At 41.7% G+C, this 202,513-nt stretch overlaps 2 protein-coding genes and 1 non-coding gene across 5 annotated transcripts; 2 read left to right on the top strand and 1 right to left on the bottom strand.

Moving 5' to 3' along the window:
• Positions 1-257: 257 nt before the first annotated feature.
• On the top strand, positions 258-10,934 carry ARFGAP2 (ARF GTPase activating protein 2). 3 transcript variants are annotated; one of them, XR_006777582.2, is made up of 18 exons: positions 258-468; positions 636-754; positions 1,321-1,393; positions 1,912-2,043; positions 2,131-2,211; positions 3,052-3,133; positions 3,432-3,488; positions 4,192-4,233; positions 4,610-4,662; positions 5,125-5,261; positions 5,364-5,495; positions 7,299-7,427; positions 7,508-7,642; positions 8,638-8,764; positions 8,925-9,018; positions 9,137-9,255; positions 9,707-10,047; positions 10,409-10,934. XR_006777582.2 is itself a non-coding variant. In XM_045786548.2 (17 exons), the coding sequence occupies exons 1-17, from the start codon at positions 397-399 to the stop codon at positions 9,725-9,727; spliced, it is 1,605 nt and encodes a 534-aa protein (XP_045642504.1). In that variant the 5' UTR covers positions 258-396; the 3' UTR covers positions 9,728-10,934. The 3 variants fall into 3 exon arrangements, 2 of the variants coding, with proteins under 2 accessions (XP_045642504.1, XP_045642505.1); XM_045786548.2 differs by having other exon boundaries at positions 9,707-10,934; XM_045786549.2 differs by lacking the exon at positions 4,192-4,233 and having other exon boundaries at positions 259-468; positions 9,707-10,934.
• Positions 10,935-12,362: 1,428 nt separating this feature from the next.
• On the bottom strand, positions 12,363-193,270 carry CSTPP1 (centriolar satellite-associated tubulin polyglutamylase complex regulator 1). The gene is made up of 9 exons (XM_045786554.2): positions 193,126-193,270; positions 150,392-150,494; positions 113,122-113,252; positions 33,643-33,727; positions 18,558-18,643; positions 16,765-16,960; positions 15,996-16,105; positions 13,365-13,428; positions 12,363-13,109 (listed from the first exon to the last, which is right to left on the bottom strand). The coding sequence occupies exons 1-9, from the start codon at positions 193,169-193,171 to the stop codon at positions 12,935-12,937; spliced, it is 996 nt and encodes a 331-aa protein (XP_045642510.2). The 5' UTR covers positions 193,172-193,270; the 3' UTR covers positions 12,363-12,934.
• Positions 81,545-81,648, top strand: LOC123785367 (U6 spliceosomal RNA). Its single transcript, XR_006777616.1, has one exon. It is a non-coding gene; the product is annotated as a U6 spliceosomal RNA (small nuclear RNA).
• Positions 193,271-202,513: the final 9,243 nt, after the last annotated feature.

Below are 202,513 nucleotides of genomic sequence, written 5' to 3'. Positions count from 1 at the left end.
CCCTCGGGAACTGGCCCCAGCTGAGGCCCCCGGCCACCTGCCCCGGGCCTCGCAGCCCTGGCCTTCTGGGAGGTCGCGCCACCTGCCGGGGGTGGCGGGGAGTCCGGGCGGCGCTCGCGCGAGGTTTGGGTCCGCCGGTGAGCCGTCGCTCCGCCCTGGCTGCGGATTGGCCCCGGCGAGGTGCGGCGTGGATCCTGCAACCATCGTAGAGTCCCGGGCTGCCGCCGTCTGCGCTCCGGTTCCGCCGGCGGCTCATTGGTCCAGATCGGGACAAATCGCCCCACCCCTCGGCTGCCGAGGGCGCTGGTGGCGCTGATCCGGTGTCCCGCCTTCCCGGCCGCGGATTGGCCCGCAACAGGACCCGTCGGTCGCGCTGGTGTCTGGGAAGGAGAGAAAATGGCGGCGGAACCGAGCAAGACCGAAATCCAGACTCTTTTCAAGCGGCTTCGCGGGATTCCGACCAATAAGGTGCGCGAGCGGGAGGCGCGTGGGGTCCGGCGCTGGTGGAGACGGATTCTGTCTCCCTTGGGGCCTGAGGGAGGGAGAGAGGCGGACGTGGGCTGTTTCCTTGGCGTGTCTTCGCCCGGCCTCGACTCGGGGCCCCTGACCATTGGCTCATCGCCTCCTCCACCCAGGCCTGCTTCGACTGTGGCGCCAAGAATCCGAGTTGGGCCAGCATCACGTATGGTGTTTTCTTGTGCATTGACTGTTCTGGGGTGCACCGCTCCCTGGGCGTCCATCTCAGCTTCATCAGGTGGGGTCTTCTTGCGGCTGCTGTGCTGCTTCCCGGCTGGGGCTATGGGCTCATCAAGGGAGAGTGGCTGTCTCAACTGGACCACTTGGCCCGGGAGGGGTCCGGTGGTCGCCCGTGGGAGGGAGCCGCCTGTGTGGGCCCTTTGCCACACAGCCGGTTTGTGTCTGCCTATAGGTTAACATTGCCTTCTTTCCTGTTGGTTAAACTTGACACTGTGAGTATTAGTTTCAGGGGAAAAGTTAGCTGCATTGACCTTGTTGCTGATCTTTTTGGTCGAGTATGTCTGGAATGAGACTATGATCGTCCTTAAGGGGAAAGACAAATCCAAGCTTGAGTGCTTGAGAATTCGACCTCTTTTTGGATCTCAACAATAATTAGTAGTGTTTTGACCAGATAATTGAAGAGCAAATCTTTTACAGACCAGGTAGAGTGGAGGAAATAGGGTGGTGGCTGATTAATGTTTCCTGGGTGCCTACTGCAGCCCGAGGCCAAATGACAGGTATGGGTCTGCCAGGGAAGCGTCTCCTGATATCTGCTGGTGGGTGACATGCAGCCCTTGCACGCAGGTCCACAGAGTTGGATTTCAATTGGAACTGGTTCCAGCTGAGGTGTATGCAGGTCGGCGGAAATGCCAATGCGGTAAAGCTCCTTCTTACCATCCTCCCCACCCCCATTCTTCTGCCTGGGTACACTAATTTTACAGTGTCTTCCTAGGAGGCCCTGTCTTTCCTCTTTTCAGAGGATTTTCTGGTCTTTAGCAACACTGGACACTATTATCTAAACTTGGAAATTGGTTTTTCTTAAATGGGCTTCGGATTCAAACTAAACTGGACAGAAGTTCTTGGGGAAAGGCTAAAGGAGTTGGGGCCTCCACATTCATTCAGATCTTGTGAGCCTGGATGAGGATGGGCACCATGAGGATGGCATGCTATCTTCAGGCAGGGTTGAGTGAGGGCTGAGGGCCAGTCAGTCATAGCAGAGGATGGGAGGCCGTTTTTTTTGCAGGTGTTTCTGAGGATCTTTACCTCTGTGAAGAAAACTGCTGGTGTCAGTAGGTTGTATTTATCATGTATAAATAATAACCGGCTGTTACAAGGGGATGCCTCTTTTGCCCTGGGCAATCACCTGTAGCATGCTCGCTCTTCCTGGCTCTCCAGACAGCTTTCTTCCGCCAACACGGATGTACGGCCAGTGATGCCAACACCAAATATAATAGCCGAGCCGCCCAGATGTACCGGGAAAAGATCCGGCAGCTGGGGAGTGCAGCCTTGGCTAGGCATGGTACTGACGTAAGTGCCTGTTCCCCGGGGCTAAGGTAGTGGGGTGAGTGGGAATATTCAGAGCCCTGTGTTTCAAGGGTGTCTTCTTCCTTCTAGCTTTGGATAGACAATATGAGTAGTGCTCCCAGTCACTCCCCAGAGAAGAAGGACTCTGATTTCTTCACGGAACACACTCAAGTGAGTGCCCACAAGGAAAGTTTCACATGATTGTTGCTGGCAGGTGGCCTGCTTACCAGGCCAAGGCCTGTGATCATGTGGCTTGGAGTCCATTCACCTTGGTATGAGACCTCAGCCAGGGAATGTCTATGTCCCACTACTGGGTAGGCCCAGGGGTTTCCTCCTCCTATGAGTAGGTGTGCAGTGTGGCCCTCCTTAGGAACGGACGCCTATACACTGGGATAGTAGGGAGGAGGAGAAGCAGCTTCTTGAGAGCTCAAGAGGTGTCAGGAGCTCCAGGCAACTTTTCCTGGATTCTTTTCCCATGAGAAGGGTACTGTGGTTAGGGACAATGAAAGGGTTCCCTCCCCAGCAACGCGCCTCTGGCAGGAGGTTTCCTGTCTGCTGGAACTGGGTGCTGAAGTCAGACTTCTAGTTTGAATTCCTTCTCCTCTCCGTAGCATTTCTACGATGGTGGCCAAGTCACTTAACCTGTCAAATCCTGTGTCTCTAAAAGGGCTTCCGCTACCTCACAGGGTTTGTCATGATCATTAAGGGTATTTCTATGTGAAAAGCCTTTAGACTTGTGCTTGGCAGGTGGTAATAGTTGTTCGTTGTTGTGAAATTAGGGGAATGAGCTCTGGCTCAGAGTAAGTAGCGGAGGGGTGGAGGTGGCTGCGAATTCCCTGTTTCTTTCTTCCATCGTCAGTAGCAGCTATCCTTTTACTCACTAGCCTCCGGTCTTCTTTTCTCATGGGCTTGCAGGAGTGTCTCATACCCACAAGGTACCTGTGGGTTCTTGGCGCTCCTTGCCAGTAGGAGCGGCTCATCCAAGCTTCTGTGATCTGGCTTCTTTTTCAGCCCCCTGCCTGGAAAGTACCAGTCCCCGACCCAGCAGAGAACCAGCAGCTAGCCCCTTCTACAGAGATCAGTAGCCTGGCACGTGAGTTCAGTCCAGATTTCAACCAGGTGCCCTGGTGTTGGTAGAGGACTTGGGGCTAGGAAGGGGACACCTGGCCAAGGGGATTGGAGTGTGTGTGTGTGTGGGGGGGGGGTTCCTATATTTCTCGGTGGGCTAGGATTCATTTCAATCCCTTGGAAAAAGTGGTGGGCATTCCTTTTATCTTTTGGTGGCCTCAGCAGGCTGAAGAAAGCCAGTCCTTCCTACTCATCCCATCACTTAAGGGGAAGTCGCTGCAAGCTTTGTTCCTTGTACCTAACTCCTACCATTGCATCCACAGAGCCGGAGCACGGCCCCAACATGGACCTGCTTGGTACCTCACCCAAAGCCTCTCTGGGTCAGTATGCCACCTGGCAGGTGCAGACTCACTGGGAGAGGGTGGGCCTGCAGGGCTCTTTTCAGGTCTGCTCTTGCCTGGTCACGTGGACTGAGGCCCCAGGAGACTGAGCATCTGACCTCTCTGGAGTCAGGACTGGGATTGAGTTTATGACTGCAGAATTAACTGCAAGAACTTTAGAACCAGGCCCTTGGAATTGATAAACCTGGTAGCTGGTAGCAGACCCCCAAGGCCTGGGGTCTGCCTCTGAATGTGGAGCTGGGTCTAGCCAAAGGGTGGGGAGGCCAATATGAGACAGGACACCTAACCCTGGAGTCTGTGGCAAGATTGGCCTTTCTGGTCTATTTCATGGGATGGGGGTACAGCTTTCACAGCTGGAGGCAACACTGTCCTTTCTCAGCCTATCTCTGGCCTTTTAGTTCTTTTTTTCTTTTCTTTTTTTTCACTTTCCTTAGTGTTCTTTAGTTTTGATTCAGCATTAGAACTGTGTGTTTGCTGACCTTGGTTGTTCTGTTGACCCTTGGGGGTTGGGGCAGGAAGCTAGTAGAATGACTGTAAAACTGAGCCCATGCAAAGGATGGCATGGCTTGGTCTAAAGTGAAGCTCTTTAGAGGCCTCTGGGAATAACTTTGGCCTCTGGGCTTGGGAGCTATATGGAGGCTCTGGGGTGGGCCCCTTGTTAGCCATAAGTCTTTCTCTCTAGAGTCCATGTGTCTGTCACCTAAAGGGGTCCTCCCTGCCAGAGGTAACCAACAGCTGCTTGGGCAGCCCAGCCCCTTGCATGTCAGCTCCCTGCTGTAGGAGCTGAGGCTGGTATTTAACATCTGCCCCCTGCCTAGTAGTCTTCGTGTTGGTTCAGGGACTGTGATGGTCTCTGGTGCTTTGGGTCTAGGTTCTTGTCTTAGTCTGCTGGGAGTCAGGAGCCTCGCCTAACCATGTCTGTCTTTGGCTTGGACTCTGCCAATGCCATTGGTTGGAACTGGTGGGTGGCAGCCTTGCCTTCCTCTGCCTGAAGCTGTTCTTTGTGGAAGCTCTTGCCAAGAAGCTGCATGATATGGAATGAGCCGCTGCCGCTGACCTTCCTTTGTCTCCACTCATGCCCTATCCTCTTTCTCACTCAGAACCGAGAACCTCCCTCATCGGCAAGAAGAAGCCGGCAGCAGCTAAGAAAGGGGTAGGTGGAGGGAGGCAGTATGGTAATGGTTAGGAGCTGGGTATCGGGCAGCCTGGATGCCCCCCTTGACCCTGCCACTTACTGGCTCTGTGACTTTGGCAAAGGTACTTTTCTGAACCCTGTCTATGAAAGGGCTGTCAAGATGCCTGTCTTTAAGGGGCTCCTGGGAAGAGTCAGTGCGATTATGTACACCGAGGGCCTGGCACAGCCCGGTCCTGGTCAGCATTGCCTGCTGTTTGCAGGCCCGAACCCCTGCTGGCATTGTGTGAGCCACCTCATGCCCAGCTCCAGCAGAACCACTCTTCTCCCTCTTGACCATGCTGGTTGGGCTCCCTATTTTTTACCCTAAACGTTAAGAAGGAATGCTTCCTTTGGGGGTGTGGCTAGAGGATCCGTACTTGGGAGGGAACAGAAGACACTGTGGCTGTTGGTAAGGCCCCCATCCCATCATTCTCCTCCCAGCTGGGTGCCAAGAAAGGCCTAGGGGCCCAGAAGGTGAGCAGTCAGAGCTTCAGTGAGATCGAGCGGCAGGCCCAGGTGGCAGAGAAGCTCCGTGAGCAGCAGGCAGCTGATGCCAAGAAGCAGGCCGAGGAGTCCATGTGAGTGTTTGCCCAAGGGGCCCCGGCTCACGTGGGGTTGGGTGGGCAGGTAGGACAGGTCAGGATGTGAGCTGGCCTCCTGACAGGTTTATTCCTTTCAAGGGTTGCTTCTATGCGCCTGGCCTACCAGGAGCTCCAGATTGACCGGAAGAAGGAGGAGAAGAAGCTACAGAATCTGGAAGGGAAGAAGCGAGAACAGGCGGAGAGGTTGGGCATGGGCTTGGTGTCCCGCAGGTGAGACTCAGCTCTGGGGTGTGGCAGGGAAATGCCAGTGTTCTCCTGGGAGCCGCTGCGGATTCCTCCCAGCAGCTTGGGTTTTGAGGCTTAGTCTTCCTCCAAGGCTGAACAGATAGATAGATGGCTTTGCTCATTGTCTTAAAGTGCCGAGTATAGTGCTTGTCACAGAGTAGGTATGGGCTTACCGTGTTTGTTAAATGAAAGAAACATAGTATTGGGTGCTTTCTCGAGCTACTCAAGAGGGTAGGCTGCTGTTGCTCAATGGGGGTGCTAACCACACTTTGGTGGGACAGTTCTTTATCTTTTAAGATCTCCCTGAGAATTGCAAGACTCTCAGCATCCCTAATCCTTGTCCACTAAATGTCACTGCTGCCAGGCACGCCAACACCCAGAAATGCCCCTAGAACAAATGCCCTTTGGCATTGACAGTGTCCTTCCTGTTTCAGGACTACTGCGCTTATGTTGCCATGGTTTTCTTGAAAACAAAACAAGGACTGCAGACCGGTTCTCTTACGTATTTTGTTTGCTCTACACTAAGAGCTTCCCTCTAGAGATTTCAGTAACACTCGCCTCTTGAACTCTCTTAAAAACCAGAATATTGGACAACACCAGGTCCTGGGGTTGCTGTCTGGATTCCTGGTGAGAAGAGGCAGAGTTGAGCAGGTGGTACTAACTCTTGATGCCTCGCTTTCCTTCTCGGTCACTCTCCACAGAGGCATCTTAAGGGTTCATTTCACTAAACTTATTACAGAATATCTACAGCTTTTAGCTGGCAGAACCCTAAAGAGTGAATATTTTATGGTAGGGTTTTAAATAGGGTAGGCTGGGTTTAAGTTAAAGTTTCTACTGCCCCACGAAAAAGAACCAACCAGCTGAAAAAATTGTTCAGGCGCTTTCACCCAGTAATTCCTGTGACCGAAACAGGGAAAGGGAGGAGACCTAAAGTCCTTTCTGGGATTAAAATGTGATGTTCCCCCGATTAGCTGTGGGTTACACAAGTAGCACATGGACGGAAATGGAGTTGCTTAAATCTGGCTGGCACGTGTTCTGAAAAGATTCAGCAGAAACAGCCAGCCTTATCAATTCTTTCAGAGAAATAGAGGAGAAAGGCCCAAAATATTGAATTTGGAATCAATAGTTCTCTATGTTCAAACTCTAGTTGTGCCAGTTACGAGATCTGTGGGCTTTAGGCAAGTTGCTGCATTGCTCGGAGTTCATTTTCTCACCTGTAAAAATACCTAGTCCTACCTCCTGCGCGGGACTGCCATAGTCAGTGAGGCCACGGCGGAGCTCGCTAGCCCGCTGTAGCCAGGGTTGCTGTCCAGTATTCCGGTTTTTAAGAGACATCAAAACTCTAGAATTCCTGCTTTGATACCATCAGACTCCTTTCCCTGGTTCTGGGGTATTTTGTATCTTTTCCATGTGAAAGTGTCCGTCTTGGCAAAGGTTATGGCTCCCGGTGCAGCAAGTCTGTAGAGTTGTTTTTAAGGACCAAGAGCACTACCATTTGGTGCACATCATTATTAAAATAAGAGGCAAACGAACAGTCCTTTGCCAGGGAAGCCCTGCTTTGAGAAAACAAAGCTGATGTGCTGACAGTTGCGGGGTGCTCTGGCTCCGCGGGGCTCCCGGCACTCCCTGCAGGGTCTGGCCCAGCCCTGGGCGCAGGCCCAGGGAGAAGGCTCTGGGTGGGGCCGGGTGAGAGAGAACCCCAAGCTCTGCCAGCAGCGGGGCATCGTCTCTGGTGCGGCGACACCACTGCTCACAGCCGCTCTCGGGCGGCTCTGCTTGTTTCCACAGCTCCGTGTCTCACTCGGTGCTGTCTGAGATGCAGGTGATCGAGCAGGAAACCCCTGTGAGCGCAAAGTCCTCCCGCTCGCAGCTCGACTTGTTTGATGATGTTGGTACTTTCGCCTCGGGACCCCCAAAGTAAGGCTGTTTTTGGGGGTGCAGACTTGGCCACCGTGCTCCTCATCAAGGTTTTCTAAGCTCCTGTGCTGTCTCACCAGGTACAAGGACAACCCCTTCTCCTTGGGGGAAAGTTTCGGTTCCCGCTGGGATACGGATGCCACCTGGGGTATGGACCGGTTGGAGGAGAAGGAGCCAGAAGTGACCATCTCAAGCATCCGGCCTATTTCAGAAAGGTGGAGTGGGCTAGGGCAGCACGGTCCGGCAGGATTTTCCTGGCACGGGAACATTCTGTGTACCTGCCCTGTCCAGTGTGGCGGCCACTAAGTCTGTGCCTCCTGAGCTCTCCACACGTGGCCGGTGCAGCTGAGGGACTGGAGCTTTAATTTCGTATTAGTAAGTGTAGCCACACGCGGCTGGTGGCTGTCAGACGAGGTGGTGCGGGCATCGGCTTTGGGTTGAGCTGCGCCTTATCATCACGGAAGGTGTAGCAGCCGCTTTGTTCGAGGTCTGTTTCTCTGGCAGGAGGGGCCTGATTTCATGCTCCAGTCCTGACCACCCAGGAGTTATGTGTCTCTGGTCACCGTGTTACTTGTTTTTTTTTTTTTTTAAAGCTCATTTTATGTTAATCTGGGCAATATTCAACTGATAAATGACCGAATCATTTGTGAAATGGGGACATAAGTAATGACTTCACACAGTCCCTGGAAGGATTAAATGTAACGAAACTTAGAAAGCACCTAGCCCAGGGTCTGTGCATGTCGGCGGGAGGTAGGAGTGACTGACACTTTTACATCCACACTGGGATGCTTTTGAGAGTGAAAATGCCAGGAGAGTAGATACGAATTCAGGCAGGCAGAGACCTATGGTCACCCTAGTGTTAGTCCAGTTGTCACTCGGAGGAGACCGGCCGTAGTGATGTTCTGACACCCTAGACTTTGCTGAAGCTCTAGAGGTTTGGCACGGGAGACTAGGCCCCTCGAGACCATGTGTCTGCGCTCCCTGGTGGAGGCACCGTAAGCTCTCTGGTGCCCGGACTCGGTGGGGAGGAGAGGGACCTCGTCCAGGGAAGAGGGTCTATGAGTCCCAGAGCCATAGCCAGACGGGGCCGTAGCGAGCTGCCCCAGAAGGCCGCTGGCACTTTTCTCAGGCTCTGTTAGTAACGGGGTTGGTACTACTAGGCTCTGATAGTAATGGGAAGGATCAGAGGTATCCCACACCCACCCCTCAGAGTCACAAACAGAAGGGAGGTGGAAAGCCGGAGCTCAGGCCTCGAGTCCAGTGAAGCGCGCCAGAAATTCGCAGGAGCCAAAGCCATCTCATCGGACATGTTCTTCGGGCGGGAGGTGGACGCAGAGGTAAGGAGAGTTGTCTGTCCTGAGCCTGGAGGCAGCAGGTGGCATGGGGGCTTCCTCCTTGCCACTGCTTTGGGCTTTAGCACCAGGGTGTCTCGGCTGATAAGGAGTGTTGGAGTCGTCGGCCAAGAGATCCCCAGGCATTCCCCTTTCTTCACCACAGCATGAAGCCCGGTCTCGCCTCCAGCAGCTGTCGGGTAGTAGTGCCATCAGCTCTTCTGACCTCTTCGGGGACGTGGATGGAGCTCATGGAGCAGGTAGGGCCGCGAGGGTAAGGTGCACACTGGCACGGCCTGTGAGCAGAGCTGGAAGACCCCGTGGGCTGGGAGGGGCTGCCCACAGGGCTCTGAGCCCCCCTTTCCCTTGCTGTTACAGGTAGCGTATCACTGGGCAATGTGCTCCCCACAGCTGACATTGCCCAGTTTAAGCAGGGTGTCAAGTCTGTGGCTGGGAAGATGGCTGTGCTGGCCAATGGAGTGATGAATTCTTTGCAGGTGAGGCTGGGCCTCTTTGGCCTGGGGCAGGAGGGTGAAGCAGTAGAGAGTAGTCATTGGAGGCTGGCCTTCACCACTTCAGGCACTGCTACTGGCTAGCTTCCGAGCCCGAAAGAGAGCTTTTTCTTTTCCTGGAAGGGCCGCTTCTTTCCTTCGAGCTGGGTGCCGGGGCTGGGCCGCTCCCTAAGAGGATGCCATGTCTGCACTGATTTCTCCAGTCTTGTCACCTTCCCTCTCTTTCTCCTTCCTCCCTGGCTTCACGATTGGGCAGGGCTTCCCCCTTGGGATCTGGCCACAACCCCTTCCCTGAGTCATAACAACATGTAAAACTATGTCTGCTATAGTGAGATTGAAGCCCGATTCCCCGGAGTACCCCAGTCCTGCAGGGGTGTGGTGGGGGTTGCTGCTGCAGGTGAGAGACTTGACTTTGTGTTTTCTCCCCCATGTCCAGGATCGCTATGGTTCCTACTGATCCGGGCGCCATGGCTCAAGCATATGGTGGCAACAGCAGCAAAACCCCCATGACTTCAAGGCCAGGGGCGCTTGTCTTGTGGAAGCTGGGGAGGAATTGTTACTTTATATGTGTTGTGTGTGAGTGGGGTGGCCTTTGAGGATCTCGGGTAAGGGGGATGGGCGGTTCTAGCCTTGACCTCTGCCCGTAGACTGAGCCCTGTATTCTCCTCCCCTCACGGCCCCTGGCCCGTGTGCTAGATTACTGTCCTCTGATCCTGCCCCCCAAGCTGCTGCTCCCTTGTTCTGCCGCACTGGGAGCGAAGGGAGGAGTTCCCTCAGGTGGGCTGCTTCTGGGTCCAGCCTTTCCCCAAGTAGGGAAAGTGAGACGTATCAGGCTTTTTTGCCAGCTCTAGGATCCTTCCAGGTTGGCTGGGGCTTGGCCCCCGTCCTCTGGAACCCGTGGGCAGGTCTAGAAAGAGTTGTGCTGTAGACCAGCCCCCGGAGGAGGGGAGGCTCTGGACTTGCTGCTGTTGCTGCTCCTGTGGCGGCCTCTGGGTGCTGGGAGATGGCAGGGGAGGGGAAGCACCTTCGTCTGGGCCTTACTAAGGGCTAGAAACTTTACCCGGTACCTAAAGGTTTCATTTGGGATCAGACTGGAGGCCCGAGTGATCTTCTCCTGTCTCACCACCCCTTTTTACAGTGATCACTTGAGGGATACTTCTGAGTGTCTCGGAGTCCTTCCATACCATCCATTGTGGAGCACAGGACCCTCTGTCCCTTCATCCCCTGCTTGGTGGCCATGGTGGGTCTCATCTGTCCTAGGCCCTGCTCTGGATGCTGTGAGTGTAATGCTGGCCAAGGAAGCAGAGGACATGAGGGACAGAAACAGGCTCTTGGGGCTCAACTTTCTTCTGTATCATCCTGGGCTTGGGGGGGGGCCCTGGACAGCACCCCCCAGTGAGAGCTTGACCCACCTACAGAGTTGCAGGCCTCGCCGCCAGGCCACGCACTGTGTCATCCTTGGTGCCATCTCCCCCTGCTGTGCCGCCAGTCTGGGCCCACCCTGCCCACTGTGGGGTGGGGGTAGGGCTCCCAAGCAACACAGACCATTCTTCCCTTGTCCCCCCCCCCCCAGAGGGACTTGACTTTCTTTCTGGACTGTTTGTATTGAAACAGAGTGGTGTCAAATAAAGCCTTGACAGGGCCGTGGGCCGCTGTTGGTCTGAGTGAAGTGTCCTTTCTGGATCCTGCCTCCCTGCCCAGTGTAGGCCCCTGGCCTCACTCTCTGGGCTCCCACCGATACGGGTAGGGCGATGACGCTGAAGCTGAGGCCATGCTCTCCGGGGCCTCCAGCGTGTCTCTTCTCTGAAAGCCGAAGGCCCCTGGCTCCTCGGCCCTGTGCTGCCGCGAGGTCCGGTGTAGCCTCGACCTCACCACCCTGTTGCACGCGGAGGAAAGAGCTGGTATTAGTTGGCCCTTTCGCTCCTCCAGTGAGCCATACTGCTGTGGGCAGGCGAGCAACCTAGCAGCCCTGTACCTCATCCCAGTAGGAGGCTTGACTGGGGTGTGTTTCTCAGGGGAGTTTAAGGACAAATGAAATCTGCAGCCTTAATGGAAGCCTTTTAAATACAAAAAGAAAGGATGTATGTGTGTGTAGAATTCCCTAGCTTGGTTAACCTTTTCCCCCAGTAGGGGCTCCTGGAATATATTTGGCACCTTAGGGGTCCTCAGGGTACAGGGGCAAACCACTGGTCTGGGAGATGTATGATTAGAAAGAGGCAGAGGGGCCGCGGGACTCTAAGCCATTGATTTCCAAAGTGTGGGTCTGGGCCTTCCAGCTCTGGAATCATCTGGAGTGTTCATACTGCAGATTTCTGTGCCCACCCCTCCAAGCCAGAACTTGGTCAGTTGTGTAGTAAACTAGCTCCCCAGGTGATTCGGATGCCCCCCAGGATCTCCACCCTGCTGTCAGTCAGCCAGAGGCTGGAGATGGTGGTGGGCCTGGAGAGTTCACAGGACTTGCAGCTTCCAGGCCCGGCCTGGCTCTGCAGGGCTTTGGGAGCCCGTTCCTGAAACTATTCCAGGGGACGCTGGTCTGGGCAGAGAGGAGCCCAGGAAAATGGGTGTGCCCAGTGTGGTGACCCCCACCTTAGAAGGCAGCCTGTTCTGCTTGGGTCCCTGGGGGGCTTTTACTTTCTGGACAACCGCTGGCCAACTCAAGGAAGTTGACCACCGGTCCTTACCTTCCTCCAGTCTTGGCTGGAAGCTTGTCTTCCTCAGGCCCGTCATTCACAGCTGCATCCCCACTGCCCCAACCCGGAGCTTAGCAAACATTTAATGAAACTCTGGCTAGAAAAGACTGCAGTGCTAACCCTTTGGGGCCAGGGTCTTTAGAGTTAGGGGAACCTGGCCTTGAACCCTCTGAACTTGTTTTCTGAAGGCTCATTCCAGCTGAAAGCGCCTTTGAAAGCCTGCTGTCCTGTGCAGGAGGGGAGTCCCTCTTGGCGCATTTTCTGAGGTTGGTCTCCAGGCTTGAGTGGTCCCCTGGCCCCTACCTCCCAGTCCTGCCAGAAAAGTTGGGACTCAGCACCAAAAACACAAACTCTCCCCTTCCCTTTACGCCCTCCTCCGTCTAGTGGCTTTTGATTCACCACTTACCAGATACAAGGGACTTTATTCATTTAACATATTGAACTGTTAGACACAGAGGGGACTTGGAGCAGTTTTTGAAAGTGGACTTGTCTTCTTGCCTACCCTTCATCCTATCATGCTAGTGGCTCTTCCTCCAGCAGAAGGCCACTGGGTTTGTGTCCACCCTATATTTGCACCACAGGCGTCGCCCTTGACCATGCAAGGCCCTGCACCGTTATTCATGGTCTCCTCTTCCTAGAATTACTGTGAGGAGATCACCCTTACGTGGTGGGGACTGTCAGCAAGTCACCTTCCTGATTGCCTCCGCTCAGTCTGCTGTCAGCTTGGGGCCTGACTAAAGTGCAGAGGCTGACAGGGCCAAGGAGAGTAGGCTGTTACTTTCCAGAGTCACTGCTTGACTTGGCTGATGATACCGGAACCCCTCTGGCTGGTCTTTGGGCTTGGCCTGTTATTCAGGCTTTTCACCAGCAGAGGGCAGCATGGCACAGGAGTGGGGGAGGAGGTTGGGTGGGAGTCCCAAGGGCCGGGTGGGAGCTGGATACAGGGGCGATGTGGACAGGACCCTTCAGATGCCTCAAGTCTCGGACTCGTCCGTCTCTTCAGTGGAGCCATCACTCTCTGCATCCACCTTGCGGGTGTGATGAAGGGGTCTCCAGGGAGAGCCAACCCGGGGAGGGGTCCGGGAAGGCAGGCAGCTGGCCTCTGGATTGGCAGGGGCCGAGTTGACCAGGCCTGGAACCTGGGCCAGCCTGAAGGAGGGAAGAAGCCCAGAGGGCAGCTAGATGCCTCCTGTCTAGAGACCAGGACCTCCATGTTCACTCTTGCATTTGGATGAAACCACGGGCTGTATTCCCAAAGGACTCGAAGAGAGGCTACCTCAGGCCTCTGCTGGAGCCCAAACCCTTCCCTGACTGACAATCGCGTGACCCACAACAGGGCACTGTCATGTCCAAGGGACGCATGGCCTTCCCCACAAGGGGGCAGCGTCACCCCCCAACACTTACAGCCGTTCCAGCTCCTCGTCCATGGCTGGGTCGTGCATCAGGTCCCCTTTGTCAGGCAAAGCTCCTATGAGATAATTGGGGGGCACAAACTTAATCTGAGCATCTTTCAGGCAGGCTCGTCAGACAGCCGCATCCCCAGCAGATGCCACCATGCCCCTCACCTTCACGTCTACCTGCTCTGCTGACCCTGGGAGGGCTCACCTGAAAGATCAGAGAAAGGGCTCTTTCTAAAAAAAAAAGTTTTGAGTACAGTGGACACACAATGTTCTATTAGTTTCAGGGGTACAACATAGTGGTTCACCATCTCTATATGTTACACCGTGCTCACCATCTGTCACCGTAAGACACTATTACAATGTCATGGATGATAATCTCTACGCTGTGCCTTTTATTCCCATGACTTGTTCATGGGGAAGAGCTCTTAAGAGAAGTTTTAAGAGGACTGTTATGGGGGCAGGAAGTTGTGGCTACTGCTAGATAAATTCAGTGAACTCATGCCTACCCTCTTCAGCTTGGGGTAGGATCCACAGCTATGAGACATCCCCACACCTCAAGGTCACTGCACACACAGGGTGATCTCCTTCCAAGACTGGGTGGTGGGTTGTAGGCTGGTGTGGGCTTGGGGGGTTCAGTTCCTTCCTTGAGGCCCCAGATACTGGGAGCCAGACACATAGAGTATGTCCACTTATCCCCCAAATCAGAAATTATCCAGTTTTGTGCCCCCCCCCAAATCAGAGGGAGCCAACTTTGGAGACAGTATGGTCAAAAATGCTGTCTCAGCTCCTCAGAGACTCTCTGAGGGGCGAGAAGAGCAGGCTGGGGCAGAATTAGACCCAACTCTTCTTCAGGGCAGGAGCCGCCAGGAGGGCAGCTGCCTCATCCCTGTGGCAGCAACTCTCTCTGAGCTGGTTTCCTCAGCTATAAACCAAAGGAAGTCATGCTGCGATACTGGGGAAAGGTGAGAGGAGACCCTCCTGGATTCTCCCTGGAGTTGTCAACAGTGGAGAGAAGGCGGAGCCGAAGTCTGCAGATAGGATTCTCACCAGCAGATTGTGACGGAAAAGGCTCGCTGGTGGTCAGAATGTGGATCTGGCAGCTAACAGTGCTGGTCTCTAGAAAGCCGCGATCTTAAACTTACCCATCTGGCTCTAGTTCAATTCCCTACTTTTCCAAAGTTTTTTCAGATGGTGCCTCCTGGCCCCTTTGGTCTTAGTGGTTTTCAAACTGCATTCCATGGAGCCCTCTCCTTTCGTGTGTGTGAGTGTCTGTGTGAGTGCCTTGAGGACTAAGGGAAAGGACAGCCCCTCTCCACAACTGGCTGCACCCCAAGTATCTCCAGGTCTCTATTCCATACCCTGGAGATGCGGGTGAGGGCAGAGGCTCCATCTCCCACTCCACCCAGCAGTCATGCTTGGTCAAAGCGGTGGACGCAGTGATCGCCCTTTTTAAAGGCCCTGGAAAAGTGAGGGCATGAGGTTGTCCAGGCTCTGACCCTATGCTAGTTAGCTTTTCCTTTTCCTTCCTGTGGGCTGACTGGTGGAAAGGAAGGGAGGGCGGTGAGTTACCGAGGTGTGAAAGGAAACCTAAGCCAGTCTCCACCCACTGCCCCCTTAACTCCTGACTTCTGGCTCCTATTTGCCTTTCTACTCTGGTCCAACCAGTGACCTTGGCGACACTTATTGAGGGGTCCCTAGACATGTGCATACCCCAAGCATCAGTTCAGAATAAGGAGGTTGCTAGGCAGCATCGTGCCTCAGTGGGCCTCAGTCAGTCCTGCTGGGGCTGGCGCTCTTGGGTGCATTCCCAGCGCGCTTTGTATCGTGAAAGATCTATGGCAACTTGGCCTACTATGGTTGGCATTTAAAGAATGTTAAATTTCCTTCCCTTGACCTCCTTCTCTCAACTGGGGGAAGGCTATGTGTTCTTTGGGACTCGGGAACCTGGGGCCTCAAGCACACCTGGATACCTCTGGAAGAGGGAGACGAATAACAAGCCCTCCAGCTCTGCTGGATGGTGGCCTAGTGGCTCTTCCCTTGGGAGAGCAGCAGGTGTGAGAGGGAGAAGAGCGGGGTGGGTGGAGAAGGCCAACCAGAGGAAGAAACGACAGACAGGAAAAACTGGGCCAGTGCAGGCCTCTCCCCTCATTTTTCACTCCTTTTCAGATTAATCAGTTTTCTTTTTTTTTTTCCAGCTGGGAATAAAGGCTGCCTTGGACACACCTTTGCCCTGCTTACAAATGGGATTCAGGTCTCTTTGATACATAATCTCCAAAGCCACTGAGTAAATAGCCCTGTGTCTGCCGAGCCTGCAGGCCACTCCCCGAAGCAGGGCTGGGGATTCTGTGGGGAGGCAGTGGGCACACCCCTGTCACCAAGAGGCTGCTTCATGTTGGGGCAGGGCCTTGGGTGGGGAAGGTTGTCCCTTCCCCCCAGAGTGTGAGAGGCCTAAGCCAGCACGGTCTTTGTTGTGCACGTTCTGGCTCCCTAGACCTCCGAGTCTGACCGTGAGAAGTCACAGTGGGGATGGTGATGCCCCCTCCTCCATGGGACCCTGTCTGCCAACAGCAGCTGCCTCCTACGTGGCTTTGTGCTGGAGGAGAGGGGAGGCTAGCCGTGGCCAGCTCTGGCTTACCTAGGGCTTGGTTGATTCCATGATGCTTTGAAAGAGCCACAAGGAATCCATAGAAGGTCAGTCTCTGAACGTTGCTTAGTACCTCCTTGACAAGTGCTGGGGGGGGACAGCTGGAAGGGAGAGTACAGAAGCCAGCTTCAAAGACCAGCAAGTCTGAGTGCCATCTTTTCATCCAGTCCTTCAGCCTTAGGAGGGTGCCCAAAGCCAGGACTGAGGAACCCTGTCTGCCCCAGGGGGCCCTAGACCCTGGGAGAGCATGGCAGAGCTCCAGAAGTAAGGCATTGACGGGGGACAGAAAGGTCTGGTATGTTCGCTAACCGGTGCTTTCAATTGGGTAGTGGGAGGAAGGGAATGGCGAAAAGGCAATGGGCGGCAGCCTGGCGTTGGAGGAAATGCAAACGGGCTGCTCTGTCTCTAAGGAGACCTTGTGCTGCACTGGACAGCTTCGCCCTCCCTTTCTGTCGAGTGAATTCTTTGTACAGTGAATGTTTTCCCCTTCTCTCTAAAAAGCCAAGGCCAATCTATCTCCTGGCAAGGAGAAGGGGGCCAAGCTGGTCATCTACAGCTGGTCTTACCACATGGAAGCATCCTCCCTAAGGAAGCCCCCTGGGAAGCCTTCCCATCAGCCACAGCCTGGTCTGGGCAGATGGCACCGTGCTTATTCATACCACAGCCGTCGAGGGCCCCGGGAGCCGTGGACCAATCAGAACATCTGTTCCAGAGCCAGCAGCCCAGTCCCCGGGGCTGAGGTGGGGCCTCCATTTCTCACCTGTACTTGTGCCGGTCACACAAGTTCTCCAGGCACTGGGAGAACAGCGAGGCCTCCACTCCCTCCAGCATGCTAGCCTCGCCCAAGGGAGGCCGCTGGCGGTGCTGCCCGCTGGATGACGTTGGCACAATCACGGTATTAGGGTTCTTGCCTGCCAACAGGTCCTGATAGATGGCGGCCACACTCTCCAGGAACTCTGCATAGTGTGATGGGGAAGGGGCACGGGTCAGGCAAGAAGGACACATGGGGTCCCTTGGCCGCATCCTCCCTTCTCTGTTAGCTCAGCACCCCACCAGCCTCAGTGCTCAGTGCATGGCGGCCTGGGAGCAGAAGCCCTCGACCTCATGGGACCAGTGCCCTCGGGAGCGGTGACACCACCGTGTGTGTTTCCACTCCAGCACCTCCTAGCCCAGGCAGATGCCCTATTCCCTACTTTCTGAGCACCCTGTACTCCTTTGTGTTTTGGGTATTTGCTGTGCCTTTTTGCCAGAGTGGAAGATTCTGAACAAAGGCAGGGGTCGTGCCTCGCCCCTCTTCCTGCCCCGTTATCTAGCACAGTGCTGGGCACACGTTAAGTGTTAGAAATATTTTTTAGAGCGTGAACGTGTGCACACTTGCACTGGTGAGCCCCATCTCACTTGTGAGGCCACCTGCCTCCCTGCCTCAAGAAAGCGTGGTGGAAGGCCAGCATGGAAGAGAAAGCCCCAAGTTGCTAACTTATTACATGTTTGAAAGGCAGGAGGGGAAGTTTCTCCCAGACGTAGCTGCTCCCTCTCAAGGGCCCAGGAGCTTCAGAGAAATGGGAAATAGATGCCTGCAGCCGCTAAGAGCAGGTGGCAAGACCCCAGGCTCCACCCCTGCCGGACCAGGCCCTTGTGCTGCCATCAAGAAAACAGAATGTGGTGCCTGACAAAGGCCAAGGCTGGCTGGGGTCACCAGTTGGCAGGGAGGCCACGTCCAGGCTCCAAGGACAGCCTTCTGTTTACTGGAAGAGCCCATTTTAAACAAGTCTGTTTATGGACATAGTCAGCAATTTCTGACCCTAGCATTCCGTCTGTTGCTGTGTGCACGGTGTGAGCTGCTGTGCATTTGTATTTATGCGTCTATTTCTGTTACACCTGATTCCAGAAGGAATTTCAGGACATAGCCAGTGTGTATGGGGAGCAGCACAGGCGGGTGAGATAGGGCTGGTGTCTGCTTAGGAAAAGCTGTGTGGGTGGGAAAATGTGTGCCCACACACATGAGCCGGGGCCGAGGGAGACCCCTCTGATGGCAGTAAGAGCGCTGTGTGGCCAGGAGCCCCGGCTTTGGAGCGAGCCCTCTGTTCAGGTCTGGGCTCCACCATTAATCAGCTCTGCGACTTGGGCTCCTTGTGTCTCAGCGGGTCTCTGAGAGGACCTATCGCCTAGGGCTGTCGGAAGCACTAAAGTCAGTGCTATGCCTGGCACACACAGTGAGTACTGGACACACCGTGGGCGTGTCGTGTGTGTTACAGCAGCGTGCATGGCTCTAGTGACTGTCCCTATCACTTAGATGGATTTGCCGCGCGCTGGCTGGAAGCGCCATGGCTTTCGTTGTCTCGAGAAGGCTGAGGGAGTCAGCTGTCAGACCGAATCTTGTGACCAGCAGTGGGAACGAGACATCCTGTCTGTGACCCGTGGTGAAGCACGCCACCGAAGGCAGTGGGGGTGGGGGGAATGTGCGTGCCAGGCAGCAGATGGAAAGGACGCCGGGGTAGGACAGGCAGACATGCCCCTGACAGGAGCCCACATGGGACCCTGGAAGGCTCTCACCTGAGTAGTAAAACTGGATCTGGAAGGCAAAAAGGAAGTCTGAAAAAGACATCAAGCAGTCCATGGCGTCATCCATGAGCACAATCCTGAGGGAGAAAGAGGGAGAAAACGTGAGAGAACGTGTGTGTGGGGGGAGGGTGGGGTGGGGCTAGGGAGCATGTCAGTGAGCTGTTTGTGGGGCTCCAGTCTTTTGGGGACAGCAAGACATTTGGGAGAGGGAATCCCAAAGGCCAGCTCCTCCAGTCACCTCACTTCTCCATCAGTGGGACTCTGCCACCAAGCTGCACGACCAAGGACAGGCTCCCAGTTCAGTCTCGGTGGCACCAGCTAGTGGATGGAGCGTGGGGGTGGGCAGCAAGGACAGGGTGCAACTGTAATGCGGCCAAGATTTCTTTTCATATACTCAGCAGCAAATCCTTTCATCCTGCAGCGAGGACCATTTAGTTCAGAATAAATACAGCCGAGCAGAAAAGGCAAAAAGAACAGCCAGGAAGCTTAAAGAGGTCTTGGCAAGTGGCACTGAGATTTAATAAGCTACCAAGGGCCCAGACGACTACAGGCACCTCCGTCCTGGGACACGGACGGCAGACAAGGGAAGAGGGTACCGAGCTACTGGGGACTCTGCCCTTGACAGGGTCTGAGACACACCCCATCTTGTGTCGCCATGGCGGCTGTGCCCCTCCTTGCTGTCTGCTCCCACAAGCGGACCACCCCCTGCGAGGCCCTCCCACCTCATAGGAAGAAAGCCATCTGATGACTGAATGATCAGACCAAGGCCATGTTCACACTCTGCTCAGGGCCTCGTGCAGGAGGGCACAGGAAGGGAAGGAAATTAGCACTTGCTGGGCTCTATCCAGGTGCCAGGCAGGGCGCCAAAATTAGCTACTGAAGGGGAGCGGGGCCCCCAATCTGTTTCTGACTGGCCCTCCTGGCTTTGTCTTTCCTGTTTGGCAAAATTGTTTTATTCTGCTCTCTCGTGTATTTTTTGAAATCTCTCTTTACCTCCTTGTGTCAGAGGGTCCCCGAACAGGCACCTGGATCGGCTCCAGAGAGAGCCGACCCTGCACACCTCTGGGGGGCGGCGTTCGAGAGAGGAGAGCGGCAGGCGCCCCTGCAGTTGTGCGAGGCAGCCAGCGCTGCTTTCAGAGCTCCCCGAAGAGAGAGAGCGCCCCTCCATCCAGTCTCTAGTCGTAGTAATGGCAACGACAGGAACGGCTGACGTGCACTGAGTACCTACTTCCTGGCAGGCACGGTGCGAGGCATTTAACTATAGCGGATTTGATCCCACAACATTCCTGTGAGGTAGGTCTTGCAATTATGTACATTTTGCATGTGAAGGGACTAAGTCTCAGAGAAGTCGGATTGCCAAGACCGCCTAGCTGGGGAGTTTGCTCTTCTCCACAGGCCATGGTACTTCCATTAGGCCACACGGCCTCTTTTAATTATTATCATTATTTTTAAAGATTTTATTTATTTATTTGACAGAGAGACAGCCAGCGAGAGAGGGAACACAAGCAGAGGGAGTGGAAGGGGAAGAAGCAGGCTCATGGCAGAGGAGCCCAATGTGGGGCTCGATCCCACAATGCCGGGATCATGCCCTGAGCTGAAGGCAGACGCTTAACGACTGAGCCACCCAGGCGCCCCTCTTTTAATTATTTTTTAAAAAGATTTTTATTTATTTGAGAGAGAGAATGTGCACAAGAGGGGGAAAGGCAGAGGGAGAGTGAGAAGTAGACTCCCCACTGAGCAGGGAGCATGATGTGGGGCTCGATCCTGAGCTGAAGGCAGACGCTTAAGCGACTGAGCCACCCAGGTGCCCCTCACACTGCCTCTCTTAAAATAAAGATACAGAATATAAACACTAACATTTTATTTTGTAATCTATGTGGCTAATTTATTTTCTTTCTTTTCACCTATATTTTAAGGCCTTAACATTTCTCATGTATCTCTTGGGGAAGAAAAACATCTGCCCCAGATTTGAACGTTAAAATTTCCGCTGGAAAAAATTCAAGGCCAGAAGCAATGCTACTGATGGCCACATGGGGGCATCCTGGTCTCTCCATCAGTGGCTCCCGGGACCAACGTAGACCAGGTAGTTGCCCCCATTTCTCCTAACCCAAGAGAACCCAGGCAGGCAAAAAGGAAGAGAGAGGGCACAAAGCCCAGATTGTGATATCTGGATGGGGAGGGAGAGGCGACAGAGGACAGAGAGAAGGCAGGTGGGGCAGACTGCGGTTAGCAAAGACACCCAAACTACAGAGGAAGAGAGAGCTCTCCCAGAGCACTCGGGGGTCGAGCCACCTCAAAGCTTTCCCAGGCGCAAGTAGAGAAGAAAAAGGTCTCTGCGGAGGGAAGCCAGTGACCTTTCCTTCCTGCCCTACTCCCAGGACAGCTAAGAACCCGAATGGCCTGAAGTTAATTACTAGGGAAGAGCACTGGGCTGAGAACGTCCCCAAGCAGGAAACCACGAAGGGGAGCCAGAGCCTTTGAAGATGTTACTTGGCTTCTCTTCTTTATCATCAACCTGGACCCAGTGCTCCTGTTTACAGCAATGACCTCCATGTACCGTTTCTTTCTTTATTTCTTCATTTATATTGCAATACAATTCAAATGCCATAAAATTCCCCCTTAAAAGCGTACAATTTTTTTTTAGTATATTCACGAAGTTGTGCAACCATCACCATTGTCTAATTCCAGAAGTTGTAATTCTTGCTAATCAGCATGCTCCCGAGACGGGCGCTGCCACACCAGGGCTTTGAAGCCAATTGCCATAAGCATCTTCCTCTCGCAGCTGCAGAGAGGACTAGACGCTGCAAACAGGGCCCGCCCTTCCAGTCAGACCTGGCCTGCAGCCTCTGTCGGGGCCATTCTTTACTGTGGACATTAGCAGCCTCTTTAAAGATGCGCAGCTGGGGAAGGGGGCAGCCGTTGGAGGGCAGGAGACCCACCGCACAAGTGTGGCAGGCTCCGCGGGCAGGGCGGCTCGTTGGCTGAAAGGTGGGAGAGATCAGCAGGGTGGTTGGGGGAGGCAGACCGTGACATGAGGGGCATGTGCCTGGAAGCCAGCAGCATGCGTGCAAAGGACAGAGGGTTTTTTTTGTTTTTTGTTTTTAAAGATTTCACTCATTTATTTGACAGAGAGAGACAGCCAGCGAGACAGGGAACACAAGCAGGGGGAGTGGGAGAGGAAGAAGCAGGCTCCCAGCAGAGCAGGGAGCCCAACGCAGGGCTCAATCCCATCACGCCCTGAGCCGAAGGCAGACGCTTAACACTGAGCCACCCAGGCGTCCTACGGAGGGGTTTTCTTGGCTGCCAACTGGATCTTAGCTCTCAGGAACAGCCCGAGACCTATTCTGCTCAGCCGGAGACCTGAAGTCCTGCAGGCCTCCTGGAAATGCCCTCCCTTGCCCGCCCCACAGCAATCAATCACCAGGTCCCAGCCATCCCACTCTAGCATGGTTCTCGAACCTGCCCACTGCTCTCCACACAGCCACCTCCGCTGCCCACCTCTGCGTCTTTCTTGTGCGCCCCTGGATGACCTCCTGCCCGGCTTCCCGCAACGACTCTAGCCTCCTTCTAGTGGACTCTCCACGCTGAGGTCACAAAAACTTTTTTCAATGTGATTTTGACCACTTTACAACTCTGTTTAAAGCCCTTCACGGGCTTCCCGTTGACCTCAGAACAGAATTCCCATTCTTACTCTGGCTTATGAGCCCACATGCTCCGGCTCCCTGCCTCCCTTCATCCCTCTAGACACAGTGGAGGCCACAGGCAGCCTCCCCCACTGTGTTCCAGTCACACTGACCCTTAACAATCTTTCCAATGCTCCCTCCTTCCTCGTGCTTTTCAGACCAGCTGGTCCCCCCACCTGAAACGCTCCCCACCCTTCCTGCCACCCTCCTCCCCTGACTCCTACTCCTTCTTCGCATCGTAGCCTACAGAGCACGTCCTTGGGAAGCTTTCTCCACTCCACACTAGAAGTAGGCCTCCCTGCTACCAGCTTCCGCAGTTCCCTGTGACCTCCTCATCCTGTTCACGTCTGTCTTTGCCCCAGGAGTATAAGATCCATCAGGTGCCACCTCTGTCTCTCAGCTTGTGGCTTGACTTCAGGGTCTGGCATGTGCAGGGCACATAGTAGGTGCTCACTAAGTATTTGTTGAATGAAGGAAAGCATGAATAAATGCATGAGAGGGGCCACGTACTGTGGCCCCTTTCTTCTTCCCTGGCTGGCTGACATCTGGGTACTCCGTTCAGGTCTGGACAGTGCATTTAAGAGAAAGAAACTAGAGTCATGGAATAGGGGTAGTGAGTCACAAACCACGACATCAGACGAATGACTGCATTTAGATCCTTCAGCTTAGAAGAAAACACTAAGGAGGAGGAAGTGTGGGCTGAGACCTGACTCTTCTTTTTTGCGGGGGGAGAGGGGTGGGCAGAGGGAGAGAGAATCACAAGCAGGTCTCCATGACCCTGAGATCATGACCCGAGCCGAAATCAAGAGTCAGATGCCCAGGCGCCCCATGACCTGACTCCTGAAGACCTGCCTCTGAGGACGATGTAAGAGCGATCTAGAGTCTGGCTCCAGAAGTCCTTCAGCCTGCTCAGCTCTGTGGCTAGGCTGCTCTGTGAGGGCGTGAGATGCCTCCAGCTAGAGTGATTTAAGCAGAAGCCTCGTGCTTCCCAAAAGCATGGAGGGGCTTCTTCCAGCTCCGACAGAGTGTGCTGTCCCAAGGGTGGGACAGACGGACAGCTTCTCTGTTAGTGCCGGCTCTGCCATTTGCTGTTCGAAGGGCCTGTGGCTGCAGAAATGTCTGAAAGACCTACAGAGAGAAGCTTTTAGAAACGTTACATGTCCCACTGTCCATCTCCAAACGAATGCCTGGACCCATGAAAGTTCTGGGTATCTGGCAGTGGAATCTTGGCAGAAGTGTGGGGAAAGGCACGGGTCTGTCTTTGCCTTTGGTGACAGGGACAACCCTGGGCTGTAGGCCCTGCATCCCACAGGCAGCTCCTTCATCCTGGACTCACACTTGTCACCACTCCTAGAGGGCGCAGCAAGGAATCTCTTGGAAATGAGGTCATCCACATGTGTGTTTTCTAGTCGATGGCAGTTGGCTCCGCACCCCTTGCTGCCAGAAGCCCCCTGCTAACGAGCCAGCTGCTTCTGACACCTGGAGGAGCCCGGCGGCCACTGCTGTGAGGTGCAGCCAACAGGGAGCCGTGGCCAACAAGAGTCCGTATGTATCCATTGGATCATGGAAGGATCCTTGCAGGCGATGCCGCAGGCGTGGATAGAGGGGCTGTAGGAGAGACGTCAAGGCAGTCAGTTCAGGTTGGCTCTGAGCAGAACCGTGTGGGGGTTGGAGTCCGGGGCAGGCAACCTTCTGGAATGAAGAAAGGACACTCGGCAGGGTCGGAGCTAACCTTGAGGGGGCCGGCCCTTCTCTCCCTCCTTTGCCCAATTCCAGCAGCTGGGACGGGCTGGCTGGCCGGGGGTTAAGTGGGCGCCGAGGAAGCAACAGCTTTCAGTCTGAACCTACAGGCTTGCCAACTTTCTATTCACGCCACGGGTCAGTGTCCCCGGACTCACGGCTGCCGGGCGCTCTGCGTTGCCAGCAGCCCGGGGATCGGATGCCAGTCCACTGCTCCCTGGCCATGTCGTCGTGTCTCTCTGCACTTCAGTGTCCTCGTCTGAAGAGAGGAGATGATCACAGTTCCAATTTCATAGGATTCTGGTGAAAAGTCCACATGACGATGCACTGTGTTTAGAGTATAATGAACACTCAAAACAAGCGTGAGTTGCTATCAATAAGTGTATTCTAGTTGGCTGAAGGTGCTGGAATAGCTCAAAATAGCAAGTAAAAATAGAGCTCAGAGGAAGTGAGTGCTACCAGCACCCAGCCACGCGGAGGCTCTCGGGCGGAAGCCAACTATCTAGTTTCGAGCCCACTTTGGGGGGAAGCCAGCCCTCAGCCGGGGCCGGAAAGAAGAGCCACCTTCCTTGACAGCACCTCTTTTGGGAGGTCGGACGACTGGGGTCTTTCATGGGTGAAGCGAGTCCCCAGGTGTGCTGGGACTCAGCGTGCAGCTCGGCGGGCTGTGCTTTTGTACCCCCGAGTGAGGGTAAAACCACGCGCTGGCACCTTCAGTGAGGGGGCGGGGGGAGAAGCTGCTGCGGAAGTTGCCTGGGACGCTTCCTTAGGGTTGCCCCTCTTCTGGACTGTGGGGGTGCACCCTCATGCTGCGCAAGCTGCCGCAAGTCCAGACCCGCAGAGCAGCTTGGGACGTCCGGGTCATTGCTCTCGCCTGGCTCCAGCCTGCCCCTCTAGGGTACCCCAGACCCGAGCTGCCCTGCAGAGCCTAAGCAGCTTGATCCAGAGAGTGCTGACAAGCAAACAACAATGGCTAATACTCATTAGGGGCTCACTGTGTCAGTAAGGAACATACATCCGTCATTTCCTTTCCTTCTCATATTAATCCTATGAGGTGAGCTCAAGGAATATCTTCATGGAGAACACACAGGTTCAGAAAGATTCAGAAACTTGGCCGAGGTCACAGGTAGAAATGCAAGAACGGTCATTCAGACACAGGTCTCCCTGACTCTAATCACAGCCACACCCGGAAAGAACAGAGGCTCTGTGGTCTCTAGCGGCAGTAATACCGGGGGCGCTGTCCCTTCTCCCACTCTTGGAGATTGTTCGCAGTGTTGAGTACCCGCCCCCGAAGCGCTCAGAAGCTGAGGCCTCATGCTGCTTCTCCCTGCACAGAGCCCAAGGCCCTAGCACAGCCATTTAAACCCCATTGTCCCGCCCCTCCCGAGAAGCCTGACAGCGGGGCACCAACTGTTTCTTGCTCTTAGGATAAACACCAAATCCCGTGCATGGCCTCGTGAGACCCTCATTTCCTCTTTTGGTCCCCAAAGTTCTCAAACTCCAGAACCACTGGCTTCTCGAAGCTCCTCTAGGTCATCGCTGGTGAGAGCCTGGCGTCTTTTCCGGGATGTTTATTTCCCTTCGGCTCCTCTTCCTGCCCATCGCTCTCTACCTCCATCCTAACCATCCTTTTTGTTGTAAATGAAATATTTAAAACTTCAGAAAATGAGTCAGAACAATATAAGAAACTCCTGTGGACCCCTAGCCAACTTCATCAAACCTTACCATTTTGCCATCCTTGCTTCAATTGGGAAAAGCTTTGTAAAAGATTACACACACTGTTCAGGCCACCTCTGCACCGCTCCCTCATCCCTTCTTCCTCCAGGAGCACCATGGAAACCTGGGGGTTGAGCATCCCTCTGCATGTTTTTTATACCATCATAAGTCACACAAATGCCTCTATTCTTAAAACATTGTCTGCTCTGTTTTGCTTGTTTTCAAACTCTATCATTTTGGAACTTGGTATTCTGAGACATATCAGTGTTGACGCATGTATTTCTACCTGCACCCATTTCCATGTTGTACAGCATCGAGCAGTATGAAGATACCGCGCTTTGTTCTTTCTTCTGCCGAGGGGCTGCAGAGCACTCCGACGGTAGCTCTCGCCAACAAGGCTGCGTATTTCCTTATAACCAGGGATAGCTGTGAACTAGGCAGGGAGCCTGACACCGGGCTCGATCCCAGGACCCTGGGACCATGACCTGAGCCGAAGGCAGACGCTTCACTGACTGAGCCACCCAGGCAGCCCTACTTGTGAACTTTTTTAGATTTGCCTAAATGGCCTCAAGGTGATGGTACCAATTTATACTCCTGCCAGCACTTCATGAGAGTTCTGCAACCTCACCAATGCCCTTGTTATCAGACTTTAAATTTTTTTGCCATTTGATGTGAAGAAGGATCTTGATTTAATTGGCATTTCCCTGATTTCCTAGTGAGTTTGGGCATGAAAACACGCCCATATGCTTATTAGCTATTAGGGGTTTCCATGTATTGCCTGCTCAGATCCTTGGACTATTTTTCTACTAAGGTTCTTCATCTTTTCCTTATTGATTTGTAGGAGTTCTTCATAACATTTTTTTTAGACTAACAAGTCTGCAGACCAATCTGTTGTTAGTTATATGCATAAAAATCTTCTAGTCTCTGGCTTCTCTTTCAACTTTGAGTATGCTATCTTTGGTTGAACAGAAAATTTTAATTAAAAAAAAAGATTTATTTATTTCAGAGAGAGAGAGAGAGAGAAAGAGAGCGAGCAGGGGGAGGGCAGAGGGAGAGAATATCCAACCAGACTCCCCGCTGAGCAGAGAGCCCCAACCTCAGGACCTGAGATCATGACCTGAACCAAAAGCAAGAGTCTGATGCTTACCTGACTGAGCCACCCAGCTGCCCCTTGGCTTTTTGTATCTTAAAGAATTCATTTGCTACCTGCTAGCCATAAATATATTTTCCTCTCTTCTAAGAGTATTACAGTTTTGCCTTTCACACGTAGGTCTGTCATCTATGTGAAACTGACTTCCGAATAGGATATGCAGTAGGACTCTAACTTCATTTTTTCCTGTGTGAGTAACCAATTGCCCCATCAATGCGTATTGAATCATCCTTTTCCCTACTGCTCTGCAATATTACCTTTTTAAATATCACATTTTTATAAATCTGTGGGTCTGCTCTGGCCTGTCTGCTATGATGCGTTCGTCTGTCCTTACTCTAGGACCATACTATCTTAGTTAGGATGGCCTTGTTCGTAACCAAGTCTTGACAGCTGTTAGGGTGTGTTCATCTCTAACTAATCCTTTAGGCCCCAAACTCAACATCTCTTCCTCATAGAAAAGCCTTTCATGGTTCTCCGGGTTAGGGCTGGTCTCCTGTTTGTTCCTATAGCACTTGGCACTTCCTTCATTTAACGTCTGGGCTCTATCAGTCTGTAGGTTCCTTGAGGGGCAGAACGACATCTAATTTGCTTACCATTAGCCTCTCCACAAGCATAACGACAGGCACATAAGAGGCACTTATAGGGGCGCCTGGGTGGCACAGCGGTTAAGCGTCTGCCTTTGGCTCAGGGCGTGATCCCGGCGTTATGGGATCGAGCCCCACATCAGGCTCCTCCGCTATGAGCCTGCTTCTTCCTCTCCCACTCCCCCTGCTTGTGTTCCCTCTCTCGCTGGCTGTCTCTATCTCTGTCGAATAAATAAATAAAATTAAAAAAAAAATAAGAGGCACTTATAAATATTGGGTGAATGAAATAATGGAGAAGGAAAGGATGGTCTGTTTTGGCAAAAGACCTTTTGGGGCGAGCCGGGGAAGAGATCTAGGAAGAAAGATATTGCCAGGGAGAGGCATAAAGAAAGACAGACACTAAGAAAGCATAAAGCTGACTCCTCAGTGCAAGGCGTTAAGTCTGGCAGATACTAGATGCTCAGGAAACATTTGAAAAATGAATGCGGGAATCCATTCACTCGTTATAATTTTTTGAGGGCCGTGTGACAGGCATTTTACATGCATTATTTCATTAAATCCTAAAAACAACTTTATGGGACAGGTGTTATCATTATTTCCATTTTACAGATGAAGAAACTGAGGCTTAGGGAAATTGCTCAGTGTCGCAGGCCAGTAAGTGAAGGAATTGGGATTGGAGTCCAGGGCTGTCTGGCTCCAGCGCTTGAGTCCTTCACCATTAGGTATCTGGCCTGTGTGACACAGGGGCCAGGTGAAAAGTGACCCTCTGAAATGGGGGTGAGTTGTTATGTCTAAAACCAGATTCCTTAGGAACTTGGGTGTTTTCGAAGCACTGTCTGTATTTAGCACATAACCATGATAAAAGAGGTTTTCCCCGATTAAACATGTATTATTCACTAGGGAATCGGGCCTTCAGTGAGGGGGAAGTGAGTTAAATCGTGTTTTAGATGACAAGAGAGAGAAGAAAATGTAATTCCTTTGGATACAATCAATTCTAAAATGCCAGGATGAGACTGAGTCAGTACTTCTCCCAGCGTCGTCCCAGACCGTCAGCATCACCCAGGAAGCTTTGGGAACGATGAATTGTGGATCCCCACCTCGGATCCACCAAACTCTGGGGATGGAGTGCGCCATCTGGGGTTTAGTAAGCCTTGCAGGTGACCCCGTGTCACGTGTGCCTTGAATGGGCTACAGGTGTGATAGTCCTCTGGGCCCAGGAGGGAGGAGGCCAGAGCCTGCAGGCTCATCACGGGCAGCTCCATCTTTACTGAATTTTGTTATGTGTATATTATTTTCTGAGTGTTCTGGAGTGCAAAAAGGCCAGAAATAACTGCCTTAGGGAGCTGAGGAACTTCTCATTTATTTTTTAAAAATCTGATAATAATGCCAACATTACTTTAACAGCAAGAAACTATTATATATTGAACATCTACAATGTGCTAAACTATATATATATAAAACAAAATTATATATATATCATATTATATATAATATATGCATATTATGTTATATATATTATATATACATTTATATGTATAATTTTGTTGTTGTTGAAACTTACACCACCCTATGAGTTAGTTACTATTATTCCCTATTTTACAGATAAGGAAACAAGGCTCAGAGAAGTTATGAGACAGCCTCAAGGTCACCCAGTTAGTAGCACACCGGTGGCATGGACCCCCAAGTCTCTCCAAGGCCGTGATGCTTGCGCTCTTACAGGTCAGGGTCAGTACTACCACTTCTAACCCTGAAAGTTTACTCTGTGCTAGGCATTACTTTAAGCACATTGCATACTTCTTTAATTACTACAACTATTATTATTTCCATTTGACAAATGAGGAGACTGAGGCTCAAAAACTTACATAACTTTCTTAAGGGCAAAAGCTGGTAAACTGTGAAACCGGGATTTGAACTCAAGAAGTCTGGCTCCAATTGCATGCTCCTCACCTTCAGGACAGCCTCCCAGTGCAGGGAGGACGGAGACGGAGATTGAAGGATGAAACTACTCACTGACCCCATGGCTGTGGGAATATGTGAGGAGGAGGGCATCTGTGGCTAGGCCCGTCGTGCAGCCCGTTTGCTGTCTTTCCTCCCCTGTGCTTCCCGCGCACACCTGCTGCCCCAGGGCCGGGCCACGGAGCTTGCAGACCCTCCGTCAGGCACATGTGGAGACGCCATGCCCCCGAACAGGCTCTGGTGTGCAGCTGCCTGTGGGTGACATTCTTCTCTGCACACGTCATCACAGACATGAGCCTCCTTCTGCGGCCTGTCCCCAGACCTCAGGGCCCTGAATAGTCAGCCCAGCCACGAGACGGGAGAGTGCAATGCCTCTTCTAGCAATAGTAACGGCTTTGGAGGCCTGACCACCCCCCATTGTGATTTTGATCAGAAGCCTGATCTTGTGTGTGAGGAAGCTGCGATCTTGACCTTCAGGACAAAACAGGAAAGGCTTAAACAATTAGAGAACACTTTCAGGGACATATACAATTTTTTTCTATACACACACCAGCTGGAGTGGAGTGGGTAAAGAACGGCTTTGGGGAAGCGGGTTGACACAGAAGCCAGAAACACAGGGAGCCAACAAACTTCCCCCAGTTCTGAATTCAGGTCCAATTTCCTAGCCAGTATCCCAAGGATTGCCCTAGGCCCTTCTGTTGTTTATACTTGCATTCCCAGAATCCCCTCACACAGCTACTGACAAAGATTGGCTACAGGGCTTCTTCCTACTCAAATGGAGAGGTCTGAATTTTCTATCACCCAGTAAGCATCTTGGTGAGAAGGGGATAAGCCTCATTTCTAGCCACAGCTAGGGGAATATCACTCCAGAAGTTGGTTGGTATCAATAATTGTAAGAATCCGTGAACTGGAGAAGACTATGTTACTTCTATTCTAATCTCGAGGGCTTATACATACCAGATTGTTCGGAAGGGGATGGGAGATGGGCGGGGCAAGTGCCAAACTGTGGCTGTGGGGGGTTGAATATCGTCCAAAAGGTCGCCCTCATTAACTTGCCACCCACCTTTCAGAAAAGGAGGACAGAAACCAAGGGGAGATGTCACAGAGTGGTGGCAGGCAGTGACTGGAGCCCAAGTGATCCTCTTCCAAGCCCAATGTTCAGCTCCTTGAGGGACAGGAACTGTATCTGCTCATCACTGCACCCCCAGTGTAGCATCGGAGCTCCTGGCGCGAAATCGGCACTCAGGAAACGATGTAATGAACTACTGACACCTAATATGACATGGCTGAACCCTGAAAACAGGATGCTAAGTGAGACAGACTAGTCCACAAAGGACCACATAGTGTATGACTGGATTTATTTTAAAGCTCTAGAATAGGCAAATTTATAGAGACAGAAAGCGGATGAGTGTTTGCCCAGGGCTGGGGACGAGGGAGGGGTTGGGGAATAATGGCTAAGGAGTGCAGGATCTCTTCTGGGGGTAATTAAAATGTTCTAAAATGGACTGTGGTGATGGATATGAATATCTTCAGTGAATATACTAAAAGCCATTGAATTTTATACTCTAAATGGGTGAACGATGTGGTATCTGAATTGTGTCCCAAAAAGCTGTGAAAAATTTGTGATGAATATATAAGTGAATGAACAAATGAACATAGGGCACAGTTGCTGATTTTGTTCCTAGAGTTACGGACTACTAGCACCATGTAAAGTCTCTGACAAGGGGTATCATTCGTATGTTCGTTCAATCGGAGACACTCACAGGGTGTGTAGCGTGCATCTAGGTACTGTGCTGAGCGACACGGGTCCAGCGGCGAACAAGACTGATACAGATCCTGCCTGAGCTCATGGAGCGCACACGCTCACACTCACTGTTTCTTTTCTCCTTTTCTCTAGGAGTTCTTTAGTTAGAGATCACAGTTGATTTTTATCATTCAGCTATGTAGAAATCATAGTACGATCTTTAAGAGTACCAAGTTTCCCCCCAAAATTTTGGGTCTGAATCTTCCTTGAAATGATCTGACCCCAGGGGGAGCTATCATTGGAAATCTCAAGGTAGCTCTACTTGACTGCTTTTACTTATTTATTTATTTTTTAAAGATTTTATTTATTTATTTGACAGAGAGAGAGAGAGAACGCAAGCACACAAGCAGAGGGAGCAGCAGGCAGAGGCAGAGGGAGAAGCAGGCTCCCCACTGAGTAGGCAGCCCGATGTGGGGCTCCATCCCAGGACTCTGGGATCATGACCTGAGCCGAAGGCAGATGCTTCACCGACTGAGCCACCCAGGTGCCCTTACTTGGCTGCTTTTAAATTACAAGAGATAATCTCCCAGATTTTATTTTCAACTATGGGGGGGGGGGAAATCTAAATCTCCTTTGGATAGCAGGCAAGTTAAAATGGTAAGACTTACACGCAGCTTTTACCAGTGGCCAACTGCCCCTGGAAGAGGTAAGTATCCACTGAAGAATGAAGGGAAAAAGATTTTGGGGTGCGTGATCACTAAACAAGTTGTGCACATGACCCGCAAAGTCAGTGCATGAGCGGCGAACTGCAGAACAGCCCAGCCCAGTGGGAGGCTGGTGTCCGCTGCCGGCAGCAGAGCGCTTCCCACCTCTTTAGCTGGCGGAGGAGCTGGCTGGCTCGTTTCAGAAGGACTGAGGTGGTTCTAGGGGCAGTGCCGCCGATGCAGCTGTGGTTTCAGTGAGTCGAACCACGACGCAGAAATGACTTCACAACACGAGCAGGTAGGAGTGTGAGGAGGTTAAGAGCAAAGTCTCTGGGTTCAGGCAGCCTTGGGTTCAAGTCATGCCTCTGTTCCTTACAAGCTATCAGTAAATTCAGGCCACATACTTGACCTCTTTGAGCCTCTGCTTCCTGTTTTGTTTTTTTTAATTGAGTTATATCAGTTTCCTCTTTAGTAAAATAGGAAGATAACAGTTTTTATAGGATTGAGATAATTAAAGTAAATGAATTTAAATGAAACAACGAAGGTAAATGCATATATTATGATTTAGGTAAGATGGGTATTTAAAAAAGTATTATTAAGACTACTTTTTTAGGGGCGCCTGGGTGGCACAGGGGTTAAGCGTCTGCCTTCGGCTCAGGGCGTGATCCCGGTGTTATGGGATCGAGCCCCACATCAGGCTCCTCTGCTATGAGCCTGCTTCTTCCTCTCCCACTCCCCCTGCTTGTGCTCCCTCTCTCGCTGGCTGTCTCTATCTCTGTCGAATAAATAAATAAAATCTTTAAATAAATAAAAAAAGACTTTACTTTTTTAGAGCAGTTTTAGATTCACAGCAAAATGGAGGGGGAGGTGCAAAGATTTCCCATCTGCTCCCTGCCCCCATCATGCCAGCCTCCTCCATTGTCAACATCCCGCAAGGCACCAGAGTGGACGTTTGTTACAGCCGATGGACCTACACTGTCGCATCATTGTCAGCCGCAGTCTGTACTTTACCCTTCACTCCTGCTGCTCTGTATTCTATAGCTTTGGACAAATGTATAAGGACACGTATCCGTCACAAATAGTACAATACAGAGCATTTTCCTAAAAACTCTCTTTTCTGGCAATTTCAGACAACGCAATTTTTGAAATCCTTCCATTTGCCACCTTAGCTCAAATTCCGTGTTAAGGAAAAGTTAACGAAGGCCTAGTCCAACGACCTCATTTGGTTAAAAATGTGAATGACTGTGAAACCAAACCCAGAGATTAGGGGCTTCTAAACTATTTCTGCCAAGTCTTCCTGGTTCGGAACTAATCTTGAAAACCTTCTTTTAGCAGAAATCATACGATTTATCCTTCCCTCAGATGGACCTTCTCGCCTTCTTGTCTTCCCAGGCTCCAGCCTCAATCTGCTCCTTCACTGGTCGCTGCCAACTCTTGTCCCTTCTCTTCTCAGAATGTCCTCTAGAGGCTTCTGTGTGTGTGAGTGTGTGTGTGTGTGTGTGTGTGTGTGTGTGTGTGTGTGTTTGCCTCTTCATCTCACCACCCCTCAACTCTATCTGCAGACCCGAAGGCTCCCCACAGAAACCACAAAGGATCATTTGGCTTCCCTTTGGAAATGGCAGAAAGTGAGTATTGTGATTTGGGGCGAATCCTAAATAGACCCCCCTCCAAATGCCAGTTTCTCCCTAATGGTTTTTTATTCTTCCTAATGGTTTGTTTGTTTGTATACATTTCAGGTTTCTCTAAGGAGCCCTGGCGCACTGAGGGCTGAGCTGGCTTCTAGAGCCCAGGGGACATACCTGGCTGCTTTCTGAGTGAGCTCCAGCGGGAAATCCGGGCACAGCAATTGCAGCAAACAGTGATACTCTCTCATGGTCAGCAAATCTGAAGATGAAATGGAGAGGAACACATTAGATCTCCGTGTGGGGAAAGCACTGTTCTCTCTTTGGCCAATTCCTGGGTTTCAGACCTCGTTTCGATAGAGTCGCTCTTACAAAGGTAAGTCAGTGCTATGGGTGAGCTAGCTGCTAACCTCTGGGGGTGAGATTCTAAGATCACTGTTCCTACAAAGTTTTCCTGGGTGGAAGGTACCCAGCTACAACATTTTGGCTAAAGGGGCTTCACTGGTTTGAAAAGTGGTTGGGCGAGAAGGGAACAAGAGGGGTACCCTGATCAGCCTTCTTGGTTTGGTTTTCTTTGTGTATGAAAATCCGCAAGAACGAGTCGTTTCAAAGCGGGTTAAATCTGCTGAAATTCTCTGGCATGGTACCATTCACCACAACATGCCCAAAGACCATCCGCAGAATATCTGGAAGCACTCCTAAGGCAAACTCAGTCTTGCAATATATGGAGAAGAATACATCATAGCAACCCGCAGACCTTATTACTCTGTCATCCGGGATTGCACACGAATCTAGTCATTCTGTTACAGGAAGCCAAGACAAATGTTCAAGATACACAGTCAAGGCAACCAAATGATTCCTGACATACAGAAGCAGTGCTCTGGGAGAGATGAGCCAGGATGAGGCTCTGTTCGCCCATCAGAAAACCCAGAGAGACAAATCTCGGGATCCCGAGGGAGAGGAGATACACTGATGTGTAAAGGTTGTTTTGCTACTGCATGGACAAAAGCCAAAAGGCTTTAGATCGGCCAGGCGGCAGCAATCCACAAGTATTCTGTATACCAAAGCATTTCACATATGGAAGGAAAAGCTAATGGTAAAGCAAGCGCAGGCAACCTGGAAGCCATCCTAACTGGGAGAATGAGTGAGAGAAGGGAATCCAGAGGGCATGGCCACATTTGGGGAATGAAGATGATGATCACAGGCACTTGGTTTCTTTGGACCTAAGTTAGCCCAAGCCACAGGAATCCAGATCTCCTGCCCTGCTAGTTTGGTTGATGCTTTTCCAAGATAAAAACCCCAAATCTCCAGGGAGAGGCCTGGGCTCCTACTACTTTTTCATCAAAGCTCAATTCAAGGTGGGGGTAGAGAGTTAGACTAACCACATGGCCAAAGTCAGGGACACCAAAGCAACAGACTCAGCGTCGATGTGGGTCAAAGGATCAAGATGGCTTTTGCGGCCTTCGTCTTGGCCACAATGGGGTGTGCACTTTCCTCTCCTCACTTGCCTGACCTCGGGCACAGCCTAGTCGGAGGTTTTGTTCTTCAAAGGACGGAGGAAGAGCCACTCATGGTCTCAGAGATTTGAGGTAAGGGGCAGGAAAGGTGAAGGGAGGGGAGAAAAGCTATTGAGTCTAATGGGTTCCCACATTATTCTCACTCCAGAACTCCCTGTATAAAGAGGAGGGATTTCTGGCAGGAAGTAAATTCAGACATACCTTGGAGATACTGTGGGTTTGGTTCAGATCCCCACAATAAAGCAAATATCTCAATAAAGTGAATCAAATGAATTTTTTGGTTTTCCAGTACATGTAAAAGTTATGGTTACACTAAACCATAGTCTACTAAGTGTGCAATAGCATTATGTGTTAAAAAAAAAAAAAGGACACACCTTAACTTAAACATACTTTATTGCTAAAAAATGCTAACCATCATCTGAGCTTCCAGCAAGTTGTAATCACTGATCACAGATCACCATAACGATAAGGAGAAGGTTTGAAATATTTTGAGAATTACCAAAACATGGCACAGAGACATGAAGTGAGCAAATGCTGTTGGAAAAATGGTGCTGATCAACTTGCTCAATGCCAGGTTGCCACAAACCTTCAATGTGTAAAAAATGCAATGTCGGAGAAGCACAAATGTGCTGCAAAGGAAGGTTCTATCTTTGAATTGTCAGTGCTTTCCTAGGTTAAGGTATGGCGGACGTATCTGATACCATTCTTGGGGGTCCAAATGTTTCACAGAAATCCATATTTGTCCCCCCAAATTACCTACAAGATATCCTTGGGAAGATAAACTGGTAAAGGAAAATGAGAAGCCCAGAGAACTATTTAACTCTCATATTTAACCAAGAAAGACAAGGTTGGGCATCAATCTCAGCCTCCTGGTTTCCAGACCCTCAGCTCTCTCTAGTTTCTTGATGATATTATAACTCATGTACTTCAAATACTTGCTTCCAAGGACAGAAGAATGATTTATAAAGATTATTCTGTATTTCTCTAATGAACAACAGCTCTTGGAAAAACTAAATACATCAGAATAACAGAATGCACCCTGTTCACCACTTCTAGAACTTGAATTTCCTAAATGTAAAATGAGGAAGATAGATAAATAGATGAATGAAAATCCAGGCAAATAGAGAACTTTTGCCAACTTCATCACGGAAGACAGTTCTTTTCTTTTTTTAAGATTTTATTTATTTATTTGAGAGAGAGAGCACGAGTGGGAGGCAGAGGCAGAGGGAGAGGGAGAAGCAGACTCCATGCTGAGCAGAGAGCCCTGCTTGGGCCTTGATCCCAGGATCCTGAGATCATGACTGGTGCCGAAGGCAGACACTTAACCGACTGAGTCACCCAGGTGCCCCAAAGACAGCAGTTCTACTTCTATTCATGTAATGGCTGGATAATATCAAGGCTACATCATTTTGAGGGAGAGGCATCTGCTACTTGGAGACACTCCTCAGTTGTGTAGTGGGTATTTGGGAGAATGGTGAGTGATAAAACTTGTTCCCAAATCAGAACATCGATGAGCAAATAGGAGCTGTCCCCATCCTGCCCCTCAGGCTAGGGTTCAAATCTCAGCTCTGCAATTCCATGGTTATGCAACCTTGGGCAAATTGCTCAATCTCTGTAAATCTTGGTTTCTCATCTGTAAAATGGGAATGATGATGCTTACCTTTCAGGGTTGAAGTCAAGATTAAAAGAGATGATGTCTAAAGTAGTTAGCAGAATGTCTAGAACATAGTAACACCAAACAATGGGGGATATTTTAGTTCTGTTATTAAATCCTGGGGGCAAAGATGGGAGAGAAGAAAAGGAAGGTGTTCTCTGCTGAGTTTAAATGCTTAAACACCAGGAGTGGTCTGCCTTGAGAATTCTCTGTCAGGTTGCCTAAGCCAAATCTGCTTGGTTTTTTAAATTTTTTTTTATTTTTTTTAAAGATTTTTAAAAATTTATTCATTTGGGAGAGAGAGAGTGCACCAGCAGGGGGAAGGTCAGAGGGAGAGAGAGAAGCAGACTGCCCACAGAGCAGGGCTTGGTCTCAGGACCCCGGGACCACGACCCAAGCCAAAAGCAGATGCCCAACCAACTGAACTACCCAGGCACCCTTGAACCAAATCTGTTTTTATATACTCTTTTGCAGTATTCATTTGTTTACTATTACCATGGGCCTCCTCAGCTCCGGGCACTGTGTCACAGCAACGAACAACCCAGCAGTCTCCCCAGCTCCTGAGGCTTACACTCAGACCCTAGTTAACCCTAAATGCCTACTTTGGGCCCTCTAAGAGCTCTCCAAGATCTCAAAGGCCCTTCAGGCAACCCTTTGTGCCTCAGGAACAACGGTAATAAGACTGAATAGTTGCGGAGCCTTGAATGAGCTCACTTAACCTTCACAACAACCTTATGAAGGAGACTCCATTATTCCCAGTCCCGCTTCACAGATAAGGACATGGAGGCTTAGAGAGATGAAATACAGTTGGCCCTTGAACAATGTGGGGTTAGGGACACCGACTCCCTGTGCAGGCAAAAATCCCTGTATAACTTTTGACTCCCCCCAAAACTTAACTACTGATAGCCTGCTGTCGACTAGAAGCCTTACTGCTAACAACCAACTTACATTTTTGTATGTATTCATATACTGTATTCTTACAACAAAGTGAGCTAAAGAAAATGATATTAAGACAATCATAAGGAGAAAATACATTTACAGTACTGTATTGAAAAAAAAATCCACACACAAAGGAACCTGTGCAGTTCAAACCCATGTTGTTCAGGGGTCACTGTCATCAATCTGGTGAGTGAGAAAAGAAGGGTCCAGAGTCTGGGGACAGGAAGGGAACATGGTTTCCCAGAGCAAAAGCCTAGGCTGGGAGGGAAAGATCGGGGTGTGAGAGCTGAGTGGGCTTAATACTGACAGGCAACATTTTCTGAGCACTTACTACAGGCCAGGCACTGTTCTTGCGAGGGTTTTCCTATGTCGTCTCATTTAATCTTCACTATGCTTAGCCCATTTCACAGACACAAAAACCTCAGGTCATGGATGCTTAAGAGGTAGAAGTGGAATTCAAACTCAGGGGGTCTGGCTCCAGCGTTTACCCAACCTACATTCTCAGCACCTTGATCTTATCAGCCGTAATGTGTGAAGGCTTAAGAGCTTGTTTTTCCCTCCAAACAAACTGCAGGAACTAAATAGCTCCAGGTGAACTGGATCAAGGAGACAATTCAAGTGAACTGGGATTTTTTCATGTAAGAAATTTAGTCTGAAAGGTTCTAATTACTGTCAACAGGAAAGACTGTAGCACCAGCAGCAAAGCCAGCGCTGGGCCAGAGGCCACGGGAGGGTGGGGGGCTGAGTGCACCTGTGCTGCTGGTGGGGCCGCCATTTCCCAGCCCCGCCCACCTGCCCCCTGCTCTTCCTCCTGGCAGGTTCAGGGAAGCTAAGCGGTATGTACCAACAGATGCCTTCTCCGAAGGAGTCCCACATCCCCAACTAGGAAAGCTTCAGCCAGCAGGTCCTGAAAGCTCCAAGGCAAAGGCACAAGAAGGCTTTGGTGTAAGATCAAAATGAGAACGCTCTCCACAGATTGGTGCCTTTCTTTCTGTGGGTGGTCAGAGCTGTTAAACTTTCTTATTCTCCACATTGTAATAGTCCCATTGACTATGTGCCTGGCTCTGGACCAGAGGTATTTATGTCCTTGATCCTCTCCTTTCCAGACACAGTACGGTGTAGCACCGTGGCTCGTAGCATGGACTTCAGAGTTATCCTGCCAGGATCCAAATCCAAACTTTGCCACTGACTTCAGATTACTTGGCCTTTAAGCTCTCTGTGCCTCGGTTTCCCCACCTATAAAATGAGGATAATGATAGTACTACCATGATATAGTTTTTTTTTTAAATAAAGATTTTATTTATTTGTCAGAGAGAGCACAAGCAGAGGGAGTGGCAGGCTCCTGCTCAGCAACGAGCAGTTAATTACCTTTTCAAGGAAACAGAGCCAGTCAGAGGAGGGAGAATGGTGATTCAGACCTAAGCCTGTCTAGCTCCAAAGGTCCTTCAAGTACTACTCCAGCAGGTGGGATCCAGCTGGTTTGTGGACGACTTCTGATGGTAGGACTGTTCACACCAGCTGACTGACAGACTTTCTATCGAAGAGAAACATGCAGATACCCTCCAGGTGGGCCACATTAAATTGCACAGGGCAGCTGTATTAGTGCAGAGCCCAGACTTTGTAACCGGACGACCTGGCTTCAAAGCCCAGCTCCACTAGTTAACCACCAGTATGATTTGGACAAGTTACACAATTTCTGTGAACCTCGATTTCCTGTTCTTAGAAATGTGAATAACCACAGTGTTGTAAAAATCAAATAAGGCAATTTATAATTTTAAACACGTTTTAAAAGTAACCTCTACCCCCAATGTGAGGCTCGAATGCACAACCCCAAGTTCAAGAGTCACATGCGCTACTGGCTGAGGCAGCCGGGCGCCCAAGGCAGTTGAAACAGAAGGCACTTTTCTGAAAAAATTTTCGAAGTGCTCAATAAATGGTTGGATTATTTTATAATTATTAACTGATTAAAACTTGAAGTCCTGAAATTAAGGAATCGTTAGACTTAACTTAAAGCCCTTAGCGCAAGGCCTGGCACATTGTAGTAAACACTCGTTAGAGGAATGAATGAATAAAAACATGCATGACATAGTGACCCAGAGGAACATTCAGAGGGACCAATTTCTGGTCACTGTGAGTACACAGATGGGAACTCTCCAGGACAGGAGGCATGTCTACAAATTTAGGGACGTGAGGAGATGCTAGGAGCTGTAAAGTGCTGAAAATGGGAAATGTCTGTTCGGTAGGTACCACAACTCTCGGCGAACACACTACATCCTGGCAGGCGGATGATATTCCATGGGCTTGCTGACTCCTAGCACCTTCTTATCAAGTGCTCAAACCAGTCAGCTTGCATATTTGTTTTCATAGGAATATATCACCAATTTTATCATGAAAATCAGAGGAAGCCTAGAGTTTACTTCATATTAACTCACTTTTCCACTGTTACAACTCTAGTTAATGTAGTTTTCAGGATAACCAGCCCTGGCTCAGAATATTCTTTTGTTGGTTATCTCCACCCTAACCCTAGAGGGTAATAGGTGAGGTTGTTTTGGCAAAGAAAATGAATCTAATCGAAATTAATTGGTGCCCAATAATCAGGGCTAACTTGTTCTCACCTCCTTCTTTCTTGGAAAAGAAGGATGAAGATCTTCTCTTGTCTTCTCTACATCTGGTCTGCCTTCTCGCTGTGGAAACTCCTGACTCTGAAGCTCCGTGGGGGCAGCTTAGTCATCTCTACATCCTCCTTGAAGACCACCATGTGTGCCCACACATTTGCTCAGAAGAACTGTGGTTGTAGACTCAGATGCCTCTGCCCTTCCTGAGAAATGGTGCCTTTTCCAGGGTCAGAGTGGTGTCATTCAAGGAGACCAGTGGAAGAGTGCCAGACAGAAGGAACTAGGGCCATATCTTTGTCCCTTACTCAGAGAAAGCCTTTCCCAAAGCTGAAATCAAGTGTTTTTAGTCTGAAAGGATGGGGGATGAAGAGGGGTTTAGTCTGAATTTATTTGTGTGAGTGCCTGCATGTTAATGGCTGGGGGAGCTTGTGCCAGGACAAGAGCTAGAGATAATGAAATGCTACCAAGCCATGGGGAATCCCAGTGGACTGAACAACCCCTAGTTGGTTGGCTGCATAATCGCAATGGGAGGCCACAGAGGCCAGAGGACACCACAGCCCATGAGTGGACTCTCCAATTTTCAGTTGCAATTGTTTTTATGTTCTTTTATGCAGGGCTTGTGAATGCTCATTCTAAATGGCACTCACCCTCAGCCAGCCTGCTCTGCCAAGAGATGCTCGGAAGGACATGGATAGTTTGGGGCATGACCACACCGCCCCTTCCTACCCCCAGCACCCTGAGGCTTTGGGACCAGTCCGCAGCTGAGTAAATACTTGTCAGTGCTACTCTGTGGGGGGGGGGAGGGAGTGAGGGAGAGTGGGGAGGAGCGGAGAGGAAGGAGGCAAGACTAAGACTATCTGACAGCTTCACTCTCCATGTAGCATGTGGTCCCACAAGTCACAGGAAGATAGCTAACAACCTAGAGCCATGTTCCCGTCAAGCAAAGCCCCAGAAGAAGAGCTGGCTGTGTTCTTAAATTTTGACTTTTTTTTGATGGCACTGTTGTTTTATATTATGAATGGAGGGAAATGATCATTAGTTCACCGAAAGGGAAATGTTTTTACGAAAGGAATGAGAGGCACTGGCTTCCATCGACACCTATCGGGTAAAGTAGCTGGGCTGTTATTAACACTGTCCTTTGCCACCCCATTACTCCCCAGAGCACGTTTAGTGCGTTTAAATGGGGGCAGAAAGCCAGATTCTTTCCTTCTTTCTTATGACTAAGCCCAACACCAAGGGACTCTTTCTGTTTGACCAGTAGATGCATTCTAGGCAAAGTATTAAATCAAACATAGTGACAATTACATGACAATTTTGAGAAAGAACAAAAGAGACTCCCCAGGAATTGTTTATATTATCAAAGATTTAAAGAAATGTGAGCATTTCTAATCAGGGTCTGAAAATTCTTCCACAGGGATTGTGGTTGGCACATCACGGCCGTCTGCTCTGGTGGTTAGGGTAAACCTGGGCCATCCCTAGCTCCCACCATGGGACTGAACCAGAGGTCTGCTCTGATCTGATAAGAAGTGCCCACAACACGTTAGACCCTCTCTTCTGTCTATCACGATGGAGCTGTTGGGAGTTCGAGGACCAAGGCAAGGCATGGTCCTAGAGAGGATGCCGTCTTCGACAGCTTTGAGGACATGAACCACAGTGGGCTGCGCATGGCCAGGGCGGGCAGCCATATGGCATTGTGGAAGGAGGCACCAGTGCCAGGAGAAACGAAAGCCTCTCTCCAGCAGCAACAGGGCTGGCCACTCTGGCACGAGCACAGTCTCCTGACAATTTATTGAGGAAATGGGAGGCAGCTTTGGACACCAAACTGTGCGGCAGGATCTTGGCACCATAAGCTCTCGGAGGCCCCAGCAGCTTATCAGGGAAGCTATTTCAAGCCTAGTATCTGCACCCATTCACATCTTAATTAGAGACCAGCAAGGCCAGCTCTACCAGGTGTTGCTACTTTACGTTTCTGTTGGAAACAGGAAGATGGGAAGTGCTCCCTGAAACAGAGACTTCAGAGCCAAGGTGTAATTCTCACGCAGGAGGAAGCAAGTGCTGTCTCAAACACCTGTGACCCAAACCTGTTCTGAGCTGAATGGAAATGGTTAAAGAGGCACAAGAGGTGAGGTGGGGATGGCACTTCGGTCCCTCCTCATGGTAACTGGAGGTGACAGGAAACGTCCTGCCCTCTCAATGGTGGTGTATCTGGAAAACCTCACTCAGTCTTTGAAAAAGAGGCAGTATTTTAAATTTCCTTACATGGGTTTTTATGACCAGAATGAGGGTTTTCGTGTTGTTTTGAAAGGGGAAATGTCTGTTCTCCCACGGACACATGTTATGACATAGAGAAAAGAATTCAGCCTGAGCTCTGCAAAGAACTAAGCCCATCACACTGGGTATAACTCTTCTGGGCCTCCATTTTCTCGCTTTTAAATAAGAAAGATGTAGTATGTGAGGGTTGAAAAAAATTTAAAACAGATCAACATTTTTTCAGTGGAAGTCTTATAAGGAAACTCAATGTATAATGCAGATAGAAACAAAGCCTTTAAAAAAAGATTTTATTTATGTATTTGAGAGGGAGAGAGCATGAGTGGGGTGGGGTGGGGGGCAGAGGCAGAGGGAGAAGTAGACTTCCCACTGAGCAGGGAGCTCAACGTGGGGCTCAATCTCAGGACCCTGGGATCATGACCTGAGCTGAAGGCTTAACCCATTAAGTCAACCAGGTGCCCCAAACAAACCCTTTCTTACCCAACCTTCTCCTCACCTGGCCTAGAGGTGCAAGGGATGAAGTGGCTGGGAGAGAAGGCCTGAGACACTGCTTTAAAACTCTAGGGCTCTCTGGAGGGTGGTTTGAAAAGCCCTGGCTCTAACCCCTAAGTGGGTCTTACCCACTCACCCCTAAGTGCCTGTGTAAGTAGTGCAGCCTCCCGGATCGGTCAACCAGGATCCGAATCCCAGGTCTTCAGCTAACTAGCCATGTGACACTTAGAGCAAGCCACTTAGAAATAAGAGTGACTATTAATACTACAGCCAATGACAACAGTGGGCACAATGCTGATACTAATCGTGAAGACTTTTTGAGAAGATTAAAATAGATGATTAAAAAAAGAGAGACTGGGGACGCCTGGGTGGCTCAGTCGGTGAAGCGTCTGCCTTTGGCTCAGGTCATGATCTTGGGGTCGTGGGATCGAGTCCCGCATCGGGCTCCTTGCTCTTAAAAAAAAAAAGACTGCTAGCTACGCTGGTGGTAAGCATAGCATAATGTACAGAAATGTCAAATCACTATGTTGTACGCCTGCAACTAATGTCACATTGTGTGTCAACGATATGCAAATACGAATAATTAAAAAGAGAGATAGTAAATTTAAAGTGCTAGTATATGGCCCAGGGTAAGTATTCGGTAAACAGTACCTGCTCTTGTTATCACTCTCCTGCTTTTGAGGCACACAGGTGGGATGGCACCTGCGTAACAAAAGGCACGATTCATCCAAGGCCTCCAGCTCCAGCCAGTGGGCGGCTAAAACAATCTTATTCCTTATCTCGTGTTTATTTGATCTTGCCTTTGTTCTTATTGGTGAGAGAATAACAGACTTCCTGCCTGAAGGCAGGTGCACACCACTTTCCTTGAGAGTCCGTGCACTGCCAATCCTCTATCATCTCAGACTGAAAGCACTGATGAGTCATATTTATAGAGAGACTGTATAATCATGAAAACCATTTTCATACGCATTATCACTTTTGATCCCCATAAGAACCGTGAGAGGCGGGGAGAGGAAAATGGTATTGTTCCCATTTTTATAAACAAGGGAAATGAGCCTCAGTGAGGGACAAAATCGCCAAGTAAATGGTAGAGCCAGGGTCTAAGCAAGCCTTCTCTTTCCAGGTCAAGGCCTCTTTCCACTACATGGGCCGGTTCCTTATGATGCCCTTTCTTTCTTGCTTTATGGACAATGGGAACTTGGTCTGCTTTTATGTCTTCTGTGGAGGAAGAACAGCCAGCACAGTGAATTCCATAATGAGAACGCAGTAAATGTTAGCTGCAGCTGCTGTTATTGTTAGTATTACTGTTAATATTTAAATCTGCTACCAGATAGTTCACCTCTTTCTCTCACCCTTCTCCTAGGCTGGCTCCTAGGGTCAGATGTGGTCTCCCTAGCTCCCAGATTCCTTGCTGCCCCCAAAACAAAATGACAGACTCTTTCTATTTTAGGTGACTTGCTGCTAATCTCTATAAGAAAATAGAGAAGGGAACAACGAAAATAATAAACATTTGAAGCCTTTACAGGCCTGTATCTGCAATTTTAACAGGACTGAACACAGATTAGCAAGAGAAAAGTATATTTAATGTACACACAGAAATGCTTCCAACTACCTTTTTCCTTTCCCATTTAAAATCAGGCTGACGGGATGCCTGGGTGGCTCAGTTGGTTAAGCGTCTGCCTTCGGCTCAGGTCATGATCCCAGGGTCCTGGGGTCCAGCTCTCTGCTTGGTGGGGAGTCTGCTTCTCCCTCTCCCTTCACCCCTCCCCCCCAGCTCGTGCTCTCTCTCTCCTATAAATAAATAAGTACATAAATAAATAAATGAATGAATAAATAAATAAAATCTTTTAAAAAGTCAGGCTGACAGTTGGGATGGAATTTTGTTAATATTAATTAATATTATTATTTTTAGGTAATCTCTACACCCAACGTGGATCTTGAACTCATGACCCTGAGATCAAGAGTCACACGCTCTACTGACTGAGCCAGCCAGGTGCCCCTGGGATGGAATTTTAAAAAGCTATCAGCAAAACTGATGACTTGTCTGAGAAAGCAAGCCACAGAAAACAAAAAACCAACAAAAGTATTTCTCTGGGCTTTCCACCGTCCAAAGTAGCCATAGAATAAATAGGAAGTGGAACAGATTATGCATTTGATTTGCTTAAAACGCATTTTCCTTCTCTTCTAAATAAATATAAAAAGAAGCAGTGGCTAACAGAGTTACTCACTAAGAGCAAGTTGAACCAAGACAGACTAAAAATAAACAATCTAAGTCCCCGGTTCTCGACGATCGTGTGAGTAGGGGAAGGCTGTTGCCAGCATGTAGGCGTATTTATAAAGACCACAGCCTGTTCTCTCGTCAGAATCCACTAACTTCCACCAATGATGACGGATTTATGGCTACCCATCAACTAAAAAAATAGACTTAAGAAACAAAAACAGAAGAAACCAGAAAGAGGGCTGGATATAGATAAACACATACATCTCTTCAGATGAATCCACCTTTGTCTTTCCTGCTGTTTTCTGTCTTTTGTGGGCATATATAATGTACCCTATCTATAATTATATGTATATGTGTGGCTACGAGAAAGACGCAGCTAGAGACAGAAGAGTGCCTGACTTTTTTTGGGACTGGAAATGGCACTGGGATGGGAAGGAAATTGACGTTAGCAGTTACTGTTCCTTAAAGCCATCAGCTTTGTTTTTCAAAGTATGGTTTTCCTGGTACAAGATTCTTTGCCTGTAATGTGAGTGAATCACTCATCTTATTTTAATAAAAATGTGAACCAAATGATAGTGGCTCTGCATCCTGGGAAAGGACACAATGGTCAGGCTTTCTGAACCCTGATCCTTATCTCTCAGTGGGACTGGCAGGCATACAGAAAGAAAAGAAAAAGATGAAAAATATTCCAGTGGCATCAAAGGATGGACCCACCCAATTTCTTCCATGCACGACTATTCTAAAAGACAAAGTCTGGTCTTACTCACAGGGGTCTGGACAAGGTGCCTGGTTTCCTCATGGGTGGGTGGCCTTCAACTGGACACCAGCTCCTTGGGTCTCAGTTTCCTCTTCTGCCATGCCTCATGTATAAGTGATCAGGGTCGATCGGACTAAGTTAAATAGACTTCAAAGTATTTAAGATTGTATACCCTTTTGACCTTTTGAATTTTGTCACCTTCACGGCACCTGGGTGGCTCAGTCAGTTAAGTGGCCAGCTCTTGATTTCAGCTCAGGTCATGATCTCAGGGTCCTGGGATCGAGCCCCTTGTTGGGCTCTGTGCTTAGCCAGGGTGTCTGCTTGTGGATTCTCTCTCTCCACTCCCTCCACCCCTTCCCGGCTCACGCATGTGCGCGAGCACACACACACACACACACACTCTCTCTCTCTCTCTCTCTCTCTCTAAAATAAATAAATAGGGGAGCCCGGGTGGCTCCAATGGTTAAGTGTCTGCCTTCGGCTCAGGTCATGATCTCCAGGTCCTGAGATCAGGCCCCATATCAGGCTCCTGACTCAGCAGGGAGTATGCTTTTCCCTCTACCTCTGCCTTCCCCCCACCCCCCTGCCCTGTCCTCCCCTCAGTGCTCTCTCTCTCTATCTCAAATGAATAAATAAAATCTTAAAAATAAATAAATCTTTGAATTTGGTCACCTTCATGTATAACCCACTTGAAAAATTAAGAGAACAAAAGTATAAGCCCTGGGAAGGCATCAAAGAGTCTTAAAAAAAGCATAACAATTCAGGATTATTTTTAAAATTGTGAACTGTCTCAGTAATCCTCAGGGTTCTATTTGAGTCTAAGAATCTAGGATTCTTTCATTGTAATTCTCTGTGGTTGAGGCAGGGGCACAAAGAACAGGTAGGGCATGATGTGAATACAGGTAGCATGGAACTTGCTAGAGGAGTGGGAATGTCTGCGTCCATGTTATCGCATTCTAGTGTAGCACGCGTGGTAGCTAAGAACATGAGGTTTGGAATTAAGACGGGCCTGGGTTCAAAATGCCTCTATTATTTCCTAGGTGTGTGGCATGGGCAAAATTCTCTGAGCTCCAGTGTTTCATCTATACAACTGGATAACACTTCCTCTTTCTCAGACTCTGTACGATGGGGACCCCTGCTATTGGTCCCACTGCATCTCCTTCGACTCATTTCTTGCTCAGACCATTCCAGCCACACTGGCTTTGTATTCCTTGAAAATGTCAAGCATGCTCATGTCTCAGGCTTTCATATCCTCTCCCTTCTGCCCCGAATCCCTGTAGAGCTCTTTCCTCCTTCAGGTCTCTGCTCAAATGCCATTATACAATAGTAAGGCCACCTCTGGCCATAGTATTTAAAACAGCAGAGCTCCCCCTACTCCCTGTCTCATTTTCCTGCTTGATTTTTCTCCATAGTACCTATTGCTCTATGATCTACTGAATATTTTTTAACTATATTACTTGTCTCCCTACTAGAATGTAAGCTCCAGGAAGGCAAAGAATTTGCCTCCTTTATCACTGTTGGTTCTCAATAAATAACTGTTCGAGGAGCAAGACTGCTCTGATAATTAAGGGAGCTACTGCTTATGAAGTTCTTCACACTCACTGTCTGAGACGGAAATCGGCTGGCAGATTTTGTTTGGTTCGAACTGTATTTTTTTCCCCAGATTTGTTTTGTTTTTATTATTAATTAATTAATTTATTTTAGAGACAGAGTGTTTGGGGAGGGGAGGAGGAGCAGAGGGAAAGGAGGGAGAGAGACAAGCAGACTCCGCACTGAGCATGGAGCCTGACCTGGGGCTCAAACTCACGACCTCGAGATCATGACCTGAGCTGAAATCAAGAGTCAGGCACTTTGATTGAGACATCCAGGTGCCCCTGAACTGTATTTTTTTTTTTAAATTTGGGGCTAAAACATTAGAAAAGTCAAGACATTTCCTACAATACAATCTAGATTCCAGATATCTCTCTTCTAAAAAATCAGAGGACCAGGGGCGCCTGGGTGGCTCAGTTGTTAAGTGTCTGCCTTCGGCTCAGGTCATGATCCCAGAGTTCTGGGCTCGAGCCCCGCATCGGGCTCCCTGCTCGGCGGGAAGCCTGCTTCTCCCTCTCCCACTCCCCCTGCTTGTGTTCCCTCTCTCGCTGCCTCTCTCTCTCTGTCAAATAAATAAATAATATCTTAAAAAAAAAGCAGAGGACCTGCAATAATGGGCCAGCATTCGTGCATGGTCACAACGGGCTGGGGCTGAGACAGAGGCTGCCCTTGTAAGTCGGCCATGGACCTCCTGCAGTGCACTTAATGACCCCCATGCTTCTGACATTACCTGTCTGGTTATTGCTGGCACCTGAATTTTCAACCCCAGATGTAGAATTTCTCTGGAGAAGCATTTACAATAAAGATTTAATTCATGTGACTAAATGAGTTTAAAATGAAAATATATAAACTTAGATGACCTCATAACGTTAGGGGAAAGAGCAAAATAAAAATTGTTGTGTGCAGTATGATCACATCTTTGCTTTAAAAGAAAACAAAAGGAAATAAATTTGCATAGGATAAAGAATGGAATATACCAAAGTGTTAATAACGATGGTCAACTCTACATTTGGGGATTATGGGTGCTTTGTGTTTTCTTACAATCAAAAGAATAAATAAATAAATCGTCCCCCAGATTTAGGGTATGAAAACTATATCTCAATAAACTGGTGGAAGGAAGGAAGGAAGAGAAGGAGGCAGGAAGAGAGGAAGGAAGGGAGCCACCTAGAGAAATGGTCCACGTGGCACCTTCCTTCAGAAATTGATTTCCATGTCCCCATTCTCAGTGGTTCTGTGTTTTGTCTACAACGAAAAGAGGGTGCAAAGCTGATCCTCACATTTTATAATCCTTTATATGCTTCTGGATCTTATTATAATGCCCTTGTTCCTTCTTTATATATGCTCACAGTTCAGGCTCACTGCGGGCACAGTGAAGTTATACATCCCTTCAAATGAGAACAGGGGAGAGAGGAAAAACACTTATCAAAGTCAAAGCTAAAACTGATTAGTTACAGTACCAATAACATCTTATTTTTCTGATTTTTAGTGATATTTATCGATGGTGTTCCTTCCTTTCCACAGCCCAAGATGATCCTCTGTTTCTTCCTGGGAACAATGTGGCTGAGCAGAAGGGAAGGCTGGGGAGACTCGGAGCCCTGCCTTGGCTCGCTGGACTGCCTCACTGGAGCAAGCTACTTACTCTTTAGGCCTTAGTTTCTTCATCTGTAGAATGGAGATAACCATCAAGGGTCTACTTGAGAGCAAGAAGGCCAGATCCAGGATCCTGTGATTCCCAAGGCCCTTTTAAGTTGTGAAGCAGCAGAATGGACTAACTTTCAGTGCTGAGAACAAGAATGGTTTCTCCAGGGGTCTGTAGCCTGCAGGATCGGATTTAATGTATCTAAAACTTAACTAATAGACGACCTCAACTATCTAAATACCAATAAGTCTCTAAGTCTCAAAACAGATGTTACAAAGTTCTCACACACTGAGCTCATGTGGGCAACTTACAGGCTTCCGAGATAAGCTCTGATTAGACTCACAGGTTTAATACACTTGGCCATCTATTTTCTAAGTGCAGCATGGACCAGACACAGTAAACTGGGGGAGGAAAAGGAACTATAATAAGCAGGTGCAAGGACAGCAGTGAGAAAGTAGGCATTCACAGCATGATAGGAACACAAAAGCGGGAAAAAATATTTTAAATGCAATCTGGATGCATTTAGGGTACACTCCAACAAACTCTAAAGGCAATGGTGTTTCCCAGCATAATAATACTTTATATTCATTAAGATGATACTTAGGTGCCAAGATAAATTATATTTAAGAATGCAGGGAAAGGTATTATATGTATATTTAAATATATTTTGAAAAGATTTCAATGTAAATTATATTCAAAACAAAAAAAAATTGTTACCCAAACTTTAATTATAAAGCAGTAGGCTATGAAACTGTAAAACTCTTCCGAGATTTTCTATATTTACTGTCTCTAAGCTATTTATTTATCATTTCTTATACACTGTGCACTGCCTCCTGGTGTTGGTTATGTGTTTTTAAGCCACTTTCCTGTACACTCTTCATCTCATCTAAGTCCTCATAACAGTCCTATTGGATAAACATTGTTGTTCTCTTTTTACTTGCAGACCACAGGGAGGTTAAGTCACTTCCCCAGTTACATAACTAGTGAGAGCATGTTCAGGCTTTGAACCAATGGGTCTCCCTGAATCCAAAGCATGTGCTTTTAAGCATCTCACAACTTATCAATGGTCTGATTATGACACATGGTCTGTTTGTCCCATCGCCACCAACACACCGAGTCTTGAGAATAAGGGCTTGGGATGCCTGGTAAAGCATCTGCCTTTGGCTCAGGTCATGATCCCAGGGTCCTGGGATCGAGCCCTGTGTCGGGCTCCCCACTCCGGGAGCCTGCTTCTCCCTCTCTCTCTGCCTGTCACTCCCCCTGCTCATGATCTCTCTCTCTCTCTGTCAAATGGGTAAATAAAATCTTAAAAAAAACAAACAAACTTAGAGAGAGAGAGTAAGGACTTGATTTTATTTGCTTTTCTATGCCACAGGGACTGGTACATAGTGGCACTCAAAAAATGTCCAACGGATTTTATCTTTAGGTCTCCCTATGTAGATTCCAAACCTTAAAGGCAATATAGTGTATCCCAGTGTTTTTCCAAGTATGAGTCATGGATCATCTGTATCCCAGGCCTACAGAATCCGAATCCGAATCCGAATCCTCAGGGTCAGGGTATGTGAACCTGTGTTTAAACAAACAGCTCGGGTGACTCTTAAAGTTTGAGAACTATTGACCTAGTGGTTGAAAGAACATTCTTTGGAGTTAGTCAATCCCAGCTCCACTACTTCCTAGCTGAATGATCTGGGGCAAGTTAGTTATTTCAATTCTTTGAGCTTCAATTCCATCATCTTTAAATGGGGATAACATAGAGTACCTGGGTGGCTCAGTCAGTTAAGCATCTGCCTTCGGCTCAGGTCATGATCCTGGAGTCTCAGGATTGAGTCCTGCATCAGGCTTCTTGCTCAACTGGGAGTCTGCTTCTCCCTCTGAACTTCCCCCCCCTCATGCTTTCTCTCGCCCACTCTCTCTCTAAAATAAATAAATAAAATCTTTTTTAAAAATGGGGATAACATAAACACCTACCTCACAGGGTCTTTGAGGGATAAAGTTCATTCATTCACCAGGAATTATGGAGCATCTACTGTGTGCCAGATATGGTTTTTTAGGTGTTTAGGGTACACAGGGAACAAACAGACAAACTCCTTGCCCTCATGAAGCCTACCTCAAATTAGAGAAGACAGACAATAAATGATAAACACAACAAACAAAGATAGTATATATTAAGTTAGTGATACCTATAACGGAAAAAAGTAGAGTAGAGCAGATCAAATAGGGAGTGTGACGTGGCAGTGGTGGTACGAGTTTATTCCAGTTTTTTTTTTTAATAATTTCTATGTCCATGGGGCGCCTGGGTGGCTCAGTTGTTAAGCGTCTGCCTTCGGCTCAGGGCGTGATCGCAGGGTCCTGGGATCAAGCCCCACATCAGGCTCCTCCGCTGGGAGCCTGCCTCTTCCTCTCCCACTCCCCCTGCTTGTGTTCCCTCTCTCACCAGCTGTCTCTCTCTGTCAAATAAATAAATAAAATCTTAAAAAAAATAATTTCTATGTCCAATGTGGGGCTTGAACTCATAACCTCAAGATCAAGAATCACATGCTCTATTGACGGAGCCAGCCAGCTGCCCCTTCAATTTTACAGAGAATAATCTAGGTAGGTTTCATGGAGAAGGTAAGACCTAGACAAAGATTTGAAGGAGGTTCAGAAGTAACCTAGGCAGACATCTAAGGGAAGAAGGGAAGAACATTCCAAGCAGAGGAAACAGCCACTACAGAGGCCTCTTAAGGAAGGTGCATGTCTATTGGGAAAGAGGAACAGCACAGAAGCCAGTGTAACTGCAGCCAAGAGAACGAGGGAGAGAGGAATAAGAGATGTGGTTAGACAAATACCTGGGGCCAGTTCATGTATTGGTGTTTAGGCTACAAGTAAAGATTAAACAAGACAGTCATGTTAAACGTTTAGAACAATATATAGCACACAGTAAACATTTATTTTTTAAAAAGCTTTATTTATTTATTTTAGAGAGAGAGAGAACACACACATACACACACACACACACACACACGAGTGGGGGGAGGGGTGGAGGGAGAGAATTTTCAAGCAGACTCCCTGCTGAGCAGGCAGCATGGGTCATGAGATCGTGACCTGAGCTGAAACCAAGAGTCGGACACTTAACCGACTGAGCCACCCAGGCGCCCCTAGCACATAGTAAACATTTAACAGATGGTATCCACATCTGTATTTACATCAATATCTTCTGGTCCCTAAGCAGAGCTAGTCTGGAAGGTCAGGCTACAGGGACTATAGCACGTTTTATGTACTTTGGTGGGGTTATAGAGTCCGTCAACATTTCCCAAAGTATGGGAATCAAATAGATCAAAGGTGATCCCCAGCAGCAAGTAGAGTTGGTTAATTCTCTGCAGGTGTGCAGAAAACTGAACTAACAGAGACACACAAAGTCAACACAGCATCAGTAAAAGATGGAAAGAGTGGGTGTGGATGGGGTGGGCTTGGCTAAAGGCTGAAACCAACAGAAGAGTCATTAGTAACGTAAGAGAAAAAGTAGTGGAGCGTGGAAGCATCACCTACAGCAGTTGAAACATATGCTAATATCAATGAGACCACAAAGTCATGAGAATAATGACTACAAACTGCTGGGGAGTAAGCCAGGGAGCCCAGCAACATGAATACACTTGTACGGGGGGAGAAGACAAATTAAGAGATTCAGGCAAAACTATCCCCTTTCGTGGTGGAGGTTCTTTAATCTTTAATCTCTCTCTCTTGACACTAGGCACTGATCTTGCCCCAACAAGACAAAGGATAACTTCTGAGGAGCTAATACTTCTTGTTTGGGCGAAGGACCTCTGAGGAGATGAGCGCCATGTGCCTGTCAGGCTAAAAGGACAAGTCTTCTCAGTCATCTTGTCTCATAACTGGGCAGGTCAGATCTAAGACACACCTACCCAAACTCCATGGCTCTCCTAACAAAAAGAACTGCAGGGCTCTGGAGCCGTGCAGAAGAATGTGGTCTCTTTGGGACCTGGAGGCAAGCAAGAATGTAAGGAAGGCTGGATCAAGATACCCAGACTGGGCTTTAAATTGCTTTAAATTGTTGGGCCAGGGGCACCTGGGTGGCTCAGTTGGGCAAGCATCTGCCTTCAGCTCAGGTCATGATCCCAGGGTCCTGGGATTGAGCCCCTCATCACATCGGGCTCCTTGCTCAGCAGGGAGCCTGCTTCTCCCTCTGTCTGCTGCTCCCCCTGCTTGTGCTCGCTCTCTCTGACAAATAAATAAATAAAATCCTAAAAAAAATAAATAAATTGTTGTGCCAGTTTCTTCTGCCACCTGCCCTACGAAAGCGACACCAGGCACTGTCCAGTGGAAATCTGGAAGTGGGCATCCTTTGCGGCCTCCATTATGCTAGCTTGGCAAGGAAGAGTGTAGTATTTGGTCTCCATGACCCTGACTTAACCGACTCAAGAGGGAACAGTTTCCTCTGAGTCAGAAGAAATGAAGAGTGACTCAATTTATGTGATCTTTGACTCAATACATTCAATTTATAATTAAAAACATTATCAAAACCAGTATGAGAAACCTTGTATTTTTATTCCATTCCTCAAACCATTTGTCTATCTGCGTCTACCATCTTCTGAGAACAACCACATATTTGGGGAGTTGGGGAGATTTTTTTTTTAAGATTTTATTTATTCATTTGACAGAGAGAGAGAGTACACAAGCAGGGGGAGCAGCAGGCAGAGGGAGAGGGAGAAACAGACTCCTTGCTGAGCAAGGAGCCCGATGTGGGACTCGATCCCAGGACCCCGGGATCTTGACCTGAGCCAAAGACAGACGCTTCACCGACTGAGCCACCCAAGCGCCCGAATTGGGGAGTTCTTAATGGCTCCATTCTTACCTATCTATTGGTTAATAAATATTAAGTGCCAACTGTATTCCAAGGGCCATGCTAGGTTCTGTGGGAAGAGCAACGGATGAGAGAGACAAAAATCCCAATTTTCAGGGAACTTATATTCTAGTATGTGTGTGTGGGTGGAGAGGTAGACAGTGAACAAGGAGATGAATAAAATACTTGCAGAAAGTGATCAGGGCAACGACATGCGCAACACAGGGGTGGTGTGACACGGAGTGACTGAGGGTGGGACGTTAGACAGGGTGGTCAAGGGTAACCTCTTCCGGAAGCCGCCAGTTGAGCTGAGACCTCACCGGAGGAGAAGGAGTCAGACATGCACGGCATCCAGCAAAGGCAGACAGGACGCAGCAGCTAGTGTTTTGCTTGTCACCTGCCTAGTCTGCACACAAATGCTGTTTCTCTGTCACTGGCATGTTACAATCTGCGAAAGAAATTGCTCTGTGAGGCCGGGGAAAGGAATAATAAATATTGAATGAAATGGAATTTCAAGGCACACCGATGACTGGACACACATACTGGCACTGGCGGGGCGGGGAGCAGAGGCAGGTACTCTGATCCCAGAGGGGAGGTAAGGGAGGGGCTGCAGAAACTGCTTGCCACCCCCCCACCCCCCACCTGCGTCCCTGCATCTCACTACCACCGTTAATGGGCCGAGCAGTCCGTGTGAATGACCGCAGGACGTTCAAATCGCAGTGAGGTTTCACACAACATCATTTCAAGTCAGCAACTGACAGGATTTAGCACTCTGTGTCTGGCAGCAACCAGCAGTGAAACAGAGAGAATTCCACTGGATTATCCAAAGCATCTGACCCGCAAATGAGGAGTGAGGAGCACATTTTTTTAAAAACAACTCCTGAATGGTGCAGTGAGCCAATTCGACATTGAACAGAGACACACAAATATCCAGCCGCCTCTGAGGCAAAAGGTCAGTTTCTTGAGCTTGCCCCTGTTCTTCAGAATCCAAGTTCTTGATCTATGCTCAGTGCCTCATTTCCCTAGCCAAAGGGGTGGATGTGAAGTAGAGCTGGGCCGGACGGGCTGCTCAACGGCAACGCTCTGTGTCTGACTCCAGAGGAACATTACAGCTGGAGGGGAGGACAGCAAGGTCAGTGCCGGAGGAAGAGCGTGCCGTCAGAAACGCAGGCCACGACTCCTACAGATAAGTTCTGATGGGCTGGTTTTCAGCTGAAGAAGCTGGTATTTGCAGCCAGGGCTGCAAAGCCCACCTCAGACCCCAGGTTTGCGACAAGGGGACAGAAAGCAGGAAAGACGCATATTTCCATGTAACAAGAAATGGACAGTGCTCAACTGCCCCCGCCTTGCGGGTCTCTGAACTTTCTCTTTCTAATTCTCCTGCCCAAGCCCCAAGACCCCCCACGCCTCATCCTTCTCTCTTCCAAGCCCTCTCACACAGCTGTTAGGTAAGATTTACTAGATGGAATGTGTTTGCAAAATCTGTTTTGTTCATTGGAACATGTTTATCTAGAAAGAAAGAAAAAAACCTGTCCCTCCTCACTATTTACTTTTTGGTGACTGCCTTCTGGGATTTGGAACTGGATAAACAGATGGACTTCGTGGAAGGATTCAGGCGGAACGCCAGGGTGTGTATATAGATCTTGGTCTCAGTATATATATGGCAAATAGGCCTCACCACACAGCTGTGCTGGTTGTGGAGGGAAGTGAGGGGACAGTAATTTCTGGATGAGAGGACTCCCATTGCTCCAAGGTGTACCTCCTTGGGGAAACTTTGGGCTGAGGGATGCCAGATGGTTTCTAGAGTTCTAAGCCCAGATATATGACCCCAATTTCATCTTCTGGCCTTTGGCTGTGGTGATTAAGAGGTTTGCCAGATTCAAAGCTATTGCTTATGATATGTACTGGATTGTACGATATACATATACGGGCGCCCGTAATGCGCCGGGTGTTGCGCTGTCTACAGTGATTAGCGAGCTTCGAGCACTTTGCAATATGCTGGCTGCCTCTCTGTTAAAGGCATGCCTACAAGGGGTGTGGTTGTGGGGGGGGGTGTATGTGTGTGTCTGCCCACAGAAGTTGTGGAAGGCCTGAAGTACAATATTTTCCAGGCCACAGGAAAAGTATAACTGCCAGAGGGAACAGGGGACAGAGATCACTCATGTGACAGCATGCTGCTGCTGAAAGGGGGTTGGGAGGGGTGGTAAAGAAGCAGTTTCCCTCCGAATTGTTTGACTTACTCCAATATAAATCTCTACTGCAGGGAGTAGTAGTGGAGGAAGTCTGTTTTTCATAATTCAATAAATTTCAATTCCAAGGTTTGAAGAAACTTCATTACATTTCAGGGGAGTTTTCTGGAAGGGCCAAAAACAAAACAAAACAAAACAAAAACAAAAAAAACAACTTCCTTCACTTCACAGAATAGGGTGCAGGTGGATGTTTTCTTCCTTCCTGGCAAAATTCCTTTAAACAGTCATGAAAATAAAAGATGACAGTGCTGCCCAAACAGAGAACTGGTGCCAAACAGAGCCAGCGAAAACAAAAACAAAACCCCCTAAAATCCCCCAAGCCCCAAACAAAAAAACTCCCTGGGACACAGCGGACTGTGTTCATTAGCTTCAGGTAGCTCAAAGACGAGAACATTCAATAATTAGACTCTACCAGACCAAGGTGCTGTAGGTAATGGGACCTCAACAAGACAGAACAAAAGATCCCGTTTCTAACAAAGGTTCTGCAGCCCTCTATACTGCAGTGAGCAGTAAGCGTGCGGGACGCTGCCCAGGAAATGAAAGGACTCAATCGTTCCTCTTCAGTGAGCGGAGCCCAGAAGGAGTGTTCCAGGGCGCTCTCACAAACACTCTTTAATAATTCCATCCAGAGCCTTTGATTCAAGGAACATGCTGAAGAATAAACAGCCTATTAATCTGAGTTTTCTGGTGTGCCTGAGTATACAAAGCAGCAATGAACTAACCCCTTGGCTCTCGCAAACACCCCGACTGCAGCCATCCGCTGCTCCCCTGCGCAGCCCGGCCCCTCCTCTCCACTGCTGCGTGCAGTCTGTCCCTGGAAAAGCCTCAGGGTCTGGGGGCCCTGATGGTTTCAACTAAGGATGCCCAGGCCAACCCAGGGTGCAAGGAACTGGAAACAGCGCATCCTTGTTTGGCCATAGCGGCCTACCCATGTGACTTCAGGCTCCAACGAGAACTGTGTGGTGGTGTGACTGGGTGAGGAGACAAAGTCATCAGTCTGCCTCTTTCTGAGCCAAGTTGACAGCCACAGGCCTGGGAAAGGAAGGCCCGGTTTCAATTGCTTCCCAGTCTTGGTTACCTTGGTGGCAGGAAGGGCTCTGCATGGGTGGGCTTTGGGTGCCATTCTGCGGAAACATTCCTGGGCGTTTTGCCTAAGTAAAAATTACCAAGTAAGGTCCCTGAGTTTTCAAGGAGGAAAGGAGAAGAAAGATAGTGGCTGTTTCAGGCTCAAATCCTTTCACTATGAGTTGTTCTTTAAATAAACAATCAGGTGTAACTTGTGTGATGACAACCATTTGGTGAAGCATCAGGTTCTCCTTCCGCCCCCAGTGAAATCATAGATAAAGAAGCGGATAGGATGAACTTTAAGTAGGAAGCCAGAGTTCAGTGGCTGAAACTGTGATTGAGGCTGGGATCATAGGCTCAAACCAGCCACGAGAGCCAGGCAGCTTCTCTGTGCTGCAGTCACTGACCTCACACAAGGTGTGTGCTTAATCACAGAAGGAACTGGCCTGACAAGGTGGATAATTGGTATCATTGCTACCCAACAGACACACACACACACACACACACACACACACACACACACACAAAACCTCAAAGCACATATCCCACTGACTCCAAATTTATATACAAAGGAAAACACATCTAGTGAAAGTTTTCTTGCAAAAAATAATTTCAAAGAGGTTCTTTGATTCTTGAACAATTAATTTTTAAGTCCCCTGATTCTACTTTCAGAGAACGACTTTGTGTTTGGTCTCTTGAACTGGAGAAGAAAGGGCACGCAAATTACAAAAGAGAAGGAACAGCACGAAAGCTCACACACTTGGCGGGAGTGAGTCTGAGACGGCACAGAATGCAGTGGTTAAGAGCGTGGGCCCTGCAGTCAGGTGGATCGAGGCGGGTCACTTGCCACCTCTGTGATCTTAGACAGGTTACATAAAAGCAAGGAGCTTCAACTTCCTCACCGATGAAATGATTTCACCGTCACGGGATTAGTGTGAGGATCATACAACGTATCAGAAATGTTCAGTGCAGCCTGGGACGCATGGAGTGCTCAATGGATGATAACTGTACTTACTACTCTGAATCTTCTAAAAATAGGCACAGGAATCAAACATGGCTCCGTGAAGGACCTGACTGGCAGTTGGCACATGAGCTACACGAAATGGGAGTTTTCCCTCTCCTTACGAGGCTGGGCTTAGAAGGTCTCCAGATCTTTCCTCAGTGCACTGGCAACGAGAGTTTGAGTTTCACGGGGTGACTGATGAAAGGGCAATGAGAGATGGAATGCTAGGACTCTGGGGACCTCAGTTTGACTTGGGAGCTGCAGATTGACCTGGAGTCTTCCCCCCAGAGCCTGGCTTAGCAGATACAGCCTCCTTCCTCTAGGCTTCCACCTGTTGAGACAAACAGATGTAATCTGAACACAAGAGGGGCCTTGCAAGCACAGATCTGGTGTCAGACAGCCTTTCTCTGCGGCATTCCTGGGGTTATAAAATGACACACATTCCAACAGGCTGAATCTAACCCTTCTTGCCCTGTAACTGGGGGCCTTAGGAAACCCCTTCTTGTGGTTAGAGCCATCAGTACCTCCCTCCGAGGCTGTGAGGTGGACTTCATTAATATTGATGAGCTGCAGCTCGTTAACCTCATTTGATGTTTATTTACAACCATTCTTCTCATATGCTAATGAGTGACACTGGGCTCTTCAGATAGAAAGGAGAGAACAGGACCCTCTCTGCCAGCATCTCCTTGGCAAACTCCTGTCCCTTGAAACAGAAGTTTGCACAGAGGGACTGATGCCAAATGGAGGGAATGCAGCAGAGAGGACAAACTGATGTGAAAGAATGTCTGCAATGTGATGGGGGAGAGAGAAGCCCAGCTGCTGGGGCCACGGTGTGACTGAGGTTTGGTTACACCCACCCAGAGGGTAACAAAGAGAAGTTGAAGGGCGGGGATCTGAGGAACTATGAAGGGGGCAATATGTTAGATTTTGGAATTGGGTGGGGGGTGGAGATGAGTGGGCCCATTGGGTGTCAGTGGGCTTGAAGGCCTCTCTCTAACTCATTTAATTTTCTTCTATGATCTTAAGAAATCAATGAACAGGGAATTGGGGTAGATTTCTGTAAGGCAGTTAAATGCCACGGCAACTAATGCTTAGCAATGCTTGGCTTGGACAAAGAGTACTGCCCATTGTCCAGAGCGCCACTGGGAAATGGGTAAGGAGGGAGAAATAATCACTGTTTCTTTTCCCCGTAAGTCATGGTTGTGTCTATTAAAGAACAGGATTATTAAGCAAAGAAGAGTCAGAGACTGGGGGAAAATACATATTTTTTAAGTATGGTCATTCTACTGTTTTAGGGCTGCTGAGCCTAATGGGACACAGGATCTCTTCCAAATTTCACGGTACATAGCAAGTCAATTTTGGGTTGTCCCATCCATTCAAAAGCTATGAAAGGACTATATGACATATGAGGGGATGGAGGGGAAAATATTTCAGAGATATAATTGCTTCTTAATATCAGCAGCAACATCAAACTTAAAATTTCTTAAATACTGAAATGCCAATTCCCACTGTATTCCTTATCTTCCGGCTTTGCACTTTACATTACTGTTTAGACAATTATTTCCTTCCTGCCTGTGGGGTCCACACCCTCTCCTTTCTCCCGATCTGGATTTTTCGGTGAAGTACTTTGAAGATCATTCTTACCCTTGATGTGCCTTTCTGTAAGGCTAAAGAAGCAGGAGAAAAAAGGAATCTCTTACCCTAAAGATTTAACCACATTTATTTAAGTACAAAGTATTGGTTCTAACAGGTAGATTTTATGTTGGAGTTGTTTGTCTGAGATCATTATCCCTTAGGGTATAAATTTCATCTCTTTCAAGTTTTGTATGAACTTGGTTGCTGTGGGACTGAAGGAATCAATAGCAATCTGCATTCAACCTGGCAATCTGCAGCTCACCTATGTTTAGGGACAAACATGTCTGGAAGAGTAATTGACTATAGCAGTGTTTCTCAACCCTTTTTTCCTCCATTTTGTGCCCTCCCCCTCTTCCTCCCCCCCCCTGCCTTCATAGATATTTTTCCCAACTGTCCACCCCTCATGAAATTTCCTCTCAAAATATTTGCCCCCTTGGGGGCAATACTGTTACCATTGAAAATGCATGTTCTAGAGACTTTTTAGAAGTATATCATCTGACTTAGTGTGTCTGGGTTTGAACCTAACATTCTCCCAAAGTGAACCATCAAACACAATTACACCTCTGTTCTGATTTTGAAAAAAGAAAGAAAGAAAAAAAGGACATTTTTGTGCCCATCTAGTGATAGTTCTTCCAAAGAAGAGATCAAAATCCTTTTTTTTCACACTGGACCTGATCTAGCCACAGAATAAATGGCTTACTTTTTGGCAGCAGATTAGCTTTTTACAATAGTTCTATTTGAGTGCGGGAAGAGGTAATAGATTGTCAGGTCCCCTAGGGACCCCCAAATAGTTCACTCTCCTAAAAGTCAACAATATATTCCCTTGTAAGAGTAGAATTAAGTTCATTATCTCATTAAATTTCTCCCGAACTCCAGAGGAAGATAGTGACTCGCATCGCTATTCCCCTTTTACAAGCAAAGAAATAATGACATGAGCAATTAAGTAGTTTAATTTAGGTCACAGGGGCTGAAGTTTCTTCATATAAATATCTGAGCTGTCATACGAGGTTACTCTGAGGATTTCTAGACCCTATGTCTTCTGGTTCCCACTTCCTAGGACCATGGCGTTGTGCTAGGGAAATGATTATAAAAGCTGTTCTGCCTCTGCCAGCCACTTTTCTCCATCTGACAACAGAAAAGCAGAAGAAGGCGCCAACAGATAAGAACTGGGAGAAATGAAGTGACCTCAGGCTACTGTCCTAAAGGTTTGTTTCACAAATGGCTTACGCAGCATAGAACACCGCACAGGGAGGCACACAAGGTTTTTCTTTTCTAAGATGAATACCACCATCTTTACAGGGTTCAAATGAGATGTATTAAACCATGATGCACTCAGAAGATGCAAAGACCCAAGTCAAGACCTCCCACAAGCAGTCTTCAAGTAACATGAGAAATTCACATTTTATTTAACATCATGGAAACTGACCACGTCTTAGAACTATCTATACTTAAAACTCACCATAAGCGAGTGGGAATTAGTGGCTGGCAAACCAAATAAAAAATACTATCTACAGAGCTCTCCTCTGTAAACTGGCTTCAGGATCATTTAATTCTCCCAATTAAATCAGTGTTAAAATTCCCTCAGAACAAAATAAACTTATTTGTTCTAAAGAGTAAGAGAATTCAAGAGATGACTTGTCTATCTCATGCCTTCAAGTAGATCTGTACATAATCTATTCCTCATAAACAGACTCGATTCTACTAAAAACGAAACAAAGAACTTCAGAGAAGGGTATTCTGCAATAGTACTTAGGAACTCGGCCTGACATTAAATAACATCATCTCTAATAAATTTACCCTCATGTGATATCAGTCCTTCACACTGCGATAGAAGTTAGTTTCCTTTTTGTTTGAAGAGATGGAGATGAGCTAATTAAGGGTTAAAGCCTTTAAACTTTAATTCAGAACGCTCAGAGCCAAAAGATACACCCTAGATCGACGCAAACACATTAAGGCAAAGATCAAAGTATATGCATTTAGTTCAACTAGCTTCTGACACAGAAATGTTATGCTAGCGTTTCTGTTGCTATAAGCCAGAACAAATTTCCTTGAGAAAAGGCAAAAAACAAAACAAAACAAAAAAAAAACCCCACAAGAACAAAACAAAACAAAACAAAACAGAACAAAACAAAACAAAACAAAACAAAACACCCAAACAAACAACACTTCACAGTTTGTCTCAAAGAAAATGAAGCTTGGACTAAAACTGAAACTAGAAGATACAGGTATGAAATCAAAAGATTGACACCTGTGTTACAGAAGAGGCTTTTTTTTTAGAGAGATTTTATTTATTTGACAGAGAGAGAGAGACAGCCAGGGAGAGAGGGAACACAAGCAGGGGGAGTGGGAGAGGAAGAAGCAGGCTCCCAGCGGAGGAGCCTGATGTGGGGCTCGATCCCAGAACTCTGGGATCATGACCTGAGCCGAAGGCAGACACTTAACGACTGAGCCACCCAGGCGCCCCCAGAAGAGGCATTTAAATTTAGAAAAGCCATTTCCTACTGGATGCCATAAATCAGGAACAAAGTGGGGGGTGGGGCAAGTGCTTTAGAGTCTTGGACATCATGGGGCGCCTGGGTAGCTCAGTCGTTGGGCATCTGCCTTCAGCTCAGGGCGTGATCCCGGCGGTCCGGGATCGAGTCCCACATCAGGCTCCTCTGCTGGGAGCCTGCTTCTTCCTCTCCCACTGTCCTGCTGTGTTCCCTCTCTCGCTGGCTGTCTCTCTGTCACATAAATAAATAAAATCTTTAAAAAAAAAAAAAAGAGTCTTGGACATCACAGCAAGGGAACTAAACCGAAAATCCTCCAGCCTGGACTAGGTGAGCGGAGAAAGAGAGCCCCACCCAAACCAGCCTTCACATTGGTTGCAGCAGCTGTCAATGAACTGGAAAGGGCAGTGAGCAGAAATGAGTATGACCATGCTCCAATCTTGATTTGTGAATGTCAGCAGCGTTTGTCTATCTTGTTCTACCAACATAACTAGTTAAAGAAACAATCCTAGATTCAGGAAAAGGCTAATCTTTTTCATTGGCAGGTGACCAAAGAAAACATTCTCCAACGAGCAGTATAAAGCAATAAAAACAAGACTGTACTTATCAAACATTTTTATCTGAAGTGCTCAAAACATTTGCCAATATTATACCCAGTTCCCACTTCCCCTTCACCGCGTTCCCCCCAGCTGTGGGAGGAAAAACAACCTTTTGGAGGAAGGATGTCTCCTCTGCACATTGATGCAAGTGTGAATACAACTTTAGGAAAAGAACCTCCCAAAGAGGGTGTGGGTGGGGATTCTCCAGGGAGCCAGATCCTCCAAGCACCCCGGTAAGAGCTTTGCTCCACCACTTCAAAGGCAGTGTGGTGAAGCTTCTCTTGGCAGCCATAGATGCTGCCAGGAAGAGCCATTCTTCATTTGGGCCAGGGTCCAAAAGGGAGAATTCAGAAGGAAGAGTAAGAAGGCATTTTCCCATCCAGATGTAAGTAAGGAAGCAGACCCACTGACTCATTAATCCTGTTTTCTAGAGATGGTATTATTATCCTGGTTTTATGCTTAATGAACAGTAGTGTGGAAAGCTGCTTAAGATAATTTGCTCGAAGTGACAAAGTAGGTCTCTGACAAAGAGCAGGATAGACTCCAGGGGTCAACTTCAAACAGTGATAGATGTAGGTTATCAGAAGAGCCCTTAGAGGTTTGAAGACTAAAAGTGAGAACACTTTTTTTTTCTTTTAATAGAGAACTGGAATAGGTAGGAAGATCTATTAGACCAATATACACAGTACAGTAGTCCAACTGCAGGGGAATAGATACAAAAAGCAATATTACAATGCGAGGTTTAAGTAAGCAACAGGTAGTACTATTTGTTCCATCGTTTTGCACAAAACACATAATTAGGTGCTGTCATACTATATTACTGATGGGTCAGACATACTGTCAGTGAAAGTGGTGCTTATGTTACAGATAGTTGGCCTTTAAAGCTCGAGAAATACGGTTAAAATAAACAAAACAATCATTTCCTTTGCTCCATATTGCAAGTGGTGGGTCTTTCCTGGGCACAGACATCTGAAGTCCTACTCTAGACAGGATGCAGAGACTTTTTCCCCAGAGTAATATGCTGGGCACTGAAGTTCCTTGTTTCATTGGGACATCTAGGAGAAGCCAAAAAGAGCCTCATTTAGGTATTAAATTCTTGTGGATAAGATGATTTGAAATGTCAAATTTGCAATGGCTTGAAGTAGATGCCTTTTATAAAAATTCACTAGAAAGTCCTAATTCCTCTTTAACTTCGGAACCATGTTAATTGTAATCTTATTTTTTTCTGCTGGGCCTTGATACTGCAGAAAAAGCTTAGAATAATATAACTGAGGGGCGCCTGGGTGGCACAGCGGTTAAGCGTCTGCCTTCGGCTCAGGGCGTGATCCCGGCGTTATGGGATCAAGCCCCACATCGGTCTCCTCTGCTGGGAGCCTGCTTCTTCCTCTCCCACTCCCCTGCTGTGTTCCCTCTCTCACTGGCTGTCTCTATCTCTGCCAAATAAATAAAATCTTAAAAAAAAAAAAGAATAATATAACTGAGAGCAGATTTTCAAAAAGATTCTTTTTAATTTTTATGAGAAAATCAGATTGAATATCAACTAATCAGTAACCATTTTGAATGAATAGATTTTATAATGAACACGTAGGTCATGATAAAAATAATTAGGACAAAAGGAATCTCCACAATTCCATGAAACCAGTTTATAAATTGCTTGAGATAAATCTAGTAAAACTGAATGTGACCTTGGCTTGTCATAGCAAGGCACCCAATTAATGTTTGCTTCCCTTCACCCAGACTCATGCCTCCAGGCAAGACAGCAATTAAACTTTCCTTAAAAATCCATTATCTGTCCAATTTTATGAGGCACCTAGGATAGGCAAATTCATAGAAACAGAAAGTAGAATAGAAGTTACCAGGGGCTAGCGGTGGGGTAGGGAGAAATGGGGAGTTATTGTTTAATAGGCACAGAGTTTCAGTTTGGGATGATGAAGACCTTCTGGAAACGGATAGTGGTGATGGTTGCACAATATTATGAATGTACACTGAGTTGTACATTTATCAGTGATTAAAACGATAAATTTATTATGTATATTTTACCCCAATTTAAAAAACGATCTGTTTTGTTTTAAAAAATATCCAGATAAAGGGCTCTCCAATCATTCCTTTATAATAACATGGTCTAGAATGTTCTCCAAATTAATCTGTTCATCAGACTCACTTGAGGTGCTTATTAAAGTTATAGACACCCCAGACTGGCTATTTGGGAACTACTGGGTCCTAAGGTAGGCTCATGAAATCATGGTTGGATGCTGTCTGTGCTGGGGTACAGTGTTGCCAATTCAAGAAGCTTACTAACCCTTAGACTTCTTCCCCTGTCTGTGTTTTCTTTTGTTTTTTCAATTTTTTTATTGTGGTAAAATACATAAAACAAAAAATTTACCATCTAAATCATTTTTTAAAAAGATTTTATTTACTTATTTGAGAGAGAGAGGGTATGAGTGGGAGGGGGGCGGAGGGGCATAGGGAGAGGGACAAGCAGACTCCCCCACTGAGCAGGAAGCCTGATGTGGGGCTAAATCCCAGGACCCTGAGATCATGACCTGAGCCAAAGGCAGATGTTTAACTGACCGAGCCACCGAGGCACCACCATCTTAATCATTTTCAAGTATACAATTCAGTGGTATTAAGTACATTCACCCTGTCATGCAACCTTCACCACCATCCATCTCCACAGCTTTTTTCATCTTGCCAAACTGAAACTCTAAACCCATTAAACAATAACCTCCCGTTCCCACCTTGGCCCTGGCGACCACCATTCTACTTGCTGTCTTTATGATTATGACTTTTTTTTAATAAAAGATTTTTTTTTTTGACAGAGAGAGAGACAGCCAGTGAGAGAGGGAACACAAGCAGGGGGAGTGGGAGAGGAAGAAGCAGGCTTCCAGCGTAGGAGCCTGATGTGGGGCTCGATCCTGGAATGCCGGGATCATGCCCTGAGCCGAAGGCAGACGCTTAACGGCTGAGCCACCCAGGTGCCCCTGATTATGACTTTCTATTCAAATACTTCATCTAAGTGGAATTATATAGTATTTGTCTTTTTGAGACTGGCTTATTTCACTCAGCAGGATGTCCTCAGGGTTCATCTATGTTGTAGCATATGTCAGAATTTCCTTTGTTTTTAAGGCTGAATAAAATCCCATCTTATGTATATACCACATTTTGCTTATTCACTGATCCGCTGATAGACACTTGGGTTACGTCCATGTTTTAGCTACTGTGAATAATGCTGCTATGAACATGGGTGTGCAGATATCTCTTTGAGACCCTGCTTTCAGTTCTTTTGAATATATACCCAGAGGTGGAACTGCTGACTTATTACCTGATAATTCTACTATCAATCTTCTGAGGAACCACCATACCCTCTCCATAGTATCTGTACGATTTTACAATCCCAACAGCGCCCAGGGTTCCAGTTTATCCACATCCTTGCCGACACTTGTTACGTTCTGCTGTTGTTGTTGTTAACAGTAGCCATCCTAATGGGTTTGAGGTGGTATCTCATTGGTTTGGGTTTCCATTTCCCTAATGATCAGCGATGCTAAGCATCTTTTCATTGCATCCTTTCATTTCATTCATGGCTGACTGCTGATTTGTAGATGTTCTTAGGAGAAATGTCTGTTCAAGTCCTTTGCCCATTTTTTAACTGGATTGTTTGTTTTTTTTGTGTGTTGTTGAGGTCCTTGTGTTTTAATAGTTGCCAGGTTTAATTTACCTAGAAAAGGGTCTGGTTTGAACCTCTGATATAGAAGTCATTTTTGAGAGATAGCATGTTACTGTTCAATGACAGTTCAACAATTATTAAGAGTCCTCTCAGTACCAGACATTGGGCTAGACATTAGGATTACAGAATTCAATAAGGCGTGGTCTCTGTGCTCAAAGAACTTAAAGTCTAATGCAGAAGACAAACAACTGATTTCAAAACATGTTGATAGTGTAATGACAGGGAGCTTAGAACATACAGGACAAAAGTTAAAAATTGAGCTACCCTATGATCCAGCCATTGCACTACTGGGTGTTTACCCCAAAGATACAGACGTAGTGAAGAGAAGGGCCATATGCACCCCAATGTTCATAGCAGCATTGTCCACAATAGCTAAATTGTGGAAGGAGCCGAGATGCCCTTCAACAGATGACTGGATTAAGAAGTTGTGGTCCATATATACAATGGAATATTACTCAGCTATCAGAAAGAACGAATTCTCAACATTTGCTGCAACATGGACGGCACTGGAGGAGATAATGCTAAGTGAAATAAGTCAAGCAGAGAAAGACAAATAGCATATGATTTCTCTCATCTATGGAACATAAGAACTAGGATGATCCGTAGGGGAAGAAAGGGATAAAGAAAGGGGGGGTAATCAGAAGGGGGAATGAACCATGAGAGACTATGGACTATGAGAAACAAACTGAGGGCCTCAGAGGGGAGGGGGGTGGGGGATTGGGATAGACCAGTGATGGGTAGTAAGGAGGGCATGTATTGCATGGTGCACTGGGTGTTATATGCAACTAATGAAGCATCGAACTTTACATCGGAATCCGGGGATGTACTGTATGGTGACTAACACAATATAATAAAAAATCATAAAAAAAAAAAAAGAACATACAGGACAAGGTTTAGCCCACTTGGTAGGCCGAAGTAGAGGGATGCTGGAGGAAGGGATTCCAGAGAAGGTGCTACCTGCAATGATCACTGGTGTGGGGTTTAGCCAGGTGAAAAGATGGGGCGGTAGTGCTAGAGGCAAAGCCTAGACAAAGGCATCCCAATGGGAAACAACACGTGAGATGAGGGGAACTACCAGAACTTGAGTTCAGTAAAACTGAAGGGTAGATTTCAAGGCAAGGGGTTGCTGGAAATGAGGTTGAAGAGGGAGGCAGAAATCAGGTCACAGAAAGCCTTATGTGCTTCATTCTAAGATGATTTTAAGTAAAAGAAGAATAGCGACACAGTTAGATTTTCTTCGTATATAAATCACTTGACTCCAAAGGGAGCAAAATGGATGGGAGAGACTGTAAAGGTGCAAGTAAGACCTGGGGTAATGATAATGGGAATCAAAGGGAAAGGTCAGGGATCCAAGAACTATTCTGAAGGTAGGATTACTGGGACTTTTTAGCTGACTACATGTGAAGGGGGAGAGGAAAGGAGGTGTCTAGAATAATAAGAGTATAATTCTGGGAACTGATATGGGGAACCCAAGAGAAGAAGCAGATCCAACGGTGAGGGTGAGGAGTTCTGTTTCTGACATGTTGAAATGAGGTAACTGTCAGACACACAAGTAGAGATGTATGAGACCGATAAATCCTGGATGTATGGGGCTGGTGCTCAGGAGGTGTTCAGGGCTAGAAATATAGACTTAGGAGTCATTTGCCTAACATGGTGGGAAAAGTCAAAAGAGACAAGACTGCCCAGGAACTATGTGTAGTGAGAAAAGTAATAAGCCAAGTATGGAATCTTGGGAAGTTCCAACATTTAAGCTGAGGAACAAGGGACAATGGGAAGGATTGGTCAGAGAAGGAGGAAAGAAGAGGTAGTGGCAAGGGTATAACTTAGAAGCCAAACAGAACCAGTTTTAGAATTTCTTCTCCACTACTTCTTGTATGTCCTTGAACAAGTTAGTTGTGAGCCTCAGTTTTCCTGTCTATTATATAGGGAAAATACAGTAGTCCCCCCTTATTTGCATGGGATACATTCCAGGACCCCCAGTGGATGCCTGAAACCGGGGGTACTACTGAACTCTGTATATGGTTTTTCCTATACATGCATATCTATGGTAAAGTTTAATTTATAAATTAGGACAGTAAGAGATCAGCAATAATTAATAATAAAATGGAACAATTATGACAATAAACTGTAACAAAAGTTACGTGAATGTGGTCTCTCTCTCGCAAAGTATCTTATTATACTATAGTCACCCTTCTTTTTGTCAGGATGTGAAATGAGAAAATGCCTACACGGCAAGATGATAAAATGCAGTGCAGGGAGGAGAACGACAGGGCAGTGATACAGTGTCGGGCTACTACTGACCTTCTGACCACCTGTTAGGAAGAGGATCCTCTGCTTCTGGGTCCCTGTGGGTTGTGGGCAACTGAAACTGTGGAAAGCAAAACCGCACCTACGGGGCACTACTGTACGCTCTGCACACTGCGATGAGGGTTAAGTGTGATACCGTATGAACTATAACTTTCACAAGTGCCTTTCACGATGACTACCTCACTGTAGGCACGCAGTAGATGTTATTTCCTTTTTTTGTTAGTCTGGCCCTTTTATGTTCCTTTCCCTGTAAGTAACAGGAAGTAGGGTATCCTTAGTTGTTATGTAGTTTTGAGCTTCACCAAGGGCCAAATTGGAGACAGCCTGGTCTCTGCCAATCTACAGTTACCCTAAACTGAAGCCACAAAGATGCAAAAACTTCAGGTTTGTAATAGTACTCTCCATGTCCATATAATACTGCTCTTCTTGTGTGTTATTTCTGTTTTTCCAGGACCCGAGTCCTTGGGAGCTGCTCTGCAATGAAAAAAGTGAGCAAATAATAGCATATTTGAAATGAGCCAGGAGGAACTCATAGCTGTTAGAGGGGACAGCAGGTTCACTTTTGGCTCAAGGAAGATAGGGGAGTTTTGTATACGGTAGGTGGTGAAAAGGCGCTGGAATGTCCCAAAACACTAAAATTAGAAAAGAAAAATTCTTCACGACTCAAAGATTAGTTTAGTAGAGCTTTTTTTTTTTTTTAATTTTATTGGAAGCTAAAACATGTATTACATCACCCTGGCAGGCCTGTTTTTAATGATCTGTAAGCTTCAATGAAGCAAGTATCATTTAAGGCTTTGAAGGGAGAGAAAAAAGGGTGTTTCAGGTCCCTCAAACAATTTACTGCTCCAGTATTTCTAATAATCATGTGAGTATTTCTCCTTTTGACTGGAGAGCAAAGGAAAACAGAAACCTGTGGAAACTGGAGTTGGACAAGAGAACAAAGTTCATAGATGAAATCCTGTCTAATATTGGCAGCTGAAACGAGACTCACCCCTTACGGCCTTTAAAAAACTGATCCAGCACAGTCCCTTTTGTTCCCCTTTGAGGTTTCTAAGTGTCACAAAAGGCTCTTCAGGCTGATCTAAACAATCATGGGAAAGTTCTTTCAGGAAAAAGATGCAATGGTACTGCACTTTGTCATGGTCATGCCATTGGTAGGCCATTTCCCCTCACAGATGTATTTCTCTAATTAGAGGGATGAGCTGAAGACAAGCAATTTTTAAGTCAATCAATACAATTAAAATATCTCCAAATAACACAATAGTTTTAGTTCTGTGATAATTACCTTCCTCTGTTCCAAAACGGAACTCTTTCTACTATAAGTGTATGGTTAAAAAAGATGACCCCCAGGAACCTCTGACATAGTGCCTGACATACAGCAGGCACTCAATAAATACTTGCTGAATGAAAGAATGAATACATAGAGCAAAACAAACATCTTCTCTTTACGGCCTCTGTTCTTTTTGTATTAATCTGAGGCTACTTTAGCTTCTTGAGAACCACATCGTCCTGCTGTTCAAGACTCAATTCAAGTCTCTTGTAGTTGTATCGCCAAGGTGCATGTTATCATGCCTCTTTTTCTTGACCCATTTTTTCAGTTGGGTGTTTTAAAATTTTTTTGTATTTATTATTTTGTATTTTCCCATTTTAGTTGTAAAATGAGCCTATTGCCCAAGCCTGGAACCCGTCTAACTGGAACATAGAGGTAAGAGTTACATACAAACAACAACAGATTAGCTTCTCAGTTCCCTTGGCACCCTCTAAGTCACCTTTCATGACACTCATTATACTCGTGTTACTTATTCATTCACTCATTTATTTATTCGACAAATATTTACTAAGTCTCAATGTGTGTCAGGCACCATTCTCAACACGGAGGATATAGCAATGAACAAAAGGGACCGAAATCCCCACCCCTGTGGTGTTTACATGTGAGTGCAGGGAAGGTCAGGCAAAACAAGAAAAACATGTCATGAAAAACAAAATAGTAGAGGGTTTATTCCAGATTACAAGAAACTAAAGAGATGTTACCAAGTACAATGTGTAAACCTTGATTCTACCCTGGGTCAGAAAACAAACAGCTAAATATATTTGAGAACAATTGGGGAAATTATAATTTGCACTGGATGTTAGATTATGTTATAGAATTGTTGTTCTTTTTTGGGTTTTTTAGAGGTGGGGAGGGGCAGAGGGAGACAGAGAGAGAATCTTAAGCAGGCTCCACACCGGGGTCGATCTCACCATCCCGAGATCATGACCTGAGCCAAAATCAAGTGTTGGACACTTAACTGAGCCATCCAGGGGCCCCTGTTGTTCATTTTCCTAAACGTGATAATAACATCAGGGTTATGCAGGATAATAGCAGAATTCCCTTACTTCTAGAAATATGTCAGGGTAAGGTGTCAGGGTTCCTGTAACTTAGTTTCAAATGATCTATCTATCATCTATCTATCTATCTATCTATCTATCTATCTATCTATCTATCTATCCTCTATAGTGCACAAACACAACAAAATGTTAGTGTTTGGTGAATCCAGGTAAAGGGCATACAGGTGCCTTTATAATACTCTCATAACTTTTTTGTAGGTTTGAAAATTTTTATAATAAGGAGTGGTAGGAGTGGGGGAAACCTATTGCACTTCCAGTCAGAGATGTGGGTCATGATTAATTAGTTTTGACTCTTGTTCTTCGACATTTTTCTTTAAGTGTGTTAATCCCTCATCTGGAAAGATCTCCTTTCGTTATATACCTAGCAACACTTTCCCTTTTCCACTGCAGCCATAGGAAAGGCTGGGATATGGGATAGCCACAGGATATTCTCTCAAAATATCTCTTTGCTATGACTTTGTTAAATTAACATTTAATAGGTGGAGCACAGGATGCTAGATGGTGAGTCTTGGTTCAACAGTAGACCACAAGAGAAACTGAAATAGATATGTTTATTTCCAACAGGTCCTGGAAGAAGACAAAGCACACCTTGAGGGGCCACATGGGGAGGTCAAGGCAGGGTGCAGAGAGAGAGAGTGACAACATGCCTGGAACCTGGGACAACATGCCTTTATTAGGGTCTGTGGGTGGCGTGCTTTGAGGTTTCCAGGCTAAGGCTGGATTGGTCAATTCAAACCAAAAGAGTGAGGCTTTAGTGAGCTCCACGGGGGTCTTATTTAAGGGGCGCACAAGGGAAGGCGCTGGGACGTGGGGAAGACTGTGGATCACAAGGGTTGTTAGGGAAGTCCTATCAGGAACTCAACTGCCAGTGACTCTGCCAGCTGTTATCTAGAGCATTCGCTTGCCTGGGGGGACTAGTGTCAGTTTAAGGTCCCTGCGGGCCAAACAAAATGGAGGCTGAGGCCGCGAAACCTGTAGCAGCTTAGCTCAATTCTCTATACTCTTCCTTCAACTTGATCTGAAATACTGCTTTTACATATACGTTATTCACACACTTTATAGTTGCATTCAGGAAAGTAATAAAATAATTACAAAGTGCAGGAAAAACACAAGGACAAAGTATGAAGCAAATCAGCCACCAAGCCAGTAATATGGGGTGTATATTAGATTCCTATGGCTGCTGTAACAAATGACCACAAACTCAGTGGCTTGAAACAACTGAGATTTATTCCCTTAACAATTCTGGAGGCCATAGATCCAACATGTGTCTTCCAGAGCTAACCAAGGGGTCAACAAGGCTGGTTCCTTCTGAAGGTTCTAGAGGAGACTGTTGCCCTGGCTTTTCCATCTTCTAGAGACTGTTCTCATTCCTTGGCTTGTGGCCCTGTCCTCCCCCTGCTTTTGGCTTTCACGTTGCTTTTTTCCTTTTCTATTATCAAACCTTGTCTGCCTCTTACAAGGACACTTGTGATTATATTATCCAGGATAATCTCCTCCATCTCAAGATACTTTACTTAATCCTACCTGCAAAGTTCTTCTCGCCATATAAAATGACATTCATAGGTTCCAGGGCTTAGGAACTGGATATCTTTGGGTGCTGTGCCATTATTCAGTTTACCACAGGGTGAGAGAAAAAACAAAGGGTCATACAAATAGGAAATAAAGGAGCGGATCCTCACTTATTCTTTTGAAAATAAACTGGAAGGTACAATATCATTCCTCCTTAGAAAGGGTATTCCTCATCACCGTAAACACTTAGACTAAGTAAACCTGGGTGGAGGTTTTCAGACCTCACTTTCCTTTTGGCTCTACCACTGACTATTTAAACAATGTCAGACAAATCATTTATCTGCTATGCTTCAATTTCCTTGTCTTTAAACCAGATATAATAATATTTACTCAAATGGTGGTTGAGAAGATTCAATATTGTAATGCATGAAAAGATTTAACACAGTTCCTAACACATTTAAATGATGGTTGTTATTATAATTATTTAATTATTCACAGAACAGGATGCACAACCTTCACGATGCTAAATCAGTACATAGTATTTCCAGAAGCCTCTCGTGACCCCTACTTCTATGTGCATTTCATAGAATAAGTAAAGCTTACTCAAATGTCAACATTTTTTTCCAATTTTAAGCATATTTGACAGAAGTATCTCTAAACTGTATCACAAACTACCTTGTCTTACCAAAAAGATAATAGTGAACATAGTTACCTTTTGCTTAATCATTCTGGCTTAACATTATGAATATAGCTTATTGTCCTGGAACATAATAGAAAGATATCCTCAAAGAGCAAAAAGATTAATAAAATCATTTATTTGTTCCCTATATGGTAAATGACCTTAAAATACTGCTTTTAATATGGATTTTCTCTTCACTGTCTGGATCTCTAGTGACTCTCTTTTCTGATAACATTTATCATGATTGTTGGTTTGTAGCTGTGATATTGTGATTTACAAAAAGTATATTTTTGGTCATTGGGATGAACAAAATATATTTCTCATATATATTTGGTCTTCGGGCACAGTTCCTGTCTCACAGCTCCCAAAACCCTTGGAATTTCCGAAGTGTCAAGAGTGATAAAAGCGTCTTTTGTTTGTGAATGAGGTGGCTTTTGAAAGCATGTAAGGATGTGGTTGCCAGAACCAACCTTGTGACTAGGGGGTTGGAACTTTCAGTCCCATCCCCCTACTGCTGGGGAGGGGAGAGGGCCTGGAGATAGAGTTCAATTGCCAAACGCCAATGATTTAATCAACCATGCCTATGTAATGAAGCCTTCATAGAAACCCAAAAGGATGGGGTTCTGAGAGTTTCTGGGTTGGTGAACACGTGGAGATTTGGGGAGAGTGGTGCAGTTGGAGAGAGCATGGAATCCCAGTGCCCTTTCCCCATAGCTTGTCTTATGTATCTCTTCCAACGGGCTGTTCCGGAGCTATTTCCTTTTATAATAAACCTGTAGTCTATTAAGTAAAATGCTTGTCTGAGTTCTGTGAGCTGCCCTAGCAAATTACTCAAACCTGAGGAAGAAGTCCTGGGAACCACAGATTTATAGTTAATTGGTCAGAAGTACAGATAACAACCTGGGCTTGCCATTGGCACCTTCAGAAGTAAGGTGGTGGGGGGCAGGCTTGTAGGCCAGAACCTTTATCCTCTGGAATCAGATGCTATCTCCAGGTTGATAGTATCAGGATTGAGGTGCATTAAGCTGAATTCTTGGACACCCTGCTGGTGTCTAAAAACTGCTTGGTGTGGTGTGGGAAGCCACTCCCCTATATTGGAATTGGGTCCAGGAACCTAATTTAGTGGCTATGGCTAGCAATACTTTAGACCACTTTCACTTTTTTTAAAATCTGCAATTGATGACCTGATCAGTATTGAAGGTTATGCATTTATAAGAAGCTCCCTGTGAAACTCTAAGGAGACTTACTGCCTTGCCTATGAAAACACATATAAACTTTGTAAACACTGGCTCTTCAGGGACCGTTTTTACTCACTTTCAAATTAGTGGCTATGTTTTGAACACCTTAGAAGTTTGATCACTATGTTGGTAAGATATTAAAGAAAGTTCAACCATGTCAGACACTAGCCTGAGGATCTGTCTAATGTTTAATGCAAATCAAAACACTAGGAAAAAAACCACTAGAAAATTAATCAGTTTAAGGTGTGACAGTATCTTCTATTTAATGATCTTATCTTCCCAAAGTGACCCATTAAATTACTCTGTCCACCTGGAGTTGGAGAGTTCTTATGTTTTTGTTTACCATGAACATCAGACAATCCTTGAGGCTAATGATGGACATTCTATACCCGTATGTATACAAATGTATACATAAACAGAGGAAATCTAGATTACCCAGTGATTTAGCCATATTAATTCTTGCTTTGACATTTTTACTGTCAACATTAACTCTCCTGCTTAATTGAGCCCTTTGCTGATAAAATACTTTTTTGTTTGTTGGTTTATATCTTCCCCAAATTGCTCGTTGCCCTCAGGGAAGGCATGTGAACAGCAAGTCTTATCTTTGCTGTAGACTGGGGCCTCTCTGTAAGTTTTAGCTGTGGCCCATTCTTAAATGGAAAGGAGAGCAGGACACTCAGAAAGACAAGCTCATACATTACACAATTAAAATTCAATGAATACTCAGATGAGCCATTACCTACATTTAAGTATAAAATCCTTAATAAAACCAAACAAAATCAATTTTTGGATTAACTGTCATTCAAGTTATCCATGTCACCGGTGTTTTCAGGTTGACTATGCATTTTAGGTACGCCCATTAAGTATTACTAAATTGTATTTTTATTAATTGTATTAATGCAATGTAGTCCATTCATTTTAATTTACAAAACACATGTAATGAATTAGAGTGATATATGATGCTTCTTTCTCTATATTTTCCAGGAATCTGAAGAACCATGAGATTTTCTTGTCCTGCTCATGATGGCTTTACAGTAAAGAGCACACGCATTAGATATATACTAATAACAGTATAATAATAAGTGCCATTTACGGGGTACCTACTAAGTGTTAAGCACTGTATAGAGTACTTTTTATATTGTAGTGGTTTTAAGATATGTCAAAAAAATCTCCTGATACTCCCCTCTCTTCAAAAGGTGGATCCTAATTCCCTTCCCCTTCAGTATGTGCTAAACTGAGTGATTCACTTCTAAGGAACAGAATAAAACCAAAGTGACAGTATGTGACTTCAGAGACTAGGTCATAAAAGGTACTGTGGCTTCCTGCTTACTCTCGCTCTCTCTCTCTGAGATCACTTTTTTTTGAGGAAGCCACTGCCATAATCATGAGGAATATGAACTACCAAGGCCTCCTGACAACAGTACTACAAGTGAGTTTAGGAGTCCCATTCAAGCCTTCAGATGATGGCAGCCCCAACCTAAGTCTTGATTTCAAGCTTACAAGGGACCTTGAGCCAGAACCATCCAAGTAAGTTGTTCCCACGTTCCTGATACTTAGAAACTGTGTCAAATAATGTTTACTGTGTTAAGCCTCTAAGGTTTGGGGTCATTTATGACATAGCAATAGATAACTAATACATACACATACGTATATATTTTTATTCTCACAACCACCACGGGATAAGTGGTATTCTGAGGAAACTAAGGCTTAGGTGGTTACTTAACTTACTCAAGGCCACACAGGTTTTGGTTGCAGACCCATGATACCATGCCCATATTTGCTCCACTGTATTATACTATCTCTTTTCACGTCCTGTTTCTTTCAGGCAGCTTATCAGCTATCTCTCCCCAACTTTGATTAGCTTGCCGTCAATGCTCTCATTCAAAAAAATGGCTAAGGACATAGTCCAGAATTACACTTCTGGAGATGTCCCTTTAGGATGATATAAACCCATTAATTGGCACATTTTTGGTATGATTGTTCAACCAATTATTTATTATCCATCCTATATTCCTTCTGGTATTCACAAGGATATCGCAGAGATGTTGTCAACATCCTGCTGAAATTCAAATAAACTAAATGAATATAATAAATATAGCCATACTAAGTACAGATTCCTCCCAATTTACCAGTCTAGTAATCCCTTTAGAAAGGGAATAAGTTTGCATTGACTATTTCATTTCCTCCTCCTTCAGTATTATGGACATTACCATCATGCATTACTACTCCCATCACCTCACAATTATCACTGATTTTGATAAATAAGTAACCATTTTAGATACACTATTTGGTTTAAACCTCAGGACTACCCTATGAAGTAGGTTGTTCTCTTATTACTTCTACTTTACAAATAGGGAAATTTGGCTTATAGAAATTAAATAACTTGCCCAATGTCATTTTACTAAGAGGTGAAAGAGCTGGGGTTGAAAGCAGGCCTTCCTTACCCACCAAGTGTGGGCTTTCTTTCTTTCCCTTTCCCCACTTTTCTTCTCTCCTCTCCTCCTGTCCCCTCGTCCTCTCGCCCTACTTCTTCTTCAATAAATTCTGATAGGTTTACAGTTATCACAGCTTCCTTTCCTGAATATCTACAGATACTTATTTGTTTAATAGTTGAAGAATATCACCCAAGATAGATATCAAGGTCACCAACCTTCAGTCTGCTGAAATGACCTTCTGAATATTGGTTCCCTGACTCCAATCTTTGGAGCTTCTCTGCGCCCCACCCCTCCATAATAGGCACAATTTCCACTTTCTAAAGAATGCCAGCAGTGGTTCAGCCAGCTTATCTACTAGGTCTCTGTACTCTGGAATGTAAATTAGTTCCAGAAACTTGAGTTCATTTAAAGCAGTTAGGTGATCTCCTACAATCCCAGTCATGTTTGATTTCATTCCCTGGAACTACAGTTCATTTTATCTTTTTCAGTCCAAACAGCATCCTCTTTAGGGATCCCTGGGTGGCTCAGTTAGTTAACGTCTGCCTTCAGCTCAGGTCATGATCCCAGGGTCCTGGGATGGAGTCCCTCATCGGGCTCCTTACTGAGCAGGGAGCCTTCTTCTCCCTCGGCCTGCTGCTCCCCCTGCTTGTGCTCTCTCTCTCTTTCTCTCTCTCTCTGACAAATAAATAAATAAAACCTTTAAAAAAAAAAAAAACCCAAACAAACAGCATCCTCTTTGAGAAGACTAAATCAAAATAGAAGGTGAATGCTGTTTTTTTTTCATTCATTAATAGTATACCATCCACATAGCCTTCATTGTTCTTTTTGCTACAGTGTAATTTTTAAAAGTTTTATTTATTTAAGAAACCTCTACATCCAATGTGGGGCTCCAGCTCAAGACCCTGAGATCAAGAGTTGCACACTCCTCTGACTGAGCCAGCCCAGCACCCTGCTGCAATGTAATTTTTTAATAAGGAAGACTTTTATATATGCACCTCTATGTTCATTGCAACATTAAAAAAATTTTTTTTAAAGATTTTTATTGATTTATTTGACAGAGAGAGCCAGCGAGAGAGGGAACACAAGCAGGGGGAGTGGGAGAGGAAGAAGCAGGCTCCCAGCGGAGGAGCCCGACGTGGGGCTCGATCCCATAACGCCGGATTCACGCCCTGAGCTGAAGGCAGACGCTTAACGACTGAGCCACCCAGGCGCCCCAACATTTTTAAATTTTTTATTTAAAGTCAATTAATTAACATATAATGTATTACTGGTTTCAGAGGTAGAGGTCAGTGATTCATCAATCTTAAATAATACCTAGTGCTCATTACATCACATGCCTTCCTTAATGTCTATCACCCTGTTACTCCATCCTCCCACTCACCTCCCCTATTGCAACATTATTTATAATAGCCAAGATGTGAAAGCAACTTGTCTATTGATAAATGCATGGATAAAGATGTGATATGTATATATATACGTATCATACACATATATAATGGAATATTACACAGCCATAAAAAGGATGGGATCTTGCCTTTTGCAACAACATGGATGGACCTAGATGGTATTATGCAAAGTGAAATAAGTCAGACTGAGAAAGGCAAATGCTGTATAATTTTGCTCATATATGGAATTTAAAAAACAAAACAAATTAAAAAACAAACAAAAGACAGAATCAGATCTATAAATACAGAGAACAAACTGATGGTTGCCAGAAGGGAGAGAGGCGGGGAGATGGGAAAAAAGGGTGAAGGGAAGTGGGAAATATAGGTCTCCAGTTAGGTAATGAATAAATCATGGGAATAAAATGTATATCATAGAATACAGTCAATTATATTGTATAGTTGTATGGTGACAGATAATAAACTCACTTGTAGTGGGCCTAGCAAAACATAGAGAGATGTTGAATCACTCTGTTGTATACTTGAAACTAATGTAACACGTGTGTCCACTGTACTCAAATAAAAAATTAAAATAAAAAAATTAAAAGGAAGACTTTTTATTTTTTAAAAAAGATATTATTTATTTATATAAGAGAGAGCATGAGTGCGTGGGTCTCAGTTCCAGGACCCTGAGATCATGACCTGAACCGAAGTCAGATACTTAACCTACTGAGTCACCCAGGCGCCCCAAAGGAAGACTTTATATTTTCTTCAGTATTCTAGTCTCTTATTTCCCCCTTAATTTAATACAATTCAGTAAATATTCGTTTATACATGCTTTGATCCAGGCACTTGGCTAGATGCTAGGAACAAAGAAGTAAGCAAAACAGATAAATGCTCTTATGGAGCTTATAGTCCAATAAGAAAGGCAGATTTTAAGCTAACAATTGTATGTATGAGAAGTGTCAGGAAAAGAGTGTATAAGAAGCATATTAAGCCTAATTAAAAAGTTCAAGTCTTCTTGGGAAAAAAGGCACTTAAAAAATATTACCAATCATATATAAACTCTTTCAAGAAAGACAGGAGGCAATATTTCCAAACTCATTTTATGAGGCCAGAATAATCCTGACTCTCAAACTTACAAGAAAACTGTAGCCTAAAATATCTCATGCAGATAGATAAAAAAAATCATTAACAAAATGTTAGTTAAAAGAATCCAATGAAATATGAAAATGATAATAAATCATGACTAAGGTGGATTTACCCACATGAACAAGTACAGAAGAGAAAAATCATATATCACTCAATAGATTCAGAAAAATAATAAAAAATTAAGTACCAATTCACAATAAAAATTCTCACCAACAAAGAATAAAAGTAAACTTCTTCAACCCTAATAAAGGGCATCCATGAAAAACCTATTTAATTCTAAAGACTGAAAACTTTCTGGCCAAAGCAAGGTTATCTGCTCTTACCACTTCTATTTAATATTGTAATGAGGTCCTACTCTGTGCAATAAAGAAAGGAAAAAGAAAGACCCCTACCGAGATTGGAAAGGAAGAAGTAAAACTTTCTCTATTTGCATGTGACATGATTTTGCAAGCAGAAAATTCTAAGGAATCTACAAAGAAACTATGAGAACTAATAAGTGAATTTAACAAAGTCACAGGATACAAGTGGAATATACAAAAAGCAATTATATTTCTACAGTCATGCAATGAAAAATTGGTAAAGAAAAAAACTTTAAACAATAACATTCTTTATAATATTATAACAAAACATCAAGTATTTAGGGATAAATTCAATAAAATGTGTAAGATCTATATACTAAACACTATGATGCATTGCTGAGGTAAATACAAGAAGACCTAAGGAAAAACGTACTATGTCCATGGATTGGAAGATTCAATATTATGAAGTTGACAATTCTCCCCAAATTGATCTACAGTCTTCAAATCTCAATCAAAGTCTTCTCAGGATTTCTTTTCTTTTCTTTCCTTCTGTCTGTCTGTCTTGTAGAAATTGCCAAGTTTATCCTAAAAGTTACATGGAAATGCAAGGGGCCTCTAAAGACCAAAACAATCATGGAAAAGCAAAAGCTGAAGTGTATACACTACCTTACTATAAAGCTAAAGTAATCAAGACTAAAGTTTAACAAGTAGATCAAGAGAACAGAATAGAGAATCTAGAAATGCACTCACACATATAAAGTCAATTGATATATATATATATATATATATATATCTTTTTTTAACAAAAGAGCCAAAACAATTGAGTGGGAAAAGTAAAGTCTTTTCAACAAATGGTGCTGGAACAAGCAACTAGCTATCCAGATGGTACAAAAAAGAACCTTGACCTCAACCTCAAACCACCCACAAAAATTGATTCAAGATGGATTATAGACCTAAATATAAAAGCTAGATTTCTAATGCTTTTAGAAGAAAATGTAGAGTAATAGTGTCACAAACTTAGGGTAGGCAAAGATTTTTAAAAACTGGACCCAGAAGGCACTAACCATAAAAGAAAAAATTGATCAAATGGACTTTAAAAACTTCTGCTCAGTGAAAGACACCATTAAGGGAAAAAAACAAGCCAAAGAATGGTAGAAATATTTGCAACATGCATATCTGACTTGCAACCAGAATACATAAAGAACTCCTACCATTCAGTAATTAAAACAACCCACCCAAAACTGAGCAAAAGATTTCAAAAGGCACCTCACAAAGAAAATGGCCAATAAAGAATTAAAAAGTGTTAAACATCATTAATCATCAGGGAAATGCAAATTAAAACCACAATGAGATACCACTTCATACTCATTAGAAAAGCTAAAGTTTAAAAGTCTGTGCTCACTTTAGCAACACATATATTAAAATTGGTATGATACAGAGATTAGCATGGCCCCTGTGCAAGAATGATAGGCAAATCTGTGAAGTGTTCCATATTTTTAAAAATAACCTTATAGTGATAATCACTTCACAACATATGCATATATGAAATCATCACATTGTACATCTTAAATTTAAACAATGTTACATGTCAATTATATCTCAATGAAGCTAAGGGAGAAAAGACGACTGAAAACACCAAATGTTAGCAAGGACGTGTTAACAATAGGGATTTTTCAGACATTGTTGGTAGGGATGTAAAACAATACAACCATTCTGGAAAAAGTCTGCCAGCAATTCCACCCTTAGATATTTATCCAAGAGAAATAAAAACATATGTCCACAAAGTTCAGCATCCTTTCATGAAAAAACTCAGAACAGATTAGGTATAGAAGGGAATGTACTTCAACAAAATCAAGGCCATTTATGGCCCACAGCTAACATACTCAATGGTGAAAGACTGAAGACTCTCCCTCTAAGATCAGGAACAAGACCATGCCTTTTCAACTATATAGTATTGGAAGTCCTAGCCAGAGAAATTAGGCAAGAAAAAGAAATGGAAGCCATTCAAATTGGAAAGGAAGAAGTAAAATCGTCTCTGTTTGTAGATGATATCACCTTATATAGAAAATCTTTTTTAAAAAATCCATCGAGGGGCACCTGGATAGCTCAGTTGGTTAAGTGTCTGCCTTCAGCTCAGGTCATGATCTCCTGGGATAGAGCCCGCCTCAGGCTCCCTGCTCAGTGGGGAGTCTGCTTCTCCCTCTCCCTCTCCCTCCACCCCTGCTCATGTGTACTCTCTCTCTTGCTTGCTCACCCTCTCTCTCAAATAAATTAAAATCTTTTAAAAAATTGAAAAATTAAAAAATCCATCAAAAAACTGTTAGAACTAATAAATGAATTCAGTTAAGTTGCAAGACACAAATCAATATATAAAAATCAGTTGCATTTTTATACACTAACAACAGACTATTTGAAAAAGAAATAAAACAATCCCATTTACAATAGTATCAAACACAATAAAATACTTTGGAATAAATTTAATCAAAGAAGTGAAAAATCTGTACACTGAAAACTGTAAGACTTTGATGAAAAAAATTGAAGAAGACACAAACAAATGGAAAGATACCTGTGTTCATGAATTGGAAGAATTAATACTGTTAAAATGTTCCTACTCCTCAAAGCTATCTATAGATTCAATGTAATCTCTATCAGCATTCCAATGGAATTTTTCACAGCAATACAAAAAAAAATCCTTAAATTCATATGAAACCACAAAAGACCCTGAATACCTAACTCAATCCTAAGAAAGAACAGAGCAGGAGATATCACACTTCCTGATTTCAAACTATATTACAAATCTATAACATAATCAAAACAGTATGGTACTGGCATAAAAAAATTTACACAGACGAATAAAACAGAATCGAGAGCCTAGAAATAAACCCATGTATAGTATAGTGAACTAATATTTGACAAGAGAGCCAACAACACTCTATGGAGAAAGAACAGTCTCTCCATTAAATGGTGCTGAGAAAACAGGATATTCAGGCAAAAGAATGAAATTGGACCCCTGCCTTACACCACTTACCAAAGTTAACTTGAAATGGATTAAGAACTTGTATGTAAGAACTGAAGCTATAAAACTCCTGGAAGAAAACATAGGGGAAAAGCTTCTTGACATTGGTCTTGGCAATGATTTTTTTAGATGTGATACCGAAAGCACAAGGAACAAAAGCAAAGATAAATAAGTGGGACTACATCAAACTCAAAGCTTCTGCTCAGCAAAAGAAATGGTCAACAAAATGAAAAGGTAACCTACAGAATGAGAAAAAATATTTGTAAACCATATATCTGATAAGTCATCAATATCCAAAATACATAAGGAACTCCTACAACTTAAGAGCAAAACAGCCCAAATAACCCAATTTAAAAATGGGCAGAGGACCTGAATAGATATTTTCCCAAAGAAAAGATATTAACGGCCAACAGATACATGAAAAGATGGTCAACATCACTAATTATCAGGGAAATGCAAATCAAAACCACAATGAGATATCACCTCACATCTATAAAAATTATTAAAAAAAAAGAGGTAACAAATGTCAGCAGAATGTGGAGCAAAGGAAACCCTTGTGTTAGGGAGAATGTAAACTGGTACAGTCATTCTGGAAAACAGTATGAAGTTCCTCAAAAAGTTAAAAATAGAACTCCCATACAATCCAGCAATCCCATATTTGGGTATATATCCATAGGAAATGAAATCACTGTCTCAAAGACATATATGCACTCCCGTGTTCATTACAGCATTATCCACAATAGACTAGTCAGGAACAACCTCAGTGTTGATGTATGAATGGATAAAGAAAATACAGTATATGTGTATAGTGGAATACAATTCAGCTATAAAAGAAAAGAAAATCCTGCCTTCTACAGAAATGTGGATGGACCTTGAAGGCATTATACTAAGTGAAATAGGTCAGAGAGAGAAAGACAAACACTGTATGAGCTCAAATTATATATGGAATCTAAAAATCCAAACTCATTGAAATAGCGAGTAGAATGGAGGTTGCCAAGAATGGGGTTGGTAGAAATGGGGAGATGTTGGTCAAAGGCTACAAACTTCTAGTTATAAGATGAATAAGTTCTGGGGACATAATGACTCTACTTAACAATACTGTATTATATACTTGAGAGTCGCTAAGAGAGTATATCTTAAATGTTTTCACCACCAAAAACAACAACAACAAATCCCCCACAAAAAAACCCAGGTAATTATGTGAGGTAATAGAGGTGCTAACTAACCTTACTGTGATAATCATTTTGCAATATACATATGTATCAAATCATCACTTTGTATACCTTAAGCTTCTATAATGTGCCATGTATATCACAACAAAGCTGGGGGAAAATGTGCACAAAAAGACTTGTAGACAAATGTCATTAGAAACTTTATTCATAGTACCCAAAAACCACATAATGCACATGTCACCTAACAGGTGAACAAAAACAAATTGTGCTATATTCATATAATGGAATACTACTCAGTAATTAAAAGGAACAAATGTGCTGGTACATAACACAATGTAGATGAACATTTCTCCAAAGAAGATACACAAATGACCAATACGCACATGAAAAGATGCTTAACATCGTTAGTCATCAGATAAATATAAATCAAAAGCATAATGAGATACCACTTCATACTCACTAGGATGCCTATAATAAAAAGGACAGATAATATCAAGTGTTGGCAAGAATGTGGAGAAACTATAACCCATGCATTGCTGGTGGGAATGTAAAATGATGCAGCTACTTTGGAAAACAGGCAGTTCCTCACAAAGTTACACACAGAATTACCATATGACCCAACATCCCACTCCTAGGTATATACCCAAGAGAAGTGAAAACATATGTTCACACGAAAACTTGAATGCAGATGTTCACTGCGGCATTATTCATAACAGCCAAAAAGTAGAAACAACCCAGCTATCTGTCTATGGATGAGTGGATAAACAGATGTGGGACACCCATATGATGGAATATTATTTGGCCATAGAAAAGGAATGAGGTCTGCACTCGATACATACTACACATGGATGAACCTTGAAACCATTATTTTAAGTGAAAGAAACCAGACACAGAAGCCCACATATTGTATGATTCCATCTATACGAAATGTCCAGAATAGGCAAATCCAAAGAGACAGAAAGTAAAGTAGGGGCTACAAGTAGGTGGGTGGGGGGAAAGTAGCAGGTAATTAGTAATTAGTTACTGCTAATAAGTATGGGATTTTTTGGGTGGTGGGGGGAGTTGGTGATGAAAATGTTCTATCTAAAATTGATTGTGGTGATGGTTGCACAACTGTGTATGAATACACTAAATACCACTGAACCGTACATTTCAAGTAGGTGAATTTTGGGGCATCTGGTTGGCTCAGTCCATAGAGCATGATACTCTCAATCTCAAAATTGTGAGTTCAAGCCCCACATTGGGCATGGAGTCTACTTTAAAAAAAATAAAAAATAGGGGCACCTGGGGTGCCTGGGTGGCACAGTGGGTTAAGTGTCTGACTCTTGGTTTTGGCTCACATTGTGATCTCAGGGTCATGAAATCAAGCCTGGCATCAGGCTCCGCACTCAGCATGGAGTCTGCTTCAGATTCTCTCTCCCTCTCCCTCTTCCCCTCCCACTTGTGCTCTCTCACGTACTCTAAAAGAAAGGAAGGAAGGAAGGAAGGAAGGAAGGAAGGAAGGAAGGAAGGAAGGAAGGAAGGGAGGAGGAAGGAAGAAAGAAAGAAGTGAATTTTATGGCATTCAGTTATATCTCAAGCTATTTTTTTTTAAAGATTTTATTTATTTATTTGACAGAGGTAGAGACAGCCAGCGAGAGAGGGAACCCAAGCAGGGGGAGTGGGAGAGGAAGAAGCATGCTCATAGCGGAGGAGCCTGATGCGGGGCTCGATCCCAGAACGCTGGGATCACGCCCTGAGCCAAAGGCAGACGCTTAACGACTGTGCCACCCAGGTGCCCCCTCAAGCTATTTAAAAAATTTTTTTTTAAAGAACCATTTATACAATCCTTTTCTGTGAGTTTTCTGTTCATTTCCTTCATGAAATTTTCTACAGAATTTTTAGTATTTCTTTTTCTTTTATTCATTTATTTGAAAGAGAGAGAGAGCATGAGCAGAGGGGAGGGTCAGAGGGAGAGGGAGATTCCACACTGAGCAGCGAGCCGGACTCGTGACTCGATCCCAGGACCCTGGAATCATGACCTGAGCCAAAGGCAGATTCTTAACGGGCTGAGCCACCCAGGCACATGAATTTTTAGTATTTCTATAACTGATTTTTAGGGACTCTGTATGTAAGGATATTAGCCTTTCATCTGTAATATAAGTTGCAAATATCTCTTCCTGTTTGTTATTAATCTTTTGTTCTTATTTATAGGGCTTTTTTGTCCTTTTTTTATCTAACGAAATACATCAATAGTTTCTTTTATGACTTCCAGGTTTTTTGTCATTCATATTTAGAAAGGCTTTTCTCTCTGTGAGATTATAAAAACATTTTCCTGTGGTTTCTTTGAGTGTATTTATGGTTTCAATTTTCACATAGAAATTTTTGATCCATCTGGAATTTATTTTCATGTAAGGTGTGAGGAAGGAGTCCAACTTTTTAGAAGATGGCTACTAGTTGTGCTCATTCATTTAAAATGCCCTACCTCCTCCAACACAGGGTAGTACCATTTTCATATTTGGGTCAATTTAGGGGCTTCTCCATTCTGGTCCATTGATTTTTACTTTTCTATTCATGTGCCAATAATGAATGTTTGTATAGAATAGTGATGAAGAGCATATATTGGAGCCAACTTTCTGAGTTTAAATTTAACCTCTGCAACTTACTGGCTCTGTGAGTTTCAGCAAGTTCATCGTAATGGGCTGTTGTGAGGATTAAATGAATTATTTTATATATATAGCGCTTCGAACAGTACCTGGGACATAGTGTTTTATGTTAGCTATTTTATTAATAAAATTTTATAGCCTTATAATAGATTCTAAATCTGGTAGAGCTAGTGCCCCATTATTTCTTTTCTTTCTCAGGATATTCCTGGTTATTCTGGTCTATTTAGTTGTTCTGTATAATCTTTACAATCAGCTTGTCTCAACAAAATAAGGAAACAAGCAAAATAAAATCCTGTTTTTACTGAGATCGTGCTAATTATAGATTAAATTAGGAGCACTGACAGCTTTATGATTTTTAAGTCTTCCTTTCCAAGAACACAGTATGCCTTTCCATATGCCCAAGTCTTCTTTTAGGTTCTTCAGTAGTGTTTTAAAGTCTTCTACATATAGTCTTGTATATTCTTGTTGGGTTTATTGCTAGGTATTTTATCTTCTCTTGCTATTATTAAAAGGGACTTTTCTTCTCATCTGAATATATAAAGGCTATTGTTTTTATTTTTACTTTTTTTATAAAGATTTCTATTTATTTGTTTGTCAGAGAGAGAGAGAGAGAGAGAGAGAGAGAAAGAATGAGCATACAAGCAGGGGGAGATGCAGGCAGAGGGAGAAGCAGGCTCCCTGCTGAGGAAGGAGCCGTCTCAGGACTCAATTCTGAGACCCTGGGATCATGACCCAAGCCAAAGTCAGAGGGTTAACTGACTGAGCCACCCAGGTGTCCCAAGGCTATTATTTTTAAATAAATCATTGGTTTTAGTATGTTCTGTCTAATTGCCTTGCTGAAGTTTCATACCTTTTGTAATAGATTTCAACTTATCTGGGGCTTTCCAGTTTAAGTATTTGTGTCACTTACAAATGATGTAATTTTCCTTTTCCTTTAAAATTTTTATCTCTCTTATGTCTTTTTCCTGCCTAATAGTATTGACTGAAATAGTCAGAAAACTGAAAATAATGGTAGGAAACAGTAAAGAGTGAAACTGTTTTTATAATTACATCTAGAACTCCTATTTCATATTTCCTCCTTTTGAGATGAAGATACATGAAGGCAAATAAAAGATGTAAATTTTCAAAGAAGAAAAAAATAAATAAAATGAGATTTAAAAAGAATTTTTGATGTAAGAATTTAGAAAAAGCTCCTACATTTAAAAAAAAAGGCCATACAAATGTAACTCAGCATTATCTATACTGTGTAAAAACACTCATGAATAAAAAAATATTAGACCAAGGAGAGAGAGACCTCAGGAGAAACCAAACTTGCTGACACCTTGATTTAGACTTCTAGCCTGAAGACTGTGAGAAAATAAATTTCTGTTGTTTAAGCTAAAAAAAAAAAAAAACCACCAAAAACAAAACCAAAAAAACCCAAGACAAACAAACAAAAAACCCCACTAGGAATAACAGCAAGTACATAAATGGTGAGTGCTGTCAGTAGTGGGTTTGGAGGTGATTATTATTCTGCTTCATTACACCTTTCTGTACTACTACATTTCTACAATAAGCAAGTATTTCTTTAATGATCAGAAAAACATAAACAGAAGAAAAAGAATTAATCAAGTATACTGCTTTTTGGCTGAATGTGACTTTGGGCTTAGGGCTTGACATTTGAAATCCCTATCACCATGCTCTCCTAACTCAGTCCAGTCTTGTGATCTACATCGAAAATGCTTTATCTTTATCTTCCATCTGGCTAGGTAGTCTACGGTCTAATCCCATGATGATGTCACTTCTCTTCTGCTCTTCTTTTATCTGAATCCAGATGTTCTCGAACATGCTCCCACCCTCAGATTTGTGACTAGATACACATGCAGCTATAGATCTTTTTGATACCAAACTGCTTTGCTTCTCTTAAGTCTCTTAAATATATTTCTTTTTCCTTGCCCATGATTCTTCCCACAAGACCTCTGAATGACCCACAGATGGAAGTATCCCACAGGCAAATCTGCTCTTGACTACTCCTGAGCATTAACTCTCCTTGAGCAAGCATAGTTCTCAAGTTTTTGAACCCTGGGATGTCTCCTAAGACACTCCAAGGAAACCCTCTCCAGCCAAGATGATGACTAATACAACTTTTGGAGATACAGCGTTCTTGGAGGAAGTCCAGAAACCATATTGATTGGCTTTATTACAAATTCATACTATCTAACCTCAACTGGATGCTCATGGCTACTGGGTAATCCTTTTAGTCATCTCCTTCTGACTTTGTGTTGCATTCCTTACAACAGCTGCTCCAGACATTTTCCATTCTCAAATTTCCAAACTAACCCTTTGCCCCAACTCCCAACTCTAAGTAGATATTTTACTGAGAAGATCGAAGTCATCTGATTTCTTAGACCTTCAATTTCCTTCCCCCATGCCTTAATATTTCTTTTTGTCTTCAGTTAATCCTCACCTCTTCCTTCCCTTTCTCAGAGAAAGAATCTTTCCTATTTCTTACTGAGATTAATCTCTCCACCTGTGCTCCTGAGTCCATGTTCTTTCCCTTTCTCTGGGACCTTGCTCTTTCAATTATCCCCTTACATTTGCATCTTTAATCTTGCCTTTACCATTAACTCCTTGTTATCTACCTGCACATGTTTAAGTGATCCCTTAATCTAAAAAATCTTTCAAAGACTACTTGCTAAAGCTTTCTTCTTTTTTTTTCAAAGCCGAATTTCTCAGAAGGCTGTGCTGTATTCATTATTCCCCTCTTTCTCACCACCCATTCATTCACTCAGTAATCCTCTCAGCGTTGCTTCCATCATTCAACTAAACTATTCTCTTGAAAGTTATGGATGATCACTCAATCACCATAGATTTGAAGGATCTTTTCTTAGTTCTCCACCTGTGACAACTGATACCCTTGCCCAACTTTTCCTTGGAACTCTCCTCCTTGGTTTCTACAAGGTCGTATTATGCTTTTTCTTTTCATACATTCTGATTGTTTCTTCCCTGATTCTTCTCCTCCTCTCACTTTTTTTTTTTTTAAGATTTCATTTATTTGTTTGACAGAGAGAGAAAGAGAGAGAACAATCAGGGAGAGCGGCAGGCAGAGGGAGAGGGAGAAGCAGGCTCCCCGCTGAGCAGAGACCCTGATGTGGGGCTCAATCCCAGGACCCTGGGATCATGACCTGAGCCGAAGGCAGACACTTAATGGACTGAGCCACCCAGGCACACCAAAATAAATTTTGGAGGTCACTTTAGATAGCTTTTCAATTTATTGAGCAATGCCAATTTAGTTAGAAATTCTCAATTCTCAGCATTTCGCATTTCTTTCCTTTTTTTTTTTAAGATTTTAAAAACCTATTTATTTGAAAGAGAGAGAGAGAGCAAGCACATGAGCGGTGGTGGGAAAGTGGGGAGAGGCAGAAGCAGACTCCCCGCTGAGCAGGGAGCCCGATGTAGGGCTTGATCCAGGAACCCTGAGATCATGACCTGAACCAAAGGCAGATACTTAACGGACTAAGCCGCCCAGGCGGCCCTCTCACCCTTTAAATATAAGAATCTCCCAAAGTTCTTCTCTTATCCCCCTCTATCACTACACTTTCATTCCTCAGTGATCTCATCCATTCACATGATTTAACTACTGACCATATTTCCTCTTCCAATCTCTGTATCAGTATTGAATCCCCCATGACAAGTTCATTTGAAAGGTGTGCTGGCTTTTCAAACTCAGTTGACTCTGAAATCAAACTACAGCAGTAACCCTTTTAACTAACTCCACTTATTCTGTTTTTCATTTTTCATTTTTTAATAATATGCTTATGCTGCTCTTTCTCGATTTTTAAGTTTTAGACATTATCTTTGGACCCTTAGCTGAAGAGGGCAGTTACCTTTTTTACCACCTACACACACTTCCCATCTTCCAGTCTAATATTTAGTACCAACATTAGCTTAAAATATTCAGTACTTATATTCTTATGCTATATAAATATTATTCATAACCAAGCTGCAAAGTCTCATACAACTTTTCGTTTTTCTTGGAATAATTGCCACTTTCTTTGTTTGCTTGGAGTTTCTAAGTATTAAACACTACTTTAAAAAAAAAAAGATTTTATTTATTTATTTGACAGAGAGAGAGGCAGCAAGAGAGGGAACACAAGCGGGGGGAGTGGGAGAGGGAGAAGCAGACTTCCCACCAAGCAGGGAGCCCGATGCCGGGCTCGATCCCAGAACGCTGGGATCATGACCTGAGCCGAAGGCAGACACTTAATGGACTGAGCCACCCAGGCGCCCCTACTTATTATTATTTTTCTTAATTAAAGATTTTAAAGATTTTATTTTCAAGTAATCTTTATACCCAACGCAGGGTTCACATTCACAACCCAAATAAAGATTTATTTCTTTAACTGAAGTATTCATCTCTAACTCTCTAACCGAATGTAATCTAACACAACAGGCTTTTTAAATAGATCTATTTATTTATTTGAGAGAGAGAGCGCAGCTGCGAGGGGTAGAGGGAGAAAAGAATCTTAAGCAGACTCTGTGCTTAGTGCAGAGCCCTACGTGGGGCTCAATCTCATGACCCTGAGATCACGACCTGAGCTAAAACCAAGAGCCAGACGCTTAATCGCCTGGGGCACCCAGGTGTCCCTAACACAAGTTTTAACAGTTCTATTTTTTATATTCTTGTACACATTCCTCTAGGAGTTTTCTGCTGCTCCAGTTTGAATTGGCTGTTTTCTAGCTCTTCCGCACAAATGGTTGTCTGGGACTAGCCTTCATTATCATCCTAAGACTTCTCTTAAACTCTCTCCTGTGTTGTTGGATCCCTTGTTTCTAGATCCCATAATTTCATCTTTTTAGATTTATTCCCATTTTTTGAGAAAACACATTCTCCAGTAGTTTCATGAGAAAAGCTGTATGGGAGTTAAAATTTATAAGCTCTTGCCTATCTAAAAATCTACATTCTATCTCATAATTGATTGATAATTTGGCTTGGTGCAGGATTCTAGGTCAGAAATAATCTTCCCCTACAATTCTGAAAATATTGCTTTATTGATTTTTTAGCTTCCAGTGTTGCTATTGAGAAGCCTGATGGCATTCTAATTCTTCTGTTTTCTTTTTTTTCAATGTTATACTCCTGGACTGGGTCTCTAAGTTTCTTGTATCATTTCTCTTACTTTCCATTTTTTTGGGCCTCTTCTGGGCAATTTCCTCAACTTTGCCTTTCAGCCCTTCTATTGAATTTTTTTCTTTTTCTTTTCTTTTTAGAGGGAGGAGGGGCAGACAGAGAAGGAGAGAATCCCAAGCAAGCTCCATGCCCAGCGCAGAGCCCCACTCGAGGCTCAATCTCACAACCCCCAGATCACGACCTGCGACAAAATCAAGAGTTGGACGCTTAACCGACTGAGCCACCCAGGAGCTCCTGAATTTTTTATTTCTGGTATTCTAAGAACTCTTTTTTGTTCTTCTTCTTCTTTTTTTTAATAGCAGGCTAGTCTTATTGAATGGATCCAGTATCATCTCTTTTTTCCCCCTTGAGGATATTAACAATAGCTTTCTTAAAGTTTTCTTTTCCTTGTATTGTCACCACTTCTTCTGAGTTTCCTCCTCCTCTGCCCTGTCAGTTTTGTCTTGGCTTCTGACTATCATGTTCGAGACTTCCTCCACATGACTGTTGATCTTTGAGTATGTCCATCCATATTTAGAGTGAGATATTAAAAAGCTGGTTATCTCATTGGATGGAGCTTGTTAACATTGATCTTTACTGTACAATGAACAGGTTGAGACCTGGTCATTTCACAGTGGAACTCCTAAACATCAGATTCATGGGGACTTTTTCTGGGTTTACTTTAGTTTCTCCAGAAAATATTCGAGACTTATGTTTGGAGGGGATCCATTTGGCAGCCAGCATTCTGAGAGCTAAGCAAAGGCAGGGAACAGGGCATCAATATTTGGCATAGAGACACTGTCTTAATCTCCTTGTTTTCATTAAACTATCTCATCTCTGCTCTGAGTCTCTCATTTCTGAGTTGAGAGTTCCTCCAGTTTAGTTTCTCCAAACTCCTAATGGATTCAAAAGGGCATGACCTTGATGCTTGATGAAGGGGAGAGGATCTGGGGATCTAACTGCTCCATATAAAGGCTTTCAAAAAATTTTCTTGTTTTTAGCTTTCCCCATACCCCCAATTTCAGAGTACCTGTCACTTCCAATTCCTGACCCCTAGACCTCTGTGGCACAAACTGACACTTTTCCCTTTTGTAAGTAGTTAGTCACCAGCTTTCTGTGCTAAATTAGTTCCTACTTAGCCATCTGCTGTCCAGCTTCTAAAATTTAGTTGACACCTGTCTCTTACTGTAATCTCTTCTCTTGTTCTTTTTGTCCTTTTGGCTTTCTATCTTTCTTCCCCTTTATTATAATTTTAGTGTGTTCTACAGAGAGAGAAAATAAACATGCATATTTGGCCTGACACTTTCTACTAGTCATCTATAACAGTTTACTTACATGTCTATTTTCTCTCCAACTAGACTATGAACTCCTTAAAAAGAGAACTATATGCTCCTTATCCTTTCAGTCCCAGGACCTAGAGTAATAACCTGGCACAGAGGGCACGTTCAACAAATACTGCTGAGTGAATGAAGAGATGAATGAATGAGTTCTCTGCATACCTTTCATCACCTCACACAGTGCTTTGAACACTGAAAGCATTTAATAAATACATGAATTCAAAAAGGAAAGCCTTATGATTGACATTTTGTATTTAAAATTTCAAATATATGGTTCTCAGAAAAACTTGTTTGCATGATAATAAATACAGTTTACATAGCTACAGTATTTAGGGTGTATGCTACAAATTTAATGTAATCGTGCTAACCAAGTAACTACTGAAGTGAATCCTGACTTCATTGTTTGGAAAAGTCTCAATCTTAACGTCCTTTTCAAAAATAAACTTTTGTTTTTGTTTTGGCCCCATCCTTCATGTCCTACTTTTTAATTTTTTTTTAATAGAAGAAGAAAGGGATAGAAATATATTAATCACAAATTAAAAGACTATACAAAAGCCACTGGCTGAATTGAGAACAAGCTTCTGGACAGAGATGAGAGAATTACAGAGTGCTCATACTGAGGTCTTCCATCTTCAATACACTAACATAATGAAATGCAGCCATAGCTTTTATATCACTTTAGGTCAATATTCAGAATAATTATATTTACTTTTCTAGGATCTGCTTTTTAAAATGCTCAAGTATAGGGCACCTGGGTGGCTCAGTCAGTTGAGCATCTGACTTTGATTTCAGCTCAGGTCATGATCTCAGGGTCGTGAGCTGGAGCCCTGTGAAGGGCTCTGAGCTTGGTAGGGAGTCTGCTAGGGATTCTCCCTCTCCTTCAGCCCCTCCCCCTGCTTGTGCGTGCGCATGCTCTCTCTCTCTCAAATACATAACTAACTAACTAAATAAATCTTTAAAAATAAAATAAAATGCTCAAGTATACTATAGATTCAAATAAAGGCAGCTTATTGAATAAGCTTGGTAAGAGAGCAAATTTCTCTACCACAAATAATATTTGCTTGTTACTCTAGATAAGCTGGTTTCCTCACCGTCTTTTCAAATACCATTATCACTTCAGTGCTCACATGGCCTAAAATGCCCTCTTCCCTTCTCCTAGTCAAATTCGGCCATCTCTCAGGTCCAACCTGAGCCTCCTCACTTCAATAAAAGCTCCCATGTGACCTCCTCTTCCTGGGGACCTGTGGTACTTCTTTGAACCACATATCCTGACACCTGGTTACACTCTGTAACTCTTGAGTCATCTTCCCAACTAGATTGTATGCATCTTGGCAGCAAGGCCACAGCTTTCTTTTCTATATCTCATAACTCCTAGTACTAATTTGGGCAAATAGCAGCTGCTCAAACAAAACTTTCTTTCGTTCTTTCTTTCTTTTTTTCTTTCTTTCTTTCTTTCTCTCAAGATTTTATTTATTTATTTGAGAGAGAAAGTGGGTGAGAGAGAGAGAGAGAGAGAGAGAGAGCATGAGTGGGGGGAGGGGCAGAGGGAGAGGGATAAGCAGACTTCCCACTAAGTGAGGAGCCTAACATGGGGCTGGATCCCAGGACCCTGGGATCATGACCTCAACCAAAGTCAGACACTTAACGATTGAGCCACACAGGCGCCCCCAAATTTTCTTTTTTTCAAAATAAAAATAGTTTCATTTTTATTGTGATTGTGAAAATGTTGCATAATCATTATTAAAAAGCCTCAAACAATATAGAAAGTGTGAAGAGAAAAGTAACATGCCAGCACTGAGAGAAAACCACTAATAACATTTTGGTAAACCTCTTTCCAAACATTTTGGTATGCATATAAACATGCACAGACATAAGATATATATAATTTTATATAAATGGTATTACACCATTCTGCTGTTCTGCAACCTGAGACAATAAATGTCGATATTTCAGTATTACTTCCTTGTCCATCATTGCCTCCTGAGTTTTATTTTAAAAGTAGAAATGTGCTTCTAAGGAATTATCGGCCAATTAGCATGACAAATAAGGTTGTGAACACTGGAATTAGGTATTTTTCAGACTACTAATTCTTTTGTCAGCAGACCCACTGTGATTATGTGACTAAATTCATCTACTTGTTCGTATTTTAAGATATCGGTCACCTGGTAAATGTCTTCATGGATTACCCATTAATCTTTGTATGTTTTGTTACACATCTTTCCTGAGATTTCAATTAGCTAGTACATTCTTACATTCTTCCTGCAAGTGATTAGAGGTGATGATAAATACTTTCCGGTATCAGTTTCGTCCCACTTGCACGGCCTCTTAGCACTAAAAGACTTTTAAATGATAGTGGTGATGGCAGAACCTACTTTATAATTTGTTCATGCAAAATCCATTAATACTGGGTTTTGAGAGAGAATAATTTAAAGCTCTGAAGGTCCTCTTTGGTTCCTATGTATCTAGAAAAACAGCACGCAACCCATGAAGCTCCTTCTCATCAATCTCCGTGCCAGATGAGAATTTCCAGAACTGTTTTTTAAATCAGGGCAAGGAGAAAAGAACAGGGCAGGGAATCCTTGGCTGCAAGAGCTGGCTTCAAAGAATTCAGTGTGCTGGGAGCAGCGGCCAAGTGGGCGCGACTAACTGCACCCTTGCACCAAAGCCAGAGAACAAAGATGAAGGGTGAGGAAATGAAGGAGATTCTTGAAGTGACTTCCCAGGAGGAATCTCAGATCGGCCACACCCAGTCCCTTCATCTTGGTAAATAACTCAGCAAAACTGCAAATGGGCTGAGCAGCGTCCCTGCGGGAGCCTCTCCCACAGAGGGGGGTTTCTTCCCTACTGCTGCTACATGCAACTTCCCAGACCCGCGCTTGCCTGCAGGGGAAGTGTGTGCTCTCCCCAAGTCGTGGCATGTTTATCAGATGAACAAACAAACAGCAAATAGCTCTTGGAGGGTTTTCCCTGTTTCCTGGCAGCAGAAGGACGGCAGCTGTTGTATGGTTAAATGGGGGATTTAGCCTTTTTAATACAGTTTTAGAAGTTTGTAGTAGAAACTTCCTTTCTGTCCCTATCTGATGGTTAAATTGAAATCTGAACTGTTTCTTCCAAGACATTTCCAAGCTGATCTTATTGGAAATGGACTGCAAATAAGCATGGCCCAGCTAATGATCCAGCAGGCATTCATGAATTTATTCACCCAGCATTTAAAGCATCCAAAACAAGCAAAGGCACTGAGGATTCAGAGATAAAATATGCTGTCTCTGCCATCAAGGGAGTTAACGATGATACTTATCACAATGACACAAGCAGCTGGCATTGAGGGAGCGGTTATTATGTGCCAAGATCACTAACTGTTTTTATCTGTGATCTCACTGAGTTTTCACAACTTTGAAGTAGTATACTCTCCATTTTACAGATGAGAAAATGAAGGCCTGGAAAAAGTAACATGACCATGGTCGCACAGCTGTATCTAATAAAAGTCCACCCGAACCTAGGGCCACCTTACTCTAAAAAGGCTTTCTCTTTAGTGCTTCATGTGAAGCTTGACACTACAAATTTATAATCTAGATCGGGATGTAAGAAAGACAAAAAAATCCCTTTCTTCTTGACTCCACATGATATCTTAGCAAAGAGATTCTACGTTTGCAATAACTACACGTAAGATATGCTAGAGTAAGTGCCAGAAGAGAGATCATTTTTGAGTGGAGGTCACGGAGGGCCAGGAGGAGAGGATGTGATAATCACAAGGACTTTTAGATGTGCTACTTGAGCCGGGGCTACGTGAGAATGGGCAGGAATGGGACAGACATGCAAGAAAGTTCTACACCGAAAAGCAAAACAACGATGTGCAAGGGGAAAAGCACAGGAGTGTTTGGGGGAAAGTGAGTGTCTGTGTGGTTAGAGTCTAGGCTATTCGTAGGAGTGTAGTGGTTGGAAAGGCTGAGGTTAGATCAGGAGTGGCCTACAATGTAAGGTAATGGAATTCCTTATTTCCTTAGTAGGCAATACAGAACCATGGACATTCTAAGCAGGGATGGACAAGCCCAGAGCTGTGCTGTAGAGAATTATATTTATAAAAGATTTTGCAGTAAGTAGTTCTCAAGCTTCAATGGTTATCAGGATCACCTGCAGAGCTTTTAAAATGAGTGCGCCCCACAAAAAGTTCCAGAGCCACAGGAACTCTCATAAACTGCACTTAAATGTGGAGAATGATACAATTACTTTGGAAACCTGGGAACATGTGCTAAAGCTGAACACACACATTCCCAGCAATTTCACTCCTAAGTACATACCTAACAGAAATCTATATACCAAGAGACATAAAAAAGTATGCTTACAGCAACATTGTTTGTACCAGCCCCACACTGAAAACAATCCAAATGCCACCTATGGTAGGGCGGATAAACTGTGGTTTATACACAAAATGGAAGTCCGTATAACAACGATAAAGAACTGCAGCTAAGCCCAACAACAAATGAGAAATATAACATTGAGCAAAAGAAGCCAGACGCTGACTACATGCTCTATGATTCTAGCAATGGAGAGTTCAAAATCAGGCCCATAAAGGTCATGGTGATAAAAATGAGACTAATGATACCCTAGAGGAGATTAATGACTGGAAGCGGGCCTGGGAGAGGCGTCTGCAGTGTTGGTAATGTTCTCTATCTGGATGAATATTCTATGAGTATGTTTATTTTGTAGAAATCCATGGTGCTGTATGTTTATTACTTTGCATGTTTCTCTACATATGTTATACTGCAAAACATTTTTTTACTTAAAACTTTTCAAAAAGAAAAAAATGGCATAGGCCCCGACCCAAAAGATTCTGATTAAATCAGTCTGGGACGTGGCCTTGGCATCACTATTTTTTTAAAAGTTCCGTAAGTGAACTTGATATGCAAGTAGGGTTGAAAACCACTGAGGTAGAGCAAGGACTGGAGCAAAGAAGAAGTTCAAAAGTTATTCAATGTTTCCCACACTTGAGAGATAATAAGAATCACCTGAAATGCTTGCAAAAAAAGAAAAAAGAAAAGAAAAAAAGAAAGCCCCAGGTCCCTCCCTTGCTGACTGATTTAGTAGGTTGGAGATGGGCTCAAGGAATCTGTCTTTTTGACAACCTCTCCAGTGCTGGGTTAATGAGGCCCACCTCTCCGATTAATTAGGGTTCTAAATTAGGGTGGTGGCAGTGGGAATGAAGAGCAGGTTATGCCAAGCAACATAAAACCGGAAAAGATTAAATTTTCAACACTACTTTTACTTGCTTTTATATACTGCCAACTTGAAATCCACCAAAACAACCAAATTTGAGTACGGTTTATTAAATTGACATCCTTAACCTAAGGTGGTTTTATTTTGATTCATAGTGTGTAAGTTTAAATTAGTCATTTACTTTTGTTTCTAACAGAGCCACGAAATCAGGAGGTTTCAGAAGCCTAAGGCACACCATTCTGTTTTCTGGTACATCTACTTTAGAGAATGGGCTTAATAACATCTCATAGTACAGTCTCACTTCAGCCTAACTTTAAAAAAATCCTTGGTTATATTTTCAAAGGACTTCTAAATTATGTTTATTATGCCCTTCAAAGCATGAACTATGTAGTAAAGCAAGTACTGTGCTTCCCCGAATGACAAGAATCATGATTTTTAAATTTTAAATAAAAGATGGAATAACCATATTTTTTTTCTCTTGAAAACAGGTAAAATGGAACTTAAAGAATTTGTAGCTACCTTTCCTCCATCTGTAAAGCAATGAAAGAAGATCATAGACAAATGCAATACATTTTTATACCTTAACTTCTTTGATCACATTTTAGGCTTTCGGGGAATCACTCATTGATCTCAGAACTGAATGTCATATTTATGTTCATTTAGCATCAGAGCAGGAGCACTTGATGCTAACGGCAAGAGCACTTGACTGAGAGAATGACTGAATTTATCAACTGGCTGGGAGACATTGGGCCTCAGTTTTGGGGGGGGGGAGCTGATTTTTTTTATCAGTCTGATGCGGGAAGGGCTGAAGTACATCAATAGTTTTCTTTTTTTTTTTTTTTTAAAGATTTTATTTATTTATTCGACAGAGATAGAGACAGCCAGCGAGAGAGGGAACACAAGCAGGGGGAGTGGGAGAGGAAGAAGCAGGCTCATAGCAGAAGAGCCTGATGTGGGGCTCGATCCCATAACGCCGGGATCACGCCCTGAGCCGAAGGCAGATGCTTAACCGCTGTGCCACCCAGGCACCCCCTGAAGTACATCAATAGTTTTCAAACCAGAAGACTAGAATTCTTCAGAGGCATTAATAAGGTTCTACAAATGTTTAATTTTAATATTTTTCTTATTAAAAACCTACCTTTATTTAAAATCTATGAAAAAAACAAAATGCACACTAAGTCTTTCACATAGTAAATTTTATTATACAGACACAACCGACCTGCGCTTCCCCGTTAACGCACTGTGGAGCTCCTTCTGTTCCACAAATGTATATATGTGTTTGAACCTGTAAATGTGCCACTGATTAGAAAGCTTTTTATCTGCCTGCTTGTTTTCTTTTCTTTTTAATCCAGGACTATATTGACATAAAGACTGAGATTACATAAAATCTTTAAATTCTACTGGGTGAGAGTACAGATGTTAATAAGCCCTCCTCTTTCTTGCCTCTATAGGATGTGGTTATTGAACCAAAGTAGGTTTATTACTTTATTAAATGTTTGATAATTATAAAATAGAAGTCTTCAAGTGTTAAGATACTAAAGCAAAAATGTAGTCATGTCTGAACTGGGACTGGAAAAGCAATGGCGGAGATAATTTATGGAGTAGTGGATCATAAAAAGGCAGGGCACTAAAATGTCCTCAGATGCTGTGTAGATAAGCACGAGCAGTTAGAATTAGGGTTTTTCAAAACACTATAGGATAGATGTCATACAAATTGACACAGAATGTCAGTTTTATTAGCATAAGACTTAGATTGCAGACCTTTCAGAGTTATTTACAGAGATTTCAGTAGTGATACCAGAATTTATCCTTTTATACTAAAGTTTTATAACTGACATAAGGCAGTTGTCAGAACAATAGTCAAATGAAATCAACTGCTATTATTTCTACCTTAAATAAATTCATTAAATATAGGTTTATGAACTGGGAAATCTTGCTGATATTTTACATAATTCAAATAGCTCAATTAAGGCTTACAACACTGTCATACTTACAGCCTCAGATAAAATGTTAGTGATGAATCAAAACAGGATTTGGACTCAGCATGCAAAACAAAATTTTTCTGTGCTGAAACTATGAATAAAAAGATGGCCTTGGTATTAGTCTGCTTGAGCTGCCATAATACCACAGACTGGGTTGCTTCAACAACAGAAATTTATTTTCTCCCAGTTCTGGAGACTGGAAGTCCAAGATCAAGGAGCTAGCAGGGTCAGTGTCTGGGAGTATCTCTCTGTGGTTGCAGAAGGCCACCTGCTCACTGTGTCCCCACACGGCAAAGAGAGGACACAGGCTCTCTCTCTGGTGTCTCTTCTTGTAAGGACACTAATCCATTTGGATCAGGACCCTAATCTTATGACCTCATATAACCTAAATTACATCCTTATAGGCCCTACCTCCAAATACAGTCACCTTGGGGTTAGGGCTACAACATATGAATTTTGGGGCACATAATTCTTTCTATAGCAGCCTCTTAGGTATCTGATTTTTTAAAGAAATAACACCATAAATCAACTCATATATAATAAGACACATTTATTTTTCTCCAAACAATGAAGTTTTTAAACTAGCTAAGAAAATTATTGATTTCTCCAAAGCGATTATTCGTCAATTAGGAATGTGAGCAATTGTTAGTTACATTAGTTACTCAGCTTTGACACAACAATTTACTATCACTCCGTTTTTGAATATTTAGGCATATAACTAAACTAATTCAGTTTAACCGCCCCCAAATTGACTGGATGTCAAGATGTTAAAAACAAAGCTATAAGTATCTGCAGCTAATTATCTATGTGAATCACAACTTTCTTGACAAGCTTTTATCTCCAAACCGAATACTGGAAAGCTTTCCCCCAACATCAGGAATAAGACAAGGATGCCTGCTTTTGCCACTTCCCTTCAACACAGTACAGGAAGTTCTAACCAGAGCAATTAGATAAGAAAAAGAAATACAAGGCATCCAAGTTGGAAAGAAAACGGTAAAACTATCTCTATTTGAAGATGACATCATCTTCTATGTAGAAAACCTTAAAAATCTCTCTCTTTTACACACACACACACACACACACATTATTACAACTAATAAATGAACTCTGAGAAGATGGAGGATACAAAATTAACATACAAAAATCAACTACATTTTCATAAGGTTGCTGTGAAAAATGTGAAAAGGAAATTAAGAAAGAAAGTTCCATTTACAATTATATGAAAAGACTAAAATACTTAGGAATAAATCTAACCACGGAGGTGAAAGACTTGCATAATGAAAGCTATAAAATACTGCTGAATGAAATTAAAGAAGACTTAAAAGAAAATCACAGGTCCAAAATGGTGTCACTTAAGTTAAGGTCCTAGGTCAGTAAACCAAGACTTAATACCTAATCTAACTGCAGTTTCAACCCCTCAGGAATGTAACTTTTAACTAGTCAATATGGGATTTACCTGGTGAGTAAGAGGAAGTTTACTGATAGACCTCTTCTAGTCCCCTTAGGAGGGTGACCCTTGCCTAAAACAGTGGATTCTTCACTAATAATTTCCTTTTTTCTGTTCCCTGTTTATCTTTAAAAACATTTCTTTTCCAGCAGTTCGATGAAACTCCCTTCTGCTTGCTAGATGGGATGCTGCCTGATTCATGGATCTTTTTTTTTTTTAAAGATTTTATTTATTTTAGAGAGAGAAAGTACACAAAAATGAGGGGGGAGGGGCAGGGGGAGGGGCAGAGGTAGAGGGAGAGGGACAAGCAGACTCCTGCACTGAGCACAGAGCCGGACTAGAGGCTCAATCCCACGACCCTGAGATCATGACCTGAGCTGAAACCAAGAGTAGGATGCTCAACTGACTAAGTTACCCAGGTGCCCCTATGAATCTATTAATAAAGTCAATTAGATCTTTCAAATTTACTTGGTTGAGTTTTTGTTATTTAACAGAAGAATTAACATTATTAAGATGTCAATACTATCCAAAGAAATCTACAGATACAACACAATCCCTATCAAAATCCCAACAAACTTTTTTACAGAAATAGAATAACTGATCCTTAAGTTCATATGGAATTGCAAGGGGCCCTGAATAGCCAGGACAATCTTGAAAAAGAAGAATGAAGTTGGAAGACACAAACTACCTAATTTCGAAATGTAATACAAAGCTACAGAACTTAAAACAGTTTGGTACTGGCATAAAGACAAATATATAGACCACTGGAATAGAATAGAGAGCCCAGAAACAAATCTTCACTTGTATGGTCAATTGGTTTTCAACAAGGGTACCCTTCATTGGGGGAAGGAATACTCAACAAGTCTTTCCAGCAAGTGGCGCTGGGGAAACTAGATACCCTCAGGCAAAAGAAGGAAGTTGACCCTTTTATACCTTACATAAAAACTAACTCAAAATGGATCATAGAAATACATAAAGAGCTCCCACAGCTCAACAACAAAAAAACAAACAATATTATTCAAAAATGGTCAAAGGACTTACACATTTCTCCAAAGAAGACATACAGATGGCCAACAGACACATGAAAAGATGCTCAACATCATTCATCATCAGGGACATACAAATAAAAATCACAATGAAATATCACCTCATACCTGTCAGAATGGCTAAAATCAAAAACTCAAGAAACAAATGTTGATGAGGATGTGGAGTAAAAGAACCCTTGTGCACTATTGTTGGGAATGCAAACTGGTGTAGCCACTGTGGAAGACAGTATTGCTGTTCCTCAAAAAACTAAAAATAGAACTGCCCTATGATCCAGTGATCACACCAACTGGTATATACCCCAAGAATACAAGAACACTAATTTGAAGGGATATATAAGCTCCTATGTTTATTACAGCATTATTTACAATAGTCAAACTATGGAAGCAACCCAAGTGTCCATCCATAGATGAATGGATAAAAAAGATGTGGTATATATCTACACACACACACACACACACACACACACACAGGAATATTATTCAGCCATAAAAAAAGAATGAAATCCTGCCATCTTCAATGGCAGAGCTAGAAAGTAGTATGCTAAACAAAGTAAGTCAGAGAAAGACAAATACCATACGATTTCACTTATATGTAGAATTTAAGAAACAAAACAAATGAGCAAAGAGGAAAAAAAAAAGAGAGACAAACTAGGACACAGACTCTTAATTATAGAGAGCAGATGGTTACCAGAGAGGAAGTAGTTGGAAGGATGAGGGAAACAGGTGAGGCTGATTAAGAGTACACTTTTCTTGGGGCGCCTGGGTGGCACAGCAGTTAAGCGCCTGCCTTCGGCTCAGGGCGTGATCCCGGCGTTATGGGATCGAGCCCCACATCAGGCTCCTCCGCTGTGAGCCTGCTTCTTCCTCTCCCACTCCCCCTGCTTGTGTTCCCTCTCTCGCTGGCTGTCTCTATCTCTGTCAAATAATAAAATAAAATCTTTAAAAAAAAAAAAAAAGAGTACACTTTTCTTGATGAGCACTAAGTAATATATGGAACTGCTGAATCATTTTACTGTACAACTGAAACTAAAATAACACTGTATATTAACTACACTGGAATTAAAATAAATTTTTAAAAATGCAACTGGTAAAAACAAAACAAAACCAAAAAATCCAATAGCCAATAAGTACATGAAAAGATGTTCAACATCATTACTCACTGGGGACACACAAATCAAAACAATGAGATATGACTTCATAGCCATTTGGATGCCTTTTATCAAAACAACAGGAAATAACAAGTGTTGTTGAGGCCCTGGAGAAATTGGAACCCTTGTGAATTTCTTGTAAGAATGCAAAATGGTGAAGCCACTATAGAAAACAGTATGGCAATTCCTTAAAAAGTTAAACATAGAATTATCATATGACACAGCAATTCTGTTCATAAGTATATGGCCAAGAATCAAAGACAGGGACTTACACAGATACTCGTACGTCCATGTTCATAGCAGTGCTATTCACAATAGCCAAAAGGTAGAAGCAACCCAAGTGTCTGTTGACAGATGAATGGATAAACAAACTATGATATGTACACACAATGGTTAGAAAAGAATGAAATTCTGACACACGCTACAACATGGATGAACTGTGAAAACATCACGCGTAGTGAAATAAACCAGATACAAAGGGACAAATATTGTGTAATTCCACCTATATGAGATACCTAGAATAGTCAAAGACATAGAGACAGAAAATAAAATACTGGTTATTTGGGTCTAGAGGATGGGGAAATGGGGAGTAATTTTTTAATGGGTAAAATGTTTCAGTTTGGGAAGATGAAAAAAATTAAGGAGATGAATGGTGGTGATGGCTGTACAACTATGTGAATGTAGTTAATGCCACTGAACTGTACATTTAAAAATGGTTGAAAAAAAATGGTTGAAATGGGGGTGGCTGGGTGGCTCAGTAGGTTAAGCATCTGACTTTGACTCAGGTCATGATCTCAGGGTCCTGGGATTGAGCCCTGAATTGGGCTCCACACTCAGCAGGGAGTCTGCTTATCCCTCTCCATCTGACCCCCTCCCCACTCGTGCTCTCCCTCTTTCTCAAATAAATAAATAAAATCTTTTAAAAAAATAGTTAAAATGTTAAATTTTATGTTATTTATATTTTATCACCAAAAGAGATTTCTCTACTTAAAAAGTGGTTTGAATGGTAAATTTTATGTTAAGTATATTTTACCACAATCAAGCAATAAATATATTTTAAAACCTTAGTCCTAGTTTCAAGACAAGATGACTTCTAAGGTCCCTTTCAATTCTAAAATTTTTTGAGACATCAAGATATCAAGGGGAGGAGTGCCTGGGTGGCACAGCGGTTAAGCGTCTGCCTTCGGCTCAGGGCGTGATCCCGGCGTTCTGGGATCGAGTCCCACATCAGGCTCCTCCGCTATGAGCCTGCTTCTTCCTCTCCCACTCCCCCTGCTTGTGTTCCCTCTCTCGCTGGCTGTCTCTATCTCTGTCAAATAAATAAATAAAATCTTAAAAAAAAAAGATATCAAGGAGAAAAGAGAATCTGCTCAAGGAATAAGCTTCTGACTTCTCGTTCTGAAGTAAGAGTGTAACTTTACCTTTCAAGTGATTATAAATGGACCAAGAAGTTCTAGCAATGGTAGCAAACTCAAATGCCTACAGAGGCCAGGCAGGAAACGTAAGCAGATGAAGCAAGGCAGCTGGGGATGGTGGTAAATCTGAGGCCACCACACGCCCTGTCTAAAGGGAGCAGCTGTACCTCCGCCCTGGCAAACTGCCTCTCTATTGGAATGTGGGCATGGTATTTGGATGATTTTCCATTCTTTAAGTGAAATTGAATTGAGATTTTTATGCTAAATGTTGGCATCTAATTTTTAAAAATTATTATTTTTTTTAATTTTTAATTTTTTTTTAAAAGTAGGCTCCACACCCAGTGCAGAGCCCAGAGCAGGGCTTGAACTCACCACCATGAGATCAAGACCTGAGCTGAGCTCCAGAGTCAGACGGTTAACCAACTGAGCCACCCAGGCACCCCTAAAAAAATTATTTTTAATGTTGCTAGCCAAAGAAAACATAACTGCAGGCCAAGGCACATGCAGTCAGCCAACTGTTAGATTGTGATTTCTTTCAGAGCATAAAGGCACGACACAGAATACAAAAGAAAAGGAGGTAGTACTAGTTAGATCCTCACCAATGGTTAAAGTTTGCATCCGGATCATGGGGCACGTGGGTGGTTCAGTCGGTTAAGTGTCCAACTCTTGATTTCAGCTCAGGTCATGATCTCAGAGTCCTGAGATCAGACTCAGTGCTGGGAATGGAGCCTGGTTAAGAATCTCTCTCTCCCGGGGCGCCTGGGTGGCACAGCGGTTAAGCAAGCATCTGCCTTCGGCTCAGGGCGTGATCCCGGCGTTGTGGGATCGAGCCCCACATCAGGCTCCTCTGCTATGAGCCTGATTCTTCCTCTCCCACTCCCCCTGCTTGTGTTCTCTCTCTCGCTGGCTGTCTCTATCTCTGTTGAATAAATAAATAAAAATCTTTAAAAAAAAAAAAAAAAAGAATCTCTCTCTCCCTCTCCCTCTTCCTCTCCCCTCCCACGCTCTCTCCCTCAAAAATAAATAAATAAATAAACAAACAAATAAATAAATAAATAAATAAAAATAAATAAATAAAGTTTGCATACAGACCATGATCTAAATCTTTTAATCCTTGTTTGGAAGCACCAGAAAGTACTGAATATTATTTTAATTAGGTGTCGATTGATATTGTATAGCTTTGAATGGGCCAGTTTTTAATGGGGCACTTTGAATGTGAAGTTTATGCCTTGTCTATAGTGGGTGATCAGTAAGGAGTAGCTACTATTATTTTAAATCAAATCCCTACACAAAATTGAAGAGTATAATGCTCTTTTGAAACCAACCCTACTCTCCAATATAAGAGATGATTTTAATATAATCCCTTCAATAATCACAGATTATTGAATAGTGATTGGGAAGTGGTGAGCCTTCATGTTAAATAACAAAAAAGAAATCATTTTCATATGTTAGGTGCTAAGAATATAGTTATTGGCAAAACAAGGTTCTTGCCCTCATCAAGCTTACAGTTTAATAAGGGAGATGGACATTAAGTAGAGTCATCCAGAAAACACTTAGCCAGAAACTGTAATAAATGGTATGACTAAAAATTACAGGATGATTTGCAAAAGAATAATGAAGGGATCTAATTCAGATGAGGAAGGGAGGGACAAAGAAGGTCTTTTAAGGAGCTGACCTTTAAACTAAGACTTAAAAGGATAAAGAGAGGTTAGCAACCTAAGGGTATTATGCATCGAGGGTGAGGAGGGCTGGGTAGGAGAGGAGGTGGTGACAAAAGCATTCCGGGAATGCTTGTGTGACAAGTGTGATAGCCCCAAATAACTGAAATAGACAAAAAAATAAAGGAACATTAAATAGAGGGAAAGATTCAAGTTACTGGAGGTAGTGAGGTAAAAGATTTGAGCCAACATCACACGTCAATGTTCTCCTTGGAGAAAAGGTTTCGAAGAAGGAAGCAAAGACGGAAAAAGAAAAAATTAGAATTGAGAAGAAATAAGTAAAATGGGAGACAGGGCCCAGGAACTGAAGGTTGAAGAAGTTGTTTATTGGCCACATCAGGTTTCTGGGACAAACGCGGAGCCATGGAGCTCTGGTGGGAGCAGGTATGGAGGACAGGCCAGAGGAAACCGCAGGACTGAAGAGATTATGTGGAAGGATTTTTGTTTGTTTGTTTAAAAAATGACAAAAGTAATAAACGCTCTTTAATATTTCAAACAAGACAGCCACCCACTCCTGAAGTAAGCACTGTTAATCCTCACAGAATGGTTTTTGGTGGTGAAGATTAGTGACAAGTAAAATCAGGGGGAAGTTTGAAGCAGCTGAACAGAGAAGTCAAACCGAAAGCTTTATTTCAGCCTAAATTGTCTGCATTCTCCCTTGAGATCACTTTAACCACCATAACATTAGGTATTTCAGGAAAAACAGTTTTTATCATATGATTATATAGACTGACTGCAAGTCTCTGATTCCTAGACTGTGATCTTCTTTCATAAGTGCAGGGATTTTTTTTTTTTCCAAATCTCTGATTATTAGACCACAAACTCCGTGAGAGCAGGAATTTCTGCTCCACTCACTGCTTTATCACTAGCAACTAATACATAAATGTTCGTTGAATGAATGAATATTCCTAGACTATGAAGACAAATCACAGTGAATTCAGAGTAAAACATAAAAGGTGAAAGAATTAAAAAAAAAAAAAGGAAAGGAAAAAGGAAGGGAGGGATGAAATTGGCAATACTTGAGATTCTGGCATTCATTCTTGACTCTTCTCTCCCACACTCCCACCCAATCAATCAGCAAGTCCTGTCAAACCAACCTTAAACAGCTCTTCATCTCCCTGCCACTACCTGTTCTGTTGTACTGACTCCTAACTGGTCCTACCACCTGCCTTCCATTCCATTTTCCATGCTTTTGCCAGTCTCATATGTGAAAATACCACACAAATTGGTAAGATTCAACTGACTGGCTGGGATGATGTTTCCTTCTTACATACTAAGCACCAGCCAAAATGAACTTCTTACGGTTTCCCACAGGAACCATGTTGTTTCATGTCATCATACTTTCAAAAAACTTGTTTATTCTTGTTAGAATGTACTCCTTACTTGCTAAACAGCTTTCTACCACTCCAAGTTCCATCCTGCCTATTCCATCATAGCCTTTCCTGACTTCTGCAGAAGAACTGTTTCCTCCCTTGTACTATCAATGGATTCTATACATGGCTTTAATGATCACTTACACTCCGGGGAAACTATTCTAGACTACTCTACTGGAATGTGAGCTCCTTGAGGGCAATTATTGTCATTTACTCAGTTGTATTTCAAGCACCTCACACACTATCTGATGAAGAGCACATTAAAAAAATAATACTCCCCCTCGTCAGTTTTCTGGCTTCTTCGGCATTGGTGTTTTCACTTACTAGGTCTGTGACCTAGGACAAGTTCTTTAACTTTCTGAATCTGCTTCATTTTCTGTGAAAAAGTGATAATAAAAATATCTACCTAACACAAAGGATTGTTGTGAAGAAAAATTAGATATTTCACATATGAAGCAACTTCATAAATGCTAATTGCTATCATCATTATTTTCACTTTTGATATTACATTTTTTATGTCTAGAAATTCCATTTGGATCTTTTTAGTATCGTCCATTTATCTCCTAATCATAGTCATGTTTTCCTTTACATACTTGAGCATATTTATATGATTTAAAATAACTGTTTGAAGGCCCTTGTTAATAATTCTATTATCTCTGTCTTTTTTGGGTCTGTGTTTCTACAGATTGATTTTTCTCCGGGATATGGGTCATATGTTCTTGCTTCTTTTAATGTCTGGTAATTTTTAACTGGATGCCAGACATTGTAGATTTTATGTTATTGAGTGCTAGATTTTTTTTTTAAAAGATTTTATTTATTTATTCGACAGAGATAGAGACAGCCAGCGAGAGAGGGAACACAAGCAGGGGGAGTGGGAGAGGAAGAAGCAGGCTCCCAGCGGAGAAGCCCGATGTGGGACTCGATCCCAGAACGCTGGGATCACGCCCCGAGCCGAAGGCAGACGCTTAACCGCTGCGCTACCCAGGTGCCCCTTGAGTGCTAGATTTTACTGAGTTCCTTTAAGGAGTGGTGAATTTTGTTCTGGCATACAGTTAAGTTATCTGCAGATAGACCTGTTGAATCCTTTTTGTTTTTAAGCCACTGAGGTCTCTCTCCAGTGTCAATGCCCTATGTGCTTTGAGGTTTCTCCACTTTGGCTGGTAGAAGTATGAACTATTCCTAGCCCTGTGTATACTCCAGGAATTGTTTGGCCTACTGTTTTCTGGTGGTTCTTTTTCCAACCCACACATGTGCAGAGTTTGTAGCCAGAGACTCAAATACCCAGTTGCAGCTCTCTCGAGCTTACTAAGCAACTCCCTCCTCTTTGGTACTCTGCCCTGCAAATTCTGGCCACTGGGGCCTCCCTAAACCCCAATCTCTGCCTCCTCAACTCAGTAAGACTGCTGTGCTCTTTGGATCTCCTCTCCTGTACTGTTGCTTGGCAACTGCATCTCAGAGACCACAGCCCCAGATTAACTGTTGTTCAATGTCTGAAAGAGTTGTTTCAGATACATTGTCTGATTTTCTACTTGCTTATGGCAGGAGGACAATTCCCTAAGTAAGTACTTCTTCATGGGCAGAAGAGGAAGTAGCTCTCATTCTCTTATTAAATGAAATACACACACACACACACACACACACACACACACACACACACACAAATATTTGTTCATTTGTAAAAGCACAAAGCTCAAAATTAAATTCTAACAAACTATAAAAATAAACTGTGGACAATAGCTTTTTTGAACCAATATCCCTAAACAGAAGTGAAGATTTGCTTCAGGGAATTTTAATCTTTGCCAGACTTGGAAAATTTAGATTAATCTTTCACACTGAAAGAAATACCAAAGTGAGAAGTTGAATTTTAAAGGCTTACTACATATGAATAGATCTTTTTGCTTCCAAGACTGTATAAAGTCGCCTAGATAGCAAGAGGTTCACTATAATCTTCATGAGGTTATTTGAATTTCAGACACAGGAAAATTAGCATCATTCAGTACTCAGTCATGCAGAAATGACATTGCTTCCTTATACTTGCTAAAAACTGGGATAAATGGTTTCTTGCCAGAAGGCATCAGGTCCTTAGTTTTCTACAGGTGGCTTCATTTTTAGATATGTTATGCTGGAACTCTGCTCTTCTTTTGCTGTTTCCCTGAAGACCTAGTTTCTTCTTGATAATGTTAAAATATGTACAAGATGTTCTAAGGAAGTCATCTGCAGAAGAACAATATAGTATCAGCTCCTCTGAGTAGGAGTCAGGTACGTGGCATTCTAATTGAAAAAAAATGGGGCTTAATAAGTACTTTCTTTTGGAACTTTGCCTCTGAGTGTTTTTGCTTGTTCTGGATTAAAATTGGGAACTGACACACTCCAGGACTGAAACATGTTCTAAAGTTTCCTGGAAGAAACTGAGAATATATTAAAATGATTTAACCAAAGATTTTAGGATCACCTAGATGCAAATGTTGCATTTGGTCTTTAAGAAATCAGGAGATGTCTGACTAAGAAGCCTAACAATAAATATCCAGCATAAAATCCAGGTCTTGTTTATGGCACAGGAAAAACAGGGAGACCTTGGAGCTGCTTCCTCTTAGCAGCTGGATGATTCACTGGCAGCTGCTACAAGAAAGGTAAAGAAACCTACATCTGCTCAGAGTCCAAATGCTATATGGATCCCTTGTGATAGTAAACAAATTCTGGAAGAGGCCCCACTTCTAAATCAGGAAAAGAATTAAGGAGATCTAAAGACTCTTTTCCATAGTTATCTCTATGTGCCTATTCCACAAAACCCAGGTCTAGCTATATGCACCATTCTTCAATATAGTGAGTATTCAATAAATATTTGCTGACTGACTAAGGGACTGGGAAAGGATTGGGAAAAACAGGTTCTGACGAAATACGACAAACTTTACCTATACACTCACAGCTCCCAGTTTTGTTTATGTAGAGACCGATGGGCTAGTTTCTCTTAGGTAGTTCACTTAAAATTGAGTCCACTTTGATTTTTCTCCACTAGTGCATATAGTCTATAAAGGAGACAATGCTATTCTCAGTATACTAAGTATTTCTGCTCAATTGTATAACTGAGATGGATAATCTCTTGAGTTACATGTCACAGAAGCATAGAAATAGCATATTAGCATATTAGTAAATCTGGGTTTGGCCCTTATTATTATCTCCACTACTGCAAATCTCCTAACTACGAGCTCTGCCTCCAGACTTAACCTCTAAGTCATTTCTTTTCTTTTTTTCTTTTAAAGATTTTATTTATTTATTTGACAGACAGTGAGAGAACACAAGCCAGAGGAGCCACAAAGGGAGAAGGAAAAGCAGACTCCCCACTGAGCAGGGAGCCCAACACGGGGCTCAATCCCAGGACCCCGAGATCATGACCTGAGCCGAAGGCAGATGCTTAACCAACTGAGCCACCCAGGTGCCCACCCTCTAAGCCATTTCTATACTGCCTTTCAAATGATCTTTCTAGAATCCAGATATCATCACACCATTCTTCTGAATAAAATCCTTTAACCTACAGAATAAAATCCAACTTCTTTTTTTATGGCAAAAATGGTCTTTCAGGACCTGACTCTTCTATTTCTCCACAGGTGCATCTCCCCTAATCTGCTTCACAAACTCTAACCATTGTGATCTTCTCAATATCTTATATATTCCAGATTCTTTTATGCTTCTACACCACAGCACATGCTCTACCTAGAATGTCCTTCTTTCCTTTATCCATGTAGATAACTCCTACTCTTTCTTCCCAAATTAGACCAGACAACCAGTTCTCAGGAGATTCTTCTCTAATCTATTTGCTCCCCTTTCTCTAACAATAGTGTCCCCATCCTACTCCCACCCTCCAATCCGGAATCTCCTTCTTTGTATTCATATTATTTCTTCAATCTGCTGCACGGTATTTTAATATTTGCCAAGAGCAAAAGCTCTGGAGCCAGATTGCCTGTATATGAATCCCACCCCAGCATTTGCTGTATGAACTTGTCAAGTTACTTAACCTCTCCGATCCCCAGTTTCATTAGTTATAAGATGGGGATGGGGAGAGCTATAGTGAAGAGTAAATGAATCACCACACATGAAGTGTTCAGAACTGCGCTTGGCTCCTAATAGATATCATTAGCGATGGTGCTGGTATTAGTAATGGTGGTAGTATCTGTGACACAAGACGACCGCTCCTCAAAAAGTAAGGGGTTCGTAGAGCCTCAAATAACATGTACTCAAACAGTATTTATAGGAACAAAAGAAAGAAGTTTGGAAGGAAGAAAGGAAGGCAAGAAAATAATTTGGGAAGACTTACCGCCATTTTTGCCCACAGTTCGGAAGCATTTCCAGAAGGCCCGTAAGAATGATGCCCTATTGTGAGGGGTGGCTTGGATGAAGCTGAATTCCCGAAAGAGAATGTGAGTTCCCTGACATACACTGTTAAAACTGCAAAGAGAAAAATCAAGGAATCATCATTAGAGGAAGAGATATGGAAGGCTGGAATCAGAATAAAAAATCAAGACCACACAGAACCATTGCCAAAAAGGAGGGAAAACTTTTTTCTTCAACAAAACTCTGAACCATAGATGAGACCAAGTCTTTCAATGAAGAAACCCGTTCATATAACCATATTCTCCTGAAAACTCTGAATCCAATTCCTCTGAGTGTTTCCTACCTCCCACATATATGCACTGAGGGAGTTTTAATCAGTCACAGGAGTATCTCAAATAGAGGGAAATCTTTCAATCTTTAACTGGATGACATTGGCATTTGTATCTTTTTGGAGAACATTTCTCCTTCTACCACATTTGGAATTGTGTTTCCTTAAAGATATTATTTCTGTACTCTCTATGACCTGAATCAGCTGCCGTAACGAAAAAATGGCTCATGGGGACATAACTGGATTGTCTGTTCCAGTTTGGGGTGATGGATACCTTTTTGACAATAACCTCAGAGGCAAAGCCATGTGCCAAAGGATACGAAAGGTTTCAAACAGAATATTAAGGCAAATAAGAGGAACAAGGGTAAAAAGTGGCCCCTGAATGAGAGTATGAAGCAAAGCCCCAGGGCCCAAGTGAGTCATTGTTTAAGCTGGGCCGGAGAAGGGGAAAAAATATACTCCATTGCCTTTGGGTTCTTCTGCCAAAGAAATAAAGGCTGTAGAGCCTGGCGTAATCTAAAAATGGAAATTCCACCAAAGAATAGGCAATTATCCAGTAATCATCACTACTAAAGACAGACTTCAGGTTCCAGAAAACTCTTAAATTCCCTGACAAGTAAATCATGAGTGGAAAATATGTTAATCTTTGTAGAGGAGCAGGCATTAAACTGAAGAAGGCAAAGCAATAGGGAGACAGTGGAAATTCCAAATGCCACTCTTTATTTGCTGACAATTTAAAGTGGGGGCAAAGCTGAATCTCTGAACCGAACAGGAAAACATTTCAGGAGTCATCTGTTCCAATTTCCTTTTCCCGGACCAAGTTCTGAGGGAAGCATCTAACCTGTCTTTAACATAGAGTATGTTATTACTTCAGATAAAATTAGCCTCTTCCTGTTAATATTAACAACACTGTATGAAAAAACAAATTATATATTCTTCTTCCCCCTGTGGAAAACTAGTGTAGAAATCAACTTCTGAGACACTATGAGGAAGCATGAGGAAAACATCTGGTAAAGAATTAGGTTAGAAGAGAAATTTTTAAAAAGCAACGAAAGTGTTAACCTAACCATGCAGTTTGCAATTCTGTTGTCTTGAGCAAAAGAAAATGAAAAATAAAGCAAATGAGCTGTTACAGGTAAATGGAGTAGGTCGCATTTCTAGCAAATGAAGTCTAAAATGATAACAATCTAGTTTAAATTTATGAAGCTATCCAGCAAAAAATTAGTCCCAAAGTATGCTTCCTACCCCCCATGGGAAAAAAGCTGGTGTCTAGGTCATAGTCTGGGCTGTAAAGAAACTAATACTAGTGAAATTATATCCTTAGTGTAGCTTTTTAAAAATAATTTTTTTAGGGGCACCTGGGTGGCTTAGTGGGTTGAATGTCTGGCTTTTGGTTTCAGCTCAGGTCATGATCGCAGTGCTGTGAGACTGAGCCCAGCGCCAGGCTCCATGCTCAGCAGGGAGTCTGCTTGAGCCGCTCTCTCTCTCCCTCTCCCTCTGCCCCTCCTCCTCCCCTTTGCTCACTTGCTCTATCTCTCTGTCTAAAAATAAATAAATCAATCTTTTAAAATATATATTTTTATCTTTTTTGAAACTACAGAATAATTTATGCATTGAAGAATCTGGCTCATTGTACAGATAAGAATTTACATAAGAAGTTATAAAATAAGAATTTTAAAAAACAGGCCAAGGACATATAATATTGAATACAAAAAGATTTACAATTATATTTCCATTACTGTCTTAAGATAATCCCTACAAATAAAATTTAGCCGGTCAGTATGGAGATCATAATCACTTTACTTAAAGAGTTAATAGACAATATAATCAGTGAAAATTCTTTTAGATAAGAGGGCTGTAAAGAAAAAGCAGAAAATACAATACATTGCTCAAAGCCTTACTGTTTCTCCTCAACCTGAAATAACTTTTCCCTGCCTCCATCTGTTAAAATTCTATCCAGTTTTTCAGGACCATCTCGAATGCCGCATTTTGCATGTTTTTTCCTGATTCTATATTCATGCCCAATTCCCATCATTTATAACTTATAACTCTCCACCGGCACACACAATCTGCTGCCTTTGGAAAAAGTTACTGGACTTCTATCTCCTATAAGACTGTAAGTTCTATGGAGTAAGTAATTAGGTTGTATTCATCTTGGTCTCCACCACATTATCTAACACATAGTACATGCTACTCCATAAATGCCTTTGGTAGTTGATTTAGAAAGATTAGAAAGAACAGATAAGTAACACCAGGTAGAAAGTATCAGATTTATATTTGTAGTCAGCCACACTGGAAATACTGAAGGTCAACATTTTATAAACTTTTTAAAAGTCCAGGACTTTGGCCCGATATTTGCACTGTAATATTGCAATACCATCTTTGTTTTCATTAGTATTTTCCTGGCATGTCTTTTCCTATGCTTTTAATTTTAATCTTTCTGGGTCATTTTGTTTTAGATATTTCTCTTGTGAGTAGTATATAGTTGGATTTTGCTTTTTACCCAACCTTACAGTCTCTGTATTTTAATGAGTTTTAAAAAAATATTTGATTAATATTTGCCACCTTATTATGTCTTTTTCATGAATTGTCTTTGACTTGTTTTTCTTTTCCTGTTTTCTGTTGTGTTAGGAAGGTTTTTTCTTTCTTTTCTTTTTCTTTTTTTTTTTTAAAGATTCTATTTATTTTGAGAGAGAGAGAGAGCAGAGGGGAAGGGCAGAGACAGAGGGAGAGAATCTCAAGCAGACTCCACACTGAGAGCAGAGACCGAGGCGGGGCTCGATCTCAAGACCCTGAGATCATGACCTGAGCTGAAATCAAAAGTCAGACGCTCAACTGACTGAGCCCCCCAGGTGCCCCAATTTTTTTCTTTTTTAATTATTTTCTCCCCCCTCTGTCAGAGTGGAAGCTATGACAGAATCTATAACTTCTTAGAATTCCTCTTAAAAATCCAACACACATATTTAGCTACACAGTTTTATTTTTTTTTAACTGAAGTATAGTTGACATACAATGTTATATTAGTTTCAGATGTACAGCACAGGGCTTTTGACAATTCTATACATAATGCAGTGTTTACCACGATAAGTGTAGTCTCCATCTGTCACCATACAGAGTTATTATAGTATTATTGACTATATTCCCTACACTGTACTTTTCATCCCTGTGATGATAGTACCTCTTAATCCCCTCCACTCATTTTGCCCATCCCCCCCTCCCCTCTGGCAACCATCAGTTTGTTCTCTGTATTTATGAGACTGTTTCTGTTTGTGTATGTCATGAGCACACTATGAAGGTACACACATGAGTTACGTCTTTCCACACTGTCAGCTTTATTCAGTCATAAAGCAAGGTTAACATAATTATAAAGCAGGTTCAGGATTCCAAACTCAATGACATTTCACCACGTGATTAACTTGGCTTCTTACATGGCACACGAAGCAAAACAGAAGACCTAAGTCACACAACAAACAAGATAGCATGGAGGGGTAGGAGGTGAACGAACCAAACTCGAAGTCAGTGTGTGGGTGCACAGTTGAGATAAGACCTCACTCCGGTCCAGGTCAGCTCTTGGCACTTACTGTTTATTCTGTTATAAGCAGTGGAGGATCTCAGTTCTGTTCGGAGATCAATCAGGCAGAGCCTTCTGCAGTGGCTGCCTTTTTCAACTGCTCAGACCTCGAGGGGTCAGTGTCTAGAGAGTCTACAGTTTGCTGCAAAAAACCTCCCTTTTTAAAAGGGATTTAATCACTCTTGAGACCCTGCAGACTTCTAGTTATCAGTTCTGGGGTGCTGTCAGCTGGTACTGGTCTCAGTGCTATCTGACAGCTTCAGAACCCTTAACTACTTGCATCATTGCTTGACATAGGCCCCTGCTTGACATGAGTGACTCCATCTTACTCTCTACAGTATATGTGTGTTTGTTCATTTGTTTTACTTTTTAGATTCCACATATAATTGAAATCATATGGTATTTGTTTTTCTCTGAGTTATTTCACTTAGTGTAATACCCTGTAGGTTCATCCCTGTTGTCAGAAACGACAAGATTTCCTTCTTTTTTTACGGCTGAGTAATAGTCCATTGTATATGTATACCACATCTTCTTTATCCATTCATCTATGGATGGACAGTTAGGTTGCTTCCATATCTTGGCTATTGTAAATAATGTTACAATAAACATGGATGCATATATCTTTTCAAATTAGTAGCTACACATTTTTTAAAATGTCAAGTCACTCATTACTTTTATTACTCTCCAAAGCAAGACAAGAACCAAAGCACACTCTAAATAACCCATGAGCACTTTTCTCATCTTCTGATATTATTTTCTAGATTTTGACTTCCAGCTTTTTAAATTAAAAACTTTTTTTAATATGGTAGAATGCTTATAATACTTATTATTTAAGCCATAGTATTTATCATTTTAAGTACTGTAAGTGTACAATTCAGTGCTTAAATACATTCACAATGCTGTTAACAATTATCATTATCTATTCACAGAACTTTATCATTATCCCCAACAAAAACCCTATATATATATTAAACAGTAATTCCCCCTTCCACTTTCCTCCCAAACTCTGGTAACCTCTATTTCACCCTCTGTCTCTATGCATTTGTCTATTCTAGGTACCTCTTAGAAGTGGAGATGTACAATATTTGCCCCTGTGTGTCTGGCTTCTTTCTTTTCTTTTCTTTTCTTTCTTTCTTTCTTTCTTTCTTTCTTTCTTTCTTTCTTTCTTTCTTTCTTTCTTTCTAGATTTTATTTATTTATTTATTTATTTATTTGAGAGAGAGAGAGAGAGAGAGAGAGCATGAACCCACAAACAGAGGGAGGGACAGAGAGGGAGGGAGAGGGAGAGAATCTCAAGCAAACTCCACACTGAGTGCGAAGCCCCATGTGGGGCTTGACCCTACAACCCTGAGACCATGACCTGAGCTGAAACTAAGAGTTTCACCCAACCACCCGAGCCACCCAGGCACTCCTGGCTTATTTCACTAAGTTTTTAGGTCCATCCATGTTGGGCTTACATCAAATTTTATTCCTTTTTAGGGATGAATAATATTCCATTGTATGTATATGCCCCATTTGTTTATTCATTCATCTGCTGATGAACACATGGGTTGTTTCTAGCTTTTGGCTATTATGAATAATGCTTCTATGAATGTTGGTATACAAATATCTCTTCTTCAAATAGTCTGCTTTCAATTCTTCTGGGTATATACCCAGAAGTGGAATTGCTGTGTCATATAGTAATTGTATATTTAAACTTTTGAGAAAAGACCAAACCGTATTCCCCAGTGGCTGCACCATTTTATCTTCTCACAGCAGTGCACAAGGGTTCTAATCCTCACCAGCACTATTCCTATTTTCCTATTTTTTTAATAGCCATGCTAGTAGGTGTAAAGTGGTATCTCGTTGTGGTTTTGATTTGCATTTCCCCAATGAGTAATGGTGTGCTGATCATCATTGCATGTACTGTGGACGTGCGTATATCTTCTTTGGAGCAATGCCTATTTAAGTCCCTTGCTCATTTTTTAGTAATTTTTTTGTTGTTGGGTTGGAGGAGTTCGTTATATATTCTGGATATGAATCCTTTATCAGATATATAATTTGAAAATGTCTTCTCTCATTCTGCAGGTTGTCTTCTTGCCTTCTTGATAGCACACTTTGATGAACAAAAAGTTCTTATTTTATCAATTTTTTTCTTTTGTTCCCTATGCTTTTGCTGTGATAACCATAAAATCACGGCCAATTATAATGCCATAAAGAAATTTGGTTGTTTTCTTCTCAGAGTTTTATAGTTTTAGCTCTTAAATTTAGGTCTTTGATCCATTTTAATTTTAATTTTAGTTTTTTTAAGATTTATTTATTTCAGAGAGAGTGAGCAGAGGGAGGGGCAGAGAGAGAGGGAGAGACAGAGTCCCTCAAGCAGACTCCCTGCTGAGTGTGGAGCCGGATGCAGAGCTAGATCCCAGGACCCTGATATCTTAACCTGAGCCAAAATCAAGAGCCGGCCGCTTAGCCAACTGAGCCACTCAGGTGCCCTGAGTTAACTTTTATACAAGGTATAAGGTATGTCAACTCCCTTCTTTTGCATGTGAATATCTAGTTTCCCCAGCACCACTTGCTGGAAAGACTTGTTGAATGGTTCTTTCCCCTATGAACAGCATCCTGGTTGAAAATCAATTGACCATACATACAAGGGTTTGTTTCTGGGCTCTCTATTCTATTCCAGTGGTCTATATATATCTGTCTTTATGCCAATACATACTGTTTTCAGTACTGTAGCTTTGTATTAAGTTTCAAAGTTAGGAAGTTGGAGTCTTCCAACTTCATTCTTTTTTAAGATTGTCCTGGCTTTCTGAAGTCCCTTGCAATTCCATGTGAATTTGAGGATCAGCTATTTGATTTTGGTGAAATTCTGTTGGAATTTCAGTAGAGATTGTGTTGAATTTGTAGATTTCTTTAGATAGTACTGACATCTTAACAATGTTAAAAGTCTTCCTACCCATAAACATGGGATGTCTTTCCCTTTACATAGGTCTTTTTAGATTTCATTTAGCAGGGTTTTGTAGTTTTCAGTGTGCAAATCTTTTACTTTCTTGGTTAAATTTATGCCTGGGATGCCTGGGTGACTCAGTTGGTTAAGTGTCCAACTCTTGATATTGGCTCAAGTCATGATCTCAGGGTGGTGGGATAGAGCCCCACATCGGGCTCCACACTCAGTGCACAGTCTCCTTGAAAATCTCTCCCCCTCCCTCTGCCCCTCCCCCTCCTCATGAGTGCATGCACTTTCTCTCTCTAAAATAAATAAATAAATAAATAAACAAATAAATAAATAAAATTTCAAAAAAATGTGTTCCTAAGTATTTAATTCTTTTAGATGCTATTATAAATACAATTGCTTTCTTAATTTCCTTTTGACTGTTGATTGCCAGTGTATAAAAACACGACTGACTGGGGACCCTGGGTGGCTCAGTCAGTTAGGCGTCTGCCTTTGGCTCAGGTCATGATCCCAGGGTCCTGGGATCAAGTCCCACATGGGGGAGCCTGCTTCTCCCTCTCCCTCTGTCCCTCCTCCTGCTTGTGCTCTCTTGTTCTCTCTCTCTCTCAAATAAATAAATAAAATCTTAAAAAAAAAACACATAACTGATTTTTGTGTGTTGATTTGGTATCCTGCACCTTTGCTGAATAGGACTAGTAGCTTTTTTGTGGATTCTTTGGGATTTTCTATACATAGGATCGTGCCATCTGCAAATAGTTTCACCTTTTCCTTTCCAATTTGGATGTGCCTTATTTCTTTTGACTTCTACCTTTTTAAATGTAAAAAATTACTCATTACTTTTAAAGTCAATAGTTAAGTTTATCAACATATCATATTAATTGTCATGTTCACTACTATTCTTCATTCTGTTCCTTCCCTCTTGGTTCAGTTATTTTCTTGCTAAAGTACAGCATCCTTTCAGACAGGTCCACGATCACTTATCACTTTGGACCTCTCTATTTTGGACTTGACAAATTTTTGGATTTTATAAAGGCAATATGTTGCACAAACCAGATGTGATATAGCACTACCAGTGGGGCTGGGGTAGCAGCCCATAGTCAAGCATATTAAAATTTCCACAGTGAAACATATATTTACATTAAAAAGAATAAGCAAAGACCAAAGATAGCCTCATAGGAGCGCCTGGGTGGCGCAGTCGTTAAGCGTCTGCCTTCGGCTCAGGGCGTGATCCCAGCGTTCCGGATCGAGTCCCACATCGGGCTCCTCCACTGGGAGCTTGCTTCTTCCTCTCCCACTCCCCTGCTGTGTTCCCTCTCTCGCTGGCTATCTCTCTGTCACATAAATAAATAAAATCTTTAAAAAAAAAAAAAGATAGCCTCATAAACTAGTCCAGGTCAAGTTTGCTCCCAAATGAGTTTGCAGAAAACTCAGCAAAAACAACTTCAGGTTTTCTATGCTATTTTGATTTCAAATTGTGAACTTCTGAATATTCACAGACAACAGACCTGCTGTTTTCACAAAAGCCTGTGGGTGGTAAACGCTCTCAGTTTTCATTTTCTTGAAAATATCTTTATTTACCCTCTAGAGTAATGGCTTAACCAGGTGGAGAATTCTGGGTTGTCATTTATCTTCTCTCGGCACTTCAAAGATACTACTCCATTGTCATCTGGCATCTACACTGCTGTTGAGAGGCCATCTGTCAAGCTCCTGCCATTCCTTGAGGAGTTAATCATTCTTACCATTCATATAAGCTATTTTTTTTATTATTAATGTTCTGTGGATTCTACAATGTGTCTATCATGTAGGTATAGTTTTAGTTATCTTGCTCAACACTTTAATCTGACTTATGTCTTTCGTCTCAGAGAGTATCTTTTAAAATATTGCTTCACTGCCATCTTCTCTATCCATTTCTTCCCCTATTAGATGTACATTTTAGCCTGTCAGTGTCTCTTCTGTGTCCTTTCATAATTTGCATCTTTTAGCTTTGTGTTGTACTTAGTATTATCTTTCAAATTATGAGTTCTTTATTCTTTTTTGTCTGGTCTAAAGTTTATTCTCTCTGTTGAATTATTTATTTATGTTAATTTTTTAATGGCCATGTTTTAATGTTTCTTTTTTTAAGATTGATTGATTGATTGATTTTAAAGAGAGAGAGAGCAAGAGCACAAATGGGAGGGGCAGAGGGAGATGGAGAGAGGATCTCAAGCAGACTGCACTGAGTGTGGAGCATGACATGGGGCTTGATCTCACGACCTTGAGATCACGACCTGGGCCAAAACCAAGAGTTGGACACTTTACCAACTGCCCCACCCAGGAGCCCCTGTTGAATTTTTTAAAACATCGGTAACTTTTTTATTTCTAGAATGTTTAATTGGTGTTTTAAAGAATTTACATGGTTTTGTTTCTGCTTCCCAGTTTTTGTTCTCTATTTTTTCCCCTCAAGTTTTTATTTCAAAACCAGTTAGTTACCATACAGTGTAATATTAATTCAGGTTTAGAATTCAGTGATTCAACACTTATATACAACACTTGGTGCTCATCACAAGTGCTCTCCTTAAGCCCCATCACCCATCTGGCCCATCCACCCAACCCACCTCCCCTCTGGTAACCAGCAGTTTGTTCTCTATAGTTAAGAGTCTGTTTTATGGTTTGCCTCTGTCTCTCTTCCCCCCCCCCATGTTCATTTGTTTTGTTTCTTAAATTCCACATGAGTGAAGTCACATGGTACTTGTCTTTCTCTAACTTATTTCGTTTAGTATAGTGCACTCTAGCTCCATCTGCATCTTTGCAAGTGACAAGCTTTCATTCTTTTTTATGGCTGAATAAAAAAGTGTGTGTGTGTATGTGTGTGTGCGTGCACGTACATGTATATTACAACTTATTTATCCATTCATCAGTTGATGAACATTTGGGCTCTTTCCATATTTTGGTTATTATTGACAATGCTGCTATAAACATTGGGGTACATATATCCCTTCAAATTAGTATTTTTGTATCCTTTGGGTAAATACCTAGTAGTGGAATTGCTAGATCATAAGGTAGTTCTATTTTTAACTTTTTAAGGAACCTCCATATTGTTTTTTCCAGAGTGTCTGCACAAGTTTGTATTCCCACAAATGGTGTAAGAAGGTTCCCCTTTCTCTGCATCCTCACCAATACTTGTTGTTTCCTGCATTATTAATTTTAGCCATTCTGACAGGTGTGAGGTGATATCTCATTGTAGTTTTGATTTGTATTTCCCGATGATGAGTGATGTTGAACATTTTTTTCATGTGTCTATTAGCCATCTGTATGCCTTACTTGGAAAAATGTCTATTTATGTCTTCTGCCCATTTTTTAGCTGGAGTATTTGTTTTTTGGGCAATAGAACAGATCAATGAAACCAGAAGATGAGACTTTGAAAAATTTAACAAAATTGATAAAGTCCTAGCCAGACTTGTCAAAGAGAAAAGAGAAAGGATCCAAATAAATAAAATCACAAATGTGAGAGGAGAAATCACAATCAACACCACAGAAATACAAACAATAATGAGAATATTATGAAAAACTATATGCCAACAAATTGGACAATGTGGAAGAAATGGATAAATTCCTAGAAACTTATAAATTACCAAACTAAAACAGGAAGAAATAGAAAACTTGAACACACTGATAACCAGCAAATAAATTGAATCTGTCATCAAAAATCTCCCAAGAAACCAAAGTCCAGGGCCAGATGACTTCAGAAGTGAATTCTACCAAACATTTAAAGAAGAGTTAATTCCTATTCTTCTTGAACTATTCCAAAGAATAGAAACTTCCAAATTCTTTCTATGAGGCCAGCATTACCCTGATAACAAAACCATATAAAGACTCCACTAAAAAAGAAAGCTACAGGGGCACCTGGGTGACTCAGTTAGTTAAGTGTGTGACTCTTGATTTTGGCTCAGGTTATGATCTCAGGGTCCTGAGATCGAACCCTGCATTGGGCTTAGCACTCAGTGGGGAGTCTGCTTGAAGATTCTCTCCCTCTTCTTCTGCACCTCCCCCCTGCATTCTCTCTCTCTCTGTCTCTCAAATAAATAAATAAATAAATAAATCTTTTAAAAAAAGAAGAAACTAAAGGTCAATACCTTTTTTTTTTTTTAAGATTTTATTTATTTATTTGACAGAGAGAGAGACAGCCAGCGAGAGAGGGAGCACAGGCAGGGGGAGTGGGAGATGAAGAAGCAGGCTCCCAGTGGAGGAGCCTGATGTGGGGCTCAATCCCAGGACCCTGGGATCACACCCTGAGCCGAAGGCAGATGCTTAATGACTGAGTCACCCAGGCGTCCCTAAAGGTCAATATCTCTGATGGATCCAAAGATTCTCAGTGAAATACTAGCAAATTAAATCCAACTGTACATTTAAAACAATCGTTCACCATGATCGAGTGGGATTTATTCCTGGGCTTCAAGGATAGTTCAATATTGCAAATCAGTCAACGTGATATACCACAATAAAAGAAAGGATAAGAACCATATGATACTTCCAATAAATGCAGAAAAAGCATTTGGCAAAGTACAACATACATTCATGATAAAAACCCTCAACAAAGTAGGGCTAGAGGGAACATACCTCATAATAAAGGCCATATACAAAAAACCCACAGCTAATGTCATCCTCAATGGGGAAAAACTGAGAGCTTTTCTTCTCTGGTCAGGAACAAGACAGGGACGTCCATTCTCACCGCTGTTATTTAACATAGTACTGGAAGTCCTAGTCTCAGCAATCAGAGAACACAAAGAAATAAAAGGCATCCAGATTGGCAAGGAAGAAGTCGAACTTTCACTATTTGCAGATGCCATGATACTCCATATAGAAAACCTGAAAGACTGCACCAAAAAATTGCTAGAACTGATACATGAATTCAGTAAAGTTGCAGGATACAAAATCAACATATGGAAATCTGTTGCATTTCTACGCACAAATAATGAAGCAGCAGTAAGAGAAATCCAGGAATCAATCCCATTTACAACCGCATCAAAACCTGTAAGATGCTTAGGAATAAACCTAACCAAAAGGGCAAAAGATCTGTACTCACACAATGAAAGAAATTGAAGTGGACACAAAGTACTGAAAAACATTCCATGTTCATGGGTTGGAAGAACAAATACTGGGTTTATAAAAAGATTTTATTTATTTATTTATTTATTTATTTATTTATTTATTTATTTATTTGAGAGAGAGAGAGAGAGCAGGGGATGAGCAGAGGGGGAAGGACAGGGAGGGGGAAAGAATCCCAAGCAGACTCCATGCTGAGTGCAGAGCCCAACGCAAGGGCAGACCTCACTACCCTGAGATCATGACCTGAGCCCAAACCAAGAGTCAGATGCTTAACTGACTGAACCACCCAGGTGCCCCTGGAAGAACAAATATTGTTAAAATGTCTATATTACCCAAAGCAATCTATACATTTAATGTAAACCCTATCAAAATACCAACAGTATTTTTCACAGAGCTAAAACAAACAATCTTAAAATTTGTATGGAACCACAAAAGATTCTGCATAGCCAAAGCAATCTTGAAAAAGAAAAGCAAAGCTGGAGGTATCACAATTCTGGACTTCAAGTTGTATTACAAAGCTGTAGTGATCAAGACAGTATGGTACTGTCACAAAAATAGATCGCTCAATAGAACAGAATAGAAACCCAGAAATGAACCCACACCTCTATGGTCAATTAAGCTTTGACAAAGCAGAGAAAAATATCCAATGGAAAAAAGACAATCTCTTCAACCAATGGTGTTGAGGAAACTGGACAGCAGCAACACGCAGAAGAATGAAACTGGACCGCTTTCTTACACCGTACACAAAAATAAATTCAAAATGGATTAAAGATCTAAAAGTGAGACAGGAAACCATTAAAATCCTAGAGGAGAACACAGGTAGTAAGCTCTGACATCAGCCATAGCAACTTCTTACTAAATATGTTACCAGAGGGAAGGGAAGCAGAAGCAAAAATAAACAACTGGGACTTCATAAAAAAAAAAAGCTTCTGCACGGCAAAGGAAACAAACAACCAAACTGAAAGGCAACGCACAGAATGGGAGAAGATATTTGCAAATAACATATCTGACAAAGGGTTAGTATCCAAAATCTATAAAGGACTTATCCATAAAACTCAACACCCAAAACACAAATAATCCAGTTATTATCTTTTTTAAATGAAAACCATTCCTTTTTTATGTCCCTGAGGATCCTAAATTTTATTTCAAATTCAACTTAAAATAATTAATTAGTCTTATTTTCTCTAAATTTATATTTCAATTGTAGGGTTTATTGGCCCTTTCTTAGCATTAGTTGTTTTCATATATTTTGGAATTTCAGCATGTAAATTCACCTTAAGTGGGAGGTTATCACTGTCTCCAGTTGCTTACTCCCTCAGTCTCTCCTGAGGACAGATCCTAGTCTCGGACAAGATCGTATATTGGGGGAATTAAGGCTCCATTCCTAATGATATCGGGACTATCACAGAGGCCGTCACTGAACCTTTGAGTAGCTCAGACCACTCAGTCCTGGTTGCAAGATTGTCTGCTTCCTTTCATAGACCCAAGTTTTATGTAAGCCATTTTCCAGGTAGCCATCATAATTTAAAAAAAAAAATCTCCTGCTCTGTGTGTGACACATTTAGTCTCTACTATTCCATGAGAAATGAGCTCTCAGTTTCCTATGCTTGCTTCTGAACCCAGAACACACAAGGCCTGTGGTTTTAGCCCCATTAGCATTTTGGTTTGTTTGGTTTCTCACCCATGGATGAATTTATATTGATTTTACAAAATGGCTACGTCTCTTAAATTTTCTCTTCAGAAAATTTCATGTGTCATTACCACGTGTTTGTGAAGGATAAGAAAGCCAAATCATAAACACTGTAAGCCATTATGACCAGAAATCCAAAACAAATTTTCTACCTGCATGAAAATGCACGTTTGCTACTTTTTCATTGTATTTAACTGAACTAAAAAGTTTTTCAATAGACATCTATCTTACCTCTAAAATTGAACAAAAATGTTCCTAAAAATACTTTAAAGGCCACACAGAAGTATACTATAATGTCTACCTCAAACAGATTTCTCCAAAACCAGTATTCAAATTTCATTGAGTAAATTCCTCCATTCTTTAAGTTTTTGGGTTTTTTCTCTTGAGATTTCAATTGTTTTGTATTTTAACATAATTTCAAATTTATAGAAAAGTTGCAAGAATAGCATAAAGGATTCCTGGGTACCCTTCACCTAGATTACTCATATGTGAATATTTTGTTACATTTACTCTCACTCAAACATTCTTTCTCAATCTCTCTCTCTCACACACACACATATAAATATTACTGTTTTTCGGAACTGTTTAAGTTGTAAACATGATGCTCCTTTACCCCTAAATACACCATATATTTCCTAAAAAATTAGTTCTCTTATATGACCATAGTATAATGATCAAAATCAGAAAATTAAAATTGATACAATATTTTAATCTAATTTACAGGCCTTATTTTTTTTAATTAATTTTTTTTTTGAGAGAGAGAGCACACGCAAATGGGGGGAGGAGCAGGCGGCAGAGGGGACTAGTAGACCCACGGTGGCGGGCGGTGGGGGGGCGGTTGCGGCACATGCAGCCAATCCCAGGACCCTGAGATCATAAGATCATGATCTGAACCAAAACAAGTCCGTTGCCTAATCGACTGAGCCACCCAGGTGCCCCTAATCTATAGGCCTTATGAAGAGTATTTCTAACCCCTGTTAAAGTATTTATTTAAAACTATGAGAAAAATTGATGTTTCTTAAAAAACAAGAACAAAACGAAGATGCCTCCTAGAATCACTGTTATTTATTTATTTAGTAAGTAGGTAAGTAGGTTCTATACCCAATGTGGAGCTTGAGCTCATAACCCTGAAATCAAGAGTCCCACGCTCTACCAACTGAGCCAGCCAGGCGCACCAGACCGACTTCTATGTCCTTTTGACACATCCACGCAATTCTTGATCACTTCCTTACTTTTTGATAGAAAAAGATGTTCCAGTCCCATCTTGTTCCTTCCCTACCCAATCCTAGGGCCATTTCTCCAAGAAGCCCAAGCTGCTTTTATTAGAGGACTGTTTAAAAACCTGGGTAGATGCTGGATGTTCTCCAAATGTATCATTGCTTCTAGGCTCTCCCAGAGTCAGGGTCAAGACAAATGAAGGTTTATATATACACACTCTGCATGTGTGCATACATACACACACACACACCCCTAGATTCATTTCTATGTATCTAGCTATCTACATAGATTAAAACCCATGCATACACTGATTCAATTCCAATGCTACAGGGTACATTCTAGTCTTTCCCCTTTTCACATCCGAAACTACTTCTCTAATTCTATAGTTGGTGTGATTGGGGAGTTAATGTTTAATGAGTACAGTTTCAGTTTGGGAAGATGAAGAAGTTCTAGAGATAGATGGTGGTGATAGTTGCAGAACAATGTGAGTGGACTTGATGCCACTTAAAAAATGGTTAAAATGGTTATTTTGTTATGTATATTTTGTTGTGTATATTTTACCATAAAAGGAAAAAAATTAAGATATTGGTATCAAATACCCAGTATGTATATTTATAGGATTGTCTGATGGAACGAGTGATTGGAAACTATAATCAAAACATTTTTTTAGAGTGGTTCTGAAGAATGACCATGGCTTTGTTACAGGAAGAGTGGACCAAAGATAGCAGCATTGGTATCACTTAGGAGCCTGTTAGAAACCAGAATCTCAGGGCGCCTGGGTGGCGCAGTTGTTAAGCGTCTGCCTTCGGCTCAGAGCGTGATCCCAGCATTTTGGGGGTTCTAGGCTTCTCCCCTAGGAGCCTGCTTCTTCCTCTCCCACTCCCCCTGCTTGTGTTCCCTCTCTCGCTGGCTGTCTCTCTCTGTCAAATAAATAAATAAAACCTTAAAAAAAAAAAAAAAAGAAAAAGAAACCAGAATCTCAGGCCCCATCCCAGACCTACTAAATCTGATTCTGCATCTTAACAAGACTCCAGGCGGTTCACAAGCACATTAAAGTTCAAGAAGCACTCCTCTGGGATAGATTCTGCCACTTCCTACTTTTGTGACTTTAGGCCAAGAACTTCACCATTTTGTGCCTCAGTTATTCTTTGTCTATAAAATTGTGATAACAGGAATGAAAGCTGCCAAAGATGATTAAATATGATAATAATGCATGTTGTATAATGCCTGGCAAATTCAGGGACTATCAGCTATTATCATTACTTTGCTCAGTAGAAATCTGTGATGGTTGGTTTCAGGGGCTTTTCTAAAAATAGTAAACTTAGGAAGTCAATATTTTCCAGAGACGGTGGTTGGCTTTAGGAGATAATTGGGGAAAAGGATACATGGGAGATAACAGTTTTGGCCAAATATGAAGAAGGCTCAATACAGTAGAGTGGAGGTGTCACATTCAGTCACAATGGGGCAATGTTCTTGTTAAAGTATGGTGGGACCAGACAAAGGTTATTTACAAAATATAAATGGAATGGAAGCAGCTTTTAATGAGACAATGCTGTATTTTTAAGATATTTTGAAGCCTAAGTGGTGTTTTTCACATGTCTGAAATCCCGCGTGAGATAAAACCTTTCAGCTGAAATATCACTTATATTTTACTTACATGATCAAGGACCAGATAGGCTGCGGGAGTGAGGCGACAGAGTGTGAAATACTGACAAGGTGGGGAGACAAAAGGACAGCTACACAGGCCCCCGTGAATTGCTAGCACTTGGGCCCTGGCTCTCAGAAGATGTTGTTGAGTTGCTAACCTAATTTCTCTGGCAGGAGATCTTTCCTTGTCCCAGAAAAGACTTTTGGAGACAGAGAGGATTAAAAAAAATAATATTGTTAAGAAGTGAGGCTGCTGGGCTTGCACTTTACTAGCCGGAATCCCTTTATCTTTCTTGAGAGCCCCCCAGATCTCTTTTATTCTAGGTCAGTAATTTAACACTCTCAACTCTCAATTCAAAGCCTGTAATGACCTTGCTGTGCTGAATTATTAGCCCAGGATATAGAAAGAGAGAGAGAGGGAGGGGAAAAAAAAACCCTAAAAACAACAGAGGTCTTTTGATCAGAGCACCAAACTGCAGTTCGCTGTAACTCAAGCTGCCCATTCTTATATGGCAAGAATTAAGGACTCCCCCTGCCAGGCAGGACCCTATTAAAAGACAATAGCTGTTTGAAAAGGGTAAGCAAGTTGATATGGATATAATAGGCCACATATGGGGGCCCCTTTCTACTCTGAAATAAAGCTCCTTCTTAAGAGTTGTGAGCTGGGAAACCCAGCATTCAGTAAGGCAGGAGGAGGAGGTATAATACAAGAGAGTGAGTGGGTAGCCATGCAGAAATGCTTGAAGGTGCTTCAGGAAAAAGGGAGGAGGGCTTTGGGGAGTCTGCAGAGATGAGCATCAATCACTGAGGATAGAGGCTTTCAGAATGGCCAGGTGCTCTCTGGTCCCCAAGAGGTTTTTAGGGCCAGTGATGACAAAGATTTGGCTGGAACCAATATAGTGGTTAGTTTCTCTAATGGGTTAACAACAATGACAGCAAAGCTAGCAGGAACATAGTAAGCTCTTGCCAGGAATGGTGAAGCTGGCAGAAAGTAATCCTTTCTGCCTTGTTTTATACAATCTAACATGTCAACATCCTAAACTGATTAATACCATCTAGTGCCACTATATGTTCTTACTACCTTTAGGATGGGATTAAAAAAAAAAAAGCCCCGGAAAACAGAGACAGTGGACCCCAAAGAAACTGCCTCTTGCCTACAAACAATACCCCTTCTCAGATATAGGGAGGTAACCACAGGACACAAGACTTCTTACTCTATTAGCTAATCTATGTTTGCTTATCACCTAAACAGTCTGCTCATAAGCAGATGCTGCTTTTGAAGGATCCTAATCCACAACAGAACTTCCCAACCACTGTTTGAGCTACCTCTAAGATCTTGTTAGTATGTAACAAAACAAGGAATGATTTAAAGTGACTCGAAATATTTAAACACATTAATCTAGTTATCTATAACTAACTTCTGAATTCCCAAATCCCTAAGCAAAAATATCAGAGATATTTTTCTTTCCTCTACCACGCTTTGCTAACTGCCAAATGAACAGCTCTCCAGTTCCCATCCACTGCAAATAATGGGCTAGCTTGATGGAATTTACAACCAAAGAAAAAACCCAAGGGATCTCTCTCTAACACTTGCTTGCTCCACTGAGTGGTCAACGGGGCACTAAACTGATCTTTAGCAAATTAAAGGGTTTTGCTGATTAAAGAGAAGGTCTGCATTCCTAAGAAAAAAATCCTGCATCACCACTTGGCTTCAGACTCCAAAAGAAACATACTATTTTTACAAAAGTCATTAGAGATAATTGTTTCCATAAAATATTGCAATTTTAAGTGACTTCCCAGTATGTAGACTCCTTCATTTAAGATGGGGTCACCCTATAGGAAAGGAAGGATGAGCAATGGAGAGCACCAAACACTATGCTGATGCCCCAATTTAAGACTTAGCATATGGCAACCATATTTTCGGAAGTTCAAATTGGGACACACAATCTAAAAAGTTTTTATCTGGTGTGTGGGTCACTCACAGGTGTGAGAAATAGCCTAAAGATTTTATAGATATCAGTATAATGGTTAGGTAAGTATGTTTAAATGCCATATTGACTGATAAATATTAAATGTCATATTATTTGGTAAATCTTGAAGGATATATACAGCCTATGTAATCTGAAAAATAAAAATTATACAGAACAGCATTATAGTATGATATAATTCATATAAAACTATATATCTGTGGGTGTGTATGTAAGTAGACAAGATGTTTGAAAGAATAGAGAAAATGAAGGAAAAAATATTGGAGAAAATTTCTCAGGATGGAAAGGCATGAGTTCCCAGATTAAACAGATACTTATAAGCCTAGCACAATGAATGAATATGTGTGCACACCAAGGCACACACTGTAAAAAATCAGACTCTACTATCTTTCACTGGGGGCATGGCAAGATCACTTCGTAGAAGATCATGTAAGATAGGAGATATTGGTACAGCTGTCTTTGGAAAATATAATCAGCCACAGTTGCCCTCTGGTCACAACAATTTATACTTCTCCCAAATGCAAAATACACCCCCCACCAAAACCCCGAAAGTCTAATTCCATTTTTGCATTAACACAAACTCTAGGATGACATATAAATCAAGTCCAGGTACAGATGAAGTTCCTCAAGTGCAATTTCTTGGGTACAGCTCCTTGCATAATTCCTCACTCTAAACACCTGTAAACTAAAGAGACAAGTTATAGGCTCCCACACGTCCAGTATGTACAATGGTAACACGGTGACAGGATAACCACAATAAACTTCCATCCAAAAGGGGGAGAATGGGAGGCAATATAGCAACCGCTGGCTCATTACAATTCTGAAATCCATCCACCCACATGTCTCATTTCCTTGATTTGAGCCTAGTACCTCTCCCTGATAATGACTTTCCATGGTTTTTGACTCTGGGCTTTTGGTTTCATCTTCTGAATCATTCTTTCATTTCCATAAATCATAGTCTCAGTTTGCAGCTGAATAGCTTTCTCAGCTTGCTTCCTGCCCATAGAAGTCTAGGGACCACTTTTTATTTTATATTATTTATGTCTTCTTTAGCCCAAGCTAGCGGGGCTTCCATAAATACAATTCTCTTAAAAACAGTGGTTATGGTTTTTCTATTAACTTTATTGGGGTTTACTCCATTGGACAAAAGCTATAACCACAAACCTCTTTGAGACTGGCCCTTCCCTATTTGGTTTCCCTATGAGGCTTCTGTGGGACAACACTCTTTAGATCTTTAGGCCTCTTGTCTATCTGAAAGAATCTATGAGAAAATAAATAAATAAATAAATAAATAAATAAATAAATAAATAAATAAATAAATAAATAAATAAATAAATAAATAAATAAATAAATAAATAAATAAATAAATAAATAAATAAATAAATAAATAAATAAATAAATAAATAAATAAATAAATAAATAAATAAATAAATAAATAAATAAATAAATAAATAAATAAATAAATAAATAAATAAATAAATAAATAAATAAATAGAGTCTATAAGTCTCCACCCAGAAATCTTGCTGAGGCTTTAACAAAGGGTTCATCTTTACCCCTGGGCCACATTTCTCTGCCAGCACACTGGATTTGATCTTTGTTCTGAGGCACTTTCTTACTTTGAATACTTTCTGCTGCTTGGAAAGACCGTCCTGAGCTCTCTGTATTTCCTCTAAATTCTACATGAAAACAAAATAGTTCATTCTTTAGTTCATCTCTCTCACATTTTACTGTAGGTAGCTAGAAAAAGATAGGCAGCCCAGAACTCTCCACAGGTAGGATTGTCATACTCACTATGTAAATTTCCTATTTTTCACATTACCAAAAATGACAGTATTGCCAAACTTTCCGTCATTACATAACAAAGGTCCTCTTACCTCCAACTAACGTTTTCCTCACTCTCTTTAAAGCCTTCATTGATAGTCTCCTTGAGGCCCATCAGACTTTCATTGTCAGTCTTTTCAAGGTCCTTCTGATTTCTGCCTGTTGCCTGGTCTCAAAGCCAATGACATTTGTTTTGGGTTTTTGTTACTGAAGCCCTTCATTCCCAGTAACAAATTTTGTTCCAATCATCTGTTGCTGCATAACAAACCATACTTAACTTAATGGCATAAAAAAATTTTTTTATTATACTCATGGATTGAGTATGTCAGGAATTATACAGAGTATAGAATAGATGGCATGTGTCTACTCCATGATGTCTGGACCTGAATTGGGAAGACCCAAATGGCTGGGGCTGACTCAAATAGTTGTGGATAGAGGTATCTGGAAGCTTCTTCCCTCACATGTCAGACACCTAGGCTTGAAGACCAAATTCGTGGCTGAGCTTCTTACAGCTTAGCAACTGGTTAGTAAAAAGGGGTCTCCTGGGAGGCAATGTCTGAAAAGTGAGTTCCCTGAGACCAAGACACAATCTACATGGCCTTTTGTGACTTAGCCTTAGAAGTCATATAGTGTTGGTAGTGTGGGTGGCTCAGTTAGTTAAGTGTCTGATTCTTGATTTTGGCTCAGGTCGTGATCTCAGGGTTGTGAGACTAAGCCCCACACTGGGCTCTGTGCTGGGCGTGGAGCCTGCTTGAGATTCTCTCTCCCTTTGCCCCTCCTCCTACTTCTCTCCCCACCCCCCTCTCACACTCCCTCTCTGAAAAAAAAAGGGGGGGGGCACCTGGGTGGCTCAGTCATTGGGCGTCTGCCTTTGGCTCAGGTCATGATCCCAGGGTCCTGGGATAAAACACCGCATCTGGCTCCCTGCTCAGCAGGAAGCTGCTTCTCCCTCTCCCACTCCCCCTGCTTGTGTTTCCTCTCTCGCTGTCTCTCTCTCTATCAAATAAATAGATAAAATCTTTAAAAAAAATAAATAAAAGCAAAAAATATATTAAAAGTTCACATAGTGTGGGACACCTGGGTGGCACGGCGGTTAAGCGTCTGCCTTCGGCTCAGGGCGTGATCCCGGCGTTATGAGATCGAGCCCCACATCAGGCTCCTCTGCTATGAGCCTGCTTCTTCCTCTCCCACTCCCCGTGCTTGTGTTCCCTCTCTCGCTGGCTGTCTCTATCTCTGTCGAATAAATAAATAAAATCTTAAAAAAAAAAAGTTCACATAGTGTTACTTCTATCACATTCACATTCAAGGGGAAAGGATATAGACTCTACTTCTCAAAGGCAAGAGTATCAAAGAATGTGAGGTCCTGTTTTAAAATGACTACTACACCAAAAACTAGGATGAAAGAAGACAAGAAATCCCAAGGGTATTGGTGAAAGTCCAGGGAATGCTTCTATAAGGCAGGCATAGGGAAAACATAACATAGATAAAGCAGGTCAGAAAATTCTGGGAGACATAACATAATAAAAAATTATTATTAAAAAAAAAGAAAATTCTGGGAGGGACTTCTTTAAGGAGATAAAACTGAGAGAGAATGAATACATACAAAAAAATATCAATGTACTTGATTCAGTCAGAGTCCTGGCAGGTAACAGATAATACATTTAAGAAGGTAGCTGAGGAAAGTTGTAAAATGAGAATATTTACAAAGGTGTGGAAAAGGTTAAGGGAAAGTAGATTACCCCAGAGCTAGCAACAGTTAAGACCTGTTATGACCCCAGGCCTGAAGAGAGAAGTGGAGGGAGTGGCTTCTTGAATCTAGGAAGAATAGGGACCATCTAACAGAAGCTGTGACCTTCAGTAGAGGAACAGAGCCAACCTCAACCCACAGCAAACTGGTAGGGAGAGAATATACACCACAAGCTCACCCTGTCTCCTCCTGCCCTTCAATCTCCTGCTTTAACCCAAATGGGAAGCCACAGGGAAGGGAGTCTATGGATTAAAGTCCGTACAGATCAACCCCCCAGGGTAATGTGGAGAGTGGATCTGCAGGGGCCAATGGAAAATAAATAGCAAGTACTGAAAGGCAATTTATTCAGTTGGGTAGAGTTTGGAGGTAAATTGGTGATAAGTTTATAAAAATTAACCAAACAAGGGGAAAAAAGACAGTCTTGGGGGTGAGAAGATTGTGCAACTTAGTTCAAGTGTCAATACTGTTTATATAATTATAAAATATAAATAGTAAATATCGATATAACCAAAATCTTAATATATGTATATCGGGAGGTTGGGGAGTAAATCAAATTACGTATGTGTGGTACAATGTGTTAAATAGAAATAGGTTTGCATTTCACACAGTGGGAAGTCAAGAGATAATGCCTGAATTTGAAAAAAATGAAGTAGCAACATAAGCAAGTAATTTAGAGATACAGAAATAAATGCCAAACAAATCACTCTAAGAAGTTGAAAGTGGTTACCTGTGAGGAAAGGGAAATTAAATTGATAGTTGGGGTAATGCCTTTTTCTTTTTTTTTTTTAAACAATTCTTATAGAACTATTTTACTCTTTAAACTGCATGCATGTATAACTTCAATTTTAATAAATAAATAAATAATTTAGATAAAGAATATTCAGCTTAGGGGCGCCTGGGTGGCACAGCGGTTGAGCGTCTGCCTTCGGCTCACGGCGTGATCCCCACGTTATGGGATCGAACCCCACATCAGGCTCCTCCGCTATGAGCCTGCTTCTTCCTCTCCCACTCCCCCTGCTTGTGTTCGCTCTCTCACTAGCTGTCTCTATCTCTGTCGAATAAATAAATAAAATCTTAAAAAAAAAAAGAAAGAAAAAAAAGAATATTCAGCTTAGAGGGCCACCTGTTCTATGACACCCTTCCTGACCCCTCAAGCTTAATTAAGATATCCTTCCTCTGGACATTCTTATCACCTTGAACCTCTAGTTAGCTCAAACCACAAGTTATTTAATTATTGACTTATTTGACTGTGAGTACGCTCAAGGTAGAGAGCATGGGGGGCGCCTGGGTGGCACAGCGGTTAAGCGTCTGCCTTCGGCTCAGGGCATGATCCCGGCGTTATGGGATCGAGCCCCACATCAGGCTCCTCTGCTATGAGCCTGCTTCTTCCTCTCCCACTCCCCCTGCTTGTGTTCCCTCTCTTGCTGGCTGTCTCTATCTCTGTTGAAAAAATAAATAAAATCTTTAAAAAAAAAAAAAAAAAGGTAGAGACCATGCTTTATTAATCATTGTTTCCCCAGCACCTGTCATAAACCCAGGCATATACGGGTATGTAAGAAATATTTCCTGAGTTGAATAATCTTAGTCAATGGCACCAATACCATACCAGGCGTACAGAGTAGAAAATTTCCATGACCAAACTCTCTGTAACCCCTCACTTACATATTGTCCTGAGCTCTAGTACCTCACAACTATAGACAGAATGTTTGTGTCTCTTTCAAGTCATATATTGAAACCTAATTCCCCAATGTGATGGTATTTGGGGGTGGGGGCTCTGGGAGGTGATAAGGTTGGAGCCCTCATGAATGGGATTCTTGCCACTATGAAAGAGGCCCAGGAAAGGTCCCTTGGTCCTTCTGCCGTGTGAGTATACAACAAAAGGAAGGCCATCTATGAACCGAAAGTGGACTCTCCACAGACAAGGAATCTGTCAGAGCCTTGATCTTGGGCTTCCAGCCTCCAGAACTATGAGAAATAAATTTCTGTTATTTATAAGCCACCTAGTCCATGATGGTTTGTTACCACAGCTCGATTGGACTAAATGGACCTTTTGTCATTCTCTGAAAACACAAAACCTCTGTGCCCTTGCTCATGCTGTTCCTTTGGCTAGCAATACCCTTCCTGCTCAGTTCCCATTCTCTTATTATTCATCTTCTAAGGACCACTTGAAGTACTATTTCTTCCATGAAGCTTTCCTTAAAATTCATAGTCAGAATGAATCCTTCCTTTCACTTATTCCAAAACATGTTGTCTGAAATTCTAGTTGGCATGTATTTAATAGCATCCTAATAGTTATGCTTATGTCTGGTTTTCCCCTTGAGTTCATAAGTTCCTTGAGTTCAACTGGCTTATTCATCTTATATCCTTCACTAGACTGGTACCCAATATAGTAGGTCCATACTATAGAATAACAGGGTTTTTCTGGTATGAAACTGCCATTATTTTTGCCTCCCATGAGACTGACAGTGAATTCCTCGAGGACCATGTCTGGCACAGATCGGCACATAGTAGGTACTTAGTAAGCAGTTAACAAATTTTAAAAATTAAAAGAAGACCAGACAATGAGTTTATTTTTTAGCCTTTACAAGGTGCTGTCTTTCATTTTGTCTTTCTTCTTATTTCAGCATAATTGAGCCTTCCACAAACTGGCCCTATCCTAATTATACATTTCCTGTTGCTTTTCAACATGTACTAGTCCTCCACAGGCCAAGTTAGACTCCTCTATGACCTCTTCCTGTGTATGATATTTTCTACTTTTGCTAATATAATTACATTCCTCCAAAACAAAAGTTCCAAAATACTTCCTCTTACAATAAAGGTAGAGTAGGTAATTTAGACTAAACTTTCTGGCTGAGAAAAACTAGATGAATTATTAAAAGCATCTGTTTGAAGTATCAGAGAGCCACTGAGGCAAATGAAGAATGACAAGGCCAAGTTATGAAAGGAGAATAAAACCCAAAGAGGTCAGCCTAGCATTTGGTGCCACTTTTCCCCATAAACAGAAATTCTAAATGGGAGAGTCCATGGATTGAATTCAACGGATCCACAAACTTGGATAGGAAAAAAATTACATCTTTAGTTTTACAAACCGTTAACTGAAATTTACTATTTCCTTCAGTTATGAATATAAACATAGTAGAATTAGCAGTACATGTGATTTTGTCAGTAATAGAAACCTCAGATATTTTCACATTAAAGTTGTCCCAACTATCTCACAGTATCATTTATACTCATCACCACTTCAAAAATAAGATATTATTACACCCTCTAATAGTTTCAGGAGCTTCTGCCAGTCCTGAAAGAGACAGCTGTTAGACTGTACAGGTAATAGTTTTGAATTAATGTTAAGTTCCTGAATTTTAAATGACTCTTAAGGCTCGGTGGTCAAAAAACTGGAGTTCAGGACCCACCCAGGCTGGGTAGAGGGACTGTGGTGTATCCCTAAGGCTCTGCTTGGCACCCTGAAAGACTATACCTAGAAATAGATCAGCCCTCCCTGATACTTAAGCCTAGCTTCAAATTATTTCAAGCCCTGATTGGATTGAGGTAATCCAGGATTGCTAGTGCTCAGGCCATCTGCCAGAAACAAATGTAAAACCTCTCTGAAGAAAGATAATAGCATTCTAGGCTTTACATTATCTCTATAATTCTTCATCTACAATGTATAACACTCAACTAAGGGAAAAAAGTATACTATAATTTAAGACAATGGAGTAAAGAGCTAAGAGACAGAATAGATAGTAGACACAGACCACAAGGAATTCAGATTTTGAAGTATGGACTTTCAAATAACTATGCTTTACCATGTTCAAGAAAATGAAGTATAAGAATTAGTAGAGAAATCATACAAAAACAAAACGAAACAAAAACCTGAATGCATGCTCTACTGAGTGAGCTAGCCAGGTGCCCCATAATTATTGAATTATGAGGTTTCATTCTTGATCTTGGGGTTGTGAGATCAAGCCCTGTGTTGGGCTCTATGCTCAGTGTGGAGTCTGCTTGAGGTTCTCTCTCCCTCTCCCTCTCCCCCTCCTGCTTGTGCTCTCTCTCAAATAAATAAATAAATCTTTTTAAAAAAGTTAAATAATTGGAAAAGGCTATATACTGTATGATTCCAACTATATTACATCTGGAAAAGGCAAAACTATGAAGATAGTAAAAGGATCAGTGGTTGCTGGGAATTGGGTGGGAAGAAGGGATAAGCAGGGAGAACACATAATTTTTAGAGCAGTGAAAATACTCTGTATGATACCATAATGATGGTTATATGTCATTAGACATCTGTCCAAATCCATAGAATTTGCATTTTGGCAGCAGGGAATACATAGGAAAGCTCTACCTTCCTCTCAATTTTGCAGTCAACCTAAAACTACTCTAAAAAAAAAAAAGTCTTTAAAAAACCAACCAAAAGGCATATTTAAGCTATATAAAATTTTCACAATAAACTATAGAAGTAAATCTTCTTTGCTATTGGAAATAAAAAAGAAAAACGGAGATGCACTATGGGAAGCAAGACTAAGAGAAGTATGAGAAACACTAGTAAACAAATCTTAAGGTTTTTCAAACTCGCTTTTAACATCCATGGTTTCCCCAGCTTGCAATTTCTTTTTTTCTCTCCTTTGTATTTAAAACAGACAGATTAAAAGTGTTATGGTAAGATACAAAAAAATACAAAAGCAAAAATAAGACAATAATTGGAATTAAGAACTCAGTACATGGGTTTAACAGCAAATTATACAAAATGAAAGAATAGGTCAGAAAAAGAATCTAGAAGAAAGCATATAAGACAAAATGATGAAACATGCAGAAAAGTACATAAGAGAGGATACCATGAAAAAGTCTAAAGTTTGTGTAACTGGAATCCCAGAAGGAGTAAAGACAGTGGAACAGAAGCAAATCTGAAAAGCTAAAAATTGAGAACTTTCAAAAACTGATAAAAGACATCAAATTACAGGTTCAAGAAGTGCTAAGAACACAAAGGGGTTTAAATATAAAGAAAAACAAACCCAGGCATATTACAGTGAAACTACTAAAAACCAAAGACCAAAGAGAAATATCCAAAAAGTAGCCAGAAATAAGGACAGATTATTTTTCAAAGGTGTAAGAATGACTGATAGCTGACTTCTCAACAGAAACTGTGGAAACCAGAAGAAAAATGAAATAGTGTCTTCAAAGAACTAAAAGATAATAACTTAACTTATACCAGAAAAAACTACCCTTCAAAAATGAAGATGAAAATTCCAATAATGTCTAGAGATAGTTAATAGTTTTCAATTAACTGATTTTCATAATTATACTATGGTTATAGAAGATGCTAACATTAATGGAAGTTGGGTGAAAGGCATTGCTGTTGTCGTTGTTGAAGTAGGCTCCACACCCAGCATGGAGCTCAATGCGGGGCTTGAACTCACAACCCCGAAATCAAGACCTGAGCTGAGATCAAGAGTCAGACGCTTAACTGACTGAGCCACCCGGGCACCCCCCAGGCTATTTTTACACCTTTTCTGTAAGTCTAAAATTATTACAAGAGAAAAAAAAAGCTAAAATACAGTTTCAGTATGAAAGCTAATGTCAGAACGGAAGCTCCACAGGTTGGGATTTCTTGTCTGTTTTGTCATTGCTGTATATGCCCTAGTGTCTAGAACACTGACTAACACACAGGCATTCAGTAAATATTTGTCAAATGCACAAACAACAGCAGTAGTAGCTATCACTTATTCAACACTTAGTATCTATCGTAAGGAGAATGTCAACCACTTTACATGCATTATCCTTCCAACAATCATGTAACATGGAATTTTACATTTTATATATGTGTCGCCGTATTTTATAGATGAGGCTAAGCAACCTGCCTAAGATCACATATAGTAAATGGCAACCCTCAAACAAAGATTTAACTCCAAAGTCTGTGTTGTTAACAACTATGCCACAGTACTTTCGTGTCACGTAAAAATATTTCTTTCTCGTTTGCTTATTCAAATTCTACTCACCTTTCCAGGTTGTATTAGTCAGTGTTGTTCAGAAAAACAGAACCAGTAGTAAATACGTACATACAGTTGACCCTTGAACAACACAGGTATGAATTTTGCAAGTCCACTTATGTACAGATTTTTTACAGTACGGTCCTATAAATGTATTTTCTCTTCTTCATGATTTTCTTAAAACATTTTCTTTTCTTGGGCTTACTTTATTATAAGAATATAATACATATAACATACAAAATACATGTTAATCAACTGTTTATGTTATCAACTGTTTAGGCTTCCAGTCAACAGTAGGCTGTTAGCAGTTAAGTGTTTGAAGGAGTCAAGAGTTATACATGGATTTTTTACTGTGTTGGGGATCAGTGTCCCTAACTGTGTGTTGTTCAAGGGTAAACTGTATCTACAAGAAGAGATTCAGCTTATGTGATTATGGAATTGGCTCATGTGATTATGGAGGCCAAGAAATCCAGTGATCTGCCATTTGCAATATGAAGAACCAGGAGAGTTGGTAGTATAATTCAATCCATGTTCTGTAAGCCTAAGAGCCCGGGCAGTCAGTGGTGTAAGTCCTACTCTGAGTCCAAAGGCCCAAGATTCAGAGGGCCAGTGATGTCAGTTCTAGCCCAAATTCAAAGGCACTGATATCTGAGGGTGGGAAATAATGGGTGCCCCAGCTAAAGCAAACAAAAACAAAAATAAAAACAAACCAAAAAAACACAAATTCACTCTCCCTCCACCTTTTTGTTCTAGCCAGGTCCTCAAGGAATTGGATGATGCCTACCCACATTAGTGAGGGTGGATCTTCTTTAAAGTCTATCAATTCCATCACTAATTTCTTCTGAAAACACCCTCACAGACATACTCAGAAATAGTGTTTTACCAGTTATCTGGGCATACCCTCACCTGGTCAAGATTACACATAAAAGTAACCATCACATGAGTCAAGACACACTCCTCTATGATGCCTTATTTAACTTCTCTAGCACCCATTATTTCTCCTTATCCTCAGATCTCAGAGCACAATTTGATGCCATTATATAAGGTCTTGAATTATTAACAAAAATTAACAATTATTCTGTCTGTTAATCAATAAGCATTATCTCCTCAACCAAATTACATCCCCTTATAGACAAGTGACCATATCTTACAGCCACATATCTTGATATTTTGGTAAAGAGATAAGAAAAATATGTAGTTGGAAAAACCATGCCAAGAACAATATTTTGGGATGCTTTAGAGAGCAGGCCTATGGTTTAAGATTCTAAATGTCAACTTTGACTCGGAAAAAAGCTACCTTAAAAAGTTAGTTGTGTTTTGTTTTGTTTTTAGATTTTACTTATTTATTTATTCGAGAGAAGTAGGGAGAGGGAGAGAGAGAAAGAGAGTAGGGGGCAGAGGGAGAGGGAGAGAAAGAATCCCAAGCAGAGTCCACTCTGAACACAGCGGCCGATGCAGGGCTCGATCCCAGGACCCTGAGATCATGCCCTAAGCCGCAATCAGGAGTCTGATGCTTAAGTGACTGAGCCACCCAGGCACCCCAAAAATGGTTTTACATCCAATTTTCTATAATACCCCTTCTTCCAGATGTCAAGTAAGTAGGTGTTCAGGGCATTTTGTACATAGCTGTACAATTCTCTGGTTAAAGCCCCTTGAGAGGGTATATATATTGCCTAGAAGGTGAAGTTTGAGAGTGTGCAGATGAACAATTATCCCCGCACTTGTAAACTGCAGCTTGTGTGGTGTAAATATTCTCTCCCTGCCTGGAGCTGCCTGTGTAACATTGTCTCTTTGGGCTCTGCGGTTTCTCAATACATTCCAACTCTTCGGAGGCTGGAGCTTGGCTCAGCGAGCACAGATAAACAGCTTCCTGCAGCAGGCTGCCAGTGTGAGGAGCAATGACCTCAGCAGAGAATGTCTGCTTTTCATTACCCTGAGCACATCGCCGTACGCTAGAGCTAAGAGTAGGAACAATACACATTGGATAGACTTGACTGGCTCAGGTCTCCCATTACACCTTGAATTTTTTAATCTTGGCAGCCAGGGAAAAGAGGGTATAGCCAGGAAGTGAGGAGATGGCTTATCGGTGGGAAAAGGAAAGACAAAAAAGCTTTCTTAGGCTATTCTCTGAATGAACTAAATGATGAGTCAAGTGGCTAACGCTAAATGGCTAATAGTCATGCAGGAAATTATCAACGTCTTTAATCTCCAAAAAAGTACATAAAATGCAGAGTAAGCAAAAAGTGTTACAGAAAACAAGAGAGGGGCGCCTGGGTGGCACAGCGGTTAAGCGTCTGCCTTCGGCTCAGGGCGTGATCCCGGTGTTATGGGATCGAGCCCCACATCAGGCTCTTCTGCTATGGGCCTGCTTCTTCCTCTCCCACTCCCCCTGCTTGTGTTCCCTCTCTCGCTGGCTGTCTCTATCTCTGTCAAATAAATTAAAAAAAAAAAAAATCTTAAAAAAAAAAAAGAAAACAAGAGAGACTACAAAGTCCTCAAAATCAAACTCTAATACCATTTAAAGAGAAAGAAGAGCAAGACTGCCACTTTCCAAGAGATCCACGAAGTAGGAGAGAAGAAAAAATCCCAGAAAACTGGAGCTAAACGGGAATGCGAATGAATTCTATATAGCCAGCCATTTTATACGTGTCATTTTATCTCATCTATACAACACTGTGATATAGGTATTATAATCCCTGGCAATGATCTTGACCTGGAAAATATAACACAAGGACATTAACAAAGACATTTGTTGTTGATGTCATTTAATGACAAAGGGATGAAATCAAGGCTGCTTCTGTGGCCACCTCGGAAACAGCATTACTGACTGTTGCAGCCCCAGAACTCAGCAACCCTGGGCCAACATGTCCTAAAATAAATTTACATGCTCATGACATTTTCTAGTAAGATAGTTTCCACTGTGCTGGTCAAAATTGCATCTGATAGTTGAAGAAAGGAATCACAGTTATGGCCTCAGACAGGAAATTGGTTGGACATGACCCCTCTTGAGGGATCCTGAGAAACAATTTGTTTTGTGGGGAAGTCATCGACTGTAAAGATGCACCTGCCATGGGGCTGGAAGCTAAGAGACAGACAAACATCTCAGCAAATCATAATAACAGAGAGAAGCTTCATTTGACTTTCATTTCACTTTTCTCAGGGAAGAAGAATCTTTGTGTGGCTGCCAAAATCCTAACTGTCCCTCCTCCTTCCCCTCTATCCCCTCCACCCCCATCCCAGTTCATTAAAGACCTTCTGGTTAAAGGTGCCAGAATGTGTCATTCTTTCCTGCTCCTGTGCCAGGCCTGTGCTGCCAGCACCACAGATCTTCTAGGGTTCTGAGCAAATTATGGAAGAAATTAAAAACACCAATGAATTTAAACTGTTCTATTGTTGATGAAGTACAGTTTCTTAACTTCTGAGGAGCTATGTCACAGTACTAATGGCACTACTGATCTGTTAATTCAGATTTGTGTGTGTCTACCTGATTGCCGGGGAGATACACAGAGAATTATCAGAGCGGGAGAAGGAGAAGAAATATCAGTGCTTAGATTGGACCAAATAAAGATTCTTTATATTATTTATCGATTAAAATAAATCAAGTAATTTCTCTAAGGGGAAGTATTTTTGTGTAGAAAATTATACCTACATTTTATACTAGCTAGCTGTAAAATCTGCTCCCATGAAAACAGAAATAATATCACTGGTTCTTGAGAATACTTCAGCAAAGGATGGAGTTCCTTCATTTCCTCTTATTGAACAGTTTCACAACAGCTAAGTTTCTCTTAACTTGTAGAAGAGAGGGGAGGGGAAGTGAGGTCTCTCCTGACAGGGAGAATCTGGGCCCAATTATTACTTCCACAACCTTTGACTCTGACTTCTAAATGAGTTAGGGGACCAGCGGGCTGTGAAATGGCTTCCTCAGTTACCAGGTCAAGTGCTGCTGGATGGTTTCCTGTAATCAAAACACGAAGGGACTGAAGAAGAGAGATAGATTCTAAGCAAGTAAGCAGCTTCTTCCATCCTTGATGAACCTGGATTCTTAAGTTTCAAAACAGATTTTGGTGACTCTCAACTCACCACTATGTCTCCCTGAAGTACTTTTGCTTTGGATACCCCTAGTGACATAGAAAAGAACCAGAATCCTCTACAGATTTTTACAAATGACAGAAGTGCCTGGGCCAATAACAGTGAGGACAGGATTGCTCTAGCTGAAGGCAAAATCTATTCCTGGCAATTATCTGAGTCTGTGAGAATCCGATGCTAACAATGAGAAATGGGTAATTTTCTGTTATAATGTGTCAACTCCAGCTAAGAACTGAACTATGGAAAAAAGATGGGGGGCAGGGTAGAGAGAAGCATTACCCTTTTGAAGAAGTCTATAATAGGATTAGTCACCATTACTTCACCAGAGCACATTTTGGCTCAATTTAACAGCAGTAAGTAGGGAAAACACGGAGCAGAAATGGCCCAGAGAAGTCTCAAGTCCATCCCTCATTCAAAGCTATGAGCCTGGAAATCAGTGAAGTCCTGATTTGTTCTGATGTGTCTCTTGTTGCTCCAAAACGGCTCCTCTGTTACCATGGGCACGAGAAGAACCCAAAACAATATTACTTAAATGCTGGATGATGGATAATCCTGAAACAATTTGCCAACTTTAGAACTGAAAGTTTACACCCTGATTGTTCTAGATTACTTAGGAGAGAAGTGGGTCATCTTTCATAGGGCTTAGAGCACCTGTTTAAAAAAAGAAAAAATAATACATATTTTAATGGTTTATTTTCTTTAGAGTTACATTTTAAGTGATTTAGGAATATACAACATTGGAACTTCCTTTTCTTCTCCAGGAGTGAATTAATGAAGTTCACGTTTCATGGATGTATTCTAATCAAAACAACAACAACAAAAAGGGATTTGATGCTGGTATCTTTTACTACAAGAGCATATTAAAAAAAGGTATGCAAATTCCCAACTGAATTCTGATTATTAATATATATCAAGATATAATAATTAATGTTCTTTTTCTAAAAACTAAGATTTCAATCTTCATATTAATATATATAACAATATATATAACACAGGTAATTTTTATGTCTAATTATTTTATTACTTTCACTTATTATATATGAGCAATGCATAGGGAAACCAATTACTTGTAAGGCGGCTTTCCCTGATCACTGCCTATTAAGGTCATTCCATTCTGGATAGCAGCAAATAAAATCAATCATATTATCTTTTTTGGACACAGAAAGCTTAGGTAACAAAGGTGGACAAAAAGGTGAGTCACCTGAACAGAGATAACTTATTGGCTCTTTGATGGGATGAGTCAATCATCCCATGGGATAAGCCCTCAAATGCCATCTCCAAGGGGCCTTCCTGACTATCCTGTATATCACATTACCTTAGTTATTATTATTTATTTTGTTATGGTTATCAGCCGTGTAACCTTGGTAATATTACTTTTGTGTGACTGAATTTCCTAATGCATAAAATGAAGAGAATATTAATATCCCACCTCATGGTATTATGAGAATTAAGGATTTTTATTTATTTACTTATTTATTTTTTTAGAAAGAAGGAGAGAAAGAGCATATGCACATAAGGGGGCGAGGTGGCAGAGGGAGAGGGAGAGGAGAGAGAGTATCTCAAGCAGGCTCCACACCCAGTGCAGAGCTCGACCTGGGACTTGATCTCACAACCCTGAGATCATGACCTGAGACGAAATCAAGAATCAGATGCTTAACCAACTGGGCCACCCTGGTGCCCCACTATTGTGAGAATTAAATAAGAGAATACATGCTATATGCCTAGAACAGTGCCTAGCACACAGCAAGTATTTATTAACTATTAGCTATTGTCATGAGTTTACTTGTTTATTGACTACCTCCCTCACTAAACCCTTACGTCCATGAGAATAACTACTTTATTTGTCTTGTTCACTACTCTATCTCCGCTGACTACTATACATAGGCACATAGTAAGCACTCAAAAATAATTGCTGAATGAATTCACGAGTGAATGCTGTCTTATATGCTCACATAGCCTTAAAATAAACCTCTATCAATGAAGGTATCTGTGTACTTGCAACCAAAACAGACATCACGAAAGTATCCCCAAGAAGCTAAAACCATCACTTAAAAAAAAAACAACACAAAAACAAGATACTCGATCATAAGAAAGAGCCCTCCTGGGCCCACCAACCAAGACCACAGAGTATCATTCATTTCTATATTAGTACGTGGAGGTCAAGCTCCCTGATGCCACAGTGTTGTAACTATCAATTTAGCCTGTGAAGAATGGTTCCCAATTCTGATAGGAATTCTCAGATTTCAGCCTGTTTTTCTCTCATCATTATTTTCCAATGTCTTAAAAACCCACATTTCTCATTTTATCTTTACCACAAGAACCTGGTCACACTCTGCTGTGGTTTCTAAGTTATAGCTACTCTAGCCTCATTTTCTTGGATGTACTTCTTCAGAGGTCCTGACCCCATGCTGACACTTAGTCTATTCTTAGAGTGGCACCTCTAAATATTAATTCCTTTTACCTTCCACTGGTTGAAAGACAACATTCAGAGGTAGAGGTTGCACACAACATAAAAGAAAATCCTCTGGGATTTAGTATCCTTCTTTCAAGACTGTCCAGAGGAATATGATCTAAAGAGCTCATAGTCTTGCAGACATACACACACAGTACAGCTTAGCTACTCATGTTGTACAGCTTAGCTACTCATGTTTTGCAGCTTACCCAGATTTACTGGAACAATCATGGATTTGTTGGAAAACACCAACAACCAAGGAGTGACAGCACAGGTGAGGGGACATCAGACCCAGAGAAGAAAATCAGCAGGAAAGCCTTCCTTCCAAAAACAATTTCAAAAAATGCCTTAAGATTATAGAGTGAGGACTTTTAAGAATAAGGAACTCTTCTTCCTAGGGCAGTGTCATTATGCTGCTATGAATCAACACAAAACTGAAGCCTAATAAAGAAGGATTTTCACTAGATAAATAAAATTCATAATCAAAGAAAATCAGGAGCTTCTACCACTCAGGTCTCCTTGTCTACCAAATACTACTTTCAATTTCATCATATATCCATACCTTTCAAGTCTTTTTTGTTTGTTTGTTTTAAGATTTTGGAGCTTTGATGCCAGTTCATTTCTCAAAATAACTTGCCTTGGGCTAAGATGGCTTCTAAAAAGTCTCAGGTATGTGCCACTCATATACATTACGTAATTTTTAGTTTCCTGAGGACAAGAAACAGCTCACTTGGCAACCAGATTTCTATCAGCACTATGGAAAATTTTAAGATTTTTTTTCAACAGTGTATTGGTGGATAAAAGCTGCAGTTGATAGCATTCAGTAGGATTTTGAAACGGTTATAAGATTTACTATTGGCTCTATAGAGTTCAGTATCAGTTATTTAGACCAGTTGTGTTCACTTTTGGAGTACTACATACATGGCATACAGCTTCTTATATGGCAGAATATAGAGCTTAATCAAAAAGAATCAAGAAAAAAGAGAGAAAAAGCAAGAGAAAGTCCTTATTACTAACAATAACAAGAGTAAATAGTGTGCAATAACTTAAAATATAGATAAGTTGTATATTCAACAAACATTCACCTAACATCTATTCTGTGCTAAACATCGGCCAGGCACTAGGAACACAAAGAGGAAGAGACAATGATGCCTGTCCTCAAGGAACCAGTGTGATAGGAAAGACTTATAAAGGAGTTGGAGGGTGGGGGAGGTAGAGTAAAATGAAAAAGAACCAGGAAGAAGCATTGCCCCCAGAAGAATCATATTTCACTTGGCAAGGAGCCTCAAGAGTGCTGGTACAGATTAAATGGCCTAGAAACTTGACCCCTAGGCTTGTCAGTTCTGTAAGAGCAAGCAAGGCTATTCAATCTGAGTCTTTATTCCCTGCCCACCTCATTTGCTTCAGCCCACACCATGAGAACAAGTAAGATTCCTTCCCTGATCCCGCTTTAGAGGACTGGGAAAAGGGACAGGCTGTGCTCCTGGAGAGCCTTTTTTCCCCAGGGACTCAGACTTCCAATCCATAAGAAATCTAGATTTTATTTGCAAGACCCATAGCTTGGTAAAAAAGCTAGGGAGTCAGAATCCCCCTAACAGCAACCCAAGTTTAGGCCATTAGAACAGTTGTCTGATCTTTAAGGGAGCTCTGGAGCATAGAAGGGAAAAAATATGTTTTCAAATAGGGCAGACTGAGCTCATGATTCCCCTTGGATAGAAGCCTGTTAGGGTGCCCGGGTGACTCAGTCAGTTAAGTTTCTGCCTTCAGCTCAGGTCCTGATCCCAGGGTCCTGGGATTGAGCCCCATGTCAGGGCTCACTGCTCAGTGGGGAGTCTGTTTCTTCCCCCCTCCCTTTCCCCCCTCTCCACTCATGCTCACTCTCTCTCTCACTCTCTGTCCCTCTCAAATAAATAAGTAAAATCTTAAAAAAGAAGAAGAAGAAGAAGAAGAAGAAGAAGAAGAAGCAGCAGCAGCAGCCTGTTAGAGGCTATTCTTCCTTAGAATGTTCCCAATAAACATGAAAAACAGGAAGGAGAATCCAAATGATTATGCAAATATGTGATGGCATTTTGGAAATAAAAATAACATGGTGTATTTCCTTAGTACACCCTTTCATGAAGACCAAGGTGTTCAAAACAGATTCTTTCAGCCTAAGAACAGTTCTGTGATATTAAAGAAGCAGTAATCATTTTGACTTTTACACACTTCAAGCATGCTTTACAAAGAAACACAACATGAAAGCTATTCGGCCTCTACAAGTACTCTAAAACCATTAGCTGATTGACACAGCATCCTGTAGAAAGAAAACTGCAGAAGCAAATTATCCTAAGCATTTCCATGAGAAAAGCCAGCTATGAAAAACATCGGCTAAAGGAACACTGACAACAGGAAATCAGAGTAAGTATTCTGAATAGTGGAGAAAATTAAAAATTATAGGAGGGACCTAAAGAAACAGATCTAACAGATCAAACAATTAGTTCTTGAGCTACTATAGTCATGACCATCATGAGACTTATCACTGGACAAAACTAGCTGCACCAAAGGCATGTTCTGAAACATGCCTGGGCAGCCCTCAACTAACCTACCAGAACTAAGCGTTCGCTGCACTACGTCATCAGCAATACCCTGCTCTCTTCTTCATGTATCTTGCCTGCTTCCAAGTGCCTTCTCTGGGCTCGCCCTATTGGCAAAATAGGTACTTACTATTCAGTGAAGAACCTGGCAACGCCGTACTGGCTAATATCTTCTTTATTCTCTAGCAGCTGGCACACTGCATCCTCCATGTATGTGAGGACATGTCGCTGGGCTAAAAAAAAAAAAAAAGAATCAAGACAGAAAGACAAAGTGAGAGACAAAGAAAATAAAAGTCTTCCCAGTCCCAGTAGGAAGCCACTAAAGTCAATGAAGATGTTGGTTCTGCCCTAGGAAATGGACTGGAATAGACAAAGCAAATTTGCTGGCCCTAACTGAACTACAGTCCCCAGCGTAGAATGAAAGATAATGTAGAACATGACCTATCGTCATCTGATTGGCTATTATTATTAATATCAACCCTTCACTCTTCATTTCAGTGATGAGGGTGACGTTAATGAGGGTGAGTAGCTTTAGCACCACTTAGCTACATTTAGCCCCATTTAGCTACACCTGGGAATTCTTTTCTTTCTATCTCCTTCCACCCTCTTCCACTTCTGCATGTCTCAGAAACTTAACCCAGGGAGTTGTGATGCCATGCCTGAAGTGTGGATGATCTGCTTGCAAAGAAAATTCAACTCCTTAACAACAAAAAGAGTCATGGAAAAGTTTAAGGAAATTTAATGAAAATGTTAATGGTGCTATACGTTATTAGCCTTAGGACCGTGAAATCTATGTGGCTTGATTTACCAGAAATCACATTTTCTGCATTTGTTGTGACGGGAAAATGTGCGAATTAATCATGGGCTTGTAATAAGGGTGTATTAAAATTAGACCTTGGTTTGAATCATGGCTCTGCCTTTGGTACCTTAATCTTAGATAGTTATTTAATCTACACCGGTTTTCTTCTTTATCAGGTGTGGAAAGAAACATAATTTAGCTCTTTCTCAAAATATGGTCAATCAACTTCTTCATCTGAATCACCTGAGATACCCTGTTGAAACACAGATTTGTGATATGACACCATCCCAGACTTAGTCACCTTAAATTTCTACCCAATAATTCTTAAAAAAATTTTTCTTAGAAACTTTTAAATATAACATTGTATGCCATGTTTCAGATGCACAACACAGAGCTTTGACAATTCTACGTATTACTCAACGCTCATCACAGTAAGTGTAGTCACTATTTGTCACCATACAATGTTACTACAATATTATTGACTATATTCCCTATGCTGTACCTTTCATGGAACCCGGTAATTTTTAACACGTACCCTTCGTGCTTCTTATGTCCCTGGAAGTTTAAGAATTACTGGCTTAGACCTTAGGCTTTGGAGTTCAGAGAGACTGTACTTCCATTCTCGGCCCTACCAATTCCTAGCTGTGTGACTATGAGCAAATGACTCTCCAAGCCTATTTCCTCACTGTAAAATGTGGATAATAATACTATTACTATTTATAATAATAATAGTAGTAGTTCCTACATCATAGGGTTATGAGAGTTGAATAAGATAATGCATGCAAAATACTATAGTCCCTGGTTTGCTTGATAACATAAATTCTTAAGAGCCTATCTCCAAGGTCTATTGGGGGTTTACTTCAATAAACAACATAGGCTAGAGCTTCCATTACAACAGGTGCTCAACAAATGCTTATTCCCTTTCCCTGAATTTTATTTTGAGGTACAACAATGGAATCCTGGCACACTTCACATAGAAACTTCCAATTCAGTATCTCCATTTACCATCCAAAAATTAAAAAACAAACAAACAAAAAACAAAACAACAACAACAAAAAAAAAACCCTTCTTCTGGAGCAGTAAGAACAAAAAAACCTCGTAAGTAATGAATACCTTGTCAAAAAGCAATTCCACAAAGTTGTTACCAAGATGGACATTTGTCTCTTTTATAGTTTCATCCCTCAGGAAAATATGGCGGAATTACCTAAAATTTATAAAAAATAGGTACTTCATGGGGCTCAGTTGGTTAAGCATCCAATTCTTGATTTCAGCACAGGTCATGATGTCAGGGCTGTGAGATCGAGCCCTGTGTCGGACTCTGCATTGGGCGTGGAGCCTGCTTGGGATTCTCTCTCCCTCTCCCTCTGCCCTTCCCCCACCCCTAAAAAAACAGGTACTTCAAAAAACCATTCCTGAAGTCCTGGCAATCTAGTGAAGCTTAAAAAGCAAGTTTATCTACCCAAGCTGTACTCAGGAGAGTCTTCATTTGACAATGGTGACCTAAGGTTTCACCATGTTTGCATGGGCCTAAAGTCCAGATGAATGACATGTTTACATTCTGTGACTTATTCTGTCAATACGAGTGCTTCCCAAAGCGAACCAAGTATCAGTGCACTGCAAACATTCTAGTAGTCCCCCCCCCCCCAAAAAAAGAGGTGAAAATACAATCAGCACTTTGGAAACAGTTCATCCAACTGGAAAACTTTCTGCAAGAAATGGCCAAAACTGAGAGTGAAGAGATAACACATGCCAATTTCTGGTATTCATTGTTTTATACTTTTATATCAAAATGGGAAGAAAATGGCCAAACACATTAAAATCAGCGAAACTGTCACCTCTGTATTCTCCTTCCCTTCTTCTACCCACTTATCCTGGTCTTACAAAAAGATTCCTTGTGGGGCACCTGGGTGGCTCAGTTGGTTAAGCAACTGCCTTCCACTCAGGTCATGACCTGGGGTCCTGGGATCGAGCCCTGTGTTGGGCTCCCTGCTCAGCAGGAAGTCTACTTCTCCCTCTCTCTCTGCTCCCTACCCCTGCTCATGTGCTTTCTCTCTCTCAAATAAATAAAAATCTTAAAAAAAAAAAAGTTTCCTCCCTTGGACTAGATGGCTTTCTTTGACTTAGCTCTACCTAAGGCCACTATGGGATTGGAGTGTTTTGGATTTTTTGGATTTTGTTTTTGATTTGATGGTAGAAATGAAAGAGCTCTACTTAGTTGCAAATCCTGCTGCTTCTCCTCCCTGACTTCAGGGACTAAATGTCAATGTGAAGGCCCTTTAAAGGAGAAATATTTTCAGAGCAATTAGATTTAAAGTACTTCTGTCCTCCTGGGGGTGGGAAAGAGTAGAAATTTTCTGGAAAACGACTTTGCACCAAAAAAAGGTCGGGGTGTGGGGAGAGAAAGAAAGCAAGGAAGAAAGAAAAAGGACTATGTCTGTTTAACATTCATCTACCAATCTGATGTTTATAGATTTTAATAATATTACACATAATGATAACAATAATGACACCAATTTGGAGCACCTGTGCAACTTGGTGAACAATATGCCAGATACTGTACTCATTGTCTTTTTTTTTTTTTTTAAGATTTTATTTATTTATACGACAGAGATAGAGACAGCCAGCGAGGAGGGAACACAAGCAGGGGGAGTGGGAGAGGAAGAAGCAGGCTCATAGCAGAGGAGCCTGATGTGGGGCTCGATCCCATAACGCCGGGATCACGCCCTGAGCCGAAGGCAGACGCTTAACCGCTGTGCCACCCAGGCGCCCCTGGACTCATTGTCTTAACATGCATTATATTATTTAGTCTTCGCCACAATTCTTTGATATATACGTATATTGCGTACCTCCACTTTCCAAATGGGAGAACTGAGATTTATAGAACTAAAGTGGCTTGCTCAAGATCACCCAGACAAGCTAGTGAGAAGAAAAGCCAAGACTCAAACCAAGAACCCATGCTCCTGACGCTATACCACACTTCCTCGTCATTAACTCTTCGTGTAATCAGTTTTCCAGTAAATACGATCTTTATTTTACATAGAACACAAAGGCAGGGGCATATGTTGATAGTAAAATCATCTGAGAAATGTGGTCCATTCGTGTCTGTGTGAATGTGTGTGTGTGCGCACATGGGCGAGTCTTATCCCCACCTGCATAGGTGTGCATGCCAATCAGCATTTTGTGTGAAGTTAGAATTTTTCATAGAATTTCAAAGTTTCTTATAAAGAAGCACTCCACCACAAAGTATTCACCCCGCCCCATTCCTCATTCACAATGTGGAAACAGAAAGCCCTGGTGCCCTTTTTATTTGTGGGTGAAGAGAAGCAGCTAAGAAGAGCCAGAAAGGGCAGGGGAAAGTTCCTTCCTGCAGAGAATTTCCCACAAGCCAAGTGTGAGGAGCTCTCTCTAACAGCTACTCTCTGGTGGTTTCCTTCACCTGCAGCTCTTATCAGTCCAATGTTCCGGAACTCTGTGGGCACCACCCAACCCTGGAAAATCCTTGCAGTTTATCAAACTTTAATGAGACAGAAGTTCAAAGCTCTTGTCTGGCAGTAAAACATGGAGAGTGTCGTTTTATAAAAATTTTAAATGCAAAGGAATAGGCTTTAATTTATGTGAATGATTAAAGAATAAAAACAGCACACCTGCACCCCCGAGGGCAAAGATATCTGGGCACCTTAGCTGCCCTCCTTGGAAAAGAAAAAACGTTTCAGATTGACTTGTCTTCTGCTTTGCTGTGATTCCTACAACAAGCCCAGGATTAACTTTTCTAACATGTACCAATAAGGCTCTATTGTTCTGAAATCCACACAAAGGCCCGAGGTCCCTGTCTTGCTCAGATAACATCGCCTTAGATAAGCACTTGTAACTTCAACATGCACTGAAAAATCTAAGTGAAATATAAATAACACTGTATGATCATTATATGAACCTCTCAAATAAAGGCAATGTGGATCAGAAACTTCTTGGTTCTGTGTAATGGCCTCCTGCTGATTGCTTAACCTCTTTATACCACAGTCACTCTGCTATAAAATGGATATGATACTAGGAATGATATGTAATAAACTATTTCCTTGAAAATATTTGGTATATACAAAAAGTAACACATTAATGATTATATTATTACTGCTACTTACTGACCCTACAGATTAAAATGACACAGCAATTTTTTGCAACTGTGAAGAACATGGGCTCTGAAGTCAGGTTGACCTGGATTTGATTTCTAGCTCTGGCACTTACTAACGGTGTGACTTTAAGCAAGTTACCTAATCACTCTTCCCTTTTCTATAAAATTGGGGAATAGTACCTACCACCTAAGCTTGTAGTGAGAATTAAATAATGTATGTAAATAATCTTGGCATAGTGCTTGGCACATAGGTATGCAATAAATATTAGCGATAATTTTTATTATTGTTGTTATTACTACAGACATTGCAAAACTCAGAAGACAGTAGGTTTTCAACACTAATAAACCATCAAGCAACCAACTTACTATAGCCCCCCACTCACTTATTTAAAGTTCTGCTCATCCAACCAAAGATGTTTACAGATTATCTTCAAGGATTCCTGGGCTATATAAACTTTACGCGTACAATAATATACATAAGCATATGCCCATTTCAGCTATAACCTTTAAAGGTATAGGAAGCATTCACTTATTAACTGCTAATTACTCAGAAGGCTCTAATTTACATGGGGAAAGTCCAGAACTATTTCTTTTTAACTCTCATCCCAAGCATAAATACCATCAAAGTATTAACTTGTTTGTTTTGCAATCAAATAAAGGGTCCCGTTTGGAAATTATTGCTTGAGGGGTCTAGAATTCCCACCTACATTAATTAGACCACTCATTTTATTATTATTATTTAATACAGAGTCCCTATACTAGAATAAACAAGTCTCACTAGAAAAATATTCACATGAATTACTACATGTGATATTAATAGACACATAGAAGAGCAACGGCAGTGTAAGTGAAAAGCATAGTATATACATATATTCAACTTGAAATCTGGCTTTTTCCTCCCTTGCCAGAGTCCTGAGACACAGTTCAGTCTTTGAAGCCTCTTGAAATTCAGATGCTGGCTGGCACAAATGTTGAATTAAATTAAGACTGTTCTCTGAGATAAGAAATGTAACCCTGTTAACCAAACAACTTGTCATGTAAACTCTTTAGAAGCTTCAAGTTCAAGATCATTTATAAATCACTAACAGGAATTGATTTGATTTGATCTTGTGAAGTACAAATAGATAGCTTACTGGTTTAAAAAGTTAATAGACCTCTAAAATTAATTATTTACATCCTCCATCTTTACTCGTATGTCCTGATCCAGGGATATGGCATGTTCTGGTGAAATATTTTATCACCCATAGAAGACCATCTTTGATCTTAGACCACACTAGACCAATTTCCTCTGACCAAAGGAGATGGGAAATGAGAAAAACCAGTACATGTAAATCCTTATACAACTCAATGAGGTAAGTAATAGACTTTTTTGAAGCTCAGAGAGGTTAAGGAACCTGCTAAAATCTTAATAAATGGCTAATCTAGGATTTAAACTTAGATTTTACTCCAAAGCCTATGCCCTTTCACTATAATCCATGACCTCTCAAAAATAAAAACAAAGGCAAAACATAATAAGAAACATCCAAAACCCTACAATATGTCCCATTTTATACTGTATTATCTAGAAATTACTGGCTATCCATGTAAATACCAAAAAAGAAGCTTAAATTGGTAAATCAGACAGTGATAAGTATTGATATGATCTTTAAATTGTAAAAAAAAAAAAGTTTATTTCTAACTACACATGTAATTATTTTTAAAGAATCAAACAGTACAGAAAAAGTTAAAAACCAATCCCAGTTCCCACTGGTAACAGTTGTCAATTTGGTATGCCTACTTTAAAAAATATAGAACTACATAACTTGCGAGCTTGGTTTAGTTTTATTTTTAAATAAATGACATATACTTTTTTTCTGAATCTTCCTTGTTTCACTCAGCCATGTCTGGAGATCTTTTATAAAATGATATGGAACCAACTTACCCTTGCAGTATTTCTCAGTGGGAAATATTTCTCTATTGATAAATATTTAGGCTGTTTCCATACTTTCATTATAATAAACTTGCTGTGTTGAACATTCTTATACATGTTTCCCTGTGCATATGTAGAAGAGTTTTTCTATGGAATTGGCATGCTGCAAGATGCACACATCTTCATGGGTTTTTTTCCAGTTTTGTTAAGAAATAATTGACAAACATCAACATATAAGTTTAAGGCATACAGCAGGACGGTTTGCTTTACATATATTGTGAAATGATTATCTCAATAGGTTCTGCTAACATTCACCATATAAATAAAATATAAAGAAAAGAAAGAAGAAAAGAAAAAACATTTTTCTCCTTGTGAGGAGAATTCTTAGGATTTACTCTCTTAACCACTTTCCCAATGTGTCATTCAGGAGTGGTAACCACAGTCACTATGCTATAGGTTACCTCCCCAGTACTCATTTATCTTATAACTGAAAATCCCCAGCCTGCCTCCCCACCACCTTCCTCTAGTTCCTTCTCCTCCTCTGCCTCTAGCAACCACATGTCTGATCTCTTCTTCAATGAGTTTGGGTTTTTGTTTGTTGTTTGTTTTTAGATCCCATTTATAAGTGAAATCATACAGTATCTGTCTTTCTCTGACTTATTTAACTTAGCATAATGCTTTCAAGATCCAACCATGTTGTTACAAATGGTAGGATTTCCTCATTTTTTTGCGGCTGGATAATATTCCATTACGTATACACACCACAACTTCTTTACCCATTCATTCATCGACGGGTACTTAGGTTGTTTCCATGTCTTGACTATTGTAAATGATGTTGCAGTGAACACTGGGGTGCAGAGATCTTTTCAATGTAGTGTTTTCGTTTCCTTTGGATATATTCCCAGAACTGGAATTGCTGGATCATAGGGTAGTTCTATTTTTAATTTTTTGAGGATCCTCCATACTGTTTTCCAGAGTGGCTGCACCAGTTTACAATCCCACCAGCAGTGCCCAAGGGTTCCCTCTTCTCCACATCTTCATGTTTACTTAGATACACACAATTGCTTTACAAAGGGTTATTCCAATTACTCTCTTCCCAGTCATAAGAATATCTGTTTTCACTATCCTTGGTCTAAGACTTTGTAACTTTGCCAATTTAACAGCTATAAAATAGCTTTTCACTATTGTTTCAATTTTAGTCTTCTTAAGTACAAATAAAGTCAAGCACATTTTCATGTTTATTTGTATTTCTTCTGTGAATAATCTGCTAGTATCCTTTGCCCATTTTCCTCTCTGGTTCTTTTTTCTTCTCCTTGATTTGCAGTTTTTCTTCTAATTCTATATATTTTGCAAAAATATACATCTACCTTATGGCTTTTCTTTTCATTTGTTTGTGGTAACTTTCATTGTATAGACAACTTAAGATACAGTCAAAAGTATTTTACTGTGGCTTTTGTGCTTTGTGTGTTGTTCAGACAGGCCCTCTTTACTCCAAGTGTATAAACCTATTATCTTATATTTTTTTCTAGTATGATCTTGAAGTAATTGCATCCCTTACCAAATCACGAATTCATAATTAACATAGTGAGCATAATACAAAAAGAAATTTGAAACTTACAATAGAGAAAAATAAAGTAAAAGTGTTAAGCCCAAATCAGGCCTCTTCAAACATTAACTAGCTCCAAATATAAAACAGCTGTGTGTCAAGTTTAATTTTGGGCACCCAGAAAAAATTGTTAAGTGAATCACACGTCACATATGAATATCCTGATAAACATCCTCGATATAAACGCAGGAGGCTTCCCTCCCTTAAAGCTCTTGATCATTACGGGGTTTGCTTTTTGGTAGTCAAACCTATAACTATAACAATAACAACAGCTAACATTTATTAAACTCTCTGTGCAAGACAGTCTTCTAAGCATTTCACGGGCATTAATTCATTTAATTCTCCCAAGAGAATTATGAGATTCTCATATGAAATGAAATGATGTACTTTTCTGTTATCTCCATTTTATGGATGAAAAAAAGGAAGACTCAAATATGTAATTTACCTTAATATTAGTGGTCTGGTGAGTAGCAGAGACAGGATTTGAATCCAGGCCTACGGTCAGGACTGCACTATACTGCAGCGCTTAAAGAGCTATGCCATGAGGCACCTGGGTGGCTCAGTCGGTTAAGCGTCCACCTTCAGCTCAGGTCATGATCCTGGGGTCCTGGGATTGAGTCCCCTGTTGGTTTCCCTGCTCAGCAGGGAGTCTGCCTCTCCCTATCCCTCTGCCCCTTCCCCCTGCTCACACGTGCAAGCTCACACTCTCTATCAAATAAATAAATAAAATCTTAAAAAAAAAAAAAAAGAGCTATGCCACATAACATAGGCCAAGTGGAATTTTCTAAGGACGGAGCTACAAATTAAGGAACAATCTTTTACATTAATAGTTCATTATAAAATAGACAAAACTTGGGGCGCCTGGGTGGCTCAGTCGTTAAGCATCTGCCTTTGGCTCAGGGCGTGATCCCGGCGTTCTGGGATCGAGCTCCACATCAGGCTCCTCGGCTGGAAGCCTGCTTCTTCCTCTCCCACTCCCCCTGCTTGTGTTCCCTCTCTCACTGGCTGTCTCTCTCTCTGTCAAATAAATAAATAAAATCTTTAAAAAAAAAATAAAATGGACAAAACTAATACAATGCATTTGGGCATCTAAACCATCACATTGCTGCTGTATAGCTAGTCAAACTCAAATACTAAAAGACACACTGAGGGCAAAACAAAGCATTGCACATATGTTAACATCACCTGTGACAACCAGAAAACAAGAGGTCTCTAAAGATCTTTATGTAAAAGTGGAGGACAAAAAACTGAAGTCCACTTCCCTCAACCAATAGAGGTATTGTACAAGTTAGCAGCTGTGCAAAGCTGAGTGCTTTCACATTCAAACACCCTCTAGTTGGCCATTAATTCTTCCTTCTTCCCTTCTTCCTAAAACTGGTGATTTTTGATATTTTGGGGTTGTCAATTAAGGCCAACTACTTAAATCCTACTGCCTCAGTATTTCTAGTCTAAATATCATAATATAGAATTAGTAGGTTGAAGTCTTGTAATTTCAAGTGCCAGAAGCTACAGAAAAAAAAAAAAAATTAAGGAGGCTTTTACAGAGATCCAAACTTAAAGCACTCCATTAGCTGACCATAACAAAACGTACTACCTGAATGTCAGAGAAATCTGAAGTGGCACTTACGTTTCCCACAGTTACAATCTATGGGACACATGGAGAACCCAAGTAATAATTGTCATGACAATAGCTTTGCAAAAACAGTTATTCATAGAGCAGCATTGTTATCAAACCAACTCCACAAACAGTCATAAAACTATTTTTCCAGAAGGCACCACAGGTTAAATAAAACCCTATAAATTGACAAACATGGAGTAAATCAAGTGCCACTCATAATGTCATGTCAGGTAGGGAAGTATTAAAATTACAAGGCAAGGGGCGCCTGGGTGGCATAGTCAATTAAGTGTCTGACTCTTATTTTTCTTTTTAAGATTTTATTTATTTCTTTGACAGAGAGACAGCGAGAGAGGGAACACATGCAAGGGGAGTGGGAGAGGGAGAAGCAGGCTTCCCGCGGAGTAGGGGGCCCGATGCAGGGCTCGATCCTGAGCCAAAGGCAGACGCCTTAACGACTGAGCCAGCCAGGCACCCCAAAGTGTTGTCTGACTCTTGGTTCCACCTCAGGTTGTGATCTCAGGGTTGTGAGATCAAACCCCATGTCTGGCTCTGAGCTCAGCGTGGAGTTTGCTTGTGGTTCTCTCTCCTTCTTCCTCTGCCCCTCCCGCTGTGCTCTCTCTCTCTAAAATAAGTAAATAAATCTTTAAAAAAAAATTTTAAGCTACAAGGTGAAAATTAATTGGCTATATAGTCATTAAAAGTTGTAGCCTTTGGGGAAAGGAAAGGAAAATCCTTTACAAATTATTAGCAATTACATTTGGTGATATGCAATTAACTATGAATATACAGATTAGTGGTATTAATGCAACAAGGTACTAATGCAGTAACTTATCAATTACTTGTCATTTTATATCAATTTCACAAAAATTAACAACTCCTATAACACTAACAGGACCTCATTTGGTCTAATGGCAGAAAGATACAGAAATGAATTCTAATTTAAGGTAGCTGAAAACTCAAGGGCTTAGAATTCCTGATCCCCTCCCTTCTGTTTGATACTTCCTCTGTATGAAGGTGGGGATTCTCTTTCAAATATGAGTCTCACATGTCAAATCCCCACTCAGAACTATGTCTACACCCTGCTTATGGGATATTGCTGTAATAATGCCCAATAATCCCTTTGAGTTTCTATTTTTGTTATGAAAGTAAAGATGCTATTGTAGATATTTATAGATGCTCCAGAGGCCTAGGCCAAAGTGCACAAAAGTCATGGGGTGAATGACTGGAAGAGCATATGCTAGACCGGCCCTAATTTAGATTACACAGAAAACTCATGCCGACACTTACCATATCGTCTAAATCAATAGTGTCAAACGCCAAAATACCCTATAAAAATATACTTTGGGATCTGTTTTACCAGACCAACATAATTTTTGACTCCTCACTCACAGCTACGTTACAATGTCCAAGCCTACCTTTCCGTGCCAGGCTCAAGTCAAATGCCACCTTCTTCATGAAGCTTTTCCTGATTCTCTCCGACCTAGAAGCAATCTTCCTTTTCCTGAGCTCCCTAAACACCTATTTTAAATATCTCCAATGGCACATTCTACCTTGATACAGAATTATTTCCGTTATACATGTGTTATCTTCTTTGTTAGACTTCGGACTCCTTACAGACTGTTACCATGACTCGCTTCTCTTTTATCCCCTTTAACACTCAGGACCATTCAGTGTCTTCCACATACCAGTCATTCAAATATTTACTGAATGAATACATAAACTGTATCACTATTTATACACTGTGGAGCTATTCTTTATTCAACCCAACCACTTCAGGATTGTGCCTCCCAGGTGGGAAACACTAAGTACCAAAACACATTCTGCTACAATATTAGGGTTCTTACAGGAAGCCACTTTTGTCCTGTTTTCAACCCCTCTTTCTGTTGCCTTTTTACTGTTCCTTCCCTCTAGTCCAATAAGAAAGCACTTGCTCCTTCCATTGTTACTAAGGGCCTCATTATGTTCAAGGTAAAGTGAAAAAATGCATTCGATGCAATTACCAGTTCCTCACAAATTTGGGGGCTACTTGTCATTTCAACATCCAAGACCTGAATAAAAGAAAGTCCAAATTCTTTTCACTCCTAAGAATGATTTTCTTTTTTCTTTTTAGACAAAATGGAAGCACACAGCACAGGAAGCAGTCCTCAGTAAGCCACCGTTCATAAACAGCTTTGCTGAAAGCGTAACAAAGGTTCTGTTGTGCTCTCACACGGCAGGGCCAGTAAGCAGCAGGGGCAGATGAACTCTTTACGAAACAAAGGTTCTGTCTTCATGCAAATGTTTGCATTAATAAAAAATGAAGAAAAAGATATAGAAAATGCAGGCTAGCTGGACATAATAGGTCTCGAAACGGGAGGTTTTTCACATTTTTCAGGCGGAGTCAGCAGGTCTTTTAAAAACTTTGTCATTCTGAACATTTCACAGACATCACAAGAAAGACATGCAAATAACAGAAGCAAATCAAAGGACATCCCGCTGCTCTGCTGGCGCCTCCCTCGTCCCTGCCTGGTTTGTCATTTTCTGTTAACCCTAGTGCTGGCTGCTGTTTTGTTGAGGAATGGAGTCCCTAGCCCATGTGGCAGTCCATGTTCAGCCAGCTGGCCCCTGCACTGATGGCATTACAATGCAAGCCATGTACTACCACTCAGGGCCACGTGCTGCCAGGCAACAAGTCCAATGTGGGTTTTTTACACACCCGGCTGGCAAATCTGCATGGGAAAGAGCCTCTAAACTGACCACTTAATAAGATATCATCTCCTTGAGTGCGAGCATCACTGAGTAGTTCTCTGAAGATGCACTTACTGGGGACCAGATACACAAAGTCTAAAACCTGTGAGGGGAGAGGTCTACCAAATACCTCCGATGTGCCAAGCACCGTATTATGTGCTCAACCTGTATCTCCTTTTATCTTCACAACTACCATTTAAGGTAGATACTTACTAGCCCCATTTTCCAGCTGTGGAAACTGAGTCTTACAGAGGTTATAAACTTGCCCAAGGTCACACAGCCAATAATGGCAAGCCAAGACTCAAAATCGCCTGATGGCAAATTCTGTTTCTTTCTTTACATTTTTCTCACCCCTTACCTCTAGGTCTTGGGACTGACACCTAGCTGACTCTGAAAATATCACAATGACCATATTCACCCACTGCAAGGCCACTGCAGTGTCTCTCTTTCTCCATTTTAATCATTAAGAGTCTTTATCGTTCATTTTTAAGAGTAAATGACTTTTTCTGTTAGGTTATGATAAGTATCTACTTAAAGCTGCAAATACTTTCTCACAGAAAAATGGATATGATTTGATATGCTGTGCATAATTTAGAGGATTTGAGAACCTCCTAAGATTCATCTATAGCTCCTCTGAGAGTTTATGACCTACATGTTAAAAACAAAAACAAAACAAAACTCAGAACCCACATCTTTCTTCCCAGGAGCACATGGTGGGCTTTCTTTCATAACGATGGCCCATCAAATCCCTGACCCAAAAATTCCATTTCCTCCTCCATTTCCATTGAACACACTATTCCTCTTCAACAGGACTTGAAATCACTTAGGTCCTCCCACAGATTGTTCCACTGGCTTCTCTTGGTTGTACTAAACTTGGAACCAGTAGCCAATCACTTCATTACTATTCTCACCACTGTTCCTGAATTGCACAAGCTTAAGGAGTGGAAGAATTTTAAGATCATATCATTTAACTACCATCATTTTATAGATAAAGAAATTGAAGGGGCGCCTGGCTGTCTCACCGGGGCGTCTGGCTGGCTCAGTTGGAAGAGCATGCGACTCGATCTTGGGGTTGTGAGTTTGAGCCCCACATGGGGTGTAGAGATTACTTAAATAAATAAAACTAAAAAAAAAAAGAAATTGAAGTCTTTCCTCTTTCTTTTCACTCTTGATTCAATGATGGAAAGTACTTGGGCTTGCTCAAATGAAGTTCTGAAGTTCTCCATACTTCCATCTATAACCACATTGCCAAAGTTTTTCTTTGTACAAAGCAAGCAAAATACGTCATGGCAAAACTAAATTATTTTCAAATATATTTTCATACTCCCTGAATGGACCCAACCTTCTAAATGGAATAGTCAAATTATATTATTCAGGCTTCTTTTATTCTACTGATAGTCTATTCAGGTCTCTGGTGCCAATCACAAAAATCCAGGAAAAATTATAAATAAATTTTTTCTTGAGCTATGATAAGTGATAAGTGATAATAGGTATTACAAAGAAAGTGTTATCTTTATTTAATATAATGGTTGGCTAGAAGATAATCTAAGTACTGATAATCAGACTACTGAATTATACTGAAACCTTAATTTGGAGACAACCAAAGGAGGCAAATTATTACATGCCTTTATGATAAAGCCAGAAAAAGAATTTATTTTAGAAAAAGTAAAGAAAGAGGTCATTTCAGAAAAAAAGAAATGGCAAAGCTCAGCAGTACTGGCAACTTGGGAGAACCAAAACATAATCATAACCTATATTTTTAAAAGAGTTGGTTCAGGGGCGCCTGGGTGGCTCAGTCAGAAGATCGTGCAACTCTTGATCTCAGGGTTGTGAGTTCAAGTCCCACATTGGGTATAGAGATTACTTAAAAATAAAATCTAAAAAAAAAATAAAATAAAAGAGCTGGTTGAATAAAAGCAGTTGTCTACAGAGCATGGGAGAGGAAGAAAGGGGTAAATTGGGAGAGGGTGGAAACAATTCCTCTCAATGTATGCCTTATTATAATTTTTTGAACCTTTGAATGTGTTACCCAGTCAATGCATATGCATATATGTACATTATATATATAATGCATATTAAGTATGCACACTTAAGCATATATTAATACTGTGTATGTTCATAGTTAAAAAGCCTGCAGGTTGAGAAAATGTGGATCCTTTTTTTTTTTTTTTCTTTATTAAGTAAACTCTACCCCCAAAATGGGGGCTTGAACTCAGGACCTCGAGATCAAGAGTCATATGCACCACTGACTGAGCCAGTCAGGCACCCCAGAGGATTCTTTTCTTTTAATAGTATCTTTATTGAGATATAATTCACTTACCATAAAATCCACCCTTTTAACATGTACAATTCAACAGTTTTTAGTATACTCAAAGAGTCGTACAACCATCCCCACTACCCAAGTTTTTCATTTCTTCAACTCTCCAAAATAAGTACCCATTTGCAGTCAGTTCCTATGCCCTCTTCTCCCAGCCCCTGGAAACTATTCATCCCCTTTTTGTCTCCACTGATCTGCCTAGTCTGGACATTTTCTATAAATGAAATCATACAATATGGCCTCTTGTAACTGGCTTCTTTCACTCAGCATCACGTTTTTGAGGTTCATCTCAAGACTTCATTCTTTTTCTTATCGAATACATCTCATTCTATGAGTTTACCACCTTTGTTTATCCATCCATCAGCTGTATTCACCTTTTGGCTATTATGAACAATGTCGCTATGAATATTTGTGTACAGATTTTTGTGTGGACGTTTTTCATTCTCATGGGCATATATTTAAGAGTGGAAGTGCTGATCCTATGGTAACTGTATGTTTTATTGCCAAACTGTTTTCAAAAGTGGCTCCATCATTCTATAATTCAACCAGACATGTATGAGGGTGTAATTTCTCCACATCCTTGCCAATACTTGGTATTGCCCATCTTTTTTATTTTAGCCATCTTAGTGAGTTTGAATTGGTATCTCATGGCTTCAAAGCATTTCTTTGGTGATTAATAATATTCAGCACTTTTTCATGCATTTATTAGCCGTGTGTATGTCTTCTATTGAGAAATTGGGTATATTTCTTTGCCTACTTTTTTCTTTTTCTTAATTTTCTTTTTTTGCCTACTTTTTTTCTTTTTCTTAAGTAATTTTCTTTTTTTATTGTAATTTCCGTGTAGTTAACAAATGGTGAGTCAACACTTCCATATACCATCCTGTGCCCATTCAAAGTGCCCTCCTTATCCCATCACCTATTTAGCCCATTCTTCCACCCTTCTATTTTCGAGGGTTTTTTCCTTTCTCATTTTTCTTTTCTCTTTTGTTTACTTAATATTATATTTTTTCAAAACTTTAATGTAGTACTTTGTTTTGACATTATAAATTTACTTATTTATTAAAATAGGCTCCACACCCAATGTGGGGTCTGAACTCACCATCCTGAGACTAAGAATCTCATGCTTTACCGACTGAGCCAGTCAGGTGCCCCTATAAATATTTCTTTATACAAACATTGCTGAAATAAAAATATGTCCCTAGAATTTTTAGTTTTCCTGGCCCAAATACTGTGCTATCTCCCTACTGGAGACAAATTCTCCTTGATTCCTTCCCTAATTCCTCCAATCTCCAGTGATCTTTTTTTCCTGAACTCTTATTACTTATCACATAGCATTTGATTGCACATTGACTCAGTGTGTCACACTAATTTCATCTGTTAGTGACATCAACTACATTACAATACAATTGAGGACATTCCTTTATTTTTTAATAATTATTTAATACCTAAGCATGGTCTTTGTCCTTGAGGAGCTTACCATCTATTTGGAGAAGCGGACATAAAAATTAACAACTATAATATAGTATAGTAATTGTTATAAAGGAGGTATGTAAAAAGTATAAAGAGTAAGAGCGGTTTTGTTGCCTTGGAGAAAGATTTTAAAAGAAGGAGGAATATTTAAGCTGAAAGAATTTACCATGTGAACAAGCAGAGGGAGGGTATTCAATAGAGACGTACCAGCACAGGCAGAAGGATGAAGATATTGGTTCATATGTGCATGGTGGATCTGAAAAACTAAAAATAGTTCAGTTTTGCTAAAACATAAGTCTAGATAGCATCATCATCATAAAGGGTCTTATAAGAAGCACAGATTTTGGGAAACCACTGAAGGATTTTGAGCAAGAAAGTGATCATCAGACTACTACTTCTGAAAGATTACTGTGGCAGCACTGCGGAAGAACTGGAGGGAGACACGCACAGATACAAGTACACAGATACAGACACAAGACAAGCAGTTGTAGAAAGAGTCCAGGCCAGAAATAACACAGTCCTGAATTAGGGAAGTAACAATGAGAATGACAGATCAAAACAAAAGAGGGATAACCAATACAAGATGGTAATTGATTGAATACGAGAAAAGATGAGAGGGAATTTGGGATGGTTTCTGTGTTCCTTTCTTGGGCATTTGGGAATATGACGGCCCCATTCACAAAGATCAACTACAGGAGGAAGAGTCTGTATTATATCCCCTATAGGTCTTTTGCAGTATAAACCATAGTGCTGAGCATGAACAGTCAATTTATTCTGTTGACCCCTTGGCTGTATTGAAAAAAGACCACAGAGCCTTCTGCTTAATGATCTCAATTGGCCACTCTCCTAAAGTTGGTATCGATCGTCATGCATGGGCACCAGAAAATAAACTCTGGGCACAGGAACACTGGAGTGGACTAATTTATCCAGGAAATAAAATTAAATAGACACCGCCTATGTGAATGTAAGGGGTATATGTGTGTGTGCGTGCATGTGTTGGGGAGGAAAAGGGACGGCAATTCATAACAGAAGACATCCATGTATTTATATAATGTTGTGACAAAGACTGCTAGTTGCCAACCCCAGCAACTTCTTCCTCCTTAGAAATATACTCCAATTTTTATCTGGGCTCATGGCCACTGGCATAAAGATCATATTTTCTCATCTTCTTTTGTAGCTAGACTTTAGTCATGTGACTAAGCTATAAAATAAAAGCACAGTACTGTGTGGGTCTTCTAGAAAGTTCTTAAGTGGAACTGATTCAGCTGAAAGATGTCCTTCATTTACCCCAGAAGATAATGAGGAGGATAATAGAGAGCTCCTTCCGTCCCCATGGATCATGAGGTAAAAGATGGAATCTCTGGATAAGATGTTGGAGCAAAAAGATGGAAGCTTGAGCTGCTGATTATACCTTGGAGCATACATACCAACCATGGACTGCCTATCTTCAGACTTCTTTTCCACAAAAGAAAAATAATCTTCTACCTTGTTCAAACCATGTTATTTTAGTTTTTTTCTGCTGTATCCAGACAAATCTACTGTTAACATAAAGCATCTGTACATTTTCCCAAAAGTATAAATGAAGGGAGCAAGCTAACATACCCATAAGAATGCTCATTGGCCTATTTGTGGATCTAGGTTAGTGCGTGCTAAGATGGCATAGAGTGTTTCAGACACTATCCTAGCATTTGAAGAGATGTAATGTTATCTCAATGCTTATTATCATTCTTGTGAACAAGTAAGGTCTTAATGACTTTCAAAACTTGAACAGTAACATTGGTAACACCCCTGAAAGTTTACTAAATATTTTTACATACATTATCTCACTGAACCTTCCAACCAGCCTAGGAGTCAGATAAGGCTGGGATTATTATCACCATTTTACAAATGAGGAAATTGCCCAAGGTCACACAGCTTGTTAGTGGTAGGGCAAAAATTTGAACTTTAATCTCATGAGTGTAAATATTTTCCACTGAATCACAGAATTAGGATAATTTTTAGAGAAAATTAGAAAGCTTAAAATGACCACGATTATCTCAAAAATAAATGATATAAACATGATTGCAAAATAGACCACAAATCAATGTCTTGGTATTTCACAGAACTTACATAAAGACTTCCTAAAATTAATTTTTCCGCTTATTAACTGAGGAAACATTCTGTCCAATTTCAGAACTGATGACAGCTCCATTTCCTTCTGAGATCCTGTATTTTGCACTAGAGAGAAGAGTGAAAAATAAGGGGCAGTGCATGAAGTAAGAGGTAGCAAAGGGGAAGCAGGATTTCTCTCTAATGACCACTTCTCTTTGGACAATGTAGTCAGATCCTATCCAGGTCCACCTGGTGGTGGTATAAGATGCTTCCACAGTGGCTTCCAGAAATCTCTCTTCAGAAAATTTATATGGCTAAGGGGCACCTGAGTGGCACAGCGGTTAAGCATCTGCCTTCGGCTCAGGGCGTGATCCCGGTGTTATGGGATCGAGCCCCACATCAGGCTCCTCTGCTATGAGCCTGCTTCTTCCTCTCCAACTCCCCCTGCTTGTGTTCCCTCTCGCTGGCTGTCTCTATCTTTGTCGAATAAATAAATAAAATCTTTAAAAAAAAATTTATATGGCTCAAATAATCAGACTCATGAAGAAGTGAACTGACCTTCAGTCCAGCTCTTAAACAGTGAATTGATTCCAACCCCCTATTGCCATACTACAGAAAGGCATCCAGGCTCAATAGGCTAAGCAAGGTGGTCTCATTATATGAGACCTAGTTTCTTTCTTTTTTTTTTTTTTAAGATTTATTTATTTATTTGAGAGAGAAAAAGAGAGAGAGAGAGTGCACATGAGTGGGGGAGAGGCAGAGGGAGAGAGTCTTTAAGCAGACTCCCTGCTGAGTGCAGAGCCTGATGCAGGCTCGATCTCACGAACCAGCCAAAACCAAGAGTTGGAAGCTTAACCGACTGAGCCACCCAGGTGCCCCAAGACCTAGTTTCTAATTCTTGTCCTACAGATGACTCCTTGAGGCATTATGCAAGGTATTTAACCCTTCAACTTCATTGTCTTCATTAGATTACGGGGGAGGAGGATACTCCCCAGAACTATCTAGAAGCCTGATTAAGCATAAGTAAACACTGTTTACATAATGTTTAATATACATGGATAAGGAGAATGAAATTACTGCTTTCTCTTCTATTTTTCTAAATTTTTACTCTGTTTTTCCAAAACAAAATGACCTAATAGAAAGCCTCATTAATAGATCTAGTTTGAGGAAAATGTTCAGCTAAGGAGAAGAATCTGAATGATAGAGGGAGAAGGAAAAGTAAAAGAACCTCTATTTTCAATTTCATTTTCTTGAGATTATAAAAGCATGGAGCTGATAGCAATCTTATTAGGTCATCTAGCTCAATCCTTTTTTAAATTAGAAGATCAATATGTTATTGAATTTTAAAACAGTACTTAAATACAGAATTCCTTTATCTTAAAATAGCAAGGATTTACATATCTCTGTGGTCCCTTCTCATCAGTGGATACACAGGTTTGTATTGGGGTCCCACTTTTCCAAAATATTTCATTTCATATGCTTTTTCACATATATATCAAGTCTTCTTGGGAATTATTTAGTGATATAATATTCTGTTCTACTAATCTATTTCAGTTTGCTTCTGGATTATTTCCAATTTTTTCTTAAAGATAATGTGGCTGTAAACATTTTTATACAAACAATTTCTTTTCTTTTTGAGTTACTTCCTTAGGATATATTCCCAGAAGTAAAGCTTTAGGATCAAAAGATATGCTCATTTTTATAGCTCTTGTTATGTATTGCCAAATTGCTTTCCAGAAAGACAGTACCACCTTCAAGATATGGAGACCAATTTCTCACAGACATCTCAGTATGAAGCTTTAACTTTAAACTAACTCAAAAGGGTCTTAATTTGCAAAACTTGAATTACTGGTGATCCCGAATATTTAGTTAGGTTATCTTTCCTCTTATACAGACTTTTAAAACTTAATTGTAAAGGCAACACATGAATGTAATAGAATACAGAAGGGCATAAAGTAAACAGTAAGGCTTTCTTACTTGTAAGCACTCTCTTAATGCAATTTGCCAGAGTATTCACTGTTAACAGATTGTTACACATCCTTCCAGAACTTCTATATGTGATCATACATATATTTGCAAATGTTCATAACATGTTTATAGAAATGTAGTCACACTGTACTCTGTAACTTATTTTTTCACTTAAAACTTTATGTACGTCTTTCCCTGTTAATGAATGTAACTCATTTTTTAATGGCTGTGTAGGAATATCTGTTATAGAATACTTATTATATCTATTAATTCATTAACCATTGCCTTATTGACGGGCATGAAGATTCACTCTAATTTTTTACTTTTAAAAAGGAGAGTGCACATGAACAAACCCTTAAATAATTTCCTTTGGTCACCTGTCCTGAAGGGACTTAGTTACCATAACACAAATTTGTACCATTTATTTCCTTTACATGTCATATATTAACTCTTAGTTATCATATTCATCGTGATTTTCCCTATCTTGTCACTCCTCTTTTATCTTTGCTATTTAGCCCATGAAAACTTAAAAAACAAATTCTATCTACACATCCATCAGCTCCCAAATATCTACTATTGGTTTATGTCATAAAACTATCTCAAGGGTAAGTATACTTGCTTATTTTCTCCTGGATATAAAAGTATTTTAACATTTTAATTCAACTAGAATTCATTGTACCCATAAAGTAGGAGGTGTGAATCTAAATTTATTCCTTCCACAGCCCTTCCAATTATCATCTAATAAATTTTTCATATTATCAGCTATACTTAGTTTGTCACAAATTACATGGATATGTACTTTGGCATCTATTTTTGAGAATATATAAAATCACACAGCATGCAGTCTTTTGTGCCTGGCTTCTTTCATTCAATACTATGTTTGTAAGGCTCATCCACAGAGCTGTGAGTAGTTGTTCATTAATTCTCGTTGCAGCATAATAGCCTTCTGTTGCCTATGCCACGATTTATTTATTAATTTTCTTATTGACAGCACTTTTTAAGTTTCCAGTTTGGGTCTAATACGAATGGTGTCACTATGAGCATTCTGGTGTGACCGTTTAGCAAACATACGTCTGCATTCAGTTGGTTCTGTGCCTGGGAGTAAATGACTGAGTCATAGGGGATGAATATGTTCAGTTTTAGTATAGACTCCCAAACAGTTTTCCAAAATATACCCATTTACACTCCCACACGCATAAGAAAATTTTTCGACCATTTATAATTTGTGGTCCTATATTCATCTTTAAAAAAAATGTTCAGGTCTTAATATCCAATACTATAAAAAGTAATAGTAGTTTGGTGTGTCTGGCTGGGTCAGTCAGTACAGCACGCAACTCTTGACCTCAGGGTTGTGAGTTCAGGCCCCACATTGGCATAGAGTTAACTAACTAACTAACTAACTAACTAACAGTGGTTCTAGGAGGCATCTTTGTTTTGTTCTTGTTTTCAAGAAACAGAAATCTAATTTTTCTCATAGGTTTATTTTATTTATTTTTATTTATTTTTTAAGATTTTATTTATTTATTTATTTATTTATTTATTTATTTATTTGACAGAGAGAGAGAGAGAGAGAGTACAAGCAGGGGGAGGAGAGGGAGAAGCAGGCTGCCGTCTGAGTAGGGAGCGGTCGATCCCAGGACCCTGAGATCATGACCTGAGTCAAAGGCAGATGCTTAACTGACTGAGCCACCCAGGTGCCACTTTTCTCATAGTTTTAAGTAAATAGAGGATAGAAATACTCTACTTTTAGTTGTTTGGGAATTTATCAAGGTTAGAAACTTCAAAAAATTAGATAATTAATTTTGAGTCTTAATATCTATTACTATCCTCTTAAGGGTATATCCAGTTATCACATTTAAAAAATATTTCGGAAATTAGACTAGCATTGCATTTCTGGGGTACACATATGTCACACTATTTGCTAGAAATTTATTAAGGATCTTTCACACTTTTATTTATATCTTAAAATAGTTTATAGTTTCCTCTTTTAGGATTATCTTTGCCAGGTTTGAGGATCAATCAACACGTTATTGCCCCTTTAACTGAACTGGAAAAAATAATATTAGCTAATATTTATGGAGCTATTTCTATGTGCCAGGAACAGTTCTATGAGTTTTTATTCATTTAATCTTCATAACAGTCTTGGGGCACCTGGGTGGCTCAGTCAGTTAAGCAACTGACTCTTGATTTTGGCTCAGGTCATGATCTCAGGGTCATGAGATGGAGCCCCACTCAGGCTCCGCACTGGGTGTGGAGCCTGCTTAAGATTCTTTCTCTCCCTCTTCCTTTACCCTTCCCTCACCTCTCTCTTTCTCCCTCTATTAAAAAACAAAACAAAACAAAAAAAAACCTTTGTAAGTCTTATCACTATTCAATTTGCAAATTAGGAAACTGATAAAAAATAAAAATAAAACAAAACAAAAACAAATTGGGAAATTGAGCATAGAGAGGACAAGTAATTTGTCCAAGTTGACATAGCTACTGAGAAATATCAAATCAGGGGCACCTGGATGGCTCAGTCGGTTAAACATCTGCCTTCGGCTTGGGTCATGATCCTGGGGTCCTAGGATCGAGCCCCATGTCAGGCTCCCTGCCTGGCAGTGAGTCTGCTTCTCCCTCTCCCTCTCCCCCACCCCCCTGCTTGTGCATGTGAGCTTGTGCTCTCTCTCTCAAAAGCAAATAAATAAAAACTTAAAAAAAAAAAAAAAAGAAAAAGAAAAAGAGCCAGATACTTAACCTACTGAGCCACCCAGGCACCCCAATTCTTGGTCACTTTTAACAAGGATCACCTTGCCTCCAGTTTCCAATAACATATTTCTCATTTTCATCTGAGACTTCATCAGAATTGCCTTTTACCGTTCATATTTCTTTCAATATTTCCTATTTACTATCCAACATTCCCTTCATGGCTATGCATTCTCTAGGAAGATGGAGGCTTTCTCTCCAGGTCCCTTTTCTCTCTGGATCCTCACCAGAACTGCCTTTACCAGTTCCTTCACAGCAATATTGGCTTTCCCTAGCATGCCTCTCCAAACTCTTCCAGCCTATACCCACTACCCAGTTCCAAAGCTGCCTCCACATTATTAGGTATTTGTTATAGCAGCACCTGACTCCTTGGTACCAATTCTGTCTTAATCAGCTTGAGCTACTTTAAAAAACATCATAGACTGGGTGGCTTAAACAACATTTATTTCTCACATCTCTGGAGCTAGGAAGTGTAAATTTAAGATACTGGCAGATCTGCTGTCTGCTGAGGACCCTCCTCCTTTCTCCTGGTTTGCAGATGGCCATTTTCTTGTTATATCCTCACAGGGTGAAAAGAGAGATCAACTCTATTATGTCTCTTCTTATAATCCCATGATTAGGACTCCATCCTAAGGACCTAATTTACCTCACAAAGGTCCCACCACCAAATATCATCACATTGGGGATTTGGTTTCAATGTATGAATTTGGGGGCAACACAAACTTTTTTTTTTTTTTTTTTTTGAGAGAGAGAGAGAGAGAACGCACACATACGAGCATGGGGTGAGGAAGAGGGAGAGAGAGAATCTTAGGCAGACTCCACACCCGGCACCTAGCCCAACGTGAGGCTCAATCTCATGACCCTAAGATCATGACCTGAGCTGAAATCAAGAGTCAGCCTTTTAAATGACTGAGCGACCCAGGTGCCCCACAACACAAACATTTAATCAATAGCAGAGCATAAGGAAACTTTTCAGGTGATGGTCTATATCCCAACTGCGGTAGTGATTACATGGCTATATTCACTTATTGAAACTTATTAAATTTTATCCTTAAAACTGGTCATTTTTATTGTATATAATTATATATCAATAAAGGTGACAAAAAGAAAGATCACAGTTTTTTTTCTTGGTTAATAACAAACTTTGTAATTTATGAATTATTTGTTCCTGAAAGTTGAGGCAAAATCACCAGCAAATTTGTTTGCTTATTTCTATTTTTATTATTTAGATCTATTTTTTATTTTCTTTGATTACTTTGTTCCTTTTCTAAGTTCTTTAAGTATTGACTTAAGTATCTTTTTAAATTAATTTAGATATTTATAACAATAATATTTCTTGGAAGTATTGCTTTGGTAAACATCTATAGATTTTAATTGCGCTAGGATTAAGAAACAGGTCATTATTTTTCAAATTTATTATCTGACCCGGTTGTAAAGGAAAGTAATTTTTTAAATATCCTTATGGTTAGGGACACCTGGCTGGCTTAGTTGGTGGAGCATGTAACTCTTGATCTCAGGGTTATGAATTCGAGCCCCTTTTTGGGTATAGAGATTACTTAAAAATAAAATCTATGGGGGTGCCTGGGTGGCACAGCGGTTAAGCGTCTGCCTTTGGCTCAGGGCGTGATCCCGGCATTATGGGATCGAGCCCCACATCAGGCTCCTCCGTTGTGAGCCTGCTTCTTCCTCTCCCACTCCCCCTGCTTGTGTTCCTTCTCTCGTTGGCTGTCTCTCTCTCTCTGTCAAATAAATAAATAAAATCTTTAAAAAAAATTTATAAATCATATATATGATAGGAGTCTAGTATCCAGAATATGTAAAGAATTGTTACAATTCAACAGTAAAATGACAACCCAATTAAAAATAGGCAATTCAGGGGTACCTGGGTAGCTCAGTCAGTTAAGTTTCTGCCTTTGGGAAAAAAAGAAAGTTTCTGCCTTTGGCTCAGGTCATGATCCTGGGGTCCTGGGATCGAGCCCCGCATTGGGCTCCCTGCTCAGTGGGGAGTCTGTTTTTCCCGCTCACTCCCCCTGCTTATTGTCTCTCTCTCTCAAATAAATAAATAATCTTTTTTTTTTTAAAGGCAATTCATATAGATATTTCCCCAAAGAAGATACACCAATGGCCAACAAACACATGAAGAGATGATAAACATTGTCAGTAATCACAGAAATGCAAACCAAAACCTCAGTGAAATACCACCTGTGTGGCTCAGTCAGTTGAGCATCCAACTCTTGGTTTTGGCACAGGTCACACTCTTGGGGTCATGGGATCAAGCCCCACATACGGCTCTGGGCTCAGCTCGGAGTCTGCTTGAGATTCTTTCCCTCTTCCTCTGTCCCTTCTCCCAGTCACATGTGTGCGTTCTCTCCCTCAAATAAATAAATAAAATCTTTAAAAAAAAAAAGGAAATACCACCGCACATCTACTAGAATGACTATAATCAAAAAGTACAAATAATAACAAGTGTTGGAAATGATACAGAGAAAATGGAACCTTCATACATTACTGGTGGGTAAAAATGGACCAGATGCTTTGGAAAATAGTTTGGCAGTTCTTCAAAAAGTTAAACATAGAGTTACCATAGAAACCCAGCAATTCAGTCCTAGGTGTATATAAAAAAGGTTTTCAAACAAATACTTCTACACAGCTGTTCATAGTGGTATTATTCACAATATCCAAAAAGTAGAAATAATCCAAATGTCCATCAACTGATGAATGAATAAACAAAATGGGGTATATCCATGCTATCAAATATTATTCAGCCATGAATACAGGGAATGGGAAAATGGGGAAATGAAGAGTGACTGGTAATTGGTATGGAGTTTCTTTTTGTGGGATAATGAAAATGTTCTGCAATTAGACTGTGGTGGTGGTTGCACAATCTTGTGAATAGGCTAAAAAACACTGAATTGTATACTTTAAAAGGTGAATTTTATGATATGTCAATTATATCTCAATAAAAGAAGACACAGACTCATTAAAACAAAGAGTTGAAGACAGCAGTAGATAAGAAATATTAAGAAAGCTTTAGAAGATGAAAATCAGGGAAACAAGAGACTAAAAGAAGCAAAAAATTAACTGGCTATATTAAGGAAAGGTGACAAGAAGCAAGCCTACCCATAATACCAGAAAAGTTTAGGAACTATAGGTACAAGTACCTGTGAAGGCATGCATGTAAATACAGGTAAACACAGAAGGTTAGTGTGATGGATTGAATGTTTATATCCCCCAAATACATGTGTTGAAATTCTAATCCACAGTTGTGACTGTAGTTAGAGTAAGGAAGTAATTAAGGGAAAAAGAGATCGGAAAGGTGGAACCCTGATCCAACAGGATTAGTGTCCTTTGAAGAAGAGACACTAGAAAGCTCCCCTCTACACACATGTATACACTGTAGCACATAGCAAGACGTACATAGCAAAAAGAGTCATCACCTGAAATCAAATCCTGCTGGACCTTGATCTTAGATTTTGCAGCCTGCAGGACTGTGAGAAAATAAATGTCTGTTGTTTAAGTTATGTGGCCTGTGATCTTTTGTGGTGGCAGCCCGAGCTAACTAATATAGTTGCGTGATAATTATACATAAGAAGCAGTTATATTTCTACATCCTATCCCTAACTTTGTGTATCAAAGTTACTGCCTTTCCTCCACCAGATATAAAATTAAAGGTTTATTCTCTATTAAGAAGCTGAATCATTAGGACTTTGAACATAGAAACACCAAGAACAGTTGAAGGCAGAGGGGCACTACTAAAAACAGCATGATTACATTAAGGGCTACATACTGATCTATAAGACCCTCCCCTGCTTAGCACCTGAATAGAAATCCAAAAAGCTCCAAAATCTCAAGGAAAGCTTCTTACATAAAAAACACATTAAAAAAAAAAAAAAACACCAAACTAACAAATAAGGGGTGCCTGGGTGGCACAGTTGGGTTAGGCATCCAACTCTTGGTTTTGCCTCAGATGGTAACCTCAGGATCATGGGATTGAGCCCCACCATCAGGCTCTGTGCTTGGTTTGTGATTCTCTCTCCCTTTCCCTCTGCTCCTCCTGCTCGTGCTCTCTCTCTAAAATAAATAAATACATCTTAAAAAAGTAATAACAAATAAAAAAAGAAACTCAGGAGAAAAAAATGCAGGAGACACAGACACAACCAAAACAAACAAAAATACCACAATAGATAGGCAAGACAAAATCTTGTATTCATGAATTCAGAAAACAAAAAATAAGTAATTTAAAATATGATAGTAGATATTTTTAGAATTCAACACGATTAGAAAGGTCAAAAATATTCACAACCAAAAAAAAAAAAAAAAAAGGGAAAAGAAGAAAGGTAGGAAAATTAGAGCATGAATCCATAATGTCCAATGTCTGAGTAACAACAGTTCCAGAGACAGACATGAGAAAATATCAAACACATAATTCAATAAAACTTCTCAGAACTGAAACATGAATTTCCACACTGAAAGGGTCTCAAGACAATGAATGACAAAAGATCTGCAGCAATAGACATCTTTATGAAATATCACAAATCAAAATAGCATTAAATTTCTCAACAATCATATAAAAGCTTAAAAGGGAGAAATGCTTTAAAAATTCTAAGGAAAAATTATCTCCAACATAGAATTGTATACCCACACAAACCATCCATCAAATGTAAGGGTAGTATAAAAACAGTTTCATAGACACAGATCCCCCAAATTTTATTTTGCATGCACACTTTCCAGAAAGCTACTGGAGGATGCCACCTAACAAAAAGAAGGGGCGTATAAGGAAAAAGGAAAACACAGGCTTCAGGAAATACGGAATATAACTTGAGAGAGACAAGTAATATACATGATAAGGACAGAGGATTTAGAGAGCAACCACGCCAGATTGGAGTAGGACTACTTAGGTGAAGGAGTGCTCCAGGAGAGTTCTCTTGAAGAAAATAAACTGAAACTTAGAGAACACCTGATGTGTCTGCATAAACTGAGAGAAGACTGACCTTTTGGTTGCAGTTTAGGGATAAATTCGAGACAAATTTATAGAAAACCAACCAAACAAAAAACAAGGCAATTATCAACTCCAAGAAAAAGAAAAAAAATACTATGGAAAAAGGGGAAATGTAATCATAGTATATATATATACTACATGACACACACGCACACATATATACGTCATTTCCATAGTCATTATAAACACTGAATATTGACTTGACCAAAAATCGTAATTTTATTAGAAGGCTAGGAGAAAGGGGAGTTTTAGGGGATATAAAAGCACTGACTCCATCACAGAAAGTCAATAGGTCATTTCTAAAACTGAAAAAATCAAGAAGAGCAGCCTAGACATGCTATTTAAAAATATACAGGGGGAGAAAAAAGAGAGATGGTGAAAAAAACTGAAAATAGTCTCTTCTGAGGAGTGGGGCTTAGAGGTGAGAAGTTTTGGGGGTATGGTACTGCTCTGTTTTGTTAAAACTCTTTAGATCTATTTTACCAATAATATTCTGTAGCTAATAAAAAAAACATTAAATTAAAAAAAATATATGTGCTCCTTGGATCTGCCCTCTCCTTGCCCATTATTTGTAACATATTGTTTTCCTAACATTTTTTTCCTAAAATAGTTTTTCATTTGTTTCATCTAGTTACTACTTTGTAATGCTTTTATATTTTTTCTTTCACCAATTTACATAGCCAACTTTGCTCTTGTTAATGTTCTTTGTTGCTTATTTTTTCCCCAATAGATTAATTTATGTGTCCTTACTTCAAATGTTTTAATGCTGCCAGATTTCTTGTATTTGTGCCTTTCTTCTTTCCCACAGCAACAAATACAAACTTTCTTTGCTGTCCTAAGTCTTTTACTTCTGTTTCTCTAAGAACAAAACCCTGAAAACCTGACTTCAAAGACAAAGAAGAGGTGGTCAGGTAAAGAATATCAACTTTCAGCTCTATTTCTTTTTTTTACTTTTATTTTATTTATTTACCCAAGGCAGGGGACGATCATGAGCAGGGGGGAGGGGCAGAGGGAGAAGCAGACTCCCCACTGATCAGGGAGCCCTTTGTGGGACTTGATCCCAGGACTCTGGGATCGCAACCCAAGCCAAAGGCAGACACTCAACCAACTGAGCCACCTGGGCACCCTCAGCTCTATTTCTAAGCTTAATTCTTCACCTTCCTTACTTTCCAACTCTGTTGGTCAAATACTCTCATTCTTTGTAGAGTCAGGGTTTTTTTCCTTTCTCTTTTTATTGAGATATAAGTGACATATAACATATTAGTTTCAGGTGTACAGCATAATGATCTGATATTTGTATGTATTATGAAATGATCACCACAATAATCTAGTTAACATACATCACCACACATAATTACAAATATTTTTCTTGTGATGACAACTTTTCAGCTCTCTCAGAAACTTTTAAATATACGATACAGTATTATTAACTATACTCACCATGTTGTACATTACATCCCCAAGACTTACTTATTGTGTAACTGGAAGTATGTACCTTTTTCCCACCTTCACCATTTTACTCACCCTCTCCCCCCTCAGTTAAAAATAAATTGAATCCAGTTTATTTTTAGATTCCACATATTAGTGAGATCATATGGTATTTGTCTTTCTCTATCTGCCTTATTTTAGCGTAATGTCCTCAAGGTCCATCCATGTTGTTGCAAATGACAGAATTTTCTTCTTTTTTTTTTTGCTGAATAATCCTTGGGGGATCATTTTAAGAAGATCTTAATGGTCTCAAGACCATTCCCACCTCGACTGGGAATTTCTGCTGAGAAAAATGTTACCTATAAATGGCTTTCAAGTATAATAAAACGTTTGTCTATACTAATTATAATAATGACATTGTATTATGTTTTATAAATATATAACTAAATATTTATCCATACTTGAAGATCAATAAATTTTTTTAGGACTCAAATATTTTCAAAGATCTCAAAACAGGGGCATCTGGGTGGCTCCATCATTAAGCGTCTGCCTTCGGCTCAGGGCGTGATCCCGGGGTCCGGGGATCGAGTCCCACATGGGGCTCCCTGCTCCACTGGGAGCCTGCTTCTTCCTCTCCCACTCCCCCTGCTTGTGTTCCCTCTCTCACTGGCTGTCTCTCTCTCTATATATAATATAGATTATAATAATAATAAATAAATAATAAATAAATAAATAAAAATAAAATAAATAAATAAAATCTTTTTAAAATAAAATAAATAAATTAAATAAATAAATAAATAAATAAAATCTTTTTAAAAAAAATATCTCAAAACAGTTTATAGATTAGGTACAATACCAATAATGCCTAACGGATAAATGTGGCCCTGGTTCCCACCTCCAAAATAACCTTGCATCTCTGCCCTTGATCCCAGAATTCCTTTCCACCTCTTCCGAAAACATATTCAGTTAATCATCCTTTCCTTCTGGACCTTCCCTCTCTCCTTCTACAATGGCTACCTTTCCTTCAGCCTATACACATATTCAAGTCTCTCTCATCTAAAAAATTAAAAACAACAAACTCTACTCTTGCTATCACCCCCTCTCTGTTTCCTTCCCCAATCAACCAAACTTTGGGGAAAAAAAAATGCTGAGCCTACCTATTGTCCCAACTCCTTCACCCTTCCCATATACTCCTCCGTCCAGGAAAATCTGGCATCCTGCCACACTACTCTAATGAAACTTCTCACCTAAAGCCACTAACAACCTCCTTTGCAGCTCTTATCTTGTTTGACCTCTCTGAGGCAACTGATACCGCTGAACACTCCCTCCATATTGAAACTCACTCCACCTCCAGTTTCTGTGGCACCACCTTTTCCTTGTTCTCCTAAATCTTTTACCAATCACTCCAGTCTGGGAAGATCAATATCTTTATTTATTGTAAAATGAGCTCTCTGGAGACAAGATTTAGGTTCCTACAATGGGTCTCTAAGTCCCAATCAAAAAAAAAAAACCAAAAAAACAAAACCTGGCAGCAAAGTAACCACTAACACCCAGCAACCAACACAATTATAAAGAACTAAAACCCTGACGTTGTATGAGTTCACTAATGTGCAGAAAGGGACTATTCTGATTAGTTGGAAATGTTTACAAAGGAAAGAGAGGTGATACAAGAGAAATGACATGAGACATAGAATTAAGAAAAAAAAAAAGAATGAGTAGAGAACAGGGATGGTGATGCACTTTGATTCTGAAAGGTGGAGATAGGGGAGAAAAAGTTAACCCTCCAGTACATCCATGCTTCACCTATGAATAAGCGTAATTAGTTACCAACAATACACCTCACTTTCAGTGGGAGAGACATCTCCACTGTAGATACCAGGTAGGTCAGATTATTGTTTGCATCCCCCCAAATCTGTGCTCCTATTCTTCTTGCACATGATTGTCTGGCTGAACTTCAATTCCCAGGCTTCTTTGCAATTAGCAGGGGCCTTATATTAATTTCTCATCTATGAAATGTGAGCATAAGGTGTTTGTAACTTCTGCCTTACATGTTTAAGAGGTGTTTATCCTGGAGTGCTTCCCTCCCCTTAGCTTTTTCTATTGGCTGCAAATGGCTACAACTGAGGCATCCTAGGAAATCTTGTGTCTCAAATCTTACAAAAATACCAACAACAGAAGAAGAGATGTCAGTGATAACTTTGTCATTAAAAAGTATAATCCTTGGGGTGCTTGGATGGCACAGTTGCTTAAGCATCTGATTCTTGGTTTTGGCTCAGGTCTGATCTCAGGGTCGTGGGATCAAGCCCCGCATCAGGATCCGCACTCAGCACAGAGTCTGCTTTCTCTCTCCCTCTCCCTCTGACCTTCTGCCCCTTGGCCCACTCCACTTTCCCTCTCCCTCTCTCTCGCAAATAAATAAATGTTTAAGAATATATATAAATTATTTTTTGGTGTCCCTTTTCTAAACATAACAATCAAAGCTGTTTTTATTACTCAGCTGAGTTTAAGAACTTTCCACTTGGGGAACCTGATGTCAGGTCTTTCAACAATAATTATTTTCTCTTAACTACTAGGAAATATGATAAGAAAAAGTTCACAAGGTGAGACAAATCAACTACTTCTTTTCCTTGTAAGTGTATTTCTCCTTTAGAAATATGAAATCGAAACCAAATATTTGCTGGAAAGGCAAAGGTCAAAACAGTCCCTATGCCCAGACATGGCAACGAAGATTAGCAAGACTCCATAGAGTATTCATAGGCATAACCTTGATGAGAAAAAAGGCAGGACCATTCTCCCTGAAGACCTAGCCTATTTTCTTCTACTTATAGATCTACAATTCTGTACCATGCCAATCCTTGAAGACAAGCCAGAAGGCCAACTGCACATGTAAGAATTTGTAAGTTAAGCATGTATCTAAATATCAGGTTTGGTGGACTACAGACTATCAAAAAAGACCATTTTAGGTCTTATTAAATAGTTAAGATACTTGTTATATATTAATTAATTCATCCTCTCAGCCCCCTGTGAGGTAGGTTTTATCAGCTCCCTTTGTTGGGGAAATTTGATCAAGGAGAATAATAACAGCATCTTCTATTTACAAAATACCTTCCTTATAAAGAGCTCCACGTGTTTATCTTCTCAATCTTCTAACATTCCTGTGAGGTAGGTGGTAATACTACCTTTTCCTTTCTTATAGGTAAGATGCTATGGCTCAAGGAGCTTGATGACCAACTCATGTGGTAGCCTGTATTTTATCCACTAACTAGAACATACTGCTTGGGGCTGACACTAGACCATGGATTCAAGTTTGAACTACACATAATTCAAAAGTGTCAAGCTTCTAGTTTTCTCTATAGCCATCCTTCAACACATCACATTCCAAAAAGGATTGGGGTCATGCTTGTTGTTTAAGCTCATGTGTGCACTGTTTGTAAAGCTTATTATCATTTCTCTAAATTGAACTATTTAAGGTTTGTCTAAATGCCCGAAAGCTAAATTATTTTTTGTTGACTGTCTGTGCACTAGCATTGTAAATGATGTCATCAGGAATGTACAAAACTCTTAGACAAAGCTGCAGGGCCAATAAAAGCAACCCACTTTGGGAAAAATGCATTTCTTCTTCTTCCTTTTTTTTTTTTTTTTTTGAAGTAGGCATCACACAAAAAGATGACTCATTAAGCCCAAAAGAGTTGACTCCACCATGTGAGGGCTTCTTATGCAGCCCTCTACAAAGAGACCTGAGTGGCAGCATGAGGCCTCCTCTTCTCTGCATTTTCCTCCAGGCAGAATGTGCATTTGTGTGGCTACATACACAATTATAATCTCCCCTGAAAGGCAATTCCTTCCATATGACAGGCTGAACAGTGGCGTGAGTGCTAGCCTCATGTTGCCTGTGCAGTTAACATGCTGAAATTCCAGACACATTTAATCTCTCCTTTCTGAGAAACTAAGATGGAACAGAAGAAGTGAAGCTGGAAAAAACTGCACACAGAGAGAAAGGAGGCCAGCCCAAGCGCCCAAACTCACTTTCTCATGGGCTGAGCTGCTTTGTGTGTTGTCTACTTACGTGTCAATTTGCAGGACTTTGGGGCATGAGAACCATGGAGCCGAGTGGTTCTGGCAGCCTCTCCATCTGACAAGCAAAGCCAAAGACATGTGGCCTTTGGTACATTTCACGTTCAAAAGTGTTATTGTTTCAAACATGCCTATTTAAAAATATGGTATTTTCCTATTTAGCACGCGTTGTATGTTAAGTTGGCCACAGGAAGAGTTCTGCCACGTGATTAAAAAAAAAAGAAAGAAAGAAAGAAAGAAAGAAAAGGCAATACCCTAATGCAGACCTGTCCCTGCCAGATACCTCTGTTTACTGGGGGCCAGCGCGGCTATCCCAGGTGAGAGAAGTCTGAATTTAACAAACACCTGATATGAAGGCCTGGGCACAAACAGATTTCTGAGATTACAGAAACTGAAGCTTGTGTTTTATCACAATTACCTGTAATCTCAGGGCCAGATAATAGTATTAACAAGACCTTGAGCTACACAATAGGACAGCTGGAAAAAGGCTCTTACTCTCCAAAGAATAGCGCTTTTAAAAAGCTAATTCAATGAAGAAAAAGAAAGGGCTCTGAAAGTGCCTTCTCAAACAATATTTACTTTTACCAGGTTCCTGCTAATCAAACAAAACTTAGTCAAAAGCTTTTATGAAAAATACATTTGATGATTTCAGCAGTAATTGCTTTGTTCAAAGAAAGGTGCTTAAGAGAAAACATAGCTAATGGGATCAGTAATTTGGTAAGTTCAGATGTGTTTGGGAAAATCCCTCCTCTCTTTGATAAATCATTAAAATTCTGCTCAGATAAATGTGTTTTGACTTGAAATTCCAATCATAGAATGAGCTATTTCCTAAGGCCCCTGGGGAAGTGGTGCAAGGGCAATCCCAACGCAGAGAACCCAGAGATTAGTTTGCAAGGGTAATTCCAGTCTTAATCAAAGCATATTACTCTGTCCAACTATAGGATGGGATCTCCTGGAGATGCCCAGAAAGTGTAGAAAATGTCCTTCCTTCTTAAAATACCTTTTATAAAAAAAAATGGGTTAAATCTTACTGTTATGTAGCCAAAAAAGCAGAAACTATGGCATCAAGCAGGAAACTATCCTTAGGTATAATTAGAGTTTAAAACCAGAGGAATCCAGGGCAGATTTTAATCAGTCATCCTTTTTTTTCCATCCGTGGAAGGAGAAAAAAAAAAAAAAAGTCTAGCGTCTCTCCATAATAAGAATTCAGTAGCTATTTGTTGAACTGGATTTTTCTCTCCCTTTTTCAGAAAAAAAATTATTCTGCTACTTAAAGTAGACCATTCATTTAACAATCGAGCACTTAATTTGAGTCAAGCAGTGTGCTAGATTTTGGGAATACTGACAGAATAGGCCTGCCTTCATTGCTTACATTCTCGTAAGAAACAGACAATAAGCAAGTATACAAATAGATAAATAAGATAACTGTGATAAGTGCTAGCTAAGAAGGATATGAACAGGATGATGAACTAGAGATAAGTTAATGGATCATCTGTCTCTTTCGATCTACTACTATTACTTTTTAAAACTTTACGGACTCAGCCTCCTAATATTACTCATTTAGCAGACATGGTATTTGTGTGAGTAAAACTGATGCTCAACTTTTGGACAGCAGTTGGAGGAAAGATTTTAATATTACTTAAATACGTAAATGATGAGGTCAAAAATTTACAGAACAATTTTAAAACCCTAGAATAACACAGAAATCACCTACAAGTCAGTTACCTTGGAGAAATGGGGGTAGGTGAGGGTCCAGAACAACATGCCTTAGAATTCACTTGCTCTTTTTTCCCCAGTGAAAATATCACTTGCTCTCTCTTTTTTTCCCCGATAAAAATATATTTATTATATTTATTAAATAGCCTTCAGAATCCTTGGAAAGGCAGAAGAGACAGAGCCTAGGCCGAACTTCCAGGAACAACTCCTAGAGGCACATTCCAGAACTGGGCCGCCTAGGGAACTGCTGCCCTGCCTGTGACCGAGAAGCTGCCAACCAGACTGGGAAAGCACAAAGACATCAGCGTGCATCGGGTTCACCCACTCTATAGCAACACTGGCTACACGGTCACTTTGTGTTGTTGTCATTTGTGAATATATCCCATCTCCTATGTGTGGCATTAAGTTTCCCAGGAGGGACACTTTAGATTCATGTCTTGCTATATAAAGAGACGGTATTCAGGAAAGAAGGAACAATTAGGAAGAAAAGAAAAGAAGGAGAATCGGGGGAAGAAGTAATGATCTTGTAAACATGCTCGTTACTATTTTAAAGTGACCAGCTTTATATATTATAAACCTAGTTTCCAAACATTCAGGAAGTCAGTGTAACATCTATAATGTTTTATTTCATATCTTTTCTGCAACAACCCGAGCACTTTAAAGTCCTAAGAGTACTTAAGGTAAACAGCAATGTTTCTTAGCATACAGTTGCGTTTGGAAGGTTCACTAATTATATTCAAACAAAAATAAGTTTTCTCATCAGGATTCAACCAAAAGCAACTAAATAAATAAGTAAATAAACAATTTAAAAAGTGTCTGGCAGTAAGACAAGTAAATATCATGTGCTTTGATATCAGCAAATATAAAAAATAGGATTAGTAACACTTAAGAGTCTTCTACGTAGAAAGAGTCCTATGTCAGAACTTCTGCCAAGGCTTGAAGAAATTATATTAACCTCAAGGCTGCAAGGGACTGTATCAGTGATTGTTGAATGTTGTCTTAGTCCAGATACTCTGAGAAGCAGACACCAAGACAGGACCAGACATGCAAGAGATATACTGGAGGAAAAACCCACAGGGCAACCGTTGGGGTGGGGGGAGCTGTGGGAGGCTGGGATTGCTGACAGACCACAATGCAGGGTTGACCCTTTAAAGAGAGAGAAAGAGGGAAAGAGAGAGAGAGAGAGAGAATTTAGACAGCAATGCAATGGGAGTCCTCAAGCCAAACTCACCATCAAAAGAATCAGTCACGTATCTCCATAGAAGTGGGTCTGTCCTACCCAGCCATTGGCTGGAAGCAAACCGTGGGAAGCGTGACCTCATTGTGAACAAGGTGTTGGATTCAGAGCTGGAGTTGTACGTTAAGTATCCTCCCCTTCCCTCCCCATAGCAGGACAACTGAGAGAAACATTTTTATGGCTGTCACAGATGCATTATACACTTTTTAAAAAAAGTTCTCCCACTCCCTCTGTGCTCTCTCTCTCACAAATCAATAAATATAATCTTAAAAAAAAAAAAAAAGAGGGGGGAGCCTGGGTTGCTCAGTCATTAAGCATTTGCCTTCAGCTCAGGTCACGATCACATCAGGGTCCTGGGATGGAGCTCTGGCGTTGGGCTCTCTGCTCAGCAGGGAGTCTGCTTCTCCCTCTCCCTCTCCCTCTGTGTTCTCTCTCTCTCTCTCAAAAAAATAAAATCTTAAAAAATAAAACAAAAATTAAAAAATTAAAAAGTACAGTTATAATAGTTAATATTTATTGAGCACCTACCCCAGGTGCTCTAAAAGATATCTGTACAAAGTACAAAGATAACTTATCTTTTTTTTTAATGATTTTTTTTTTAAGATTTTATTTATTTATTTGACAGAGAGAGAGACAGCCAGTGAGAGAGGGAACACAAGCAGGGGGAGTGGGAGAGGAAGAAGCAGGCTCCCAGTGGAGGAGCCTGATGTGGAGCTCAATCCCAGGACTCTGGGATCACGCCCTGAGCCGAAGGCAGAAGCTTAACGACTGAGCCACCCAGGTGCCCCAAAGATAACTTATCTTTGTACAAAGTACAAAGATAACTCATCTTTATATTCTCCTTTCACAATGTAGACACACTGTAGCAGTCATGCATTGCTCTAAATGTTTATATGTATGAATAAGTACTATTATTATCCACATTTTGCCCATAAGGAAACTAAAGCACAGAGAGGTTAAGTAACTTCTTCAAAATCACACAGCTACCCAAAGTACATAGATTAGTATCAATAAAACTTCCGAATGGTTTATTTTTAGAAGTTATGTTCCTCATTGCCTGCCTCTGTGAGATGAGTCCAATGGCAAGAGGGAACTGGAATTTTACTATTCCCTGATCCATCCTGATTCCTAGAATGCCCCCTCCTGGCAGAAATGTTAAATTAAACCTTAGGAGTCACCTGAACTTATTACAGGATCCATGCATAGGTCTATGCACTAGTTGGAGCCTCAATTTTGGAGTTGCTCAAGGTATTTATAGCATGGAGTTTTACAATATGGACTCTGTGGAGTCAGACTGCTGGATTAGAATTCTGCCTCCTTGACTTACTAACCATTTTTAAATATCTTTATGCTGCAGTTTCCTCATCTGTCAAATGGAGATAACAATTAAAATTATTGGGGCACCTGGGTGGCTTAGTAGGTTAAGCATCTGACTCTTGGTTTCAGCTCTGGTCGTGATCTCTGGGTCGTGGGACTGAGCCCCGCGTTGGGCTCCATGCTCAGTGTAGAGTCCACTCGTCCCTCTTCCTCTGCTCCTCCCTCTGCTTACACGTGCTCTCTCTCTCTCAAATAATAAAATATTTTTTTAATAAATAAAATATTTTAAGAATTTTATCTTCATGTGCATTAATATATGTAAAGCACTTAAAACGTTACCTGGTACATAGTAAGAGCTTAATTATTATTATCTTTTTTTAGTACCTAATTCTTAATTGTTGCTGTTAGCTGCTCACATTTGGGGTACCTGGTACCCTTAAACGAGATTATTCACATTCGATTTTAACATCTCTGTTTGTATTAAGTGTTTCGTTGTGAAAGCCAGGCTTACAATGTTGAGTAAAATACAATTCCTGTTCTCAGGAAACTTATTTGCAACTAATGAACTGTTTAAGAGCTTCATTTCTAACAGGGAAGCAAGGATCACTGTTCTTTGCAGGCAAATAAGCATTTTGGTTTGTCTATTTGTCTTTTTGGTGGAGAGGGCAAAACAGGCTATGGAATCGACAAACCTGGGTTTGAATCCTGGCTTTGCTATGCATCATCACCTATGTGACTTTGTACAAATTAATTAGCCTTTCTAAGCTTTAGTTTCCTTATTTGTAAAATGAGATTATATTAATAACTACCAAATGAGACTAACGATACCTACTTTGTGTGGTGGTTGTGAAGAATAAATCAGATAAGGCACAGAGCTAAGTATATATGAAGTGCTTAAAAACTATAGCTTTACAAGACTATCCAACTTACTGTGATTCCTCTAAAAGTATAGCGTCCAAAGGAGAATGATCACCTCTGATTTCCTAGAGTTATCTATTATGCCAACCTAACACCAAACTTAGTGAGAATAAGCAGTTTCCATGGAAACAGAAGAGGTAACTTGGAGCGTGAGTGAAAGCATGCACCTCGCCAAATTAGGTGGAGTAAAAAATAAACCTCACACCCTCATGCTTATACTCAGGTCAGCACGTAGGTGGTGTGTTTTGCAAACCTGGGACCAGAACAGGCTGCCCTTCGGCTCTAGAGAGCTCTCCACACCCAACCAGATACACAAACACACCTCAGCCTCTGGCAGAAGCTTCCAATAAGTAGATTTCATAAGGCTGGAAATCTTTCAAGGGTTCTATACTTATTTCATCTCCTTACCAGACTCTCCTCTCTCTATTCAGCCCTCGGCATTGACACACTTTCTAGCATTACATTCTGATGACTGCAGGCATGAACATCATTGAGCTGATTCTGTAATGATGATCAGAAGATTCTAAGCCATTCCAGAGCATGATTACAGGTTTCTAATCCACTAAGTCAGCAAGGGAATGGGTCAGTTTACCCAACTGATGAAAGATTATTTTCTTCACTAATAGTCAAAAAGGCAAATATAAGGCTTGGCTAGCAGACAAAAAGGGAAATGTATAGATATTCATTGAATAGATATTCCTGTAATTTCCACCATAATACTAAAAAGAGGTCTTCTGACACACGTACCAAGGGGTACTCAGCTTTGGCTTTTCTGTTTCACTGAATGTGTAGAGCCTTCCTGTCTCTGCAATTTTCTTTTCTCTAGATGTATTTTCTTCTCTAGACGTATACATGTAAGTGACTTTATAAAAGAAAAAAAAAAAGAAAAGAAAAGACAAACCCTCTACAGGTATTTAAATTTTTAAAACCAGGAAATATTATATTAAATTAATCTATAAAGAGTGGTTTTCAATGGTCATTAAATTGAGGGTGAATACTTCAGAACAGCATCCTGTAAAAGAGACCAAACTGTAATGGTTGTTCTCAGCTAAAGACAAATGCATTTCGGCAGGGTTGTATGGTTTGATGAACTGTGAGGAAGCCAGTGAGTAGTATGACCCTGCTTTAGGGCAGTATGACTGTCCAGATGCTGAATGGGAAAAGGAGTTAAGAGACTCAAATATGCAACAGAGCCTGAAGAAGCACTTGCCCAAGGTTCAGACGTTAGGTGGACATTGAAGTTTTTGAATCAACTTGAGACTCTGATTTTGTTTGTAGATTCATTATCAGCATTACCACTGAATTAGTCTTCCTGAAAAAGCCACTAGGGAGAGACCACCAACTTCTATTCACCAAAGCAGTAGTATATTAAATATGCCAAGACTCTAAGGTATATTATTTAAACAACAAACACCCAAGGGACTGAACAATGGACTAGACTTTTCAAATATTTTATAGATTCATTGAGTATGGGGTGAATAAAATACACAAAATCTTCTGCAAACGTCTAGGCATTGCTAAACGTTGCTATTATTATTCACTCGATATAAAATTATCTGTGATATAACCATGCCCTTTTGACTAATTAATGGATGTGGCCAATTAATCTCTCTCTATATATATATGGACATATATGCACATATACACACATATATATATATGTGTGTGTGTGTATATGTCTATATATATATATATCCATATATATATATATCCATATATATATATATCCATATATATATCCATATATATATATATATCCATATATATATCCATATATATATATATATATATATATATACACCTCTTTCTATATATATGTATACTTTTAGAAAACTGAAAAGCCCTTAAGCTTGGTAAAAAAGATGCTCAATTGCACAAAAGAAATGTACATTAAATCTACCCTGGGACTAACTGCCACTTACCAAGTTGAAATCATTCAAAAATGTGATATATTTTGTTGGAAAGACTATGGGGAAGCAGGCAGTCTCACACTGCTGGTGGCAGTGTAAAATGGTACAACCTCTACAGAGGGTATTTGGTAATATCCAGCAATATTTAAAATGCATATTCCCTTGACCTACCAATTCTACTTTGTGAAATTTGTCTTTGCAGATATACTAGTAAAGGAACAAAATTGCAGGTTATTCAGTGGGGTATTTTTAGTGAAAGCAAAAGGCTAAAAATTACTTGTCTACCAATAGAGAATTGGTTAAATTATTTAAATACTATGTAGCTAAAAAAATTTTTTTTAAAGAAGGAAGCTTTCTAAGACTGTCGTCTCACTCTAAGATCCATCAAATGAGAAAAGCGTGCACTATATTTTCCCTTATGTACATAATAAACTAATCTGGAAGGATACACAGGAAACCAGTAATAGTGGTTACTACTGTGGCACTAAGGGTGGAGGAAAACTGGCAGATGGGGGGTTGGGAGGAGACTTCACTATAAACTTCTTTATATTTTTAATCCAATTTCCATAGTACCAATTAAAAATTTTAAACTAGAATTATTTTTCATTAAAAAATTTTTATAGTACGTCTCTACTGTTGAATATTATTCAGTGATAAAAAGAAATGAGCTATCGAGCCAGGAAAAGACATGGAGGGCCTTAAATGCATACTGCTAAGTAGAGAAGCCAGTCTGAAAAGGTTACATACTGTATGACTCCAACTGTATGACAGTCTGTAAAAGTAAAACTTCAGAGACTGTAAAAAAGATCAGTGGATGCCAAGGGTTGGGGGGCAGGAGGAAGGATGAATGGGTAGAGCACAGAGGATTTTTAGGACAGTGAAACAACTCTGCATGATACTATAATGGCAGATACATGACATGCAGTAGTCGAAACCCATAGAACTGTACAACACAAAGAGTGACCCCTAATGTAAAGCATGGCCTTCGTTAAGAATGTACCAATATTGATTCATCAATTGTAACAAATGTACTACATTAATGGCAGATGTTAATCATAGGGGAAACTGAATGGGGGGGGGAGTAGATGGGAATGGCTCTATGACATCTGCTCAATTTTATGTAGACTTAAAATTGCTCTAGAAAATTAAAGCCTATGATTTTTTAAATATATGTGCATATATGTAGGCACACACACACACACACACACATCCTCTTTTCACCCAGCAAAGGCCCTACATCTTGAAGGTGCTCAATAAAGTACTACATCTACTGCCTCAGTGGTCAAGAGCTCAATCTCTGGAGTGGGCAGATTAGCTTTGATTCTAGCTCTACCATTTTCTAGCTGTGTGGCCTTATTTATCCAAGTCACCTCTTCAGCCTCAGTTTCTCCGTCTGCAAAATGGAAGAAAAACACAGTATTTCTTCCCAGGGCTGTTGCGAAGATCAATTTTTTTAATGCACGTAAAATACTTAGCATTGTGCCTAATGTAAAAGAAATGCTCAAAAATGTTAGCGGCCGCTATAACGGTAAAGTGATTGTTCACAGAATGACTGTTTTGGCACTGCAGGTCCCAAGGTTACTCCACCACCAGCATGATCTATAATATTCCCAACGGGCCCCCAAATTCTCAACTCCAATCTATCCCACTTTGAACACAATCCACATTGCCTGGGCCCGTACACTTCAGACGTCCTTTGACCCCCCAATGCTGTTTTCCCCCTGGCTCGGCCTTGCACGTCCAGGCCCCGGAACGCCCCCTCCCCCGCCCCCGCCTCTCCCTATTCCACCCCGACCCCGTTCCCGCTCAGCCCCCTCCCCGCCTCCTCCTCAGCCCCGGGCCTAATTGTCTGCACTTTTTTCCTTCTGCGAAGCTGAAGGAACTCCTACCCAGATACTCGTAGTCCGGTAGGGCTAGGCGCTCCGGACTCAGCATCCTTGGACCAGGGTAGCTTCCAAGCTCTAGCTCTCGGGCTTCCGGAACCCAGGTCGCCGGCTCTCTTCCGTTGCCATGGCAACCACGCGGCGGGAGGAGGCGGGAGGTGGAGGGGGTGTCACGCAAACAGTCTCCGTATCGCAACCCCAAGCTGGCCACACCGGTTCCGGGAGCCGTCGCTTCACGGCGGCCGGTGGAGGTTTCTCGAGGAGTTGGTTTGAGAGGAATTCGAGGTGGAGCGTTCTTTGCAGTCCCTCACATTTCGAAAAATTATTGTCAGCCTTCCGCAGCCGCAATTTCTGAATTTCATAACTACGATTCCTACTTTGTACAGCTGTTATCCTAACTCACAACAATAGCTTCCACCCCTAAATTCCCATGAACACTTAATGTCCCATGACCTATTTTTATCTCTTTATTATTTACTGTCTTAAATTGCTACCAAGTGCTTCTCACAGGCAGGCGTATGTTTTGGCTGCTCCTGGAGGTCAGGGATGTGTCTTTACTGCCCATGTCCAGGCTGGACACGCAGAAGGTGGTTGTTAAATCCTCTACGAGCTCATGGACGGTTCCTCTCAGAGTCCTCTTTATCTTTAGTCCCTCCTTCTACTCCTGCCCCTTACTATTTGATACCCTTCCCAAGTGTCTTTCTTTCCTCCTACCAAGACACTTCACCTCTCGAGGGGATGGAGTGCACAAACGAGGGCATTAATGGATTTTTTCCTTCATATGCCTTGTCTTTCAAGAAGGGAGAGTATTAATTGGTTTTTAACTTCCCAGATCTCCAGATATGTTTTTCTGTTTCTCCCCACTCCCAACAACAGGTTAGCGATCTGTAGTTCCTGTCACAGTTGCAACCTAATAGAAAAAGCCACTCTATCCTCACTTTTTAAGTTAGTTCCCACAAGGTGAGATTTTTGTGAAAAAGGAAGAACAAGAAAGAAGGAGGAAAGACAGGAAGGAAAAAAGAGAAATGGAAGGAAGGAAGGAAGGAAGGAAGGAAGGAAGGAAGGAAGGAAGGAAGGAAGGAAAGAAAAGTCATGCTGTCAGAGGAATGACTGTGAAACAAGTGGACCACCTACACTGGGAGGAAGGGGAAAGAGGAGCTTCTTCTCTTTGTGTCCATGGTCTATTCTTAGTCTTCTCCGGCAGGAGCTTCAAACCTCCTAATTCTCCCTTTCCCTTAAAATTGTATATGTCTTATTTCTAGGCTCCCGTGAGTCACTCTGAGTTTGGATGTGGTAAGGATAAAGGGACAGAGCCAAACTAGGAGAGGCATTTATCTTGAGGTAATGAGTTTACTAATTTGGTATTTAATGTCGAGTCCTGCAAATTTGATAAAAATATTTGCTTTTTTCCTCCTTTTCTTTCTCCACCCTTGCCTCCCACCCCATTCCATTGCTGCTCATCTCCTGCCCGCCCCCCCACCCCCACCCCAGTGCAGCTTGAGGGTATGGAAGTTTCATAAATTTCACACCTGTGGCTTATTACTATATTATTAATAAAGTAATAGGATAGTAATTATGAAAGACTACAATTTCATTTTATTTCCAAGCAACCTTAAGCTATTTGCAGATCATTTTATTTGTCCTCATAAAAACTTTCTAAGGCACTTCCTTTTTTTAAGCAGGGAAACTGAGGAACAGAACAGGTCAGGAAAATGACTTGTCTAGCATCATCCAGCCAATCTGTGGGAGAGCTAGAACTGGATCTCCGCTATCCCAACCTCCAGGCTAGTGGTCTGACCACTAAACCACACAGCCTCTTTTTTTAGGGTTTGTTGGCTTGGTTTTTATTTATTTATTTTTACTTTTGCTCTGCCCTGCCTGCAACTGGAAGCTCCCAGATAAAAGAAGAGAATTTCAAGTCCAGGCTGAACATTTGACATCCTCTTATTTGTGGAGCGTTATCCTGGGACTTGGAGGGTGCTGCTGCTGGGATCTGTGTGGTGGAGCTGGGAACCAGCCCCAAGAATATAGCTTTGTTTGGGCATTAACCCATTTGCGGTTATAATAATGATAAGTTTCAGCACCAGTGGCGCCCGACTGTTAATGACTCAAAGAAAGCTAAATAAGAACAAGATGTCATCTCTGGAGCAATTTGTAGCTTTTTCCTACAGCTCCATCCCTTCCATAAAAATCCTAAGGACCCATATATTTAAAGTCAGTCTTCCACTCTTAATGTCTTCAGTCTATTGAGGAAGAAAAGGGTAGGAGGTTGCTAGACTAAGGCTTCAAGAAAATTTGAGGTTGCACAGAAATAACAGGTAGCCTTACTGGTGTTGGAATTACTGACTGTTTACATTTTTCTTCTTTATACTTTTATATATTCTCAAAATTTTCTATAATGAGCATGTATTATAACTTGAAAACAATAAATGACTTAAAAGTCTTTAAAATATATATGTATATTTTAAGTAGTCTCCACACCCAGCCAGCATAGATTCCAACGCAGGGTTTAAACTCACAACCCTAAGCTCAAGACCTGAGCTGAGATCAAGAGTTGGATGCTTAACTGACTGAGCCACCCAGGAACCCCTCTTTAAAATATTTTTAAAGCAGAAGTGACGACCTTCCAGATAGTATTTGTTTTTCCCAAGAAGGAACAGCTACTTTTAGATTTCTCTTCTGCTGCAGGGTACGTGATAACAGATTTTGGCCACACCTCAGTGGCAGAGGAAACTTTTTAGTGAAATATACACAACATGGATCTTAAGAAGAGTGGAAATACACAAGCATTGCTAAAGACCGGGGTAATTGTGACCCTGTTGGATGTTAAGGAAAGAAAAAAAAAAAGTCAGCTTTCGATTTAGATAGGTTTTCAGATTCTTAAATTGTTATAACATATTTCTGAGAATGTTACCTAAACAAATAATCATCCAGGTAAACAACTAAGAAGAAAATGTCACAATCCTGAATATAAGCAAGTGATATGAAATTGATCAAAGCATAGGGAAGGCATGAGATGTTAAAGTCATTACTACAACATAAGGAACAGAAACATCAAGCTCAAAGCAATCAGAAAAACACCCACAAGAGAGGATATATGGAGGGGCGCCTGGGTGGCGCAGTCGTTAAGCGTCTGCCTTCGGCTCAGGGCGTGATCCCAGGCGTTCTGGGATCGAGCCCCACATCAGGCTTCTCCACTAGAAGCCTGCTTCTTCCTCTCCCACTCCCCCTGCTTGTGCTCCCTCTCTCACTGGCTGCTCTATATCTGCCAAATAAATAAATAAAAAATCTTAAAAAAAAAAAAAAAGAGAGAGAGGATATATGGAGATGTCAGTTTATCACATTATAATTCCTAATTATAAGGAGAAAATTGATAGACATCTCTGGCTCTGCAAAGGACCTATGAAGAGACTTATAGGGAAGAAATTTCTCCCTGGAATTGTCTAGCTCCAGGAAAGCAAACGTGAAGGTACTAAATAGTTTTAAACTTCAAGGAAACAATAAGGAAAGAAAAAATGCGGGCTGAATTATTGCTACAAAATAGGTTCAAGAAACTAGGACAAGCTTTTATTGACTCATCAAGCAGAAAAGATGCTAAAGGCAAAGAAGCTACTAAGAAATGCAGGTCATGAAATTCAGGCTGAGCTCCTGGGCTCTTCTTAAAAGACTCATCTTCCATGAAAGCAAAGCAGACACTAAGTGTGATGCCAGTGTATGGGCTTAACATGTTTAAAGTGAAAAATGCTATCTACAGACAAGTCATTTTCAACCGCTGCAGGCCAACAACCCGGAGATTTGGGAGAATTTGCAAAGAAAAAAGAAATGTTCACAAACTCTCAGACAGTTAAAAATAACTAATGCATTACAAGAAAGTCGTTAAGAGGGCATGGCTTAAATTGAACGAGAGCTCAAAGGTGATTACAGACTTGTACCTTCTTGTTATATTATATTTTCAAATGCTGTAGAAAGAGTTGGGAATTATACTTTCATATAGTTTGAAAGGGAAACAGATTTTCTGATCCTTCTTGGTAGCCCACAAAAATTAGTTCTGCCTTCCTCTGTCCTCGAGTATGCACGTTGATAAGTATTTATGTCATTAAAAAAATTCTTTGAACTCTCCTACTAGATTGTGAGTTCCTTGAAGGCAGAGACAGCAGTCATTCATCTTTAAATTTCTAGTGCCTAACAGAATAAAGGCCTGTTAAATAGATTCTTTCCCCTCTGGATTAAAAACCTAGAAAATGAAGGCCATCCAATACTTATGATTTATGGTTGCCTCTAGGAACCAATTCATGAAATAAATTCATTAAACAAAAAGGCCAGCAAAATGCAAGACATCATTGAGAAGGGCATTAAAAAGCAAATAGAGGGGCGCCTGGCTGGCTCAGTTGGAAGAACATGCGACTCTTGATCTTGGGGTCATGAGTTCGAGCCCCATGTTGGGTGGAGATTACTTAAATAAATAAACTTAAAAAAAAAATCAAACAGAAAGCATTGGCATATCCTTCCTAGACCTAAATACTGTGTGTGAGAGATCACCGTATGTTAAGAAATGCCCAGAAAAAAAGCAACTAGCTCAACAAAAGGCCATACAGATAATGCTGCATGTGGACAAGCTAAGAGATTAGTTCAGGAGGATGAGAGGGAATATACGAGGAATCATTAAATAAACTTCAGATATGAATTGGAAGCTCCCAAACTTTAGAATCTTAGGACAAAAAGCTGCCGTCTCTGTGTCTATTTTTCCCCCAAGCCATCCCTAGATTGTTACAAGAGTTTATTGTTCTAAAACTCAAATCTGACCACGTTACTTCCTTACTTTAAAAGCGTTGCTGACTCACCATTACTAGGATGAAACAAAATTCCTAAACATGCAGACAATGTACATCCCTTCACAATCTGCTCCCAACCTACTCTTCCAGCCACCTTGCCAGTCACTCTTCCCTACGTACTTAATACTCCAGCCATACTTTCCTACTCATAATTCCCAAACGTACTGAGGTCTTTCCCACTGCCTTGCGTTGGTGTAAGTTCTTCTTTCTGCCTAGAATGTACCTCTCCCACATTTTCTGCCTAGTAAACTCTACGCATCCTATAAGACCTAGGCTAAATGGCATGACCTCAGGAAACTTTATCTAACTTTCCAAATAAAATAGGATAAAGGCGGTGAAGGAGAACAAGGCAACTTTAGGATGATAAGATGAGGTTTCTCTGACTCTGGGATGCTGAGCTGAGACCAGCCATGGAAGGGTCTGGAGAAACAGTATTCTAAGTAAAGAAGGCAGCTCATGCAAAAATTGGAAGAAATTGTAGCATGTTGCAGAGCTGAGAGAAAGCCAGTGTGGCCAGAGCAGAATGAATAAGGGGAGAAGTGGTCAAAGTAGCAGGCAGAGGCCAGGTCATTAAGGACTTTGAAGGCCACATGAGAAGTACAGATATTATTCCGAGTGCAATAGGAAACCATCAGAAGGTTTTAAGCCCAGTAAAGACATGACCTGATGTATGTTCCTTAAGAAGTCACTCAGGTTGCTGTACATAGAGAGAATGAATTATAAAAGGGCAAGTGTGGAAACAGATCACTTGCATAGATGCTTGGTTCGTGTTTGTTATTAAATGCGTGTTTATTCACTGATCCATTTGTTTATCCACCGTTCTAAATTTATCGTTGCTGCATATACTGAAATATTTGCTGCAAAGTCTCTACTTGCATATGCCAGATGTGTGAATATCAAGCTTTCAGGAGATAAAAATGTGCTTAGAAAGTCTCACTTTCCAGGGTGTGTGCCCCAAGTTAGGCCAGGAAATGGAATCAGCCATTGTACCCCAGACCCTATGTGAGTACAACTGCTAAACTGGAACATGAGAAGCATTGGCACTAGAAATGGTGGTGTGAAGGTTTGTGATTCAAGAAAATGCCAAGCAGACTCTTTCCTTATACTTTCCTTCCTCCCCCCCCCCATTCCCCTGTAGTAGCCCCCTGGACTTAGATAAAAGCATCCACTGCTAAACGTTAATGATACTTTCCCATAAATCCTCTGGACTCTTTCCTGGCTCAGGGTCTTTGCAAATGCTCTTCCTTCTGCCTCCACTTCCAGCCTGATGACTCTTACTCGGCTTAAGTGTCAGTGCCTCTGACAGACCTTCCTTGAATCCCCAAATCTAAATCAAGTCTCTCCTTTCATAGAACTCAGTACTTTTCCTTGAATGTCCCTATCATTTATAGCTTTAAATTCATTTGTGGGATCATTCTTTCAATGCCTCTGCATACCTGTGTCCCCTCCCAACCCTAACCATCAGACTGTAAGTTCCAGGAACCCAATATATCTGTTTACCACAGCCCCTACCTTGCCAGGAACATAATATGCCCTTAATAAATACTAAGTGAACAGATACTGGAAATAGGCCTCCCTAGGCGGAAGTGGCAGGTGTAGCCCTCCTTTAGCTACTTTAGCTGTGCTTTTTTCTTATTTTTCCTTCTACAGCTTTAAGAACTCTTTCCCTCTACTCACCCTGCATTAACAAGAAGGTGATTTTGGAGAGTAGATGGAGCAATTCTTTGCAGAGTCATGTTAATTTTTTTTTTTTAAGATTTATTTATTTGAGAGAGAGCATGAGTGGGAAAGGGAATCTCAAGCAGACTCTGTGCTGAGCTTGAAGCCTGACACGGGGCTCAACCTCACAACCCTGAGATCATGACCTGAGCCAAAATCGAGAGTCAGACGCTCAACCGACTGAGGCACCCAGTCTCCCCTCATGTTCTTAATCTTTTAAAGCAGGGTCTCTCAACCTCAGCACTATTAAAATGCAGGGTTGGATAATTCTTTGTTATATCATTCTTTGTGGGGAGGGATGTCCTGCTTATGGGAGGATGTTCGGCAGCATCCTTGGAGTCTATCCATTCATTGCCAAGAGCACCCCCTCTCAAAACTGTCTCCTGGGATTGCCCCATGTCTGCAAAATCACTCCTGATTGAGAACCACTGTTGTCTTTTTAAAAATATTTTATTTATTTATTTGTCAGAGAGAGAGAGAGAGAGAACACAAGCAGGGGGAGCAGCAGGCAGAGGGAGAAGCAGTCTCCCCGCTGAGAAAGGAGCCCGATGAGGGACTCCATCCCAGGCCCTGAGCCGAAGGCAGACGCCCAACCAACGGAGTCACCCAGGCGTCCCTGAGAACCACTGTTTTAAAAAGTGTAAAACTTCAGGCCTTTTACTCTTTCGGATGAATGATATCTAGAAATTCAGGTTGTTGAATGATGCCTAAGTTATAAGAGAATTCTTCCAACCCAACTGAATCAAAATAGTGCCCATTTCTATCTGGTTTCTGTAGCACTCCCTGTGTTTCCTTTGAAAAGGCCATTAGTGATGGTCTAATTCAGGGCAATATTCTGATCTTGGAAACTCAGTTCCCTGGGCTGTCCTAGAAGGATGAAGGAAGGGGTGGTGTTTCTGAGGAAACTAATGCCTCTGAGACCCCTCTGGAATTGGCAGTCCCCTACAACTTTTCTAGGGGCATGTCCCAAAGGACAATAAAAGGGAGACAAACAGCCCATTCTGGCATGCTTTTCAGGATCTCTCGCTCCAAACAAGAAAGTCTGAGAGGCCTGGTAAAAATAAATATGGCTTAGCACTCCTGGCATAAGAGCAGTTTCTGACAGCCAAGACTTAACTCACCCTAGGGGGTGACCCAGGCAGGGACTATGCATGAAGTTCGTTTCTACCCATTGATATTCCCAATGACTCAGAGCAGCCAGGGATGGCTCTGTGCACCAGAACCGTGCTGAACCACGGAGGAGGAGGCCTTGGGATGCACACACAAAATGCAGTCTCTTGAGCCTGAGTCAGACAGGGACAGCCAGCCTCCCCCTTCCTCCTCAATCCCAGAAAAACAACATAAATCATGCCTTCTGGAAAGAAACCTATCCTTCGCATACAGATGTTTATAAATTCTTAATCCCCTGACATTGAAAGTATGGTGACTGCCTGTCCTGGATTTTTGGGGACAAATGTATTCATTATACCACATGTCCTTAGTTTTCATGTGGAAAAAAATATGGTCTCCAGAATCGTAAGATCTTTCTCAACAGGTCAGAAAGCATAAACGGCGTATATTGAAACCCTGAGACCAACCAAGGCCGCATCATGAACATTGTGGGGGTGGGGGAGATGGGTGTTAGAATCAGCTTCTACTTTTCACTTCAGTCTCCTTGGATTTTAGGCTAAGGTGACGTAGGTCATCAAGGTCGACTGTCTTTCCTAGCAGTACGATCACATAAACCTGACCTGACTCGACTGCCGCCTTCAGTCAGCAAGAAGAACTACACACAGAGAAAATGCCTCACTATTAGTTACCATGGTGATGCTGGTTGAACCACATTTCATCTGTGTAAAAATTTCAGGCAGAACAGTATAGAGAAATAGTGGCCAAAGGAATTAACATTTCACTTTGTTGTTGTTGTTGTTGCTGTTGCAAAGTTCATGTTAGCTTTGGTCAAAGATGATAATAATTTGAAGTGAAAGCCTTTGCAACACTGAAAACAAGCAACGATGAAACGTCCACCTAGCCATTGGAGAAATCCCCTAATATCCACTTTGCACTATACCAAATTGCTTTCCCCTCAGCTGACATGGAGCAATTGGGTCTTCCTGACACGATTTACGAGTAAGAGGAAAGTGGCTTAATGAGATTGCAAAGATCCAAAGTCAGGGAATGTTGGCATCCCAGCTTGGAGGGGAAACTAGTAATCGGACCCTAAAGAAGTTGGGGGCTTGGACAAAAGTAACAAGACAAGATTCAAGCAAAAAACAAAATTAACTCATGTTATTAATACACTCTGGGGAGAGCAGAGACCATGAAGCTAAGACAAGAGAGGAGTTTCTAACTTTCTGCAGCAACAGGAAAGTTAAATACTGCTGTAAGGCCCTACAGACGGAAGCCTGGAGGAGACTCCGGTCTCTGGGAAAGCGCAACTACAAGTAAAGACTTACTTCCTTACCCCCTTCCTTCCTTGCCAGGATCAGAAGGTCAAAAAAGGTGAAGAGGGTAACAACGCTGATTTACAAAGACAGCGAGGAGGAACTATGTCTGGGTCAATTCTGGACGTCTGAGCTGGGGCGACAGGACCCAGACAACCACCTCAGGAAATGAGTAAATGAAAAGGGGAGGTCGTGGAATTATTTAGCCCTAGAACAGCGCTGCCTAGACTGGGGTGGGGGGTGGAGCAAGAAGAAAATCTCAGAAAAGGAATTTTGACAGTGAGAATGCTAGTTAAGATACAGCACTCCAGGCCCCCTGACGTCCCTTGTTTGATGTTAATAAAGACCTAGAGGATTATGCATTAGCAAGCCTTGCGTATTCTGAGACATCAATAAAGTCTGGACTTGGGGCTGGTAGGG

Source organism: Ursus americanus, chromosome 24 (assembly GCF_024610735.1).
Source record: "Ursus americanus isolate L20-20 chromosome 24, mUrsAme1.1.p, whole genome shotgun sequence".
NCBI lineage: Eukaryota > Metazoa > Chordata > Mammalia > Carnivora > Ursidae > Ursus > Ursus americanus.
The sequence above is the reverse complement of the archived record's forward strand: the minus strand, read 5'-3'. Positions and strand labels throughout refer to the sequence as shown.

Excerpts from the sequence above, each read along its gene's own strand:
- ARFGAP2 (XM_045786548.2), top strand. The coding sequence starts at position 397 with ATGGCGGCGGAACCGAGCAAGACCGAAATCCAGACTCTTTTCAAGCGG. Across the intron at positions 4,663-5,124 it reads CGGCAGCAGCTAAGAAAGGG|CTGGGTGCCAAGAAAGGCCT; the intron begins GTAGGTGGAGGG and ends TTCTCCTCCCAG. Across the intron at positions 5,496-7,298 it reads ATGGGCTTGGTGTCCCGCAG|CTCCGTGTCTCACTCGGTGC; the intron begins GTGAGACTCAGC and ends TTGTTTCCACAG.
- CSTPP1 (XM_045786554.2), bottom strand. The coding sequence starts at position 193,171 with ATGCTGAGTCCGGAGCGCCTAGCCCTACCGGACTACGAGTATCTGG. Across the intron at positions 16,961-18,557 it reads GATCCAGTTTTACTACTCAG|AGTTCCTGGAGAGTGTGGCC; the intron begins GTGAGAGCCTTC and ends CACACTATGCAG. Across the intron at positions 16,106-16,764 it reads TGTGACCGGCACAAGTACAG|CTGTCCCCCCCCAGCACTTG; the intron begins GTGAGAAATGGA and ends TCTCCCTTCCAG.